Genomic DNA, 288358 nt, shown 5'->3' on the forward strand with positions numbered 1-288358 from the left:
GAAAGGAATAAGGAGAATGCCAATAATTTGTAAACTATAGTTAATCATGTAAAATCAGGGGAACAAGTTTTTCTTACCTTTGGTCATAGCCATGTCATTCTTTTCAACATAACTTCGTGGAGTTCAATAGAACCTTTCCAAGATAATTGTGTTAAATATGTTGAGTTCTAGTGATTGTCAAGTGTGCATAGCCCTTATGCTATCTATTTTTAGCTGGAGATTTGGCAGTTTGACTCTTCAAAGAAAATCCATTTATCAGTAACAAGTAGAGACCACAGTATGAATAAAGATATATCCTAATATAAACTGGTAAATATTTAAAAGGTTCTTCTCTTTCTAAGCTCTCTTCTTCCTTCCTCAATCACCAAGTTTACATTTTGTGTTCTTGCACACTCTCTTGCTCTCTCTGTTCCTTTGCCCTGTAAATCATACAGCATGTTCACTTTGTGCTGTGTGAGTGCAAGCAGGAAAGCAAGCAGTGCGTAGAGTTAGTGGTTCATATGTTTGTGAAGCAGGATGTAGAAAAAGCCTTTTCCGTATATGTCAATGTAGAGATGACACAAAAACAGAAATATCAGGCAAAACTAAGAGGAAGGAACATAAAAGGAACAAGAGAGAAGATAGGGTACAGGGAGTTTAATTGACTTTGTGCAAACATAAAACTCGATGTTTTCATTTTTGTTCCTCAGTGTTTCTATAATCTCATAAATATTACTTTGTTTTATTTTAATTGTGTTTACTTACTGTTATTTTGTTAATAATTGCACACTTTAGTGCATGTGTGGTGTGTAAGTTATTCTGCAATTTATATAACCAGACTTCTCCCAGTTAAATTCAGGCTGGTAAATTTAACTCAAGAATTTTTTATATCAAACATTAAATGGATCACCATATGTATTCTCCATGTATGAAACATAAGGCCATAAAGGCAATTTTATCAACACTTAAAATTGATAAAATGCCTGGTTTTGAAATAACTGGATCACATTCTGTAAAAGAATTACTAGAAGCTTTAAACTTTGATTGTTGGGTTACTTATATTCTGCTAATTAATATTGAGGTGATGAAAAATAGTCAAAGTGCTTAAATGTTGTGTATTATTCCATTTTTATGGTATGAATAGTTTTTTCCCTTAGAGACAAGGTATGGAAAATAATCATTTCACTTGATTAAACTTTAAATATAATATAATTTTTGATTTTCAGTGTATTACAATGGGAAGTAAATTACTTTCAACCACCATTTTCTCTTCCTGTAATGTTGAGCATGTGGTTTATCTGAGCCTAAAAAAATAATGTGATTAAATATGGAGGAGTATTCTGTAATATTTAGAAATAGTTCATAGAAGTTAGTATAATTATCAGCTTTGAATCCAAAAGTTATAGTATAATTTTTCAAAAACAGGTAAGTGTATAATATATACCTTAATTTGTAGGAGTATGTAGTACTTCTCCAATGTATAAAGTGAAATATTTGTCCAATGAAAGTTTACCAATGCAATGCAATAATCATTTGATATCAGGGTTGTAGTTCATGTAAAATGGAATTCATTAAACTCCTAGTTTTCATGCAAAATTATTTTTGTTTATCCTTCTCCTAATTTAAAATAGCATATTTCAATGGCCAGAATGGAACATGAGAATTCCAGCACTATCATTGACCTCATCCTGGTGGGATTTTCCAATCTCCCTCAGGCTGAGATCCCCCTCTTCTTCATCTTCCCACTTGGCAACCTGGTAAATCTCTTTGTAAACACAGCCCTCATCTCCTTTCTGGTTTTTGATTTCTGTCTCCAGATACCTGTGTATTACTTCTTCTGTCATCTAGCCTTTCTCAACACAGTTTTTTAGCACACTTGTGGTCCCCATGATGCTCCTTAACTACTTGTCATCCAGAAAAGTTATCTAACTTCTGCCTTGCCAAAACCTACATCCATCATTCCTTGAGGCAACTGTGTGCTTTATGCTTGCAGTGATGGCTGTGGATTGCTGGATGGCCATTTGTTACCCACCAAGATACCTGCTCATCATGAACACTTCTGTGTGTCTGGCTCTGACTCTGGCTCTGGGGACCTGGACCATCAGCTTTTTTGCCTCAATAATGCCTCTTTACTTCATAATCATTCCATTTTGTAGTCTTTATTTTATTGACTATATTTTCTGTTAGCTTTCCATCATTCTTCACATGTTCTGCAGTGTTACCACCCTGCAGGAGACCATAAAGATGGTAGGAGGTGCTGTAGTGGTGTTACTCCCTTTTGTCTTCATTATCCTCTCATATATTCACATCCTAGTGTCCATAATCAGAATAGAATCAATGAAGGGCAGGAGAAAAGCTTTTTCCACCTGTACTCCCCTTCCCCTGATTGCTGTGACCATATGTTTTGAAACCAGATTGATCAGGTTCATGAGACCCAAGTGTCTGTAGTCAGCATAGGGTGACAAATTTATCTCCTTGTTCTATGCTGCCATCATCACTGTGCTGAATCCTTTCATTTACAGCCTGAGGAACAAGGAAGTGAAGGGGGCCATGTGAAGAGTCATGAAGAGATACCAAAAAGCCAACAAATCTCATAATAGAATCTTTAAAGGTTAAAGACAATGCTTCTTCATTAGGTTTATATCCAAATAACATGAGCCTAAGATCTAAGACTAGAATTTATGATTCTGTGTACTTTAAGATGAAGATGGCCATCAATTTAAAAAAAATTCCCCAAGTGTTTCCCATTTAGGTTTTTATTCTCAATAAATGAACAATTATGGATATCAGTTTACTAACTGATAAAATATTGCCATGTCAGCTCAATCTCATTTTTATAACTCAGCCATGCTAATATCTTTGTCATATCTTGCAGTCATTACTTTTACAATGCATTCATACCTACTTCTTAATCCTTTTTAAAGCTCTCAAATTTTGTTTGTGCCCTTCGCTTATCCACCAGTCAGAACTGATTTGTAGGTGATGTCAACTTAAAGATGTCAGGTTTAGCTCTCTTCAGGGGTGAAAAGGTGGAAAGGCAATGTAAAATCTGAAATATATGCATTTTACCAAAAGAAAATATCTTTTATTTTGCTGTTGAGCATGTTGTAAAAATGTAGAATCCAGTTCTCACTTTTTTCATTTAATTTTTTGCTTTGTGGTGATTAATTTTTGTAAGGGGATAAGAGTTTCTTTAATATAAGGATATTCCTCAGAGTTATTTAAACTTCAACTATATCATTATAGTAGTTTAGTTATGTGAGTGAATATTAACCATCATAACATGTAATAAACTCTATACTTATTTGACTATTAGTTAAAATATATTTGTAATTATGATTTATTAAGGAACTCATATAGAAATGAGTTTAATATTGATGATTTTTAAGGCAAGCTACATATTTTATTCCAGGTTAAACCACATAGTAGGTATATTTTTTGAGTAAGTAACTTCAACTTACTGTACTTCAACTTTTCCATTTGAAAAAATCAAAAAAGTTAATACATGTTATTGAGAATCTGAAACACTTGTAATACAATTGGAACATAGCAAAGGATTAACTAACACTATAGGCTATCATTTTCAAGATTCTATTTAATTGAGAATTAAAATTTTTGTGATATATTTTACAGTTTATAGATAGAAAAGAAGTATGTGGCAATTTCACTAAATAGACAATTTTTCAAAACTGTTTTTGCTACATCTATTGGTTTCAGTTTGCCCTTGGAAGCAGAAATTCCTCTTTCCAAGGTCATGTGGTATACTCAGAATAGTTTAAAGGATCTACTCTCATATTTTGGAAACATGATTTCCAAGAAAGTTAATGTCTTCAGACAACCCAGCCTACTTGTGCTTGGATGGACGACTACAGTAAATTTCTATTTTGGAGACCTGTGATATTACTTGAAAAAGATGTAATGCCAAATATCCAAGGAACACATGTTCCTCTGTCTTATAATTTTATTATATTCTGACTTTGTTTAATATTAGGAAAACAAGAATGTAACAAAACCTCTTAGTGTGGAGTGATGCAAAAGAGGCCTGATTCGTAATATACCTGCAAGTACTAGGCCTGTGTTATAACTTTGTTCAAACATGCAGGATTGGCTTTCTACACCAGAGGTTGTGTTAATATTTCAGTGCCTGTGTCTCATGGCTTTTTGTAAGGCTACACTGTCACTGTGATCCAAAGTGTTTCTGCATTACAAACACAATTTTATAAATGGTACCACATTCTGCTTTCTTTTATCACTGCTCTAGCCATCTAAGCATCCTGAGAATGGTTTGTAGGAGAAACAACACTGCATGTGACATAAGAAGGCATGAATCAAATTTTAATGCAATCATAAATGTGTAAACATTTAGGACTTTTTATTTAACATGAACCTGAGGACTAAACTTCCTTAAGTCTTAGTTACTGCAAAGTAATTTCTGTGGTTCTAATGAATCCTTGTCTCCTGACAAACAGCCCCAAAGTAACAATATTGTGTGAGATGGTAGTAGCAATCCAGTGAAACTGGAAATGATCTATATGCAATTAAAATAATGTTTTTTTCCAATATTGTATAAAATTAGGAATGTATTCAAAAATATCATTTTTAAATAGCTTCAGGTAAATTGCTTGTAAATGAAGAACTATGGTTAAATGTAAATTAATGGTAAATCTAAATAAAATTCACTGTTTCAGAGAGGGCTTCCTGGCCTCCACTCTTCCATTTTCATCTTATGTTTAATGTTACCAACTTCCAAAGTAAAATTTCTCTAGAGTAAAACTGTATCTATTCTCCAGAACTCCTCATTATTTTTTATGGCTCCAGCCTCAAATAGGAAACTCAGAATATTTTGGTTTAATGTATTGAATTACATAATCTGTTAAAAGCCTTGGGGAACAAACATAACTTTGATTAAAACTTACAATTCAATTGAGTATGTACCTGATTATTTCACTCTCTCTTTTGTTTTCACAATTATTTTGCCCCATACCAGAAATAAATGTTGACTGTTGACAATACATGGAGGCAGATTGGCTAAATAATTTTGCAAACCATTATTAGAAACCATGGGAAAGAATGCAAATGGCCATGGGAGTATAATTAAATAAAGACAATGTTGAGAGAAGTCAATTTCCCTAAGGATTAATTATGAGAAACTTGCACATGTACAAATAGAGATAACATATTTAGAGGTTTAAATTTGATGCCAGGCCTTTGTACAGTTTGACTCTTTGAGATGACTTAAATGGTTAAATAAGTTACATAAAAATTAGTCCCCTTAAGTAGTTCCTTTCTAACTTAGAAAAAGGCCAGGCTTGTGTGAACACATATGTATGCTTTTGCATGTGTTCATGTGTGTATTTGTGTTTGAATGATTATGTGTGTGGACATGTTTGTTAAAGAGAGAAATGAACCTAATTATTAAATCTTTTTTGTAGACTCTAATTGAGTTCAATTTTAATGCATTACCAAGTACTTGGAAGCATCATATATTTTAGTGTCTTTTAACACTGCAGTCTAAATTAGAAGGAATATCTGGCTCTCAGGAATAATAATGATTACTCACTACATATAATGGATTATATGTCCTTTCTTACTTTCAGTTTCATTTGGAAATAACATTGCCAGAACTGTTTGTCTCTACTGGAATATCTTTGCTCTTGAATGCCATTCCTTATTGAATTTCTCTTATTAAATACAACAATTTGTAAACAAAATCTGATCTAATTGCATCAGCATTTCCTGGAATTGAGAGGCTCCAAAAGATATGTAGGACCATCCAGTTGAAAATGATGGTGAAATCAGATGCACTGGAGTGCTGTGGCTCCATAGAATTATTGAACAAATAGCAAAAATAGAGCATTGTAGTATCTGGGTGAGAGTCCATGCAGTCCTCTCCCTCAACTGGATGTCATTGTTTAGAGCCACCCTGCATTCCAAAGTGGGTCACTGGACCTGTTCCAAAGGGAGCAAATTAATCATATACTGGGGTTCCTGTTTGTCAGGAGCAATCTATAGGGTGGCAGCCTAAAAGACTGAAAAAGGAAGCTCCTCTAACTCTCCTGCCCAGAGCTTGCCATTCAGGCAAATGATGGAAAACAAGTGAAAGTGGCCTGGAGCAATGTATTACCTGCTTTAAGTCATACAATAGAATATCCAAGAGGAAGAGAAAGTCTACCTCATAGGTATTAGAGAGGCTATTGAAATTACTGTAGAAGAAGCAATTCCTAAGGCCTCAAGGTAGCATAAGCCCCAGACATGACACAGTCTCAGAGTAGATGAAGTGGCCCCTGAAATTCACATTTTCCTTGGGTTAATCTACTTGATAAGAGGGCTAATCTCTGGGGGATGGCACCAGTCAAAGCCATTTTGCAAAGACTGGGAAAGTAATTTCTGACATTGGTTTGTTTGTTTTACTTAGTTCTTGGCACTCAAGGAAATCTCAATCATATCACTAACTGGGTACAAACTTAAAGATTAGATAAGCTAGGGACAAAACCCTAGAGATACTAGTTTAAAATATTAAAATTTATATCATTGTAGTCATGTCTGTGGATGATGGGGTGGTCAGCAGGTAGTTCATTGGTGCTCTTGGCTTTGTTTTTTCAATGCCTTGTCTCTCCCTGGAAGAGGAGGGAGGCTTCAATGTCAGGCACATCCCCTGCAGTCACAGTTCTGAGCTTGAAGTTGCTAGGATTTCCCTCAAAGTTGTGTTCTGAGGAATCTCAGATGTTTGCTTCAGCTCCTAGAATGAACTCAGCAGATCAGCCCATGAAAACTTCTGTATTCAAAGGAAAGGATTTGTCAGAAAGCAACACCTATTATCCTGGGCTTGGCCACAAGATGAGGATGGGTAGTGGAAATCCTGTAATCTGAAAAGCAGACTGAAATGTGAGAAGGAACCTGAAGATGGGTAATGGAGAGAGGTATAACATTTCAGTTCCCCAATCTAGAAATGTTAGTAGGAACCAACAACAAATTAGTAGACAGAAGACCAAGGACCAGAGTACCCAGATGAAGATTGTTCAAAAAAAAAAAAAAAAAAAAAAAAGAAAAAGAAAAAAGAATGGTTATTATTATTACACATCAACAGCTACATGATAGTCCATGCACATTAGGGGGGGGGAAGTACATTTTACAAATATTCAAAATTGGAACTCAAGCTTATCAATTTCCAGCTTATTTTGAAGTCTTAAACTGGTCAGAATTATTCTGGAGCCAAATTTAGTGAGCCGCCATCACCAAGTGCTCTTCCTACACCACCAAGCCATTGCATTCCTGATTCCTTTAATACTTGTGCTGAGGAAATATTGACATTTCAACTTAAAACCTTACTTAAATGACTATAAATTGGGAAAGCACTAAATTTAAGCATCACATTTAAGACTAGTTGTCATTTGGTCTGAAACAGATTCTTTATGGAATTAATCTATTTGTGTAAAACTGCTAATGTAGAAAATAGAATTCATCACAATTGTTTTGTGTTGTGGATACATACAATGTTGTAAATTTCATCTAAGTTGTCTAGTTTGTTTTCATGCAGTTGCTCATTGTGTCCTCTTATTATCTCCTTTATCTCTTCAGGGTCAGTAGTTATGTCCCCACTCCCATTTATGACTTTCATTATTTGCATCCTCTATATTTTTATGTTTGATAACCTAGCTAAGTGTCCATTGACTTTGTTGATTTTCTCAAAAACCAACATCTGACTTTGATGATTCTATTGTTTTCATGTTCTCAATTTCATTTATTTTTGCTCTAATATTTGTTATCGATTTCCTTCTGTTTGCTTTGGGGTAAGTTTGCTCTTCTTTATCTAGTTCTTCTAGGTGAGCTGATAATTCCTCAATTTTTGTTCTTTTGTCTTTTTTTATTATATATATTTAGGGCAATAAATTTCCCTCTGATCACTGTCTTTGCTGCATCCCATGAGTTTTGATATGTTGTGTTCTAATGTTATTTGCTCTCAGATAGTTACTGATTTCTCTTCTAAATTCTTCCTTGACCCACTCTTTGAATGTGTTGTTTAGCCTCCATATATTTGTGAATTTTCCAGGCTTCTGCCTGTTACTGATTTCCAGATTCATTCCATTATATCTGAAAAGTATTTTGCATAATTTTCTTATATTTATTGAGACTTGCTTTGGGAACCAACATGTGTTCTATCGTTTGATCCATGAGCACTTGGAAAAATGTATATCCTGCTGCTTTGGTGTACAATGTTCTGTAAATATCTGTTAAGTCTAATATATTTATCACATTATTCAAAATCTCTGTTTCCATATTGATCATCTGTCTAGATGTTCTATCTATTGATGAGAGTGGCATACTAAATTCATCAACTATTGTAGAGGTGTCTACTTCTCCCTTCAGTGTTGCCAGTGTTTGCCTCATGTATTTCAGGGCACTGTGACTTGGTACAAAAAATGTATGATTCTTATGTTTTCTTGATGAAATGCCCCTTTTATTAATAGCCAGTGTCTTTGTCTCTTTTAATTGATTTACATTTGAAGCATAGTTTGTATGATGTTAGTATAGCTACCACTGCTCTTTCCTGGATATTGTGTTGGTGAAATTTAATTTTCCAGCCTTTCACTTTCAACGTATTTTTGTCTTTGGTTTTAAAGTGTGTCTCTTGTAGGTGGCAGATAGATGACTCCTGTTTGTTAATCCATTCTACCCATCTGTGTCTTTTTATTGAGTTTACTCCATTAACATTTAATGTTACTACTCTAAAGGCAGTAATCTACAGTTTTGTCTTTTGGATTTTATATGTCATATCATTGTTTCCTCTCTTTTTACCCTTACTGAGAATATTCTTTTCTACTCTCTTCTCCAAAACTCTCTCTCATTTCTTTTCCTATCTACCTTTAGTGCTCCAATTATAATTTCTTGTAGAGTCAGTCTCTTGTTCACAAATTCTCTCTGTGTTTATTTGTCTGAAAACATTTTAAACTCTCCCTTATTTTGTAGGACAGTTTTGGTGGATATAGAATTAGTGGTTGGCAGTTTTTCTCTTTCAGTTTCTTAAATATATCATACCAATGTCTTGTCACCTCCATGGTTTCTGCTGATCAATCCACATATAGTATAATCAAGCTTCCCTTTATATGATGGATCAATTTTCTCTTGCTGCTATCAGAATTCTTTCTTTGTCTTTGAAATTTGACAATCTGTTTTATGTCTTTAAATAGGTATATTCAGATATTTTCTGGTATGGTGTATGCTGTGCTTCTTGGATATGTAATTGTATGTCTTTCCTAAGAGTTGCAATACTTTTGGTGATTATTTCTTCCATTATTCTTTCTGCCTCTTTTCCCTTCTCTTCTCCTTTTGGGACACCCGTAACACATATATTTGTGTGTTCTGTGTTGTCATTCATTTCCCTGAGACCCTGTTCAGATTTTTCCATTCTTTTCCCTATCTGTTTGTGTGTGTATCTGTGTGTTTGTGTGTGTGTGATTTCCATTGCCATGCTCTCTTGTTGAATAATTGTTCTTCTTCCTCTTCAATCTGCTTTTTTAATTCTCCACTGCATTTTCCTGCAGTTTTCTATATTCTAAAAAGTAAAAAAAAAAAAAAAAAATCATTTTCATAGCTCATCCCCAAACCCTGATTTTGCCAATCAAGAGCCAGAGTTGCTATCCAGTTCTGTTTGGCCCTGTTTTTGGGGCATAGCTCTTTTCTAGTATACTGACATCAGCCAACTGCAAATACCTCTGCTTTTTCCTCTTTTTCCCAATATGCCCCACCTCCTCTCTGGCTGAGAGACCACCAGATTCCTTTCATGATTTCTCCACTTTTATCTGTGCCCAGACTTTGCATTCAGTGGTCAGAATTTGTTAACTAAATCTGCAATTGGAGTTTGAGCTATTTTTCATTGCTCCTATGAAAGACTGCCTCCTATGAGAGAGGTCCTGAAACCTTATTATGGGGTATATACTTGGAAGATCTAAGAGCAAGGATACAAATGGACATTTGCACACTAGTGTTTATGGTGGCAATATTCATGATTTTCAATGAATGGAGGTGGCCTAAAGGTACCTTGACTGAAGAACAGAATGGTGAACTGTGGTGTATGCATACAATAGATTATTGAGCCACTGCAAGAAGGAAAGAAGCACTTGGACATACTGATTACTATGAAAAAAAGTTTTTTTAATGAATAAGAAAGCATAATAAGAAAAATAAAACATCATGTAAAACCATATAATAGTAGGGTCAGACAACACCACTACCAAGAATCCCATATCCCTAACTTATATCCCCTCTCATACACAATTAGCTTTGGTATACTGTCTTTGTTACACTTAATGGAAGCATATTACAATGTTACTGCTGACAATAGATTCTAGTTTTCTGTGATTATATTTTTCCCCAACACAATCCCCTTTCCAACACTCTGCATGATTGACATTCATTTGTTCTCCCACAAGCAAGAACAGTTTTATATTTGTACATTTATTCAAAATCATTCACCACTCCAGTTTTTACTAAGTTAAACAGACCCTGTCTTTATCTTCTATCTTTACCTCAGGTGTCATTCATACCCCCAGCCCACCTCATTCAGCTTTACTCATGGACATCTTTGTTCAGTGTTGTTACAATATTTCGCTACAATCACAGATTACTATGCTATCTATTTCTGGATCTATACATTCAATCCTACTGAACATTCTGTAGTCCTTCAACATCAAATGCACAGTCCCTACCCTCTTTCTATCTTCTGGTAGCCTGTGTTACCAGCTATTATCTCTCAAAATTTGCTCATTAGTGTTAGTTCATATTAGTGAAACCATAAAGTATTTGTCCTTTTATTCTGGCTCACTTCACTCAACATAATGTCCTCACAGTTCATCCACATTATTGTATCTTCCATGTCTTTGTCCTTTCTTATAGCTTTGTAATATTCCATCATGTGTATGTACCACAGTTTGTTTATCCACTCATCCATTGATGGACATTTGTGCTGTTTCAATCTCTCCATAAGGTGCCCCCATAAGGAAGGAAACCAACACGTCGGAACTGTGTTTATTTAATTCATTTCTTCACAGTATTAACAGTGCTTCATGTTCCATGTACAGAAAGGTTGTCTCTAAGAATTGGAAATTTATCAGTAAAAAAAGTCAATTTCTTTAATTATTCTTGTTGCATTTCCCTTCACAACAGAGGCGTTCTCTTATGGATTCACAGGAACATTGCCACAATCTTTAAATTTACCTGGTCATAGTACAAATATGTCGCCTAGGGACCTGGTCCACACCTCAACAATTACCCACTCATGACCTATAGACCAAACAAAATGTTAACAGGAACAATCGTGTTAGAAATATAGAAGGGAAAAAAACAAAGATACTGTCCAGTCTCGTATCAAACATTGCATTTCTTTATCAGGTATACTTTTCTCTTTCATCTGAATATGTATCAATTAATTCCTTCAGCTCGGTAAATTGGAAAGCTGCTGAACCATCCTTTAGAAAATACATTGCCCAAACTGTGTTTTTTTTTCAGAGTCTCTTCCTGATGAAACTGAGTTCATGAGTTTTAGGAGAGGTGTGCCGATAATTATTGTGCCCCCATCGTGATTACTTTTTCAATGAGAAGTTGAATTTTTCTTTCTTACACTGTATCGAATTCCTTATAAATTTTGTCTATAAACTGCAAAAACACCCAAACATCAACGATCACCACTTTCTAACAAAGCGAAGCACAGTTTCAGAAAGGCAAGTAATCTGAAGTTACCACTTTCCTTCCCCATTGCTCAAGTTTGCATCAATGGGTTACCTTCAAGGCGTTTTTTTTTTTTTTTTTTTAAAGATTTCTAATATTATAAACAGTACTCTTCCTACAGTCCATGGATTTCCCTTGGGGTACTTTTCACTGCTGTCCAGATCTGTGTTTCCTGTTTCCCTCTCTTGTCATCTAGTTACAGAAAAACTACTTCCAACCCTCATAACCACTTTCCAATAGAGGCTTTTCTGCTTTGCCTAGTGGGCAGACTCAGCTAAAGAGCAGGGAATGTGTTACTGAATTTCTCCCATGACTCCACAGAGGAGTCGCTGTAACCCTGTGTGCCCATAGGCAGCAGGAAATCCCAAGTTAACAAAAGTCAGTGAAAAATTCCCACTGGGGCTCGAACCGGTGGAGGAGACAGCATCAGCACAGGCTCCAAAGCGGTTTAGAATTCTAGCAGGGGCTCAGAATGCGCATGTGCAAACGACGCTGTCGCTCATCTGTGTCCCAAAGGAATCTGGTTCCTAAGCAACAGACCTCTAGCCCAATGGCTGCCCTGCGGTCTGAACATGTAAGGGCTCCCCAAGTGTGCAGGTCACGGTGGAGGTGTTGTGGCCTGTGCAGTCAGGAGTAGGCATATGAGGATGATTCTGCAGCCCTGAGGATGACATGCCCCCGGATGGTTGGTGAGATTTTTGACTCTCCCGTTAGCGCGCTGCACTGGTATGCCCGAGGGCAACTTCCAGTGGGTTGTGGGGTAGGCCGAGGCTTAGTGAGGTGCCCCTGCCCTCGCTTGGGCCTGCCATTCTTTTCCAATGGCGCTGATATTACAGTGGATCGTAGACATGCAGCCTAGCACCCCGAATCTCACTTAGGAGAGCTCACTGTGAGGCATGCCCGTGTTCAGTCAATGAACACTCTAGAAGTCAGGGAAACTGGGACAACTGTGACGTGTCTGTCCTCTCCACTGTTTATACCCAGCATGATGATTGGTTCGTGGCTCCCTTAATCGTGGGATTTCTTGCTCTATTAGTGCTTGCCGGATCTCTCCTTCTGGGACTAAAGGCAGAGTGATAACCAAGGTGGTCCCGTGATGCAGAGACCACATGACATGTGGACAGGCTGATGTTTTCTGGGTTGAGATTGTTGCAGGCATGGTTGTGGACAGGGACGGAGACTCCCAGAGGGCCGGCACGAAGGTGGACACTGAATATTTTTCTTTCTCTTTCCAGTCATTTCCATTGCCATTAAGGAATTCCCTGTTCTCAGAGCCAACATACTCTGGCTCTGTCATTGAGTGTGATCCACAAGGAACCGTAAAGGATCACCCCGAGTCCTCCTCTGACCTGCTGCTGGGCATGGCAGAGATTTACTACAGGCGTGGCCCCTGAACTGCTCCACATCTGAAAGAAGATTTCAGCAAAGGGAGAGTTCTTCCCTGAAGAATTTAGTTCCTGAATTTGCTGATGCCCAAGGGAGTATGTTCACCTTTTCAGCTGCCTCCACCAGAAACAGTAGAAACCTTTGACTCCAAAGGGCCCCAAATATCATGATTACCTTTCTTGGCTTCTGTCTCTCTCGGATCTTGGCCTTGCAGCACTCACTGTCTTGCCAGTTCTCAGTGCCTTCAAACAAATGGGTTTTTGTTGTTATTCAGTTGTTCTAGTTTTCTCAGATGCAGACTTAATCTGAGTGATTCGCTCAAAGCAGAAGTCCAGAATTTCCCTTTATGTGTTTTTGACATTTGTTTGAAATTCCATTTTTAATGTTGAAAGGAAAGAACTAAGATACAGACCCCTGGTGAGGAGAGCAGAGGGGAATGGGCCATACGTGTATCAGCACCTTGGACAGCACTGCAGCCACCCTGCTAGCTGGAAGCAGCACTGACTACTCAGCTCCAGCTGTTACCCAAGGCATTATCCACCAGTGTGCTATGTCGGAGGCCCCAGTGATGGAGACAGCACTTCTCCCTCACTCTTCTTGATGCAATGCTTGGAGACATGCAGGGCAGCTGTGAGGATTAAATTCGGTATATTTGGAAATGTCTGGCATGAGGAAGGATTTGACAATGTTCATTGTATGTTCATTGTCTCCCCTTGTCATTTTATTACTGTCCATAACTCCATAACTATGGTCACTAAACTCCAGTGAACCACAGTTTGCCTGATATATAAAATGGGTGTAACAACAATAGCATCTACATCCTTGGGCCAAAATGATATCATGTGCATGGAGAACATTTCACAAACTATGACGTGCTGTGCACATTTGTGCTATTTTTAATCTTGGAAACCCTCAGAACTTCTGTGTCTAAAAGAGACAATATAACAGTGATTTAGATTTCAGGAACCAGATAATCTATGTTCAAGCACTGCTCTGTCATTTAGTAGCTGTGATAATTTAATCTTCATCATATATTATCACCCATTATCTTTGGAGGCATTTACTCTTTTCCAAGCATAATTTTGAGTGAACCAAAGGAGAACATAAAATGGAACATGCTGTTTGGTTCCATTTATATGAAGATAAATGAAACAAGCCTGTATTAGTTAGGGTTCTCTAGGGAAACAGAATCAATGAGAGGTGTCTCTGATTATCAAATTGTAAAAGTGACTCACACAACTGTGGGTATGCATGAGTCCAAATTCTGTAGAGCCATCAACAAACTGCCAACTCCAAGGAAGATGTCCAATGAACTCCTCAGGAAACGAACCGGCAACTTTGATGAACTCCTCAGGAAAGGAACCAGCAACTTCGATGAACTCCTCAGGAAATGCTTCACTGGGCAGCCAAAGAAGTGAAGGTCCTCTGTCTGTCTTGCTTATAAGTCTTCTACTGATTAATTGGATCAAATCCAGCCAACTGCATTCCCTCATTGTGGAAGGCACGCCCTTTGATGAGTAATCGGTCACAGCTGCAGTCAATTGACTGATGATCCAATAAACAAGCCTGTTGGTTTATCAACCAGCCTCAAACGTCCTCACAGCAATTGTTAGGCCAGTGTTTGCTTGACCAGACAGCTGGGACACCCAGCCAAGTTGACACATGAACCTAACCATCACAAAGCCAAACTACCCTCTGGAGTTAGGTGGTGGAGATTGTAGTCAGGGTCTAGGGTGGTGGGTAGATGGAGCATTGGGGGCTCTGGTATTCTGGTGGTATCTGCTTCTTGAGGAGGGGTGTGTTTAGTTCCTGAAAATTCATCAAATTAAATACTTAATTCTTTGGAAATTTTCTTCACTTGAATAAAATTTACAGACATAACATCTACTCCCTTTAAAGTCTAGAGGGTGGGAGAATGCTGAAAGGGCTGAAAATTAATGCACCATAAAGGTGAGGTTAAGATTAAAGGTAGACAACTCTGAAAAGAAACTCAGTACCCTCCCCACTATGTGGGACATATTTCCCAGGGGTATAATTCTCTCTGGCAATGTGAAACATGACTCCCAGGGATAAGCATGGCCCTATTATCATGGTATTGAGAATGCCCTTTTGACCAAAAGGGGGTAAAGAAATGAAACAAAGTAGAGATTCAGTGGCTAAGAGATTTCAAATAGAGTTGAGAGGTCACCCTGGAGATTTTCCTTATGCATTATTTAGATATTCCTTTTTAATTTCTTGTGTATTAGAAGAGCTAGAAGGAAATACCTGAAACTGCTGACTGTAATCTAGTAGACTTGATCCTTGATAATGATTGTATAACTGTGTAACTGTTATCATGTGACCATGTGATTGTGGAAACCTTGTGACAGACACTCCCTTTATCCAGCATATGGGCAGATGAGGAATAAAATAAAGACAACAAATAAAAATAAATGGGGGTGATAAGCAGTATGGGATGTTTTTGGTGTTTTTTTTTTTAATTTTTATTATGATTAATTTTCTGGAGTAATGAAAATGTTCTAAAATTGATTGTGGTGATGAATGCACAATTATATGATGATACTGTGAGCCTTTGATTGTGTACTTTGTATGCATTATATGGTGTATGAATATATATCAATAAAATTGCACTAAAAAATAAAAGGTCAAAGGGAGAGAAGGTCCAGCCAGTCCTTCCAGACACTTAAATATGTCCAAGTTGTAGGTGTGGCCCTCTAGGCAGAGGAAATACTGATATCCTGGCTGTGTCTGGGGTATTTACAGGTTTTTGTTATGTGACAAGAATAAGCAGACTTTGAAGTGTGCTCTGGTGAAACTGCAGACCCTGCCAGGACTGAGTGGGGGCAGCCTGCTCTTTGCAGGAAAACATCACAAATAGCAAAATTTCAGGTGTCTTCTGAGGCAGTGAAAGGCTCAAAATGCCTCAGCCCCCTCCCCTGAGTCTAATTTTAAAATGAGGAAGCCCAGCTCAAGATGCAGAGTTGACATTGTCTCCTTGCCTCTTGCCTCAGCTGCAGATGTCCCAGCCCTCAGACTTAATTGCTTGTTTGAAATTGACTCCTCCAGCTGAGTACTTGGTGAATTTTATGGGTCATTAACTGACTTCACAGAGTTCTACACTAGACCAGGGCCTGGGCATTCAAGATAGGCCTCCAGGTTTCTGGACCCCCTCCCCGCCTTGTGTCTCACTGCTGGCTAATGAGATAGAACCACCCAAATTTTTAATGGATGAGGAGCCTGTCCAGGAACCTCCCAAGGCTCTTCTGCTCAGCCTCAGTCAGATGACTCCACTCTTTTTCTAATGATACCTTGGTGAAAGCAGCACATATGTCTCCCAGCACTAAAATTATTTCCCATCAAATTTGGCTTGAATCTTTGTAAAATGGAAATTTGTTTGGGCATCAAGATTTGTGAACTATTCCCCAGTTGTGTGCAGAAGCAACATTTTTCTCAGAAACAGGGCTCAGAAAGTCATTCCTCATGCCACACTGGCCACTTCTTAGGAGGGGCCAGTCACAGAAGAGGAAGAGAAGAGGATGTCAGGTGTTGCTAAATAAGCAGCTGGGATGTGTTAAGGAGAAGTTCAAAGGAAGCAGATGTGGCTTTGGCAATCACAGGTCATGTCCTGGGACCTCAGCTTCTTCCAGATGAAAACCATCCAAGACACTGCCAAGAATGCAGGCCACATTGGACAGGAAAGACTGAGGTTCTAAGGCATGAAAACCAGCCAAGAGAAGACCAAGGTGCACCTAGAGCCCTCCTTTCCATGGAGGAATCATCTGCCTCAGGGAAATTAGGGGGCATGCAGCCTGCAGGTGCGTAGCCTCTCTGTCCTTCCAGCTGCTTTGAGCCAACTTGGGAGGTTCAGATACCCCAAGCAAGATCACAATTTTTAAGTGAGGGCAGTACCCACACCCCCACATCATTTACTGCTGTGTGAGGTCTCTGCCAGGCACCCTGATCTCACTGTGCACATTCCCCCAGTCCCCACCCCCTTCACCTCTCAGTCTCCCACCAGCTCCTCCAACATTCATGTTCATGGCTGAAAATCAAATAATGTATGCAGGGGCAACCCTGTTCTTCTGTGTATGTGGATCATCTTTGAACCTTGATAAAATGGTCCAACCACAAAGACAATCCTGAGATTGTGGAAACATGAACACTAATGATATATGATCAGACTGTGAAAGAAAAATCAATCAGAGTCAAGTATGCATACTACAGCATTTTATTCAGGACACCAAAATTTTTTGCCACAAAGGAAGCCAGACACAACTAGTGCTAGGGTTCTAGGGATGGCAAAATGTTTTTATAGACATAGAAAGAAAGTTAGCTTGACTCATATTGATTGGATGAGGGTTTGGCTAACTTATACAGGTGTGTTTAAGGTGGACTTTGCTTTTTACTGTGTCAAAGGTAATGAAATAGGGGCTTGATTGGCTATCTGGGTCATCTGCCTTGGAGGGGATTTCAAGTTTCAAAAGAAGAGGAAGCTCAAGAGGGCATCATTTAGTTTGGCTTTGAGGGGTTCCTGGGTTTTTTCCTATACAATTTTATCAAGACTGAGGGGCAGCTGTTATTTTTATGTATAATTACCTTGGGGTTGTTTTTTTAAAGTATCTCTGTCTCTTAAGTACTTTATTTATGGATAAAATCATAGTATGTATCAAACTTTCTTTAAAATAAACCAGAAGGGGAGTGGAAAGAGAAGAGGTATAGACACAAGGATATTGAACACATATTAATAATTTATTGATGTATAATGAATACATAGGGGTTCATCATACTATTTCCTCTAATTTTGTGTATATTTGAAAATTTCCAAACTTAAAAGGTTTGTTTATGCTGAACCCTTATCTCCTGTGTAGCCCTGCTTATCTCCATGGATCCCTTCCTGGTTACTTGCACTAACTCCTAGCAGCACCCCATGTCTCAGTGGGAGGTTGTCTCTCCAGCCCCACAAATGTCCATGTCCTAATTCTGAGAACTTGTGACTATATTACCTTGCATGGGAAGAGGGATGCTGCAAGTATGACATGGTTAAAGATCTTGAGGTGGGGAGATTACCTTGGGTTATCCAGGTGGGTCCAGTGTAATCATAACTGTCCTTATAAAAGGAAGGTAGGGGTATCAGAGTTAAGTAGGGGGAGGCAATATGAGAACAGAAGCAGAGATTGGTGTCATGTGCTTTGACAATTGAGGACAGGGTTACAAAGGAATATGACAACCATAAGCTGGAAAAGCAAATAAATGGATTCTTCACTCAGAACATCCAGAATGAACCAGTTCTACTGACACATTAACTTTTGTCCCTTAAGATTAATTTTGCACTTCTGACCTCCAGATGTAAAAGAATAAATTTGTGCTTTAAGCCACAAGTATGGTAGTAATATATTACAACAGCACTTGGATCTAATATTGTAAGATCTTAATTTCACAGATTATATATACAGAAATGGATAGTGTGATGGCAGTATAACATTGAGAATGTAATTATTACCACAGAATTTTTTACTAAAATGTGGTGAAAAGGAGAAAGTTTGAATTGTATATATGTTACCATAGTAAAAAAAATCCAGATACAAAAAAAAAAAAAGGAAGGCAGAAGCCTCATTTGTGTGAGGGACATAAGAACTGCCTCCAGTGAAATGCTAATAACAGGCCTCCTTCACCCAAATGTAGCTTCAGAAAGCCAGGATTATATAGAGTCATACTGATTCTTGATATTGTTGAAGACTGTGTGCACATCCAAACCTAAGCCCTATCAGGAGTGAGCACAGAGGGAAATCTGAGCTATTATACAAGTACATGGAGCCAAACAATAAACTCTGTGAACTATGAAAGCCATCTCAGAAAAAATCCCCTTTATTAAATGGATAACATATGATTCTCAGTCTTTCTGAAGTTAATTTAACTTCCATCCTGGAGATCATTCAGTCACTAGATAACTCTCAAGTTCTACAGGGCACCCAACAATTTGGAGACCCAGGAACTCCTCTTGATATACTCACAGGGTCATGGGAGAGATGAAGCACATACCCAAACCAATAGCCCAAGAAATAATGTTACATGTAGCATTTGTACAGTTGTCTGGACTTCTCAGGGTGTGTTCCCAGCAAGGATATAACTCTAGCTTTGTGTAGTGGAGGATAAGGGACAATTGTTTCCTTCTCAAGGGTGAGGAGACATCAAGGAACCTGCAAGGCATAAAAGAAAGTTGTGGAAAGGTGGAGGTAGAATCAGATTCCTGGCCCCACAAGAGCTTCTTCTGTAACCTGCAGGTCTATGCCAATCGCTAAACAGGTGTCCAGGAAAGAGAGTTGGGGGACACATAGTGAGATAAAAGGTTCAATTAAGAAGTAAGAGTTTAATCAGAAAAGCCTACTGATGATGTTCAAAACCTGATCTCCTGCACATTTATGCAGAAGAGTAAGAAGGAGCTTAAATTTGTGCTGATGATATGTAAAGTAGACAGCAAGTAAGAGGAAAATCAACCCAGTCTGACATAGACAATAGGGTATTTATTGTTCCTGTAATGAAAAGAGAAGGAAGTTCAGCTTGATCAAAGCTTGGGCTGCATTTTTCTGTGACTCCCTCTGTCTTTAACAACACAAGTATATTATCTTCTTTTATGGGCTGTCTTTCCTCAGGGTGGCAAAAGGGCTAACATTACTCACATCTGCATATCACACCTTATAGCAGGAGAGTGGGTTTTTCTACCTCCAGTGAAGTCCTGGCTTCATTTTTATTTGGGCTGACTTACAATATGTGCCTGCACCTGCATCAGTCACTTGGGCCAGTATGGGCTCTAAGCTACAGCTATGGGGTGCAAGTAGGACATGAACTAGAGCTGAGAGTGCAGATTGGGTTTAAATCAGAACTGACCATGGAGGCAGGACTTAAACTAGAGCTGACTGTGCAGGTGGGTCTCAGTCTTGAGATGATCATGCATGCTTAAGCTAGACATGGCTGGGCTTAAATTAGAGATGATCATGCTGTGGAAACCTAAACTAGAGCTCATGATGAACACAGGACTCTCTGTCTCACCTGGTTTCCTTTCAGTTAATTCCCAAGCCAGTGGCCAGAGTAACCCTGTTAAACCAAAGAATGGTCATGTTAGGTTACTCCCTAAAACCTTCTAAGGGCTTCCCCCTGCTGAGAGTGAAAGACAGAGTTAGTTCACACTGTGATCCACAGAGCCTGATGACTCAGGTTCTGTCACAGCCCCTAATCCAGGTTTGGGATCCCTTATTTTTTCTGGGATCTGCCAGGCACAGGCTAGTAAAAGCCTGATTACCCAGGCAGGGGGACAGCAAGGGCTTGGGCCTCAGCAAGGCATGGTCAAACCTGGGCTAAACTCTGCTGTTCAGGAAAGCCTCCCAGGCTGCCTTAGCTACAATTTCACACACACCCAATGCCACTTCCCACCCCCTTCCCTGCTTCACCTTTCTTAATTTCAGCTTTTTTAGTGTCCACCTCGCAAACTGGGATGTGAGCTCCAGTATGGCAGGGTTTTCTCTGTTTTATTCCTGCTGCATTTTCATGACTAAGAATACTATATAAATGTGAAATAATTGTTGGATGAATGAATAAAGAAAAGAATGACAGAGAAACTGATACAGTCCCAATGAAATAAGAATGCATCTCTGGAATTATGACAGGCTCCAAGGAGTCATAGTATTTGGTAAACAGACATTTGTGTCTTTTATGTAAGTTTTCTGTCAAATTTGAGACAGTAACTATCACCACCCCCACACAAAATGTATACTTCCACTGTGGTTTCTTTCTCTCTCTTTTTGGTTATGGAAAATGAAAAGTCCTCCCCTCAGGAAGGCTCATGGAAAGAGGGTGGTTTGGGGTGCATTTCACAGGTGAGGAGAGGAAGCAGGGGCAAGAGGCCACATCCCATACCCCAGCTGCCTCCAATTTCTGACAGTTCCCACTGAGGTACTGAAGACCTGTTCCCCTGGTACCTGCAGTAGCTTCAGGTCTAGAGGCTCCCATCCCCACCCAGGCTGGTGGGACTCAGTGGTGCAGTGGACACCAAGGCAGGGGCAGCAGGTGAGTGAGGGGGACCAAGGAGCCCCAGGACTGGGTGCAATGAATGACCAAATCACAGATGGATGGAGAGGGTGGTGGGGAGGGAGCTGGGATGCCAGGGACCTGAGTCTGCACATGAGAGCCAGGAGATGGTGCTGCCTCCAAAGGTTCTGGAGGGGACAAAGGCATGGAAGGAACAGAAACCCAGAGCCTCCTTGCCAAGCCCTGACTCATCCACTTCAGGCCCTGGCAACCCAAGCTTCTTCCATGTCCATTTGCTGGCCTGGCCAATCCTCAGTGGAAGCTTCTGGTGCCACACATGGCCCTGGTCCCCCTCTCCATCCCCCAACCTTTAAAAACCTTCTAGGATGCACAGACCCATGGCCCACCTCTGAATGACCTTTACCAAGCAGTCCTGCCACCTGGCACCCCCATGTTCCCATCTGCCTGCTCTACTTGAGAATCAGGACTTGTCCACCCTTTATTGAGAAATCATCATGGTTCACAGGTCACTAACCAGAAAGAGGGGAGGAACCCCACCCAGGGTGCTGAGGGAAGCTCTTCATCCTGGCTTCATGGGTTTCAATGACATGGACCCAGGGTTGAAACTGAGTCCCAGAAGCCAAGAAAAGGGGAGCTGGGAATTTCCAGCAGGGTGGGAGGTGCTGCTTGCTGGTGACCTGGCCCAGACCCCACCCCTCCAGAAGCCCACCCAGGTTTGCCCTTAAGAGTGGTTTCCATGGTGACCATAAACCTCAGTATAGGCCCAGCAGTACAGTCCTTTGAGGGACTGCTTCCCCAGGTGAAGAGATCAGCACAGATGCCCAGATTTCAGGAAATGAAACATCAAGATACTGAATCAAGGTTGGGCCAGGGTCCTGGGAGAGGCCACCTGCCTTAAAGGATGCCCAGACCTGGGGCTCTGCTGTGGTTCCCTGTGCACTTTTGGAACAGGCAGCAGTAACCTGGAAAGCCAGGTCAGAATAGGGAGCCCCAGTATTCATGGGGCCCCAGTCCCCACAGGTGGGGAAGGGCCCAGGAGCCCAAGGGCCTCATTAAAACAAGCCCTTCTGGAAATATCCTAGAAAGGAGCAGGTGCCTCTATGGGAAGGGCTGTCCAGGAAAGGGGAAGGCATGTAAATTTCCTCTCTATGCTCTTGGCAGGAACAGGGTCATGGGACTCAGGCATTGCAGAGTGTTGGAAAGAGCAGCAGACTTGCTTATGTTTTACATTTCAAACTAATTATACATTTACATGGTTGAAAGCATAACATCAGTTCAGGATGGAGAACCTAAGATGGTGGCTAGGAGAGACAGGGCAAAAAAAAAACACCTCTGTGAAAAATACTAGACAAAAGCCAGAAAGTGACCCAGAACACCAGTTCCAACAATGCACCAGCTGGTCAAGGTCTGCTAAATCCACAGGGACTGTGCACTTGGTGAAACTGGGAGTCTGAATTCTGAAATGAGTGAGTAAGCTGCTGAATGTTCAGCAGCCACATTGTGGTATGGGGAAACTGAGGATTGGCATTTGGAGGTGGACTAGTTCTTTTTTAAAAAAACCCAAAAGCAGATGCAGATATGGCAGCAAGAATGCACTGTGAAGCATGGCAGGAATGGGCTGTGTGAACACTTCAATATCTGGCATGGAAGATAGCCTTTTGTGCATCCACTGCTAACTGTCTGAGAGTGAGGAAGGCACAGGTTAGCCTAAAGGGGAAAAAACCATACCCCTTGCAGCCATCTTCCTGGTGGGCTGGGAATGCTTCCACCCGGCACTGGAGCCACAGCTCAGAGCCATGCCAAAAAAAACCAGTATGACAGGAAGTGTTTCCAGCAAAACATGTACACACCACAATATCAGACATGGACAATAGCCTTTCGTGCACCTGCAGCTAATTGTCCCAGAGCTGGGAAGGCAGAGCTGTGTGAAAAGGGGGAAATTAACATGCCCTATTCAGTCATCCTTTCAGCATGCTGGGAATGTCCCTACACAGCCCAGTGGCCCAGCATTTCCCTTGAGGGATGGCATGCACTTGTGATGTAGCACAACCTTCCCTCAGCAGAGGCCCTAGAAGGGCATGGCTTGGAAGAGGGACCCACTCAGAAATCCCAGGGACCTTACACCAATACCAAAGACTTGTGGGTCAGTGGCACAGACAATCTGTGGTGAGACTGAAATGAAGGTTTAGACACTTGCAACAGCCTTAAATCTCTAGGAACTGGGAGGTTTGATTGTTAAAGCTGCCCTCTCTCTCTAACCATGCAGACACACGCACCAAATTCAGGGTGGACAGCACCAACAATGCACCCAAACTTGGTGCACAAATTGAACCCCACAAGAATCAGACCCTCACACACCACAAAGACAAAGTTGGGGAGAAATGACTAGAGGGGAATAGGTGATTTGTGGATGTCATCTGCTGGTTAGTTAAAGTGTATACCACCAAGCTGTAGATCTGACAAATTAGAGATTTGTCTTTGAATAATCCTACATATCCTAAAAGAACCCTATCAAGTAAAGCAAATGGCAGGAGGCCAAAAGCAACAGAAAATTTTAAAGCCTATTATAAAACCATATGATATGGATAAGCCAAACCCAAATACCCAAATCAAAAGATCAGAGGAGACACAGTACTTGGAGGAATTAATAAAAGAACTAAAGACAAACAATGAGAGCATGGCACAGGATATAAAGGACATGAAGAAGACCCTAGAAGAACATAAAGAAGAAATTGCAAGAGTAAATAAAAAAAGAGATATCTTATGGAAATAAAAGAAACTGCTGACCAAATTAAAAAGACTCTGGATACTCATAGTACAAGCCTAGAGGAAGTTGAATGAATCAGTGACCTGGAAGATGACAGAACAAAAAATGAAAGAAAAGAAAGAATGGGGAAAAACTTGAAAAAACTGAAATGGACCTCAGGAAATGATAGATAATACAAAGCATCCAAATATAAGACTCTTTGGTGTTCCAGAAGGGGAGGAGAAGGGTAAAGGTCTAGGAAGACTATTCAAAGAAATTGTTGGGGAAAACTTCCTAAATCTTCTAAACACCATAAATACACAAATCATAAATGCCCAGCAAACTCCAAGTAGAATAAATCCATATAAACCCACTCTGAGACATATTCTAATCAGACTGTAAAATAAGGAAGAGAAGGAGCAAGTTCCAAAAGCAGCAAGAGAAAAGCAATTCACCACATACAAAGGAAACAGCATAAGACTAAGCAGTAACTACTCAGCAGCCACCATGGAGGTGAGAAGGCAGTGGCATGACATATTTAAAATTCTGAGTGAGAAAAACTGTCAACCAAGAATTCTTTATCCAGCAAAGCTCTCCTTCATATTTGAGGGAGAGCTTAATTTTTTCAGAAATACTGAGAGAACTTCCTAACAAGAGACCTGCCCTACTGAAGATACTAAAGGGAGCCCTACCAACAGAGAAACAAAGAAAGGAGAGAGAGACATGGAGGAAGGTTCAGTCCTAAAGAGATTCAGTACGGGTATGTTAAAGGATATTAATAGAGAGAGAGAAAATATGTATATGACAAACATAAACCAAAGGATAAGATGGTTGATTCAAGAAATGCCTTCATGGTTATAACATTGAATGTAAATGGATTAAACTCCCAATTTAAAAGACATAGATTCACAGAATTGCAGAATGCATCAAAAAAAGAACCATCAATATATTGCATAAAAGAGACTCATCTTAGACACAGGGACACAAAGAAATTGAAAGTGAAAGGATGGAAAAAAATATTTCATGCAAGCTACAGCCAAAAGAAAGCAGGAGTAGCAATATTAATCTCAGATAAAATAGACTTTAAATGCAAGGATGTTATGAGAGGCAAAGAAGGCCACTACATACTAATAAAAGGGGCAATTCAACAAGAAGAAATAATCATAAATGATTATGCACTCAATCAAGGTGCCACAAAATACATGAGACAAACACTGGCAAAACTAAAGGATGCAATTGATGTCTCCACAATAATTTTGGAAGACTTCAACACATCACTCTTTCCTACAGATAGATCAACCAGACAGAAGACCAATAAGGAAATTGAAAACCTAAGCAATCTGATAAATCAATTGGATTTAACAGACATGTATAGAACATTACGTCCCAAATCAACAGGATACACTTTCTTCTCTAGTGCTTATGGAATTTTCTCCAGATTATATTATATGCTGGAACATAAAACAAGCCTCAATAAATTTAAAACATTGAAATTATTCAAAGCACATTCTCTGACCACAAGGGAATACAATTAGAAGTCAAAAACAATCAGAGACTTAGAAAATTCACAAATACCTGGACATTAAACAATCAAAACAATCAGTGGGTTAAAGAAGAAATAGCAAGAGAAGTTGCTAAATATATAGAGATGAATGAAAATGAGAATACAACATACCAAAACCTATGGGATGCAGCAAAAGTGTTACTAAGGGGGAAATTTATAGCACTAAATTCATACATTGAAAAGGAAGAAAGAGCCAAAATCAAAGAACTAATGGATCAACTGAAGAAGCTAGAAAATGAACAGCAAACCAATCCTAAACCAAGTAGAAGAAAAGAAATAACAAGGATTAAAGCAGAAATAAATGACACAGAGAACAAAAAACAACAGAGGATAAATAACACCAAAAGTTGGTTCTTGGGGAAGCTCAACAAGATTGACAAGCCCTTAGCTAGACAGACAAAATCAAAATGAAAGAAGACCCATATAAACAAAATAATGAATGAGAAAGGTGGCATTACTGCAGATCCTGAAGAAATTTAAAAAAAAATAAGAGGATACTATGAACAACTGTATGCCAACAAACTGGATAATGTAGAGGAAATGGACAATTTCCTGGAAACATATGAACAACCTAGACTGACCAGAGAAGAAATAGAAGACCTCAACCAACCAATCACAAGCAAAGAGATCCAATCAGTCATCAAAAAGCTTCCCACAAATAAATGCTCAGGGCCAGATGGCTTCACAGGGGAATTCTACCAAACTTTCCAAAAAGAAATGACACCAATCTTAAAATCTTTCAAAACATTGAAGAAAATGAAACACTACCTAACTCATTTTATGAAGCTATCATCAATCTAATACCAAAACCAGGCTAAGATGCAACAAAAAAGGAAAACTACAGGCCAATCTCCCTAATGAATATAGATGCAAAAATTCTCAAAAAAAAAAAAAAAAAAAACACTTGCAAATCAAATCCAAAGACACATTAAAAAAATCATACATCATGACCAAGTGGGGTTCATTCCAGGCATGCAAGGATGGTTCAACATAAGAAAATCAATGTATTACAACACATTAACAAATCAAGAGAAAAATCAAATGACCATCTCAATAGATGCTGACAAAGCATCCAACAAAAACCAACATTCCTTTTTGATAAAAACACTTCAAAAGGTAGGAATTGAAGGAATCTTCCTCAATATGATAAAAAGCATATATGAAAAACCCACAACCAGCATAGTAGTCAATGGTAAGAGACTGAAAGCCTTCCCTCTAAGATCAGGAACAAGACAAGGATGCCCACTATCAACACTGTTATTCAACATTGTGCTAGAAGTGCTAGCCAGTGCAATCTGGCAAGATGAAGAAATATAAGGCACACAAATTGGAAAGGAAGAAATAAAACTGTCATTGTATGCAGATGGTATGCTCTTATATCAGGAAAACCCTGAAAAATCGATGATACAGCTACTAAAGCTAATAAATGAATTTAGCAAAGTAGCAGGATACAAGATTAATGCACATAAGTCAGTGATGTTTTTATATGCTAGAAATGAACAAACTGAAGAGACACTCAAGGAAAAGACATTTTCAATAGCAACTAAAAAAAATCAAGTACCTAGGAATAAACTTAACCAAAGATGTAAAAGACCTATACAAAGAAAACTACATAACTCTACTAACAGAAATAGAAAGGGATCTTAAAAGATGGAAAATTATTCCATGTTCATGGATAGGAAGGCTAAATATCATTAAGATTTCAATTATACCCAAACTCATCTACAGATTCAATGCAATCCTAATCAAAATTCCAAGAACCTACTTTGCAGACTTGGAAAAGCTAGTAATCAAATTTATTTGGAAAGGGAAGATGCCTCAAATTGCTAAAGACACTCTAAAAAAGAAAAATGAAGTGGGAGGACTAACACTCCATTTTTGAAGCTTATTATAAAGACACAGTTGTCAAAACAGCATGGTACTGGCACAAAGATAGACATATTGATCAATGGAATTGAATTGAAAATTCAGAGATAGACCCCAGACCTATGGCCAACTGATCTTTGATAAGGCCCCCAAAGACACTGAACTGGGTCATAACAGTGTTTTCAACAAATGGGGCTAGGAGAGTTGGATATCCATATCCAAAAGAATGAAAGAGGACCCCTACCTCACACCCTACACAAAAACTAACTCAAAGTGGATCAAAGATCTCAATATAAAAGACAGTACCATAAAACTCCTAGAAGATAATGTAGGGAAACATCTTCAAGACCTTGTATTAAGCAGCCACTTCCTTGACTTTACACTCAAAGCACAAGCAACAAAAGAAAAAATAGATAACTGGGAAATCCTCAAGTTTAGAAGTTTCTGTACCTCAAAGGAAATTCTCAAAAAGGTAAAGAGGCAGCCACCTCAATGGGAAAAAATTTTGGGAAACCATGTATCTGACAAAAGACTGATATCTTGCATATATAAAGAAATCCTACAACTCAATGACGATAGTACAGACAGCCCAATTATAAAATAGGCAAAAGATATGAAAAGACAGTTCTCTGAAGAGGAAATACAAATGGCCAAGAAACTACATGAAAAAATGTTCAGCTTCACTAGCTATTGAGAGATGCAAATTAAGAGCACAATGAGATACCATCTCACACCAATTAGAATGGCTGCCATTAAAAAAACAGAAAACTATAAATGCTAGAGAGGATGTGAAGAAATTGGAACTCTTATTCCTTTTTGTTGGGACTATATAATGGTTCAGCCACTCTGGAAGTCAGCCTGACAGTTCCTTAGAAAACTAGATATAGAGTTACCCTTCATTCCAGCGATTGCACTTCTTGGTATATACCCGGAAGATCTGAAAGCAGTGACATGAACAGATAATTGCATGCCAATGTTCATAGTAGCATTATTCACAATTGCCAAGAGATGGAAACAACCCAAATGTCCTTCAAGATGAGTGGATAAAAAAATGCTGTATATACACATGATGGAATACTACGTGTCAGTAAGAAGGAACAATGTGAAACATATGACAGCATAGGTGAACCTTGAAGACATAATGCTGAGCGAAATAAGCCAGATATAAAGAGAAATGTTGTATGCTACCACTAATGTGAACATTGAAAAATGTAAAACAAATGGTTTAAAATGTAGAATGTAGTGGATCTAGTGATAGAGAGCAACTAAGGAAGGAGAAATGATAATCCAATAAGAACAGATAAGCTATCATGGGTAAATTTAATGTTCTGGGAATGCCCAGCAATGACTATGGTCTTTTAATTTCTGATGGGTATAGTAGGAAGAAGTTCAGAGTAATGTTGCTATATTAGGTTACTTTCTTGGGGTAGAGTAGGAACATGTTGGAAGTAAAGTAGATATCTTAGGTTAGTTGTCTTTTTCTTACTCCCTTGTTATGGTCTCTTTGAAATGTTCTTTTATTGTAATTTTTTAATTTTTTAATTTTTTAAATTTTTTATACAGTTGATTTAAAAACAAGAGTTAATTAAGAAAAACAAGGAAAAAATATGCAGAGCCCCCTTGAGGACCTTGTGGAGAATGCAGGGGTATTGGCCTGCCCCACCTCGATGGTTGCTAATGTGCTCACAGAAATATGGGACTGGTGGTTTGATGGGTTGAACCCTCTACCACAGGACTTGCCCTTGGGAAGACTGTTGCTGCAAAGAAGAAGCTAGACCTCCCTATAATTGTGCCTAAGAGCCTCTTTCTGAATGCCACTTTGTTGCTCAGATGTGGCCCTCTCTCTCTAGCTAAGCCAACTTGGCAGGAGAAATCACTGACCTCCCCCCTATGTGGGATCAGACACCCAGGGGAGTGAATCTCCCTGGCAATGTGGAATATGACTCCCAGGGAGGAATGCAGACCCAGCATTGTGGGATGGAGAGCATCTTCTTGAATAAAAGGGGGAAGTGAAAGGAAATGAAATAAGCTTCAGTGGCAGAGAGATTCCAAAAGGAGCCAAGAGGGCACTCTGGTGGGCACTGTTATGCGCAATATAGACAACTCTTTTTTTCAGGTATCTACCAACTCTTTTCAGGTGGTAGATACCTGAAACTATCAAACTACAACCCAGAACCCATGAATCTTGAAGACAATTGTATAAAAATGTAGCTTATGAGGGGTGACAATGTGATTGGGAAAGCCAATATAAACCATGATCCCCTTTGTCTAGTTTATGGATGGATGAGTAGAAAAATGGGGGAAGGGAAAAGACAATCAAACAAACAAACAAAGGCACCCACTGTTCTTTTTTACTTTAATTGCCCCCTTTCACTTTAATTATTCTTGTTATTTTTATGTGTGTGGTAAAGAAGGTGTCAGGGATTGATTTTGGTGATGAATGCACAACTATGTAATGGTACTGTGAACAATTGAATGTATGATTTCTTTTGTATGACTGAATGGTATGTGAATATATCTCAATAAAATGAATAAAAAATATTCTATATATCTATTGTCCTGTATCATTCTATCTTCCCCCTCTCTCTCTCACTCTCTCACTCTCTCTCTCTCCCTCTCACTCTCTCCATCCCCACATCTATTTTCTCAAAGTTGAGAGCCAGTTGCACACATCATACTCCTTGAACACATAATACTTTGATGTACATTTTCTCCAAACAAGGATATTCATTCATGTAATCACCTTAAGTGCAGTTATCACATTTGATAATTTTAACATGTATAAAGCTTTATTCTATGTTACAGTTTTTTATGTCCCAATAATGTCCTTTTTTAATTTTAAATTCAGTTTTATTGAGATATATTCATATACCATACAATCATCCATGGTGTACAATCAACTGTTTACAGTACCATCTTATAGTTGTGCATTCATCACCGCAATCTATTTTTGAGCATTTTCCTTATACCAGAAAAAATAAGAATAAGAATAAAAAAAGAACACCCAAATAAACCCCCATCCCACCCTATTTTTCATTTAGTTTTTGTCTGCATTTTTCTACTTATCCATCCATACACTGGAGAAAGGGAGTGTGATCCACAGGGTTTTCACAATCACACTAACCCCTTGTAATCTACATTGTTATACAGTTGTCTTCAGGAGTCAAGGCTACTAGTTTGCAGTTTGGTAATTTCTGATATTTACTTCTAGCTATTCCAATAGAATAAAATCTAAAAAGTGTTATTTATATGGCACATAAGAATGTCCATCAGAGTGACCTCTTGACTCCATTTGAAATCTCTCAGCCACTGAAGCTTTATTTTGTTTCACTTCACATCCCCCTTTTGGTCAAGAAGATGCTTTCAATCCCATGATGCTGGGTCCATATTCATCCCTGGGAGTCATATCCTGCATTTCCAGGGAGATTTATACCCCTAGGTGTCAGGTCCCACATAGGGGGGAGGGCAGTGAGATCACCTGCCAAGGTAGCTTTGTTAGTCTGCTCATTGAATTTTGCCTTGTCGGTCTTCATCTTTCTGTATATATGTTCTATTTGCATAATAGGGAATGTATGGGACTGAAATTGTGGAAATGTAATCCATAATAATTTTGGAAATTACCTATATAATTGCATGTTGAGTTGTACATTGAGAGTTGACACCTTTCTGTATATATGTATGTTATATTTTACAACAATGGAAATGGCTGAGGTTGTGGAACTGTGACACATGACATTCTTTCAAATTTGTTCTCCAACTACTTGTGAAATCATATTTTGAAAGTTACCACTGTTATGTATATATGTTAAAGTTCAGAATAAAAAAATTTAAAAATAAAAAATACAAAAATACAAAAAAGAATACAATGAACAATTGTATGCCAACAAAGTAGATAATCAAGATGAAATGGACAAATTCCTAGAAAACAAATTACTTAACTGACCCCAAAAGTAATTAAACTATAACAATTATAGAGATTGAATCAGTAACATAAAAACCTCACAAGAAAGAAAAGTTATGGACCAGATGATTTCACTGTTGAATTCTACCAAGCAGTTAAAGAAGAACTAACACAAAATCTTCTCAAACTCTTCCAAAAACCTGAAAAGGAGGGAACACTCACTAACTCATTCTATGTGGACAGCATCTCCCTCAAACTAAGCCAGATGAAGACAGCACAAGAAAAACAAATCATCTACCAATTTCTCTCATTGACAGAGATCCAAATTTGATCAGGAAAATATTAGCAAGCCATATCCAAAAGCATAGTGAAAGGATTATAAACAAAGATTAAGTAGGATTTATCCTAGGAATGCTACAGTGGTTCAACAGAAAATCAACGTAATACACATTAATAGAATAACAACAACAAATGCAAACAATAGATGATCATCCCATCACATTAATATAACAAAAAAACCCAGAACACATATCATACCAATAAACAGAAAAGGATTTGTGAAAATTCAAAACAGCTTCATGGGGAAAACCCTTCTAACACTAGGAAAAGAAGGAAACACCCTCAACATGATAAAGGCCATTTATGAAAAGCTCACATCTAACATCATACTCAATGGTGAAAGGCTGAAAGCTTTCCCCATAAGATCACAAAAAGACAAGAGTGCCCACTTTCCTCACTGCTATTTAACATTGTACCAGAAATTCTAGTCAGAGCAATTAGGGAGGAAAAATGCATTCAAGTTGGAAAGGAAGAAGTAAAACCAACTCTATTACCAGTTGAAATGAACCTATATATGGAAATCCCAAGACCTTCACAGAAAGCTACTAGGGGTAACAAATGAATTCAGTAAAGTTTCCAGGTAAAAGATCAACATAAGACTCTATTGTGTCTCTGTACCCTAGCAATGAACAATCTAAAATGCAAAGTTAGAAAATAATTACATATATGATAGCATCTAACAGAATGAAATATCTAAAAATGAATTTAACCCAGAAGATGAAAGACCTGTACACTGAAAACTACAAAACATTGCAGAAAGAAATCAAAGAAGATCTAAATAAATGACAAGATATCTTGTATATGTGTATTGGGAGACTTAATACATTGCTAACCTGTCAATACTACCCAATGTTATCTACAGATTCAATGCAATCCCTATCAAAATTCCAGGAGACTTATTTTGCAGAAAAATATGTGATCCTCAGGTTCATACAGTATTGCAAGTAGCTCCAAATACCCCAAACATTTTTTTTAAATGAAGAATGAAGTTGGAAGACACACTCAATTTCAGAACTCACTACAAAACTACAGTAATCAAAACAGAGTAGTACTGGCATATGGATACACATATAGATCAATGGAATATAATTGAAAGCCAGAAATAGTCCCATACATATATGGTCAATTGATTTTCAACAAGGGTTCCAAGTACATGCAATCTGGAAAGAATGAGCTCTTGAAGAATTGGTGCTGTGACAACTAGATATAAAATGCAAAAGAATGAAATTGGACCCCTGTATCATATCATATACAAAAATTAATTCAAAATGGATCAAGGCCCTAAATATAAGAGTTAAACCACAAACTCTTAGAAGATAACTTAGGTGAAAATTTACATGACCCTATATTTGGAATGGATTCTGAGATATGACACCAAAAGCATAAGAAATAAAACTAAAAAGTTAAATGGGCTGTTATCAAAATAAACACTTATACATCAGACATTATCAAGAAAGCAAAAAGATGACACAGAATGGGAGAAAATGGTTGCAAATCAGATATCTGATAAGGGCTTAACATCTGGAATATACAAATAACTCCTACAATTCAATAATATAAATATAAACTAAACAATTAAATGCTGGGTGAACACTCAGCAGGTAAACTTACATCCTTCCCGTCTATGTGACCCATGACTCCCAGGGATATAAATCACCCTGGCAACATGGGACATGACTCCTGAGGATTAGCCTGGACCCAGCATCATGGGATTGAGAAAGTCTTGTGCAAAAGGGGGAAGAGCAATGAAACAATATAAAGTCTCAATAGAAATTGGAAGCTATTCTTATGCATTATATAGATATCCCTTTTCAATTTTTAGTGTATTGGAATAGCTAAAAGGAAATACCTGAAACTGTTGAACTGCAACCCAGTAGCGTTGATTCTTGAGGGTGATTGCATAACTATGTAGCTTACATGGTGTGACTGTGTGATTATAAAAATCTTGTGGCTCACACTCCCTTTATCCAGAGTATGGAAAGATGAGTAGAAAAATGGGAACAAAAATTAAATGAATAATAGAGGGGGATGGGATGTTTTGGATGTTCTCCTTGTATTTTCTTATTTTTATTTTTTTGGACTAATGAACATGTTCAAAAATTGATTTTTGTGATGATGGCACAACTATAGGATGGTACTGTGAACAACTGATTGTACACTATGGATGATTGTAGGGTATGTGACTATATCTCAATAAAATTGAATTGGAAAAAAATCCTTCAAAAAGGGCTTGAACAGGCATTTCTCCAAAGAGGGCATATAAATGGTCAAAAGGCTCATGAAAAGATGCTCAACATCATCAACAATTAGGGAAATGCAAATGAAAACCCAAATGAGACACCACTTCATATTCACTATGATAAGTTTTTCTTTAATGGAAAATAATGTGTTGGTGAGGATATGGAGAAATTAGAATCCACTTGCATTATTGATGGGAATGTAAAATGGTGTGGTCAAAGTGTAAAACAGGATGGCATGGCACAAAAATTTAAACATAGAATAATCATATGACACAGAAATTCCATTCATAAGTATATACTCAGATGAACTGAAAACAGGGACTCAGATCCTTGTGTACCAGTGTTCACAGTAGTATTCACAATAGTCAGAGGTGAAAACAACCCAAATGTCCATCAACAGTGAATGGACAATTGAGGTGTTGTATATACATCCCATTGAATATAATTCAGCCATAAGAAGCTATAAGTTCTGATATAAGCTATAACATGGATGAACCTTGAAATCATTATTTTGTGAAATAAGCATGGCAATAAGGAAACATAATATATGATTCCAGTTATATATTTAGAAATAGCAAGTTTATAGAGACAGAAAGTAGATTAGAGGCTACCCAGAGATGAGGAGAGGCAGTAAGGTGCAGTTGCTATTTGGTGGGTACAGTTTTTGTAAATTTTAGAAATTTTGAAACTAAATAATAAAACAAAATCCAAACCAAGCTCAACTACTAAGACTGAGTCCAGTTCCCACATCAAAGGCCTAGCAGAAGAGAAGTGTTACTTGTGAAACATAAATACTATTCATCTCACTTTTTACTATCCTACAGAATATGTCTGGTTTTTGCCCAAATATTACTACCAAAAAAAGCAAGAGAAAAAGAAAAACATCATCAAGAGAGAAAGTGACCAACAAAACTGAACTCAGATCCCAAACCCAAATTTAGAACCATCCAACAGGGAAAGATGGAAGCAGCAACAAGAAAGTAGAGATGTAGGAAAAAACAAACAACTCCTTCACTCTCCCTCAACATGACAGATGAAAAAATGCCTTCTGGCTCATCTGGAACTTCAACTCATCCATGGAAAGAATCAGTGAATATAGGTCAATAGAAGTTACCCAAACTGAAATACAAAGAGAAAAAGTAAAATGAAATAGAACAGGACTTCCAAGAGCTGTGAGATAAGATCAAATTTCCCAACAAATGTGTAATTGGAATCCCACAAGGAGAAGAGCCAGAACAGAGCGGAAATCAATATTTGGAGAAGGCTTAGAAATTTCCAAAAGTAATAAAATACATCAAACTACAGATTAAAGAAACTCAGACTCACCAAGCAAGATAAACATTAAATACACACACACACACACACACACACACACACACACACACACACACACACACACACACCTAAACATACCTTCAAACTTCTGTCAACATGACATACAGGGGAACAGGGGTAAGGATTACAGTAGACTCTTGTCAGAAACTAGGCAATTTAGAGGACACTTTTTCAAGTGATTAAAGGAAAACCACTTTAACCTAGCAAAAAAATTTCAAAAATATAGGGAAAATGAAGACTTTTCAGAAAAACAAAAACTTTTAATAAAAAAGGTTAGACAAAACCCAGCAGATTCACACAAGACATGTTAAAGTAATTCTACAAGCAAAGGAATTACACCAGTCCAAAATTTGGATACACAAAACAAATGAAGAGCACAGGAAATGATGAAAATGAGGGTGAATGTATAATTCACATTTAATCCTTTTTAACCACTCTAAAAGATAATCAATTGTCTAAAGAAAACCATGGCAGTGCATTGTGCATTACGGCATAAGTAAAAGTCAAAAGTATGACAATAAGAGCACAAAGGATGGGAGTGAGGACTTGGATGCATACTATTTGTAAGTCTCTTACACTACACATGGATTGGTAGAATGTTCTTTGAAGGTAGAGTAGATGTGTATTGTAAACCCTCAGGTAGCCACTAAAAAATGAAAAATTAAATGGTGGTAAGTGGACAGGGTCAATATGCAGATTGGATGGCCTGAACACAGCATCTGGCACAAGTGCCCAATAAACAGAACCTGGGCTCTAAGTCCTGTTTTCTGCTCCACATCTGACTTAGGACCAGAGGGAAAGAGGGATTACAGCCAGTGAAGGGACCTTGTTTGGGTGCAGCACTGCTGCTCAAGTCCCCTTGGAGCCTGAGCCAAAATGAAAAATCAGTAGTGCTGATCCTGTTTGTAGTTAGTATTTTGATATTTTTTATCATGAATGTTTAGCACTAAGTTCAGCTTTTTAAAATACCACATCAACATATTACTTATCTTGATTACTGAGTTTTCAATGCCTCTCTCACCTCACTCTAGTCCCAGCCCTGTTGGGGAGAAAATCATTGAGAGAAACCTGGTCTGAGCCCTTTGGACCCAGGATACATGGATTGTGGGCTCCCACCTGCTGTGCTCCTCTAAGGAGTGAGGGTGGAACCCAGGGTTTTGGAGGAGAAATTTCCTAGGGGAGCCTGGATCATAACCCAAGGGAGAGGTATTGTGGGCCCTTGTATCCCCCAAAGAATCTGTCTTCAACTGGAGGCACAGACTTATCTGACACTCTGAGCAGGGTTGTAATTCTAAATTGTTGTTACAGCAAGAAAAAGGGCCATTCCTAACTATCTCTGTTTCAGCATATTGAGACTAGTCTTTTTCTATTCCCTGATCCCACTCCCCTCTGCCTTCTACGGACACTCTGATCCCAAAGAAAGGAATGACTGAACCACTCTCTCAAGATCCCATTTATGTTCCCTCTGTCCTTCATGGAATACTACCCAGGACATTAGCCACTCTCTCTCCATTCCTGTGAGGTGTCTGCTTTCCCCAGAACCACCCAAAGCCTGGCTCCCAGGGATTCTGTTCCAGCAAAGGGTCCAGGAGGACTGGTGTCCAACACCTGTCAGCCCTCCTAATATGCAAATAGATATTAGATAAGTCTCCCCAAGAGGCACCACCCTGGGGCCATTAAAAAGGCCTTGTCATGGGCAGCTGGGTCACAGGCTTTCTCAGAGGAATCTCCATGGACTTCATTCTGTAGACTAGAGGTGGGATCATTAGGAGGCAGGTCGAGATGGTCTTGCAGCCTCCTGCAGATCAGGAGTTTTAAAAAACTGTGTTCTGCTAAATATGGAGGAAAGTGCAGGAATTGCCAGGTAGTTTCTATAGAGGAAAAGGAATACAGGGGCATGCCCCCTACCAGATTTGAATGTGTTAACAAAATGATGATGACCACCATCTCCTCAAATGTCTCAAACCAGTGATACAGATCCTATCATGATCCCCAGTTTTCAGAAGACAAAAGATACAGAGAGAGGATAAATAAATTGCCCAAGGACACACAGCTATAGTCTGGATTCAAGTGAGAATAGAAAATTCAGAAGTAGGTGCAAGTATGTTTAAGATGTGCTAAAAAATGGCCTTTCACCTTAGAGAGCCTGGGGGAGAAGGAGAAAGAGCCTATGTTTACAACAAGTATTGGTTAAACACAGGTGGGCACTACATTTTACTGGTATACTGAGCTTCATTAGATATGAAGGTTAAAAAGCATTGTTCTCCTTTAGAACACTTACTATTTGACTTCTGAGAAAATGGGAGAGTGGGTGAGGCAGAGTGGGTTTCTCCTCCTTGAAGGAAACTAGAGAGGGGCTGGAGGATGCCTAGGACCATGGATTCAGGGTGTGACCAGCCATAGAGGGACCCCTAAAGTACATGGTAGGGACATGGATAAAACTGCAGAGAAACTGTTCCTCGAGGGTTGGGGTGAGTTTGTTAGGCCAGGACTGCCTCCTGGGCCAGCAGTGGTAAAACAGCCATGAGGCAAGGGAGTGAGCAGTGGCTCTCCATTCCCATGCACCCACATTAGCAATTAACTGGTGACATAATCCTTCACAGTCATATGGCCAGGAGCTCCCATGAGGGACCCCAGGGAGGCAGCAGACAAGCATTGACCTCATATTCTCTCCCACACAGATTTCAGGGGGTGCACAGCAAGAAGCAGAGACAAGAAAGGGTGCCACATGGATGCTTCATGATCCCCTCCCATACCCCAGAGGCTCACAGGCACACAGCAGGTAGGAAGAGGGGCACATTTGAACTGGGACAGAAAAGTCTGCAACAGATGGGGCTGGGAGAACTGGAAATCCATATCCAAAAGAATGAAAGAGGACTCCTACCTCACACCCTACACAAAAACTAACTCAAAGTGGATCAAAGATCTCAATATAAAAGAAAGTACCATAAAACCCCTAGAAGATAATGTAGGGAAACATCTTCAAGACCTTGTATTAGGCGGCCACTTCCTAGAATTTATACCCAAAGCACAAGCAACAAAAGAAAAAGTAGGTAACTGGGAACTCCTCAAGCTTAGAAGTTTCTGTACCTCAAAGGAATTTGTCAAAAAGGTAAAGATGCAGCCACCTCAATGGGAAAAAATTTTGGGAAACCATGTATCTGACAAAAGACTGATATCTTGCATATATAAAGAAATCCTACAACTCAGTGATGATAGTACAGACAGCCCAAATATAAAATGGGCAAAAGATATGCAAAGATATTCTTTCTGAAGAGGGAGTACAAATGGCTAAAAAAAAAACACATGAAAAATGTTCATCTTCACTAGCTATTAGGGAAATATAACTTACAGCACAATAAAACCCATAGAAGATGATAGAAGGAAACATTTTCAAGACCTAGTAATAGGAGATAATTTGTTAGACCATATACCCAAAGCACAAGCAACAAAAGAAGAAAACAGATAAATGGGAACTCCTCAAAATCAAAAGCCTCTGTGCCTCAATAAACTTTACCAAAAAGGTGAAGAGGCAACCAACTCAATGGAGAAAATATTTGGAAACCACATGTCTGTTAAGAGACTGATATCCTGCGTATATAAAGAAATCCTGAAACTCAATGACAATGGTACAAACAACCCAATTTTAAAATGGGCAAAAGATATGAAAACACATTTTTTCTGAAGAGGAAATACAAATGGCTAAAAAACACATGAAAAATGTTCATCTTCACTAGCTATTAGGGAAATGCAAATCAAAATCACAATGAGATACCATCTCATACCAATGAGAATGGCTGCCATTAAACAAATAGGAAACAACACTGGAGAGGATGTGGAGAAATTGGAACTCTTATTAATTGCTGGTGGGAATGTATAATGGTATAGCCACTGTGGAAGTCAGTTTGGCAGTTTCTCAGAAAACTAGATATCAATTTGCCCTACAATCCAGCAATTCCACTTCTCAATATATACCCAGAGGTTCTGACAGCAGTGACATAAACAGATATTTGCACATCAATGTTTATAGCAGCATTGTTCACAATTGCAAAGAGATAGAAACAATCCAAGTGTCCATGAACAGATGAGTGGATAAACAAAATATAGTATATACCTATGATGGAGAACTATGAAGCAGTAAGAAGGATCAAGGTCCTGAAACAGATGGCAACATGTATGAACCTTGAAGATATAATGCTGAGTGAAATAAGTCAGACACAAAAGGAGAGATATTGTTAAGTTGCCACTACTATGAACTCCCTGAACAATGTCCAATCAATGCCTTATAATGTAGAATATTGGGGACCTAGAGATAGAAGCTAGTACAGGGGGAATAATAGCAATATGTTCAGATATGTTAGTAAGGGTAAATTTAAAGTTATGAGAATGGATAGGGGTGATAACAGTTTGTTAATGGGATTATAAGTATCAGAGCTGCACTGAAGGTGAACAGGATTGAAAGGGATTGTTTGAAGGCATGTATCACACAGATCAGCACTACACATATAGAAAGTGCTTGCATAATATATTTTTAAGCTATGACACAGGAACAGAGAGTTGACAACAGAGTGGTATATGGGGAAAAGCTATCTATTGCATACCAGGAACTCTAATTAATAGGAATACCTTACTTGTGTCACACAAATACTAGGGACAAATAATTATGGGATAAAAAGACCTATGGGATGTTTTGGGTTATGAGAATTGTTTAAAATGGTGAATGGTGAGGACTGTATGACTAAGGAAGGATAATGTGAGATATTGATTGAGTATCATGGGCAGAACATATGCCATGTGAAAGGAGGACCCCTCCTATTTTATAAGTCAAGCCCTCAACATTGAGTCTTGCTCTTCTGAAACTTATGGTTCTAAAGGGGAGGCTAAGCCTACCTATAATTATGCCTATGAGCCACCACCAGAGAACCTCTTTTGTTGCTCAAATGTGGACATTCTCTCTCTAAGCTCAACTCTGCAGATAAATTCATCACTCACCTCCCAACATGGGACAGGATTCCCCAGGTGATTGAGTCTCCCTGGCATATGGGACACTATTCTGGAAATGAGCCTGACCCTGGCATCAAGGGCTTGAATATGCCTTTTTGACCAAAATGGGGAAAAGAAAGGCAACAAATAAGGTTTCAGTGGCTAAGCAATTTCAAATACACTTGAGAAGCTGTCCTGGGGGTTACTCCAATGCAAGCTTCAGCTAGTTATCCCAAATGGCCACAATGTGGTAAGCCCAAATCAACAGTAGTCCCCCAAACCCTAAAGAATTTTCAGGTTCCTATCTGAGACTATAAAAGTTTCACTCATTAAGTTTATTCTTCAGAAACTTAAATCATTCAGACAGCTCCTGTTCCACCTAAGTCCCCAAACCTAGAGGCAACAGTCTCTTCAAGAACATCAACAAGTTGTGTCTGCTTTTCCCATAATGTCAACACCTATTTCAACATGAACAAGTTAGGGTGTTCACTACCTAGGCATCCCTAAAGATTGGGGAACTGATTAAACTAGAGGAAGGGGTAGCAACAGACAAGAGGGAATTTAACAGAGGATTATGAATATTGTATATATAATTTTCATTTTCTTAGTTGCTAGGGTATTAGAATAGCTAGAAGGAAAAATTGAAGTGGTGTCACTATAACTCATAACAGTTTTGAAATTTCCTATATAGCTACTTGTTAAATTGTATATATGTATTACTTCACAATAAGGAAAATATATGTATTTTTGTATATATGTAATACTTCACAATATATGTATTTTTGTATATATGTAATACTTCACAATAAGGAAAAAACTGAAACTGTGGTACTGAAAACCCATAACATTCTTGGAAATTTCCTATATAACTACTTGTTAAATTGCACTTGGAAAGTAATCACTTCTGTGTACATAAGTTATATTCTGCAATAAAAATATACTTACTATTTATGCAGTGAAGTGCTGAGGTTAAGAGTGTAGGCTTTAGAGTCTGACAGCCATGGGTTCAAAATCTGAGCAGCCACTTACTGGCAGGGGTCTTTTGGAAGTGTTTTAGAATTCATTGGACATTGTTTCCTGACAATAAAGGGCAACAGCAAGCCCAGATCAAAGGGACAACTAAGGCACTGTTTGTAAAATGAAACATCTTACTTGGGACTTACTGAGTGTACAGCAACACAAAATAGTAACTGATTTTAAAACAATGAAAATTTAGAATCATAGAATTTGTTGAATTACTTTAAGATTTAATTTAATAGTACATGGTACTTTGCTTGATATTCTTGACAGGTTACATTGCATGCTGTAACTTATTAGTGTTTTATGGATAATCAGGAATACATTCACTGAGCATCCAATGAGTCCTAGAGAAAGGGCCCATGACTGATTCACAAAAATGTTTCACTGTAAGTAGGAGATTTGCTGCAGCAAAAGAAAAGCTTAATGCAGACTTAAATTCTCTGACTTCCATCCATTTCCCACCTTTGTCCCACTTGCTCCAGCTTCTGTAGACTTGGTCATGATTGCATCAACCCAACCCTATTAACACCTGTTTTGTCTTTCCACTCCTTAAAATAGAAAACCACAAGATTATCACTTTTCAAAAATTAGAAAACATGGATAAACACAAAGGAGAAAATTAATATGCCTTATTATTTTATATATCACTCCAGGAACAACCATAGTTGAGTAATGTGGCATCTATCATTTACCTCCACCACTCCAGGAGGGCTCCTATCCTGGAAAGTGTCTTGCAGTGCCCTTTCTATTGTACAACATATCAGGGACGTCCTTCAGGCCTGTCAATGAGCATTCAACCCATCCGTCCCACAGTCATGGTTTACTTGGCAAATCTTCCACTGGCCCCATGGAGTGTTTTGAGATTTTCCTTGAACTAATCAAATGTTTATCTTCCCACCTAATTCTTTCGAATAAATAAAGCCACAATGTCAGAATTCTTTCTTTCCAGGTAGCCCTTGCCCACCCTATAGAAGTCAATGCAAAGTCTCCGTCTCTCACCTTGAGAACTTCTTCCCTGCTTCCTGTGGCTAACAACCAGCCTTTGATTTGCTCCCCAACACTGCCAGTTCCACAAGAAGAGAGGCTGGTATTCACTACAAGGCTCACCATTCACGTATTCACTAGAAGTGTCTCAATCCAGGATTTGAGCAGTTTGGTAACTGCCCAACAATTATTTAACCCTGGTCATGGAGAACCGCCAAGAAACCCGCAGGATCCTCAAGCCCCACTCTCTTCCTCTCCACAGCACAGCTGTGCCCGCAGACCCAGGGTTACAGTGAGGTCGGGCCTGCAGGGGGTCAGGGCAAAGGTCAAAAGCTCTAAGGACAGCCCTGCAGTTCTTCCTATCAGGAAGTTGCCCCTACCTGGCGCCCTCCAACTCCTTGGACAGGGACCCCTGGGGTGGAAAAACAAGCATCCCCAGAAGGGCCTCTCCTCAGACCTGTCCCGCCCCATCCTTGGGGTCTGGGTTTACGAGGTGTCACCCCCCCTCCCAACCAGGTCCTGGAAGCCAGAGGTGGGGGCAGGGGCAGAGAGCAGTGGGTGCCAGGGGCTAAGGTCAGAGGATTACCTACCCCAGGCCCCACTGCAACCAGCGTCTCCAGAGCCAGCCTCGGCTCCCAGAGTAACTTGGGGCCAAGGCAGTGGGGGTTGTCAAAGGCTCATCACTTCCTCCACCCACCAGCTACTGGGATGGGGGTTCCTGCGCTCACCCCCTCCTTACCGCTGGCTAGGATATGGGCGCTTCTGCTCACTGAGGGCGCTAAGAACGTAGCTTCCACCCGCAAGGTCCTGATCTCGGAGGCTCAGGGGTTCGCAGGGTGGGGACGTAGAGAGGGCGCAGCGTCCAGGGGCTCCGGTGGGAAGCGGCCGTCCCTTTCCAGACCAAAACCCAACTCCACCAGCTCGGCGAACTGCCAAGCCCGCCCCTCGCGCCCCCGCCCCTCCCAGCACCGGAAGCCCTGGGACCCGAGCCGAGGGGCGGGGCCGGCCCTCTCCCGCGGGCTTGGAGCGCAGGCGCAGCCCACACTGTACGGCCTGCGACCCCTCGGCCCCGCCCCTGGCACCACCTTGGCTCCCAGGCCTCCACCGACCACAGGCAAAGTTCCTTAGGCTGCGGAAATGGCGGCGAGGAGTACCCAGGCCCTGGAGACCCTGGTGAGTCCGGACACTGGGGGCTATGTGTGCGTGTGGGGTGGTGGTGGCTGTCGCAGCATCCAGAGGTAGGAGCGCCCAGGCCGGGTGCAGCAGGAAGTGCAGGGGTCTGCTGAGCCGCGGGGTGAGCCCCGACAGGTATTAGTGCCAGGCGGGTGGGGGTCGTCTCCCCGCACACGCCCAACAAGTTTCCTCTACTCTATCAACGCCATATATACCCAAGTCAAAACCCAGGCAACCCCAGATGAATCCATTTCTGATCTTAAATTCCGGGTTGGTGGTGAGACTGCCCACCTGCAGTGTAGGCCTGGCCTCCAGCTTTGTCTCCTCATCCCCCCTCTAGCTGCTCCCAAATGTCTGGTGGGGAGGAGTCTGTGCTGAAGGAAGCAGGGTCCTGAGGAGCCCTCCCTGGAAGCTTTGCTCCTTTGAAGAGGAGACCTGGGGTCTTTGGCCCCTTATCTGAAGTCCAGAGCTTCCTGCAGTCAGTGGGATACTGTTACTAGATGAAGGCAATGGATTCTTTTACCCTATGTGCTCAAATGACCAATTCCTGAGACACTGGGGTTTCAAAGAGAGAAAGACTTTTATTGCTAGGCAGGAAGCAGGAGAACAGATGGCCTGTCGGTCCAAAATCTTTATCCCCAAACTGCAGTAATTCGGATAGCTTTAAAGCATGAAAAGATGGGCAGATTTTGGATAATGAGTATAGTGGCCCCCAGATTATGTAATTAGAGGTGATCCAATTTTTGAGCTTGCACAGAATTGATTACTTGCTTGATCACAGAACATATGTAAGAAAATGGCAGGCTTAATATGATGATGGGTGTGATTTTTAGTATTATAATGAGGTATAGGTGACTTGTAGGTTAAAGTCTAAGCTACTGTGCATGTCAGGTGGGCCCATTTTGGTTAGATCCAGCTTCTGTTACCAAGATAACTTTGGACTTGTGGTGGGTTAGTTCTTGCTGACCCAAGACCCTTCATTAATAAACACTAGGGGCTGTCTTTTGTGGTCATAAGACTTTGGAGTTAAAAAAAAATACATAAATGGGTGCAAGTGAAAGTCACAAGGTTTTTTACAATCATAAGGGCACAAGATAAAGGCTATACAATCATTATCAGAGATCAAGGCAGCTGGATTACAATTCAGGTCAGGTATTTCCTTCTATCTACTCTAATATACCAGAAAGTAAAAAGCAATATCTATGTAATGGTTCAGTAATCATCATCAGTCCTTAAATCTTAACTTCTTGGTTACAATGTGTGGACCATGGTGGCTGCTAAAAGCTCTGATTAGTGTCTGGGAACTGTTGGGCCAGTAAAGTCTGGGAAGTGGGGGATCCAGAGACTAGTGAGTCTCCCTCATGGGGTGAGATGGAGAGGGAAGGGGGAGCAGCAGCAGGACCTGGAAAGAACCAGCCTGAGAATTCCAAGGGCAGTGTGCAGGGGCAGCCAGGATGGAGAGAATGAGAAAGAGCAGACCACTTGTGGCAGCGGAACAGACAGGGCCTGCCACCTGCCCTCTTTGGAAACTAGGTTCTTGCTGCCATTTGAAAATCCGTTTGGCATTATCAATGAAAACTGTTGATGTCCATATTAATTTTGTTAATTCTCCACTTTAATTTCAGTTCTGCAAGTCTTCTTTGGAAATAGTTCAGCTGTGAACAGAGGTGTTGTGTTTGAAAAGGCAGGCACCAGGATGCCACCTAGGTGTCCATGGGTGGGGGGACCTGCTTCAACCACCTGTAGTCCTCCATTGATGGAACACATGGTGGGACTGTGTTTATGGGCAAAGACTCATGTGCCATTGTCAGGCAGACTGAGGGTGGCACAGGTAATGGCCTGTCTCTGAGGTTAAAATGGGTGTATGTGCACCTACTTAGATTTGTATAAACTGAGGAATAAATCAGAAATCCTGAGAATCCAACCAACCAGGGCTTAGCTCTGAAGGAGCCAAGTAGAGGATCCATGGGGGAGAACACATGACTCCCCAGGTGGCAGAGTAGCCTTCTGGGTTTAGATGAGTTCTGTGCTCAGACATGGAGGCCAGCCTGCTGTGGTTACCACCTTGAAAGCTTTGGATATTTCCATGTCCTCACCTGCCAAGTGGGGAAGCTCTAGGAGTCACCTCACATGCTCCTGTGAAGGAATCTGGATTAAAGCTCCCATGCAGGACCTGTCCCTGCCAGGATTCACAAGCACACTGCTAACTGGGCCTTTTCTTTCTTGACCTATCTGTTTCATTGGTTGGACCAGGGCAGCTTCTGCTTCTTCATGTTTTCCAGTATTTGTCAAGTAAAATTTTGTTTCTTTTTCCAAAATCAAAATGCTTATATGCATATGGTGACAGTAGTCTTGTAGCTTTAGTTGTTCCTTTGCTGAAATGGAAATGGCATCCACCAACCCTAGCCAGGGTGCTTCCTAAGTACATGGGAAGGCATGTGACTTCTGTGGCAGATGCCAGGAAAATCCTGGGGCAGCAGACAGCAGCCCCCAGAGAGCTGAGAGCCCAGAAGAGGAGCCAGAGAGAAGCCCAATTGCAAACTGTAGGGTAAGGGTGGAGGATGTGAAGTGCAAAGAGTGTCCAGGTGGAGCTATGTTGTTGGGGTGCCAGTGTCAGCATGGCCAACAGGGGCAGAGGAGAGGTTCAGAGACAAAGGTGAGCTGTGGAAGGTGGCCAAGGTCACCTATGTGGCGCTCAGAGTTCCTAGAGGACTGCATTCTTTAGAGGATTGAGAGGAAATTCTCCAGGGCATCTGGCACCCCTCATGCCTACCTTTTCTCAGGTGGACTCCTGTGACTTGGAGGCAAAATGTGGAAATGATCTGAGGATGGGGAGGCTGTGGCTGGTGCCATGTGCGTGGTGTGGTGATCTGGCTGGTGATGCTGAGACTTCCCCAAGTTGGTAGCATGGGACCCTGGCCTGAGATGTATTGCAGAGCTACCTGGCACTGCTGTGGGAGAGCAGAGATGCAGGCCCACCAGCCCTGGAACTTGTGGCACTTGTAGGACGGTTGTGCTGTGACCTGCAAGATGACCTGTTCAAGGTGGAGCCCTTGGTGGAGGCTCTGCTGGAGAGCTGAACCTGCCTGCACCTGGTGGACAGTGTGGACATTTTGCCAGTGTGCACATGCATGCTGGCCTGGCAGGAGCAGCCTCAGGCTGCTTGCTAGCTCCTAGAGGTAGGCCTGGGCTGGATGGGGAGGGTGGAGGGAAGCAGGGCTGCCCTGAGTGCAGGTCAAAGTGTCAACAATGTGTCTAGGTAGCTCATCCCAGGTACCAAGGCCGTCTTCACTTGGCAGCAAACTTGAACTGTGCTGGTGTGATGCTATTGATGGTCTCTATTTACCCACTTATCTGATGATTTGTGACATAAATAAGTGTGGGGTTGATTAAGGGATGCTAGCCTAGGTTATGCTGGAATAGTGCAGGTTTATGGTGTATGCCTTGTATACCTTCCTCAAATCTTTTTTAAAACACTTTTTATTGTGAAATATATATACAAGAAAAGTGATAAATTTCAAAATGTAGTTTACCAGGTAGTTATAGAGCAAATTTCAAAGTATAGTATGGGTTACAGTTCCACAATTTCAGGTATTTCCTTCTGGCTGTTCTAATACACTAGAAACTAAAAAAAGAAATATATGTATAATGATTCAGTAGTCGTTTAGTAAGCCCATCTCCCCTCACACCAACACCAGCAGACTAGAGTAAAAGCTGCTTTGGCTGTGAGAACAGCAGAAGGGAGAACAAGAAAAAGAGGCTACTATTGAGAACCCAGGCATATGTGTTCTGTGCAGATTTGCACTGTGGATATGAGGAGGCTGGTGAGCTAGTATAGTGGACAGACTGCCAGAGGCTGGAATGATTCCTTCCTGATGCTTTTCATGACCTTTTTATTCCCTCCGCTAGTTTGTAGGTGGGACCTGTGACTTGTAGCCCATAGAATATGGCAAAAGTGAAGTAATTTTGCAGATGAAATTAAGGTCCCAGATCAGTAATTTTGCTTTACTCAAAAGTGGGATTGCACTGGATTAACCAGAGTTAATCAGGTAAAAACCCTTCAGAGAGGGACTGGTACCTTCCTGAAGGCAGAAACAATTGAAATCCTCTTTCCAGGAGGGTACCTTCATTCTAAACTCAAAATAATTTTTAGAGGTCAGTAATCAGCATACTCTGAATGATAAGCAGGCATACAAAGAAAGATACACATTTTAAAAGATTTTGATATCCTTATTTGAAAAATGATTCTCAAATTTTGAAGTTTTTAAATGTTTTAACCAGGAAGCATCCTCTTATAATTTAGTTGTGAAATATTGAATTTTATTGAGGAAAATAATATTAAGATGACACAAAGTATATTCTTATCCATTTAATAATGTTTATTTGAGGTACTTCTAAAAGCATCTTTGAAGTGCTTATTAGAAACATTTCTTAGAAACATTCATAAATTCAATGTACTTGAGAACATACAAAAATAGCATGCTTTCTATCAAAGAAAAGAGAAATTAAAAATGTGATGCAAATCAATCTTCATGTGTAAAAGGGATTTTGAAAAGATATCTCTTGAGGATCATGGTGGATGACAGCCATAATTTCCTGCTTTGCTCTCATTTCTTTTCTGAGAATGGGGCCCTACACCTTGGCTTAGTCCCTAGAATGCTGATGACCACTTTACAATTCTAGTATCCAACTTGAGAAGGCCTAGGCCCTGGACAACTCTTGAAGGTTTTAACCCTGATCTCCCTACTCTCTACTCTGAAATGACCCTTTGAATCATTGGATGCAAAGACTGATGTTGCTATGATTTAGTGAGCTGAGAAAACATATTTCAGCAATTTTCCAGAATGCACCATATTTTAATGAGTACTCAAAAGATCAACAAACCATAATGTTGGAAGGAAAACCACTTTTAAAATATTCCTGGGATGAAAAAAAAAAGTTAATTAGCCATGCAATTATAACTGTTTTAAGCACTTTTCTTGTTTAAGCAGAAAGTACTTGGATTTATAATATCAAGTCATTCCAAAATATTTACAGAGAATTTGAATCTTTGTTGAAAAATTAGGAAAAAATTAACTTTGTTCCAAAGCATTCTTTTCTAACATTCCTTGTTGGCTACAATATGATATAATTAAATTTTGAACTCCAAATTTTAGGGCTTCAATCCTGAACATGCCCCAAACATTTGGATTTGTTATAGCTATCCTATTCCATATGATCATCTAGCATAGACACTGTAATGGAAGTAAACATCATACAATGAAGTGATGACTATGGAGTAAAAGAAAGATACTTATCTTTATTTTTTATCATTTCATATATGTTTAGGTTTCACCTTCCTGGGGATTTATCAATTCAGAAATATATCTGGATTGTTTAATATACATAAAAATATATAGTTTATATATATATAAATGTATATATACAAGTATATAGTTTAAGTATTTATAAATATACATATTACACACATATATACACATTCATACACACATATAGAAAACCTAATTTAATCTTGAATATGCAAACAATTTCATAATTTTATTAAATCCAAATAGGCCAGTCCAAAATATGTGAAATTTTTTGAGTTCATGCAAATATCATAAACTCCCTCCAAGGAGGAGATAAGTATCTTCATATATGTTTGGATGAGGTTTCCAAGGATGTGCATTTACAAAACTCTGAGAATATCAAGGTTTTCTACTCAATTGGAATGTTTTGCCTTATCTTTTTGGTATTCAATCAAAATTTACTCATTGTAGAATAATAAAATAGAAAAAAAGAACAGTTAACCAGAAAGAAGCAGAATTAGCCTTTTATCTCACCAGAGGTTTTGCTTACAAATTGTCTGTTTTCTTGTACATCTAACATTCATTTAGTTTATTGGTCTCACATTCATTGTACATTTTTAATCTCTTCTGGATCTGAGGTTATTCATCATTCACAATATACTACATATGTGTTTATTTCTTCTCTTTCTCTTTTGATGTACATTGGAGTGCATTGGTTATATGAAGAAATTAAATGGATCTACATCTTTGTTCTATTTAAAGAATCTTATTTTACATAGATTTTTTGATTATATATCATTTCTAAACAATATCCTAATATCATGATCTCATTATTTCCTTGCTATTGTTTTCTCAGCTTTTTCTTGTTATTTTACTATCTTTTCCTCCACATGTGCTGCAACTCTCACTTAATGCAGTTCTTTCAATATTATATCTTCAATTCAATCTTTAAATATTTTTCCATGTGTGCATAAACTGTGATTTTTCCTCTTGTTTTTATAATTTTTGATCTTTAAGTTAGATTTTGGGAAACAGGGTACTGATTTTGTAGTTTCTAAATGTCATTATAAATATGAATATTGATTTTTAATTTTCTTTTATTTGTCCATTTAACAGATAAATGCAAGCTGGAATATTTATAGCATTTAACAGTTTTGTGAAACCCCAAGTACTAAAGCATCACCAGTTTTGTTTTTATAGATGTAAAGCCCAGGTTCCTCCCAAACTCCAGCCATTTTCCCAGAGTTTATGAAAATTTAGCTTCAGAATAAAGCAGGCAAGTGTACTTATTAAAAGTAGAAAGAGAAAACTAGAGACAGAGAGAGAGAGATTGGGAGGAAGAGACAGGAGGTGACTTATTGTAACTAGTCTATTTGGGTTGATGGAAAGGTTTAGTAATGGATGGTGGTTGTGATAGCACAACTTTGTGAATACAATCAACAGCAATGAATGTTATAGTTGAATGTGGTTAAAAGGGGGATGTTTAGGTTTATATGCTACTAGAACAAAAATTTAAAAACAGAAAGAGGACAATACAACACAGTGAACCTTAATGCAAATGATAGACAGTAGTTAATAGTATAATTATAAAATGTTCTTTCATGAATTGTAATAGATACACCTCAGTAATGTATAATTTAAATAATAGGGTTGTATGTGGGAACAACTGTGCTTTATGCATGAGCTTTTCTGTAAACCTACTACTCTAATAAAACAAATGAAAAAAGTAATAGGATTCAGATAAAAAAGGAAAAAAATTTAAGGGGATGATTTACAGAATAAATAGGAAAAAATAATTATTGTGTATCCACAGCTAAGTGGTCCTATTTTGTGGTTTAGCTTATGTTCCTTGGATTCTTTTTATATTCCAGTCACTGTACTGTGTTTACATAGAAAATATAATTTAATCTTTATAATAATCTTATTAGATAGATGAGGAAACTGATGTTAAAAGAGTTTCATAAATTTGCCTAAAGGTAAGGAAGAATCCAATGCAGTCATATTCCAGGATTGGCTGAAGATGAGAGAATAGGCACAGGTTGTGGATTCAATGTTTCAATGTTTGGGGAATAACTGGAAATAGGAGAAAAAATATAAGGATGTAATATCTCACACTTTGTTCTGTGTTTTAGGCTCAGCTAGCTTTGACTGTTGTTATTCTCATAAGTATGATATTGATGTGCACAAAACCACATAATAAGTATACTGGACTCTAGAAAATATATGTCTACAACTTTGGAACTTTTGACATGTAAAGAAGGGATTTCTAGTGGGAGAAGAAGTTCAGGTAAAAATTTGATACTGGGATATTAATGCATCTAAAATCTCACTAATTTCCTGTCTACCACTGTTTTAGAAAGCATTTTATGTTTAAATTTCAGACATTTCTTCAGAAGTATTTCATTGCCTATGTTATTCACTGCACAGTGCTCTTCTTTATACCTTATACTCTGAGGACAATGCCTCAGTGAACAAGAGTCCCTAATCTCAATCCATTGAAGGAGTTGATTTTGTATAAAAATGCAACCGTACAGAGTAATAAATGCTGTGTTAATTTGCCAGGTTGCTATAATAAATACCACAGACTGGTTGGCTTCACCAACAATTTATTGTTGGCAGTTTGGGAGGCTAGCAGTCCAAAAGCAAGGTAGTGGCAAGCCTGCCTTCTCTGATGTCTGTCGGGGCAGACATAACTCAGCCCCGAACCACGTCACATTCACATAGCAATCTGTCCTCCTCTGCCTCTACCTCTGGCTTCTAATTCTGCTCAGTCATCTGTGTCTCTGTCTAGTGTCAGGGGTTCATTTCTTTACACCTCATAACTATGATCTCCATTAGAAAAGGACTGAGCCTAATCAGGTCCTGATTTAATAGGTTTGGGCTTCATCAAGTTACCTCCTACTCAATTAAGTGTATAGGGACAGGCAGTAGTTTAAAAGTAAAGAGAACTTAAGAAAAGAATTCACCTTTAACACAGTTTTACTAAAAGAGCACTTAAGCTAAAAGAAACAAGTTTACAATGTAAAAATTAATTGGTACATTACCGAGAGGGAGCCCCCACTCCTCTGGATACAGCTGATTTTGAGACTAGAAGAGCTCCTTTTTGTTTGAGTTACAGACAATTTATAGCATCTTGATTTAGAGTAACTTTAAGTTATATTCTATTTTTATGTTAAATGATGCTTCATGAACATGAATATCTCATTTGAAGCATCGTCATCCATGAGTGTCAAGATCAAAGGAGGGTATCCACATTATCAGAGACTTAGCCTTGAATGCCTATAAAATTCTACTGATAATATTTTTACTAATTAAGCTATGATTTCTGTAAGAGCAATATAATATACCTTTACTTGCATAAAGACTAAAAATTGGAAAAGAGATTACTGTTACTTGTTTCTAACTTATTAATATAGTTTTTTCATTTCATTCTATGATTATTTAGCCATTTCATCATACTGATAAACATATATTTGATTAGAACTGTACTTAACCTTGCTACATTATTTATGACTTATTTATGGTTAAAATAACAGCAGCAGCTCCATCCTGTTTTCACAGAGGACTAGGTGATTATGTGTTATCTATATGTAAGAAGGTTGAGAGGGCCTTTCTGCTTTCTTGAAAATATTCACAGGTTTTTTAACTGTTTAGCTTCTCCTTCAAGTTCTAATATGGGACTTGAAGGATATGAATCATCTGTCCCAGTTAATGTGGGGAGGCCTTTCCACTTTTTGTCATTTGGAAATTGTACTTGACAGTTTTTAAGTAACAGTTCTCTTAAATATGCTTTTATATCAGCATAATAACTGGTTCTTTTTTTGGTATACAAAAGTTACCCAAAACAACAGATGCTCTTTAGGCATATGTTTCTTTAATATTTTTTCAAAGCATGTTACTGTATCATTGATAGTGAAAATTGAGGATTGATATGGATGTATATTACAGTCTATTGCATATGACATAACTACATAACTGCCATTCTTTAAAGGATGAAATTCTAAGTAAGGAGATGAAATTGCTTTTCCAGTTACTGGTTGTTTACTTCCAGTTTTATTGCCACAAGTTTGATGTAGATTAAGTTCTTCACAAATAAGCTAATCTCTTTGTTCACATCTTTTAGGCTCTAAAGAATAAAACTCAGGACATTATTGACTAATATTTGTATAATGTTGGTGTATCTTTGTTAAAGTAAGCTGAGTTCCTGTTTTTACTAAATGTCCAATGTTTAATACTTGCCAGTTAGTATAGAACACTTTGTTAGGTAGAATTATTTGATAATAAATCCCTATTTCCCAGATACTTTTAATTGGAGATGTGTAAGTTTTCTTTATATCATATATATTGCTGCATGACACTCACTTAACTATTTGCCTGCCATGATGAGGAATATTAAGACCTTCATTAATCCATGTTCCGTTTAATATTCTTCAGTCAATTCTCCCTTCTGTGGAGGGTATTCTGAAATTTTGTATATAAAATAGTATCAACATGGCTGTAGTTAATTCACCTATATGCTGAGTGTCCTTCATGTTGGCTTCCAAGAGAGTCACCACATGGTCATTTAATATATGTAATCCATCAGCAAAGAGATACTCATTTAAGTCAGAAAGATTAGATACTGTTGCTGTTTAATTAGCCATCATAAGGCTTACTTTCTCAAGTCTTTGAGTGTTGGGCTTTTTCATCCTCATTTTAAGGGACAAGGATTTATTTTTGTTTACTCTTAATTTATATATTAGACATATTGACTTCACTGTCTAACTCCCATCTCTTATCTTCAGTTGGAAGTTCTTTAATATTAATAGTATTACTCTCTGAGTTATAAAATTTCATTTAAGTAGCTACACACTCTCTACATGATGTTTTTTACCTTTTGCTATGCATTTCTGATATAGTGATTTTACCTTATATTTAGTCCCTACAATTTTCCTTTCCTGTTTACATATTGGTGCAAGGAACTTTTTTAGAGTATGCTAATTGTCTGCAGTCCCTTTTAATTTCAGAGACAGTCTATTTTGCATAATAAAGGCAGAATTCACCTGGAGAAGACTGTGATTCATATTGACATTTAACTTGTTCTTCTTGTATATTGTTTGGGTCAGGGATTTGTCTCCAAAATTGACATGTATAAGGATGAATATTCTTAGTTTTAATAAAGTTAACATATTCAGGTAATATGCTCTTACATTCTTTTGAAAATATCCACAATTCCTTCCCATAAGGAATAAGTAGTATATGTGGTATTTAGGAAGTGTCAGAAATAAAGCAGTACCTGTAAGGGAATACATGCTCACTCGGTTCTGGAGGAGAAAAGAATTTATTTATGATCTTGCAAGACAGGGCACACAGCCAGAAATGGCACATGGGAAAAAGAACTTGGTGATCTTTTAATCTCCTATTCCTAATGTGTGGGTCCCTCCCTGTTTCCCCATTGGCTGGGTACTACAGAGGTTGCAGCCTATCTGAGGGAGCTAACTAGCTCATCTTTGAGATTTTGAATTGTACAGCCTATCCAAGGGAGTTCATTCAGTTTAAATTTCCTGCTGGAAGTTCCTGCCTCTGATTATACCCCCTATCCCTTTACATTCCAGTAACCCTGGTTATTTTTCCATATAAGGAGCTGGTGCAGATTCTAGGCTTACATCATGGCTCTCTCTCTCTTCCCTTTACCACAAAGCCTGTTTAAGCTGGTTCTGCCACCATTTCCCCTATTCCATGCTGCCTTTATGTGAAAAACTAAACTTAACCCTTTCTTACAGATTTCCTTCTCTTTCTTTTTTTTTAAACCTTTTAAGTTTTTACATTTCAGTTTCTCAAATTTGCTAAGAGCTTTTTCACATTCCTCATCATAGGACTCTTTCTTCTTAAGGGAGGTACAGATTGTTCTGCTGATATTCTTGATTAGAGTGTTTTTGATGGGACTCTGAACTAGCCTCTGGGCACACAGGATGATGTAGCACCCTGGTGCTGCAAATATTCCAGCTGAAATGATAAGGAAAGTTAAAATAGATGTTGCAATTCCTTTCCATTTCCTGAACCAATTTTTCAATGATTCTGTGAGTGGGTTGTTAATGCCAGAATTTTTTGCTAGTTCCTGAAATAAGGCTGTTAAGCCTTGTAGAGCTTTGGAGATAGTTCCATTGGGTGCTGTATTATTGGGGATGAATGTGCAACAACTTCCCCCAACCATAGCACAGACACCTCCTTTTTTAGCTAGCATCATGTCTAGGGCCATTCTATTTTCCCATGCCATTTGGCTAGTGACTGTTCTGCTATTCCTTTAATGACATCCCTGGTATAGTTGATAAATCTTAGCTAATGATCCACATTTTTATTGATGGTGACCCACCAGAATAAGAACACTTCACATCCTGCAGCTACTTGATTTCTAGCTTTAAACTCGTTAGGAACTTCCCAGAGAACCCCTATACTATCTACATAAATTCTTCCATTGAAGGAACCAGGTACATGTACATTTCTCTTTTCTCCTTTGCCTTGGGTTGGTAACTTTCCTTTACTTTCATATGCCAGGGTGAATGAGATAGCCAACTGAACCAGAGCACAGGTTCCTCCCCACTTTTCAGGTAGTGTTGGCTGTAGGACACCCTTCCTGCATTACCACCAGAGGTTTGCTTGGGGTATAGTTAGGCTGGAGAAGTTGCCAGTACTATCCTTGCTCACATTCCACACTTGTGTACACAAAGCCATGTACCAAGATCCTGGAGCCCTTCTTCCCATCTGGAGAGACAGGCAGAGTGATTTCTGGGACCAAGGTGAGAAGCTGATATGGCCTTGACACTTCCCTTCTGCACTGGAGGGAAAAGGGAGGACAATGTACTACAGCTTTCACCAGGAGTAGCATTTTGAAAGAGAATTGTTATATATTTAAACTCCTTTTCATGCTTTTTCATCCCCAAGGGGAAGGGCACAATCTAAGCAATGGGTTATCCAGTTGTACAAGCATAACAATCACTTCTGTTTAGACTCTGGATGGTATATTTGACCCATTCTACCCAGGCATTTGTATTTCCATAAACTTTCTCTATTTTTATGGTCTGCTTTAAGTCTCTGGCCTTAAGTATTCTAATGATCTTGGGGTCAATTTGAATTGGAGAGTTAGACTCCAGCCAAGTTTCCCTTAATGGTTTTCCCTCCATCCTGGATGAGACCTATCCCTTAAACTGTGTTGTCCACCAAACAGTGTTCCAAAAATAATAGGGGTCAGGTGACTCATAAGTTATACTCTCAAATGTTTGCCCCCCAACAATCTTGCTATTTGAACAGTCTGCTTACATAAATACTTATATTCCTCCCTCAGTTGTCACTGGTGTTTTAGATTTCTACAGCTAATTACTTGACAAATGTCAAATTGTACAGTTTGGGACTCTATGCCTTTGCCTATACTTACAACCAGTTTAGCAGGACCTGTTACTCCTTGAATATGGAACATTATGATCAGTACAAGCAATTTCATGATTAAATTATACACAGATCACAATGCAAGCACAGGGTTTAATCCAGCCCTTTCTCTCTTCTAGTATGTTCTTTCAACTATTGTCTTTTTACAGTGATCCTTAGGGGATCTGAGGTGGGAGTCACTCTCCAGGAATTGGGTTGGGTTTCTGGATACTTACCATCTGGTTCAGGCACTGGTCCCTTTACCTGTGTGTATTGAGTCCAGCCTCTTTCTGCTGTTCAGACTGCCATCTCAGTCATCAGCAAGACTTGACAGGGTCCCTCCCAGATTGGTTGAAGTTTGGATTCTCTCCATGACTGGATCAGAACCCAGCTGCTGGGCTGATGTTGATGGGCAGCAAATTCAAGAGGCGGGGTCTGAGCCAGCAATCCACAGTGCCTGAGAGATGATAGAGTAGAAGAGAAGACCAGTATATAATTCTTAAGGAAAAGATCCTTCTTGTCTAGGGAGGGGAGCTCTCCAGTCCTCCTGGGGAAAGGCAAACTAAAAAGCATTTCATAAGGGGAAATTCCCAGTTCTTTTCTAGGGGCAGCCCTGAATCTTAGTAGAGCTATAGGTAAGCATTTGATCCAGGGTAATTTTGTGTCCAAAACCAATTTAGAAAGATGTTTCTTTATGGCTTGGTTCATTCTTTCCACTCTCCCAAAGGATGGCAGATGCCAGGGAGTGTGGAAGTCCCAAGTGACACCCAGGCTTCTCATGACATTCTGCAACACACAGGAGGTAAAGTGACTATGATTGTCAGAGTTTATATTTTCCACTAACCCATAATGGAGAATGATTTGTTCAAGGATAACTTTAGAAGTTCCCAATGCTGTAGCTGAGGATAGAGGGTAGGCTTCCACCCATCTGGTGAGATGGTCTACAATTACCAAAATGTACTTTAAATGACCTATTGGGGGCCCTTCAGTGTAATCAACTTGAATGCTCTGGAATGGTCTGAGGCCCGGCTCTCTTCCCTGTTGTACCTGTTTTCTCAAGACCTTTTTATTAATCTTCTGACAAATTATGTGCTGTTCACAAATTTGTTTAGCAGCTGTATAAAGGCCTACACATCCAAATTGTCTAAGTACTAAATCACACATTGCTTGTACCCCTCAATGACTCCCCTGGTGTAGGACTGCTAATACCTCCCTCATTATTTGTTTATTCAACATTTGTCTGCCATCTGGGAGTAACCATTTATCCTGATCATATAAGGTTGCTCTTAGCTGTTCCAGCCCTTTTACTTCTTTGGCAGAGAATGTAGGGACCCCAAACTCTTTAGGGATAGAAGGTATCAGGACCATTAGTTTTAAAGGGAGACAGAGAGAGGCCTCCTTAGCCTTCTCATCAGCTAACCTATTGCCTTTTGCCTCAAAAGTAGGGCCCTTCTGATGTCTGTTTATATGCACCAGTATTTCTGTAGGTAAGAGTGGATTGGTTAATACTTGTTTCACCAATTCCCCATGAACCAGTTCTTTTCCTTTGCTGTTGATTAATCCCCTTTCTTCCCAGATCTTTCCAAAAGTGTGGACTACCCCAAAGGCATACTTAGACTCAGTGTATATTGTACCATCCTTTCCCTCTAATAATTTGAGGGCCTGATTTAGTGCATACAACTCCCAAGTTTGAGCTGACCATTATTGGGCAATCGGCTAGCTTCTTTCACTTCACAAGTTACCCCATCTACAACTGCATATCCATTGTGACTTTCTCCTTCTAGGACTTTAGAGGATCCATCTATGAACAATCTTTCCCCTGAGTGCAGGGGAAGACCACTTAGGTCAGGTCAGACTCAGGTTTGGTATTCAATTCAGTCTCTTCATGCTCAGGGGTTTCTACTTATTCAGTCCCCTTCCAGAGGAAAGAGGCTGGGTTTAGGCTATGATCTGTTGTCAAGATCAAATCATCTTCTCCCATTACAATTGCCTCATATTTCAGGATTCAGGAATCAGTCAACCATCTCCCTGCCCTTTGAGACAGAATAGTCCTCACTTGATAAGGGGTACTAACTACTAATTCCCCTCCAGAGGTCAACTTCCTGCTTTCTTCTACTAAAATGGTGGTTGCTGCAATGGCTTGAACACACCCAGGCCACCCCTTTCCCTGGCAGTTGTTGCCTTTCCCATTCTTACATAGCCACCCCTCTCACCATTCCTCTCTCCTCTTTCATAAAGAGGAAATTTAATATGGACATAAGTTCAGACCATGTGTATAGGCTAGAGCCTAGGAATTGATCTATTTGCTCAGCCAGTCCCGTTGGGTCCTCTATTGTGATTTCATCTCCTTCTTAAAATTCCTTACTTCTGCACTTGTTAATGGGGCATCTACATACCCGACTCCTTTTGGCCCCATAGGCACCACCCTCAAGGGGTAAAGGGATTCAATGGGGTGGTGTTCCCTTACTCTCTTTCCTTCAAGAGTTTTCAGAAATGGAAACTTCTATATATCCTTTTTGCAGTGTGCTCTTTCCTCAACAATTGATGGGTCATATCTGTTGGGGCAGTTGGTGCCAACAGGCCTCCTGGTTCCCCTGGAACCTGTGTGGACTTGATTAGTCTTCAGACTCTAACAATTTCTGCCCCAGGAGAGGAGGGGAATCATAGGGAGGAGGAAGGCTTAATAAGAAGTCCCAGGGTTTAGATAGTATCAACTCAGCTTCTGAGTTTGGATTTTTGTCTTTCACAGGGTAGAGGGAAGTTTTTTGTTCCTTAGCCAGCATGTGGCATAATCAGACTCCTCCTTAGAATAGGGTTTCTTCTCATTAACATAAATTACATGGTTAGCATAGAGCCAATCCTTCTCTGTCCCATACTTTGGCTAGAATACATCTAGCAGTGAAATGCTTTCTTCAGTCCAAATGTAACAATATTTAATCATTTGCTTTTTGTCCTTTCCCTTGGTCCAATTGGTATGGTCCAAAATTTTAACATTCTACCTAGTGGACTATCTGGAGGGATGTCCCTGAGGGACTCTATAGGTGCCCCCTTTTCTTCCTCCCTGCCCAGCCAACTGCCTCTATTCCCCATTCTGAGTCTTGTCTGGGCTTCTTTCTCTCAGTTCCTTTTGCTTCATCCATCTCTGGCCCTTTCCTTCATGGGAGAAGGGAACAGCAAGTTGGGACTCTGCACTTGCTTCATGCAGTATTTCACACATCTCAGTCACACACAGTCAGCTTCAGACTTATCAAGAATTCCTGACCACCATGGTAATATAATATTTATATTATATTTCCTTACCTTGGTCCATGCATGGAGTTGCCTGGTCAACCAGAGGCAGGCTTTCCCTTTTCCCCTTTTTCTCATCCACAACTGGCAGATCCAAGCATCTGGTCTTGGGCCCTTCAGCTGCTGGAGATGGGCCCCCAATGTTGGAGTCTGAGACTGCTCAATTGGCAGGGCATGCCTTCCCTTTGTCCACCTTGGGAGTCCCCCTCTGAAGCTCTGGATCCTGGACAAGCCCCCAAGTTGTCAGAAATAAAGCAGTACCTGTAGGGGAATAAACAGTCACTCAATTCTGGAAGAGAAAAGAATTTATTTATGATCTTGCAAGATAGGGTGCACAGCCAGAAAGATGATGAGCTGGCATGCAGGAAGAAGAACATGGTGATCTTTTAATCTCCTATTCCTAATGCACATGTCCCTCCCCTGTTTCCCCTTTGGCTGAGTACTACAGAGCTTACAGCCTATCTGAGAGAGCTAACTAGCCCATCTTTGAGATTTTGAATTGTACTGCCTATCTGAGAGTTCATTCAGTTTAAATTTCCTGCTGGGAGTTCCCACCTCTGATTATAGCCCATATCCCTTTACATTCCAGTAACCCTGGTTACTTTTCCATATAAGGAGCTGGCACAGATTCTAGGCTTACATCATGGATCTCTCTCTCTCTTCCCTTTACCACAGGGCTTGTTTAAGCTGATTCTGCTGCCATTTTCCCTATTCCAAGCTGCCTCTATGTGAAAGCTAAATTTAACCCTTTCTTACAGTCCTGATATATATGGTTTTTTGGCTCTGTTTCCCTGGAGAACCCTGATTAATTCACCATTAACTAATTTCCCATCAATAGGAAATTAGATAAATAATTTATGCTAATTCATATATTAGAGGATTACTAAGAAATAAATATACTTTACTTATAGAAACAGCATGCTTATTCTGAATGAAAGAAGCCTTTATTAACAGAGCACATGTTGTTTGCTTCCATTAATATGAAATTCTAGAACAGGAAAAACTGATCCAGGGTGGATAAAAACATTTGGACATTGGTGTCTATTAGGTCCAGAGCCATTCAAGAATCCGCACAATGCAGCGAGTCATGGTTTAAGTAGAGAATTTAAGGTTTATTAGAGGAAGAAAGCAGAACAAAGCAGGTGGGAGCCAGCAGAAAAGAAAGAAATGAAAAATGGCTCCAGCCCTCAATCTGAGAACAGCATTTTTTAAAGGAATAACCCACATTGGGTGTTGGGGGAAGGGTCCTGCTGAGTGTGTTCTGTGCCTTGATTGGGTGAGTGCTTATCAGTTTCTGAGCTGACTGGTTACTAGGGTTTTAACACACTACTCTTCGTTATGCACAGTATTACCTATGTGGAGGAAGCAGGCCTTTTGGCTTGTTTGTGGTCATTCATCTTATGGAAATATCTGATCTTGCCTTGTCTGCCCCCTGGAATCTAGGCACCACTGTGACTGGGATTTCTAAAACAGCCTTCAACCCTTAGTTTATGACACACCTGGTATCTATGAGATAAGCAGCAAGGCCCCTGGATCAGACATTCCTTCTATGTTAGACTCTTTTTTTCTGGGCTCTGACATTCCTGCCTTTTATTTTTAATAAAAAATTGTTATGGGTTTGGGTTGAATTTTGGGTTAATGCTTTAACTCAGCTCAAAGCAACCTTTGTAGGGAAAAGGGACATCACACTTGTCTCTTAGTTACTTCCAGCTGGACATGGATGGAGTTGGGGGAGAGTTGCTTTGAACTAAGTTTTAGCATTATTAGGTTGATGTTTCGATATCTTTTGCTGGAACTAGCTGGTAATGAGGCTTTTTTTTGTGGCAGGAGCAGATTTTCAAATTTTTCTTGCAGCATTAGTATGTTTTTGGCATTTTGCTGGTTGGTTATGGCTGCTATTGACCTATTGATAAATTTAATTAGACATTGTAAGAGATAAGGAGTAAAAAGGAAAATTAATATAAGGATAATTACTGGCCCCATAAGGGGGAGTAGAATAGCTTGTAGAAGTGTAGAAAAGAATGAAAGAAAAATTTAGAGAACATTTTATTGAATATTGCACAGAAAAGAATGAAAATTTGAGAGTAAGTTTTATTGAATATTTCTTACTTATTTAGACTTACTCAGCAGTTAAATCCTCTTTTTTATGAGACATTTTCTCATTTTTAAGAAATGGTATTTTGTGGAGCATTTTCTATAAAAGGGAAAGTGAGCAGAGGTGTTTTCTTGTAATTGCTTTTTGCTGAGCAAGGGTTAATAAATTTTTATATTAATTTGGAAGATGCTATGGACATAAACTTAAAGATACAATACAAGCAACAATTAAGACAAGTGACAAGCAGAATAAAAACTATGGTAATAAGGGCTATTTTCTATTTTATGGTAAATTCATTAACCACTTAGAAAATGCATTTAGTTTACTATAATTTTAACATTATTATTATTTTGCATATGATTTAATATCAAAGAGACATTGTTATATTTATTTGGTATATATGTGTAGCACTGAATGCCAGTGAATGCTCAAGTTCTACCTGAGCTGCATTGGGTGTTAAGTTTACAATACCATACATGCTGTCCCCTCATTAAAGCAGGCCTTAGTGTTAATTATGTTTTTAGGTTTCAACCACATCACACTGACAGTCACAGCTCTGAGAGTTATCTTCTTTGTACAATTGTAGTGCAGCATCATTGGTTCTCTGGGAAACAGGATGGTGGTCTCCAGGGTTTCATTGGGCTGTTTCACAGCACCCTCTGGCACCATGCAGCAGAGCTAGTCTGGAGGCAATGTTTACTGAAAAGTTTAAGTGACTGAGTCTTTTCTGGCAGGGAGAGGCAAAAAGTGTCTGTAGTAAAAGGTGTTTGCAGTAACAGCATGTGTCCATTTACTTCTGGAGCATGTCCATGTGATGTGGTTGACACCCTTATAGCTTTAGGGACCACAGAAATGGGTCTTACCAATAACTCCAATGGGGAGAGAGCATGCAGGCACAGTATTAGGAGCTTAGTTTAAACATGCAAGCACTTCAATTAAAATAGAGGTCTAATTTTTCTTTACATTTTTACTAGGGTTATGTTAGATAATGGGTAGAACATAATTTATACACTTGCCTTGCTTTTTAAAAGTGTTTCTTTGCTGTTGTTGAAGATGAAGCTTTGACTTGCAGCTAACTGCAAGCATTTCAGAGAAGCATTAGAGTAAAACATTGTAACTTACAAGGAAATTTGGCTGTTTTTGTGACAGATAACACTTTAAAAATAACTGAAATTATAACTGGCAGTACTACATTGTTGTTTGATGTTATGCACATCAGCCACCAAAAGAAGATTAGAAGTTTCTAATTTTTATAACATTGTCAAAACATTTCTTCTGCAACTGATAACATATTACATGAATTTAATCATTTTTTAGTAGTTTATTTATTTATTTATTTTTCCAAAGTGAAAGAACAAATTCTTTTTAACTGTTGGGAATAAAAAGATATTCTTTAGAATTTGACCTTGAGAAAGTAAAATGTTAAAAGTTATTAGGTTTAAAGCAGTATTTATTTATTTATTTATTTATTTATTTAAATTAAAGTTAAGGAAAAGACTTAGCTCTTTTAAAAGTGAAAAGACAATATTTTTAAACAACCAAGGACATGATACAGTTAACATAGAGTTCAGTAAGTTATTTTGATAGTAAAGACTTTTGTCTTTTATGTTGATTATTGAGGACAACATTTTATATTTTACTAAAAATAATATGGGTTTAAGTTTGTTAGAATATTGCTAAATAATTCAAGCACTTTAGTTAATGCATCTTGAAATAGTAATAAACAGTTTTTGGCAAGGATTAATGGAATGTATAGGTGTTACATTGTTTCTCTTAAAAATGCACACAATGATTTAACTGCATGAATTTTGAAATTCATGAAAGTATTTTGTTTTCTTAGTTTTGTTAAATTTTTATAGCATATTGGCTTTATGAATATGTTGATTACTATATTGCTGAACAAGGGTGCAGTTATGAATAAGCTTTATAATGTATAACAACTATTAAATTAGAATATTTGAGAGGGTTTTGCTATTTGCCATTTTACGGCTGCCTTTTATTCCCACCTTTTTTATGTGCTTTAAGGTAGATTCCTTGGTAGGTTTGGGACATATTAGGAAGATATGGGATAAAGCTTTTGCTTTGTGATTACAAGGAGAAGTTTTTCTAATTTAATTAATTATTTGGCAAAGTATTCTCTTATTATTATTATTATTTAATGTAGTGTGTTAACATCATACTGTTAAATATTTGAGGTTTGATGACAAGTTGAAGTGAAGATATTGTCTTCTTTATATCTTCCAGGTTTATTACAGTGATTACTAAGTAATTGATGGATATATTTATTTGAGGCATTAATAGTTTAGAAAACAAATAATATTTTTATACATTTACAAAGTTTTATTTAATATAAAATGAGTAAACATAGTTTTATTTACTGGTTAAACAAGGCTGTTAAAGGGACTTTGTGCTAGTGTTACAGGTTTGTTTGTTCCACTTTAAAACTATGGTTTCTATCAGAAAAGGCCTGAGCCTTATCAGGTCATCATTTAGCCAGTTTGGGTTTCATTAAGTAATCTCCCATTCAAATAAGAGTATAGGTACAGACAATAATTTAAAAGTATAGAGTGCTTAATACAAGAATTTAAATAGACAATTAAGGACATATTAGTGTTAACATAAAGTGCAGGAAGTTATTTTGATAAGAGATTTTTTGCATCCTACACTGATTACTCAGAAAAACACTTCTACAACCTTTTATTAAGAAATAGCACCTCAATAATTTAAGGAAAATTTTTTCTTAATAAAAACAGCAGGAGACTTTAATGTAAGGAGCTTGCAGTACAGTGAGGAATGTTTATATTTTGTGAATTATTAGGCACATACCCACAACACTGAATATTAATTACTGCTTTGAGTGGTGGTTAAAATATTTAATGCTATTTTGTTTTATAAAACCACTTTTTAAAGTTTTGATGTTTTGTTGTTAAGCAGTGTTATTACTAGTTTTTACCATTTTTTAACTTTGACCACAGAAATAATTGTTTTCACAAACTTTTTACAGCTTTCTGTATTTATTTTTCAACCTTGACTACAGAAATAAATTTTCCATTCTACAAACCTGCAACCTTGTGTATCCATTCAGGCTTTATCTCACATTCCTATCTATCCATGCTTCCTATCCAGGCTTTTTCCTGCATTCTTAAACAATCATTTAGGACAAAGCTACTTTCCTTTTCCCCTTAATTAGAAAAACATTCTTTATACCTTCTATACAACATGCTCTTACCGCCAAAATCAAAATTGTTAGAATGATGCTAAATATTTAAAATAAAACATTCTTTATATAGAGAATCAAAGTTCTCTTTATCAGATTCCTTAGTAGAGATATTATTTTATGACACTGGTTTGACAACTTGCACTTTTGCTGATTTTTAAATTGTATTAGTTTTGATGTCCTTCCAGTGATTTTAGATTTTTGCAAGGACCCTTTTGACTAGGTTATTTTTGACTTCTTAAAATTAAAAATGGATAGGCTATGAAACTATTAAACTACAACCCAGAACCCATGAATCTCGAAGACAGTTGTATAAAAATGTAGCTTATGAGGGGTGACAGTGGGATTGGGAAAGCCATAAGGACCAAACTCCACTTTGTCTAGTTTATGGATGGATGTGTAGAAAAGTAGGGGAGGCAAACAAACAGACAAGGGTACCTAGTGTTCTTTTTTACTTCAATTGCTCTTTTTCACTCTGGTTGTTATTCTTGTTATTTTTGTGTGTGTGCTAATGAAGGTGTCAGGGATTGATTTAGGTGATGAATGTACAACTATGTAACAGTACTGTAAACAATCGAAAGTACAATTTGTTTTGTATGACTGCGTGGTATGTGAATATATCTCAATAAAATGATGATTAAAAAAAAAAAAAAAAAAAAAAAAGAGGACAGCAAGCCAGTTATAAGGGTTTAAGACAAAGACATTCCTAAAGGTGGGGAAGAACAGACTCAGGAACAGGTCATTGTGACATGGGGATGGTGCAGGAAGGACTAGATTAACATTTGACGGCGGGAGGTCTGGGGTACAATTACATCCTGCTCTTTCGTGAGACCAAGAGTCTCTCACCTCCTGCCTGCTTCCCTTTTCACATTTTAAAATTACATTTTAAGGTCAATTTATCCTTTTTCTCTTTACTGGCTTACAAAGACAATAGGTTAAACATTAGCTGCCTAGGTCAGGCAGACTGCTGTGCACCAAAGTCGCAGGCTGGTTTGCTCAGGCCACGGGCTGCCACAATCCACTGACACACAACAGTTTGCACTGACCGTAGGACAGACTTTACATCCATAATTCACAACAATACAATAAACAACATAGGATTAATATACTGGTACAGAGAGATAATAAACCTATTAGCAAGTGGCACTATGGCCAAGTTAATGAGTCCCACCATTTAGACAAGCAAACCATTAGATAAATGATCACTAGTTTGTATGTGATTTTGCATATGATCAAGAGTGTGGGTTACATTCTGTGGATTACCAGGCACATGCTTACAACACTGAATATCAACCAGAGCACAAGTACCACCTGGGGCTAAAACAGCTAAAGGATAAAACTACCAGGCAGTCTGCTTTATTCTAGTTTTTACCATTTTCCAACCTTGACCATTGAAATAAATTTTCCTTTCCACCAACTTTCTGCAACTTTCTATATTCATTCAGGTTTTGTTCCATATCCTTTTTTTTTTTTTTTCCCTAATACAACCAGTCATTTAGGACAAAACTACTTTCCTTTTCCTTTAATAAAACCAAAAAAAAAAAAAAAAAAAAAAAATGGATAGGCTAGCACATTTACATTATTATTTCTTTTATTTAATTGTGTTGGAAGTCTTGATATGAAAACGGAGATGGAAGTCCACATATCTTTTTAAACTGTAACTTTTCTTTTAACTTACAGATTTCTTTGTCTTTCTTAAGACAGTTTGCTATAGCTAGCCATACCACACATAAAGGCTAGCTGACTGCAGCTATAGCTTATTAACAATTTTAATGATTCTTTCTAAATTCAGACTAATTATTAAGAACAGTTTTTAAGGGAGATGTAGCTGGCATATTTTGAGTTTCCCATGGCTGAATAATAGCAAAAGAAATTATAAAGACAAAACATAGGGGCAGGAGCTGTTTAAATGTAACTGGTTTTTCACATGAATGAAAATTGTGTATACTGCACAAAATTTAAAAGGAGAACTACAAATCTGGGGTTACAGTTAGTGAGGCTGAAACTCACTGAGTTTGTATGCAAAACCCTTGGATCAACTTAATTAGCATTACTACACAATAGACTAATTGAAACAAAAGAAAGCAAAGTGAGCATAATAAACAAAAATTACACACCCAGCACAGGGAAAGTGTCAGTTGCAAAGCTACCTTAACTTAGATGCATTTGGTGTTTGTTTGCAGCAGGCATTTCCACCTGGATTTCCCAATCCTGGTATTCTAGGAAAAATTTTTGGAAAGCTGAGGGGAGCTCCACAGCTCACTAGACATATTAGGGCATTTGAAAACATGGCTTTAAATAGTTAGTCTCACTTTATTTATTCATTCTTTGGTTATGCCAGGTCTGTGCTTGGGGCTTGCTCTTCACTTTCCTGTCTGGGAGAGGCAGGCTGGAGTGGGAGATGGGGGAAGGGGGGCATGGGTGTGGTGAGGTGAGGAGGGCAGGGAATGGCAGCAATGGGATGAGAAGGGGGAAGGGGTTAATGGTGAAGGGAGGGGATCAGAAGGGGTAGAGAGGAGTTACAAGGAGAGTGGTTTGCAGGGTTAAAGAAGCAGAGGCTGCTTAGAGGCTTTTTAGGGTTAACTTTTGTAGAGAGGAAAGTGGAAGACTTAGAAAGCTTTTTTTTTTTTTTGTGAAGGAGCAGGATTTGGCAGGAGGCAACAGAGTGGCACAAAGATAGCCAGGACTGAACAGTTTAAGATTAGAAGCTACAGACCAATTGTCATTGTGCCAAATAAAATTATTAAGTTCAGCAAGAATTTGCCAATTGAAAGTGCCATTTTCTGGCTAATGTTTTTGTTGTTCTAAAGGATACTGCAGCCAAATTGTATTGGTTCTACTTCCCCTTTTAATTGGAGTTTAAAAATCTAAGGGGTAAATTTAGGAAGAAATTCAGCTTTGGAGTGATTGAAAATTGACTGTATATTACCTATGATTATTTAAGAAATTTGACAGGCTTGTGGTTTGTTTGGGAACTTCTGCTCATTAGAGGCTTATGGAGATCACCCATGAGAGATTCACAGTTCCCTGCTCCTTTAGAGGCTTATGATTTCCCTGAATGAGGCTGACATGAATTGGAGCTATGCTCATCAGAGGCTTATGGAGATTGCCCATGGGGAGACCCATGGTTCCCTGCTCCTTTAGAGGCTTACAGAAGCCAACCAAAATGTTGCTCAAGTGAGACTAATGGCCCAGACCCATAAAACTGCAGCAACAACAAAGCAGGCATCCCCAGTTTGCCATTGGGGGTCAGGAAATGCATGCAGTCTTTCACCCAAGGCATCCCCTGGGTTACTTTGCTGCAGTGGGGAAAGATGCTCATGGAGCATCAGAGAGTTTTGACTGAGTGGTCAGGTTTTCCTAGGCTTACAAAGCTGGGCACTGCATTAAAGTGGTCTGAGGTGCCACACTCAGGTGGGCAGGGATGTCCATGGGACACCAAACAAAACTCCCAAGGGGGAATCTGGGCAGAAAGATGTCACTTATCTACCTGGGGCTGAATTAGTTGTAGATGTTTGAGAGCCATGGGGGTAAGCCAGCTTCACATCAAGGTGGTCTGAGTTGATGGACTCAAGCCACCAAATGCATGAAAACTGGAATGGCTGTGTAGTTCAGGGAATGGATTTGACTGGGAGGCTGCCCCATTCTTGAGGGGCCAGGAAACTTAAACCTCAGTCAAACCTCTGTCCCAGGTCTTTGGCACCAAATGTTAGGTCCAGAGCCATTCAAGAATCCACACAATGCAGCGAGTCATGGTTTAAGTAGAGAGTTTAAGGTTTATTAGATGAAGAAAGCAGAACAAAGCAGGTGGGAACCACAGAAAAGAAAGCAAAAATGGCTCCAGCCCTCTATCTGAGAACAGCATTTTTTAAAGGAAAAACCCACATTGGGTGTTGAAGGGGAAGGGTCCTGCTGAGTGTGTTCTGTGCCTTGATTGAGTGAGTGCTTATCAATTTCTGAGCTGACTGGTTGCTAGGGTTTTAACACACTACTCTTCTTTGATGTGCACTGTATTATCTATATGGAGGAAGCAGGCCTTTTGGCTTGTTTGTGGTCATTCATCTTATGGGCATATCTGATCTTGCCTTGTCCACCCTCTGGAGTTTAGGTGCCTCTGTGACTGGAATTTCTAAAACAGCCTTCAAACCTTACTTTATAGTGCACCTGGTGTCTATGAGATAAGCAGCAGGGCCCCTGGATCAGACATTCCTTCTATGTTAGACTCTTATTTCTGGGGTCTGACAGTGTCTTTGTGGGAATAGAGGTGGGGATTGACTGGTGTGGTAAATCAAATTATGTACCCCGGTTTTAGATATGTCAGCCTTAATCTACATTGCTCTGGGTGTAGAAGCAGTTGTAAATGGGAACTTTGTTTTTGTTAAGGGGTGGCACAATGCACTGAGGTTTGGACTTTATCCAGATTACTGGAGGCCTCTTTGTAAAGAAAACACCCTCCTGTGTGGCAGAGCTCAATGCGGGAAGCTTGATGTTCACTGAATATTGGTGGCTGTGGCCCCTACTGGACATGGGGAATAATCACTGTAATTTTGTTCATGTCATTCAATTCCAAAAGAATGAGCCCAGGTGATGGGAACTCCTAAGCAGAGCTAACATCAAAGACAACAGGGAGGGACCAGCAGAAAGAACAGGAGCCAGGGAGACTTATCCCTGCCCCCAGATCCCTCTTTCCACAGCAGGACCCTGCCCATTGGCCAATCCACGGCTGAGGCTTCAGGTGCCTCTCACTGGGATGTCTGTGACATCCTGCAGATGACCACCACACAGAAGTTGACTTACTCCCTCTGCAGAGGCCCAGCTACTGAGGGTTCTCCCCTCCTCCATGCCTCACACACTCTGCCCCTGTCCAGCATGAGATGCCCAATTTATTAGTGAATTTATTGAGGATCAGGGACAGTGACTCATACAGGATCAAACTGCCATCTCAAATCAGGGCAGACCCCACCCAGTTTCCCAGATCATGGCTTAGTGAGAAGCAGGGGTCTCATAAATCTGGCAGGGGAGCTGCCTATAATGAGAGGGTGATTGTTTTTCCTCTCCAACTGTCTTAAATCCTGCCCCTTGAATTCACAGTCCCCAAAACACCCTTGCATCATTCCCAGTGCAAGAGTAACTTTAAATATAACTTTAAAACTGTAAGCAAACAGAAAATTATAAAATGTAACCTTCTAAGCTGCAAACAGGAAACAATGGAAGCACCAATTCTCACAAAGGAGCAATTTGTAAATGTAAAGTGTGCAAGCGTATGTAAATGTAAAAATTGCAGCTTTCCCAGATGTCACCTAGGAAACAGGAGATAACAAATTACTGAAGTTCTCCAAACCTGTTACATGTTAACTAAAGTAGTTGGCTCCCTTTGTTCCTAATGGTTTTAGCCAATTAAAGAATCACTGGGAGTCTGCCCCAAACCTCCCAGATAGATGGGCCTTTTGTCTATCATTCTTGTTGCCTGTTAGCTGAATAATTATCTCTCTTTGTCTCTGCACCTGGGTATAAAACCAAATTGAAGAAACCTTCAGGGAAGCAGATTTGGGAAAATTTCCCTTGCTTTCTTCCAGCATAATAAACCATCTTTCCTCTTCACCTGGGTTCAGTGTGACTTCTATTAGCTGCATCCAGCAACAGAACCATATTTGGGAAGTGCTCCTTCTTCAGTTTGGTGACCATGAAGAGATGAAAACATCTGAATGACATGCTGCTCAGTGAGCTCCTGGACCCCTGAGGTAAGACATTCATGAGCCTCAGTGCTATTGTCAACAGACACTTTTCTCTTAGAGCTGGATGAGAGAGCTTTTTGCTTCAGCATCCAGGACCCCAATTGTGGCTGGCCATGGAGGAAAACAGGTCTGGTGAGTGAGTGTGGTTGGTGAATGAGCATGGATGTCTTGTGAGCATGCACAGGCCTTGTTTTCTTTTGTTTGTGGGCCTGTTTGTTTCTTCTTCAGTGAAACAAACTCCTGCTGGAGCTGTAAGTGGGAAACCAATTGGTTGGGCACTAGTTGTCCATAGTGCATGCCAAAGCTGTTTCTGGAGGGTGCAGCCCCCACATGGAGGAGTAGCCATTGAGATTTGATTTGGAATGAAGGAGCCCCTGGCATTAATGGAGGTCACTGAATTTGGTGCCTAGGTTTATTTGAGTGCTCAGTGGCATATAAATTTATGTAAAAGCCATTTTTGGAGAGTACAGCCCCTGGTACAGAGGAATAGCCTTTGGGACTTGGTCACCTAGGACTTGGCTTTATTTTCTTGGTCTTGTCTTCTTTTTATATATTGGTTCCATTTGGTTTCTTTTTCAGTGACTAACAAACTCCTGCTGAAGCTGTAAGTGGGAAACTACACTTGGTTGGGCACTCAATGGCACATAGAGACATAAAGACTTGGTTTTGAAGGGATGGAGCAGCCCCTAGCATTAAGGGAAGTCACTGATTTTGGGTGCATAGGTTTCAGTTGTTTGGGTGCTCAGTGGCAGATCAATTTATTCTAAAGCTGTTTTTGGAGGAAAAAACAGCCCCAGGCATTGAGGAATAGCCATTGAGACTTGGTTGCCTAGTACTTGGCTTTAAATCTTCATCTTGTTTTTGTTTGTGGTTTGACTAAATTCTGTTCTGCATTTTCTTTTGTCCTGCTTTGCCTCAAGTTATCTAAATAATGTTTTAAAAATTGGAAACAATATAAATGAAAAATTTAAGGAAATTAAGAGGATGAACTTTTAAATTGCTTTCTTAAACATTAAAAGCATTTCAGATTTGAATGTGTGTGTATGTGTATGTACATACATGTGTACATATTTATTCATGTATCAAATAGTATCATTTAGTGTGGCCAGTCAAATTGGTAGACCACACAGATTTGGATTTGATTGCTGGATGTATTTCTGGAGTATATTGGTAAGTTGGATGGTTTTGAGTCACTTTGATTTTTCTTTTAGGTGTTTTGAGGTTTTCAAATTACATATTATTTTTCAATGTAAAGAAATCACAAATTCATACTTATATAGATTTGTAAAATGTTTCTTTTTAATGCACTTTTTACTGAGATATGATCACATAACATATAGTCATTCAAAGTATACAGTCAGTTGTTCATTTCTCCAGAAACAAGAAGACAAACATTATAATGCATCACTAATATGGACTGACTATAATGTGTAAAATGTTTCTTAATGTAATTGTTGGTTTGTCTCTCCCTGTATTCAGTAGGCTGTTGGAGGGTAGGACCAAGCAGAAAGCATCTGACTGATGTACTTATAATAGGCAAGTTTCTTTTACATCTGAACTTTCTAAGTATATAGAAATAACTGCTCTCCCTCCCCACACACATACACACATTGTAAATAACTTAATCGTAAACTGTGGTGAAAAAATCCCTGTGTGTTTACTTGGTGTCTGTGTGGGAGAGTTATTAGATAATTTTGTGTGTAGTAGTCAGATTTTGTTTTTTATACCATGAGTCATTGTAGATTTGTAGAAATTGCTGTCTTGTAAATATTTTACTTAAAATTATAGGTCAAAAGTTTTTTTTTTCTTTTTTTTTTTCTTGTGGAAATGTAGACCACTCTAGACTGTTGAGTGACATTTTTAGGTGACTGTGTATATTGCCATTATTTCCCTAAAACATCAGTTCTTTTTAGATGTATAGACAGTATGACATTACTGATATATTTTCATTGGTTTCCTTCTGTTTTTACTGGGTTCTCAGAAGGGTTATGGACATATTGGGTATTTTGTGATTTTATGTCTGTTAATATCCAGTGCTTTTGCTTTATATTCTTTCTTGGTTTATAGAGAGTGCAGATATGCACATGTTCTGTAAACATTATGTTACACAAAATGTTTGAAATATTTAATTTATGCAAATATGTTTAAGAGCTCTATATGTTGGCTTTTTGGGTTTATTGTTAAACAGCTGTGTTTTATAGTACTTTATACAATTTCAACTGTGTAAATATATAAAGATGATGAATTATTGGTTCACATTTGTGTAATCATCATTGGATTGCTCTAGCTGTTATAGACAAATTAACTTCAAGAATGAGTTGACCTCTTGGAGTTATTTTTGTTATTTTTATATATGTTGTCATGTTAGGGACAGCAATAGAGTGATTCAAATACATTTTACCATATTTTCATTTAGAAGAGAAATTACATTGGAATCATTAAATGTTTATGTCTACCTTATATAAAAATACCTCGGTCTATTTAAGGGACGTGTAAGTACATATTATTTTCCAGAAGGTCCTTAGGTTCAGGATGTGATTCACTTTCACAGAAAACATTTTATAGAATCTCTATACTATACAGCTCTGTGTTCATTTGTTGCATAGTGATATTCAAGACAACTTTGTAAGTGATGGGTAGTTAAGATTTAATTTGTAAACATCTGAGTATTTCTAGATATATGGAGTCTCACAAAGTATAATTTTCTAGTATATCATTGTAAATTTGTAGTTCTATTATTCTTTGCAACTGACTTGGCAGCAAAGTTGCTGGAAAACAGGGTCCTGTTGCTACAAAATGTTTATCATATTTTTTGAGGAGACAAGATTTAAGATCTTTATGCCATTCTCATACAGAAGGCTGCCATTGGAAGTATATTTCATTTGTTAAATCATACCTTAAAAACCATGCAAATTTATTTGGTAAATTTATTGTGGATAGACTGAGCATCCTGATTCTTTGCTGTTAACATTCAAAATATAAATTACTTTGTTAAAGAGATTTTATGCTACCTCTTGGAACTACACACAATTTTTCTGTATGTGTTCCCTTGATTGCATGACAATATTCAAGACAACTTTGTAAATAATATGCAGCTAGTTGTTAATTTTTAACACCTAGTATTTCTAGATGTATAGAGTCTCACAAAGGAGAAGTTATAAATACTTCATTGTAAAATTTCATGGTTTCATTCTTTCATGTGAATGTCTTAGCAGTGTAATTGATAAAATTGTGGGGGTTTTGAGCTGTGTATATTTTAGTATATGTTTACACATTGTTAGGGGAAGGAGAAAGGTTTTGTGCTTTCATCATTGCAGTTTTAGTGCCTGTGTACATTAAAAAACTTCTGTAACTAAATCATACTTTTGTAGTTGTATTGAGTTGCTGATAGGTCATTCTATAAATACATTTTTTAACCATTATGGGAAAAGTCTTTGTGTAAAGAAAATTTTATTCTACCTCTCTGAACTATATAGTTTTGTATTTAATTGCACTGCATGACAACATTCAAGACAACTTTGTAAAAAACAGATAAATATGTAATTTTAAGAAATCTAGTTTTTCTAGATAACTTGGAGTCTCACAGGGTATAAATTTGTAAATATTTCATTGTAAAATATAGTTACATTCATTTACATCTGTAAGTGTTTTGGCAGTGCAATAGATAATTAACAGTTGACCTCTTAAGACTATAAAACTTTTTAGTATTTGTACAGTGAGGTTTGGGGGAGAGGAATAGGTGATTGCTGCTATGTCTACAGAATGTTATCTTTTCATAAAGAAGAAGGGTTTAGATTATAATCCTTGGGCGTTGGTATACTTGAAAAAACAAAGAAACAATGAGAAGGCAGTTATCATTTTTAATCCAGTTATATTCAGAGTTAGAAAACATTCAAATTGTTAAAAATCATTATTTTGTTACCTCTGCATGTACACATGTTAAAAGAGTACATATATGTGGCCTTGACAGATCTGTGTATAATTTTATGTGTATATGCATAAACACACATAAAATTAGAAATAAGAAATGACACTGCATTTCATACTTAGTGATTTAAATTTTTTTATTTGAAATTTAACAGTATTTTCTAAGCTTATAAACATTTCTGTTATAGCCAAGTCTATGCTGATTTTTATATTACATAAATAACCCAGTCATACCAATCTCCTCTCTAGTCCATGTATGTATGTATGTGTGTGTGTGTGTATAGATAGATAGATAGATAGATAGATAGATAGATAGATAGATAGGTAGATAGATAGAATTTCTGTGGTTATGAACAGTTTTGGTTTTTTTTCCTTGAGGTAGTTATATGTTGTCATAATCAGACACAAATGCCAAAAGTTGTTTTATACCTCTGTTGTAAGTAAAATAATTTTGGAAAATTTCTTCTAAAGGTATTATTCAGTAGTGATTAAAATATAAATCAGTATATCTTTTCAAACAGAATTTTAGCAATGACAATCAATTAGCATGTGTAATTTATGAAATGGTATAATTTCCTGCTGAGGGCCTATCCTCCAATTCTAGAAAATTTACAGAGAAGAAAGAATATTATAGATTGATTATAATAATAAACAATAACTTGTACATCTGAAAATACCCATCAATAAGTATAAAAGGGAGAAATTATTGTAGACTGTTTAACCAATAAATACAAACTCTGAAAAAAACATTCTGGAATATAAAAGTGTTGGTAGAATTTTAAGTTTGAGTTTAAAATGATATTTTTGAAGAAGCATCAACTAGTTGTCTGTGTTTGCAAAGGTGTGTTGCATGTTGCCTCTAGTTACTCTGACAACCTCTAAGTGGTAATTAATCCACACAGAATGGGGAACAATTGAGTAATTCATGATCATTGTTACAATGGTGATTATTTTACTGTATTTTGAATTTTTATACATGTATGAATTTACAAAGTAAAGCATTGCATGCTTTATATGTTGGTATACTGCTATCTGAGAAAATTCAAAGTGAATATGTGATTATATATGAATAGAAAATTGTCTAGAAGAATATGTGGCAGAGAGATGGAAAAACAAAACTGCTTCTATGTTCTGCATTTGAATTTTAAATGTTATTTTAAAACAAACACTTAAACAAAAGAGGGAATTTTAAAGATACAGTCTGTACATCCCTTAATCCTTGCCTTTCAATGTCTTGGGGGTTCTGAGTGTTTTATTCAGCTTTGTTTTCCCAGTGGCTGTTACAAATGTTTTTTTTTTTTTTTTTTTTTTTAATCATCATTTTATTGAGATATATTCACATACCACGCAGTCATACAAAACAAATTGTACTTTCGATTGTTTACAGTACCATTACATAGTTGTACATTCATCACCTAAATCAATCCCTGACACCTTCATTAGCACACACACAAAAATAACAAGAATAATAATTAGAGTGAAAAAGAGCAATTGAAGTAAAAAAGAACACTGGGTACCTTTGTCTGTTTGTTTCCTTCCCCTACTTTTCTACACATCCATCCATAAACTAGACAAAGTGGAGTTTGGTCCTTATGGCATTCCCAATTGTTCTCTATGTCATTTATTTCTGCTTTAATCCTTGTTATTTCTTTTCTTGTACTTGGTTTAGGATTGGTTTGCTGTTCATTTTCTAGCTTCTTCAGTTGATCCATTAGTTCTTTGATTTTGGCTCTTTCTTCCTTTTTAATATATGCGTTTAGTGCTATAAATTTCCCCCTTAGCACTGCTTTTGCTGCATCCCATAGGTTTTGGTATGTTGTGTTCTCATTTTCATTCGTCTCTATATATTTAGCAATTTCTCTTGCTATTTCTTCTTTAACCCACTGATTGTTTAGGAGTGTGTTGTTTAACCTCCAGGTATTTGTGAATTTTCTAAGTCTCTGATGGTTATTGACTTCTAATTGTATTCCATTGTGGTCAGAGAATGTGCTTTGAATAATTTCAATCTTTTTAAATTTATTGAGGCTTGTTTTATGTCCCAGCATATGATCTATTCTGGAGAAAGTTCCGTGAGCACTAGAAAAGTATGTGTATCCTGGTGATTTGGGATGTAATGTCCTGTAGATGTCTGTTAAATCTAATTCATTTATCAGATTGTTTAGGTTTTCAATTTCCTTATTGGTCTTCTGTCTGGTTGATCTATCTATAGGAGAGAGTGATGTGTTGAAGTCTCCCACAATTATTGTGGAAACATCAATTGCTTCCTTTAGTTTTGCCAGTGTTTCTCTCATGTATTTTGTGGCACCTTGATTGGGTGCATAGACATTTACGATTGTTATTTCTTCTTGCTGAATTGCCCCTTTTATTAGTATGTAGTGGCCTTCTTTGTCTCTCAAAACATCCCTGCATTTGAAGTCTATTTTATCTGAGATTAATATTGCTACACCTGCTTTCTTTTGGCTGTAGCTTGCATGAAATATTTTTTTCCATCCTTTCACTTTCAGTTTCTTTGTGTCCCTGTGTCTAAGATGAGTCTCTTGTATGCAACATATTGATGGTTCATTTTTTTTGATCCATTCTGCGAATCTATATCTTTTATTTGGGGAGTTTAATCCATTTACATTCAACGTTAAAACCGTGAAGGCATTTCTTGAATCGGCCATCTTATCCTTTGGATTATGTTTGCCATATTTTTCCCTCTCTCTATTAATATCCTTTATTGTACCCATACCGAATCTCTTTAGTACTGAACCTTTCTCCAAGTCTCTCTGTCCTGTCTTTGTTTCTCTGTCTGTAGGGCTCCCTTTAGTATCTTCAGTAGGGCAGGTCTCTTGTTAGCAAATTCTCTCAGCATTTCTTTGTCTGTGAAAAATTTAAGCTCTCCCTCAAATTTGAAGGAGAGCTTTGCCGGATAAAGTATTCTTGGCTGGAAATTCCTCTCACTCAGAATTCTAAATATATCGTGCCACTGCCTTCTTGCCTCCATGGTGGCTGCTGAGTAGTCACTACTTAGTCTTATGCTGTTTCCTTTGTATGTGGTGAATTGCTTTTCTCTTGCTGCTTTCAGAACTTGCTCCTTCTCTTCTATGTTTGACAGTGTGATCAGTATATGTCTCGGAGTGGGTTTTTTTGGATTTATTCTATTTGGAGTTCGCTGAGCATTTATGATTTGTGTATTTATGTTGTTTAGAAGATTTGGGAAGTTTTCCCCAACAATTTCTTTGAATACTCTTCCTAGACCTTTACCCTTTTTTCCCCTTCTGGGACACCAATGAGTCTTATATTTGGACGTTTCATATAATCTATCATATCCCTGAGGTCCATTTCGAGTTTTTCAATTTTTTTCCCCATTCTTTATTTTATGCTTTCATTTTCCATTCTGTCATGTTCCAGGTCACTGATTCGTTGTTCAACTTCCTCTAGTCTTGTACTATGAGTGTCCAGAATCTTTTTAATTTGGTCAACAGTTTCTTTAATTTCCATAAGATCATCCATTTTTTTATTTAGTCTTGTAATGTCTTCTTTATGCTCTTCTAGGGTCTTCTTGATTTCCTTCATATCCCGTACTATGGTCTCATTGTTCATCTTTAGTTCTTTGAGTAGCTGCTCTAGGTGCTGTGTCTCTTCTGGTCTTTTGATTTGGGTGCTTGGGCTTGGGTTATCCATATCGTCTGGTTTTTTCATATGCTTTATAATTTTCTGTTGTTTTTGGCCTCGTGGCATTTGCTGAACTTGATAGGGTTCTTTTAGGGTTTGTAGACCTATTGAAGTCCTTATCTCTAATTTATCAGATCTACAGCTTCGTGGAGTACACTTTCTCTAACTAACCAGCAGGTGGCGTCCACGAGCCACCTGTTCTCCACAAGCCAGATCTCCCCTGCTTAGCCTTTTTGGTGAGTGGGGGAGTGAGTCTTGTGGGGCCCAATTGGTGTACCAAGCTTGTGTGTGTAGTTGGTGTTGCCTGCCCTGTATGTGGGGCGTGTTTCTGGGCAGTTGGGGAGGGGGGGTGGCCCTAACAATCAAATCTCCCTGATGATCCTGGAGTTTTAAAGCTGCTGCAATAGTCTAATCCTTCAGTTCAGTCCTGCCACAGTTTGTCTCTGCCACTGACCCACAAGTCTTTGGTATTGGCGTATGGCTCCTGAGACTTGCAAGTGGGCCCCTCTTCCAGGCTGTGCACCCCGGGTCCTCTGTTGAGGGATGACTGTGCTATGTCACAGATGAGTGCTGTCCCCCCAGGGCAGTTCTGGGCTGCTGGGCTGTGTAGGGAGGCTCCCAGTCTGCTCAAATGATGGCTGAATGGGGCTTTGTTAATTCACACTGCTCCACCTTCCCAGCTCTGGGACATTCAGCTGAGGTTGCAGGGAAGGCTAATGTCCACACCCAGTTTTGTGGTGTGTGCCTGTTATTTGAAGCACTTCCGTCACACTGGGTTGTCTGGGGCAGCTCTGGGCTATGGGGCTGGCTATGGGCAGGAGTGTTTCCCGTCCACTAGGCTGGTGGCTGTGAGCGGACACCCCCCCTTTCTTGGGAAGTTGTGTTGTTTAGTGAATTTTCTCAGCCACTGGATTATTGCCTTTTGTCTCAGAGCTCTCTTAGTTCTGCTCTTGACTTGACGTGCCCAAATTGCAATTCTTTGAAGCTTTCTGTATTGAGCTTCTTAGAGTAATTGTTTTAGAAAAAGCAAAAAGGATTTAAAAAACAAAAAAAAAAAACAACAAAAAAAAAAACGGCCCTCCTCAGAGATCTAATGGGTTATTGAAATGCTAATAGACAAAGCAAACAGGGCCATTAAGGAAAGGTCCACAGGGCAGAGAGATCAGCTTTGCTTCGGGATTTGCATATGCGCCTCAAGGCCTGAGCTCCACCCTTCCCCTTTCTGTGTTCACCAGAACTCCAAAAATCCTCTGCTTTTATTTTGGAGTTTTTCGTGTTGTTTTTTTTCTATGCCTGTCTCCTCTCTGCTGGGCTGGCTGCTCTCAGAGTCTCTGGTGTCTGGTCTCAGTCTATCTATGGTTGGAGTTTGAATCAGTAGAATGAGTTTTCGATAAGAGCAGCCACTGCAGTTCTCCCTTCTCCTTCCCGGAGCTGACAGCCCCTCCTCCCCCGGGACTGAGCCTGGCAGGGAGGGGCGCAGGTCCCCTGGCCGCAAAAACTTACAGATTTCGCTGATCTCAGCAGTTCCACGTTTTCATGAGTGTTGTATGAAGTATGCCCAAAGACAGATTGCTCTGTGGTGTCCAGTCCACGCAGTTCCTGGCTTTCTACCTACTTTCCTGGAGGAGTAACTAAAACTTACAGCTCACCAGTCTGCCATCTTGCCCCGCCTCTCACAAATGTTTTTTGGGAATTATACAAAGAACATGAAATCTAGACTAGTGCAGCAGGGTCTTAAAACATTAAAACAAAACATATTTGATCACCTGAGGAAAGAAGAAACTATATGATGGGATTGGAGGGGATCATGAGGCAAGAAATACATTTGCAGATAACCTAAGTACATCTGACATCACCAGAAACATTCACTCTTCAGTGGAGACTTTCAATTCATAAGTCTTAATTGCAAACCACAGGGGATGACAGTTCCAAGAGGGTATACTTTTGCCATCTTTTTTTAATGCCGAGAATGACACCATGAGTGAATGATCTTTTGCTGTACTCCTCACTGCAGTATTCTTCACTTCCTGGAATAACCTTTGGAAATATGATTGTGTTGACCACAAGGGAAAATGATAACATTTCTTCTACCACTACTTTCACCAAAACTAAAATACAATCTTCCCAAGGCTTGCAGACTCCTCCTCCTTTTTTTTTGTGGCAGTAGGCACTCCTTGAAGATGAGAAAAATGACTGAAAAATGAAAAACTCATATTTATAAAGTGACTCAACATGTATCATCGTAATGAATTCTAACCAGGCATGTTGACTGCTTTCATTGTTGCTATTGGAATAAATCCCTGGATCCTGAACAGCAGAGACATTAGTACCCAGAGAAGCTCAGGGTGATGGAATGGACAGCTCCATCTCAGTGGTCTCATAAGTGCAAAGTACATGTTTCCAGTTCTCACTTATCACTGGATAAATTTTGAAAGCTTAGTCATAAAAATTATTTTCCGGTAAATTTAAAAGACAGTAATTTTTTAATTGAAATATTTTTACTTCTGAAGTATCTTTTCTCCTCTTGATTATACTCCCCAGTTCTATCTGCTTTGATAGGATTTTCTGCACATTCTTTTGGGGTATATTCATAAACAATATGCAAGTAGTGTTTTAGGGGATCATAATTTATTTTCCCTTCTAACTCTTTCTTGAACCCCTTGTAATTTGGTTACATAGTTTTACATCTCTTGGTAAAAGAGATGTAAATTTATTGATGACATGTTCTTCTTCAAAAGATCCTTATGTTGGCTATAAATTTTCTCTGCAACAAACATGCTTCTATGTAAATTATTTTGAATCTGTCCCACTACTTTATGGGAGTAATTTCTGTGAATTGATACTGCTGGGGCAAAAGAAAAGAAAAATATGCATTTTGAGTGAAAATTCCTTCTAAATGTAAGGCAGTCAAGCTTGCTCATCATCACATTAATCGTCGTTTGTATTTCACTTCCATGTTCTCATTTTTCTTGGAATGTTTTCATTTCTATTCAAATAATATTTACTTTGTACTGATTTCTAAGGGCTCATTTATGATGAGTGATGTCAGTCTTCTGACTTTCATGCACTGCACAAGAAATACCATGTTTTCTTCCCATTTAATTGGTTCTACTGTTTAATTTTTTGTTGTACAGAATTTGTTATTCAGATATAACTATTTTATGCTGCATGGTTTTTGAGTGTTGTATTTGTTACAAATATTTACATTAGTGTCATACATATATTTATCTGTATTTTCTCCTATTTTCTAAGAATTATTTTTATCATTTCCTTATGCATGGGTAATTACTTTGTTTTAAGGCATTAAATTTTCAGAATTAAAAAAATGAAAAGCAATTTGGGTATAAACCCGTGACAAAGAAATCTGCATGAAAAGTAATTTGGCCTCAGTATAGAGAATGGCCACAAGTGGCCAAATCAGGGATCAATAAAATAAAATGTGATTTTACAGTTAAATTTATTTTGTAAGAGGATAAAGAAATGGAATAAAATTCTGAATGTACAGTGTTTTATGTCTCTATCTCAGAATAAAAAGGTAGAGAGAAAATGTTTTGGGCATGACATTTTACCATATCAGCCAAGCCCCTAGATTCACCTTAAATGCTCCAGAACTTGTAGCTCCAGGAGAAATAAAAGAGGATCCTAGGTCCCAGGTGAAAGGTACACAGACTGAAGCTTCCAAGGTCCAGGCTAAAGTAGCCAAGTCCTCTGTGCCCCAGGCTGTGGGACACTTGGAGCACCTGACCCCCAAGATAAAAACTTATCATTCTGTTGTATTTCCCTCATCTTTGTTTTTAAAAGAATAAAAGAATAAATCCCTACAAATGGCTTATATTAAACTTTTACATTTTAATTAAAAGTTATTAAATGAAAACTTTTCATGTATTACTTTAAGTGATTTATAAAGGTGGGATTTAGTCTGAAAAAGTCCACTTGAAAGGAAGGTTTAGTAACTGTAAAGCAAGCTTAGCTTATCTATACATTTGTACTCTAACTTTTATATCTCCTTGTGCTACTGTGGTTGGGCAAAATCTGTAGGACCTATTAAAATCTACTAGTTCTCTTTTTTATGAGCTAGTGGTTAACTGGAAATAACAAATAGGGTTGCAAGAAACCAATCTTTTGTAAATTTGTTAATCTTTTCATAGTTTCCCTTTAATGTAGCACTAAATCTGGAGAGAATTTTTCATGCTACATAATACAAATGTCCCACCCCTCCATAAAGCTTTGGAATGTTTTCAGTGGTGTAGTTTATTGTTACCTCCATTAAATCTTTTTCATTAAAATAAGAAACATTTTTATTTAATATAAAGTAAATGGTTTACTGTTGTTTGTTAGTACGATGGCAGCCTGGTTTTCCAGTTGAAATGTGGGAGTAACTTCCTAAGAGTATATAAAATAATTGGATAACCATTGTAGAACTTAACTTAATGCAAGATAGAGTTTAAAATGGTACAATTAGAAAACTAAACAAGGAATTGATCAAAGCTATGAGTGTTGTGAGAACCCCTCCCCAATTCTGCTCAGCCTAATAAACTTGTAGATGCTGTAGTCACCCAGGATTGAGAGGGTGGTACCCTTTCTCCTCAGTTCAGATGCCCACTGCTCCTGCATTTCCCCAACCCCTGGAGCCAGGGTCTGTGTTTTTTTGTGGGGTCTGTAAACTCTGCATTTCCTTAGGCCTTTCAGCCAGAGTTGTGGTGATTGTGTCTATCACCTCACAACATTTTCTGCTGGAGTCCACTACTTTGGGTAGCCTCTTCTTCCCCACATTATTGGGGAAATGCAGATGAGCATGGGATGCCTTTGAATTTACCCTGAAATGGCCTTCCTACCTCATATCATGAATGATATGAATTTGGGCAGAGTCTCTCTACCTCTGGAGGGCAAAAGCAGGGATAGTAACCTCTCCAACAAGGGCCAGCTGAAATATTTGTCAGTGCTCCTGACATTCATCAAAAATTACAGAGTTGAAGGTAAATTTAAGAAATTGCCAATCTCAACAATTGTGGAATTGCTTTTAAAGTGTTCTGTGCAGCCCAAGGAAGGGAACAAAAGAAAGCTATCACCTATAAAGCTAATTGAAATGTTAATGTATTTGGAGCAGTCCTAAGCAAAATTTTTCAGCAGCAGAGGAAGTCTATAAAAGTTAAGAACCCCAGGGCCCCAAGGAAACTGCTGTGCTCCCAGCAATATGCACATTGCAGGGGGAGGGACATTGAAAATGGGAATGTTCCTGCTTGATGCCAAGGGAAACAAGGAACTCCAGCAATACAGTGTTCACAGCTGACAGGAGACTAGGACAGTGACCTGTAGTAATGTGGACCCGGGGCACTTTCCACCCATCAGGAAACCATCCTGATCACCCACAAAGAACCTTGGGTCTCATTCCAAGTGGGTGAAAACAGTAATTTTTGTGGTAAGCATGAGACTTAATTGCACTCAAATCAGTGCTTGTAAGGGACATGTCTGAAGTTGCTGATGACCAGAATATACCACTGCCTTTCAAATTTTAAAGGCAAATTAATATCTGCACCAGCCTTGGGCTCCCTAATGCCATCAAAAATTAACTTATCTGTCCATAAAAAACAGGGCATGACATTAAAGTACTTGCATAAGTCTTGGAAAAATATGTAAACAGTGACTTATTTGTTGAAAGAGTTTGATGCTGTAGCCCAAGGATGGCCCACTGGCCTAGGACAGTGGCAACCACCTGTGAACACTTATGAGCAATAAAAAGTTTACTTTGAGCTCCCACTTGTCCTTGTATTGGAGCAAAAGGGACAATGGTTCACAATGGAGAAGCTAGATCACTATCAGGCAGTGTTGCTGGACAATCTTGAATGTCAGTCATCCCACAAAAAGCAAGATATTCAGTAGCAAATACTGCCTCTCCTGCCAGGTTCATCAGCATAAATGTGGGATTAATTGCCCTTATAAGGGTCCTGCAGCTAAAAACAAGGCAGAGTCATCCATCTGCACAAACTAGCATATGTTTTTGCTGATTTGCATGCTCACAAAACAATTTGAAAAGAGCATAGTCAAAGTAACAGCAGCCAGCAAAAACATAAAGCTTATAAATCTAATTTTTAAATTGTTAAATGCAGTAACGCATCCCGATAAATTAGTCATCCCCTGCAAAGGACATCTATCCATGAATAAAAAAAGGTTGAGATGAAGAAAATTATCAAATAGATTTAGAGCTCTGCCAAAAGTCCTTGGAATCTTCAAGTACTTGCTAGTATTTGTGTACACTTTTACTAAATAGTTAAAAGCCTTTCCCTTGTTGAACTAAAAAGCACAAGCTGTAAAATGGTACTTCAAAAATAATTCCTTAATTTGGAGTTCTGATTTCTGTTCAGATCAATAGACCAGCTTTCAAAGCAAAATTGTTAAAAGCGTTTCAAGATTCTACAGCATCAACTGGTGCCTGCATTCTAATTACCAGCCACAGTTGACAGGAAAAACAGAATACGTGAATCAAACTTTAAAAGAGCCTCACCAAAATCTGCTTGAGAAATGGGATAAAGCTCTACCTATTGCCCTCTTGAGAATAAGAGTAGCACCTTGAAGTGGGCTGGGATTGAGCCCTTTAAAATAACATTTAGAAGGCCATTTCTAAAGGTTGAATAAGCAGGTAACATGCTTCCCAGTTCAGAATTAACTACAATTTGATATGTAAAGTTCTTAAGTACTACTTTAGATGAAATTAATAATTAAGACTCGAATGCTTTAAATTCCCCACAGGTGTATCCACTACACCATTACCATCCCAAAAATTAAGTCTGGGTCTACACCTAAAACAACCAGTATCTTCAGGTTAAATTACATTCTAAATGGGCTAGGCCTTATTTAGTGTTACTTGTTACTCAATTTTTTCTTAAGTTGCAGGAAATGTAGCCCTAGAATTCACCATACCAGAGTCAAGTTACAACTGTTCCAGGGTGAAGACACACTACCTGTTAAACAAAAACTGTGGTAACAGCAAATCCTCCAGAAATACAGTCATGGTTATAGACTCTTTTCAAACCATACTTACAATCTTCCTAATTGTTACATCTACTGTTGTCCTAGTTAAATACCTCTTATCTCTATGCACTCAAATAATAACTCAAGTATGTATGAAACACTTCATCTTCCAAAACTCTGGCTGAGAATGATCCATGATGACTTGAATGTAGAGGATATAAGGAATGTTTTTATTAGGGGGAAAAAGAAAGTAGTTTTGTCCTAAATATTTGGTTATTTCAGAATGTGGGACAAAAACCTGAATGGAGGAAAAGTTGCAGAAAGTTCACAGAAAGGGAAATTTATTTCTGTGGTAAAAGGTAGGAAAATGGTAAAGACTAGTCATATCACTACTTAATGGTAAAACCTCACAACTTAAAAGAGGTGCTTTTTCAAAACCAAATGCAATAAATATTCTGGCTGCCACCAAAGGTGATACTTGTGCTCTGATTAATGTTCGATGCTGTATGTATGTGCCTAATAATTCACATAATGTAACCCTTTTCATCTTCCAGAGCTATGGCTAAGAATGACCCATTCTACCCCAAAGGAAATTGACAGTATCTGTAAGTTATAAGTCAAAGGTTTCACCAGATAACCCCTTAATTACTTCACCCCAATTGTCAGCACAAAGCAGCCAGACCAACCAATGGCCAATTCCCAAGACTGGAAATGAATATTATTTTAAGGGGGAAATTATAATGGTTACTTTTAAAATATAATCTTAAACTGTAAGCAAGCAAGACATTGTAAAATATAACCTTCAAAACTGGAGACGGCATATAATGGAAGTGCCTATTCTTACAAAGGGGCAATTTGTAAATGCAAAGTGCAAATATATATAAATGTAAAGTTTGTACCTTTCCCAGGTGTCACCTAGAAAACAGGAGATAATAGATTACTGAAATTCTCCAAACCTGTTGCATGTTAACTAAAATAATTGGCTCCCTTTGTCTCTAATGGGTTTAGCCAATTAAAAATCACTGGGAGACTGCCCCAAACCTCCCAGATAGATGGGCCTTTTGTCTATCACTCTTGTTGCATGTTGGCTGAATGATTATCTCTTTTTATCTCTGAACCTGGATATAAAACTCAATTGGAGAAACACTTCAGGGAGGCAGATTTGGGAAAATTCCCCATCTTCCCACTAAAATAAACTATAAACTAAACCATATTTTCCTCTTCAGCCTGGTTCAGTTTGACTTCTATTAGCTGCACCAAGCAACAAACACATATTTGGGAAGTGTCCCTCCTTCAATTTTAATTGGTATTGTGTTGAATCTATAAATCAGTTTAGGTACATCAATTTAAGCTCTTCAGGCCAAAATCAAATTATGCCATTTAGCTCTGTTTGTCTCCCCATAGCCATCCATGGACAGCACAGATCCCTTGAATCAGGTTACATTTCCATAAACCAGAGTGCATTTGGCTCCCATACATACTAGTGTTAACATTTTCTGTTAGTTAGTAGGGGACCAGTAAATGGTTACTTCTATATGTGGTCTCTGATCCCAGGGATCTTTAGCTATTTTTTGCATCTATGGAGCTTGACCTCCCTCCTAAGGAATAGGGAAAGGGGCTTGCCACAACTCCTCTGAGAGAGCAGAGGTTTCTGACTTCCTTTCTCCCTCAGAGGATTAGAAGCTCACCTTAGTAATCTCTGGCCCCTAGGCAATTTTCTCCATAGCTTTACTAGGACAATATCTGGTTGCTTAACTATAGTTTCTATTTCTGTGCTACAGTGATGAGATTCACCCACCTCTACTTAGGGGATACCCAATTACAGCAGCAAATCTCATGTGAGCCTTTCCCATTGCCCTTGCTCCCACCCCATTCTATGCAGCCTCTCCAACTCCCTGAGGTCAGCTATGGCCTAAGCAGCAATGGAAATTTGCTGTCCTACTAGCAGACTGAGCATAGACATGAGAGACCCATAGTAATGGTTGACAGCACCATGCAATGCCATGTTTTCAATTCCTATGGTAAAATCTTCAGTGTCAGGACCTACAAAAACTATGGCATAAATGGTGTGCTTCATTCCAAGCCCCCTTAAAATGTCTTGTAGCTCCTCCATAGTTTTCCAATGGGGGTATTGTGTGGATATATCCCCTTCATTGGGTCACGCAGCCTTATACATGTCAATCAGCCACACCAGTAAGGAGGTGGTTCTCACAGTGGCTGAGGTAGCGCACAAGCATCTTCATAGAGAAGGGTGGGTGGAAATAGATGGCAATTTACTCATCTCTACCCCCAGAAAGCACTTATTTCCTTTTTTCTGTTACCCCATAACCTCAGAAATCATTTGGATAGGGACTCCCTAGATATTCTCTGTACTGCTGCCCCCTATTTTCCATTTCTGCCATGGTACACTCTTATAGTAATATGTAATTTCTGTTCAGGAGGCTGGAATTGCTAAGCGCAGGCAGTTGATCTTGTGAGACCTTCCATTTCTGTTGTATTATGGGGCACACCTGTCAGGGCTCATCTTCCTCCACCTCCCATCCTTCCTCTCCTTCCAATTCTGGGAGGAGTCTATCAGATCCCATGGTTTGGGGTCCCATCTGGAGTAGCTAAATTCCTCCAGACTAGAGCCTCAGGAAAATTACAGCCATTGACTTGGGCATATCTTCATGCCAGAGTCTTTAGCTGATTGTCCACTCAGAGCAGGTGATCAGTTAGAAAGTCCTTCATTTCCACCTGGGCATATCTCTGTCTAGTTTTACTTTCTCCTCTAAATGGCATGCAGTAGATTTCATTGCTTGTTCTGTCTCGGTAGCCATCTGTGGGACTCCTAAAAGAGGCCATACTATGACTGCCAGTATTTGCAGTCCCTTTTCTTTTTTCTCAAATTTAATTATCCTGATATCCACTGCAAAACAGTTAGCAGCCCTGCCAGTTTCTAGGGCATTCCCATACTCTCACAGGAGCCCCATTCATCCAGGAGGACATCCACCCCTCCTCACATGGATGATAGGGGCAATTTGGGATTGCCTCCATGGATTCCCCCTTCTCAGGACCCAGACCCACTATGGCCAGTGGTTTTTGGGCCTCTTGCCTCGCTCACCAATTGTTCCAACACAGCTTAGCCCTAAGACTGAAGGGCACACCAGGCACAGAAGGAGATATTGGTTTAATTGGGACTTTACAGGAGACGATGGTTTCATGGTTGTGGCTGGCTGTGGAAAGTGAAAGACAAAGAAAAGAGAAAGAGAAGTGCCAGAAGGGGTGGCTTAGAAAGACAGGTCCACAGTGTGTGACAATGGAATTTCAGCATGGTATCATGAGTCCTGGGAATGAACACTGATCAAGGGAAGGGAGTTTTACTTCCCCCAACCCATGGGGGATTGGTTGACCTTGACATCTGTCCCATTCATGTAGGTGGCTGCATGCACTGAAAATGGAGGAGGGCATGGGGCTGTGGGAACTCACATGCACACATCTAGTCCCAATTGATTAATCCAAAAGCTGGAGAGTACAACTGTGCTAGTGCATTGTGTAGGCTTAGCAAATACATTTTATTACAGACAAACAACATCCTGGGAAGGACACATAAAGTTATGATAGTGGTTGTGTGGGAAATGGAGCTTGTTGAATGGTGGGAAAATGATGACAGAAATGGAAAATTTATATGTATACCCTCATTTATTGCTGGAATTTTAACCCTGTGCACCAAGAAGCTTTCAAGAATATGAATAAAAAAAGCATTGAGAAAAGAATAAATGTCCAGAGGAAGGGTATAACAGCAAAATTGGTCTGCACTGCCAACCAGAGCCCCCACCCTGCATCTGGAGGCAGTTTTGCAGTGCAGGCCAGTGCAGCAGGGTGGCTCCGCACAGCAGAAGATGAAGAAGGTGCGGTGGAAGGTGTCAGCCTGGCAGGACACTGGAGCATACAACTGCAGCAGGAAGTCCAGTAGGTACTCACACAGGCTGAAGACCAGTTCCACCAGCTTAACCTTAGAACTGAAGAATGCACTAGACATGGAATTAGACATGAATTTATTAGGACTTACTTAGAGGAGATGATTTGTTCCACAGCAGTGGAGGCCATGAAAGATGGAAATTAGTGCTTTGCAAAGGTAGGGGGTGCCAGGTGATGGTTAATAAAGGTTAGGACAAGGAGGGTGTAAGAACAGGGTTTAGGCAAGCCCTTGTGACACAGGGTGTGGAGATTTGTTATCAACATTGATCAATGAAATGCAGTTTCAGTGCTTCATTTACAATATATTTTTCCTCCCCCGGGGACATCTGATGAATGTTAACACCTGTCCTGGTCAAGTAGGAGTCTATGCGAAATCACTATGGAGTGGAGGGGTCCAGGCCCTGGGTCCCCACAGCCTGGCAGCCCCATCTGCACCAGCCATGCTGCCTGCCCATCCAACTTGCTGGGGAAATGCTCTCTGTGCAGGTGCCACAGCAGGGCCTCCACCATGAACCACAGCTCCTCTAGATTTTCAGAAGTGGATGCCATGGGAAAGACATGGGATTCAGATATGCAGAATATCAGGTTTGCTGAGGGAACACAGAGGGTGCAAAGGCAGACTGCCACAAAGTGCCCAGACAACAGGATGAGGAAAAAGAGAGAAACCAGAAGATAGTGCTCAAGAGGAAGGAGAGATATGAAACAATTTGAAGAGAGAGGTGAGAAGGAAGGACAAATGGCATAAGGCCTAGGTCCAACCCCTTCTACGCATATCTGGCACACTCATCTTCACTGCCTAGAAATGCAGGGGCTGGGCCTAGGGTTCCATGCAGGCACAGGACATTCCCAGTTCTCCAAGTTGGTGGGCATCTATAGTTCATGAATGACTATGGTGAATTGTGGAAGTTAATAACATATAACTGCAGGAATATTTGAATATTTAACTAAACTAGACTATGCTAACTACTTAAAATGTATGAATCCTATGGAGTGAAATGACCAAGAGTCAAGAACAGGTGGGAAATATGTCTGTGGAGGAAACAAGGCACAAGCTATGCAATATCTCCTAGGGTACTGAAGTTTCTTCTAAAACATATATCTATACAAAAATAAAAGGATGTGAAACTAGGATCTGATAAGGAGAAAGAAAGAAAGAAATTGCTAATTACATGGTTCCCAAGATTTGGCCCCTCCTAAATGTTGGTAAGAAACCTTCTTTAGCCAAGAACAAAGGTCAAGAAGGTAAATAATCTCCCAGGAAGGGGAAGAATATAACCATGATGTAAAAGCAGCATTGATTGTATCTTAGTTTTAAACACAAATCTTAGTAAAACATCAGGTTTTAGAGCCCTTTAATGAATGTAATAGGGACCCAACATCCTCATGCTATATGGAATGTGTTGTTCTAAAATCACATATTAACACCCCGCCACCCCTGCACTGCTATTCCTTGTGGAAGCACTAAACCTCCAGATCAGCCAACACCAGGGAACCTCTCCTGTGCATAAGTCCCAACACACCTATGTCTGCTTCTATACCTGGTGTGTTTTTCACTCTTGGTAGCAACCCCCCAACCTCCCCAGAGCTCTGCACAAACTTGGTCTGGGCACTAACAGCTCATTGGACTATTACAATTGTACAATAGGAATTTAATAATATTCAATGAGAAATGACCAAATGTTCAGTAACCTAAAATAAATACAGGAGCAACACATGGATTGTAAAGGATAATCAAAAGGAGCTGGTCAAAAACTTTGTGGAAAGAGCATTCCAGAGAAGGGATTCTGACACAAGGATAGGAATAACAGCATATCAGCCAGCTGGGGTGGATAAGTAGTAAGACCAGTGGACACCTGGAATGTGTCTATTTCCTGAGGTATTTGTAGGTTTCTCTTCCTCTGCAGAGAGGCCTGGGAGGGGCTGAATGCCCCTTGTGGTTTCTGGAGAGCAGAAGTCCCTGATTGTACTCAAAGGGGCTGGAGAGGTGGCTGGGTGTGTCCTATAATCTGGGACCTGGAGTGGACAGGAAGACAGGATAGTGTGGCCTAGGTGCCAAAGCAATTTATGTTCCCTCACCTCATCCCCATTGTGCCAGAGAAGGCAGCAAATCCAGGTTCAGTGAGCCCATGATGTGCAGGGTTCAAAAGCAGCTGTAAATTTACAGGGGTGGATGCCTGAGAAGATTTCTAGAGGGTAAGGGGTCTTGACCTTGGCCCTAGGAGTGGTCTGAGCCCAGCCCATGTCAGGCCTGGGTTTCTTCTGGGTTGCTAAACATATGGATGTGCTGGGTCACAGCCATCTGCCTGCCTGCACTGGAATGGCAGGAGCTAGGGCAGTGGGTGTCCATGCAGGTATTAGCTTGTGGCAGGAGGGTGCCAGGTATTCATGAAGAGGAGCCATGGTCTGGGTGGTGGTGAAAAGAAGAAGCAGTGAGGGGACTCGATATGTCTGGCAAAAGCCTACATCAACTGGTATTCCCAGATGGCCTCCTATCTAAATAGTAACCAGGCTCGAACCTGATTAGCTTTCAGGATCAGACAAGAACCAGCATGTTCAGGTAGTATGGCTGTACCAAGGACCACCAGTGCAGGACAGACCTGCCCTGCCCAGTTCAGCCCTAGAGGTACCCCACTAGTCCTAACATCACCCAGTTACCCTGCACAACACCGTTAAAACCCTACCTGCCTGTGCATGCCCAGAATCTGCTTTTTCCAGTCCCCTAACCAGTCCCCTAACTGCAGGGCAGCAAGCTGTGACACTGCCCATCCTGCCCTGACTTGCAAACATAGTGGACTAGACAGAGGGCACCAGGGCAGACCAGGGTGAGGAGAAAGCTTGAGACTTGCTTGCACGCAACACACACTCCCTGCACCGGCAGCCTCAGCTTTGTGGGAAAGTGGGTGGAGCCTCATACACACTTCCCGCTCCTGGGCAGCCTGTGGGCAGGTTCTCTGCTAAGGCCCTGGAAGCACAGAGGCTGAAGCACACTTGTCTTTGGTGACCTTGTGGATTCCACCTGGCCACCCCAAAACCCCTCTAGCACTCACTCTTCCCCTCTCCACCCCCAGCTAGCACCATACCCGCTAGGCCTCTTGGCTACTGTGGATTCTGACCCAGGTGGTCACAGAACTCCCAAAAATATGTGGCCAAGGATCATGGGAAGATGATGGGTGTGGTTTCCAAGACCTGCCAAAGGTGTCCAGAGTCCTGGAGAAACCCATCCTGAGTTCCTACTCCCAGTAGGGTATCAGTTGGGGATGGGGACAGAGTGTGATTTTCAGATCTCCCAGGCCTGAGCTGTCCCTCCACAAACCTCCCCATGGCTAGAGTGACTCCCTGGTCCCTTTGGTCAGTCTGGCTCCACCCACTTGCCACTAAGGAGCCTGAGAGCCAGTGACTCATTCCTCTCCCCTCCCATACCAACAGGAGATCACATTGGTGGGAGAAGGCAGTCAGCCTGGGCCCTCCTACTCTGAAGCTAGGAAGCCCAGGGGTGCTGTCAGATGGGCTGGATCCCAAACCTAAGGATATGGACATGATCACTCTGGGCCAGTTGCTGGCTGGTCCCCAAGGAAAGATGACTCATGAACAGAGACTCGGGTGAACCAAGCCCGGAGCTCATGCTAGTGTTGGGCCTGGAGTGGAAGGCACTGCCCTGCTAATGGGAATCAGCCAAGGTGGCCTGGATGTGTGGCACTGCCACTGTGGACTCCACCATGGTCTCTCTTGGGCACCTTCCATCTGGATCTGCCAGCAGCTGTGGGAACATTTATGGGAATCTGTGTTGCATCTATCTGTCTCTGTTTCTGAGGCTGCTTGATGGTTTCCCTTTGTCTGCACTGTCTGCAGAATGGCCACATGGAGGCAGCTTATGAAGCTGCTAGGTTTCCTGAGAGCACTCCCCGCCCACACACCCCCATCATCCTCAAAGTGGTGTGAGGCTGCCTGGGTGGGTCTTGTGTCCTGGAGTGTGGTTCCCAGGTGCCAAGGGAAGGGATGTTCCCTTGTCTCAAATCTGTCATGATGGGGAAGGTAGTGAAGTCCTCTGCTATCCATGGCAGGCAATCCCCTTGTGTGCACTGTTTGAGGGCAGGTGCTGAGGGTTAGGGGCCAATGGCGCAGAAGGGTTCCCATGGATAGGAACCCTTTATAAAATCATTTATAAAATCTCAATTTCATGGCCTATAGTTAACAACTTAGAAGAAACAGACATTAATTTGAAGGTAGAAACTGCCAAAGTTCACTGAGGAAACAGTGACTAGATCTGTATTGATTGAGGACATTGAATTTGTAGTGAAAAGCTTTCCAGAAAAGAAAACTTTAGGCCCAGATGGTTTCACTGGTGAATTCTACCCAATATTTAATTAACATTGATGTACTATCAATTCTATGCAATCTCTTCTGGAAAATAAATGAGGAACCACTCCCCAACTCATTTTATTTTGCCAGTTGCACTGTGATACCACAATCAGAGACATAATAAGAAAAAATGTTTTTAAGAATGTCTTGACATGCTGACCCTTGTAGTTAAGGTAGCCATCCTTTTTACATGAAATCATGGGATTGGTGTATTTCTTCCACTTTACCCTTCTAGTTTGTCTCTTTGCTGATGTAACCTTGGGAACAAATTCAATCTATATCTGTCAAAAGCCTGCATTTCCATTCCATCCAGGCCTCTCTGGTCTTCAAGGATGCACATATATTCCTATGGAATCATTGCATGGCAAGCTATTTCCAGAGATAGGTGTGTATATTGGATTGGACTGTATTGGCAACTCTTAATATTGTAAGAGATGCCCCAAATGTTATTCCTCTTTTTAACAGAAAAATCATTTTATTATTTATATACTAGGAAACATATTTGGAAAAAGAAATGTAAAAATACCTTGGCAGAGAATCAGAAACACAAAAGATGAGGATGAAACTTAACAAATACATGCAAAATACATGGAAAACTCTAAAACATTGCTTTGGGTAATAGAGTATAAAAACCAATGAATGTGAGGTTTACTTGCCCAAGCCCATGGTGCATCTGGAAAAACTTATATTGCAGTCTGGTCACCTTATTCTAAGTTCTGTTTGTCATCAGGGGGATTAGGTGAAAAAGGGTCCAGAGTAAGAATAGGACATGCTTTCGGGGAGAGAAGGTTGCAAATCAGCCATGCATTTGATTATTTTATTCAAAGCATAGCCCTTTCATTCTAATCATCTCATATGTAGTATGTGGTCTTTGTAGGTTGCTGGTCCTGGTTCAGAGTGTCCATGAATAGGACATACTTTGTTTAGGTTCAAAAAGTGATTTTGATGACTGTGCTAGTTTGGATGTATTATGTCCCCCAAAACACCATGTTCTTTGATGCAATCTTGTATCAGGGTTGATTTGGATGGAACCTAATACTTGATTGATTTCATGGAAATGTGACTCAATCAACTGTGTGCCAGACCTTTGGATCATTTTTGTGGAGGTATTTACCTCTCCCATTCAGGGTGGGTCTTAATTAAATCACTGGAGCCATATAAAAGAACTGACAAGCAGAAGGAAATCAGTGCATCTGCAGCCAAGTGAAATACTTTGAAGATGTATCTTTTTTTTAAATTTTATTGTATTTTGAAATAAATTCAAAGTTATAGGAACAGTTGCAAAAACAATACAAACCCCATACACAGAACTCCAGCATACCCTGACCCCCCTCCCCTGATACCCCAATCCACCAACTTTAACATACTGTCACACCAGTATTTCTTTCCCTCCCTCCCTCCCTCCCTATCATCCATCATCTATTGCTCTGTCTTCTGAACATATGAGAGCTAGCTGCACCCATCCTTGAACAAACACTATAATTCACATGTACAATTCCCATGAACAAGAACATTTCTTTTATGCAATCCCATTAAATGCAGCTAAGAGGTACTAGAGATTCAACATTGATACAAAGCATACTTTCTGTATTTCCTTATTTTTTTTTTCCCCTATGTCTCAGCTGTGTTCCTTTGAGCCTCCTGTCAATGGCAAGGATGATCCCATCCAGGGTCATCCTTGCCATTCAATTGTCATCTATTTAGACTGTCCTTTTTTTCTCAATTGTGGAAACATATATACAGCCTAAATCTTCCCATTCTACCCCCTCCTTAGCATTCCATTAGTAGGATTAATCACATTTAGAATGTTGTAATGCTATCTCTTTCCCACCATCCAATACTAGAAATTTCCCTTCATCTCAAACAGCAAACTTACACTCATTTCTTAACTCCCCATTGCCCCTTCCCCCATTTCTCTTAACCCATACTCTACTTTTTATCTTTATGGTCATATTCTCTGATAATCTCTTTGTGTTTACTGTGTGGCTTAAAATTAAACTCTTAAATCCATAACAATCTTGTTTTTTTTTTTGATACAAACTTAACTTCAATAAGACACATAAACTATGCTCCTATACTCCTCCATTCCCCCACCTTTATATAGTTCTTGTCAAAACTTTCATATTTTACCTTGAGTTCAAAACCACTGATTTGTCATTAGAGTTTGTACTTTATATCATGCAGGGAATAAATAGTGGAGTTACAGTTCAAAAATTATTGACTTCTATTTGTATTCCATTGTGGTCAGAGAATGTGCTTTGAGTATATCCAATTTTTTTTTTTTAATTTATTTATTGAGGCTTGTTTTATGTTCCAGCATATTAGTCCATTCTGGAGAAAGGTCCATGATCACTAGAGAAAGATAAGTGTCTTGGTAATTTGGGATGTAAGGTTCTATATATGTCTGTTAAAATTCCCTATATCTCTTTCTCCTTTCTTTGTTTCTCTGTCAGTAGGGCTCCCTTTAATATCTGAAGTAGGACAGGTCTTTTATTGGTAAACTCTCTCAGCATTTGTTTGTGAAAATTTTAAGCTCTCCCTCAAATTTGAAGGAGAGTTTTGCTGGATAAAGTATTCTTGGTTGGAAATTTTTCTCACTCAGAATTTTAAATATGTCATGCCACTGCCTTCTCACCTTCATGGTGGCCTCTAAGTAGTCACAACTTAGTCTTATGTTGTTTCCTTTGCATGGGATGAATTGCTTTTCTTTTGCTGCTTTCAGAACTTGCTCCTTCTCTTCAGTATTTGAGAGTCTGATCAGAATATGTCTTGGAGTGCATTTATTTGGATTTATTCTATTTGGAGTTTGCTGGGCATCATGCTTTGTGTGTTTATATTGTGTACAAGGTTTGGGAGGTTTTTCCAACAATTTCTTTGAATACTCTTTCTAGACCTTTACCCTTCTCTTCCCCTTCTGGGACACCAATGAGTCTTAAGTTTGGATGTTTTATCTATCATATCCCTGAGATCCATTTTGATTTTTGTTTTTTTTTTTCTCTCCATTCTTTCTTTTGTTCTTTCATTTTCTGTTCTGTGGACTTCTAGGACACTAAGTCATTGTTCAACTTCCTCTAATCTTGTATTATAAGTATCCAGAGTCTTTTTAATTTGGCCAACAGTTTCTTTTATTTCCATAACATCTTCTATTGTTTTATTTACTCTTGTAGTGTATTCTTTATGCTCTTCTAGGGTCTTCTTTATGTCCCTTATATCCTGTTCCATGGTCCTCTTCATGTCCTTTATATCCTTTGCCATGTTTTCATTCCTCAATTGTAGTTCTTTGATTAATTGTGCCAAGTACTGTGTCTCTTCTGATATTTTGATTTGGGTCTTTGGGATTGCATTCTCCATATCATCTGGTTTTATCATATGTATTAAGATTTTCTGTTGTTTTTGGCCTCTTGGCATTTGCTTTGCTTGATAAGGTTCTTTCAAGTTGTAAAAAAAAAAAATTACCAATCTAATTTTTCAGAAATACAAGTTGGTGGTATACACTTTCTCTAACTAAGCAGCAGATGGTGTCTGCTAGTCACCTATACCCTCAAGTCAGTTCTCAACTTTGCTCTTGTGGTGTGTGGGGAAATGATTCTTGTGGGGTTCAGTTGGTGAACTCAATTTCAGTGTGTTGCTGGAGCCATTTGCCCTGAATGTGGGGCATGTGTCCCAGTGGCTAGGGAGGCATGGCAGCTTTAATATTCAAACCTCCCAGGTGTTCCTGGAAATTCAGGGCTGTTGCAAGAGTCTAAGCCTTCATTTCAGTTCTGCCCCTGATCCTCTCTGATGCTGACCCACAAACCACTGGCATTGATGTAGCATCCCTGGGTTTTCTTAGTGGTCCCCCTTCTCAGCTGTGATCTTCCAGGACCTCTGCTGAGGGAAGGCTATGCTACATCACAAGCCCCGGGCTGCTGGGCTGTGCAGGGGCCCTCTGAGCCTGCTACAAAGATGCCTGAATGGGGCATCTACACCCCTCCCCTCTCCTTGCACAGTTCCTCCTTCCCAGCTCAGGGACAACTTGTGCTGCTCTGGGCTGTGGGTACAGCCCCAGGCAGGAGTGTCTCCAGCCCACCAGGGAGTGGCTGCAAGCAGCAGGGTTTCTTTCTCCTTCTGGCTCTCCCCTCCACTGCCCTGGCCTTGAGGGAATCTGCAGCAGTCTATCCTCTATGCCAGACACTGAGAGGTTGGCTCAGACTGTTTCTGCCATGCTTCCATTGTGTGGTTTTAACCATGGCAAATGCAGCTGCTCCTGGATTTTTCCCTTTTTTTAAAAAAGAACCAGTCCATCTCCAAATGCCAACCCCCAGCTTCCCCACACTGCAACATGGCTGCAGGTCTTTCAGCTGGCTTACTCACTTGTTTTAGAATGCAGACTCTTGTTTTCACCAAGTGTATGGCCCCTGTGGTTCTTGCAGACCTCGTCCAGCTGGTGCATCACTGAAACCGGTATTCTGGGTCACCTTCTGGTTTTTCTCTAGAATTTTTCATGGAGGTGTTATTTTGCCCTGTCTCACCTAGACACCATCTTAGGTTCTCCCCTGAAGATGTATCTTAAAGAACATACAGGAGCCAAGAGTGGAGCTGGAACACAACCTGGGATCAGCAGATGCCAGCCCCATGCCTTTCCAGCTAACAAGGTTTTTCCTGATGTCATTGGCCTTCTTTTGGTGAATGTATTCTTGTGTTGATTGTTTCATTGGATATTTTCATGGTCTTTAGACTGTAACTTTGTAACCATATATTCCCCCTTTTAAAAGCCAGTCCATTTCTGGTATTTTTCATAATGGCAGCATAAGCAAACTGAAACAATGACATTCTTGGCTACAGTACTTGGTATTAACCCACTGGACCTGCCTGGGTTGTCTCTCTCTCTACAATTATGTATCAATTCAAACACCAAGGCTTCTATATTCACAGATACTGGTGGAAAACCATTGCTGTCATTAGCTTTTGGATTTAACTAACACCTCAATTTTAAGTTGCTCTGATATTTCAAACAAGGCTGGGACATTGGGCTCCTCCATGCACTAGCATAAGTGCTGAAGTGGAACTCAGCAAATTCAGGCAGTGTAGCCCTTATATGACACTGGAGAATGTTTTCAAAGGAAAGAACCAAATAAAAGGAAACTTTTTTTATGAAGGAATTACTTAGGTGAGTGTTTCAAAAAGACAGTGGCAGAGAACCTAAGATGGCAGCTAGGTGAGACAGGGCAAAAAAACACTCCATGTAAAATACTAGATAAGAAACAGAAGGTGACCCAGAATACAGGTTTCAGCAATGCACCAGCTGGATAAGGTCTGCTAGAACCACAGGGGCCATAAACATGGTGAAACCCAGAGTCTGCATTCTGAAATGAGTGAGTAAGCCAGCTGAAAGACCCAAGAACCATGGCTGTGCTGCAGTGTTGGGAAGCCAGGGGTTGCTGTTTGGAGACAGACTGGTTCTTTAAAAAAAAGGGGGAAAACCCAGAAGTGGCTGCAGTTGTGATGGTGGGAACATAACAGGAGTGTGTGGAGCTGGCCTGTCCATGTCTGGCATGGAGGATAGCCCATGGCAGATTCCCTCAGGGCCACGGGAGTGGAGGGGAGATCCAGATGGAGAAATAAACCCTGCTGCTTGCAGCTGGCCCCCCAGAGGGCTGGAGACACTCCTGCCTGGGGCCATGCTCACACCCCAGAGCTGCACCAGTTGTCACAGAACTAGGAAGGAGTAACTGTGTGAGGAGTGGGGAGGAGTTGAGATGCCCCATTCAGCCATCTTTGCATCAGGCTGGGAGCATCCCTGCATGGCCTGGCAGCCTGGGTCTTCTCTTGAGGAATGGCATGCACTTGTGATGTAGCACAGCATTCTCTCAGCAGAGGTCCTGGAAGCTTACAGCTGAGAAGGGGAGCCCACTCAGAAAACCCAGGGACACTACATCAATGCTGGTGCTTTGTGGGTCAGCAATGGAGAGAGTCTAGGGTAGAACTGAAATGAACCTTAGACTCTTGCAGCAGCCTTGAATCTCTGGGAACACATGGGGGATTTGACTATTAAAGCTGCCCTGCCTCCCTAACCACCCAGACACATGCCCCACATACAGGGCTGATGGCTCCAGCAACACACCCAAACTGAGTTCACCAACTGAATCTCAGAAGAATCATTTCCCCACAAACTACAAGGACAAAGCTGAGGAGAACCAACTTGGGGGATATAGGTGACACACAGATGCCATCTGCTGGTTAATTAAAGTGTATGCCACCAACCTGTATTTCTGAAAAATTAGATTGGTTTTTTTTTTTTTTTTTACAACTTGAAAGAACCCTATCAAGCATAACAAATGCCAAGAGGCCAAAAACAACAGAAAATCTTAATGCATATGATAAAACCAGATGATATGGAGATCCCAATTCCAAACACCCAAATCCAAAATATTAGAAGAGACACAGTACTTGGCACAATTAATCAAAGAACTGCAATTGAGGAATGAAAACATGGCAAAGGATATAAAGGACATGAAGAAGACCATGGCACAGGATATAAGGGACATAAAGAAGACCCTAGAAGAGGATAAGAAGACATTGCAAGAGTAAATAAAAAATAGAAGATGTTATGGAAATAAAAGAAACTGTTGGCCAGATTAAAAAGACTCTGGATATTCATAATACAAAATTAGAGGAAGTTGGACAATGACTCAGTGTCCTAGAAGTCCACAGAACAGAAAATGAAAGAACAAAAGAAAGAATGGAGAAAAAAATTGAAAAAATCAAAATGGATCTCAGGGATATGATAGATAAAATAAAATGTCCAAACTTAAGACTCATTGGAGTCCCAGAAGGGGAAGAGATGGGTAAAGGTCTAGAAAGAGTATTCAAAGAAATTGTTGGAGAAAACTTCCCCAACCTTCTACTCAATATAAATACACAAAGCATAAATGCCCAGTGAACCCCAAGTAGAATAAATCCAAATAAACACACTCCAAGACATATTCTGAACAGACTCTCAAATACTGAAGAGAAGGAGCAAGTTCTGAAAACAGCAAGAGAAAAGCAATTCATCCCATGCAAAGGAAACAACATAAGACTAAGGTGTGACTACTCAGAGGCCACCATGGAGGTGAGAAGGCAGAGTGGCATGACATATTTAAAATTCTGAGAGAGAAAAATTTCCAACCAAGAATACTTTATCCAGCAAAACTCTCCTTCAAATTTGAGGGAGAGCTTAAATTTTTCATAAACAAATGCTGAAAGAGTTTGCCAATAAAAGACCTGTCCTACTTCAGATATTAAAGGGAGCCCTACTGACAGAGAAACAAAGAAAGGAGAAAGAGATATAGAGAATTTTAGCAGACATATATAGAACCTTACATCCCAAATCACCAGGACACTCATCTTTCTCTAGTGATCATGGATCCTTCCCCAGAATGGACCATATGCTGGGACATAACATAAGCCCCAATAAATTTAGAAAGTAAAGTTGGATATACCCAAAGCACATTCTCTGATGACAATGGAATACAAATAGAAGTCAATAATTTTTGAACTGTAACTCCACTATTTACTTCCTACATGATATAAAATACAAACTGTAATGACAAATCGGCAGTTTTGAACTCAATGTAAACTATGTAATTTTTGACAAGAACTATATAAAGGTGGGGGAATGGAGGAATATAGGAGCATAGTTTATGTGTCCTATTGAAGTTAAGTTGGTATCAAAGAAAAACAAGTGTTATGGATTTAAGAGTTGAATTTTAAGCTCCACAATAAACAGAAATTATCAGAGAATATGACCATAGAGATGAAAAGTAGAGTATGGGTTAAGAGAAATGGGGGAAGGGGTAATGGAGAGTTAAGAAATGAGTGTAGGGTTGCTGTTTGAAGTGAAGGGAAATTTCTAATAATGGAGCGTGGGAAGTTCATCACATTACAACATTCTAAATGTGATTAATCCCACTAATGGATGCTAGGGAAGAGGTGGAATGGGAAGATTTAGGCTGTATATATGTTCCCACAATTGAAAAAAAAAGTCCAAATAGATGACAATTGAATACCAATGATGATCCTGGATGGGATCTGAGGATGGAGGAGAGGAGGCTCAAAGGGACACAGTTGAGACATAAGAAAAAAAAAAGGAAATGTAGAATTTAAGCTTTGTAACAATGTTGAATCTCTTATACTTCTCAGCTGCATTTAATGGGATTGCATAAAAGAATGTCCTTTGTCATGGGAATTGTATATGTGAATTATAGTTTTTTTTGAGGATGTGTGCAGCTAGTTCTCATGTTCAGAAGACAGCAATAGATGATGGATGATAGGGAAGGAGGGAGGGAGGGAAAGAAATAGTGGTGTGACAGCATGTTAAATTTGGTGGAGTGAGGTATCAGGGAGGGGGTCAGGGTATGCTGGAGTTCTGTGTATGGGGTTTGTATTGTTTTTGCAACTGTTCCTATAACTGAACTTATTTCAAAATAAAATAAATAAAAATAAATAAATAAAAATAAATAAATAAATAAATAAATAAATAAATAAATAAATAAATAAGACAGTGGCTGTTAGTTATTCAAAGTCTTTTGTTTAATAGACAGTTTCAGGCCAAGAGGTTGAGGCAGTGTCATTGCCTTGAGCATTGACAACCTCCATTTTCAGCTTTCTTTCTTTCTTTCTTTCTTGTTCTCTCTCTCTTTCTTTCTTCTCCTTCCTTCCTTCCTTCCTTCCTTCCTTCCTACCTTCCTTCCTTCCTTTTGCCTGAGATAATGATTTTTGGTCTGCCTTATAGTCATAGTGACTGTGTTGTCTTAGCACAGTTGAATAAAACTAGAAATCAATGACAGAAATTTAAGTGGCATTTCTAAGAACCATGGAAGGGCTTTTGATTTCCTGGAGCCATCTGGAACCAATTGTCTATTTGAAATTTCACCTGTGCTCTATTTTTTTTTTATGCCAAGGGTTATATACCCAGGGGTTTTCCCTAGTGTCATTGCTTCCATACATTTTAAACTAAAACTGAAAAAAGATGGCCTGGCTATAAAACAGAATGATTCCTACCATGTTCTTCATCATCCCAGGTGCCCACTCATCCTTGTCTGCACCTAAAACATGACTGGATCCTTAACAGAAGTCCTGCCTTGCCTCTCCAGTGTAAGAAGAAACAGTTTTGTGAGTGTTTTATGTCATTCCCTTCTTCTTTTCCTACTCTTCATCCGCCTCCATGAATCCCCACTTCTCTCCTGCTCTATTTTTTTTACAAAGCTGGCATAGAAAACACTGATTGGATGGTATATAAAAAATGAGACCAATGTATTTATTATTCATTGAAGTGAAAAACTCACTCCCAGAAGTTTTAAGCAGAATGGATAATTGTTAATGAAAGTGCAGACTGATTGGATGACAGCACTTACTGAAACTCGTGCCATCCAAACTGGGAGGGACAAGATGGCTCTCCTTGCAGGAAAATTTTCAATATACAGAATACTTATTTAAATGATTTAAATAATTTAACAATGATGGATTCTGTTTATCTTAAGAATTGGATATTTTATTATCTGTTGATATTTCATTAATAATTAGAGCAAATATCTACCTATTATCTTCTCTTTGCTAACTTCTGTGCTATATATTCAACTGACACAAAGTGAGTTAATGAATCCTTGTCATAAAAAATAAAATATGTACAAGATCCCCTTATACTTTGGTTGTAATTCCAGTGATTTACTCATAGCATTAATGAAAGAGTATATAAGCATTTGTTCATGATTCATCCACACACCATATACTTCACATCTGAATATTTTGAAACATTAACTTTATTTTAAATATTACATGGAAATATGGATAAAAAAAATGTAAAATTACCATAATGATTCTTCAGTTTGAAAATTGCTTTCCTCAAGTTTATGTATTAAAGTGAATAAAATTTGATTTTATATTGTGTGGGATGAGAGCACCTGTACAGTATTCTAGTTACCCCAGGAAAACTGTGCAGAGATCCTCCTGCTACCTGCCAATCTGCAAATAAAGAAATGGTCTAAATTTTACAATATTCATTTAAAACAAGTCAGAACATTTCATAATGTCTTATTCTTTTATTTTGGCTTCTATAAAGAAGGTTTATTTGGTTACAAAGTTACAGCCTTAAGTCCATAAATTATCCAGAGTAAGGCATCAACAGGGTAGCTTCACTGAAGGTTGACCATGGTGTCTGAAAACCTCTGTTAGCTGGGAACACACGTGGCTGGCATCTGCTTGCTCCCAGGTTGTGCTTCAAAATGGCATTCCCCAAAATGTCAGTGTAAGATCCCAATGGCCATCGTCAAAGTGTGTCTCTCAGATGCAGCTAGCATCATGGCCTATGTGGCTCTTCTTTTTCCTTTTTATTTTAATTTTATTGAGATTGTTCACATACCATACAATTATCCAAAGAGCCAAAGTGCACAATCAGTTGCCCATGGTACCATGATACAGCTGTGCATCCATCATGACAATTGCATTTTTTTCAATTTTTAGTATACTTTCATTACTCCAGAAAAGAAATAAAGACACAAAAAAAAGAAAACTCAAATCCTCCCATACCCCTAAACATCCCCCTTCATTACTGACTCATAGTATTGGTACAGTACATTTGTTATTGTTGATGAAAGAATGTTAAAATACCCATGTGCAAACATCTATCCATCCCCACTCTCAACTCCTCCAAGTACACACTCCATAATGAGGCTACAGGACCTCATGGCCCCCACACACCCAGCTTCCTGTTGAACCACACACTGACCTCCAGAAAGACTACACCATTCCACCTCCCCATCAAAAGTAAATGGGCATATCCCTCCCTCTGTGTTTTCTCCAGCACTTCAACCCATATTTATATTTTTTCCTATAATTTTATAGATATATTCACATACCATACAATTATCTGTAGTGTAGAGTCAGTTGTTCATGGTATCATCATATATTTGTACATTTATCACCAAAATTAGCCCTTGAAGATATTGATTACTAAGAAAAAGCCTTTTTTTGGTGAATCAAAAAGCAAGGTTGACCTTCATTTGTTCTACCACAGGTAAAAACATTTTTATATTTTTACATTTAGCAATAGTCATTGGCCACTCCAGATTTGCCAAGTTACACAGTCCATCTCCATCATCCATCATTACCTCTGGAGTCATACACTATCCTATCTCACCTCCTTCAGCTTCACTCACAGATATTTTTGTTCAATGTACTTAAAAAATTGTGCTACCTTCACACATTATTATGATACCTATTTCTGGATCTATTCAATCAATCCTGCTGAATATTCTGTAGTCCTTCAGCATCAAATGCCCTATCTCTACCCTCTTTCTAGTTCCTGGTAGCCTGTGTTATGAGCTTTTAACTCTCAAAATTTGCTCCTTAATGTTAGTTCATGTTAGTGACACCATACACTATTTGTTCTTTTGTTTCTGGCTAACTTCACTCAACATGATGTCCTCAATGTTCATCCACCTTATTATATGTTTCATGTTTTTGTTCTGTCTTACAGCTGCATAATAGTCTTTCATGTGTATATATCACAGTTTGTTTATCCACTCATCTGTTGATGGACATTTGGGCTGTTTCTGTCTCTTGGCAATCATGAATAAAGCCACAATGAACATCAGCTTACAAATGTCCATTTGTGTCTTAACTTTCAGTTCCTTTGAGTATATACCTAGCAATGGAATAGCTGGGTCATATGGCATATCTATACTTGGCTTCCTAAGGAAACCCCAAACTGTCTTCCAAAGTGGTTGTGCCATTCTACATTCCCACCAGCAATGAATAAGTGTGCATCTTTCTCCACATCCTTTCCAGCACTTGTAATTTTCTGTTGTTTGCATAGTGGTCACATTTGTAGGTATGAGATGATATCTCATTGTGGTTTTGATTTGCATTTCCCTAATAGGCAATGAGTTTGAGCATTTCTTCATGCATTTTTGAACCATTTGTATTTCCTCTTTGGAAAAGTGTCTGTCCACATCTTTTGCCCATTGTTTAATTGGGTTGTTTGCCTTTCTGTTGTTGAGTTCTAGGACTGCTTTATATATTCTGGATATTAAACCCGTATCTGATATGTGGTTCCAAATATTGTCTATCATTGTGTAGGCTGCCTTTTACTTTTAAAACAAAGTCCTTTATGTACAAAAGTGTTTGATTTTGAGGAGATCCCATTTGTCTATTTGTTCTTTTGTTACTTGCCCTTTAGGTGTAAGGTCTAGGAAACCACCTTCTTTCACAAGATATTTAAGATATTGCCCTACATTTCTTCTAAGGGTCTTACAGTCTAAGCACTTATGTTTAGGTCTTTGATCCAATTGGAGTTAATGTTCACATAATTTCCATTCTTTTGGAAATGGGTATCCAGTTCTCCAAACATGATTTATTGAAGAGACTGCCCTGTCCCATTTGCTTTGACTTGATTGCCTTGTCAAAGATCAATTTTCTGTAGATGTGAGAGTCTATTTCTGTACACTCAATTTGATTCCATTGGTGAGTATCTCTGTACTTATGCAAGCACCATGCCATTTTGAGCACAGTAGCTTTGTAATATGCTTCAAAGTCAGGTAGTGTGACACCTCCCACTTTGTTCCTCTTTCTCAAGATATTTTTGGCTATGCAGGGCAACTTGCCCTTCCAAATAAATTTGGTTATTGATTTTTCTATTTCTGCAAAGTAAGTTGTTGAGATTTTAATTAGTATTGCACTGAATCTATAAATCAGTTTAGGTAGAGTTGACATCTTAATTATATTTAGTCTTCCAATCCATGAACATGGTAGGTTCTTCCATGTTTTTATGTCCTGTTCAATTTCTTTTAGCCATTTCTTGTAGTTTTCTTTAAACATGCTTTTTGTGTCCTTGGGTAAGTTTATTCTTAAATACTTGATTCTCCACCAGGCTGACTGCTCCAGTGTCTGGTCTCAATCTCTCTATGGTTGGAGATTTTTTGGGGGAAGCCTGAGCTTTTCAATCAGCACTGCAAGTACAGTTCTCCCTCCTGGTTCCCAGCATCGAAGGCACCTCCTCCCTTGGGGCTGTGCCTGGCCAGGAGGGGTGCAGGCATCCTGGCCAAAAGAACTCACAGATTTTGCTGATCTCAGGTGCTCTGCACATCTGTGAGTGTTGTATGAAGCATGCTCAAGCTCAAATTCCTCTGTGGTGTCTGTTCCAGGTAGTTCCTGGCTTTCTACCACCTCTCCCAGAGGAGTAACTAAAACACAAATCACCACTCTGCCATCTTGCCCCTCCTGTATTTGCATATTTTTACTGAAAGATGTAAGTTTCTGTGATGTGATGGGATGAATGTATGTGGTGTATGGAAAGATCATGGTTTTCTGGGGTCCACAGTGTGGAATGTCAGTTTGGATACATTATGTTCCCTGAGAAGCCATGTTTAATGCAGTATTGTGGGAGCTGATCTATTAATGTTGACTAAGAGGGAAAATATGGATTTGGTTGTTTCCATAGAGGTGCACCCCACCCTACTCTAGGTGATAACTCTGATTAGATTATTTCCATGAATGTGTGGTCCCACCCATATACCACCAGTCTTGATCACTTTCCTGGAGCCATATAAGAGTTCAGAGAGAAGGAGCTCTGTGCTGCAGCTGAGAGAGACACTTTAGAGACAGCTGCTGACAGCAGGTTTTGCTAATGCTTAGAAGACAGCAGCCCAGAGTTTATGCCAAGAACATAAAACCAGGGATATTTTGGAAAACTCCATTTTAAGTGGAAAATGGGATCAAGCACATGACAATCACATGACTTCTGAGCAAAGGGAGGTTTTATGGATGCCAGCAGCCTTTCTTCAGGGAAGGTACATCATTGTGGATCCATTTGCAAGGACACTGTTATGGCCTTAGAGCTGGTAATTTGCAGCCAAATAAACCCCCTTTGTAAAAGCCAATCCATTTCTGGTATTTTGCATGACAGCAGCATTAGCAAACTTGAATAGACTTTGTTATTAGAGAAGAGGGGTTTTGCTGACTTGGCAAATATCAAACATTTTGGAATGGCTTTTTACATGGATAAGGTGAAGATTCTGGGAGAATTGTGAGGCACTTGATAGAAAAGGCCTAGATGGCTTCAAAGAAACTGATGGTAGGAATATAGACTCTGAAGATAGCTTTGATGAGACTTTTAACAGAAATGTTGAATATGATGTTGCATTCTTGCAGAAAGGTGATCCTTGTTTCAAAGTGGTGGAGAACTTGGCAAGATTGAGGCCTGGTGTCAGATGGAAAGCAGAATTTGAAAGTGGCAACCTGGGATACATAGCACAAGAGATCTCAAACTACTTTTGTAAGATGTAGCCTGGTTTCTCCTTGCAGCTTATAGTAAAATGCAGGAGAAGAGCAATACACTGAAAAAATTTAACTCTTTGATACATAGAAAGCAGAAACTGATAGCTTGGAATATTCTGGCATCAAAAAGTTAGACCACAGAAGCTGCAGCCCTACATGAGGATTTAACCAAACATGGAACCCAACCACCATTTCAGTACAATCCAGGATTGGAGATGTTGTTATCCAGATAAGATTTATGGAAGATCCTACTGTTTTTTACCCTTGTATGCTTCATGCCCAGTCTACACTTTTTTTGTGAGAACTGTGTTACTGGAATCACTGCCATTCTGCCCTGGAGAGAATATAGTTGGGACAAATTGGAGGAAAATATTCTTTTAGGAAAATCATGGGAGTTGAGTTCTGGAGTCAAGAAATCTCATGCAAGGTGGTGAGTAGGGTAACCAATTCATATGGAAAGGGTAAGTGTGCCCAAGTATTAGTGTGTAGGTTTTCCACCTCAGTGCTCAGGAAATGTATTGCCACCTAAGGTCTCAGAGAAGGGGGAGCATTTTCCACAGGGGTTTGGGAGAAACTGGCCACCACCCCACTATTTGGAGAGGGCAGAATGTTTGCCCTGCAGAAGCAGATTCCATGTTGCAACCTGATGTTTTTGTAAGGTGGGGCCATGTAGAAGTTGGTCTTTCCAGTGCATGGGTATGTTTGAGCACTCATCCTTGTGTTTGGAGAAATAAGACTTCTGCATAAGTCTTTGGAATAGGTTGGACCCCTGTTCTCTCAAGCTCCAAGGATATAATACCATTACTTAAATGATTCTCAGACTATGCAATCTAATGAAGATTTCCCTGAGGGTTTTAGAAACTGTTTTGTTCCTGTGAACCCTCCTTTCCTTTCAGTTTGTACCTATGGCAATGTGAACCTTTTTCCTATGACTGTTCCTCCTTTGTATATTGGTAGCAGATAACTTGTTCTAAGTTTCACAGGTCCACAGCTAGAGGGGAATTTTGCTTTAGGACATGACAACAACTGTGACTGATTTTGATGGGATCTTGCACTTACCTACTTTTACTGAAAGGATTTAAGTTGCTGTGATATGATGGGATGAATTTACTTTGCATATGGAAAGGTCATGATTTCTTGGTTCCAGGTGTGGAATGTGCCAGTGTGGATATATTATGTCCCCCAGAGAAGCTATGTTTAATGTCATCTTGTGCGGGCTGATGTATTAGTGTTGATTTAGTGGGAAATTTTGGATTTGGTTGTTTCCATGGAAATGTGACCCAACAAAATCTAGGTGAGAACACAGTTTAGATTATTTCCATGGAGGTGTGTCCCCACCCATATAGCACAGGTCTTGAATAGCTTACTGGAGCCCTATAAGAGCTAAGAAGGATCTCAGTGCTGTAGCTGAGAGAGACATTTTAGACACAACCACTGAAAACAGATTTTGCTGATGCTTCAGAGATGTTAGCCCAGAGATTGCCATGAGAAGCTAAGCCAAGAGACATTTTGGAGAATGCCAATTTGAAATGCAACCTGGGAGTGAGCAGCTGCCATCCACGTGCCTTCAGAGGTAGCAGAGTTTTCCCAATGATAACAGCCTTTTTTCAGTGAAGGTACCCCCTTTTTGTTGTCCTTGCATGGATACATTTCTAACTTTTGAACTGGAAATTCATCACCAAATTCCCTCATTTATAAAAGCCAATCTATTTCTGGTATTTGGCGTAATGGCAGCATTAGCAAACAGGAACAAAGGATTTGATTGTTTTTCTTTCCCAATTTAATTTGAATTCTGGTGACTATTGGGGAGAGTTTTTTTCCCAGATGATCAGTCCTCCCTTTTTTCATAAATTAAAATTTAGTCAGAAGATCATCATTTAATCTGACTTAGGTGTTTTGGGCAGACATTCTGAGGGTAAGCTAGGAGGTTGTAACTTGATATTTCTCTGTATTTAAAATGTATCCCTAGTTGTCTAAATGAATCTTGCCAGATCTTAACATTTAGCATTTTAATTTTTCTGCATTTAGACCAGTAGGGGAGAGAGACCATAGATAGGTAGTTGGATGGAGATGTATAATGATAGATTTTCATACTTGCAAATTGGTGAGTTGCCTGAAGGAGTAATAGGATAGTAATTAAGTGGGAGAGGGAGGGCAAAACTAACTTTGATTGTTGTTCATTGAAGGAAATTCTGAGGAATTTTCATTTAAATTAAAATTGAAAAGAGATGAGTGTAGTATGAGAAAGTATGCTCATGATTGAGGTGGAAATGTAGCATGAAAATAGTCCTCAGTAGAGATAATAGCAATGCTTAATTAGGCTTGGTGATTTCAAGAGGACATGTAAAAGGTGAATCACTGAATGCCTGTTGGAGAATTTAACAAAGATTAGAGACAGGGGAGGAGTAATATTTATATTTTGTCTATTAAGAAGATAATATCTTGTGATATATTTCATTTTAGGTGCACGCAATTAAGCAAGTAGCCATGATAGCTCTGAAATGGAATCCAGAAAAGTGTTTTTTGACTTTCTGTTTAGAAATATCAATGGAAGAAATTAATGAAATTGAATAAATGTGAGAACAGACCAGTACAGCCCATCAAATGAGGAGAGAAGGGGGTTAGGATTTAGTTTCAAGATGTTCTAGTAGTGTTCTTGGAGGAGTTCTTTGCAGTAGACATGGAGAAGTGTCTAGAGTAGTTTGAATACAATCATGAGATGTGATATCAGAAAAAGAAAGGAAAGAGGAAGTTCTAAAAAGGATATTGTGGTCCAATAATTTTGTTCCCAAATAAGTATTTATGGGTAGATCATTAGTGATTAGTGAGGACACCAGCCTTGATTTTTATGAGTCAGAGAGTGAGTTGAATGTGAGGCCATGGTAGGTGCACTTTCAGTTTGTCAAGGGAAGATCTGGAGAGTTAGAACTTGAGAGAAAATGCACACACAGTAGATTTACATTGTTTTTATTTTTTCACAATGAAAGAGTCAAAAATGAGCTTAAATGAGATTGATTGTGAAGAGAGCAGGAGGTTTCTGATAAAGGCAATTTAATTTATAGTCAATAATATAGTGCACAACAAAACATGAGATTGAGATCAGTTGGAGACATTGGACTTGGTCAGGGATACCATGACTTTTCTATTTAATAGGAGAGATGGAGCAACTAATAATGTGTATATATTCAGGGATACTTGAAAATATTATGGTATTCTAGTGTAATTTGGCAAATTACATTTCCAATTTGCTTAGGAGGAGGTAATTTCATCTGTTAAAAATGAGGGTAAATGATAGAGTGCATGAGATTCAAAAGGTATGGAGAAGGTTTGGAGTAATTATGGAGTATGCAGGAATGATCTAATTAGCAAGACATAGTATAGTTCCCAGGTATATTTGAAAACCTCTGGAACTTGTGAATCTGTGCTTATGTATTGTGTAAGATGTAGTAATGTATTTGAAGTCATTGAATATTGAGGTTTTTGTCGGTAAATGTTGTAAACAGTCAGAGGGACATAATGTTTGCCTTGGTAGTATCTGTTGAAATTACAAACTCTGGAGTAAACTTGGCAGTAAAAATGAGAGCTACCAAATGATGTTTCTTGAGAGGCCAGTGCAGTATACTTTTCCCTGTAGTATGAGAATCTAGGTATAGGGGTTATCTTTGTGGAGAAACCAGGAGAGCAGGTTGTACCCCACAGTGGGAACTCTGATGTTTGTTGTGTGAGGGACATTCCCTGTAAAAACCTGTGAGTGATGTGTAAGACTCCAGGAATTTATACTTGGGGAAAAGCAGAGAAAAATTCTAATTCTAACTGTTTAATTTTCTATCATGTAATTTTGTCATAATAAAATATTCTAAAATTTCTGAATCTGTGATCATGTCATTTGTTAACTTTGTAAATAAACTGTAAATGGAATTATTATCAAGATTAAATAAACAAATACAATAAACATCAATAACATCACACATAATACATGTTTTTTCTCTTTTTTCCTGGGCCTTGGATATAAATTGGTGAATTAAGCCTACCATTGTTTATGACAAATTATCACCATTTGTCCATGAAATACATTCTTAACAGTGTTTTAGGGAAAAATGTCCTGAATATAAACATTAATGCTTGCACACACACACACAAACACACACACATGCAAACACACGTACCACATATAAAGAGAAAAAAATGTGGGGATGTTCCCACAAATGAAGATTAATATGGGGCAATACTACAGCAACCATTTTATGAAATTATCAGATGAAGCAACTGGATATCCTGACAAACCCATTCATTCTATATTTTCTGAGCCTCCTCACTTCTGAGAACTGTGGGAGATGACATAAATCTTATGACAATGTGTTCCTCTTACTTTCTTATAAAGGGGATTTGAAGAATTTATTTGGTGTATGGACATAACTGATACCTTCAAATGAAGGTAGTATTTGAATTTATTAACCCCATCATGAAATCATTTTGAAGTTGAATGACAGATATTTGTTTTTTTAAAAAAAATTTACTAAATTTTATTCACAAACCATACAATCATATAAATTATATAATCAATTGATCACACTACCATAATATAGTTGTTTATTCATCACCCTGATCAACTTTTTTAACATTTTCCTTGTACCAGAAAAAGTGAAAGCAAGAATAAATAAAACAAGAGTAAAAACAGAACACCCAAAGTGTCTCTCCCATTCTCCCTTTAGTTTTTTTGCCCCCATTTTCCTACTCATCCATCCATACACTGGACAGAGGGGAGTGTGATCCACATGGCTCTCCCAATTGATTACATTGTCACCCCTCATAAGCTACATTGTTATACAATCATCTTCAAGATTCAGGGGTTCCAGGTTGTAATTTAATAGTTTCAGTTTTTTACTGCTAGCTGTTTGAATTCATTAAAACCTAAAAAGGATTATCTACATTGTGCATAAAGTCCCCACCAGAGTGACCTCATTTCCTTTTGGAATCTCTCAGTCACTGAAACTTATTTCATTTCATTTCACATCCCCCTTTTGGTCGAGAAGATGTTTTCTATCCCACAATTCTGGGTCTAGATTCCTCCCCAGAAGTCAAATTCCATGTTGCCAGGGAGATGCATACCCCTGGGTGTCAGATCCCACATAGTGAGGATGGCAGTGATTTCACCTGCCAAGTTGGCTTAGCTAGAGAGAGAGCCACATCTGAGCAAAAAAGAGGATCTCAGGAGACACTTTGGCAGAGTTATAAGAAGGCCTAGCCTCTCCTTTGCAGTAACAGTCTTCCCAAGGACAAGTCCTTTGATAGAGGTCTTGGCACATCAAGCTGCCAGTCCCCAATGTCTGTGGGCACATCAGCAATCTTCAAGGTGGGGAAGCCCAACACCCCTTCACTCTCCCCCCACTTCCTCAGGGGGCTCTGAATATTTTTTTCATTGTTGTTTTGTAAAATTAACTATTAACTATATCAAAATATTTTTAAAACTTGCAATATAAAAACATTTAAAACAAACCAAAACAAGGGAAAAAGATAAAGACAGCTAACCTAAAATAACTACTTTACTTCTAACATGTTACTATTCTACCCCAAGAAAACATACAGGTTATTGTTGCTGACAGGGCAGCACAGGAATGAGACACAGACAAAAAGGTAAGAATTAAGGGAGCAGGGAGCCCACTGCATCTCACGCTAAGTGGACAATAATGCACCTTTCCTCCAGTTATTTATTTCAGAAGATCAGGGAGTATATGCTAAATGTCCTCAGGCTTGGGAGAGCCCACCAGATACCTATGTTTACATCCTGTTGCATAGCAGAAGGAACAATCTAGTTTTAGGACAATGGTAAATGTTGTCATCATAGTCACAAGATGCATATCTTTACAGGGTGGGCCTGCATGGCATTCCATGCAGGCCTGAGGCTTAGCGTTCTAAGCCACCACCCTAGATATGCATCAGGCAACATGGAAGACTCAGTTTCCCACATGTCCCCCTTTTTGTTTTTTCAGTGAAGACAGGATGGACCAAGCAGCTTCTTTCTGCTTTAGTTCTGAGAGAGTTTTCCTCATGCATCTGAGGACTAAAGACAAAGCAAAATTATTAAAATAACGTATATAAGGGGTTTTAATCATTCAAGGCCTCTAGCGACACCTTGCATAGTTTCAGTTTCAGTAAGAGAACCTGCAGTTTTAGAATATCCAATGTAAGATTATTATAGTGTCCAAGTAAATGTTTTTTTAACTTTACTCCAATTAAAAATGTGTGATTATATTCTTGAGGGGTTACACAAAACATGGATGTATTTCAGTCACATTTTAACTTAAATTGATACCGTAGATTCTCAACTTCTTCTCCTAGAAGGAGAACAGCATTTTCTAGGTCTACAAGATGAGCAATAACTTCCTTGTCAATTTGTAATTGCTCATCCCAAGCCTTGCTTGCATTCTTGTACCATTTTTTGGACAAATTTGGTGGTCTGAATAGATTGATGTAAGGCTATTCCTGCAACAGCAGCAGTTGTAGTGATAGCTATTATACCTATAATAAAAGCTATTAATAATCCAAGAAATCTTTTTGTTCTTTTACATACCTTTTCTAAAATTTGTAGTAACATATGCATATCAGGTGATGACTCCCAAGGTTTATGCTGTGAAACAGGGAGCCATAGACCCTTTCATCATCTAAGAACTACAACAGTGATGTTGCTGGAATTTATGGTGTTATTTAAACAAGTATATAATGAGCAACTCCAATTAGCTAGACAAGTAATTTCTTTGGTAGTAGTGTTAATAGTTAAGTTTCCTATCCAGAACACATAGGGGTCTCTGACACAGGCTTGTATTCCAAAAGTATCTATTTTTGTGAAATAAATATTATGTAAACTAATAGGAAGCCTCCAAAGTGTATCTTGAACATAAGAATGATTTAAAGTAGGTCTAGGTGGAGACCAGCCAACACTGTGCCAAATAACAAGATATTTAGCCTGAACATAGAGAGAATTAAGCTCAATAAGTGTAATTTCCTGAATGAGCACATGCTGGAGATATACTCACAGCAACAGCGATAAGAGCCAACATTGCTGCAGTCAGGTTAGGACCTGTTACTGGCAGCATGGCTTGCTGGACTTGTTTTTCTGCATCCTGACACAGCTTTTTTATCTGACCCCAAGTTGGATGTTGGGCTTCCCTAGTTTGGGGTGTTGGCCCGATCACTGTTGTCTTCAGCGTCAGACCCTGGAACTGCATCACTGGTGGCTCAATGTCCCATAGGAATTTTCTTTTCTTTGCTGGGTTCATGGTACGGCTTCAGTCATTGGGACAGTATCCAAAGTGGTGCTCATCCATCACCTGGGGAAACACAAGCAAAACCTCTTCCCTATGTTAATAAAGTACCCATTGTCCATTCATTAGTTAGCATGTCCTTCCACCATATAGGAGGTGCTTTCTGGAAATAATATTTCAGTGTTGTCTTTTCAGCTGGAAAATGTCATTCTGTGGCAGTGCCACCCAGTTTTTCATAAAAATTTAGAAAATGTAAAGTAAATAAAGCTTTTGATAATCATTCATGGGGAGTTCCATCATCTCCCCCTTTTTGTATTGTTAACATACTTTTTAAAGTATGGTGGGCACACTCAACAATAGCTTGTCCTTGGGGATTATAAGGAATACCAGTGGTATGATGAATGCCCCAAGTTGTAGTAAAAGTAGCAAATTTTGCAGATGTATAGGCTGGGCCAGTATCAGTTTTTAAAGCATGGGGCAAGCCCATAAAGGCAAAAAAGGCAAAAAGGTGAGTATGAACATGTCAAAATGTTTCACCAGTTTGTGCTGTGGCCCAAAGAAAGCCAGAGTATGTCAATGCTGACACGAATAGTGGCTGAGCAGAGAAAGGAAGGGATATGAGTAACATCCATTTGCCATAAATCATTGCGGGCTAGACCATGAGGATTAACACCAGGATCCTGCAAAGGTGGAGCAGTAAGGAGTTGACAATTAGGACAAGAAGAAACAATGTCTTTAGCTTGTGTTCTAGTAAGGGAAAATTGAGTCATGAGTCCTTGCACATTAAGATGAGTAAGTGAGTGAAAATGAGAAGCTTCTGAAATAACAGGCAGTAAGAATTTATCCACAGCAGCATTGCCAGCTGCTAAAGGGCCTGGGAGTTTGGTATGGGAACGAATATGTGTAATATAAAAAGGAGATACATGACCATGAATAGCTGATTGTAGCTCAAGAAAAAGGTTAAATAAAGAAGGAGGCAACTGTTGCTTAATGGATGCTGTTTCAATTTTACTAGCTACATGAACAACATAGGCAGAATCAGATAAAATATTAACAGCCTTAGGAAAATCTGTTAAGACAGCTATTACAGCAGCCAGTTCAGTCTGCTGGGCAGAGAAATGAGGAAGATCTAAAACTTTGGGCTTAGGGCCAGTATAGGCAGCTCGACCTTTAGATGACCCATCAGTAATAACAATGGAAGCATTGATTAAAGGCTCACAAGAAGTATACTTAGGAAGTATCCATTGTGTATGTCAAAGGAACTGGAAAAGATCATTTTTTGGATAATGATTATCCAGCTGGCCAACATAGTCAGCTAGAGCAATTTGCCAAGCTAGATGTTGTTGCAAAATAACTGAGAATTCTTTAGCAGTTATAGGGAGCACAATTAAATGAAGGTCAATACCATTGAGTTGTTTTGCCTTTTTTCTGGCTTGAGCAACAACTAAAGTAGCTAAGAGATCTAGATTAGGGGAAATGGATTTTACAGAAGAATTGGGCAAGAAGATCCATTCTACAAGCTTATCATTTTGCAAAAGCAAGCCTGTAGGGGATTTGGGAGTGGAAAAGATAAGTAGAGATAAATGTTGTGTAGGATCAACACGGGATATCTGAACTTGTTGAACTTCAGCTTCCACTAATTGTAATTCCTTCTCTGCAGCTGAAGTTAAAGATCTAGGGCTGTTTAATTTAGAATCCCCACAAAGGAGAGAAAATAGGTTGGAGAGCTCATAGTTAGCTATACCTACTTTGGGGCAAAGCCAATTAATATCCCCTAGTAGTTTTTGTAAATCATTTAAGGTGGTAACAACATCTCTGTGGAGTTGTGCTTTTTGGGGTTGAATTGTAAGTCTATTGATACTAGAACCCAAATACTGTACAGGCAAGTGAGTTGCACTTTATCAGTAGCAATATGCAATCCTACATCCTGTAAAGCTTTTTGAACAGCATAGAACAAAGCTTCTACTTCAGTCTCCTGAGGTGCAGAGCACAAAATATCCATTTTGTATAAGCTTTATTTTGTATAAGCTTTAGGAAAATTTAAACAGACTGGCTATAAGGCATGGTCGACATAATATTAACATATTTTAGGACTATTTAGCATACCTTGTGGTAAAACCTTCCACTGATATCGTTTAGAAGGGGTTTTATTGTTAAGGGACAAAATAGTAAAAGCAAATTTTTCCTTACCCTGATCAGCTAGGGGGATGGAAAAGAAACAGTCTTTAATATTGATGAGCACTAAAGCCCAGTTTTCAGGAATCATGCTAGGATTGGGAAGCCCAGGTTGTAAAGGTCCCATGGGCTGAATGACAGCATTAACACCTCTTAGGTCTGTTAACATTCTCCATTTTCCTGATTTTTTTTATTGGGAACAGAGGAGAATTCCAAGGACTAAAAGACTCTTTGATATGCTGCAAGGACAATTGTTCTTGAACCAATTCATGTAAAGCCTCTAATTTTTCTTTTGTAAGCGGCCACTGCTCTACCCATACCAGCTTTGTTGTAGTCCATACTAATGGGACAGGTTGGGGAGACGAATGAACAGCAGCCACCAGTAAAAGGGTTTATACCCTAAACCAAATTGATCACATTTTGGTGAGACTTGTATGGGTGAAGGGGTACCTTGCAAATGTACACCAAGTCCACAGCTAGGGGCATACCCCATATTTGCCATCATTCTGTGGCTTTGAATACTGTACACTCCACTAGGTAGAGGGATATGTACAGTAGCACCCCATTGTTCAAGTAGGTCTCTGCCCCAAAGATTAAGAGGCAGAGCAGCCACATAGGGTTGTAAAATAGCCTTCTGTCCCTCAGGGTCAAGGCAAGGCAAAATATGAGCACTTTGCATAAGTCCCTGAGGGGAGCCTAGGCCCACAACAGTAATTCGTGCCTCTTGCAATGGCCAATGTCAGGGCCAATGTTGTTGACTAATAATAGAGACATCTGCATCCGTATCTATAAGCCCAGTAAAGCTATGCCCGTGAATTGTAAGAGTACACATAGTGCACAGCTCCTGCAGATCCTCTGTGAGAATAATTCCTGCCTTGCCTGTGCTACCAAAGCTTCCATTTTCCCGATTTTTAGAGGAGGAACCAACAGGTACATAAGGTAATAATAAGAGTTGAGCAATTCTTTCACCTTTATGGGCAGTCCATGGAATAGAAGAAGACATGACCACCTGAATTTCCTCAGTATAGTTAGAGTCAATGACTCCAGTGTGTACACGAACACCCTTAAGATTGAGAGAACTGCATCCAAGCAAAAGACCCCCCATCCCTTTAGGTAAGGGGCCATAAGAGCCAGTGGGGACCTTAACAGGATTATTGGGGAGAAGACATACCTCAGCACTGGCAGCGAGGTCTACTGTTGTGCTCCCTGCTGCAGCTGAGGAAAGCTCCAAGATGGAGGGCTTGGAGTTGGTGGAGGGACAACATGCAGATTTTGATGTTGGATTGGGAATGCTCCCTTTCTGTCAGGGGCTGGGAGCACACACCAATTGCCGTTTCCCGAAAGGGAGGTGCCATCCTTATGAAAAGCAGATCAGCACTGGTTAGCCCAGTGTCAACCTTTTTGGCATTTTGGGCACATACCAGGCTGCTTTTGTGGAGATTTATTTTTAAAGTGACTGCATTCTCTTCTGGTATGACCCATTTTCCCACAGGAAAAGCATTTTCCTGGGAACCGAGAGCCAACTCTCAAATTAGTCATGGCTTGAGCCATCATTTCTGCTTTATGCCAACTGAAAAGGGAATGAACCCCATATGTTTGTACAGCTTTTTTTCAATTCTTTAAGAACTGCAAATGGGACATGCTTATGGAGGTAAGTATAAACTCCATCAGGATAATTAGCATCTTGGCCAGGAGGCACTTCTTCAAGAACTGTAACAGGGAAGGCAACAGGACAACATATGGTCTCTAAATCTCCTTGCCACCTGGCTTCTGCCAGACCCTGCTGCACACCAGAGAGGTGGGCAAGTTTAACTACCGGGGTACAGCTATGCACAGGAAGAGGCAGCAGAAGAGATGGGGGCCATTCCTCCCAGCAAGGCAGAGAAGGAGGTTTTGGGCATTGACAAGAATAAAAAACTTTAGCAGATTTTACTGGATCTTTTTTATCCTTATCATCAGAAAGATTGGGACCAGTATTGTCATCAGACTCATATTTTTCCTCATCATCATCAGTTTTTCAAGGCCCAAGAACAGACTTAATTAAAGACCATGTAGACCAAATAGTAATAGGCAAATTAACTACCTCCATATGTTTTTGTTTCAATTCCTTACCTACCCGCTCCCAGTTATGCAATTCAAGGGAGCCAAGGGTAGGAAACAAAGAGCAGTACTTTTCAATAACCTGCAGCAATTCTAAGATTTGTGACTCCCTCACCTTGACACCGCTGGCCCACAGCAGCTGCCATAAGAGGGAAATATAGGAAACATATTTATTGTGTCCTTCAACATTACCCATTATCCTGCTTATAATGCTCGGGGTTATTCTACAAGGAACACATACAAAAGACAGCCATTACCTCCACCCAATTTCCAGTGCCACTGTACCTCAGTCATTCAAGCGATTCTTCTGTCAGGAGACAGGTCCAGTTCTTTGAGCCCCACATTGGGTGTCACTTGTTGCTGACAGGGCAGCACAGGAATGAGACAGAGACACAAAGTTAAGAATTGAGGGAGCAGGGAGCCCACTGCATCTCATGCTAAGTGGACAATAATGCACCTTTGCTCCAGTTATTTATTTCAGAAGATCAGGGAGTATATGCTAAATGTCCTCAGGCTCGGGAGAGCCCACCAGATATCTTACATCCTGTTGCATATCAGAAGGAACAATCTAGGTTTAGGACAATGGTAAACATTGTCATCATGGTCACAAGACACATATCTTTACAGGGTGGGCCTGCACAGCATTCCATGCAGGCCTGAGGCTTAGCGTTCTAAGCCACCACCCTAGATATGTCTCAGGCAACATGGAAGACTTGGTTTCCCACAGATTATAACCCAGCAAAGGAATAAGAAAGACAGATAACCTAAGATAGCAACACTTCCATAAACTTGTTCCTACCATATCCACCAGAAATTAACAAACCTTTATCATTTCTGGACATTCCTAGGATGTTAAATTTACGCAAAATAACTTATCTGTTCTTATTAGGTTATTGTTCCCCCTTTACTAATTGCTCTTTCTCATTAGGACCCCTACATTCTACATTGTAAACCATTTGTTTTATATTTCTCAATGTTCACATTAGTGGTAGCATATAATATTTCTCTTTTAGTGCCTGGCTTATTTCACTCAGCATTATATCTTCAAGGTTAATCCATGTTGTCATATGATTCATGACATTGTTCTTTCTTACTGCCATGGGGTATTACAACATGTGTATATACATCATTTTGTTTATCCACTCATCTGTTGAAGGACATTTGGATTGTTTCCATCTTTTGGCAATTGTGAATAATACTGCTATGAACATTGGCATGCAGATATCTGTTCGTGTCACTGCTTTCAGATCTTGCAGGTATATACCGAGAAGTGCAATTGCTGGATTGGAGGGTAACTCTATATCTAGTTTTCTGAGGAACTGCCAGACTGTTTTCCAGAGTAGCTGAACCATTATACAGTCCCACAAACAATGAATAAGAATTCCAGTTTCTCTGCATCCTCTCCAGGATTTGTAGTTTCTTTAATGACAGCCCTTCTAATTGTGTGTGAGATGGTATCTCATTGTGGTCTTAATTTGCATCTCTCTGATAATCAATGAACCTGAACACTTTTTCGTGTGTTTCTTTTTTTCCACCATTTCACTTTCAAATTCTTTGTGTCCCCATGTCTAAGATGAGTCTTTTGTATGCAACATATTCATGGTTCATAATTTTTGATGAATTCTGCCAATCTGTATCTTTTAATTGGGGGATTTAATCCATTTACATTCAACATTATTACTGTGAAGACATTTCTTGAATCAGCCATCCTCTCCTTTAGTTTATGTTGTCAGATATAATTTTCTCTCTCACATGATGTACCCATAATGAATCTCTTTATTCTGAACCTTTCTCCATGTGTCTCTCTCCATTCTTTGTTTCTCTGTCAGTACTATATCAAGTATGGCAGGTCTCTTGTCAGCAAATTCCCTCAGCACTTGTTTGTCAAAAGCTAAAGCTCACCCTCAAATTTGAAGGAGAGATTTTCAGGGTAAAGAATTTTTGGTTAGCAATTTTTCTCACTCAGAATTCTAAATATGTCACGCCACTGCCTTCTCACCTCCATGGTGCCCGCTGAGTGGTCACTACTTAGTCTTATGCTGTTTCCTTTGAAAGTGGTGAATTGCTTTTCTCTTGCTGCTTTCAGAACTTGCTCCTTCTCTTCAGTAATTAACAGTCTGATCAGAATATGTCTGGGAGTGGGTTTATTTGGATTTATTCTCTTTGGAGTTTGCTGGGCTATTATGATTTGTGTGTTTATGTTGTTTACAAGGTTTGCGAAGTTTACCCCCTAAATTTCTTGGAATACTCTATCCAGACCTTTACCCATCTCTTCTCCTTCTGGAAAACCAATGACTCTTATATTTGGATGTTTCATATTATCTGTCATATCCATGAGGTCCATTTCAATTTTTTCAATTTTTCCCCCATTCTTTGTTTTGTTCTTTCACTTTCCATTCTGTCTTCTTTGAGGTCACTGATTTGCTGTTCAGCTTCCTCTATTCTTGTGCTGTGAGTATCCAGCATCTTTTTAATTTGGTCAACAGTTTCTTTTATTTCCATAAGATTGTATATTTTTTTATTTACTCTTGCAATTTCTTCTTTATGTTCTTCTAGGGTCTTCTTCATGTCCTTTATGTCCTGTGCCATGCTCTCATTGCTCATATTTAGTTCTTTGATACTTTCTCCAAGTGCTCTTTCTTCTCTGATCTTTTTATTTGGGTATTTGGGTTTGGGTTATCCATATCATCTTCTTCCTATGCTTTAAAATTTTCTGTTGTTTTTGGCCTCTTGGCATTTGCTTAATTTTTTAGGGTTATTTTAGGATATGTAGGTTTATGAAAACACTTATCCCTAATTTGTCAGATCCACAACTTGGTGGCATACCTTTTCTCTAACTGAACAGCATGTGACATCTGTGAGCCACCTAGTCCCCTCAAGCCAGTTCCCCAACTTTGTCTTTGTGGTAAGTGGGGGTCTGAATCTTATGGGAGTCCAATTGGTGCACCAAGTTTGCATGTGTGGTTGTTTCTGCTCACCCTGAATGTGGGGCATGTGTCTGAGTGGTTAGGTAGGACGGGCAGCTTTAATAATCAAACCTCCCAAGCGTTCCTTGAGATTTAAAGCTGTTGTAAGAGTCTAAATCTTCAGTTTAGTCTCACCACCGTTTGTCTCTGCCCCTGACCCAGAAGTCATTGGTAGAGGTCTAGGACTTCTGAGTGGGTTCCCCTTCCAAGCCACACCCTCCCAGGGCCTCTCCTGGGGGAAGATTGTGCTACATCTCAAGTGAGCACCATCCCCCAAGAGAAGACATGGGCCACAGGGCCATGTAGGTGTTTTCCCAGCCTGCTGAAAGGATGTCTGTGTGTGGCATGTTAATTTCCCCCTTTTTTTGCACACCTCTGCCTTCCTAGCTCCAGGACAATTAGCTGCAGGTGTGCAAAAGCCTATCATTCATGCCAGATATTATGGTATGTACACATGTTGCTTGAAACACTTCCCATTGTCCTGAGTTGTTTGACACAGCTCTGGGTTGTGGTGCTGGTGCCAGACAGGAGTGTTCCCAGCCTGCTGGCCAGATAGATGAATGGGGTGTGATTATTTTCCCCTTTTTTGCTAACCTCTGCCTTCCTAGCTCTGAGATAATTAGCAGTGGATGCCTGGACAGCTATTGTCCACACCAGATATTGATGCATGCCCACAGGTTGAGGGGATACAGTTCCCACTGCACTTCACTGTGCAGTTCTTGCTGCCATATACACAGCTACTTTGGGGTTTTTAAAACTAGTTCAACTCCAAATACCAACCCCAGTTTCTTGAGACTGAATCATGGCTGCTGGTTATCCAGCAGGCTCACTCACTTGTTTCAGAATGCAGAGTTCCAGTTTTACCAAGTGCATGGTCCCTGTGGATTTAGAAGACCTTGTCCAGCTGATTCATCACTGAAACTGGTGTTCTTGATCACTTTCTTTTATCTAGTATTTTTCATGAAGATGTTTTTGCCCTGTCTCTGCTAACTGTCATCTTCCAGAAGCCTCCCTGGATTGGCTTTTATAAATGAAAATCATTAGGTTACACATTTACAGTTCTAAGGCCACCAAAGTGTCCAAACTAAAGCATCAGAAAGAGGATACCTTCACGAAAGAAAGGTGGATGGTATCCAGAACACCTCTGTCAGCTGGAAAGGCACATGGCTGGAGTCTGCTCTTCCTTTTCTCCTTGGTTCTGGTTTCAAAATAGCTTTCTCCAAAATGGCTCTGGGCTTCTGTCTCTTGCAGTTTCTCTCTCAACTCCTGTGCATCCTTGCTTCCTCTTCCAGGACATTTCCCTCTAACCATTTGGGGGTATTCTGTTAGCATCTTTGGTACAAACTCTATGCTTCATCTCTCATTTTAGCATCTTCAAACATACATTTATTTGCACCTCTAACATCTCAAGTTTCTGAGTCTGTGTGGGATCTCAGCTATCTAAAGGACTCTGGTGATCTAATTAAGACCTACCCTGAATGGATGTGGTCACACCTCCAGGGAAAAAAAAACAATCAAATCTCACCCAACAAGACTGGATTAAAGATTGTGGCTCTTCTGGGGTCCAAAACAATTTCAATCTTGCACAATATCCAAATCCACTAGGGAAGGTTTTGAAAATCAGTGTCAAGGGGGTTGAGAGAGTGGTCTTTCCAGAACCCTGAGGAGTTGAACCAAGATGATTTATAGCAAGTGAATACAAAAGGCCAGGGAAGGATGGAGCAGGAATGGAGTGAGGGTCTAGAGGTCGTGGATATGTCTGGGAGGACCTATGCTAGAGCATAAATGAAAAATACATAAATCTGAGAATTTGCACAATATTTATGTGCATGAGAAGACCAAAATCCACATGCAGCATGACTTAGAGATATCTATTATTTTACTATTCTAATTTGCATTTATTTCATTAATAAAGCTAAATTTTTTCTTTTTCCATTTCCCATTTGTATTTTTTCTTCTTTAAATCCTTTCTTTATATCATTACCCCATTTTTGTGTTACAGATTATCATTTTTTTCCCTCATTGATTTTAAAGAACCCTTTAGGCCTCTCCTGCTTCTGCTGTCACCTCTTCCACCAGAGCCATTCACTGCTGTGTGGGGAGAGTGAAACAGGGCTGCTGAGGCCACCATGGAGCCTGACTCAGTGAATGAGGACAAGACAATTGAGCTCATTTTGCCAAAGTGTATTTTTGACATTTTGTTGAAGAAAGCTGGATACAATAAACAGAAAGAATCTTGGAATATTCTTGACTGCTGTCTTTTCTCAGACTAGTCTGAAAGGGAATACACCCATTCATCCTGGATTGGGGATCTGAAGTACAAAGTATTTTCCAGATAATTAATAGAACATCATCTGTGATCATCTCCAGAAAGAGGCCGTCAGATGGAAACTATCAAAAATAAAAAAGACTTGTGCATTAAATATTTTGACCCATGTTTTGTATTGGATCAAGTGGAATTGGAACATTTTATTTCATGAATGTGTCACTATCGGCATGGACATATTAACTCTTACCTGAAGCCCATATTGCAGCAGGACTTTATTACTGCTTTACCAGAGCAAGGCTTAGATCACATAGCAGAAAACATTCTTTCCTACCTTGATTCCAGGTCTCTGTGTGCAGCAGAGCTGGTTTGTATAGAATGGCAATGAGCAATCTCAGAAGGAATGCTTTGGAAAAAGATGATTAAATGAATTGTACACACATATCCTCTATGGAAGGGACATTCAGAAAAAAGAGGGTAGGATCAGTACCTGTTTAAAAACAGACTCACAGATGGCCCTCCCAATTCATTTTGTAGATCATTATACCCAAAGATTATCCAGGATATACAGACTATAGAACCTAACTGGTGGTGTGGATGACACAACTTGCAGAGGATTCAGTGCCACTCTGAAAATAGTAAAGGTGTCTACTGTTTACAGTATGGTGATGAAAAGATTATCAGTGGCCTATGAGGTAATTCTATTAAGATTTGTGATAAAACCAGCTTGGAATGTTTCAAAGTGTTAATGGGACACACAGGCTCTATCCTTTGTGTCCAGTATGATCAATATGTCATTGTAACTGGCTCTTCAGTCTCTGCAGTAAGAGTCTGGGATGTGAACACAGGTGAAGTTCTGAATACACTGATCCACCACAATAAGACTGTATTGCACTTACACTTTTGCAATGGACCCATGGGGACCTGTTCCATGGACCATTCCAACACCATGTGGGACATGGCTTTTGCCACTGATATCACTTTATGCTGTGTCCCAGTTGGCCAGCGCACTACTGTCAATGTGGTACTTTGATGATAAGTACATCATGTGTGCCTCTGGTGACAGAACCATCAAAGCATGAGGCATGAGTATCTGTGAACTTGTTTGTACTCTGAATGGGCACAAGTGAGGCATTGCCTATCTCCTGTACAGGGATCAGCTAGTTGTTAGTGGATCATCAGATAATATCATTAGACTATGGGATATCAAATGTGGCACCTGTTTAAGAGTCCTAGAGGGACATGAAGAATTGGTCCACTGTATCCACTTTGATAACAAGAGGATTGTCAGCAGGACCTATGATGGGAAAATTAAAGTGTGGAACTTGGAAGCCACTCTTGACCCCTGTACTCCAGCAGGCAGTTTGAGTTTGTGCATGTTGGTGGAACATTCTGGGTATGTGTTTCAGCTTCAGTTTGATGAGTTTCAAATCATCAGCAGCTCCCACGATGACATTATTTTGACTTGGATTTCCTTAAATGTGCCTCCCAGTGCCTAGAATGAAATGCACTCCCTTCCAAAACATAACTTAAACCTCCAGATAGCAGTCTGCACTTTTACCCACCTCAGGGATTCCTAGTCTTGAACTACTGGCTATATGGCTACCAAATGCCTAAGGGAATTCATTCACAGCTGAGTTAAGAAGCTGTAATTGGTTGTAGATGCTGGGCTAGATGCAAAGCAGCCTAACCCTTCAAGTGAGATGCCTATTTTTGAATCATGGAGAGATTGAAAGACTTTGAGCACCATGGGATAATTAACACATGAAACAATGATTTTTATGTAATTATTTATTGTTTCTCTTAGAGTAGACTACATGTTTCTCTTGGTTGAATGGGGCGGTGTATTTCCAGGTGAAGGATTGGGTTTATGTGATAGGACAAGTTTTGATTCTCATGGCTTCTTGCTCCATCCTCAGCTTGGATGCTTAATGCTTGGACTGTCTGAGAGTGAAAACCCAGAGGAAGATAATTGGTGGCAGAATTACTGACAATGAAACCAGTGGTGAGTAGGGAATTGCTATTTCTACTGAAATTTAACCTTTTCCAAGATATACAGATTTCCCATACTGGTCTGGCACATTCTAAGTACAGTCATGGGATACTCACATATTTGAGGTCCACTTGTGTATACACAGGACTCTGCTATAATTACGGTGAGTGAGAGAGTGGGTAAGAAATAATCTCTCCACCATTTACACTAATTTGTCCAGACTCTATAAAAGCTGTGTATTCACAGAAGAGATATGAGAGGATTTATTTTCTTAATGCATCCTATGGCCTCAGTGTGGAAGTAAATCATTCACTATTTTAGTTGTAGTGCTGTGCTTAGGATTGTGGTGAACATAAGGGATAGAGATGAGAAATTGCATAACTTAGTCCAATAGGGAAGCAGATGGTTCATCAGATGAGCTCAATGAGTCCAGTGTTATGAATGCTGGGGTCAGTACTATGCCATGTCAGCAGAGCACAAGAAAGAGGACAGTAAAGGCAATGAAAAGGAATGTGTTTATTTTGTTCAATACTTCATATTTTCACATTTTGAAAAGGTGTTTGAAATTCTCATTACCATCTTGTCACAAGTTAACCATTCTCTCTTTAAAAAACATGTGTACAACTTTGTAAGTGGAAGCACTGAACAGGTAATATTGTTTCCTTATTTTAAGCTGTGCACACAGAAGAGGTATTGTATGTATAGTAAAATTTTAGGACCAGTGAAAATATTTGAAGAACTATCAATAGAGCAGAACAAATAACAAGTCTATTTGTCACTGAACAGAATCAAGATGGGTATACAAGAGACATAATGTAAGCTCCAGTTTGGAGGTCCAGGTGATTATTGAGTATGGGAGGACTTCTACCATAAGAAGAGTCACCCTAGGACTGTCCTTTTTAGTATAGTAGTCTCAGGGGCGCCTGGTTTTTCCTACTAAACAGCTTACCCTCATATCTCAATAAAAACCTGAGTTTTTTAGAGGTGAGAGGAATAATACTCTTCTGAAGTTCTCTATAAAGACTGTACACTTCTTCAGAATTATGTACTTTGCTTCAGTTATATCTTCCATTTCAATGAATAATAGGTTTATCACTTTTACTTAACAAGTGTCAGTTACATAGGAATCATCAGCTCATTGGATTTTTCAAAATGTTGGATTTTGTTAAACCATTTCATAGACAGGGAAACTGACGTCATTCATTGCAGATGTCTCAAATTGGTGAAGTTGGATTTTAAATTTATATCTGAGTGCACATCAGGTATTACATAATTGGGGAGTGCAAGAATAATACATGGAAAAGTAGTTCATTACTCCAAGACCCTAGGGAGAGAGGGTAGCCATGTGGAACCAGTGAGAAACATGAACAGCCCTGATTCTGTGTGGGCAGCACACAGCTGAGCAAAAGGGACCCTTGGTATTGTGCTTTTAATATGGACCAAAAGTATAAGTTAGTACATTTTCCACAGGAGTCAGTGATTAGTTTAAAGCAAAAACCTGTGAAAAGGAAGGGCACTAAGGGACCCAGGTTTGTGGCAATGATTACCTTACAATTTGGGACCACTTGTGTATTCTGGGTGAAGCATGTCAGTGATGAGACAGATGACCAAAGATTTAGGCTTGAAACCTGGGGATTTATGTCTGCAGGGATGGAAAATTCTTAGCTAGCCCAAAGATCAGTGTTGAGGCAAGTGTCTTAGCCAAAATAAGATGGATTCTGAGGCATAACACAAAGTACCCCTTATGATGCATCTGTGGATTTACTTGAATTTGATTAAAGAGATTTAGTTATGAATTCTCAAGAGAAAATTTTATGATCACCATCTGGAAGTTATCATCAGAATTTTTGGCAAATTTTCAGGTTATATCATTCCACCTGTTATGCAATATTGCCTTATGGTGAAGTTTTATGTACTCAGAGTGCATATGTCTCTGTAAGTGTATCAGATAGATGATGCATAAGCAGTAAGCATGATCTAACTGGAATCCCAAACACAGTTTGGGCATTTTGTACATAACCACCACCCTTCCTCAGGGCTCTCATTTCATCCAATATACTCTGGATATTGGTAGTGATGGCATTGATTGAACCAAAATGCCTATGTCATTTTAGGAATCAGTGACCTTCAATGATGTAGCTATCAACTTTACCAAGGAAGAGTGGGCCATGCTGGACATGAACCAGAGAAAGATGTTCAGAGATGTTATGTTGGAAAATATCAATCATCTGGTGTTCATGGGTGAGTTTCTCAAAATATTCTATCTATATACAGCTATCTATTCATCCATCCATCCATTTAATCCAGCATCAAGTTGTTCAAGTATCTAGACAATGGTCCCATGTGCCACACTGATCTCTACTCTGATTCTTTCATAACTCTTATGGATACTTAAAAGAAACTTTGTGTTTTTGTTTATTCCTTATTTTTTATGTGTCCCACCAGTGGCATTTGATTTTCCACTCTAAAATTTCAGGTCTTTCTTGCTGCTCAATCTCCAATAATAACAATGTGAGAATGCAATGAATTTTATTCTATGGAAAAAATAAATATTCTATAGATAATTATTATCCACTAGCGACTGTAGTGAAGTTTCGGCACACAAAAGGCATACTATTTTCTACATAGAACATAGATTGTTTTGGTTGAGTTTATGTTTATTGGATGCTTTTATAAAATGTACTTCAACCATTTTGGAATCATAATATCTCCTGGTATGAAAATATTTAGGATACTGTAGTCCATGAATTTAGGCATGGGCATCAATATATCCTTAGTGTTTTTGACTGAAGGTCAAGAATCATCATTTGCAGGAAAAGGATTTTCAATATACTGTATTTAAATTATACTTCCTTGTGCTTTTCTTAAGAGCTTACCTTCTGTTCCTCATAGTCTGCCCTGGACTTGATGATCATGAAGTTATATCACTAGAGATCCCAATATGTATGCTTCTGTTTCTCATAAATAGGGTATCAGGTCTGCATATCAGAAGTGCTTTTACAGTCAGAACAAGGTGAACTGTGGAGAGAAGGATTAAGGTTTCTCCAAGTACAGAGTCCAGGTGAGTTCTAAGACTCTGTGCTTTTCTATGAGGAGGGGAATTGTCACTGAATGAGCAGGTCCTTAGAAGAATCAACAGAAGATTTCCTGAACTGAATGATATTCTCTGAAATGTAGGCTATGAATTTGGGGGAAAATCTCCTTAAATGTGTAATTTTTCCATACATGTATCAATTTCTATTCAAGAATTCATCCATGATTGTCTTTCAATTAGGGAAAGGATATTTGTGTACTTACAGGAGTTAAACTTTCACATAATGGCCTATGTTCTGGTCCTACTGTTTGAGGATTTACCCTCTATTTACCACTGAATATCCCATCTTCTTATCTTATTTTCCTTTACTTTAATGCTGAAAATATTTTATTTGTCAAATTTCCAGAAAAGTGTTTCTACCTCCTAAAGTACACCTTAATTTTACATTGTTATCCAATCTAAATGACAATATTTGAAAAATAATCACATGATAATTGAGGGTTTTCAAATATTTCATTCTGCTTCTGCCATTCTATAATGCTTTTAAAATTGTTCCAGGCAGGGAAACTGACCATAAAAAAGAAGAAATGATAACCATGCAACATATCCCTAAGAAGGGCACATCTACCAACCAGACAAAGGTAAGTTTCATGATTGTGAGCATTTATCCCACAATTAGAGAGATAGTATTATTCACTCTCCCATCAAAATTTGTGGATAGTTTCAATTAAGCAAAAAATTAACCTGAGCTCAAAACCATAACCTGAAGTCTTATGAAAGGACAATTGCATAAACATGGTTCATATACCTATTTGTTGAAACATAATGAAGTTTTCAAAATCAATTAGATAGCTCTACAGTTGAGATGATATAAAAGAGAAAATCTGTGCATACAAGAATGTAGTACTCCATGTACATGGAACTATTATAATGAATTACAACTGGAGACTCTGAATGATTAGACTAGAGAATTATGTTAATAAATATATGTGGCTACATCATTAACAGTCTGTCTTGTCATTTATACCAGCAGATTTCTCACACTGAAGAGGATCCCCTTGAAAGTAATGATATGAAAGAATATTTCACCCACTCCACAATGACTGACATGGGAAAGAAACCCAATGTAAACAAACAATTTCAAAGAGTTCTCAATTATTCATTCATTGGTCAAAATAAGAAAATGCAAACTGAATGTAAGTCATATAACTGTCATCTATGTGGAAAAGTCTTCAGATGTAGTTCTGGCCTTAGACAACTTGAGAAAATACACACTGGAGAAAAGCCATATGACTACCATCTATGTCGGAAAGACTTCACTGGTAGTTCTGCACTCAGACAACATGAAAGAATTCACACTGTGGAGGATCCATATATCTGCCATCTATGTGAGAATTCCTTCAGTCAAAGTTCAAACTTTAGGCAACATTTAAGAATTCACAATGTGGAGAAACTATATGCTTGCCATAGATGTGGGAAAGATTTCATGGATAGTACCACTCTCAGACAATCTGAGAGAACTCATACTGAAGTAAAAGCATATGTCTGCCATGTATGTGGGAAAGACTTCACTGATAGTTCTACACTCAGACTGCCTAAGAGAATTCACACTGGGGAGAAACCATATGTCTGCAATATGTGTGGGAAATCCTTCAGTCATTGTGGTACCCTTAGGCAACATGAAAGAACTCACACTGGGGAGAAACTCAATGTCTGCAATATATGTGGGAAATCCTTCAGTCATTCTGGTAACCTTAGGCGACATGAAAGAATACACACTGGAGAGAAACCCAATATCTGCAATATATGTGGGAAATCCTTCAGTCATCGTGGTAGCCTTAGGCAACATGAAAGAAGTCACACTGGGGAGAAACCCAATGTCTGCAATATATGTGGGAAATCCTTCAGTCAATGTGGTCACCTTAGGCGACATGAAAGAATTCACACTGGGGAGAAACCATATGTCTGCAGTATGTGTGGGAAATCCTTCAGTCATTGTGCTACCCTTAGGCGACATAAAAGAATTCACACTGGGGAGAAACCATATATTTGCAGTGTGTGTGGGAAATCCTTCAATTGTTGTGGTACCCTTAGGCAACATAAAAGAATACACACTGGAGAGAAACCCAATATCTGCAATATATGTGGGAAATCCTTCAGTCGTTGTGGTACCCTTAGGCGACATGAAAGAATTCACACTGGGGAGAAACCCAATGTCTGCAATATATGTGGGAAATCCTTCAGTCATTCTGGTAACCTTAGGCGACATGAAAGAATTCACACTGCAGAACAACCACATGTCTGCCATCTATGTGGGAAATCCTTCTATGTACATGATAAACTTAGGCAACATGAAAAAACTCACACTGGGGAGAAAACATGATTTGGCCATCCATGTGGGAAATCTTTTCATCTATGTGGAAAACTTAGGCAACATGAGAGAACTCACACTGAGGAGGAACTATAAGTCTGCCATCCATGTGGGAAATCCTTCCATTTATGTGGTAAACTTAGGTTACATGAAAGGACTCACAGTGAGAAGAAAGTATACACCTGACATGTATGTGGGAAATGCTTCACTTATAGTCTCAGATGACATAAGGTAATTAACACTGGGGATAAAACATTTCTCCCATGTAAGTGGGAAAAACTTTAGACATTATTCTGCTATTGGACATCAGAGAACTCATTACGTATGTTTTGCTTATGGAAAAGCCTTCAGCCACAGTTCTACCATTTAAAATAAAAGAATTCACAGAGGAGTGTAATAAATATTTCTCAATGTAATAAATGGGTAAATGCTTTTATTTACAATCCATCTTTAAATAACATGATTTTACTATTTTAGGATGAACTCAAAATCTGTAATTACCTATAACATATTTCAGCTTAGCTCTATCCTTCAGTATACAAGTATAGCTCAGAGTGGGAATAACTCCTAAGCCATAAAAATGGACAGAAATATCCTTATTGGGAAGAGGATATTCTAGGAGAACAAGATATAATATTTGATGGAGTGTCTACTCAAAAAAATGTGAGAAATTCTTTACTTACAAAGCAATGTGTAGAATACACGTAAAGTTTCACATTGTATAATACATTCTATGTATATATAGGATGAAGAAAAGTCTTTGGTGTTTTCAATTTGCCCATCAATGTTAAATTTCTCATACTGAGGAAATGCCAACACTAAGATCAAGGTGAAAAGATTTTCAGCTGGCGTCCACACCAAGAATATCAGACTGGGAAAAATAACTATCAAGAATGCTTTACAACAAAATTCAGGCATGAATTTAGAGTTTTTCCTTTTGACATGTTAATGAAAAATAAATTAAAATTCAGGATTGTGAGGTGATCTGGAACTGCTGAATGCAGACTTTTGTAATGAATTGTAGGCGGGGAAATCAGTTCTTTTCAACAGATTAGCACATGCACATATTTATGAGGTAAAAATGGATGAAGATTCTAACTTTCAACTTCTGTTTTTTCATACAACTCAAAACAAATTATGATGACTAGGTTAAATCACAAAATATCTTTGAATGTTAACTGACAAATGTACAACCAAAGATGATCTATCATAATTCTTGTATACTGTTAACAAGTATGTACAGAGCAATAATGCACAGAACATAGATAAATAAACAGATAACTAGGGAGTCATTTCTGGTGATACAGACATTTTCCCTTTTAAATGTTTTTATTGGTCTTTCAACTTAAAATGGAAGAAAAATTAAACCTTAGAGTAATAAGATTGTAAGTTCTGGGGTATTAGGGGACATGGGAATGGAATATCCCCACAGTCCTGATCAGGCATTTGCTCATACCATGCATTAAAAATGTATTGCCATTATCTATCTCCAGGAGGGTGGCTCAGGCAGTGGCAATGATGGGACAGTTTCTAAGGGTGCTGAGATGATGGGTGTTTGGGCAATTCTGGGCATGATTTGCCCCATGACTTTTCCCAGCCATGGGCTTTGTTCTGTTTTGCCAATGCTGCCAGAATGCAAAGTACCAGAAGTGGATTGGCTCTTATAAAGTGGGTTTATTTGGTTACAAAGTTACTGTCTTAAGGCCATAATCATGTCCAAGCTAAGGCATCAACAATAGGATACATTCACTGAAGGATTGCCAATGCCATCCCAAAAAGTTGTTAGGTGGGAAGGCATGTGACTGGCATCTGTTGCTCCCAGGTTGTGTTTCAGAGTGGTTTTTCTCCAGATATCAGCATCAGCTTTCAATAGCTGTCTTTAAAATGTGTGTAAGCTGCAGCAGAAACTCCTGTATGAGCTCTTGTAAAGAGCTCTAGCAATCTAATCAAGGCCCATACTGCATGGGCATGGCCACATCTCAATGGAAATTGTCTAATCAGTTATAATCCACAGTTGGGTGGTTCACATATCAATGGAAACAATCTAATTGAAAGCTTCCAACCTCATCAACACTAATGTAGCTACCCCAGAAGATTACATCAAAGACATGGCATTTTTGGTGACATAATACATTAGAACCAGCACAGGCTCCAAGAATAACTCCATATCTCTGAACTCCAGAGATACACAGGGCTGCACCAGACACCAAGAGCTGCACCCATGATGGTGGTCAACAGGAGTTTGAGGAACACCAGCCTGAGCTTGTTGCACATATGCAGTGGCTGTTGTGGCTGCCACATGGGCAGTCCCTGCAATCCCCTCAGCAGCCTGCAATGCTCCTGCAGGGAGTGCTTCTTTCTCTTTCTGTGCCTGGGAAACAGAAGGAGCTTGTGCACATCAGCCACCTAGAGTGAAAGCAGCATTTCCACCTGTCTGCTTGAAGTCTGATCACCAGTTCACCAGTATGTCTGTGAAGAGACTGTGGCTAGTAATATGGATGCTAAAGATAGCTCTGATGTGGCCTTGAACAGAAATGCCAAATGGAAGAAAGGCTATCCTTGATTTAAAGTGGCAGAGAGTTTTGTAAAATGAATCATGCTTTTGGATGGAGGGCAGAATTTTGAAAATGATGAGCTTGGATTCTTAGCTGAAGAGATTTCAAAACTAAGAGTTGAAAGGCAGCCTGACTTCCCCTTGCAGATTTTAGTAAAATATGAGAGGAAAGGGATATGCTAAGAATTGAAGTCTGTGGTAAAAAGTAACAAGAAATCAATGGACTGCAAAACTCTGGGCTACCAGGAAGTGATACCCCAGAGTACAGTGCCCCATGTGAGGATTTAATCATACATGGAAACTGACTGCCATTTCAGTGGAAGCCAGAATTGGAGATGGTGTTATCAAGAAAGGATTTGTGGAAAGTCTGATTTTCTGATGGTTTTGACCCCTGTATGTTTGTGGCAAGCCAACAATCATTTGCAATATCTGTATAAATGGAATCACTGCCAGTTTGGGCTGGAGGGAATAGAGGAGAAAAAAATTGGAGGAAAAATTCCTTCAAAGACAGAACCATGGAAATTGAGATCTGGAGTCAAGAAATCTCTGGGAAGGAGAGAAGAAAAACTGAAGCATGTGGAAAGGGTGAGTTTGCCCTGGAGTCAGAGTGTGACCTTCTGCCTCACTGCTCAGGAAGAGTGCTGCTGCCTGAGGCCTCAGAGAGATTGGAGCACACTTCCTGATGGTTGTGGTGAGCCTGTTTAGACAGGGTTCAGCCTGTTCCCTGGAGATAGAAGAGAGTTGGGTGCCACCCTGGTGCTTGCAGAGGGTGGGGCTGAGAAGGAAGGCATTTCCCCAGTGCGTGGATATTTTGGAGTTCCCACCCTAGCATTTGGAGGAAAAATAGCTGCCATATAAGACTCTGGAAATTGTTGGACTCCTGCTGTCACAAGCCCCAAGGATAAATCATCATTTGATAAATAACTGTCAGACTTTGAAATCTAATGATGCATGCCCTGTGTGTTTCAGGAACTGTTTTGGTACTGTGAACCCTGTTTTCCATTCAGTTTCTCCTTATGGCTATGGCAATGTTTATCCTATGACAGTCCCTCCTTTATATATGGGAAGCAGATAACTTATAGGTTTCACAGGTCCATATCCAGAAAGGAAAGAATTTTGTTTTGGGACAAGACCACATCTGTCACTGGTTTTGATGGGGTCTTGTACTTACCTATTGTTACTGAATGGATTTCAGCTTTTGTGATATTGTGATGGGATGAATGTATTTTATATTTGGAAAGAATAGGTCTTTTGGGGATCCAAGGGTGGAATGTGCCAGGTTGGATATATTTTGTCCCCTTGAAAGCCATATCCTTTAATGCAACCTTCTGGGGGCAGATGTATTAGTGTTGGTTAGGTTGGAAACTTTTGATTTTGTTTCCATGGAGATATGACTCAATCAACTGATTAAATTGTTTCTCTAGATAAATGAATTCTGGCATTCAGGGCTGGTCTATATTTATTCACTGGCATCCTAGAAAAGAACCCACAAATAAAATGAGTCAGAGCAGCAGATAGAAACATTTTGGAGGGAAGCTAAGAGCCAAAACTGACACTTAGAGGTATTTGGAGATGCAGGCAGATGGATGTTTAACTACCAGATGAAGCCCAGAGATTTCCCTGGGATATGCTAACACAGAGCTCCCAGGTGCTTAGAGAGAAATGTCCTGGCAGAAATAACCAAGGATGCACAGGAGATGAGAGAGAAGCTAGAACAGAACCTGGGATCAGAAGTTGCCAGCCACCTGCCTTCCCACCTAATGGAGGTTTTCTGGAAGCCATCAGCCATCTTTCATCAATTGTTAATGTCTTAATTTGGACACTTTTATGTCTTTAGGACTGTAACTTTGTAACAAAAGAAAACCAAATTTATAAAAGAATCCATTTCTGGTATATTGCATAATGGCAGCATTAGCAAACCAGAACAAGTAAGATGAATCTCACAATATATTTTAAAAATAAAACTGCCCTTGATGATCTCATATATGTTTTCTATGAAAGATTCTTTATTACTATAAATTGATTGAACTTGAGTATCTTCTATTTCTCTGCCATTTTACTACAAAATACTTTAAGTTCACTCTCAATGTGTTATTGAAGTAAAACCAACCTAGATGCAATATATGGCATATTTGAAATCCTGAGAAAAAGACTCTTGCAAACATCTCCAAACCATTAATTTAACATTTTTTAAATATTTCAAAATTAAGGTCTCTGTACATATTATAAAAATTCTAAAAATTGGATGCTTTGTGGGAATTTACTTGATTGATTTATTTCTGCATTAGATTATACTTTTATTTGTACTATGTATATTTTTAATTTTTGCTCATTTTATTACTATCTATATGCATTTCTATATTTGGAAGTAAAAAGTAGCTACAATTGATGACCTTATCTGAAAATGATGGACTGATCTATTGATTAGGTGATTCATGCATTCATTAATTTCGCCACAATGTACCTTTAAAGGCCTACAAAATAAGAATAACACCTACTGGCATCTTTCCTTTCTACTTATGAAATTTGATATTTGTGGGAATCAGTAATTATTTAATAACATTCTGAAGTTGAAAAAGACAAAATGTATTGAGTCTTCCATGTTGTGTAAACTATTATGCTTTACCATACAAGCAGAGACAAATAAGATTGTTTTATGCATATGTGTAAACATATGCATTGTTGGTAAGTCTGTTAATAATAAATGGATGTTGATTCACAGCAAATTCCTCATTAATGTTCCTCTTCATGAGTATAACTTTAAGTTGTGAAATTTTAACCTGTATTTGAAGTCCCTTCACTTATGGGCCCCTGGGCTAAATTCTTAATAAACCCTCATGAACAGCACATATTCTGCTGGACTTGCTTATACTATTTTCCTTGATGACTTGAAAATATGGTATAGACATTTCCAGATCTGCTTACCCATCCATCCTCAACTTCTCTAAAGGAACACTAATGATGCCCCACACTTCACATTCTTATTTTATTGTTCCATTTTTCTTGTGACCCATATGACCATTTATAACACAGAGAACCTCTGAAAACTGCCAGAAAACAGTTACTTTCAGATGGACCTCCTGCTTACAAGACTATAAATTCTGTCATTTTCCCCTTCTTGAGGGTCTTTAGTTCAGGACTATTCGAAAGAGTTCACTAAGAAGTTTTGTTTTTCTGTTGTTTCTGTTTTATGCCAATCTGTTTACTGAAAGTTTAATGATAGCATCATATGATTAAGTTGGTTAAAAATGGCCACTTCAATATTTAAAATAGATCTAGTTTAGTAAATCTGGTTTCATGCTGAAGGTAGTCAGTCACCTCAGGAAGATTTTCTCAGCATTTTATACCTATCAGACTATCCTTTCAAGCCAATAATCAAACTACGACTATCATATTACAGAAATACAACAGGCTTTGATTGTTTGAAAACAGAATATGTTCTTATGTTGCACTCATGAATCAACATTGTCTAGCTTTAATTTACGTGTGACAGTACAGCAGTTAAAATGTCATTCCATCATAGGAAGATATGTTTTATGCCTTAACTCTGCCATTTACTTGTTTCATAGCCCTGAGAAATTTTCAACATCTTTGATATATGAATTCCTTACATAGAAAATTTGTAATAATAAAACCCTTATGAAGTAAAAATTTAGAAAATACTCCAAATTGAGCCAGTTCTCAAATTGGTGCTGTTCTAGTTTGCTAAGGCTTCTGGAATGCAAAACACCAGAAATGTATTGGCTTTTATAAAGGGGGTTTATTTGGTTACAAAGTTACAGTCTTAAGGCCATAAAGTGTCCAAGGTAAGTCATAAACAATTGGGTACCTTCACTGGAGGATGGCCAATGGAGTCCAGAAAACCTCTGTTAGCTGGAAAGGCATGTGGCTGGCATCTGCTCCAAAGTTCTGGTTTCAAAATGACTTTCTCCCAGGATGTTCCCCTCTAGGCTGCATTTCCTCAAAAATGTCACACTCAGTTGCTCTTGGGGTGTTTGTCCTCTCTTAGCTTCTCCAGAGCAAGAGTCTGCTTTCAATTATCATCTTCAAACTGTCTCTCATCTGCAGCTACTCTCTCAGCTTCTCTGCATTCTTCAGTGTCCCTCTTGGCTGTACCAGCTTGCTCCTTCTGTCTGATCTTATATGGTGCTCCAGTAACTTAATTCAGACCCACCCTAAATGGGTGGGCCAACACCTCCATGGAAATTATCCAATCAGAGTCATCACCCACATTTGGGTGGGGTGCACCTCCATGGAAACACTCAAAGAATTACAATCTAATTAACACTGATAGGTCTGCCTACACAAGATTACATCAAAGATAATGATGTTTGAGGGGACATAATACATTCAAACTAGCACAGGTGTCTATGTTGAGGAAAAATAAATTAGTAGGAAAAGAGCAATCACAGACATAAGCAATTATGTGATACCTTCAGCACTTACATTTCTTCCATCTTAAACCCATAGTACTATTGTTTTTAAACACACAAAAAGATGTAAGAGGAAAATCCAGGACTCAGCATTTGATAATGGTATTTTCTTTTAAAATGATTATGACATTATAAAGTGTTCTGAAATTCTTTGTATATAGATTTAAAACTTAGATCATTTTTTACTTGCAGATTGCCAAGTGACAGGAGGATCTCTGTGTAGCAGTTTTCCAGGGGTAATTAGAATACTTCACAGATGCTCCCATCCCACAAATATAAAGAAAATATCATTTATTTTAATGCATAAGAATGCATTTTAAATATAAAGAACCATTGGTATAATTTTCCATTTATATTTTTAATCCACACATCCATATAAAACTTAGCATACTTAAAGTTAAGTCAATATTTCAAAATATTTAGGGGTGAATTATACACAGAAAAGGCTAGAAACTGTGTATGAATTGCAGGAAAATGCTTATATTTTCTTTCAAAACATGCTGAGAAATCCTTAGAATTACACCTGAAGAATAAGGGATCATGTATATATCTTATTTTCATGACAAGGATTCACTTATTTACTTTGTACCTCCTGAATATGTAGCACAGAGGTTAGCAAAGAGAAGATAATAGGCAAATATTTGTGGTATGATTAATTAAATTGCAATGACAATAAAATATGCAATTTTTAAGATAAATGGATCCAAACAAAATTAAATGTATTTAAATATTTAAATTAGTATTCTTCATATTGAAACTTTTGGCAGCAAGAGGAGCCTCCCAGTTTTGCCAGCATCTCTTCCAGTAGGCACTGTAAATCCAGTCACTCTGAACTTTCATTAACAATTATCAATTCTGCTTAAACTGCTGGGACTGAGTTTTTCAATTCAATGAATAATAAATAATATATTGGCTTTGTCTCATTGTGTAAGTAACATCCCTATCACTATTTTCTATTCCAACTTTATTAAAAAATAGCAGAGCAGAAGAGAGTTGGAGTGATTCATGGAGGGGGTAAAGATGAGGAAAAGAAGAAAACAGTAACATCAAACACAAGTTAATACTGTCTTCTCTTACACTGGAGAGGAAAGGCAGGGTTTCTTGTAAGGATCCAGTCATGTTTCAAGTGCAGGCAAGAGTGAGTGGGAACCTGAGAAGATTAAGACAATGGCAGTAATCATTCTGTTTTATAACCAGACCATCTTTGTTCAGTTTCAGTTTAAAATGTAGGGAAGCAATGGTACTAGAGAAAACCCCTTGGTATGTAAACCTTGACATAAAAATAAAGCACTGTTGTAATTTCAAATAGCTAATTGCCTTGAGATGTCTCTAGGAAAGCAAAATATCTTCATGATTCTTAGAAATTCCAATTACATTTCTGTCATTCATTTCTAGTTTAATTCAGCTATGCTCAGACAACATAGTCATTATGATTTTAACAACTGCAGCATGTTGATTTTTGGTTTAGTAAATGGACTATTTTGATATATGCCAAAAAAAGTACTCAAAAGAAATTATATGCCCAGAGAGCAATAATCTGTATGTCCTATGTAAGACAAGTTAGCCCACTGTGTTATTCAAGTGTTGTGTATAATATTTAGATTTCATTCATATCTCTAATTATGACATTGGAATTTTAAAAATTCTCCTTTGTGATATGTCATTTCTTGCAGTATGTTTGCAGTTATATCATAAGTGAATACAAATTTGTAATTGTTAAATCTTCCTATTAAATCAACTTCCTTATCATGAAGAAAACTCTCTATATGAAGCCATACTTCCTATATCTGGTCTACATATTTTTTTTACTAGAATTCAGCCACATAGCTTTAATGACTGTTTCTTTTTTTTTTTTTTTGAGGGGGGCTTGTGCATTATATATTCTGTCATTTTGTTTAAAATTTTATTTTTGATGTATATTTTTCTGCTTATTTCAAGTATTATTACTTATCAAGAGCTTATTTTTGGGTATTTTAATTTTTCATTCCAATTGACAAATTTTGTGTCATAATTGGGTCATTCAATTCATTTAAATTTAAAGTCAGTAGCACATGTTGAATTTCTGTCCACTCTCATGCTTCTGGTTTGCTATTTGTCCCACCTTTTCTGTGTCCAATATTTCTTCTATTGAGTTGATAAAGTGTATTTTTTCCTTTCTTACCATCTAGTAGATTTTCAGTTATAAAATCTTAGCTCCATAATTTTAGATATTACTCTAGAGATTTCAAAATTGATCTTCAACTTATTACATTCTATCTTGTTTCCATCATTAGTTGACAGATCACTCATATAAACAATTATCCAAATAAATATCTGGATATTGGTCCACATGACCCTGGATTTATTTTCAAGGTGATTGTTTTTAAATATGCATTTAGATGACATATAAAAATAAATTTCATGATTGCTATGTCACTGTCACAGTTCTAAGTACTTAAGAGTAATTTTGCTTCATTCTATTCAAACTTTCCCAAAGATGGCTTCCCCTCCCTCAAAACCCCCATACAGAGGATGGCAAATAACTGTGGTTAATCTGGCTGCCTCTAGAGTCAAACAGCCTATGTTTCTAGGCAGGATCTACAACTTAAGTGTTGTGTGCACCTTAGCAAGTTATATTTTCTTGACTTCCTGAACCCACATGTTTACCCTTTCATTGTCCTCCATTCCTTGCTGCATCCAGTGTATCCATCTGGAATGATTTCCCTCAGCCTGAAAACCATCTGTTAACATTTTTTATACCATCCAGTTGATGGCCTTGAACTTTCTCTGCTTTAGTTTGTCTGAATATATATATATATATCTTTGCTCTTTGTTTAATACCATAAGTATCCATTTTTTTGATGTCAGACACTTATGAATACTCAATGTCCATATAAATAGAATCCTATAGTATATATTCTTTTGTACTTTACTTCTTTTGACATATATATATATATATATAACACTTGTGGCTGGGGTGATTTGTTTGGCTAGGAGAGTTTCACCAGATTTATTGTCCATATTGTAGATATTCATTCCCCTAATATTTGATGTTGTGTTTATTACTATGTTTTAGCTATTGTGAAAAATAAATTTCCTTTAAAATTGCTATACTTGAGTTGGTGGACCTAAACACTCATTTTTCTTGAGCATCTAGGAGATAATTGCCAGATCAAAAATATATGCATGTGATAAGTGGATAGTGAGAAGCCAAAGAGCAAGAACCAAGACTCAGTCCTCCCAGCATAACAACTATTATACAGGTAGAACCTGTCTAAAACAGTTATTTTGAATCTCCACAAATGAGAGGAATACTGTACAGCATCCAGAGAAGAGCAGAAGTAAGAGTCTGACAAATTACAATAAAGAATGGAAAATTACTCTCATCTCAAGGTGGTTACAGTCACATATATCCCACTCTTGCTGCACTCCACAACATTTCCAACCCTTGACAAGCTTGGTGATGACATAAAGGGTTCTGAAAATCTTCGCCAATACCAAGTGAGGGCACATCTAAGCACTGATCACAGCTTTTGATTAATGGATTTCAATTGCTTGGGCCCCACTTTAAATGTGCCCATTGATTCAACCCACCCTACAGAAGCAGTGGCAGCAGCCATTTTTTTCAAACCATCCTGAGTGGCAGAGGTGAACTGAAGACACTAACCTTCCACAGGTCTACATGAGACAGTTAGATGAAGGGGTGCATTTTCTGGGCAAGCCAAGAGAGCTCAGCTTTGAAAAGCTGTGAAGAAAGATCTTGGTGACTTACCTGGTCCTCTACCCAGGGCATTTTGTAGCCAGTCTGCACAGTTGACATAGTTGACTGGCCCTGATTCAGCAGAAGAGACAGACTTGTGAAAGCCCTCTTCATCACATCCTTCAACTCAGAATTTGACCTCCAGCAATAGCAGTTTGAGGCAATAAAAGATATGTAAGAATTATAAAGGCAGTGATACAGGAGCAATGGCTTGTGGGCTTCAAATACCCATGAGCATGATGTCTGTCTCCTGGGAAATGGGACAAAAAAACTCCTGAAAATAGGGAAACTCAAAAACAACTAAGAAGGAAAAGCACAGAACCAGACACAGGCACAGAATGACAAGGGGAAACATGCACACTGCATTCATTTTCTGTAGGCATCTCTGATAGGGGGGATGACGCTCAGTGAAATCTCTCTCTTACCACCAGCTGGTTACAAAACCAAGGAACATACATTTTCAGGGAATAAATACCAGAATTAACATATTAAAATGCCCAGTGTGCAATGAGTGCAAGATAAACAAAGAAACAGGAAATAATGGCCCATCCAAAGGAAAAGGATAAAAATTCAGCGACCAACAATGAAGAATGACAGAATGTGCAAATTCCAAATAAATCCTTTAAAAATGATCTTAAAATGCTCAAGATGAAGGAAAATACAGAGAAAGAACAAAAGGATATAGGGAAACAATGAATGAGCAAATGAGAACCTTAGTAAAGGTACAGAAATTTTAAAAGGAATAAACAGAACTACTGGAGTTGAAGACCATAGTAACAAAAATAGAAAGTGTCCAAAAAGGTTTCAAGGGCAGATTGGTGCTGTCCAAAGAAAGAATCTGAACACAATGTCAAGACAATTGAAATGAATAGGGTTGAGCAACAAATATAAAAATTATGAAAAGTGAAAATAACTTGAGATCTTCCAATGTACAAATGTATGCATTACAGGAGTTCCAAAAGGAGAGGAAATAAAGGGGAAGAAGGAATAGTCTAGGAAATAAGGACAGAGAACTTCCCAAGCTTAATAAAAATATGAATAAACACACCAAATGAGTTCAGAAACACCAAACTTCAGAAGCATTAAGAAAATTAAACCATTTCATTTATTGATCACATTACTGAACACAAAGTACAAGGAGAGAATTCTGAAAGCTCTGAGAAAAAAGCAATTAGTTATGTACAAGCAGGTCCCAATAAGTTTGAGTGCTGATTTCTCATCAGAAATATTGAAGGCAAGAATACAATGGGTTGAAATCCTTATTGTGCTTTAAGAAAACAGTTGCCAAGATTTATATATCAGGTGGAATTTTCTTCCAAAAATGAGGGAGAGAGACTTCAGGGCCAAGATGGCAACAAGAATGGGCAAATGAATTGCTGAGTACTGGACCCACAGAGCCATGATCTATCCAGGAGAATCCATGTTTGGCATCTTCTGTCATGAGGAGTGGAGATCAAAATTGAGAATCAGTTAACAGAGCAATCAAGCCTTTTGCAGAACCTGGCCACCCTCCAGACTGGTTGTCTCAAAAACATTGTGCTTCTCAGTTCTCAGAACTTCAAGAAACCACTGAGACCCCAAAACAGAAATACAGTGAAAAGGGGGAAACTGTGGAAATTGTTGAAGATGTCATTGTTCAGAACTGATGGCTGAAAAAGTTGAGGAGTTAAAGAAAGTAATAAAGGAAACCCAGGAAAAATATAGATGACTGAAAACAGATGCAGAACTAATTCAAGCTGGGCACATGGATAGCAGACTGGATGAGCTTTGCAAATGACATTGCAATGAAAAAGAAATTGGAGGAAGAGGAGGCTGAAGTAAAGAGGAAGTCTATAGATGCTTCATATCAAGCTCTTCAAGCAGTAAAATACCCCTTTGGAGGTTACCAACTGATGGTTCACTCTCCTGTGGATTCTGCCTCACTAGGAGGTGATTACCCACTTGGGGACTTGACTCCAACCACTATGGAAGAGGCCACCTCTGGGGTAATCTCTGGGACTTTGCTGAGTACCTCAGTCACCTCATTTCCTGGGATTCCTGACACCCTTCCTCCAGGATCTCCACTCTTAGAAGCCACCATGACCCCAGTAACGGATGACTCACTTCAGAAAAATATGCTTGGACAGAAATGAAGTCCACAAATACAATAATTGGTGTCTCAGAAGGAGAAGAGGAAAGTAAAGTGCTAGGAGGTGTATTTGAGGATAAAATTGGGGAAGTCTTCCTACCTTACAAAAGACAGAAATATACAAAGAAGAAGCCCAACAAACTCCAAATAGAATAAATCCAAATACAACCATTCTGAGGAATATACTAATCAGATTGTTAAATGTTGAAGAGAAGGAGAAAGTCCTGAAAGCAAGACAGAAGTGATTCACCACATAAAACAGAAACCACATAAAACTAAGTGCTGCTACTGAACAGGCACCATGGAGGTGAGAAGGCAGAGGTATGACATATTTAAAAATCTGAAAGAACAAAAATTGCCAGCAAAGAATATATTATCCAGCAAAGCTATACTTTAAAAGTGAGGGAAATTTTAAAATTTTCACAGAAAACACATGCTGAGAGAATTTGTTGATAAGAGAACTGCCCTGCAAGAAATACTAAATGGATTTCTGCCCACTGAGAAAAAGTGAGGAGAGAGAGATCTGGAGAAAGGTACACAACATAAGAGTATTAGAAAACATAACTTAAAGGAAAAAAGGAGGAGGGAAAAACAGAACTAAAAAAAGGATAAAGTGGTTAGTTCAAGAACTGCCTTCATAGTAATGAATTTGAATGTAAATGGATTAAACTCTCCAATTAAAAGATTTAGACTGACTACATGGATTAAAAAGTATGATCCATTGATGTGCTGTTTACAAGAGACTCATCTTAGACCTAGTGGCACAAAGAGATTGAAAGTGAAAGGATGGAAAAAATATTCCACAGACACAATAACAAAAGAAAACAGGGGTAGCCATAGAAACATCAGATGCGATAGGTTTTAAATGCAAAATCAATATTATAAATGAATTACACTTTATATATATATATATATATATATATATATATATATATATATATATAAAGAAATATGAGATTGCATTCAAAATAACAATATATACATTTTCTCTAGTGCTCATGGAATGTTCTCCAGGAAAGATCAAATGTTGGGGCAGAAAACAAGTCTCAATTTAAAATGACTGAAATCATTCAAACCACATTCTCTTACTATAATGGAATGCAGCTTGAAATCCATAACCATTAAAGAACAAGGACTTTTAAAAATATCCAGAATTAAGTTGTAAATCTCCCATGCAACATGGGACATGACTCCCAGGGATAAGTCTGGATCTGACAAAAGAGATGAAGCATATAATGAAAACACTGGATATACATAAGGTGGAAATTGAAAGTTCAAAAAAACAACTGGCAGAATTTACAGAAATGGCAGGCACAACACAAGAGATGAAAGACACAATGGAGAAATACAAAAGCAGATCTCAAGAGGCAGAAGAAAACATTCAGGAACTGGAGAACCAGAGACCTGAAAGTCTTCACACCAAAGAATAGATAGAGAAAAGAATGGAAAAATATGAGCAACATCTCTGGGAATTGAACGACAACACAAAATGCAGGAATGTACGTGTCATGGTGTCCCAGAAGAAGAAAAGGGAAAAGGGGCAGAAGCAATATTAGAGGAAATAATGAAAATTTCCCATCCCTTATGAAAGACATGAAATTATGGATCCAAGAAATTCATTATACCTCAAACAGAATAGATCTGAATAGGCCTTGGTCAAGACACTTAATCAGATTATGAAATGACAGAAATAAAGAAAGAATTCTGAAAACACTAAAAGAAAAGTGATACATCACACAGAATGGAAGCTTGATAAGACTATGTGTGGATGTCTCCATAGAAACCATGGAGGCAAGAAGGAAGAGAGGTGATATGTTTAAGACTTTGAAAGAGAAAAACTACCAAACAAGAATCCTATATCTGACAAAACTGTCCTTCAAATATGAGGGATCATGTGATTGAAAAAGCTTTCTTGGCCCAAAAGGGGAAGATAAATGAAACAGCATAAAGTTTCCATGTCTGAAAGATATCAAATGCTGTCAAGAGGTCATACTGGGGATTATTCTTATGCATTATAAAGGCATGCCTTTATAGTTTTAGTGTATTAGAATAGCTAGAGGGAAATACCTGAAACTGTTAAACTACAACCCAGTAGCCTTGTTTCATGAAGAAAATTGTATAACTATATAGCTTATATAGTGTGATTGTGTGACAGTAGAAATCCTTGTGGCTCACACTCCCTTTATACACCATATGTACAGATGAGTAGAAAAATGGGAAACAAAAGTAAATGAATAATAGGGAAGTATGGGGGGCATGGGTTGTTTTGGATGTTCTTTTTACTTTTATTTTTATTCTTATTTTAATTTTAATTTTTACTATCTTTGGAGAAATGAAAATGTTCAAAAATTGATGCCGGTGATGAATATTTAACTATCTGATGATACTGTGAACTGATTGTACACTTTGAATGATAGTATTGTATGTGATTATACCTCAATAAAATTGCAAGTAAAAATATATATTGGGGTTAAGCAACACACTCAATCAGTGAGTAAAAAAAGAAATTGCAAAAGAAATCAGTAAATAATTGGAAAAATGCAATTAAAACACAACATATGAAATATATGGGATGCAGTGAAGGAGGTCCTGAGTGGAATATTTATAACTCCAAATGCATACCTAAAAAAGGAAGTTGGAGCTAAAATCAAAGGCCTCACTAAGCAAAGAATAAACTAGGGAATGAAGAGCAATTTAACACTAATGCAAGTAGAAGAAAAGAAATAACAAACATACAAGCAGAAATAAATGATTTAGGGAACAAAAAACAATAGAGGGAATAAATAAAACCAAAAGTTGGTTCTTTGAGATCAATAAGATTGACAAACCCTTACTAGACTTTCAAAGACAAAAGAAGATCCAGATAAACAAAATCAGAAATAAGAGAGCAGTTATTATTATGTATTGCAAAGATGTTTTTAAAAATCATAAGGGGATGCTATGAACAACTGTATGCCCACAATCTAGATAACTTAGAAGAAATGGACAATTTCATGGAAACAAACCTAAGCTGACCTGAGAAGAAAGAGGAGATATCAATAAACAAATCAAAAGAGATGAAATCAGTCATCAAGCATCTTCTTACAAATATAAACCAAGGGTCAGATGTGTTTACAGGGGAATCTTACAAACACACAAAAAAGAACTGACACCATTATGCTCAAATCCTTTCAAAATATTGAAGAAAGATTGGTACCTAATTAATTTTATGAAAATAACATCACTCTATCAGCAAAACCAGATAAAGATACTACAAGAAAACTATTGGCCAAGCTCCCTAATGAATATAAATGTAAAAATTCTCAATAAAATATTGCAAGTTGAATCCAAAGGCACATAAAAGGAATTAGATACCACAACCAAGTGGGGCTTATTCCATTTACACAAAGGTGGCTCAACATAAGAAAATCAGTCAAAGAAATACCACACATAAACAAACTGAAAGGGAGAAAACAAATAAGTTGATAGATGCTGCAAAAGCATTTGACAAAATTCAGCATCACTTTTTGATAAAAAAAAAAACAAAACTATTCAAAATGTCAGAATTGGAAGAAATTTCTTCAAAATGATAAAGGGCATATGTGAAAAACCCAAAGGCAACATGGTCCCCAATAGTGAGAGAATGAAATCCTTCCCTTAAAATTGGGAATGAGATAAGGATGCACAATGTCACCACTACTATTCAACATTGTGCTAGAAGTTCCAGCCAGAAAAATCCAGCAAGTAAAAGAAATAAGTGCATCCAAATTGGAGAGGAGGAAGTAAAACTTTCACTAATTTTAGATGATATGAATGTATATTTCGAGAATTCTGAAAAATTGACAACATAGATGCTTGAGCTAATAAATTCAGCAGAATGTGTGGGATACAAGATTAATGTGCAAAAATCAGTAATGTTCCTTTACACTAGTAATGATCTAACTGAATAGACAATCAACAAAAGAAATTCCATTCACAGAAGAATCAAGTACCTAGGAAGAAACTTAACCAAGGATGTAAAGAACCTCTCCACAGAAAATTACAAAACTTTATTAAAAGAGATCAAAGAGGGCATATAGAGGTGGGAAGGTATCCCATGTTCATGGATAGGAAGGCTAAACATCATTAAAATGTAAATTCTACACAAATTGATTTACTGATTCAATGCAATCCAATAAAAATTCAAACAACCTACTTTGCAGATTGGAAAACTACTTATCAAATTTATTTGGAAGAGAGAGGGAACTTGAATTGCAAAAAAAAAGAAATTCTAAAAAAGAAGAATGAAGTGGGAGTACTTATATTTCCTGACTTAAAAGCCACAGTAGTAAAAAGAACATGGAACTGGCACAAAGATGGACATATTGATATTGGAATAAAATCTTGAAATAAGAAAAAGACATCCAGGTTTTCAGTCAACTGATTTTTGACAAGGTTCCCATATCCATTGAACTGGGACAGAGTAGTCTCTTCCACAAATGAGGCTGGGAGAACTGGATAAACATATCCAAAAGAACAAAAGATAACCCCTACCTCACACCCTATACAACAATTAATTCAAGTTGGATCAAAGACCTAAATACAAGAGCCAGTATAATAAAACCCCTAGAAGATAATATAGGGAAACATCCTCAATACAATTATTATAAGAGGTAGTAATTAGACCTTAAACCCAAAGCATAAGAAACAGAAGAAAAAAAATAGATAAATAGGAACTCCTCAAAATCAAAGCTTGTTGCTCAATGGATTTTGTCAAAAAGGCAATGAGGCAGACAACTCAATGGGAGAAAACTTTTGGTAACCATATATCTGATAAGAGACTGATATCTGGCATACATAAAGAAATCCTACAACTCAGCAACAAATGTACAAACATCCCAATTATGAAAGGAACAGTGATATGAAAATACATTTTTCCAAAGAGGAAACAAAAATGGCTAAAATTCACATGAAAAAATATTCATCTTAATTGCAATTAGGGAAATGCAAATCAAAACCACAATGAGGTATCATCTCATATGTATAAGAACGGCTTCCATTAAACAAACAGGGAACTACAAATGATGGAAAAGATGTGGAGAAGTTGGGACTCTTATCCACTTCTGGTGGGAATGTATAATTTTACAGATGCTGTAGAAGACAGATTGGCGGTTCCTCAGAAAACTAAATGTTAAGTTACCCTATGATCCTTCAATTTCACTACTCTGTATATACCTAGAAGATCTGAAAGAAATGACACAGACATTTTCACACTGATGTTTTAGTGGCCTTTTCACAATTGACAAAAGATGGAAACAATCCAAGTTCCTTCAACAGGTGAGTGGATAAATAAAAGGTGTATACATATGATGGAATATTATGGAGAAGTAAGAAGGAATTAAGTCCTGAAATATGTAGACAAAATGGATGAAGCCTGACAACATAATGCTGACACAAAGGGAGAGACATTGCCTATTATCACTAATATGAACTTTTTGCATAATGTAAAATCAATGTCTTAAAATGTAGAATATAGAGGACCCAGATATAGACAACTAGAGAAGGGGAATGATTACCTAATATATACAGACCTGTTAATGAGGTTGAACTTAAAGGAATGGTAAAGGACAGGGGTGACAAAATCTCATTAATGGGATTAAAAGTATCAGAGCTGTATTGAAGGTGAACATGATTTGAAGGGTTTGTTTAATGCCATGTATCCCAAGATAAGTACTACAAATATAAACAAGTGATTGCATGAAGTCCTTATAACGTATGACACTGGTAGAGAATTAAAAACATAGTGGTATATGGAGAAAACTTGCCATGGCATACCATGTACTATATTTAATAGAAATACCTTACTAGAACCTCATTAGTACTAGGAATAAATAATTAGGGTATAAAAAGAGCTTTGGGGTGTTTTGGGTTATGATAATTTTTTAAAAGTATGAGTGATGATTGAACAACAAAGTGAAGATAATGTGAGACATTACTTATCTTGAACAGAATATATTCTGTGTGAAATTAGGACCCCCCCCATTTAATAAGTCAAACCTTTGATCTTCAGGTTGCTGTTGTGAAACTGATGGCTGTAAAGTAAAGGCTAATTTTATCTATAATTATTTCTAACAGTCACTTCCAGAGAGCCTCTTTTGTTGCTTATGTGTGGCCTTTCTCTCTCTAAGCCTAACTCTGCAAATAAATTCATTACCCACCCTGCTACATGGGACTTGACTCCCAGGAGAGTGAATCTTCCTGGCAATCTCCCAGGAAGGAGCCTGCCCCAGATATCAAGAAGATGAGAATGCCTTCTTGCCCAAATGGGGGGAAAGAAAGTTTACAGAATAAGTGTTCAATTGCTAAGATATTTAAAATAGAGTCAAGAGTTTGTTACTAGAGGTTACTATGGTGCAAGCATCAGCTAAATATTTCAAATGGCCATGGTATGCCAAGACCAAATTAACATTAGTCCCAAAATTCTAATGAATACACAGGTCCCTATCTAAGGCTCTTTAAAATTTCACTCACTAGGTTTATTTCTCAGAAATTTAAATCCTCCAGAGTATTCCTATGCCAGATATGTCCCCACACCAAGAGGTAACAGCCTCTTCAAAAACATCAACCTGATGCACCCCCTTCCCCATAGTATTGACACCCCTTTAAAATATGAAAAAAAAATCAGGTGGTCAGTGCCCACATATCCCTGAAGATTGAAATAGTGGTCCAATGAGAGGGAAAGGTAGCAACAGACAAGATAGGATTTAACAAAGGACCATGAATACTGGATCATATAAATATATTTTTTAGTCTCTAGTGTATTAGAACAGCTAGAAAGAAATAACTGAAATTGTAGAACAGTATCCCGTACAATTCTTTGTAATTTGTTCTTTAAATTTCTGTTTAATTTTACTTTGAAAGTTATCATTTTCTATCATATGTATTATATTTCACAATTAAAAATGCAAAAAAAAAATTAGTTGGCCATAAAAATTGACTCAAATATATGCCATCTGCAAGAGACTCACCTTAAAATTTAAAGATAAAAGTAGGCTGAAAGTGAAGGGATAAAGGAATATAACATGCAAATATTAGCTAAAAGAGATCCAGGGTAGTTATAGTAATACCATAAAAATTAGATATTAGAGTCTTTGCCTAGGTAGTGCCATAATGCTGGTGTGCCACTGGGATCTCCAGGATCACCATGGATGTGGAGCAGATGTGACCTTCTGCCTGAAATATCTCAATTTATTTACAAGTATCAGTGCACACTTGAGGTTGCATTTTATGTAAAGGAAGCACTGGTATGTGTGTACAAGAGCCAGAGACACAGAAAAGTGTGAAAGAAACCAAAGAAGTGATGGTGAAGACCCGGAGATGATTTTTGTTGGGATGGAACATGTAAATGAAGATGCTGAGCTGATATTTTTGGACTGATTTCAAATTCAAAACCAGTTGTTTCAAACATTTTTAAGTCACCCCAGGTCTAATTCAATGAGAAAATATTATGGTCACCTCTGACAAGATACTTGTCATGCATTGCAGGCTATAAATCCTGTGATCCTTACATCAAGAGTGGCCATCTTGCCAGTTTCTCAATCTGAATCAAGATCAACAGGTATTCCCATTATTATGGAGACTTTGTCTGAACCCAATTATGAAATTAATTCACCACAAGTCATACCTAATAACTTCAGAGCTATTTTTGCCTGTGAGTTCATTGCAGCATCCAGGAAAAGCATCAATTTCTGAAGGGTGTATTGATGAAAATCCTTGTATATCAAAGTTACTTTCCACTTCTGAAGTAAATATCATTAATCCCAAAAGGCCTAAACTCAATGATGGACATTCTTTATCTTTGTCCCCCTTAGGTATATCTTATACGAAAAATGATCAGCAAAATATACCCTCCAAAGATTGTCATACCTTGTTAAACTATGTTCAGAATGGAGCACTTTTTACAATGTTTTGCAAAGGACAATTTCAATCCTGTAAATCCAGTCAGGGAAAATGGAAGACTGACAAAATAGATTTTTCAAATATAACAGGTCAAGAAACTGCTGATTTCAAGAAAGGAAGCATGATTGTGTTGCTTCATGATTTTTGAAACAGACCAGGTTCTCTTACAACACATGAAGGACAGTCACAAACTCGGTTAAAAGCCTTACATTTGACAAGCTTGTAATTGTAGATCATCAGCCTTTGCTGATGTAGAAACACATTATAGAATATGCCATGAAATTCTAAGTTTGCTTTGTCCTTTTTTTCTAAAACTTTAAAAAATGACCTCACCATACATTTGTCATTTTAGAGGGCACCGAGAAAAGAATGTTCACCAGTGTTCCAAATGCTGTCTACAGTTTTTAACTTTCAAGGGGAAACTGTAGCACAAGACCTAGTATCATCAAATGTTTAAGAAGCCTAAGCAACTGGAAGCATTGTCTTCTGAAACAAAAGTTGATATTCAAGTGCCCCTGGGACCTCTTCAACCAGGATCAGTGGAAGTAGCATCCATTACTGTGAGCATGTGTGACTTGGAGCCATCACCCCTCTAAAAATAGAATTTAAAAACTGCTCATTAATTCTAGTTTTGGTAAATTTTCTAAAACAGATATTTTAATCCATATCAAAAACCCACACAGAAACAAAATGTTCAAACCATGTATTTGTCAATAGCACCAAAAAGAGTGACATGAATGTATCATTCATGAGTTTCTTTTAATTCATGATGTACAATATGATTTGCTTTGAAATATGAGATGTTGCTTTAAAATATATTCATTAGCTTTCATGTAATCATCTAGTTTAACTTATAAAAGGTGTTTGTGTATGTGCAAGAGAGAAAGCAGGAGGCAAAAAAATGGAATGCATTTTTAATATTTGGTTATTTATTCAAGTTTGGAAGTTTATCCATCTGTATATAGAATGTCTAAAGTTTTTGAAGTACTTAATTTTATTTTCATCATTTTCCATGCATTGAAGATTTCAATATTAACTCTTTTCCAACTGAAATGGCTTTGTTATGGAATGAGTCTTGACCCTGTTCACTGCTGAACTCCCAGTAACAGATGGAGAAATGTAAAATCCATAAATATGTAGAAATTAAAAACATATTAATTATGTTATGTTATTGAGTGTATTAGCCAGCATTCTCTAGGAAAATAGAAACAATAGGAGGTATCTGCAAATATTAGGAGATTTTGTAAGGTGGAAAATTCCCATCACTTTAGTTGTTCTCTGGGTCAAGTGAATGTAGCCTCTGATCCCGTTCCTCAGCTCTCAAGGACACTGCAATATGTCTATTCCTCTTAGCCCTCTTACTTGTCCTAAGTATGAATCAAAATAAAAACGGAACATGTTGAGAGGACAGTTTGACATGATGAGTCATCAAAAGTCAACACCAGTGAATTTTGCTCCTGGGAAACAGTACTAAAAGTACTCCTAACCCTGTTTCCTTAGGGTCACTACTTGGGCCACAGCCACCCCTATCTGTGCCAGATGAAGCTCCTGGGAGAAAGGCATAAAAGTGAAACTTGGGCAAGGTCTAGCCAGATCAGCTGAGCTTGCCAGCCTGCAGGGGTTCACCTATATCCCTGTGTCATAGGCAAAGAAACTACCATGTTTTAAAATGTTCTGCTCTTGTACCTTCACTTACACTTGCAAAATCATGTATTTCCCATGTAATAACTTACTGGGAGCACAGAGCAACACTTTTACAGACAGGGAGTCTTGGAAGAGGCAGCTCATGTTCACAGAGTTGGTGAGTGCAGAGCTAACATTTGCTGGGCTTTCCCCCTTCACCAATGCCCTCTTCTCTCAGTTATTTTCATCTTAACTTAGTCATCAATTCCTAAAGCAGAATCCTCAAGTCTGCCCTCACTAGGCCAAAATGCTACCTCATAGAGTTTCCTAAAAGTATTTATCCTTAAAGCAACTATTCCACAATATAGACAATATTGAAGAAAACATGGAGAATGTGTCTCTTAAACTTGACATCTCTGGCAGCTGACACACAGTCAAGACAGAATATTGTTTAAGGAAATGAAGATGGCATGCCCCTGGTCTGCAGAAAAGTCTAGCCACTCCTAACCTGAGCACCTGGTCCAAATGACTTTCCAGAAAGAAAACAGTCCAAATGGAGCACCCAGAGATGCTGCAGATAAAAGAAATGGGAGGTGAACTGGGCGACATACTGCTCCTCCTTTGCTGGAGAAATATCAGAAGAACTGTAGATGTGGGAGAGGAGGAGCCTGTGCAGACTGACCACCTGGCCCAGGTGACAAGCAAACTTCCCAGGGTGGACAGCTTCCAGATGCAATTCACTTCCTAATCCTCGATTGACTCCAGCTTCACCATCTTCAAGATATTCCTAATATTTTGGATTGGTATGGAAAAAATCTTGAGTTTCTTACAGCACAGTAGTAAATCTTTCCTCTGCTTGACCTTCTTAATGAGGTAGGTGAGGAGTTCATCTGGGGTGCCCTCCCTGAGGCAAAGGTCCAGGAGAACCTCCAGGAGAGCTGAGGGCTGCTTCTCCTCCACCTGGGAACCCTCCACATTTTGCCTCTTAGTCATGGGATTTGCTGCTCCTAGCTCCATCAATAACACATGGGTCAGAAATCCAGAACAAATGTTCCAGAAGTCTGGATGAGCATGTTTCCATAAATCCAGCACTTGTTTCCATCTCCTGAGGGGAAAACAGGTGATTGGCTGAGACCCTTCAAGATCAATTCAGAGGAAGCCTACTAGGGCCAGGATCTAGACTAGGACCAGAGATCTGATAGGTGCTTTTAATTCCATGTACCAGACAGCATCTGCTCCCCTTCCTGTTTCTCTCTGGGATCCTCCCTCATCCCCACAAGAACCTTTAAGTACCCCTGGAAAAAGGGGAGTACATGCTCATTCTAGGACCTCTGTATTTTAATTTTCCTTCCATTTCCAGAAGCCCTTCTGTATGTGAATCTAGCAATGGCTCCAGGCCTGGTCAAACTTCCTAATGGCATGCTCAGAGTCTCTGGCCCACTCTGTGGCCCTCCCTGAGTCTCTTTAATCCAGACTGTTTCTTGTTCTGATTCCCCTGGCCCTACTAAGTGACCTGGGTCACCCTCCTCTGGGGCAAAACTTCTGGACAAGCAGGCACCAATCCCATCAACAACAGCATGTAAGGTCACCCATTGAAGCCACTCTTCCTTCACTAGGGCCCCCATTGGGGGGGGCAGAAGAAGGGCCAGGCCTGCACCATGGCCTTTGGTGCCTCACAGTGGCTCCTGGTGAAGTCTGCCATGAACAGTGGTGGGAGGAGATATGTAGGCAGCTCCTCCAGTGCTGTGATGGCCAAGGCCTTGTCCCTCAGCAGGTTTCAGAAGCCTGGGTGGGGCCTGGCTGCTCAACCTGATGATTCTGCTTCAAAAGGAATCCTAGGGAAACATCCAGGGAACAAGGGGCATCCTTCACAGGCAAAGCACAAAAAACCCCATATTCTCCTCTATTCCCAGAGGAAACAACTCAGGGCCAAACTAACTGTTCTGACAATGGGGATGGGGTGTCCTCAATTTACCACAGTTACATTCTGCACTCCAACAAGGAGAGTGTCACACAAAGCACCAAGGAAGAGAGAAGACTACCACTGGCCCAATTCCATTAATCCCAGTCATGAATGAGTCCAGATTAGTCTCCATCTGGACCCATACTTTAAGAGAAAAGTTTCTGACAATCACTCAATGAGCTTAAACAATAAGAATGGGATGGGAGGATCATGGGGCTCAGCAGAGCCTACATTCTGTAAGTTCCAACAGAAAACCAGGCTGGGAAGCATTAAGGGAGAGCCATAAAATGGATGTCATTATTTTCATTTACAAATTGGAAAGAGAAACCAGAAGTGGTATAACATACACTTTACATCTGATTATCAGAGATGATGACAATAGCTTTGAGACAAACATTTTAATGTCTATCTCAATATATATTAGGATCACCATTTTGAGATGGAGCTCATGGAATAAATAGTTCACATACAGAACAAAGGCACCACTCTTGAAAATATCCTGCAGAACATTTACTAAGCTTTTAAAAGGAGGCCAAACTAATAAAATCACAAAGCCATAAATGACATGAAATATAATTTTGAGGCACCAAAAAGAATACTGAAAATTTCATTAACTAAAATCCCAAAGAGTTAGCTTTTCTACATTTCACAATCTCTTCTTGGTTAAGAAATAAGGATTGTAAACATTCACCATAAAGTGACATAAATCCAAACACAAATGAAAATGTTTAGGCTGAAGGTAAAACAAAACTGCATTTACAGGCCAAAGCACAGCTTTAATGCTGCTCATCTGCAAAGAAGAAAAAGGAAAACTGGGTGACCATGGCCTGTGCAACTGTGGAGATTCTGGCTAAGGGTGGCAAGGTGGTGGTGTCCTCAGACTGAGGTCCTGACTCACCAGCTCCAGGCACCACTGGTAGAGCCATCTGCTTTGACCTCAGGGAGGGCCACAGTGATGATGACAGCACTCAGGACCCAGGTCCCTCCTCTGCTCCTTGGAAGCTTTTATACTCCTCTCTGCTCACACCTCTCCCTTTTGGCTCCTAGCTTCCAATTGAAATGAAAAATTTTGTTACATTCCTGAACCTCCAACCAGATTGCTGGGGTCTTTAGCTTATCCAAATTAATTAATATGATTCAGTGACAGACTTAATCACTCATTAAGCTAGGGTGAGTGTCAGGGACTCATTGATTTACTCAGCAAAAAGGATACCACCAAAACCACAAGCCTAATTTTTGGGAAATATTTGGCTCCATCAAAATGGTCAAAATGCTCCAGGATAAAAACAGCTTCAAGGCAAAAGTGTGTCACCCTCAAAGAAACCAGAATCAAAGAACCTTCATTTAACATCAGAGCAAAATGTCAAAAATAGGGAAAACTGTATGTGTGTGGATGGTGATCAATCAAGAAACATAATAAAAATATCTCTGTGTATCAAGCTATCACTTAGACTTCATGGTGCCTGACAGAGCAAATCATCATGTGACTGTTCAGAGAAGAACAGAGTTCAGTGGATGGGTGGTTGTTCTTCCAGAAACAGAGGGGCAAGTCTTCTCTGAGGGAGTTCAGGTCAACACTACAATTAGGAGTTGACCAGAAGGGTGGGGTGGTGGCAGGGTAGGGCTGAGTGTTTCTAATGGAGAAAGGGAATGACTGAAGGCAATGTAAAACATGTTTTTTCTGAGTCAAGTATAGAAATTAAAAGAAGAAGCAGTGTAGACCCTTTAAACTAGCGGAATCACTGAGGACATGGAGGGAGGTTTGATCTTTCATTCCTCCCTGGATGTGAAGGGTGTTTCCTCCTAGAGAGATGGACTCTGCTCAACCAATTGGCTTGAGAAGATACATCTAGGAATGTGAACTGGGGGAAGGGGCAGAGAGTTATACTGGAGGCTAAACCTGGTAAGCCAGGAAGCATGGAAGCTGTGGCATCTTTGGGATACTAGAACCAGGGAGAGAAAAATTATGTGTCAAAATCCTATATCCCTGTCATCACCACAGCTGATACTAAGAAACCCTCTCTTTGGAGGTTGGGGCTTCTCTTCTCACAGTGGGACATTTCTCAGGCAGCAGTCAGCCAAGCACCTTCCAGGGGCCTTTAGTTTTGATGATGGATGTTTCCTCAATCTTGGATAGTGACTGATGCAAATGCAGCTTCAAAAATCCTCTTCTTGCTGCTAAGTGTCTCCAATACAGAGATTCTGAACTGAGTGACCCCATTAGGTCTATTAATAAAATTCAGTTTTTCTCTCTCCCTATTAAACACAGTGCACAGACACCAACACCTTTCCTCTTGCAAAACTGTGGCTAAATTTTGCATTTAAGGATTCATCAAGTTTAGAGATGACTCCCATAGGGATGGCTCACACAGATTCTTTTGAAGTGTCAGAACACAATGGGAAACTTTGTCCACCCCAGGGAATTCCCCATGCCTTTTTCCTCCCTCAATTCAATGGGATGCCCAAACTATTTTTATATTCCACTGGCACAGTTCAGCATTCCACCCAGACTGTGCCTCTTTAAAGGAAATCCTCCAACTGGGCATCTTTCTAAAGATTATTTTCTACAATTATATCCTCAGAACCAATGGGATGTGTGCTACAGATATTAACTCAAAGATAATCATTTAAAAAAATCAGCTGCAAGAGACTAAGATTAGAAACAATGACAATCATAAAAATCTTTGTTATTGATCATCCACTGGGCCCAGAAATAGTTCTGCAATGTTGCATCCAGTACCTTGAATGGCCTTCATAGGAAATCTTATGTTCACTGTTGTGTTCCCCACTTTTAGGCTGGTGAGCCCCCAATATGCTGGAGAAGAGGAGACTGACCAGGTTCACACAGTGAGTAATTAGTATCCCCCCACTCAAGGTGAGGGGTTCAGATAAATTCCCAAATAGTCAGACAACCTAAATGTTACAAATGACTGCCTTCATGTAAACCTTGGAGAAAATGGGAAAATTCCAGAAGTCCTGGCTAGGGATCTTTTTATGGGATCCCAACTTCTCTTAAGTCCAAGTAGGAAAGAGTGGCCACTGGTTTTGAATGATCTAAAAAATGAGAAGTATAATCCAGACATCTTTCCCCATTTCTCTTCCCCCATGAAATAATGGATACTCCTCTGTCCAGGGCCACATCACCCTGTTTGTCCTGATGCATCTAAGAAAGGATGAATGCAGTAATTCCTGCCCAATATCAAAAAGGGGTGAAGACACTGGGGCTCAGCCAGGCTTTCAGGGCCAGCTGAGAGGCATCAATTTGGGGGGACACTTCTGCCAGCTCCTTGGTGTCTGTTCTCCTCATGGTTCTCATTAGCTGCCCAGGTGAGAGGAGCCTTCTGAGCCCACTAGGGAAGTCCTGTACCTTCTCCAGCCACGGAACCACAAGTGGGATCCTGTGGCTATGGTGCTGAAACATTCTTCCACTGGTATCAGCACAAATCAATCAATTTTCCTCTGAGCTATTTTGGTGAACATGATGGACCACAGTCATGTTAGTTTCCAGCTGTTTTTTTTGGATCTAATGAGGCACCAGGATGCTAGAGGGCTTCCCTTTTTGGGATCCAGAGGAAGAGACTGACTTGTCCTGATGGAGATGCTCATCTAGTACATGGCCTCTGCACACCAGCACCAGTCTGATGCCAGCTGCTTTCCCATCATTAGCCTCTCTTTACCCAGCAGACAGGGTTCCCTTTGGGATCCAATAAGTTGTTGTGTTGTTGTTGTTTTACCTTCAGTGTCAGATCTCTTCTTAGACTGAAGTGTTTTGTCCTCTGCACCTTTTTAAGTCAACATCTCTGATTTTATCCTAGTTGTTTCCTCCAGTTCTCTACAGGGTTTGCTTTCACTTCAGCTCCAATAATATCTAGCCCTAAACAAGGATCTCTCCCTCTTTTTTCTCACCAATAAAGACTTGTCACTCTGGATCCAGCAAATAACCCCCCAGGGATGTTCTTTGAGAAGCATGAGGGGCAGGGGTTCAGATGATTCACTCAAAACAGGTTAGTGCAGAGGAGCTAAGGTGGGAAAAGGAAGGATGAGCTGGGAATGGCCCAGGGTGAGGGAGGAGATGGCAGGAGGAGAAGACTGAGTTTTCTGACTCTCACAGAGCTGTAGCCCTTAGTGGCTGAGGGCTTGTATCTGAGCTAACTGGGGCAATATGGTTGGGAGTGTCCCAAGGCACTGGTTTGTTTGCCCTGGCCTGAGTGAAGGTCCAGTGTCTGACCCCCTTCTCCTTAAAGACCCAGAGTCAGGCCAGTGGGAACTCCAGGGAGAGTCAGAATGGTGAATAACCATACTGGGCAGTCAAGGGAGCTGTTAAGAGGGAAGGAGAGGGTACCAGCCTGGGCATTTGGGTTCAGGAAAGGCATATTCTTGGAACTTTTGCAGTTCAAAATCCTCAGTCGCACAGCCTCACTGGGCACTAAGACTGTGTTTTCTGGGAGGTGATGAGAGACAATGGCATCTGGTTCTGTGTCTTTTAATGAAGTTCTCCCAGCCACGACTGGGCCTGCCTTCCTCTACAAATGGAACAGAAATTACTACTGGATCTAAGGCATGCAGCTTAACATCATGGGTGCTCAAATACCAGAGCTCACCATGAGGCATGCCCATGTACATTCAATGAACCCCCTTGAAGTCAGGGAAATTTGGACAACTTTAATGTGTCTGCCCTGTCCACTGTTTATAGTTGACATGAGGATTGGCTTATGGCTGACTTATTGGAGGGAATTTTGCTCTATTTGGGCTTGCAAGAAGTCTCATTCTGGACCTAAATGCTGACTGGCTCTCAAGATGGTCCTGTGATGCAGAGACCACATCATGAGGACAGGCTGATATGTTTTGAGTTGAGTGGGTTGGAGGTATGAATGGGGACAGGGATGGAGCCTCACAGAGGCATGCACAATTATGCACACAGAATACTGTTTGTTTCTTGGTCCAGGAATTATCATTGCCCTGAGGGAAATCCCTGTTCTGGGAGCCAACATACCCTGGATCTGACAGTGAGAATGATCCACAGGTAAATATGAAAGCCCACCCCAAGTCCCCCTTTTACATGGCGTTGGACTTGGGAGAGATTAAACACAGATTTAACACATATTTTTTCTCAGATCTGAAAGCAAGATTATTAGCAAAGGAATAGCTCTTCCCTGACTTCTCTGTTCCTGAATTTGTGATGCCCAAGGGAGTAAGCCAAGTAGCACTGAATGTCAACATTCTTCTCATATCCTATGAAAACCAGTCAGTGTAATCTCACCCTGATCTGACCATGTGTCTTCATGAGGAGAGAAACCAACATATGTGAAGTGCATTCAATTTATTTTTTTCACTGAGTTAACATTGCTTAACAATTGGAAATTTATACATAAAAAATGTCAATTTCTTTAATTATGCTTGTAGTATTTCACATAAGAACAGAGACATTCTCTTATGTGTTCAGAGGAACATTACAACAGTCCTTAAATTAACCTGGTTTTAATACAAATATTTCATATAGGGGCCTGGTCCCTCACATCAGCATTTACCCAATCATCTCCTATAGGCCAACCAAAATGTTAATAGTAATAATGATAAACATGTAGAAAGGCACAAAACAAAAATAGTATCCAGTCTCATATCAAATGTTGCATTGCATTTTCAGGTATATTTTTTCTCTTTCATCTGAATACATATCAATTATTTCCTTCATCTGCAAATATTGGTAAACTGTGGAACCATCCTTATAAAGAATATTCCCCAAATCATCTTTTTTTTTCAGGGGTTCTTCCTGATGAAGTTGAGCTTATGAATGTTAGGCCAGATGGGTGGAAATGTATGGTGCACTCAGGGTGATTATATTTTAAATGAGAAGTTTAAATTTTGTTTCTTTTATTTTAATTTAAACATTGTCTATAAGCTACAACACACAAACATCAAAAATCACTTTATAATAAGGCAAAGCAAATTTTCAGAAAAGCAAATAACCTGAAATAACTACTTTTCTTCCCTCTTTGCACAAGTTTGCATTAATGGGTTATCTTCAAGGCATTTGATGAAAGATTTCTATGTTATAAACAGTACTCTTCATACAGTCCATGTATTTTCCTTGGGGTATTGTTTATTGCTGCACAGTCTTATGTTTCTTTTTCCCTCTCTTTTCACCTAGTTCCAGTTACACTGCTTCACATCCCTCACATCCACTTTCACATAAAGTCTTCTCTGCTGTGAATAGTGTGCAGACTCAGCTACACACCACAAGAAGTGTTTCTGAATCTTTCCCATTATGCAAATAGGAATCCCTGTACCCATGTGTGCACAATATACAGCAGGAAATCCCAGGTTAAGAAATCTCAGGGAAGAAAACTCACTGGGGCTTGAACTTGTGGAGGAAAGAGAGTCCACCAGGTTCCAAAGTGGACTAGAACCCTGGCATGTACTTGGACTGTGCATGCACAAATTACCCTGACCCTCTCTGGCCTCACAATAGGCATCAGGTTGCTAAGCAACATGGCTCTATCACAGTGGCTGTCTGAAATTGGAAGGAGCTCCCCAAGTTTGCAGGTGATGGTGGATGTCTTTTGGCCCATGCAGTTTGGAGAAGGTATATGAGGATGATTCTGCAGCCCCAAGGATCACCTGCACCACCAATGTATTGTGAGCTTTGACTCTCCCTTGAGGATCCTATACTGCAAGGACCAAGGGCAAATTCCAGTATAGTGTGGGGTAGCTGGAGCTTTAGTGAAGTGCCACCAGCCAAGCTTGGGCATGTCATTATTCTCCAATGGCACAGAAGTTACCACTGAATCTAAGCCATACAGTTTAGCATCCCAGGTGCCCACTTAGCAGAGCTCACAATGAGGCATGCCCATGTGCAGTCAGGGAACCCCCTTGAACTCAGGGCAATTTGGACAACTTTGATGTGTCTGCCTGTCCACTCTATAGCTGACAGCTAGTAACTTGAAATAAATTCTTTGCTTCCCATAATACACAAATTTGCATTAATGGGTTATCTTCAAGACATTTGATCAAAATTTCTAATATCATAAACTGTACTCTTCATATAGTCCATGTATCTTCCTTGGGGTATTTTTTATTGCTGCACAGTCCAATGTTACCTGCTTCCCCCTCTTGTCATCTAGTTCCAATTACATGACTTCACATCCACCATATCCACTTTCAAATAGAGCCTTCTCTGCTGATCCTTGTGTACAGAATTTGCTGCACACCACAGATATTGTTTCTGAATCTTCCTAATTACACCAAATTGGAATCCCTGTATCCAGGTGTGCATAATATACAGCAGGAATTCCCAAGTTAAGAAACCTCAGGGAAATGTCTCACTGGGGCTCAAACCTGTGAAGGAGACAGGGGCATCCCAGGTTCCAAAATGGCCTAGAATACTGGTGGGTGCTTGGAATACACAGGCACAAATTAGGCTGACCCTGTCCTTCCTCACAATAGGCATCAGGTTGCTAAGCAACAGGGCTCTATCCCAATGGCTGCCCTGTGGTCTGAAAATATAAGGGGCTCCCCAAGTGTGCAGGTGATGGTGGTGGTGATGTGGCTTGTGCAGTTTGTTGTAGGTATATGAGGATGATACTGTAGCCCTGAGGATCTCCTGAAGCCCTAAGAGATGCTGAGGGTTTGACTCTCCCTGGAGAATGCTATACAGGAATGTCCAAGGGTAAATTCAAGTAGGGTGTGCGATAGACAGAAGTTTAATGAAATGCCCCTGCCCACACTTAGGCCTGCCTTTTTTTTCCAATGACACAGAAATTACCACTGGATCTAAGACTTGCAGCTTAGCATCCCTGGTTCTCACTTAGCAGAGCCTACCTTAAGGCATGCCTATGTGCAGTCAATGAACCCAATTTAAGTCAGGGAAATTTGAACAATTTTGATGTGTCTGCCCTGTCCAGTGTTTATAGCTGACATGAGGATTGGCTCATGGCTGTCTTAGTGGTGGGATTTCATGCTCTATTTATGCTTGCCTGAAGTCTCATTCTGGGCCTAAATGCTGAGTGACAGTCAAGGTGGTCCTGTGATCAAGAGAACACATGATATGAGGAGAGGTTCATATTTTTCTATTGAGTGAGTTGGAGGCATGATTGGAGACAGGGTCAGAGGCTCCCAGAGGGCAGGCATGATAGTGTACGCTGAATATTGTTTGTTCCCTGTTCCAGGAATTATCATAGCCCTCAGGGATATCTCTGTCCTGGGAGACAACATACCCTGGCTCTCTCAGATAGAATGATACACATGTAACTGTGAATGACCACCACAAGTCCCACTTTTACATTGTTCTGGGCTTGAGAGAGATTAGCCACAAATGTGGCACATATTTTGTTCCAGAACTGAAAGCAAGTTTATTAGCAAAGGAAGAAGACCTCCCCAACCTCTCCATTTCTGAATTTGCTGAAGCCCAAGGGAGTAGGCCCAAGAGGTACTGACTGTGACCATTATTCTCATTTCCCATGAAAACATGTCATTGTAACCTCACCCTGATCTGAAACATGAGCCTTCATGAGGAGGGAAACCAACACATGTGAAGTGTGTTTTTTTAATTTCTTTTATCACTGATTTAACATTGTTTCATATTCCTTGTATTGTAAGGTTTTCTTTTACAATTTTAAATTTACATTTTAAAATGACAGTTTCTTTAAGTATTCTTGTAGTATTTCACTTAAGAACAGAGACAGTCTCTTATGTATTTACAGGAATGTTACTAGAGTCATTAAATTAACCTGGTTGTAGTAAAAATATCTCATCTAGGGACCTGGATTCCAACTGAACTATTACCCAATTATGTCCTATCAAACAAGCAAAATGTTAATAGCAAATATAATGATAGAAATGTAGAAAGGCATGAAACAAAAATAGTGTACAGTTTCATATCAAACATGGCATTTCTTTTCCAGGTAAATTTATTCTCTTACATCTGAATATATCTCAATTATTTCCTTCCTCTGTACATATTACAAAACTGTGGAATTATCCTTTTAAAGAATGTTCCTCAAATTGTGTTATTTTTCAGAGGTTCTTCCTGATGAAATTGAGTTTGTGAATTTTAGGTTGTATTGGCAGAAAATTATTGTGCCCTCAAGGTGATTTCTTTTTTTTTTTTTTTTTTTTTTTAAATCATCATTTTATTGAGATATATTCACATACCACGCAGTCATACAAAACAAATTGTACTTTCGATTGTTTACAGTACCATTATATAGTTGTACATTCATCACCTAAATCAATCCCTGACACCTTCATTAGCACACACACAAAAATAACAAGAATAATAATTAGAGTGAAAAAGAGCAATTGAAGTAAAAAAGAACACTGGGTACCTTTGTCTGTTTGTTTCCTTCCCCTACTTTTCTACACATCCATCCATAAACTAGACAAAGTGGTGTTTGGTCCTTATGGCTTTCCCAATCCCATTGTCACCCCTCATAAGCTACATTTTTATACAACTGTCTTCGAGATTCATGGGTTCTGGGTTGTAGTTTGATAGTTTCAGGTATCCACCACCAGCTACCCCAATTCTTTAGAACCTAAAAAGGGTTGTCTAAAGTGTGCATAAGAGTGCCCACCAGAGTGACCTCTCGGCTCCTTTTGGAATCTCTCTGCCACTGAAGCTTATTTCATTTCCTTTCACATCCCCCTTTTGGTCAAGAAGATGTTCTCCGTCCCACGGTGCCAGGTCTACATTCCTCCCTGGGAGTCATATTCCACGTTGCCAGGGAGATTCACTTCCCTGGGTGTCTGATCCCACGTAGGGGGGAGGGCAGTGATTTCACCTTTCAAGTTGGCTTAGCCAGAGAGAGAGGGCCACATCTGAGCAACAAAGAGGCATTCAGGAGGAGACTCTTAGGCACAAATACAGGGAGGCCTAGCCTCTCCTTTGCAGCAACCGTCTTCCCAAGGGTAAAACTTATGGTAGAGGGCTCAACCCATCAAACCACCAGTCCCCTATGTCTGTGGTCATGTTAGCAACCATGGAGGTGGGGTAGGCGAATACCCCTGCATTCTCCACAGGCTCCTCAAGGGGGCACTACATCTTTTTTTTTTTTTTTTTTCCCCTTGTTTGTCTATTTTCCTTTTTTTTTTTTTTTTTTTTTTTTAACTTTCCCTTCTTTTTTCAAATCACCTGTATGAAAAAAAAAGTTAAAAAGAAAACAAACATACAATAAAAGAGCATTTCAAAGAGACCATAGCAAGGGAGTAAGAAAAAGACAACTAACCTAAGATAACTGCTTAACTTCCAACATGTTCCTACTTTACCCCAAGAAAGTTACATAATATAGCAACATTTCAGTGAACTTGTTCCTACTACAACCATCAGAAATTAACAGACCATAGTCATTTCTGGGCATCCCCAGAACGTTAAATAGCTTATCTGTTCTTCCTGGATTATTGTTCCCCCTTCCTTAATTGCTCTCTACTGCTAGTTCCCCTACATTCTACATTATAAACCATTTGTTTTACATTTTTCAAAGTTCACATTAGTGGTAGCATATAATATTTCTCTTTTTGTGCCTGGCTTATTTCGCTCAGCATTATGTCTTCAAGGTTCATCCATGTTGTCATATGTTTCACCAGATCGTTCCTTCTTACTGCCGCGTAGTATTCCATCGTGTGTATATACCACATTTTATTTATCCACTCATCTGTTGAAGGACATTTGGGTTGTTTCCATCTCTTGGCAATTGTGAATAATGCTGCTATGAACATTGGCGTGCAGATATCTGTTCGTGTCACTGCTTTCCGATCTTCCGGGTATATCCCGAGAAGTGCAATCGCTGGATCGAATGGTAGCTCTATATCTAGTTTTCTAAGGAACTGCCAGACTGACTTCCAGAGTGGCTGAACCATTATACAGTCCCACCAACAATGAATAAGAGTTCCAATTTCTCCACATCCCCTCCAGCATTTGTAGTTTCCTGTTTGTTTAATGGCAGCCATTCTAACCGGTGTTAGATGGTATCTCATTGTGGTCTTAATTTGCATCTCTCTAATAGCTAGTGAAGCTGAACATTTTTTCATGTGTTTCTTGGTCATTTGTATTTCCTCTTCAGAGAACTGTCTTTTCATATCTTTTGCCCATTTTATAATTGGGCTGTCTGTACTATTGTCATTGAGTTGTAGGATTTCTTTGTATATGCAAGATATCAGTCTTTTGTCAGATACATGGTTTCCAAAAATTTTTTCCCATTGAGTTGGCTGCCTCTTTACCTTTTTGAGAAATTCCTTTGAGGTGCAGAAACTTCTAAGCTTGAGGAGTTCCCATTTATCTATTTTCTCTTTTGTTGCTTGTGCTTTGGGTGTAAAGTCTAGGAAGTGGCCTCCTAATAGAAGGTCTTGAAGATGTTTTCCTACATTATCTTCTAGGAGTTTTATGGTACTTTCTTTTATATTGAGATCTTTGGTCCATTTTGAGTTAATTTTTGTGTAGGGGGTGAGGTAGGGGTCCTCTTTCATTCTTTTGGATATGGATATCCAACTCTCCCAGCCCCATTTGTTGAAAAGACCATTATGGCTCAGTTCGGTGACTTTGGGGGCCTTATCAAAGATCAGTCGGCCATAGATCTGAGGGTCTATCTCTGAATTCTCAATTCGATTCCATTGATCTATATGTCTATCTTTGTGCCAGTACCATGCTGTCTTGGCAACTGTGGCTTTATAATAAGCTTCAAAGTCAGGGAGTGTAAGTCCTCCCACTTCGTTTTTCTTTTTTAGAGTGTCTTTAGCAATTCGAGGCATCTTCCCTTTCCAAATAAATTTGATAACTAGCTTTTCCAAGTCTGCAAAGTAGGTTGTTGGAATTTTGATTGGGATTGCATTGAATCTGTAGATGAGTTTGGGTAGAATTGACATCTTAATGACATTTAGCCTTCCTATCCATGAACATGGAATATTTTCCATCTTTTAAGGTCCCCTTCTATTTCTTTTAGTAGAGTTATGTAGTTTTCTTTGTATAGGTCTTTTACATCTTTGGTTAAGTTGATTCCTAGGTACTTGATTTTTTTAGTTGCTATTGAAAATGGTATCTTTTTCTTGAGTGTCTCTTCAGTTTGTTCATTTCTAGCATATAGAAACATTACTGACTTATGTGCATTAATCTTGTATCCCGCTACTTTGCTAAATTTGTTTATTAGCTCTAGTAGGTGTATCATTGATTTCTCAGGGTTTTCTAGATATAAGATCATATCATCTGCAAACAATGACAGTTTTACTTCTTCTTTTCCAATTTGGATGCCTTTTATTTCTTTGTCTTGCCGGATTGCCCTGGCTAGCACTTCCAGCACAATGTTGAATAACAGTGGTGACAGCGGGCATCCTTGTCTTGTTCCTGATCTTAGAGGGAAGGCTTTCAGTCTCTCACCATTGAGTACTACGCTGGCTGTGGGTTTTTCATATATGCTCTTTATCATGTTGAGGAAGTTTCCTTCAATTCCTACCTTTTGAAGTGTTTTTATCAAAAAGGGATGTTGGATTTTGTCAAATGCTTTTTCAGCATCTATTGAGATGATCAATTGATTTTTCCCTTTCGAGTTTTTAATGTGTTGTAATACATTGATTGTTTTTCTGATGTTGAACCATCCTTGCATGCCTGGAATGAACCCCACTTGGTCATGGTGTATGATTTTTTTAATGTGTCTTTGGATTCGATTTGCAAGTATTTTGTTGAGGATTTTTGCATCTATATTCATTAGGGAGATTGGCCGGTAGTTTTCCTTTTTTGTAGCATCTTTGCCTGGTTTTGGTATTAGATTGATGTTAGCTTCATAAAATGAGTTAGGTAGTGTTCCATTTTTTTCAATGTTTTGAAAGAGTTTGAGTAAGATTGGTGTCAGTTCTTTCTGGAAAGTTTGGTAGAATTCCCCTGTGAAGCCATCTGGCCCTGGGCATTTATTTGTGGGAAGATTTTTGATGACTGATTGGATCTCTTTGCTTGTGATGGGTTGGTTGAGGTCTTCTATTTCTTCTCTGGTCAGTCTAGGTTGTTCATATGTTTCCAGGAAATTGTCCATTTCTTCTACATTATCCAGTTTGTTGCCATACAGTTGTTCATAATATCCTCTTATAATTTTTTTAATTTCTTCAGGATCTGCAGTTATGTCACCTTTTTCATTCATTATTTTGTTTATATGGGTCTTCTCTCTTTTTGATTTTGTCAGTCTAGCTAGGGGCTTGTCAATCTTGTTGATCTTCTCAAAGAACCAACTTTTGGTGATATTTATCCTTTCTATTGTTTTTTTGTTCTCTATGTCATTTATTTCTGCTTTAATCCTTGTTATTTCTTTTCTTCTACTTGGTTTAGGATTGGTTTGCTGTTCATTTTCTAGCTTCTTCAGTTGATCCATTAGTTCTTTGATTTTGGCTCTTTCTTCCTTTTTAATATATGCGTTTAGTGCTATAAATTTCCCCCTTAGCACTGCTTTTGCTGCATCCCATAGGTTTTGGTATGTTGTGTTCTCATTTTCATTCGTCTCTATATATTTAGCGATTTCTCTTGCTATTTCTTCTTTAACCCACTGATTGTTTAGGAGTGTGTTGTTTAACCTCCAGGTATTTGTGAATTTTCTAAGTCTCTGATGGTTATTGACTTCTAATTGTATTCCATTGTGGTCAGAGAATGTGCTTTGAATAATTTCAATCTTTTTAAATTTATTGAGGCTTGTTTTATGTCCCAGCATATGATCTATTCTGGAGAAAGTTCCGTGAGCACTAGAAAAGTATGTGTATCCTGGTGATTTGGGATGTAATGTCCTGTAGATGTCTGTTAAATCTAATTCATTTATCAGATTGTTTAGGTTTTCAATTTCCTTATTGGTCTTCTGTCTGGTTGATCTATCTATAGGAGAGAGTGATGTGTTGAAGTCTCCCACAATTATTGTGGAAACATCAATTGCTTCCTTTAGTTTTGCCAATGTTTCTCTCATGTATTTTGTGGCACCTTGATTGGGTGCATAGACATTTACGATTGTTATTTCTTCTTGCTGAATTGCCCCTTTTATTAGTATGTAGTGGCCTTCTTTGTCTCTCAAAACATCCCTGCATTTGAAGTCTATTTTATCTGAGATTAATATTGCTACACCTGCTTTCTTTTGGCTGTAGCTTGCATGAAATATTTTTTTCCATCCTTTCACTTTCAATTTCTTTGTGTCCCTGTGTCTAAGATGAGTCTCTTGTATGCAACATATTGATGGTTCATTTTTTTTGATCCATTCTGCGAATCTATATCTTTTAATTGGGGAGTTTAATCCATTTACATTCAACGTTAAAACCGTGAAGGCATTTCTTGAATCGGCCATCTTATCCTTTGGATTATGTTTGCCATATTTTTCCCTCTCTCTATTAATATCCTTTGTTGTACCCATACTGAATCTCTTTAGTACTGAACCTTTCTCCAAGTCTCTCTGTCCTGTCTTTGTTTCTCTGTCTGTAGGGCTCCCTTTAGTATCTCCAGTAGGGCAGGTCTCTTGTTAGCAAATTCTCTCAGCATTTCTTTGTCTGTGAAAAATTTAAGCTCTCCCTCAAATTTGAAGGAGAGCTTTGCTGGATAAAGTATTCTTGGCTGGAAATTCCTCTCTCTCAGAATTTTAAATATATCGTGCCATTGCCTTCTCGCCTCCATGGTGGCTGCTGAGTAGTCACTACTTAGTCTTATGCTGTTTCCTTTGTATGTGGTGAATTGCTTTTCTCTTGCTGCTTTCAGAACTTGCTCCTTCTCTTCTATGTCAGTGTGATCAGTATATGTCTCGGAGTGGGTTTTTTTGGATTTATTCTATTTGGAGTTCGCTGAGCATTTATGATTTGTGTATTTATGTTGTTTAGAAGATTTGGGAAGTTTTCCCCAACAATTTCTTTGAGTACTCTTCCTAGACCTTTACCCTTTTCTTCCCCTTCTGGGACACCAATGAGTCTTATATTCGGACGCTTCATATTATCTATCATATCCCTGAGGTCCATTTCGAGTTTTTCAATTTTTTTCCCCATTCTTTCTTTTATGCTTTCATTTTCCATTCTGTCATCTTCCAGGTCACTGATTCGTTGTTCAACTTCCTCTAGTCTTGTACTATGAGTGTCCAGAATCTTTTTAATTTGGTCAACAGTTTCTTTAATTTCCATAAGATCATCCATTTTTTTATTTAGTCTTGCAATGTCTTCTTTATGCTCTTCTAGGGTCTTCTTGATTTCCTTCATATCCCGTACTAGGGTCTCATTGTTCATCTTTAGTTCTTTGAGTAGCTGCTCTAGGTGTGTCTCTTCTGGTCTTTTGATTTGGGTGCTTGGGCTTGGGTTATCCATATCGTCTGGTTTTTTCATATGCTTTATAATTTTCTGTTGTTTTTGGCCTCGTGGCATTTGCTGTCCTTGATAGGGTTCTTTTAGGGTTTGTAGACCAGTTGAAGTCCTTATCTCTAATTTATCAGATCTACAGCTTCGTGGAGTACACTTTCTCTAACTAACCAGCAGGTGGCGTCCACGAGCCACCTGTTCTCCACAAGCCAGATCTCCCCTGCTTAGCCTTTTTGGTGAGTGGGGGAGTGAGTCTTGTGGGGCCCAATTGGTGTCCCAAGCTTGCGTGTGTAGTTGGTGTTGCCTGCCCTGTATGTGGGGCGTGTTTCTGGGCAGTCGGGGAGGGGGGGTGGCCCTAACAATCAAATCTCCCTGATGATCCTAGAGTTTTAAAGCTACTGCAATAGTCTAATCCTTCAGTTCAGTCCTGCCACAGTTTGTCTCTGCCACTGACCCACAAGTCTTTGGTATTGGCATATGGCTCCTGAGACTTGCAAGTGGGCCCCTCTTCCAGGCTGTGCACCCCGGGTCCTCTGTTGAGGGATGACTGTGCTATGTCACAGGTGAGTGCCGTCCCCCCAGGGCAGTTCTGGGCTGCTGGGCTGTGTTGGGAGGCTCCCAGTCTGCTCAAATGATGGCTGAATGTGGCTCTGTTAATTCACACTGCTCCCCCTTCCCAGCTCTGGGACATTCAGCTGAGGTTGCAGGGAAGGCTAATGTCCACGCCCAGTTTTGTGGTGTGTGCCTGTTATTTGAAGCACTTCCGTCACACTGGGTTGTCTGGGGCAGCTCTGGGCTATGGGGCTGGCGATGGGCAGGAGTGTTTCCTGTCCACCAGGATGGTGGCTGTGAGCGGACACCCCCCTTTTCTTGGGAAGTTGTGTTGTTTAGTGAATTTTCTCAGCCACTAGATTATTGCCTTTTGTCTCAGAGCTCTCTTATTTCTGCTCTTGACTTGACGTGCCCAAATTTCAATTCTTTGAAGCTTTCTGTATTGAGCTTCTTAGAGTAATTGTTTTAGAAAAAGCAAAAGGGATTTAAAAAAAAAAAAAACAAAAAAAAAAAAACAAAAAAAAAACGGCCCTCCTCAGAGATCTAATGGGTTATTGAAATGCTAATAGACAAAGCAACCAGGGCCATTAAGGAAAGGTGCCCTGGGCAGAGAGATCAGCCTTGCTTCGGGATTTGCATATGCGCCTCAAGGCCTGATCTCCGCCCTTCCCCTTTCTGTGTTCACCAGAACTCCAAAAATCCTCTGCTTTTACTTTGGAGCTTCTCGTGTTGTTTTCCTTCTATGCCCGTCTCCTCTCTGCTGGGCTGGCTGCTCTCAGAGTCTCTGGTGTCTGGCCTCAGTCTATCTATGGTTGGAGTTTGAATCAGTAGAATGAGTTTCCGATGAGAGCAGCCACTGCAATTCTCCCTTCTCCTTCCTGGAGCTGACAGCCCCTCCTCCCCCGGGACTGAGCCTGGCAGGGAGGGGCGCGGGTCCCCTGGTCGCAAAAACTTACAGATTTCGCTGATCTCAGCAGTTCCACGTTTTCATGAGTGTTGTATGAAGTATGCCCAAAGACAGATTGCTCTGTGGTGTCCAGTCCACGCAGTTCCTGGCTTTTTACCTACTTTCCTGGAGGAGTAACTAAAACATACAGCTCACCAGTCTGCCATCTTGCCCCGCCTCCTGATTTCTTTTTAATGAGAAGTTTAATTATTGTTTCTTTCATTGTATTGAATTCATTTTAAACATTATCTATAAGCTACAACAACACACAAGTATCAAAATCACCACTTTATAATAAAGCAAAGCAAAGTCTCAGGAAAGCTAGTAACCTGAAATAACTTCTTTGCTTCCCTATTGCCCAAGTTTGCATTAATGGGATATGTTCAAGGCATTTGATTACAATTTCTAATATTATAAACTACTCTTCATACAGTCCATATATCTTCCTTGGGGTATCATTTATTGCTGCACAGTCCTAGGATTCCGGTCTCCCCCTCTTGTCATCCAGTTCCAGTTTCATGACTTCACATCCCTCATATCCACTTTCAAATAGAGGCTTCTCTGCTGAGACTTGTGTGCAGAATCAGCTACACACCAAACCAAGTGTTTCTGAACCTTTCCCTTTACTCCAAAGAGGAATCCCTGCTACCAGTTGTGCTTAATATACAGCAGGAAATCCCAACCTAAGAAACCTTAGGGAAAAATCTCACTGGGGCTTGAACCTGTGGAGGAGACAGTCAGCCCATGTTCTAAAGTGGCCTAGAATTCTAGCATGTGCTTGGAATGCACATGCACAAATTACACTGACCCTCTCATGCCTCACAATTGGCATCAGTTTACTAAGCAACAGGGCTCTATCCCAATGGCTGACCTGTTGTCTGAAAATATCATGGGATCTCCATGTGTGCAAGTGATGGAGGTGTTGTGGCCTGTGCAGATTCTTGTAGGTATATGAGGATTATTTTGCAGCCCTGAGGATCACCTGCAGCCCTGATGCATGGTGAGGGTTTCACTCTCCCTGGAGGATGATATACATGAATGCCCACGGGCAAATTGCAATTGGGTGTGGTGTAGGTGGAAGTTTAATGAAGTGCCACTGACCAAGCTTGGGCCTATCTTTTTTTCCCAATGGCACAGAAATTACTGCTGGGTCTAGGACATGCAGCTTAGCATCCTCGGTGCTCACTTAGCAGAGCCTACCTTAAGGCATGCCCATGTGCAGTCAATGAACCCACTTTAAGTCAGGGAAATATGGAAACTTTGATGTGTCTGCCCTGTCCACTGTTTATAGCTGACATGAAGATTGGCTCATGCCTGTCTTAGTGGTGGGATATCTTGCTCTATTTATTCTTGCCGCAACTCTCATTCTGGGCCTAAACTCTGAGTGACGGACAAGTTGTTTCTGTAATGAAGAGAACACATGATATGTGGATAGGTTGATATTTTTTTGCGTTGAGTTGGTTGGAGGTGTGATTGGGTACAGGGATGGAGACTCCCAGAGGGCAGGCTTGATGGTGTACACTGAATACAGTTTGTTCCTTGGTCCAGGAATTACCATTGCCCTGAGGGATATCCCTGTCCTTGGAGCCAACATACCTTGGCTCTGTTAGTTAGAATGATACACTTGTAACTGAATGCCCACCCCAAATGCACCTTTTACACAGTGATGGACTTGGGAGGGATTAACCACAAATGTGACACATATTTTGTTCCAGATCTGAAAGCAAATTTATTAGCAAAGAAAGAAGTTTTCCTCAACATCTCCATTCCCAACTATGCTGAAGACCAAGGGAGTAGGCCCTAGAGGCACTGACTGTGACCATTCTTCTCATATCCCATGAAAGCAGGTCAGTGTAATCTCACCCTGATCTGACCCTGCACCTTCATGAGGAGGGAAATCAAATCATATGAAGTGTAATTATTTAATTCCTTTTATCATGATTTAACATGGTTTCATATTCCTTTTATAATAAGGTTTCCTTTAACAATTTTAGTTTATGTTTTAAAAAATGACAGTTTATTCAATTATTCTTGTAATATTTCACTTTAGAACAGAGACAGTCTCTTATGTATTCACGTGAACATTGCCACAATCATTAAATTAACCTGGTTGTAGTAAAATTCTCATCTAGGGGCCTTGACCACCCCTTTACAATTACCCAATCATGTCTTATCAAACAAGCAAAATATTAACAGTAATAATGATAGACATGTAGAAAGAAACAAAACAAAAATAGTGTCCATTCTCAAGTCAAATGTGGCATTTCTTTTTCAGGTATATTTATTATCTTTCTCCTGAATATATTTCAATTATTTTCTTCCTCTGGACACATTAGAAAACTGCTGAACCATCCTTTTAAAGAATATTCCTCAATTTTCTTTTTCAGAAGCTCTTCCTGATGAGATTGAGATTATGAAATTTAGGCTGTATTGGCAGAAAATTATTGTGCCCTCATCATGATTAGTTTTTCCTTTTTAATTTTTATTGGGATTGTTCAGATATGATACAGTTACCCAAAGATCCAAAATGTGCAATCAGCTGCGCCTGGTACCCTTATACAGTTGTGCATCCATCACCACACTTAATTTTTGTTCATTTTTTAGGATCTTTTCATTACCTCAGACAAGAGGAAAGTGAAAGATGAAAAAAGAAAAAAAGAAAAGAAAACTTGAATCCTCCCATATCCCTAACCAACCCCCGTCAATTGTTGACTCATAGTGGTGCATAGTTCATTTGTTACTGTTTAAGAAAAAATGTCTGTGTACTACTAACTTTATTATATAGTTTGTAATAGGTATATTTTTCTTCCCTATATACTCCTTTATTATTAACTTCTAACTGTATTGTCATACAATTGTTCTGGTTCATGGAAGAGATTTCTAATATTCTTACAGTTACTCATGGACATTGCCCACCATAGGATTCAGTTTTATACATTCCCATTTTTTGCTCTCCAACTTTCCTTCTGGTGACATATATGGCCCTGAGCTTCCCCTTTCCATCTCATTCACACTCCATTCAGCACTGTTAGTTATTCTCACATCTTCCTACTCACACCTCTGTTCATTGTCAAACATTTAAGTTCATCCTCATTGAACTTTCTGCTCATACTAAGCAATATTCCCCATTTAGGCAGTATTGGCAGAAAATTATTTTCCCCTCATGGTGATTTTTTTTCAAATTATAAGTTTTATTTTTGTTTCTTTCATTGCATTGAATTCATTTTAAACATTATCTACAAACAACACACAAGTATCAAAAGTCACCACTTTATAATAAAGCAAAGCAAAGTCTCAGGAAAGGTAGCAACCTGATATAACTTGTATGCTTCCCTCATTGCACAAGTTTGCATTAATCAGTTATATTCAAGTCATTTGGTTAAAATTTCTAGTATTATATGCAGTCCTCTTCATACAGTCCAGGTATCTTCCTTGGGGTATTTTTTATTGCTGCATAGTCCTAGGTTTCCTGTTTCCTCCTCTGGTCTTCTAGTTCTGGTTACATGGCTTCACATCCCTCATATCCACTTTCAAATAGAGGCTTCTCTAATGATCCTTGTGTGCAGAATCAGCTACACACCACACAAAGTGTTTCAGAATCATTCCTATTACTCCAAATAGGAAAACCTGTGCCCAGGTGTGCCTAACATACAACAGGAAATCCCAAGTTAAGAAATCTAAGGGAAAAATGTCACTGGGGCTGGAACATGTGGAAGAGACAGAGTCATCCCAGGTACCAGAGCTGCCTAGTATTCTGCTGGGTACTTGGAATGTGCATGCACAAGTTACACTGACCCTTTTCTGCATCACAATAGGCACCAGGATGCTAAGCAACAGGGCTCTATCCCATTGGCTGTCCAGTGGTCTGAAATTAAATGGAGTCCACAAGTGTGCAGGGGATGGTGGATGTGTGGTGGCCTGTGCTGGGTTTTGCAGGTATATGAAGATGATTCTGCAGCTCCAAGGATCACCTGCAGCCCTGATGGATAGTGAGGGTTTTGCTCTCCCTGGAGGATGCTATACTCGAATACCAAAAGGCAAATTCCAATTTGGTGGGTGGAAGGTGAAAGTTTAATGAAGTGCCCCTGGCTAAGCTGGGCTTGCCTTTTTTTCTCAATGGCACAGAAATTACCACTGGATCTAAGACATGCGGCTTAGCATCCTGGGTGCTCACTTAGCGGAGCTTACTATGAGGCATGCCCATGTGCAATGAACCCACTTTAAGTCAGGGAAATTTGGACAACTTTGATGTGTCTGCTCTGTCCACTGTTTATGCCTGACATGAAGATTGGCTCATGGCTGTCTTAGTAGTGGGATTTCTTGTTCTATATATGCTTGCCAGAAGTCTCATTCTGGGCCTAAATGCTGAGTGACAGTCGAGGTGGTCCTGTGATGAAGAGAACATATGGTATGTGGAGAGGCTGATATCTTTTGTGTACAGTGGGCTGGAGGCATGATTGGGGAAAAGAATGGAGACATCCAGAGGTCAGGCATGATGTTGTACACTGAATAATTTTTGATTCTTGATCCAGGAATTATCATGACCCTGAGGGATATCCCTATCCTGGGAGCCAACATACCCTGGCTCTGTCAGTTAAAATGATACACATGTAATTATGAATGCCCACCCCAAGTCCCCCTTTTACATGGTGATGGAGTTGGGAGAGATTAACCAAAAATGTGGCACATATATTGTTCCAGATCTGAAAGGAAGTTTATTAGCAAAAGAAAATGGCTCCCCCAAACTCTCTATTCCTGAATGTGCTGAAGCCCAAGGGAGTAGGCCCAATTGGCACTGATTGTGACCATTCTTCTCATGTCCCATGAAAGCAGGTCAGTGTAGTCTCACCATGATCTGACTGTGGGCCTTCATGGGGAGGGAGACCAACACATGTGAAGTATCTTTATTTAATTTCTTTTGTCACCAATTTAACATTGTTTCATATTATTTGTGTAATAAAGTTTTCTTTAAAAATCTTAAATTTATGTTTTAAAGAATGTCAGTTTCTTTAATTATTCTTGTAGTATTTCACTTAAGAACAGAGACAGCCCCTTATGTATGCACTGTAATATTACCACAATCATTAAGTTAACCTGTTAGTAGTAAAAATATCTCATCTAAGGGCCTGGAACCCACCTCAATAATTACTCAATCATGCCCTATAGAACAAGCAAAATGTTAATAGTAATAATAATGATAGAAATGTAGAAAGACACAAAAGAAAAGTAGTGTCCAGTCTCATATCAAACATGGCATTTCTTTTTCAGGTATATTTATTCTCTTTCATCTGAGTATATCTCAATTATTTGCTTCATCAGGACAAATTAGAAAACTGCTGAACCATCCTTTAAAAGAATATTCCTCAAATTGTATTTTTTTCTGATGTTCTTCCTGATGAAATTGAGTTCATGAATTTTAGGCTGTGTTGGCAGAAAATTATTGTGCCCTCATGGTGATTTTTCATAAATGATAAATTTAATTTTTGTTTCCTTCATTGTATTGAATTCATTTTAAGCATTATCTATAAGCTACAACAGACAAGTATCAATAATCACCACTTTATAATAAAACAAAGGAAATTTTCATTAAAGCAAGTAACCTGAAATAACTACTTTGCTTCCTGCATTGCACAATTTTTCATTAATGGGTTATATTCAAGGCATATGATTAAAATATCTAATATAAACAGTAGTCTTCATACAGAACATGAATCTTCCTTGGGTATTTTTTATTGCTGCACAGTCCTATGTTTCCTGTTTCCCCCTCTTGTCATATAGTTTGAGTTACATGACTTCACATCCCTCATATCCACTTTCAAGTAGAGTTTCCTCTGCTGAGCCTTGTGTGCAGAATCAGCTACAAACCACACCAAGTGTTTCTGAATATTTTCCATTACTCCAAATAGGAATCCCTGTACCCAGGTGTGCCTAATATACATCAGGCAATCCCAAGTTAAGATTCCTCAGGGAAAAATCTCACTGGGGCTCAAAACTCTGGAGGAGACAGAGACAGCCTGGGTTCCAAAGTGGTCTAGAATTCTGGTGAGTGCTTCAATTGTGCATGTGCCAATGAGGCTGACCATCTCCTGCCTCACAATAGGCATCAGGTTGCTAAGCAAAAGGGTTCTATCCCAATGGCTGCCCTGTGGTATGAAAATGTATTGGGCTCCCCAAGTGTGTAATTGATGTTGGAGGTGTTGTGACCTGTGCAGTTTGTTGTAAGTATATGTGGATTATTCTGCAGCCCCAAGGATCACCTGCAGCCCTGATGGATAGTGAGGGGTTGACTATCCCTGAAGGATGCCATGCAGGAATGCCCAAGGGCAAATTCCAATTGGATGTGGGGTAGTCAGAAGTTTAATGATGTGCCCCTGGCCAAGCTTGGGCCTGCCTTTTTTTCCCAATGGCACAGAAATTACTGCTGGATCTAAGACATACAGCTTAGCATCCCGGGTGCACACTTAGCAGAGCCTACCATGAGGCATGCCATGTTCAGTCAATGAACACACTTTAAATGGAAATTTGGAAAACTTTGATCTCTCTGCCCTGCCCACTGTTTATATCTGACATGAGGAATGGGTCATGGCTGTCTTAGTTGTGGGATTTCTTGCTCTATTTCTACTTGCCAGAAGTCTCATTCTGGGCCCAAATACTGAGTGACAGTCTAGGTGGATCTCTGATGAACAGAATGTATGATATGTGGAGAGGCTGATATTTTTTGTGTTGAGTGGGTTGGAGGCATGATTGGGAATAGGAATAGAGACATCCAGAGGGCAGGAATGTTGGTGTACACTGAGTATTGTTTGTTCCTTGTACCAGGAATCATCATTTCCCTGAGGGATATCCCGGTCCTGGGGCCAACATAACCTGGCTCTGTAAGTTAGATTGATACACAGGTAATTGTGAATGCCCACCCCAAATCTACCTTTTTCATGGTCCTGGTCTTGGGAGAGATTAACCACAAATGTGGCTCATATTTTCTTCCAGATCTGAAAGCAAGTTTATTAGCAAAGGAAGATTTCTGAACATCTCCATTCCCAAATGTGCTGAAGCCCAATGGAGTAGGCCCAAGAGGCACTGACTGTGATCATTCTTCTCATATCCCATGAAAGCAGGACAGGGTAATCCCACCCTGATCTGATCCTTTGCCTTCATGAGGAGTTAAACCAAGACATGTGAACTGTCTTAATTTAATTTCTTTTATCACTGATTTAACATTGTTTCATATTCCTTGTATAATAAGTATTTCTTTAACAATTTTAAATTTATGTTTTGAAAAATTGTCAGTTTCTTTTATTCTGCTTGTAGTATTTCACTTAAGAATAGAGACAGTCTCTTATGTATTAGCAGAATATTACCACAATCTTTAAATTAACCTGTTTGTAGTAAAACTATCTAGGTGCCTGGATGCCACCTCATCAAATACCCAATCATGACCTATCAAACAAGCAGAATGTTAACAGTAATAATACTGATAGAAATGTAGAAAGGCACAAAACAAAACTGTCCACTCTTATATAAAACATGGCATTTCTGTTTTCAGGTACATTTGTTCTCTTTCATCTGAATATATCTCAATTATTTCCTTCATCTGCTCATATTGGAAAACTGCTGAACAATTCTTTTAAAGAATATTCTGCAAATTGTTTTTTTTTTCCAGAGGTTCTTCCTGATGAAATTGAGTTTATGAATTTTAGGTTGAATTGGCAGAAAATTATTGTGCCCCAAGGTGATTTTTTTTTAAAAGATAAGTTTAATTTTGGTTGCTTTCATTGTATTCAAATCATTTTAAACATTATCTATAAGCAACAATGCACAAGTATCAAAAATCACAGCTTTATAATAAAGCAAAGACTCAGGAAAACTAGTTAACTGAAATAACTCCTTGCTTCCTGCATTGCACAAGTTTGCATTAATGGGTTATCTTCAAGGCATTTGAATAAATTTCTAATATTATAAACAGTACTCTTCATACAGTCCATGTATTATCCTTGGGGTATTGTTTATTGCTGCACAGTCCTATGTTTCCTTTTTCCCCCTCTTGTCATACAGTTCCAGTTACAAGTCTTCACATCCCTCATACCCACTTTCAAATAGAGGCTTCTCTGCTGAGCCTTGTGTGCAGAATCAGCTACACACCACACCAAGGGTTTCTGAATCTTTCCCATTACTCCAAATAGGAATCCCTGCACCCAGGTGTGCCTAATATACAGCAGGAAATACCAAGTTAAGAAACCTCAGGGAAAAATGTCACTGGGGCTCAAACCTGTGGAGGAGACTGAGTCAGCCCTTGGTTCTATAGCAGCCTAGAATTCTGGAGGGTGCTGGAATGTGCATGAGCAAATTATGCTGACCCTCTTCTGCCTCACAATAGACATCAGGTTGCTCAGCAACAGGGCTCTATCCCAATGGCTGTTCTGTGGTCTGATATTAAAATGGCTCCCCAAGTGTGCAGGTGATGGTGCATGAGTTGTGGCCTGTGCAGTTTTTTGTAAGTATATGAGGATGACTCTGCAGCCCCAAGGATCTCCTGCAGCCCCAATGGATTGTGAAGGTTTGACTCCACGGAGGATGCTATATGACAATGCCCAAGGGCAAATTCCAATTTTGTGTTGTGCAGGCAGAAATTTAGTGATGTGTCCCAGCCAAGCTTGGGCTTGCCTTTTTTTTCCAATGGCACAGAAAATACCACTGTTCTAAGGCATGCAGCTTAGCATCCCTGGTTTTCACTTAGCAGAGCCTACCATGAGGCATGCCCATGTGCAGTCAATGAACCCACTTTAAGTCAGGGAAATTTGGACAACTTTGATGTGTCTGCCCTGTCCACTGTTAATCATTGTCAGGATGATTGGCTCATGGCTGTCTTAGTGGTGGGATTTCTCACTCTATTTATGCTTGCCAGAAGCTTCATTGGGGCCAAATTCTGAGTGACTGTCAAGGTTGTCCTGGGATGAAGAGAACACATGATATGTGGAGAGTTTGATATATTTTGTGTTGGTTGGGTTGGAGGCATGAATGGGGACAGGGATGGAGACTCCCAGAGGGCAGGCATGATGGTGAACCCTGAATACTGTTTGTTTCTTGGTCCAGGAATTATCATTGCCCTGAGGGATATCCCTGACCTGGGAGCCAACATAAACTGGCTCTATCATTAAGAATGATACATGTGTAGCTGTGAATGCCCACCCCAAGTCCTCTTTTTACATGGTGCTGGACTTGGGAGGGATTAACCACAAAAGTGGCATATATTTTTTTTCCAGATCTGAAAGCAAGTTTATTAGCAAAGGGAGAAGAGTTCCCCAACCTCTCCATACCGAAATTTGCTGAAGCCTAATGCAGTAGGCCCAAGTGGCACTAACTTTGACCATTTTTCTCATATCCCATGAAAGCAGATCAGCATAATCTCACCTTGATCAGACACTGCACCTTCATGAGGAGGGAAACCAACACATGTGAAGTGTCTTTATTTAATTTCTTTTATCCCAATTTAATATTGTTTCATATTCCTGGTATAATAAAGTTTTCCTTAAAAATTTTAGATTTATGTTTTTAAAAATGTCAGTTTCTTTAATTATTCTTGTAGTATTTCACTTAAGAACAAAGAAAATCTCATGTATTCACAGGAACATTAACACAGTCATTAAATTAACCTGGTTGTAATAAAAATATCTCATCTAGGGGTCTGTAACCAACCTCAACATTTACCCAGTCATATCCTATCGAAAAAGCAAAATGTTAATAATAATAATGATAGAAATGTAAAAAGACACAAAACAAAAATAGTGTCCACTCTCATATTAAACATGGCTTTTTTCAGGTATATTTATTCTCTTTTATCTGAATATGTCTCAATTATATCCTTCAACTGGACATATTAGAAAACTGCTGGACCATCCTTTTAAAGAATATTCTGTAAATTGTGTTTTTTTCACAGGTTCTTCCTGATGAAATTGAGTTTGTGAATTTTAGGCTGCATTGGTAAAAAATTTTTGTGCCCTCTTGGTGATTTTTTTTTTTAATGATGAGTTTAACTATTGTTTCTTTTATTGTATTGAATTCATTTTAAACATTATCTATAAGCTACAATACACAAGTATCAAAAAACACCACTTCATAATGAAGCAAAGCAAAGTCTCAGGAAAGCTAGTAACCTGAAATAACTTCTTTGCTTCCCACATTGCACAAGTTTGCATTAATGGGTTATTCTTCAAGGCATTTGATTAAAATTTCTAATATTATAAACATCACTCTTCATACAGTCCATGTATCTTCCTTGGGGTATTCTTTATTGCTGCACAGTCCTAGGTTTCTTATTTCCCTCTCTTGTCATCTAGTTCCAGTTACATGACTTAGCTTCCCTCATATCCACTTTCAAATAGAGGCTTCTCTGCTGATCCTTGTGTGTAGAATCAGCTACAAATCACACCAAGTGTTTCTGAAACTTTCACATTACTTGAAATAGGAATGCCTCTACCCAGGTGGGCCTAATATACAGTAGGAAACCCTAAGTTAAGAAACTGCAGGGAAAAATCTCACTGGGGATCTGTGCCAGTTTGAATGTATTGGGTCCCCCAAATGCCATTATCTTTGGGGTAGTCTTGAGGGGCAGATGTTTTGGTGCTGATTAGATTTGCTTGGAATCTGCCCCACCCAGCTGTGAGTGATGACTCTGATGAGATATTCCCATGGAGGCATGGCCCCACATATTCAGGGTGGGACTTGATCAGTGGAGCCATATAAATGAGCTGACTCAAAGAGAGGGAACTCAGTGAAGCTGTGAGTGACATTCTGAAGAGGAGCAAGCTTGCTAGAGAGGAACGTCCTGGAAGAAAGCCATTTTGAAACCAGAACCTTGGAGCAGATGCCAGCCACATGCCTTCACAGCTAACAGAGGTTTTCCAGATGCCATTGGCCATCCTCCAGTGAAGGTACCCAATTACTGATGTGTTAACTTGGACACTTTGTGGCCTTGAGACTGTAACTGTGTAGCCAAATAAACCCCTTCTACAAAAGCCAATCCATCTCTGGAGTTTTGCATTCCACAGCATTAGCAAACTAGAACAGATTTTGTTACCAGAGAAGTGGAGTGGTTTTGCTGCTGAGTTTGCAAATGCCAAACATGTTGAAATGGCTTTTTAAATGGATAATGGGGAGTTTCTGGAAGAATTGTGAGGAGCTTGATAGAAAAGTCCTAAACTGCTTTAAAGAGACTATTTATGGAAATATGGACTCTAAAGATACTTCTGATGAGGACTTGAGCAGAGATGATGAATGTGTTATTGTGAACTGGAAGAAAGGTGATCATTGTTTTAAAGTGGCAGAGAATTTAGCAAAATTGAGTCCTGGTGTCAGAAGGAAGGAAGAATTTGAAAGTGACAACCTGGAATACTTAGCTGAAGAGATCTCCAGACTACATGTGGAGGATGTACCCTGGCTGCTTCTTGCAGCTTATAGTAAAATGTGAGCAGAGAGAGATAAACTTAGAACTGAACTCTTGGGTTCAAAGAAACCAGAAGCTGATGGCTTGGAAAATTACAGGCTTCCAGGAAGTGGAATCCTAGAAGCTACAGCTCAACATGAGGATGTTACCAAACATGGAACCCAGCCACCATTTCAGTACAAGCCAAGATTGGAGGTGGAATTATCCAGAAAGGATTTGTGGAAAGTCCTATTGTCTGACAGCTTTGATCCCTGTGTGCTTCATGCGAAGCCAACAGAATTTTTGCAAGATCATTACCAGTCTCACTGGAGGAGACAGACAAGGAACAAACTGAAAGAAAAATTTCTTCAAAGACAGAGCCATGGAGGTTGAAGTCTGGAGTCAAGAGGCCTTGGTCTGGGAGAGTGGAGCAGCCCACATGCATGGAAAGGGTGAGTTTTCCCCAGAGGTTGAGGGTGGGCCTTCCACCTCGATGCTCTGGAAGGGTTTTGTCACCCGAGGTCCGAAAGAGGGTGGAGCACATTCCCAGGGAATTGGGGAGAGCCTGGCTGCCACCCCACTGTTCTGAAGGGGTTGAGCATGTGCCCCAGAGGTGGAAGGGAATCCGGGAGCTGCCCTGATGTTTAAGGAGGGTGGGGCCAAGAAGGTGGTCTCCCCAATGTGTGGATATGCTGGAGCACTCACCCAAGTGTTTGGAGAGGAAAGGGCTGCCACAAAGGCCCTTAGGAAGGGTTAGGCTCCAGCTCTCTCAAGCCCCAAGGATGCAACGTTGTTCTGTAAGTGACTCTCAGACTTTGAAATCTAATGGAGTTTGTCCTGTGGGTTTTAGGAACTGTTTTAGTCCTGTTAACCCTGTTTTCCTTACTCTTTCTTCTTATGGCAATGGGAATGTTTATCCTATGAGTGTCCCTCCTTTGTATATTGGAAGCATATACCTTGTTCTAAGTCCACAGATCCAAAGCTAAAGGAGAATTATGCCTTAGGACCCACCATGACTGTAATTGATTTTGATAGGATCTTGTACTTAACTTTTGTTACTGAAATGACTTAAGTTTTTGTGATATTGTGATGGAATGAATGTATTTTGTACTTGGAAAGATAATGTCATTTTGGGGTCCAGGGGGTGGAATGTGCCAGTTTGAATGTATTGTGTCCCCCAAATGCCATTATCTTTGGGGTAGTCTTGAGGGGCAGATGTTTTGGTGCTGATTAGATTTGCTTGGAACGTGCCTCACCCAGCTGTGGATGATGACTCTGATGATATATTCCCATGGAGGCATGGCCCCACCCATTCAGGGTGGGACTTGATCAGTGGAGCCATATAAATGAGCTGACTCAAAGAGAAGGAAGTCAGTGAAGCTGTGAGTGACATTCTGAAGAGGAGCAAGCTTGCTAGAGATGAACGTCCTGGGAGAAAGCCATTTTGAAACCAGAACCTTGGAGCAGATGCCAGCCATGTGCCTTCCCAGCTAACAGAGGTTTTCCAGATGCCATTGGCCATCCTCCAGTGAAGGTACCCAATTACTGATGTGTTACCTTGGACACTTTGTGGCCTTGAGACTGTAACTGTGTAGCCAAATAAACCCCTTTTATAAAAGCCAATCCATCTCTGGTGTTTTGCTTTCTGGCAGCATTAGCAAGCTAGAACAGGATAGAACCTGTTGAGAAACAGTCAGCCCAGTTTCCAAAGCAGCCTAGAATTCTGGTGTGTGCTTGGAATGCACATGTGTAAATGATGCTGACCCTCTCCTGCCTCACAATTGGCATCAAGTTGCCAAGCAACAGGGCTCTATCCCAATGGCTGCCCTGTGGTCAGAAAATATAATGGGCTCCCAAGGTGTGCATGTGATGGTGGAGGTTTTGCAGCTTCTGCAGTTTGTTTAGGTAGATCAGGATGATTCTCCAGCCCAGAGGATCACCTGCAGCCCCAATGGACTGTGAGGGTTTGACTCTTCTAGAAGGATGGTAGAAAGGAATGCCCAAGGGCAAATTCCAATTGGGTGAGTTGTAGGTGGACATTTATTGAAGTGTCCCTGTCCAAGCTAGGGTCCACCTTTTATTTCCAAAGGCACAGAAATTACCGCTGGATCTCAGACATGCAGCTTAGCATCCCAGGTGATCACTTAGCAGAGCCTACCATGAGGCATGCCCAGGTGCAGTCAATGAACCCACTTTAAGTCAGGGAAATTTGGACAACTTTGATGTGTCTGCCCTGTCCATTGTTTATAGCTGACATGAGGATTGGCTCATGCCTGTCTTTGTGGTGGGATTTCTTTGTCTATTTATGCTAGCCAGAAGTCTCATTCTGGGTCTAATTGCTGAGTGACAATCAAGGTGGTCTGTGTGATGAAGAGAAAACATGATATGTGGAGAGGCTGTTATATTTTGTGTTGAGTGGGTTTGATGCATGATTGGGGACTGGGACAGAGGCTCCCAGGGGGCAGGCATGATGGTGTACAATGAATATTGTTTGTTCCTTGGTACTGGAAATATCATTGCCCTGAGGGATATCCCTGTCCTGGGAGACAACAAACCCTGTCTCTGCCAGTTAGAGTGACACACATGTAAAATGAATGCCCACCCCAAGTCCCACTTTTACATGGTGCTGGACTTGGATGACATTAACCACAAGTGCTGCACATGTTTTGTTCCAGATCTGAAAGCAAAATTATTTAGCAAAGCAAGAAGAATTTCCTGACCTCTCCATTCCCAAATTTCCTGTAACCCAAGGGGTTAGGCCCTAGTGGCACCGACAGTGACCATTCTTCTCATATCTCATGAAAGCAGGTCAGTGTCATCTCACCCTGATATGACCATGTGCCTTCATGAAGAGGAAAACCAACACAAGTAAAGTGTCTTTAATTTCTTTTATCACCAATTTAACATTGTTTCATATTCACTGTATAATAAAGTTTTCTTTAACAATTTTACATTTATGTTTAAGAAAATGTCAGTTTCTTTAATTTTTCTTGTAGTATTTCACAGAAGAACAGAGACATTCTCTAATGTATTCACAGGAACATTACTACAATCATTATATTAACCTGATTGTGGTAAAAATATCTCATCTAGGGGCCTGGTCCCCAACTCAACAATTACCATATCATGTCCTATCGACCAAGCAAAATGTTAATAGTGACAATAATGAAAGAAATGTAGAAAGGCACAAACCAAAATAGTGTCCAGTGTCATATCAAACATGGCATTAATTTTTTAGGTTTATTTATTCTCATTCATCTGAATATATCTCAATTATTTCCTTCATCTGGACATATTAGAAAGATGCTGAAGAATCCTTTTAAAGAATGGTCCACAAATTGTGTTTTTTTTTTTTTCAGTGTTTCTTCCTGGTGATGTTGAGCTTATGAATTTTAGGCTGCATTGGCAGAAAATTGTTGAACCCTCATGATTTTTTTTAAATGAGAAGTTCAATTTTTGTTTCTTTCATCATATTGAATTCATTTTAAACATTATCTATAAGCTACAACAACACACAAGTATCAAAAATCACCACTTTATCATGAAGCAAAGTTTCAGGAATGCAAGTAACCTGAAATAACTACTTTGCTTCCCACATTGCTCAAGTTTGCATTAATTGGTTATGTTCAAGGCTTTTGATTAAATATTTCTAATATTATAAACAGTACTCTTCATACAGTCCATGTATCTATTATTGCTTATTGCTGCACAGTCCTAGGTTTCCTTTTTCCTCCTCTTGTCTTCTTGTTCCTGTTACATGACATCACATCCCTCATATACACATTCAAATAGAGACTTCTCTGCTGAGCCTTGTGTGCAGAATCAGCTACAAACAACACCAAGTGTTTCTGAATCTTTCCCATTACTCCAAATAGGAATCCCTGTTACCAGGTGTGCCTGATATGCAGCAGGAAATTCCAAGTTAAGAAACCTCAGGGAAGAGAACTCATATGAGGCTCAAACCCATGGAGGAGACAGAGACAGCCCATTTTCCAATGCAGCATAGAATTCTGGCAGATGGTTGGGATGCACATGCACAAAGTCTGCTGGCCTTCTCCTGCATCACAATAGTCATCAGGTTGCTAAGCAACAGGGCTCTATCCCAACGGCTGCCCTGTTGTCTGAAAATATAATGGGCTTCCCAAGTGTGCAGGTGATGGTGGAGGTGTTGAGGCCTGTGCAGTTTGTTGTAAGTATATGAGGATAATTCTGCAGCCCTGAGGATAAACTACAGCAATGATGGATGGTGAGGGTTTGACTCACAGGAGGATGCCATACAGGAATTGTCAAGGGCAAATTCCTATTGGACGAGTGTTAGGCAGAGCTTTAATAAAGTGCCTCTGGCCAAGCTTGGGCCTGCCTTTTTCTTTCCAATGGCACAGAAATTACCGCTGGATTTAAGACATGCAACTTAGCATCCTGGGTGCTCACTTAGAGCCTGCCATGAGGCATTCCATGTGAAATCAAGGAGCCCACTTTAAGACAGGGAAATTTGGACAACTATGGTATGTGTGCCCTGTCCTATCTTTATAGCTGACATGAGGATTGGCTCATGGCTGTCTAAGTCATGGGACTTCTTGCTTCATTTATGCTTGACAGCAGTATCATTCTTGGCTTAAATGCTGGGTGACAGCCAAGGTGGTGCTGTAATGAAGAGAACACATGATATGTGTAGAGACTATATATTTCACTTTGAGCAGGTTGGGTGCATGATTTGGGACAGGGATGGAGACTCCAGAGGGCAGTCATGATGGTGTACACTGAATACAGTTTGTTCCTTAGTCCAGGAACTATCATTGCCCTGAGGGATATCCCTGGCCTTGGAGAAAACATACCCTGGCTCTGTCAGTTAGAATGATTCAGTTGTAACTGTGCATGCCCACCCCAAGTCCCCACTTTACATGTTGCTTGACTTGGGAGGGATTAACCACAAATGTGGCACATATTTTGTTCCAGAGCTGAAATCAAGTTTATTAGCAAAGAAAGACTTTCCCAACTTCTTCATGCCCAAATTTTCTGAAGCCCAAGGGAGTAGGCCCAAGAGATACTGTGACCATTCTTATATCCCATGACAGCAGGTCAGTGTAATCTCACTCTGATTTGAACCTGTGCCTTCATGAGGAGGCAAAACAACACAGTTAAGTGTCTTTATTTGATTTCTTATATCACCATTTTAACATTGTTTCATATTCCTTGTATAATAAAGTTTTCTTTAACAATTTTAAATTTTTGTTTAAAAAATGTCAGTTTCTTTAATTATTCTTGTATTTCACTTAAGAACACAGATATTTTCTTATGTATTCACAGGAATATTAACACAATCATTACATTACCTGGTTGAAGTACAAATATCTCATCTAGGAGCATGGTCCACACCTCAACAATTACCCAATCATGTCCTATCAAAAAAGCCAAATGTTAATATTAATAATAATGATAGACATATAGAATGGCACAAACCAAAATAGTATCCAGTCTCATATGAAACATGGCCTTTCTTTTTTATGTTTGTTTACTCTCTTTCATCCGAATACATCTCAATTATTTCCTTCTTCTGGACATATTAGAAAGCTGATGAACCATCTTTTAAAGAATATTCCTCAAATTGTGCTTTTTCTCAGTGTTTCTTCCTGATGAAATTGTGTTTATGAATTTTAGTCTCTATTGGTGGAAATTTCTTGTGTCCTCATGGTGATTTTTTTAAATGAGAAGTTTAATTTTTCTTTCTTTCATTGTTTTGATTCATTTTAAACATTATCTATAAGCTACAACAACACACAAGTATCAAAAATCACCACTTTATAATAAAACAAAGCAATGTTTTAGGAAAGCAAGTAACCTGAAGTAACGACTTTACTCCCACATTGCCAAAGTTTGCATTAATAGGTAATATTCAAGGCTTTTGATTAAAGATTTCAATATTATAAACTGTACTCTTCATACAGTCCATGTATCTTACTTGGGGGATGGTTTGTTGCTGCACAGTCCTAGGTTTCCTTTTTCACCCTTTTGTCATCTAATTCCACTTACATGACTTCACATCCCTCAATCCACCTTCAAATAGAGGCTTCTCTGCTGAGCCTTGTGTGCAGAATCAGCTACACACCACACTAAGTGTTTCTGAATATTTTCCATTACTCCAAATAGGAATCCCTGCATCCAGGTGTGCCTAATATACAGCAGGAAATCCCAAGAGGAGAAACCTCAGGGAAAAAATCTCACAGGGGCTCAAAAATGTGGAGGAGACAGACACCCCATTTTCCAAAGCAGCATAGAATTTTGGCTGGTGGTTAAAATGTGCATGTGCAAATTCTGTTAATCCTTTCCTGCCTCACAATAGGCATCAGGTTGCTAAGCAACAGAGCCCTATCCCGATGCTGGCCCTGTGGTCTGAAAATACAATCCCTAAGTGTGCAGGTGAAGTTGTAGGTGTTGTGGCCTGTGCAGTTTGCTGTAGGTATATGAGGATGATTCTGCAGCCCAAAGGATCGCCTGCAGCCCTGATGGATGGTGAGTGTTTGACTCTCCCTGGAGGATGCTATACAGGAAGTGCCAGGGGCAAATTCCAATTGGGAGTGTGTTATGCAGAACTTAATGAAGAAATCTGGCCAAGCCTGGTGCTGCCTTTTTTTTCCCAATGGCACAGAAATTACCACTGGATCTAAGTCATGCAGCTTAGCATCCTGGGTGCTCCCTTGGCAGAACCTACCATGAGGCATGCCAATGTGCATTCAATGAATCCAATTTAAGTCAGGGAAATTCAGACAATTTTGAAGTGTCTGCCCTGTCCACTGTTTATAGCTGAAATGAGGATTGGCTCATGGCTGTTAATGGTGTGAATTCTTGCTGTATTTATGCTTGCCGGAAGTCTCATTCTGGCCCTAAATGCTGAGTGACAGTCAAGGTGGTCCTGTGATGAAGAGAACACATGATGCATCCAGAGGCTGATATATTTTGTGTTGAGTGAGTTGGAGGCATGATTGCAGACAGGGATGGGGATTCCCAGAGGGCATGCATGATGTTGTACACTGACTTTTGTTTGTTCTTTGGTCCAGGAACTTTCATTGCCCTGAGGGATATACCTGTCCTGGGAGCAAACATACCCTGGCTCTGTCAGTTAGAATGATACACATGTAAGTGTGAATACCCACTCCAAGTCCCCCTTTTACATGGTGTTAGAATTGGGAGAGATTAACCACAAATGTGGCATGTATTTTGTTCCAGATCTGAAAGCAAGTTTATTAGCTAAGCATGAAGACTTCCCCAACCTCTTCATTCCCAAATTTGCTGAAGCACAAGGGTGTAGGCCAAAGTGGCACTGACTGTGACTATTATTATCATATCCCATGAAAGCAGGACAGTGTAATCTTACTCTGATCTGACCCTGTGCCTTCTTGAGGGAAATCAACACATGTGAAATGCCTTCATTTAATTTCTTTTATCACTGATTTAACATTGTTTCATATTCCTTGTATAATAAGGTTTTAACAGTTTTAAATTTATGTTTAAAAAAATGTCAGTTTCTTTAATTATTCTTGTAGTATTTCACTTAGGAACAGAGACATTATCTTAAATATTCACAGGAACATTACCACAATCATTAAATTAACTTAGTTGTAGTACAAATACTCAACTAGGGGCCTGGTCCCCACCTCAAAATTTACCCAAACATGTCGTATGGACCAAGCAAAATGTTGACAGTAATAATAATTATAGAAATGTAGAATGGCACAAACCATAATAGTGTCCAGTCTCATATCACACATGGCTTTTCTCTTTCAGCTATATTTATTCTCTTTAATCTGAATATATCTCAATTATTTCCTTCATCTGGATATTTTAGAAAGCTGCTGAACCATCCTTTTAAAGAATATTCATTAAATTGTTTTTTATTTTCAGTGTTTCTTCCTGATGAAATTGAATTTATGAATTTTAGGCTGTATTGGCAGAAAATTATTATGCCCTCATGGTGATTTTTTTTTAAATGACAAGTTTAATTTTCATTCCTTTCACTGAATTGAATTCATATTAAATATTATCTATAAGCTACAACAACACACAAGTATCAAAAACCACCACTTTATAATAAAGCAAGTCAAAGTTTCAGGAAAGAAAGTAACCTGAAATAACTACTTTGCTTCCCTCATTGCACAAGTTTGCATTAATTGTTTATCTTCAATGTTTTTGATTAAAGATTTCTAATACAGTCCATGTATCTCCTTGGGATACTGTTTATTGCATCACAGTCCTAGGTTTCCTTTTTCCCCCTCTTGTCATCTAGTTCCAGTTACATGACTTCACATGCCTCATCTCCACTTCCCAATAGTGGGCTTCTCTGCTGAGCCTTGTGTGTGGAATCAGCTACACACCACACCAAGTGTTTCTGAATCTTTCCCTTTACTCCAAGTAGGAATACCTGTACTCAGATGTGCCTAATGTACCTCCAAAAATCCCAAGTTAAGAAGCCTCAGGGAAGAAATCTCACCAGATCTTAAACTTCTGGTGTTAACAGTGCCCTGCCAGTTTCCAAACCAGCCTAGAATTCTGGCAGGTGCTTGGAATAAGCATGTGCAAATTATGCTGACTATCTTCCACCTCACAATAAGCATCAGGTTGCCAAGCAACAGGGCTCTATCCCAATGGCTGCCCTGTTGTCTGAAAATATAATGGGCTCCCCAATTGTGCAGGTGATGGTGGGAGTTTTCTGGCCTGTCCAGTTTGTTGTAGGTATATGAAGATGATTCTACAGTCCCGAGGATCACCTGCAGCCCTGATGAATGGTGAGGGTTTGACACTCCTTGGAGGATTCTATACAGGAATGACCAAGGGCTAATTCCAGCGGGGTGTGTGGTAGACAGAACTTTAATAAAGTGCCCTTGGCCAAGCTTACACCTGACTTTTATTTTCCAATGGCATAGAAATTTCCACTACATCTAAGACATGCCTCTTAGCATCCCAGGTGCTCACTTAGCAGAGCCTACAATGAGGCATGCCCATGTGCAGTCAATGAAGCCACTTTAAATCAGATAATTTTGCCAACTTTGATGTGTCTACCCAGTCCACTGTACAGAGCTGATATGAGTATTGGCTCATGGCTGTATTTATGGTAGAATTTCTTGCTCTATTTAGGCTTCCCAGAATTCCCATTATGGGCCTAAATGCTGAGTGACAGTCAAGGTGCTCCTGTGATGAAGAGAAAAAATGATACATGGAAAGGCTGATATATTTTATGTTGACTGGGTTGGAGGCATGATTCAGATAGGGATGGAGAATCCCAGAGGGCAAGTGTGATGGTGTACAATGACTATTGTTGGTTCCTTTGGCCAGGAACTATAATTGCCCTGAGGGATATCCCTGTCCTGGGAGCCAGCATGCCCTTGTCCTTTCACTTATACTGATACACACGTAACTGTGAATATTGGCCCCAAGTCCCCACTTTACGTGGTGCTTGACTTAGGAAGGATTAACCACAAATCTGGCACATATTTTGTTCCAGATCTGAAATCAAGTTTATTAGCAATGGAAGAAGACTTCCCTGACTTCTTCATTCCCAAATTTTCTGAAGCCCAAGGGAGGAGGCCCAAGTGGTACTGTGACCATTCTTTTCATATCCCATGAAAGCCAGTGTAAGATCTGAACCTTTGCCTTCATGAGGGGGGAAAACAACACATTTGTAGTGTCTTTATTTAATTTCTTATATCAGCATTTTATAATTGTTTCATATTCCTTGTATAATAAGGTTTTCTTTAACAATTTTAAATTTATGTTTTAAAACATATCAATTTCTTTAATTACTCTTGTATTTCACATAAGAACAGACATATTCTCTTATGTATTCACAGGAATATTAATATAATCATTACATTAACCTGGTTGTAGTACAAATATCTCATCTAGGGGCCTGGTCCACACCTCAACAATTAACCCATCATGTCCTATTGACAAAGCCAAATGTTAATATTAATAATAATGGTAGACATGTAGAATAGCAAAAACCAAAACAGTGTCCAGTCTCATATCAAAGATGGCATTTATTTTCCATGTTTATTTACTCTCTTTCATCTGAAAACATCTAAATTATTTCCTTCTTCTGGACATATTAGAAAGCTGATGAACCATCCTTTTAAAGAATATTCCTCAAATCGTGTTTTTTTTTCAGTGTTTCTTCCCAATGAAATTGACTTTATGAATTTTAGGCTATATTGGCAGAAAATTCTTGTGCCCTCATGGTGATTTTTTTTTAATGAGAAGTTTAATTTTTCTTTCTTTCATTGTATTGAATTCATTTTAAACATTATATATAAGCTACAACACACAAGTATCAAAAATCACCACTTTATAATAAGGCAAAGCAATGTTTCAGGAAAGCAAGTGACCCAAAATAACTACTTTTGCATTAATGGGTTATCTTCAAGGCTTTTGATTAAAGATTTCTAATATTATAAACTGTACTGTTCATACAGTCCATGTATCTTACTTGAGGGATGGTTTGTTGCCACACAGTCCTAGGTTTCCTTTTTCACCCTCTTGTCATCTAGTTCCACTTACATGACTTCACATCCCTCATATCCACCTTCAAATAGAGGCTTCTCTTCTGAGCCTTGTGTGCAGAATCAGCTACACACCACACCAAGTGTTTCTGAATATTTCCCACTACTCCAAATAGGAATCCCTGTACCCAGGCATGCCTAATATACAGCAGGAAAATCCAAGAAAAGAAACCTCAGGGAAGAAATCTCACAGGGGCTCAAAAATGTGGAGAAGACAGAGCCAGCCCATTTTCTAAAGTGACCTAGAATTTTGGCTGGTGGTTAAAATGCACATGTGCAAATTCTGCTGACCCTCTCCTGCCTCACAATAGGTATCAGGTTGCTAAGCAACAGGGCTCTATCCCAATGTCTGCCATGTGGTGTGAAAATATAATGTGCTCCCCAAGTGTGTAGGTAGTGGTGGAGGTTTTGTGGCCTGTGCAGGTTTTGTAGGTATATGAGGAAGATTCTGCAGCTGCAAGTGTCAGCTGCATCCCCAAATGATGCTGAAGTTTTTACCCTCCCTGGAGGATGCTGTACAGGAATGGCCAAGGGCAAATTCCAATTGGGTTAGGAGTAGATGGATTTCAGTGAGTGGCCCTGGTCTCTTGGACTTGCCTTTTTATTTCCAATGGCACAGAAATTACCACTGGATCTAAGACATTCAGCTTAGCATCCCATGTGCTCACTTAGTCTACCATGATGCATTCCCATGTGCAGTCAATGAATACTCTTTAAGTCAGGGAAATTTGGACAACTTTGATGTGTCTGCCCTGTCCACTCTTTATAGCTGACATGAGGATTGGCTCATGGCTCTCATAGTGGTGGAATTTCTTGCTCTATTTATGCTTGCCAGAAGTCTCATTTTGGGTCTAAAATCTTAGTGACAGTCAACATGATCCTGTGATGAAGAGAATAGATGATACATGGAGAGGCTGATACATTTTTTGTGTAGTGGGTTTGAGGCATGATTTGGGACAGGGATGGAGACTCCCAGAGGGCAGGCTTGATGGTGTATACTGAATATTGTTTGTTCCTTGGTCCAGGAACTGTCACTGCCCTGAGGGATATCCCTGCCCTTGGCACCAAGAGACCTTGGCTCTGTCATTTAGAATGATACACATGTAACTGTGAATGCCCACCCCAAGTCACACTTTAACATGGTGCTGGACTTGGGAGAGATTAACCACAAATGTGGTACACATTTTGTTCCAGATATGAAAGCACATTTTTAGCAAAGGAAGAAGACTTCCCCTGACATCTGATTCCCGATTGTGCTGAAGCCCAAGTGAGTAGGCCCAAGTGGCACTGACTGTGGCCATTCTTCTCATATTCCATGAAAGCAGGTCAGTGTAATCTCACCCTGATATGACCCTGTGCTTTCATGAGGAGGGAAAACAACATATCTGAAGTGTCTTTATTTAATTTCTTTTATTACCAAATTAACATTGTTTCATATTCCTTTTATAATAAGGTATTTTATCATTTTTAAATTTATGTTTAAAAAATGTCAGTTTCTTTAATTAATCTTGTAGTATTTCACTTAAGAACAGAGACATTCTCTTATGTATTCACAGGAACATTACCACAATCATTAAGTTAACCTGATTGTAGTTCAAATATGTCATCTAGGGGCCTAGTCCCCACTTGAAGAGTTATCCAATCATGTCCTATTGACCAAGTAAATTGTTATAAGTAATAATAATGGTAGAAATGTGCAAAGGCACAAAACAGTGTCCATTCTCATATCAAACATGGCATTTCTTTTACATGTTTATTTATTATCTTTCATCTGAATATATCTCAATTATTTCTTTCATCTGGATATATTAGAAAGCTGCTGAACCACCCTTTTAAAAAACATTTCACAAATTTTGTTGTTTTTTTTTTCAGTGTTTCTTCCTGATGAAATTGAGTTATTGAGTTTTTGGCTGTATTGGCAGAAAATTATTGTGCCCTCATGGTGATATTTTTTAAATGAGAAGTTTAATTTTTGTTTCATTGTATTTAATTCATTTTAAACATTATAAGCTACAACACACAAGTAACAAAAATCACCACTTTATAATAAAGCAAAGCAAAGTTTCAGGAAAGCAAGTAACCTGAAATAACTACTTTTCATCATGCATTTCACCAGTTTACATTAATAAGTTATCTTCAAGGCTTTTGATTTAAGATTTCAAACATTATAAACAGTCTTCATACAGTCCATGTATCATCCCTGGGGTATTGTTTATTGCTGCACAGTCCTACATTTCCTTTTTCCCCTTCTTGTCATCTAGTTCCAGTTACACAACTTCACATCCCTCATATCCACTTTCAAACAGAGGTTCCTCTGCTGAGCACTGTGTGCAAATTCTGCTACACACCACACCAAGTGATACTGAATCTATCCCCTTACTACAAATAGGAATCCAAGCACCCAGGTGTGCCTAATAGCAGGAAATCCCAAGTTAGAAACCTCAGGGAAGAAATCTCACTGGGGCTCAAACCTGTGGAGGAGACAGAGACAGCCCAATTTCCAAAGAAGCCTAGAATACTGGTGGGTGCTTGGAAAGCACTTGTGCAAATTCTGCTGACCTTCTACTGCCTCACAATAGGCATCAGGTTACTAATCAACAGAGTTCTATCCCAATGGCTGCCCTGTGGTCTGAAAATATAATGGGCTCCCCAAGTGTGCAGGTGATGGTGGAGGTGTTGTGGCCTTGCAGTTTGTTGTAGGCATATAAGGATGATTCTGTAGCCCTGAAGATAACCTGCAGCCCCAATGGATGGTGAGTGTTTGAGTCACCCTGGAGGATGCTATACAAGGATGGCCAAGGGCAAATTCCAATTGGGAGAGGGGTAGGGTGAACTTTAATGAAGTGCCACTGGCCAAACTTGGGCCTCCCTTTTTTTCCAAAGGCACAGAAATTACCACTGGATCTAAGACATGTCACTTAGCATACTGGGTGCTCAGTAGCAGAGCCTACCCTAAGGCATGCTCATATGCAGTCAATGAACTCTCTTTAAGTCAAGGAAATTTGGACATTTTCATGTGTCTGCCCTGTCCACAGCTTTCAGCTGACATGAGGGTTGGCTCATGGCTGTTTTAGTGGTGGGATTTCTTGATCTATTTATGCTTGCCAGAAGTCTCATTCTGGGCCTACATGCTGAGTGACATTGAAGATGGTACAGTGATGAATAGAACACATGACATGTGGAGAGGCTGATATATTTTGTGTTGAGTTTGCTGGAGGCAAGATTCTAGACAGGGATGGAGACTCCTAGAGGGCAGGCATGATGATGTACACTGAATATTGTTTGATCCTTGGTCCAGGAACTATCATTGCCCTGAGGGATATCCATGTCCTGGGACCCAGAATACCTTGGTCCTGTCAGTTAGAATGATGCACATGTAAATGCAAATGCCAACCCCATGTCCCCTTTTCACATGGTGCTGGAATTGGGAGAGATTAACCACAATTGTGGTGCATATTTTTTTCCAGATCTGAAAGCAAGTTCATTAGCAAAGAAAGAAGACATCCCTGACCTCTCCATTCCCAAATTTGCTGAAGTCCAAGTGAGTAGGACAAAGTGGCACTGACTGTGGCCATTCTTCTCATATCCCATGAAAGTAGGTCTGTGTAATCTCACCCTGATCTGATCCTGTGGCTTCATGAGGAGGGAAACCAACACATGTGAAGTGTCTTTACTTAAGTTCTTTTATCACCAATTTAACATTGTTTCATTTTCCTGGATTAATAAGGTTATATTTAGCAATTTTAAATTTATGTTTAAAAATGCAGGTTCTTTAATAATTCTTTTGAGTACTTCTCTTAAGAACAGAGACATTCTCTTATGTATTCACAGGAACATTACCACAATTGTTAAATTAATCTGGTTGTAGTACAAATATCTCATCAAGGGATCTGGTCCCCAGCTCAACAATTACCCAATAATGTCCTATTGACAAAGAAAAATGTTAATAGTAATAAAAATGATAGACATGTAGAATGGCACAAACCAAAATAGTATCCAGTATCATATCAAACATGATATTTCCTTTACAGGTTCATTTATTCTCTTTCACCTGAATATATCTCAATTACTTCCTTCTACTGGACATATTAGAAAGCTGCTGAACCAACCTTTTAAAGAATATTCTTCAAATTGTGTTATTTTTTTCAGTTTGTCTTCCCAATGAAATTGATTTTATGAATTTTAGGCTGTATTGGCAGAAAATTATTGTGCCCTCATGGTGATTTCTTTTTTAATGAGAAGTTTAATTTTTGTTTCTCTCATTGTGTTGAATTCACTTTAAACATTAGCTGTAAGCCACAACAAAACACAATTAACAAAAATCACCACTTTATAATAAAACCAAGCAAAGTTTCAGGAAAGCAAGTAACCTGAAATAACTACTTTGCTTCCAGTATTGCAGAATTTTTCATTAATGGGTATTCTTCAAGGGTTTTGATTAAAGATTTCTAATATTATAAACAGTACTCTCCATACAGTCCATGTATCTTACTTAGGGATATTTTTTATTGCTGCACAGTCCTAGGATTCCCTTTCCCCCCTCTTGTCGTCTAGTTCCTGTTACATGACTTCACATCCCTCATATCCACTTTCAAATAGAGGTTTCTCTGCTGAGTCTTGTGTGCAGAATCATCTACACACCACATCAAGTGTTTCTGAATCTTTCCCATTACTCCAAATAGGAGTCCCTGTACACTCCTGTGCCTAATATACAGCAGGAAATCTGAAGTTAAGAAACCTCAGGGAAGAAATATCACTGGGGCTCAAACATGTGGAGGAGAAAGAGACAGTCCAGGTTACAAAGTGGCCTAGAATTCTTGTGGGTGTTTGGAATGAACATGCCCAAATTCTGCTGACCCTCTCCTGCCTCATAATAGGCTTCAGGTTGCTAAGCAACAGGGCTCTATCACAATGGCTGCCCTGTGGTCTGAATACATAATGGGATCCCCAACTATGCAGGTGATGTTGGATATTTTGTGGCCTGTGCAGTCTGTTGTACGTATATGAGGAGGAATCTGCAGCCACAAGGATCACCTGCCACCCTGATGGATGGTGAGTGTTTAACTAACCCTGGAGGAGGCTATAAAGGAATGGCCAAGGGCAAATTCCAATTTGATGTGGGGTCGGCAGAGAATTAATGAAGTTTACCTGGCCAAGCTTGGGCCTGCCTTTTTTTCCCAATGGTGTAGAAATTACCACTTTATCTAAGACATGCAGCATCACATCCCGTGTTCTCACTTAGCAGAGGCTACCATGAAGCATGCCCATGTGCAGTCAGTGAACCCATTTTAAGCCAGGGAAATTTGGAAAAAAATTGATGTGTCTGCCATATCCACTATTTATAACTGATATGAGCACTAACTCATGGCTGTCTTAGTGATGGGATTTCTTGCTCTATTTATGCTTGCCAGAAGTCTCATTCTGGGCCTAAATGCTGAGTGACAGTCAAGGTGGTCCTGTGATGAAAAGAACACAGGATATGTGGAGAGGCTGATATATTTTGTCTTGAGTGTGTTGGAGGTAATATTGGGGCAGGAATGTAGACTCCCAGAGGGCAGGCATGTTTGTGTACACTGAATATTGTTTGTTCTTTGTTCAAGGAACTATCTCTGCCCTGAGGTATATCCCTGTCCATGGAGCCAACATACCCTTGTCTTCTCAGTTAGAATGATTAACATGTAACTGCAAATGCCCACCCCAAATCCCCTCTTAACATGGCACTGGACTTTGGAGAGATTAACCAAAATGTGGCATATATTTTGTTCCAGATCTGAAAGTAAGTTTATTAGCAAAGGAAGAAGACTTCCCCTACCTCTCCATCCCCAAATTTGCTGAAGCCCAAGGGAGCAGGCCCAAGTGACATTGACTGTGACCATTCTTCTCATATCCAATGACAGCAAGTCAGTGTAATCTCACAATGATCTGAGCCTGTGCCTGCATGAGGAGGGAAAGCAAAAAATGTGAATTGTCTTTATTTAATTTCTTCTATCACCAATATAACATTTTTTCATATTCCTTGTATAAGGTTTTCTTAAACAATTTTAAGCTTATGTTTAAATAAATTTCAGTTTAGTTTATTATTCTTGTAGTATTTCACTTAAGAACAGAGACATTCTCATATGTATTCACAGGAATGTTACCACAATCATTAAATTATCCTGGTTGTAGTACAAATATCTCATCTAGGGGTCTGCCCCTACACCATCAATTATCCAATCACATCTTACTGACTGAGCAAAGTGTTAATGGCAATAATGATGATAGAAATGAAGAAAGGCACAGACCAAAATAGTGTCCAGTCTCATATCAAGCATGGCATTTCCTTTTCAGATTTGTTTATTCTCTTTCATCTGAATATATCTCAATTATTTTCTTCATCTGGACATATTAGAAAGCTGCTGAACAATCCTTTTAAAGAATATTCCTCAAATTATCTTTTCTTTCAGTGTTTCTTCCTGATGAAATGGAGTTATGAATTTTAGGTTGTATTGGCAGAAAATTATTGTGCCCTCATGGTGAATTTTTTTAAAATGAGATGTTTAATTTATGTTTCTTTCATTGTATTGAATACATTTTAAACATTATATACAGGTTACAATAACACACAAGTATCAAAAATCACCACTTTATAACAAAGCAAGCAAAGTTTTGGGAAAGGAAGTAACCTGAAATAACTACTTTGCTTCCTGTATTGCACAAGTTTGCATTAATAGGTTCTCTTCTAGGGATTTGATTAGAGATTTCAAATATTATAAACAGTAGTCTTCATATAGTCCATGTATCTTCCTTGGGGTATTCTTTATTGCTTCACAGTCCTAGGTTTCTTTTTCCCCCTCTTGTCATCTAGTTCCAGTTACATGACTTCACATCCTTCATATCCCCTTTCAAATAGAGGCTTCTCCGCTGAGCCCTGTGTGCAGAATCTGCTACACCCACACCAAGTGTTTCTGAATCTTTCTCATTAGTCAAAATAGGAATTCCTGTACCCAGGTTTGCCTAATATACGGTAGGAAGTCCCTACATAAGAAACCTCAGGGAAGAAATTTCACTGGGGCTCAAACCTGTGGAGGAGGCCGATCCAACCCAGGTTACAAATTGGCCTAGAATTGTGGTGGCTGTTTGGAATGCACTTGCACAACTTATGCTGACCCTCTCCACTTTCACAATAGTCATCAGGTTTCTAAGCAACAGGGCTCTATCCCAATGGCTGCCTGGTTGACTGAAAATATAATGGGCTCCCCAATAGTGCAGGTGATGGTGGAGGTGTTGTGGCCTATTCAGTTTGTTGTAGGTATATGAGGATGATTCTGCAGCCCCAAGGATCACCTGCAGCCCCAATGGATGGTGAAGGTTTGACTCTCCCATGAGGATGATATACAGGAATGGCTAAGGGCAAATTCCAATTGGGTATGGGGTATGCAGAGTTTTAAAGAAGTGCCCTTGGCCAAGATTGGGCCTGCTTTTTTTCTTTCAATGTCACAGAAATTACTTCTGAATCTAAGACATGCAGCTTAGCATCCCAGGTGCTCACTTAACAGAGCCTACCATGAGGAATGCCCATGTGCATTCAATGAACCCACAGTAAGTCAGGGAAATTTGGACAACTTTGATGTGTCTGCCCTGTCCACTGTTTGCAGCTGACATGAGGATTGGCTCATTGTTGTCTTAGTGGTAGGATTCCTTGCTCTTTTTATGCTTGCCAGAAGTCTCATTCTGGGCCTAACTGCTTAGTGACAGTCAAGGTGGTCCTGTGATGAAGACAACACATCACATGTGGAGAGGCTGATATATTTTTTGTTAAGTAGGTTGGAAGCATGATTGGGGACAGGGATGGAGACCCACATAGGGCAGGCATAATAGTGTATGCTAAATATTGTTTGTTCCTTGGTCAGGGAACTGTCATTGCCCTGAGGGATATCCCTGTCCTGGGAGCCAACTACCCTGGCCCAGTCAGTTAGAAAGTTACACTTTTAACTGCGTATGCCACTCCAAGTCTCCCTTGTACATGGTACTGGACTTGGGAGAGGTTAACCACAAATCTGGCATATATATTGTTCCAGATCTGAAAGCAAGTTTATTAGCAAAGGGAGAAGACTTCCCTGACCTCTCCATAGCAAAATTTGCTGAAGCCCAAAGATGAAGGTCTAAGTGGCACTGACTGTGACCATTCTTCTCATATCCCATGAAAGCAGGTCAGTGTAATCTTACCTTGATCTGACCCTGTGCCTTCATGAGAGGGGAAACCAACACACGTGAAGTGTCTTTATTTATTTTCTTTTATCACTGATTTAACAGTTTCATATTCCTTCTATAATAAGGTTTTGGTTACCAGTTTTAAATTTATGTTTAAAAAATGTCAGTTTCTTCCATTATTCTTGTAGTATTTCACTTAAGAACAGGGATATTGTCTTATGTATTCAATCAAACATTACCACAATCATTAAAATAACGTGATTGTAGTACAAATATCTTATCTATGGGCCTGATCCCCACCTCAAAATTTAGCCGATCATGTCCTATCTCCCAAGCAAAATGTTAATAGTAATAATAATGATAGAAACATAGAGAGGCACAAACCAAAATAGTGCCCAGTCTCATATCAAACATGGCATTTCTTTTTCAGGTTTATTTATTCTCTTTCTTCTGAATATATCTGAATTATTTTCTTCATCTGGACATATTAGAAAGCTGCTGAACTATCCTTTTAAAAATATTCCTCAAACTGTTTTTTTTTTTTGGTGTTTCTTCCTGATGAAATTGACTTTATGAATTTTAGGCTGTATTGGCAGAAATTATTGAGCCATCATAGTGAATTGTTTTTTAAATGAGAAGTTAAATTTTTGTTTCTTTCATTGTATTCAATTCATTTTAAACATTATGTATAAGCTACAACAACACACAAGTATGAACAATCTCCACTTTATAATAAAGCAAAGCAAAGTTTCAGGAAAGCAAGTAACCTGAAATAACTACTTTGCCTACAGCATTTCACAAGTTTGCATTAATGGGTTATCTTCAAGGCTTTTGATTAAATATTTCTAATATTATAAGCAGTATTCTTCATACAGGCCATGTATCTTCCTTGAGGTATTCTTTATTGTTGCACAGTCCTAGGTTTCCTTTTTCCCCCTCTTCTTACCTAGTTCCAGTTACACGACTTCACATTCCTCATATCCACTTTCAAATAGAGGCTTCTCTGCAGAAACTTGTATGCAGAAACAGCTACATACCACACCAAGTGTTTCTGAATCTTTCCTGTTACTTTTAGTAGGAATCCTCATACCCAGGTGTGTGTAATATATAGCAGGAATTCACAAGTTAAGAAATTTCATGGAAGAAATCTCACCGGCACTCTAACCTATGGAGCTGGCAGAGCCATCCCAGTTTCCAAATTGGCCTAGAATTCTGGTGGGTGCTTGGAATGAGCATGCACAAATTATGCTGACCCTCTCCTGCCTCACATTAGGCATCAGGTTGCTAAGCAACAGGGCTGTATCACAATGACTGCTCTGTGGTCTGAAAATAAAATGGGCTTCCCAAGAGTTTAGATGATGGTGGAGGTGTTGTGGCCTGTGCAGTTTGTTGTAGGTATATGAGGATGATTCTGCAGCTCCAAGGATCACCTGCAGCCCTGAAGGATGGTGAGGGTTTGACTCTCCCTGGAGGATGCTATATAGGAATGGCCAAGGGTGAATTCCAATTGAGTGTGGGGTGCCCAGAACTTTAATGAAGTTCTGCTGGCCAAGCTTGTCCTGCATTTATTTTTCCAATGGCACAGAAATTACCACTGGATCTAAGACAGAAATTACCACTGTCTACCCAGTCCACAGTATAGAGCTGACATGAGTATTGGCTCATGGCTGTCTTAGTGGTGGGAATTCTTGCTGTATTTATGCTTGCCAGAAGACTCAATTTGGGTCTAAATGCTGAGTGACAGTCAAGGTGGTCCTGTGATGAAGAGAACACATGATATGTGGAGAGGCTGATATATTTTGTGTTGTGGTTTGGATGTATGATTTGGGACAGGGATGGAGACTAACAGAGAACAGACATTGTGGTGTACACTGAAAATTGCTCATTCCTTTGTCCAGGAATTATCATTGCCCTGAGGGATATCCATGTCCTGGAGGGCAACATAACCTGGCTCTGTCAGTTAGAATGATACATATGTAATTGTGATTGCCCACCCCAAGCCCCCAGTTAAATGGTGCTGGACTTGGGAGAGATTAACGACAAATGTGGCACATATTTTGTTCCACATCTGAAAGAAGATTTATTAGCAAAGTAAGAAGACTTCCCTGACCTCTGCATTCCCAAATTTGTTGAAGCCCAAAGGAGCATGCCCAAGTGGCACTGACTGTGACCATTCTTCTCATAGCTCATGAAAGCAAGTCAGTGTTATGTCACCCTGCTGTGACCCTGTGCCTTCATGAGGAGGGAAACCAACACATGTGAACAGTTTTTAATTTCTTTTTTCACTGATTAAATATGGTTTCATATTCCTTGTATAATAAGGTTTTCATTAACTGTATTAAATTTATGTTCAAAAAAAGTCAGTTTCTTTTTAATTATTCAGGTAGTATTTCACTTAAGAACAGAGACATTCTCTTATGTATTCACAGGAATATTGCCACAATCATTAAGTTAACCTGGTTGTAGTACAAATAGTCCATCTAGGGGTCTGCTCCCCAACTCAGCAATTACCAATCGTGTCCTATTGACCAAGCAAAATTTTAATGGTAATAATAATGACAGAAATGTAGAGAGGCACAAACCAAAATAGTGTCCAGTCTCATATCAAAGATAGCATTTCTTTTTCAGGTGTATTTATTCTCTTTCATCTGAATATATTTCAATTATTTTTTTCATCTGGACATGTTATAAAGCTGCTGAACTATCCTTTTAAAAATATTCTTCAAATTGTGTTTGTTTTTTTCAGTGTTTCTTCCTGATGAAATTAATTTTATGAATTTTAGGCTGTATTGGCAGAAAATTACTGAGCCATCATGGTGTTTTTTCTTTAAATGAGAAATTAAATTCCTGTTTCTTTCATTGTATTGATTTCATTTTAAACATTATACATATGCTACAACAACACACAAGTATCAAAAATCTCCACTTTTGATAAAGCAAAGCACAGTTTCAGGAAAGCAAGTAACCTGAAAAACTACTTTTCTTCCCATATTGCACAAGTTTGCATTAATGGGCTATCTACAAGGCTTTAGATTAAAGGTTTCTAAAATTATATACAGAACTCTTCATACAGTCCACTTATCCTCCTTGGGGTATTGTTTATTGCTGCACAGTCCTAGGTATCCTTTTTCCCCCTCTTGCCATCTAATTCCAGTTACCTGACATCACATTCCTCAGATCCACTTTCAAATAGAGGCTTCTCTGCTGAGCCTTGTGTGTCAAATCAGCTAAACATCACACCAAGTGTTTCTGAATTTTTCCCATTACTCCAAACAGGAGTCCCTGTACCAAGGTGTGCCTAATATACAGCACAAAATCCCAAGTTAAGAACCCTCATGGAAGAAATCTCACTGGGGCTCAAAACTGGAGGAAACCAAGCCACCTGAGTTTCCAAAGTGGACTAGAAATCTAATGGGTGCTTAGAATCCACATGTGCAAATACTGCTAACCCTCTCCTGACTCACAATAGGCATCAGATTGTTAAGCAACAGGGCTCTAACTCAATGGCTGCCCTGTGGCCCTAAAATAAAATGGGCTCCCCAAGGGTGCAGGTGATGGTGGAGGTGCTGTGGCCTGTGCAGTCATTTGTAGGTATATGAGGATGATTCTGCAGCCCCAAGGATCACCAGCAGCCCTGATGGATGGTGAGGATTTGATTCTCCATGGAGGATGCTATACAGTAATGGCCAAGGGCAAATTCCAATTGGGTGTGGGGTAGGCAGAACTTTAATGAAGTATCCCTGGCAAAGCTTGGGCCTGCCTTATTTTTTCCAATGGCACATAAATTACCACTGGATCTAAGACATGCAGATTTGCATCCTGGGTGCTTACTTAGCAGAGCCCACCATTAGGCATGCCCATGTGCAATGAAACCACTTTAAGTTAGGGAAATTTGGGCATTTTGATGTTGCTGCCCTGGCCACTGTTCATAGCTGACATGGGGATTGGCTCATGGCTGTCTTAGTTGTGGGATTTCTTGCTCTATGCTTGCCAGAAGTCTCATTTTGGGCCTAAAGTCTGAGTGACAGTCAAGGTGGTCCTATGATGAAGAGAACACAGGATATGAGGAGAGGCTGATATATTTTGTGTTGAATGGGATGGAGGCATGACTGGGGACAGGGATGGAGACATACAGAGGGCAGGCATGATGGTGTACACTGAATATTTTTTCCTTGGTCCAGGAACTATCATTGCCCTGAGGGATATCCCTGTACTGTGAGCCAACATACCCTGACTCTGTCAGTTGGAATGATACACATGTAACTGTGAATGACCACCACAAGTCCCCCTTTTACGTGGTTCTGGGCTTCAGAAAGATTAACCACAAATGTGGCACATATTTTGTTCCAGATCTGAAAGCAAGTTTATTAGCAAAGGAAGAAGACTTCCCAGACCTCTACATTTCCAAACTTTCTGAAGCCCAAGGGAGTAGGTCCAAGTGACACTGACTGTGACCATTCTTCTCATACCCCATGAAAGCAGGTCATTGTCATCTCACCATGATCTGACTCTGTGCATTCATGAGGGAGGAAACCAACACATGTGAAGTGTCTTTATTTAAATTATTTTATCAACAATTTAACATTTCATATTCCATGTTTAATAAGGTTTTCTTTAACAATTTTAAATTTATGTTTAAAAAATGTCAGTTTCTTTAATTATTCTTGAAGTATTTCACTGAAGAACAGAGACATTCTCTTATGTAACAACAGGAATAGTACCACAATCATTACATTAACCTGGTTGTAGTACAATTATCTCATCTAGGCACCTGGTCCCCAAGACTACAATTACCCAATAGTGTCCTATTGAACAAGCAAAATGTTCATAGTAATAATAATGATAGAAAGATAGAAAGGTACAAACCAAAACAGTGTCCAATCTCATATCAAAGACTGCATTTCTTTTCAAGGTTTACATATCATTTCATCTGAATATCTCTCAATTATTTCTTTCATCTGGAAATATTAGAAAACTGCTGAACCACCATTTTAAAGAATATACCTCAAATTGTGTTTTTCTTCCCCAGTGTTTCTTCCTGATGAAATTGAGCTATGAATTTTATGCTGTATTGGCAGAAAATTATAGTGCCCTCATGGTGATTTTTTTTGAATGAAAAGTTTAATTTTTTTCTTTCTCTGTATTGAATTCATTTTAAACATTATGTATAAGCTACAACACAAAAGTATCAAAAGTCACCACTTTGTAATAAAGCAAAGCAAAGTCTCCGGAAAGCAAGTAACCTGAAATAACTTCTTTGATTCTGGCATGGCACAAGTTTGCATTAATGGGTTATCTTCAAGGCTTTTGATCAAATATTTCTAATTTCATAAATGGTACTCTTCATGCAGTCCATGTATCTTCCTTGGGGTGTTGTTTATTGCTGCACAGTCCTAGGTTACATTTTCCCCCTCTTGTCTAGTTCCAGTTACATGACTTCACATCCCTCATATCCACTTTCAAATAGAGGCTTCTCTGCTGAGCCTTGTGTGCAGAATCAGCTACACACCACACCAAGTGTTTCTGAATCTTTCCCATTACTCCAAATAGGAATCTCTGTTACCCATGTGTGCCTAATATACAGCAGGAAATCACAAGTTAGGAAACCTCAGGGAAGAAATATCACTGGGGCTCAAACCTGTGGAGGAGACAGAGCCAGCCCAGGTTCAAAAGTGGCCTAGAATTCTGCTTGGTGCTTGGTATGGGCAAGCACAAATGCTGCTGATCCTCTCCTGCCTCACAATAGGCATCATGTTGCTAAGCAACAGTGCTCTATCCCAATGGCTGCCCTGTGGTCTGAAAATATAATGGGCTCCCCAAGTGTTCAGGTGATGGTGGAGGTGTTGTGGGCAGTGCATTTTGTTGTGCATATATGAGGATGATACTACAGACCCAAGGATCACCTGCAGCCCCAATGGAAGGTGAGTGCTTGACACTCACTGGAGGATACTATACAGGGCTGGCCAAGGGCAAATTCCAACTTTGTGTGGGTTAGGCAGAAATTAAATGAAGTTCCCCTGGTGAAGCTTGGGCCTGACTTTTAATTTCCCAATGAGACAGCAATTACCACTTTATCTAAGACACGTAGCTTAGCATCCTGGGTTCTTACTTAGCAGAGCCTACCATGAGGCATGCCCATGTGCACTCAATGAACCCAGTTTAAGTCAGGGAAATTTGGACACCTTTGATGTGTCTGCCCTGTCCAAAGTTTATAGCTGAAATTAGGATTAGCACACAGCTGTCTTACTGGTGGGATTTCTTTCTCTATTTATGCTTGCCTGAAGCCTCATTCTGGACCTAAAAGCTGAGTGACAGTCAAGGTGGTCCTTTGATGAAGAGAACATATATGTGGAGAGGCTGAAATACTTTGTATTGAGAAGGTTGGAGGCATGATTGGAGACAGGGATGGAGACACCCAGAGGGCAGCCATGGCAGGGTACACTGAATTTTTTTTCATTTTTCCAGTAACTATCATTGCCTGAGGGATTTCCTTTTCCTGGGAGCCAACATAACCTGGCTCTGTCACTTGGAATGATACACATGTAACTGTGAATGCCCACCCCAAGTCCCCTTTTTACATGGTGCTGGATGTGGGAGAGATTAACCAGAAATGTGGCACATATCTTGTTCCAGATCTGAAAGCAAGTTTATTAGCAAAGGAATAAGACTTCCCCAACCCCTACATTCCCAAATTTTCTGAAGCCCATGGGAGTCAGCCCACAAGGCACTGACTGTGACCATTATTCTCATATCCCATGAAAGCAGGTCAGTTTAATCTCACCCTGATCTGACCCTGTGCCTTTATGAGGAGGGAAACCAACACATGTGTAGTGTCTTTATTTAATTTATCAATGCTTTAACATTGTTTCATATTCCTTGTATAAGGTCTTTTTTAACAATTTTAAATTTATGTTTAAAAAATATCAGTTTCTTCAATTATTCTTGTGGTATTTCACTTAAGAACAGAGATATTCGCTTATTTATTCACAGGAACATTACCACAGTCATTAAATTAACCTGGTTGTAGTACAAATATCTCATCTAGGATCCTGGTCCCCAAATCAACAATTAACCAATCATGACCTATCAACCAAGCAAAATGTTAATGGTAATAATAATGATAGAAATGTAGAAAGGCACAAACTGAAATAATGTCCAGTCTCATATCAAACATGGCATTTCTTTTACAGGTTTATTTATTCCATTTCATCTGAATTTATCTCAATTATTTCTTTCATCTGGACCATCCTTTTAAGCATCCTTTTAAGCATATACCTCAAATTATGTTTTTCTTTTTCAGTGTTTTATCCTGATGGAATTGAGTTATGAATTTTAGGCTGTAGTGGCAGAAAATTATTTTGCTGTCTTGGTGATTTATTTTTAAATGAGAAATTTAATTTTTGTTGCTTTCATTGTATTTAATTCATTTTAAACATTATATATAAGCTACAACAACACACAAGTTTCAAAATCACCACTATATAATAAAGCAAAGCAAAATCTCAGGAAAGCAAGTAACCTGAAATAACTACTTTGATTCCCACACTGTGCAAGTTTGCATTAATGGTTTATATTCAAGGCTTTTGATTAAAGATTTCTAATATTATAAACAGTTCTCTTCCTACAGTCCATGTATCTTCATCGGGGCATTGTTTATTGCTGCAGAGTCCTAGGTTTCCTTTTACCCCATATGGTCATCCAGTTACAGTTACATGACTTCACATCCCTCGTATCCACTTTCCAATGGAGGCTTCTCTGCTGAGCCTTGTGTGTGGGATCAGCTATCCAGCACATCAAGTGTTTCTGAATCTTTCCCATTACTCCAAATAGGCATCTCTGTACCCAGGTGTGCCTAATATACAGCAGAAATTCCCAAGTTAAGAAACCTCAGGGAGGAAATCTCACTGGGGTTTAATCATGTGGAAGGGCAGAGACAGCCCAGGTTCCAAAGCAGCCTAGAATTCTGGTGGGTGCTTGGAATGCACGTGCCAATTCCACTGACCATCTCTTGCCTCACAATAGCATCAGGTTGCTAAGCAACAGGGATCTTTCCCAGTAGCTGCCCTGTGTTCTGAAAATATAATGGGCTCCCCAATTATACAGGAGATGGTGGAGGTGTTGTGGTCTGTGCAGTTTGTTGTAGGTATATGAAGATGTTTTGGTGGACCCTAGGATCATCTGGAGCCCTGATGGTTGGTGAGGTTTTGACTCTCCCTGAGGATGCTAGACAGTAATGGCCATACTCAAATTCCAATTGGGTGCGGGGTAGGTGAATCTTTAATGAACTGACCCTGGCCAAGCTTGGGCCTGGTTTTTTTCCCAATTGTACAAAACTTATCACTGGAACTAAGACATGGAACTTAGCATCCCTGGTGCTCACTTAGAGCCTAACATGAGACCTGCACATGTGCAGCCAATGAACCCACATTAAGTCAGGGAAATTTGGACAGCTTTGATGTGTCTGCCCTGTCCACTATTTATAGCTGACATGAGGATTGGCTCATGGTGGTCTTAGTTCTGGGATTTCTTGGTCTATTTATGCTTGCCAGAGTTCTCATTCTGGGCCTAAATGCTGAGTGACAGTCAAAGATGTCCTGTGATGAAAGATAACACATGATATGTGGAGATGATATATTTTGTGTTGAGTGGGTTGGAGGCATGATTGAGGAAAGGAATAGAGACTCCAAGAGGGTTCACATGATGGTGTATTCTAAATATTTTTTGTTCCTTGTTCCAGGAACTATCATTGCCCTGAGGGATATCCCTGTCCTGGGAGCCAACATACCCTGGCTCTGTCAGTTAGAATGATACAAATGTAATTGTGAATGCCCACCCCAAGTCCCCTTTTTCCTTGGTGCTCAACTTGGGAGAGATTCACCACAAATGTGGCACATATTTTTTCCAGATCTGAAAGCAAGTTTATTAGCAATGGAAGAAGACTTCCCCAACTTCTCCATTCCCAAGTTTGCTGAAGACCAAGGGAGTAGGCCCAAGTTGCTATGACTTTGACCATTCTCATATCCCATGAAAGCAGTTCACTGTAATCTCACCCTGAACTGACACTGTGCCTTCATGTGGAGGGAAACCAACACATGTGAATTGTTTTTATTTAATTTCTTTTATCCTTGATTTAACATTGTTTCATATTCCTTGTATAATAATGTTTTCTTTAACAATTTTAAATTTATGTTTAAACAAATGTCAGTTACTTTAATTATTCTTGTAGTATTTCACTTAAGAACAGAGATATTCTCTTATGTATTCACAGGAACACTACCACAATCATTAAATGAACCTGGTTGTAGTACAAGTATCCCATCTAGGAGCCTGGTCCCCACTTCAACAATTACCCAATCATGTCCTATCAACCAAGCAAAATGTTAATAGTAATAATATTGATGGAAATGTAGAAAGGCACAAACCAAAATAGTTTGTGACCTCATATCATACATAGCATTTCTTTTTCAGGTTTATTTATTCTCTTTCATCTGAATATATCTCAATTATTTCCTTCTTCTGGACATATTAGAAATCTGCTGAACCATTTTTTTTATAGAATAGTCCTCAAATTTTGTTTTATTTTTAATGTTTCTTCCTGATGAGATTGTGTTTATGATTTTTAGGCTTTATTGGCAGAAAATTTCTGTGCCCCCATGGTGATTTTTTTAAAATGAGAAGTTTAATTTTTGTTTCTTTCTTTGTATTGAATTCATTTTAAACAATATCTAGAAGCTACAAAAGCACACAAGTATCAAAAATCACCACTTTATATAAAGGAAAGCAAAGTTTCAGGAAAGCAAGTAACCAGAAATAAATACTTTGCTTCCCACATCACACAAGTTTGCATTAATTGGTCATCTATAAGGCATTTGATTAAAGCTTTCTAAAATTATAAACAGTACTCTTCATACAGTCCATGTATCTTCCTTGGGGCATTGTTTATTGCTGCAGAGTCCTAGGTTTCTTTGACAACCCTTTTCATCTAGTTCCTTTTACATGACATCACATCCCTCATATTCACTTGCAAATAGAGGCTTCTCTGCTCATTCTTGTGTGCAGAATCAGCTACACACCACACCAAGTTTTTCTGAACATTTCCCATTACTTGAAATAGGAATCCCTGTACCCAGGGCTACCTAATATACAGCAGGAAATCTAAATTTAAGAAACCTCTGGTAAGAAGTCTCACTGGGGCTCAAACCTGTGGGGGAGACAGAGTCAACACAGGTTCCAAAGTGGCCTAGAATTCTGGTGTGTTCTTGGAAAGCACATGAACAAATTCTGCTGGCCCTCCTCTGCCTCAAAATAGGCATCAAGGTTGCTAAGTAACATGGCTCTATCCCAATGGCTGCTCTGTGGTCTGTAAGTGTAGCGGGCTCCCCATGTGTGCAGGTGATTGTGGAGGTGTTATGGCCTGTGCAGTTTATTGTAGGTATATGAGGATGGTTCTGCAGACCTGCAGACCTGAAGTATGGTGAGGGTTTGACTCTCCCAAGCAGTTGCTATACAGGAATTGCCAAGGGCAAATTCAAATTGAGGGTGAGGTAGGCAGAGCTTTATTGAGGTGACCCTGGCCAAGATTGGGCATGCCTTATTTTCCAATGGTACAGAAAGAACCACAATATCTAAGACATGCAACTTAGCATCCTGGTTGCTCACCTAGCAGAGCCTACCATGAGGCATGCTCATGTGTACTCAATGAACCCACTTTAAGTCAGGGAAATTTGGACAATTTTGATGTTTATGTCCAGTCCACTGTTTATATCTGACATGAGGATTGGCTCAGGCTGTCTTAGTGGTGGGAATTCTTGTTCTAATTGTGCTTGCCAGATGTCTCATTCTGGGCCTAAATGCTGAGTGACAGTCAAGGTGATCCTGTGATGAAGAGAAACACATAATATGTGGAGAGGCTTAAAATTTTGTGTTGAATGCATTGGAGGCATTATTGGGGACAGTGATGGAGACTCCCAGAGGGCAGGCTTGATGATCTACACTGACTATTGTTTGTTCCTTGGTCCAGGAACTCTCATTGCCCTGAGGGATATCCCTGTCCTGGGAGCCAAAATACCCTGGCTCTGTCATTTAGAATGATACACCTGTAACTATGAATGCCCACCCCAAGTCCCCATTTTAAATGGTGCTGGACTTGGGATTGATTAACCACAAATGTGGTACATATTTTATTCCAGATTTGAAAGCACATTTATTAGCAAAGGAAGAAGACTTCCCCAACCTCTCCATTCCCAAATTTGCAGAAGCCCAAGTGAGTAGGCCCAAGTGACACTGACTGTGACCATTCTTCTCATATCCCATGAAGGCAGGTCAATGTAATCTCACCCTGATCTGACCCTGTGCCTTCAAGAGGAGGGAAACCAACACATGTGATATGTCTTTATTTAATGTCTTTTATCACTGATTTAACATTGTTTCATATTCCTTGTATAAGGTATTCTTTAACAATTTTAAATTTATAGTTAAAAAAATATTAGTTTCTTTATTCTTGAAGTATTTCACTTAACAATGGAGAAGTTCTCTTATGAATTCACATGAACATTGCCACAATCAATAAATTAACCTGGTTGTGGTACAAATATCTCATGTAGGGGTCCAGTCCCCTACTAAACAATTACACAATCATGTCCTATCAATCAAGCAAAATGTTAATAGTAGTAATAATAATAGAAATGTAGAAAGGCTCAAACCAAAATAGTGTCCAGTCTCATCTCAAACATGGCATTTCTTTTTGAGGTTTATTTATTGTCTTTCTTCTGAATATATGTCAATTATTTCCTTCATCTGGGCATATTAGAAAGCTGTTTAACCATACTTTTAAAGAATATTCCTCAAATAGTGTTTTTTTTTTTTTTTTTTTTTTTTTTTTTTTAGTGTCTCTTCCTGATCTTGATGAAATTCAACTTATGAATTTTAGGCTGTAGTGGCAGAAAATTATAGTGCCTTCATGGTGACTTTTTTAAAATGAGAAGTTTAATTTTTGTTTCCTTCATTGTATTGAATTCATTTTAAATATTAACTATAAGTTACAACACACAAGTATCAAAAATCACCACTTTATAACAAGGCAAAGCAAAGTTTCAGGAAAGCAATTAACCTGGAAAACTACTTTGCTTCCACAATGCATAAGTTTGCATTAATGGTTTATCTTCAAAGCTTTTGATTAAAGATTTCCAGTATTATAAACAGTACTCTTCAAACCATCCATGTGTCTTCCTTGGAGTATTGTTTATTGCTGCACAGTCCTAGGTTTCCTTTTTCCCCATCTTGTCATCTTGTTCTAGTTGCATGACTTCCCATCCCTCATATCCACTTTCAAATAGAGGCTTCTCTAATAAGGCTTGTGTGCAGAGTCAGCTACACAAAACACCAAGTGTTTCTGAATCTTTCCCATCACTCCAAGTAGGAATCCCTGTACCCCAGTTGTGCCTAATATACAGCAGGAAATCTCAAGGTAAGAAACCTCAAGGAAGAAATCTCACTTGGGCTCAAACCTGTGGAGGAGACAGAGACAGCCCAGGTTCAAAAGTGGCCTAGAATTCTGGTGGATGCTTGGAATGTGCATGCACAAATGCTGCTGACCCTGTCCTGCCTCACAATAGGCATCATGGTGCTAAGCAACAGGGCTGTATCCCAATGGATGCCCTGTGGTCTGAAAATATAATGGGCTCCCCAAGTGTGCAAGTGATGGTTGAGGTTTTGTGGATTTTTCAGTTGGTTGTAGGTATATGTCGATGATTCTGCATCCCTGAGGATCACCTGCAGACCCTTTGGATGGTGAGGGTTTGTCTCTCCCTAGAGGATGCTATACAAGAAAGGCCAAGGGCAAATTCCAATTTATTGTGCTGTAGGTAGAACTTTAATGAAGTGACCCTGGACAAGCTTGGGCCTGTTTTTTTTTTTTTTCCCAATGGCACAGAAATTACCATGGGATGTAAGACATGCAGCTTAGCATTCCGGGTGCTCACTTAGCAGAGACTAACATGAGGCATGCCCATGTATACTCAATGAAACCACCTTAATTCAGGGAAATTTGGACAACTTTGATGTGTCTGTCCTGTCCTCTGTTTATAGCTGACATGAGGATTGGCTCATGGCAGTCTTAGTGGTGGGATTTCTTGCTCTATTTATGCTTGCCAGAAGTCTCATTGTGGCTCTAAATGCTGAGAGACAGTCAAGGTGCTCCTGTGTTGAAGAGAACACATGATATGTGATTAGGTTGATATATTTTGTGTTGTGTGGTTTGGAATCATGATTCGGGACAGAGAAGCAGACCCCCAGAGTGCAGGCATGATGGTGTACACTGAATATTGTTTGTTCTTTGGTCCAGGAACTATCATTGCACTGAGGGATAACCCTGTCCTTTGAGCCAGCATAGTCTGTCCCTGTCACATAGAATGATACACCTGTAACTGTGAATGCCCACCCCAAGTCCCCCTTTTAAATGGTGCTGGACTTGGGATTGATTAAACACAAATGTGGCACATATTGTGTTCTAGATCTCAAAGCAAGTTCATTAGCAAAGAAGACAACTTCCCTGACCTTTTCATTCCCAAATTTGCTGAAGCCCAGGGGAGTAGGCCCAAGTGCACTGTGACCATTCTTCTCATATCTCTTGAAAGAAGGTCAGTGTTGTCTCACTGTGATCTGAACTTTTGCCTTCATGAAGAGGGAAAGCAACACATGTGAATTGTCTTTATTTATTTTCTTTTATCACCAAATTAACATTGTTTCATATTCCTTGTATAAGATTTTCTTTAACAATTTTAAATTTGTGTTTTAAAAATGTCAGTTTCTTTAATTATTCTTGTAGTATTTCACATAAGAACAGAGACATTCTGTTATGTATTCACAGGTACATTACCACAATCATTAAAGTAACCTGGTTTTAGTAAAAATTTGTCATCTAGGGGCCTGCTCCCCACCTCAAAAATTATCCAATTATGTCCTACCAACCAAGCAAAATGTTAATAATAATAATGATAGAAATGTAGAAAGGCACATACCAAGATAGTGATAGGTTATATCTTGTGGTCTGCCCCCACAAGAATGCATTAAAATATGGATTTTATGGGGGACATAAGTATACAAACCAGCACATTCCTGGACCCCAGGAAAACATATTCTTTCCAAATACAAAATATTTTCATCCCAACACAATATCAGAGAAACTTAAATCATTTCAGTAACAATAGATAAGTACAAGATCCCATCAAAATCAGTTAAAGTGTGGTTTGTCCAAAAGCAAAATTCCCCTCTGGCTGTGGAACAGTGAAACTTACAATATCTAGTCTGCTTCCATTATACAAAGGAGGGACACTCATAGGATAAACATTCCCATTGCCATAAGAAGAAAGTGAAAGGAAAACAAGGTTTAAGGGACCAAAATAGTTCCTAAAACCTGCAGGGCAAACTCTATTAGATTTCAAAGTCTGAGAGTCATTTAACCTTGGGTCGTGAGAGACCAGGAGTCCAACTTTTTCCAAGGGCCTTTGTGGCAGCCCTTTTCTCTCCAAATGCTGGGGTGAGTACTTCACTGTATCCACAAGTAGGGGAGACCGCATTTTCAGCCCCAGCCTCCTCAAATATCAGGGTGCCACCCAGACTCTGCCTTTCTGGGGCAAAGGCTCTACCCTCTCTGAACAGGGGTGTGGTGGCCAGGATCTCCCCAATTCCCTGGGAATGGGCTCCACCCTCTTTGGGGCCTGGGGTGGCAAAACTCTTCCCGAGCTTTGAGGCAGAAGGCCCACCATCAACTCCAGGGCAAACTCATCCTTTCCACACATGTGGGCCACTCTGCTCTCCCAGCCCAAGGCCTTTTGACTCCAGACCTCAACCTCCATGGCTATGTCTTTAAAGAAATTTGTCCTTCAGTTTGTTCCTTGTCTGTCTCCTCCAGTCCAGACCAGCAGTGGCTCCATCTATAAAGATATTGCAAAAATTCTGTTGGCTTCACATGAAGCACACAGGGGTCAAAGCCATCAGACAATAGTACTTTCCACAAATCCTTTCTGGATAATTCCATCTCTAATTCTGCCTTGTACTGAAATGGCAGCTGGGTTCCATGTTTGGTTAAATCCTCATGCTGGCCTATAGCTTCTGATGTTCCAACTCCTAGAAGCCTGGAATTTTCCAAATCATCAGTTTCTGGTTTCTTTAACAAAAGTGTTCAGTTCTAAGTTTATCTCTGTCTGCACACATTTTACTATAAGCTGCAAGGAGAAACCATGCTATATCCACAAATTTTAATTTCAAAATCTCATCAGCCAAGTATCCCAGCTCATCACTTTCAAATTCTTCCTTCAATCTGACACCAGGACTCAATTTTGCCAAATTCTCTGCCACTTTAAAACAAGGATCACCTTACTTCCAGTTTGCAACAACATGTTCATCATTTCTCCTCAAGGCCTCATCAGAAGTATCTTTAGGGTCCATATTTCCATCAACAGTCTCTTCAAGGCAGTTTAGGCCTTTCCTATCAAGCTCCTCACAATTCTTCCAGAATCTTCCCCCATCCATTTAAAAAGCCATTCCAACATCTTTGGTGTTTGCAAGCTCAGCAGCACCCCACTTCTCTGGTACCAAAATATGTTCTAGTTTGCTAATGCTGTCAGAATGCAAAACATCAGAAATGGATTGCATTTTACAAAAGGGGGTTTATTTGGTTACACAGTTACAGTCTTAAGGTCATAAAGTGTCTATCATCAAAGGGTACCTTCACTGGAGAAAGGCCACTGGCATCCAGAAAACCTCTGTTAGCTGGAAAGGCACTTGGCTGACATCTGCTTGTTCCCAGGTTGTGTTTCAAAATGGTGTTCTCCAAAATGTCTGCATCAGCTTCCAATGGCTGTCATCAAAATGTCTGTCTTGGCTCCAGCTCTTCCAAAGCCTCTTAAAGATACTCCAAGGAAGGAAAACTGCATTCCAATCTCTCTAATGAATATAGGTGTACAAATCCTTAACAAAGCACTTGCAAATTGAATACAACTTCACATTCAAAAATTATACACTATGACCAAATGGTTTCTATATTAGTTGTTCAAGGGCAGTTCAACACAAGAAAGTCAGTGAATGTAATACACCATATTAACAAATCAAAAGGGAAAAACATGATCATCTCATTTGATTCAGGATAGGCATTTCACAAATTTCACCATCCTATGTTGATAAAAGCAGTTTGAAAGGTTGGAATTGAAGGAAACTTCCTCTAAAAGATAAAAGGCATATAAAATAAACCCACTGCTAACATCATATTAAATTGAGAGACTGGAAGCTTTCCCTCTATTATCAGGTACAAGACAAGGATGCCCACTGTCACCATTGTTATTCAATATTGTGCTAGAAGTTCTAGCTAGAACAAAAAGGCAAGAAAAGGAAATTAAAGGCATCCAAGTTGAAAAGAAAGAAATAAAACTTTAAATATTGCAGACAACATAATCTTATATTTAGACAATCTTAGAAGAATAAACTGCAAAGCTACTTGAGCTAATAAACAAGTTCAGCAAAGTGGCAGGATACAGGATCACCACACAAAAATCAATGGTGTCTTTATACACTAGTAATCAGGTATCCAATGAGGTAATTAAGAAAAAATTCCATTTGCCATGTGAAATAAAGGAATCAAATATTTGGGAATAAACTTATCCAACAATTTAAGGAATCTGTACACAGAAAACAGCAATACATAGCTAAAACAATCAAAGAAAACCTAAATAAATCAAAATGTATCTCATGATCAAGGATTGGAAGGTGAACTCTCCTTAGGATGCCAATTCTACCCAAATTAAATAATAGATTCCATGAAATTCCAATAAAAATTCTACCTCCTACTTTGAAGGAATGGGAAAGCTAAATAAAAACTTTATTTGGATAGGTAAGGGGCCTCCAATATCATAAACCACCATGAGAAAGAAGAATGAAGTGGGGGGTCAAACACCGCCTGACTAATATTAATGAATAATATAAAGTCACAGTGGTCAAAATAGCTTAGTAGTGGCAAAAAGATAGATATATCAGTCAATTGAATCAAATTGAGAGCTCAGAAATAGAACCTCGGATCTAAATCAATTGATTTTTAAATTCAATTTTATACAGATATATTTACATACCATACAATCATCCAAAGTGTGCAATCAATTGTTCACAGTATCATCATATAATTGCGCATTCATCAACACAATCAATTTTTGAGCATTTTCCTTACTCCAAGAAATAAAAATGAAAACAAGAATAAAAATAAAAATGAATGTAAAAAAGAACACCCAAAATGTCTCCTACTCCTTTTTCCCCTCTATTATTTATTTACTTTTTGTACCCCTGTTGTCTACTCATCTCTCCACACAGTGGATTAAGGGAGTGTGAGACATAATATTTTCACAAACACACAGTCACACTGCATAAGCTATTTAGTTAGTTATACAGTCATCTTCAAGAATCAAGGATACTGGATTGCAGTTCAAAAGTTTCAGGCATTTCCTTCTAGCTATTCTAGTACATTAATAACTAAAAAGGGATATCAATAAAATGCATAAAAATAACCTACAGAGTGACCTCTCAACTCCATTTGAAATCTCTCAGCCACTGAAACTTTATTTCATTTCATTTCTTTTTCCATATTAGTCAAGAAGACTTTCTCAATCCCATGATGCCAGGTCCAGGCTCATCCCTGGAAGTGATGTCCCATATTACCAGGGAGATTTACACCCCTTGAAGTCATGTACAACATAGGGGCTGGGCACTCAGTTTACATTCAATTGTCTTAGAGGGACAGGCCATATCTGAGCAATGAAATAGGTTCTCTTGGGGTGAAACTTAGCCAAAATTATAAGTAGGCTTAGCCTCTCCTTTTCAGTAACAAGCTTCATAAGGGAAAGCACTAAGATCAAGTTTGTGTCCTACTACAATGTTGGTCCCCATTGCTTGTGAGAATATCAGGAACTCCCAAGGTGGGGAAGTATAATAGTTTCATTTTTCCCCCAGTCCCTCAAGTAGGCTTTGCAAATACTTTTGTATTCTATACCTAAATTACTCTGGGATGTATTGGGGCTTTATGCTAACCTATATAAACCAATGAGGTCTCACCTCCTATTCAAAGTTCCATGTAATTATGGTGTTTGAATAAACTGAACACATAAGTTAAATTATATAATGTGCTAGAGGAAATTTATACTCACACTAATCTTTGGGGAACTTGCAGTGTTATGCTACCATCACACAGTAATAGACTATCCATTTCTAGATGTATACACTCAATCCTGTTTACAATTATATACTCCTCCAGCATCAAAAGAACAATTTTTAACATCTTTCTATCTCCTGATGATATGTTCCCAACTTTAGCACTCAAATTTCACTCATAAATCTTGGTTCATATTAGTGAGTATATAGAGTAACTGTCTTTTATTTATGACTAATTTCACTAAACATATTGTCTACTGTCTAAAATTGTGCATTTGGGAACTCCATTCTATTCCATTCAATGCTAAACATTCAATTACATGCCATTCAAATCCAAATAGTCCATTTCAAAAGACACCATTAATTAATATTGAATTTCACAACATTCTTTTCCATAACATTCCATTCCAGAATATTCTGTTACATATTATTCCATTCCATGTTTTACTACAAAAAGTCCATTCAAAAATTCCGTTCCATAGCAATCCATTCCATAGCATTCCATTCCATAACATGCAATTCCCTAGAATTCTATTCCATAACATTCCATTCCATAATATTCCTTACCATTCCATTCCATTACATAAGATTCCATTTCATAACATTCTATTCCATTCCATACTGTTATATTCCACATCTATATACATTACCTTCTATTCTATTCAATAACATTCCAACACAAATCATTCCATTACACAACATTCCATTCTATTCCATAAGATTCCATTCCATATCATTCAGTTACAAAACATTCCATTCCATAATATCCCATTCCAAAACATCCCATTTCATATTCTTTTCCAGTGTGTATAATTGCAACCTTAGCACAGCATTCCATTCTATAACATTCCTTTCCATTCCATAACATACAATTCCATAACAATCCATAACATTCCATTCCATATCACTCATTTCAATAACATTCTTTGCCATTCATAAATATTCCATTCGAAAATATTTCAATCCATAACATTATATTCTATTCAATAACTTTCCATTCCATAACATTCCTTTTTTCTTTAATGTAAAGTGTATTTATTTTAAAAAAAATTACAAAATAAGCTACAAGTCTTTATCTGTTTATGGCCTTTCCCTGTTTTCCTTTATGAAGGTGGTGAGGGTCCCTTTCCATGCAGCTGCTAGCAGGCAGTAAAGACCCCTTTTGAGAGGGGCAGACCAGGGTGGGAGGACAGTTTCAGCCCAAATAAAGAACTCCCAGGAAAAGCAGCTCAGTCAGCATCTCACCCAGCCTGCAGCTCTCCCTTAGATGTGATGGAGGAGCCCCACATGGAGGGAGGCACTCAGGGAACTGACTACTGCAGACACCCCTCTCTCACTCCATGTTGTGAGTCAAAAAGGCAGCTCCTGAGTACAGATTTGGCAGAGCTGGAAAGGGGTAGGGGTCTGGGGAGTTTCTGGAAGAAAGAGCTGGCAAAATAAGGAGTGGGCTGCATTTGAGCCACCCTGTAGTTAGGGTGACCATCATGACTGTTTCCTTTAAAGGACTGTGACAGTGGACTTGAGTTCTGGGGCAGTGAGGGCTTAGTCAGACTGGGTTTGCAGAAAGTTTCCTCAGAGGTTCTAAAACTGGCCTGGGGTTAAACTGTGCTACTGCCAAGGAAAGTACAAGGAGCTCTGACCTTTTCCCTCACCACCCCCTTTACTCCCACAATGAACATCAGACCCTAGTCACTTTCTTCCTTTAATTTTCCCAGGTAACATCTTCTGTTTCTATTATAACAGCAAAAGAAACTTTCTCCCTTTTCTGAAAGAAGAGGGGGACAAATTTTGTGATTGTGTAGTAAACAAGTAAGACAAGACAGCTGAAAAACTCCTGGGGCTGTTAAAGCTCTGCTGTGCACAGGAGCACCATAAAATTTTGGTCCTATACATCAAAGTGGACCTATGTCACACACCTACCTCCTGGTCCTCTAGAGAGCAGAGGTCTCAGCTCTAGTAAAGTTGCTTCATGCCTCAGCTTGAATGGGTAACTAACACCTAACCAGTGGAATAGTCTGACTGCTAGTACCAAATGCATTAGAAGAAAGGTCAAAAGTCAAGAAGTAGTAGAAGCACTAAAGCACTACACTCTAGTCATTAACTCAGCTGAGTCACTGCTTCCCTGAACTTCACCAAAGCTCTTGGGAACACCCACAGTCTCTACAGAGGAGACAAGTACCTCCAAGCGGAAAGCAGAATTCTGGTTGATTTGACAACACACCATTAGGAAAGTGCCCTAAGAGACCAAGGAAACATCCAATCCTCTTCCTTATTCTACCAAGTTTCAAAATCTGTCATTTGTCTCTGGAAATGTAGCATGGGTCAGCACTGGCAGGAACCTAGAGGTTGGCAGTGTCAGGCACCAGGGAGGGAAACAATGGCCATACAGCAATGGTCATGATTGAGTTCAGCCTGAATACCATTCTTCAGAATGCTTGCTGCTGAAATGTTCCAAAAGGATCATTGTCGAGGCCATAACATTCTTTTGCATTCAATAGCATTCTATCACAAAGCATTCTATTCCATATCATTCCCTTGCACTCAACAATATTCCATTTTATAGCATATCATTCTATTCCAGAGTATTCCATTCCAGAACATTCCAATCATTTCCAAAACATTTCATTTCATTTCATAGCTTACCATTTCATAACAATCCATTTGTATTAGTTAGGGTTCTCCTTGGAAACAGAATCAATGAGAGATGTCTCTTATTATCAAATTGTAAAAGTGACTCACGCAACTGCGGGAGCACACGAGTCCAAATTCTGCAGCGCCATCAACAAGCTGTCAACTCCAAGGAAGACGTCCGACAAACTCCTCGGGAAACGAACCGACAACTTTGACGAACTCCTCAGGAAGTGAACCGACAACTTTGACGAACTCCTCAGGAAACGAACTGGCAACCTCGACGAGCTCCCCAGGAAAGCTTCACTGAGCAGCTGAAGAAGAAGTGAAGGTTCTCTAAGTGTCCGGCTTATAAGCCTCCAACTGATCACCCGGACCAAATCCAGCCAATTGTATTCTCTCACTGTGGAAGCATGCCCCTTGATGAGTCATCAGTCAGCTGCAGTCAATTGACTGATGATCCGACAAACCAACCAGCCTCAAATAGCCTCACAGCAATCGTCAGGCCAGTGCCTGCTTGACAAGACAGCTAGGCCACCTAGCCAAGTTGACACATGAACCCAACCATCACAGTCCACCCCTTGTCAACTTGGCAGTTGTACACATCACCTAAAACCATATCTTCAAAATGAATGTCACACCTTATGCCATATGATAAGGGGATAAGACAGAGACGAAAGCAAAAATATTTTCTTCACAGACAAATACAAACATAATCATAACAAAACGAGGAGGAAATATTCATATCATCATAGTCCTCATTTCTGTAACTGGTCACGTGGCCGTAGTTCATATTTATCACGACCTTCTTCCACTACCCATTCCATGTTCCCTTTACCCTCAGCAAGCACTTCAGCTGGCCGTGGTTCTTTGCCTGGTGGGGTGACCCAAACCTTCATTCCTGAAGTTTCTTGGCCATTGGTAGTCCTGCCTGGATTGGGTTGTTGCAGTTTTCCATTGACTTGAATCATGGGGCATGGTAGTACTAAGAGACACCCAAGGGGATCTCCTGTATGCCAGGAAAACTCTTCTTTACTTCCATTGTGTAGTTGCAGTGCTATTTCCCCTTGATAGGCAGGATCAATCACCCCAGCCAGTACAGTAATCCCCTTACTTGCCTGTTGATTCAGAGGCATAAGAAGCCCAAAGTGGCCAGGTGGCAGCCTTAACTTCCAGTTCAATGGAATTATTGTTGTGTTTCCTGGTGGAGGCACTCCTCCTTTTGGAACCAAGACTTGTAGACCAGCAGAGCTTAAACTTTCAGGGACAGGAAGCAAAAATTTCCCTAGTGGATCACTAGGAGTGATAGTGAGTGGTGCTACTCCTGTTTCCACCCCTTGATTCCTGGACCCATGAATCCTGGCTATGGGAGAAACAGCACCATAGAGTGGACGCTGATTCAAAGCATACACACTTTGAATCACTGCCCCAGCCCTGCAAGGTATTGCCACCTAGTTGGCACCGTAATTGAGTCTTCAATAGGCCATTCCACCGTTCTATCAACCCAGCTGCTTCTGGATGATGGGGAACATGGTAAGACCACAGAATTTCATGAGCATGTGCCCATCCACTCACTTCATTTGCTGTGAAGTGGGTTCCTTGGTCCGAAGCACTGCTGTGTGGAATATCATGACGGTGGATGAGGCATTCTGTATGTCCACGTATTGTAGTTTTGGCAGAAGCATTTCATGCAGAGAAGGCAAACCCATATCCGGAGTATGTGTCTATTCCAGTAAGAACAAATCACTGCCCTTTCCATGATGGAAGTGGTCCGATGTAATCAACCTGCCACCAGGTAGCAGGCTGATCACCCCGAGGAATGGTGCCATATCGGGGACTGAGGGTGGGTCTCTGCTGCTGGCAAATTGGACACTCAGTAGTGGCTGTGGCCAGGTCAGCCTTGGTGAGTGGAAGTCCATGTTGCTGAGCCCATGCATAACCTCCATCCCTACCACCATGACCACTTTGTTCATGAGCCCATTGGGCAATGACAGGAGTTGCTGGAGAAAGAGGCTGATCGGTATCCACCAAATGGGTCATTTTATCCACTTGGTTATTAAAATCTTCTTCTGCTGAAGTCACCCTCTGGTGAGCATTCACATAGGACACAAATATCTTCATGCTGTTTGCCCACTCAGAAAGGTCTATCCACATACCCCTTCCCCAGACTTCTTTGTCACCAATCTTCCAATCATGTTCCTTCCAAGTCCCTGACCATCCAGCCAAACCATTAGCAACAGCCCAGGAATCAGTATACAGACGCACCTCTGGCCAGTTCTCCTTCCAAGCAATGTGAACAACCAGGTGCACTGCTCGAAGTTCTGCCCACTGGGAGGATTTCCCCTCACTACTGTCCTTCAGGGATATCCCAGAAAGGGGCTGCAGTGCTGCAGCTGTCCACTTTCGGGTGGTACCTGCATATCGTGCAGAACCATCTGTAAACCAGGCCCGAGTCTTCTCTTCCTCAGTCAACTGACTATAAGGAACTCCCCAAGATGCCATAGCTGTGGGCTGGGAAAGAGAAGGTAAGGTGGAAGGAGTGGGGGCCATGGGCATTTGGGCCACTTCCTCATGTAACTTACTTGTATCTTCAGGACCTGCTCGAGCTCTATCTCATATATACCATTTCCATTTTATGATGGAGTGCTGCTGTGCACATCCAACTTTATGGCTTGGTGGGTCAGATAACACCCAGCTCATGATAGGTAACTCAGGTCTCATGGTAACTTGGTGGCCCATGGTTAAGCATTCTGTCTCTACTAAGGCCCAGTAGCAGGCCAACAGTTGTTTCTCAAATGGAGAGTAGTTATCTGCAGAGGATGTTAAAGCTTTACTGCAAAATCCTAAGGGCCTGCATTGTGATTCTCCTATAGGAGCCTGCCAAAGGTTCCAAACAGCATCTCTATTTGCCACTGACACTTCCAGCACCATTGGATCAGCTGGATCATATGGTCCAAGTGGCAGAGCAGCTTGCACAGCAGCCTGGACCTGATGCAGAGCCTCTTCTTGCTCCAGTCCCCACTCAAAACTAGAAGCTTTTCTAGTCACTTGGTAAATGGGCCCGAGTAGCACACCTAAATGAGGAATATGTTGTCTCCAAAACCCAAAGAAGCCAACTAAACGTTGTGCCTCTTTTTTAGTTGTAGGAGGGGCCAGATGCAGCAGCTTATCCTTCACCTTAGAAGGAATATCTCGACAGGCCCCAAACCACTGAACACCTAGAAATTTTACTGACGTGGAAGGCCCCTGTATTTTTGTTGGATTTATCTCCCATCCTGTGCCACACAAATACCTTACCAACAAATCTAGAGTAGTTGCTACTTCTTGCTCACTAGGTCCAATCAACATGATATCATCAATATAATGGACCAGTGTGATGTCTTGTGGGAGGGAGAAATGATCAAGATCCCTGCGGACAATATTATGACATAGGGCTGGAGAGTTGATATAACCCTGAGGTAGCATGGTGAATGTAAACTGCTGGCCTTGTCAGCTAAATGCAAACTGTTTCTGGTGGTCCTTGCTGACAGCAATTGAGAAAAAAGCATTTGCCAGATCAATAGCTGCATGCCAGGTACCAGGGGATGTGTTGATTTGCTCAAGCAATGATACCACATCTGGGACAGCAGCTGCAATTGGAGTCACCACCTGGTTAAGCTTACGATAATCCACAGTCATCCTCCAAGACCCATCTGTTTTCTGCACAGGCCAAATAGGAGAGTTGAATGGGGATGTGGTGGGAATCACCACCCCTGCATCCTTCAAGTCCTTAAGAGTGGCATTAATCTCTGCAGTCCCTCCAGGAATCTGGTATTGCTTCTGGTTCACTACTTTGCTAGGCAGGGGCAGTTCTAGTGGCTTCCACTTGGCCTTTCCCACCATAATAGCCCTCACTCCAGGAGTCAGGGAACCAATGTGAGGATTCTGCCAGTTGCTGAGTATGTCTATTCCAATTATGCATTCCGGCACTGGGGAAATAACCACAGAATGGGTCCAGGGACCCACTGGACCCACTGTGAGATAGACCTGGGCTAAAACTCCATCAATCATCTGACCTCCATAAGCCCCAACTCTGACTGGTGGACCAGAGTGATGTTTTGGGTCTATGGGAATTAATGTCATTTCTGACCCAGTGTCTAATAATCCACGAAATATCTGATCATTTCCTTTTCCCCAATGCACAGTGACCCTGGTAAAAGGTGTGTCCTCTGGACATTCCAGGGCTGTGTGAGCAGGTTTTCCATGATAAATCCACTCTAACATTCCAATCTCTCTAAGCCTTTGAATCCCCTCCTCCACATTATACCAGGGCAGTTCTGGCATTTCAACTTCTGGTAATGCCGGCCACCTTTTTTTTTTTTTTTTTTTTTTTTTTTTTTTTTTTTAAATCATCATTTTATTGAGATATATTCACATACCACGCAGTCATACAAAACAAATTGTACTTTCGATTGTTTACAGTACCATTACATAGTTGTACATTCATCACCTAAATCAATCCCTGACACCTTCATTAGCACACACACAAAAATAACAAGAATAATAATTAGAGTGAAAAAGAGCAATTGAAGTAAAAAAGAACACTGGGTACCTTTGTCTGTCTGTTTCCCTCCCCTACTTTTCTACACATCCATCCATAAACTAGACAAAGTGGTGTTTGGTCCTTATGGCTTTCCCAATCCCATTGTCACCCCTCATAAGCTACATTTTTATACAACTGTCTTCGAGATTCATGGGTTCTGGGTTGTAGTTTGATAGTTTCAGGTATCCACCACCAGCTACCCCAATTCTTTAGAACCTAAAAAGGGTTGTCTAAAGTGTGCATAAGAGTGCCCACCAGAGTGACCTCTCGGCTCCTTTTGGAATCTCTCTGCCACTGAAGCTTATTTCATTTCCTTTCACGTCCCCCTTTTGGTCAAGAAGATGTTCTCCGTCCCACGGTGCCAGGTCTACATTCCTCCCTGGGAGTCATATTCCACGTTGCCAGGGAGATTCACTTCCCTGGGTGTCTGATCCCACGTAGGGGGGAGGGCAGTGATTTCACCTTTCAAGTTGGCTTAGCCAGAGAGAGAGGGCCACATCTGAGCAACAAAGAGGCATTCAGGAGGAGACTCTTAGGCACAAATACAGGGAGGCCTAGCCTCTCCTTTGCAGCAACCGTCTTCCCAAGGGTAAAACTTATGGTAGAGGGCTCAACCCATCAAACCACCAGTCCCCTATGTCTGTGGTCATGTTAGCAACCATGGAGGTGGGGTAGGCGAATACCCCTGCATTCTCCACAGGCTCCTCAAGGGCCGGCCACCTTTTGATCCATGTTTCAGCCAGCCACCCAAACTGTTAACACCCTTTCTAACCCCTCAAACTACAACATTGAATGCAGAATCTCTGCTTAGTGGGCCCATATCAGTAAATTCAGCCTGATCCAACCTTATATTCCTTCCACCATTATCCCACACTCTCAATATCCATTCCCACACATATTCCCCTGGTTTCTGTCTGTATAAGTTGGAAAACTCATACAGTTCTTTTGGAGTATAGCGTACTTCCTCATGGGTCACACTTTGTACCTCATGGGTCACACTTTGTACCTCACCCTTTGGGGCTTGTTGGGACTTGAGCCTAGTTATAGGTCTTGATGCAAAAACTGGTGGTGGGGGTGGGTTAAAATTATCTCTCAAGCCATTCACCTCAGGACACTCTGTTGCATTTTCATCTCTTAAAACAGGATTAATCTCTCCAGACAGAAGAGTGAGGGCTGCTTCCTCAGGGGAGGTGATTACAAGATTAGCAGGCATTGAATGGTTAATCTCCTTAGGTGGGAGTTGCGTGGCAGGCTCCTTAGGGCAGACTGGAGGCAGAGAAGCTGTTTCCCCAGGACAGCCCTCTACAGGTAAATCTAACAATGACCCAGCAGAATCCAGGGTTCCAATGTCCTCACTGTCATTATTATCAATCCATATGTCCCCATCTCAAGTTTCTGGGTCCCATTCTTTTCCAATCAATGCCTTTACTTTAACAGCAGACACCCTGAGAGGTTGAGATTTTAGTTTACGCTGTACATGTGCTACTCGCACAATAAGAGACTGCGTCTGATTTTCAGAAACCTCCAGTCTGCGGGCACAGGAAATAAGATTTTCTTTCAGGGCACGGATGGAACCCTTTACATCTGTCATACGGCATTCAAGTTTTGAATTTGAAGCCTTTAGCTCATCTCTTTCTCTTACAACTGTATCCAAAGTATCTAAGAGCAGCCAGCCAACATCATTATACCTCTTAATACTGCAAAACTACGTGAAAGTGTTGAAAATACTGTCACCCAGAGCCTCGCTTCGTACTAGAGCACAATTAGGAGAATCAAATGGTGCTATTTTGTGTATTTCCTTTGCCAACTCCTGCCATGGACTGTTAGTACCCTCTTGATTATTGGAAATAGAGTCATTAGTACCTCTGAATCTAATCAGAGTAGAAAACAAGTTGTAAAAGCCCATTTTAAGATTCCGTTTCTCAAGAACCACTTCTGGTACCAAGTTGTATTAGTTAGGGTTCTCCTTGGAAACAGAATCAATGAGAGATGTCTCTTATTATCAAATTGTAAAAGTGACTCACACAACTGCGGGAGCACACGAGTCCAAATTCTGCAGAGCCATCAACAAGCTGTCAACTCCAAGGAAGACGTCCGACAAACTCCTCAGGAAACGAACCGGCAACTTTGACGAACTCCTCAGGAAACGAACCGGCAACTTTGACGAACTCCTCAGGAAATGAACTGGCAGCTTCGACGAGCTCCCCAGGAAAAGCTTCACTGAGCAGCTGAAGAAGAAGTGAAGGTTCTCTAACCGTCCGGCTTATAAGCCTCCAACTGATCACCCGGACCAAATCCAGCCAATTGTATTCTCTCACTGTGGAAGCACGCCCCTTGATGAGTCATCAGTCAGCTGCAGTCAATTGACTGATGATCCGACAAACCGACCAGCCTCAAATAGCCTCACAGCAATCGTCAGGCCAGTGCCCGCTTGACAAGACAGCTAGGCCACCTAGCCAAGTTGACACATGAATCCAACCATCACACCATTCAACTTCATAAAATTCCATTACCTTCCACAACATACCATTCCGTAACATTCCAATCCATAATATTCTTTTCCATTCCATAACATTTCATTCCTATTCCAAATTATTCCATTCCATAAGACTCCATAATTTTCCATAACATTCTATTCCTTAACATTCCATTCTCTAACATTCCATTACATAAAATCATTTTCCATTCCATAATATTCTTTTCCATGACATTCTTATCCATTCCATAAATTCCCCTTCCATAGCATTCCATTCCACAACACACCATTCCATGACATTATTTTGTGTTCAATAACATTTCAAACCAAAACACTACATTGTATAAAATTCCATAATATTTCATTCCATTCCATCCTCTATCATTACATTCCATACTATCCTTTTCCATAACTTTCTATTCTATAATCATTCCATTGCTGGATATTCCAGTTATTATTCCATTCCATAACATTCCATACCATATCATTCTTTTCCATTCTTTAACATTCCTTTCTTATCATTTCATTCCATTTATTCCACACCATTCCATTCCATGTCATTTCTTTCAATAACAATCTATTCCGTTTATAAACCTTCAATTCCAAAATATTTCCATCCATGACTTCATATTCCATTCAGTAACATTCCATACAATAACCTTATTTTCATTCAATAACATTCAATCCCTTAGTATTCCACTTCATAACATTCCATTCCTTTGCATAACTTTTAATTTGATAACATACCATCCTATCCCAACACATTCAATTCCATAACATTCCATTGTAAAGCAATTTTCCATTCCATACATTCCATTTAATAAGAATCCATTATATTCCATAAACTTTTTTGTAATATTCCATTACTTTCCATAATATACCATTCCATCACAATCCATTACCTAATATTATTTTCAGTTCCATAACTTTCTATTCTGTAACATTCCATTCCATAAAATCCCATTCTGTAACATTCCAACTCATAAGATAGCATTCAATAACATCAATTCCATAGCATTCCAATCCATAGCATTCCATTCAGTTCTACTGTTTTCTATTACTGAACATTCCATTCTGTAACATTCCAATCCATAATATTCCATCCATAATGTTCCATTCTCAAACATTCCATTCCATACGATTCCAATCCTAACATTCTTTTCCACTCTGTAACATTCCATTCCATAACATTCCATTTCATTCCATAACTTTCCATTCCATAAGACTCAATTCCATATTATTTTACATTCCATAACATTCCATTCAATAATGTTCTATTTCTTGCAATTCATTCCATTCCATAATATTGCATTTCAGATCACTCCATAACATAACATTCCATTTCATTCATGTCATTCCATTCCAACTCCAAATCCTTTGAAATTACCCTGAGATAGTCGTTGGGAATGTGGAAGGAGATTGGGCTACATCCTTCTTGATAGAGGACCCGGTCAGCAAACCCCTAAGAAGCAGACTATCACTTAAATCTACCTTATCTAGTGCCTTGAGGGACTAAAGGATGAAAGGTTTAAAGCTCAGACTAGCAATGGTGATAATTATGCTAGTCATAATATTCCCTGCTCAGAATGCAATGAGTCCTGTCAAATGAGGAATAAATGTAACTGAGGGCTTAGGGTCTCAAACCATGCAGTTTTATGCATGCCAGGTAGTGGACTGTGGAAATTTGGAGTACCAGTGGTGGCTGACTGGGAAGGATAAATATCTATGCCCAGAGCCAGTAAGAAATGTTTTCATCTGATTCTCCCCTTGCCTCTCTCAGACTGATGTATGGTAGACTACCCAATAAAAGGGAAGGACCATAGATAGGAGTTGGATCCTCCAACCCACTGTCAATTAAAGGATAAAATAACCTTTTATAAATATAATATCCCACCAGATTTCAGAACTCTTCAGTGCAACCCAGTGATAATAACTATTAAAGGAGCTGACAAATGACCCTCAACCAATGGGAGAGTTGATGGAGTATACGGAATAGGGGTAGAAGTTACTGGTAGAGAACCTCTGGGGAGATTCTATGAGTGCTCTCCCTTCTATTAAACTTGTCATTAACAATGTCCTCTTCAGTTAGCCTTTCAGTAACACCAAAGGGTATCCAATCAGAGGCCAGTTCTCCAATTCAAAATGTTCCCAAGGTTGTTAGGATAATCAAGGCAGAGGGCTTGAAACAAACCATAGAGAAAGAGGTAGAGTATGGAGATACCAATGCTTAGGTAGAGTGGGTTAAATATACAGCCCAGAGTCTAAACAAAAGCAACTGTTATGCTTGTGCAACAGCCCAACCCACTGCTTTTATCATGACCTTTCTGATAGGAATGGAGGAGCATGAAGGGGAATTCAGTGTATGGTACTCCTTTTTCAAATTACTACTGTTGAAAACTGAAGAGGAAACATCAAGACCATACCAGCTTCCCACCTTGGTCCAGGAAACCACTCTCCCTTTCTCTCTAGATGGGGAGAAGGGCTCCAGGATCTTATGGCCTTGGCCTCGTGTATCCAAGTGTGGAATGTGACTGAGGATAGTACTGGCAGTTTCTCCAGTTTAACCATACCCCAAGAAGACCTTTGGTGGTACTGCAGAAAGGGCATCAAGTGACAAGTATTACCTGGAAATTGGAAAGGGACCTGTGCTCTGGTTCAGTTGGCCATCCCATTCACCCTGGCATTCGAGAAAGGGGAGGAAGTTAAAACCCAAGAGAAAACAAAGGAAAGAAGTTTACCTGGTTCATTTGACAACTGAATCAATTTAGACAGTATAGGAATTCCATGGGGAATCCTAGATGAATTTAAGGCTAGAAATCAGGTAGCTGCAGGATTTGAGTCATTCTTGTTCTGGTGGGTTGCAATAAAAACATGGACTAGATTGATTACATATATTATAAACAATAAAGATTTATGAATTACACCAGGGGTGCAGTTAAGGGCATTGCAGGGCAGCTAGATGCTACTGGCCAAATGGCACAGGAAAATGGAATAGCCCTAGATAATGATGCTAGCTGAAAAAAGAGGCATTTGTGTTATGCTTGGAAGTGTTTTTTGTACATTCATCCTCAATAATAAAGCATATGATGAAACCATCATCAAAGTTTTACAAGGTCTAATGGCCTTATCTGAGGAATTAGAGAATTGAGGTATTGAAAACCCCCTCACTGGGTGGTTGGAGTGCTGGTTTGGAAAGTGGAAAGTGGTGGCATTGACTATCTTACCCTCTCTTATCATTGTATCTGGAGTGTTCAGAGCAGTTGGGTGCTTCATCATCCCATGCACCCGGGGGTTGACTCAAACACAATGATACTGCCCTAACAAATCTATTTGGACCCCCTCAAGGAGGAGGGTCTCTATGATGATGAAAGCAAGAAAGCTCTTAGCAGGTTTGAGAGCCTGGAATGTGAAAACTGAAAAGAATTTAAAAAGAAAGAGGGGGGATTTGTGAGAATAAAAGTTAGCTTTCACACAAGGTGATATGGAATAGGGGAAATGGAGACATGATTGTAGAAACTCCTGAAATAGCCTCCTAACTTGTTACCAAACTAGCTCAAACTGGCTCTGTGGATAAGAACAAAAGAAAGAGGCCACATGCAGTGGAGTAGTGTCAGTGTCTTATATGGGCATAACAGTTATAGTATCCAGCTAATGGAGAAACAGGGGAAGGACTTTTGTGTTAGGTTTAGGGAATAAACAGTGATGTGTTCTATTGTTTGGGGTACAAACCACCATATTTCAGTTGTGCACCTTCCTTGCAAGATCACAAATGAAATCTTTTCTTCTCCACAGTTGGGTCATCTTTTATTCCTCTTCATATATGGCATTTGATCTCACAATAATATTCCATGAAATTCCAAAATATTCTGTTACATAACTTTACATTCCATTTAATAATGCATTCCATAAAATTCCATTCCATAACTTTCTTTTCCATTCAATACCATTCCATTCCATACATACCATTCCATTACATAACATTCCATTACATAACATTCTTTTCCATAACAATCCAAAACATCCATAATATTCCCTATCATTCCCTTCCTTGAAATTCCATTCTATTCCATAACATTCCATTCCATTTCTTACCATTCCATCCATAATATTTGATTCCATATCATCTATTACATAACATTCCATTACACAGCATCCCTTTAAATTGCAAAACATTCCATTCCAAAACAATCTATTCAATCCCAGAACATTTCATTCCATCAATAATACTGCATTCCATAACATTCAATTCTGTAACATCCCATTCCTTGATATTCTGAAACATTTGTTCTATAACATTCATTCTATAATATACCATTTTGTAATTTACCATTCCAAACCATAACATATCTATCAATAACATTCAGTACAATTTTATAACATTCCATTCCAAATAATTCCATTCCACTCCATAACATTCAATTCTGTATGATTCCATTCCATAACATGGCATTCCAGAATATTCCATTCTTTAACATTCCTTTCCATTATGCTACATTCCATTCCATATCTCTCTGTAGAAATCTGTGGTATTCCATACACTTCCTATCCAAATCAGGCCCTTCCATAACCTTCTAGTAAATGACATTCCATTCCATGACATTCTATTCCATAAAAGTTCATTTCATGCAATTCACTTCCCTAAGATTACATTGCATAATATTCTGTTACATAGCATTCTATTCCATAACACTGAATTGGATAAAATTCTATTCCATAACATCCCATCCCTTTCCATAACATTTCATTCCTTTCTGTAATGTTTCATTGCATGATACTGCATTTCATAGCATACCATAACTTTCCACTTCATTCCACTTGATAACATTTCTTTCCATAGCATTCCATTCATAATAATTTATTCCATTCCATAAAATTTCATTCCATAATGTACCATTCCATTTCATAATATTTCATTCCATAACTTTCCATTACAAAACATTACATTCCTTATCTTCCATAACATTCTATTTCACTTCATTCCATTCCAACACATTCCTTCCCATCACATTCCTTTCCATCACATTACACTCCAAAGCATTCCATTGCATTCCAGCCCATTCCATTCCTTTATGTTCCATAACATTCATTTCCTAACATTGTATTCCCTTATGAAACTTTCCATTCCATAACATTCCATTTGATAAGTTTCCATTCCATGAAGTAATATTCCATTCCATAACACTCAATTTCATAGCATAATGTTCTGTTCCATTCCATTTTATTCCACCCATTCCATGATTCTATTCCATAATCTTTAATTGTTCTCCATAACATTCCTTTCCATAACATAACATTCCATAATATTCCTATCAATATTATTCCATAACTTTCCATAACATTGCATATTGTTTCATTCCTTAACATGCCATTCCATTCCGTATCTTTCCCTACCATTACATAGTATACAATCCATAATGTTTTGAAATGGATTGTTATGGAAAGAAGGGAATGAAATATTTCATATCATGTCATCTGTTCCATAACATTCCATTATATAACATTCCATTAAATTGCAAAATATCCATTCCATGAATTGCATTTCTTTCCAGAACATTTCACTCCAATCAATAACATTTCATTCCATAACACTCCACTTCATTGCATAACATTCAATTCTATAACAATGTACTCTGTAAAATTCCATAATATTCTATTCCATTTCATTCCATGTTCCATTCCATATCATTCCATTCATTGAATAAAACCTTATTCCATATAATTCCATTCCATAACATGTCAATCCATAACTTTCCACTCATAACATACCATACCATAATATTGCATTCCATAACTTTCCTTTTCATAATATTTCATTCATAATTTTCCATTTCATATTTTTCCATAGCATCCCATTCCACAACATTCCTTTTCTTAACATTCAATTTCATCACATTCCATCCCATAATATTCCATTCCATTCCATAACATCATATTCCATAACTTTCTATTCCATTCCATAACATTCCATTCCAATGCATACCATTACATTTCATAACATTCCATTCTATTCTGTTCCATAATATTCCATTACATTTCATTCTATTTAATAACATAACTTCCTATATTATATTCCATAGCATTGCATTCCAGTACAGTACATTCCATTCCATTGCTTTCCATAACATTCCATTCCATAGCATTCCATTCCATTCCATAACATTCATATCCATAATATTCCATTCATAACATTCTGTTCCATTCCATAACATTTCTTTTGATAACATTATACCCCATAAAATTCCAATCCATTACATTACAATACATTACAGTCATAGCATTACATCCAATTTTGTAATATTCAATTCCATTCTGTAATTTCCATTCCATAGCTTTCATTTTCATATAAGATTCCACTCAATTCCATATTATTTCATTCCATCCATAATATTCTATTCCATTACATTCATTTCCTTTCCATAACATGCCTTTCCATATCATTACATTCTATACCATTCCTTTCCATAACATTCATAACATATCATGGCATTCTGTATAATTCCATTCTTAAATGTCCCATTCCATTCCATAGCATTCCATTCCATTTCATAACATTCTAACCATAACATTTCTTTCCATAACATCCCATTCTATAATATTGCGTTCCATAATATTCATGAAATTTCAAAACATTCCATATCATAACTTTCCATTCCATTCCTTTCTATAACATTCCATTCCAACATATACCATTCCATTCAATAACATCATATTCTATAGCATTCTTATCTATAACAATCCATAACATTCATTATGTTTCAAAAATTTCCATCCATAATATTTGATTCAATATCCTCCATTACATAACATTACATTACATGGCATCTCTTCAAATTGCAAACCATTCCATTCCATAAAAGTCTATTCCATTCCAAAACATTTCTTTTCATTTAATATTACTGCATTGTGTATCATTTCATCTCATAACATTCTATTCCTTAATATTCCATAATATTTTCCATTACATTCCATTCTATAATATACCATTTTGTAATTTACCATTCCATTCCATAACTTTCCTATCAATTTCATTCAATACAGTTCCATAACATTCCATTCCATATTATTGCATTGCACTCCATAGCATTCAATTCAATATGATTCCATTCTATAAAATTCCATGCAAAAACTTTCCAATCTTCAACCTTTCTTTCCATTACACTCTGTATTATTCTGTACATATTCATTGCATTCTGTACAATTCCTGTCCACATTAGGCCCTTCCATAACCTTCCAGTAAGCATTTTATTCCATGATAACCTCTTCCATAAAAATCCATTCCATACCATTCACTTACATATGATTACATTCCATAATATTCCATTCCATAGCATTACATTCAATAACATTCCATAGGATAAAATTCTATTCCATAATATTCCATTCCATTAAATATTTCATTACATTCTATATCTTTGCATTCTTTAACCTTCCATTCCATTTCATAACATTAAATTCCACAAAATTCCATCATAACATTCCATTCCATTCCATAATATTCCATTCTCTTCCATAATATTCCATTCCATTCTATAACATTCCATTCCATGATGTAATATTCCATTCCATAATATTCAATTTTATACCATAACATTCATTCCATTCCAATTTATTCAATCTGTTCCATAAAATTAATTTACATAGCACTTAATTCCATTCCATAACATTCCTTTCCATAGCATTCCATTCCAAACATTCCTATCCATAATATTCCATAACATTCCATATCTTTCAATTCCTTACCATTCCATTCCATTCCATTCCATTCCATAGCATTCTCTACTATTACATAGTGTGCTATCAACATTCCATTACCTTTCATAACATTCCACTCCATTCTATAAAATTCTATCCCTTATCATTCTTTCCATAAGCTTCCAGTCAACTATATTCCATTCCATAAGATTTCATTCTGTAACATTCCATGCCATAACATTTCATGTCTTTCCATAAAATTACATTCAATTTTATAACATTACATTCCATAATGTATTCCATGAAATTCCACCCATTCCATCCCATTCCATTCCATAGCATTCCATTCCATAACATTTCATTCCATTCCATTCCATTCCATAATATTCCATTCCATAGTTTCCATGTCCTTTCCATTCCTTTCCATTCTAAAGTATTCCATTCCAATCATTAACATTCCATTCCAAAATTTCCAATAAATATCAATTTCATAAAATTCCTTTCCTTACATAAAATTCCATTCCAAAAATTCCATTCTATTCTATAAAATCCATTTCATTAAATAAAATTCCACTTCATGAAATTCCATTGTATAACATTCAATTCCATAACCTTGTATTCCATAATATTCCATTAATAGCTTTCAATTGCATACCAAAACATTTCACTATATTGCATTTCTTTCGTATCATTTCATTACTTTCCATAACTATTCAATATATAATATTCCCTTCAATCCAAAATATTTTCATCCATAACATTCCATTCCATATCATAAAATTCCATTCTATAACTTTCCATCCCATAATGTTCCATTCCATAACATTTGCTTATATTCCATAACATTGCATTCCATAACATTCATTCAATATAATTCCACTCCATAATAATCTATTCCATTATATACCATTACATATCATTCCATAACATTTTATTCCATAATATTCCCTTCTATGACCTTTTGTTCCTCACATTCATTTCATAACATTCCATTCCACAACATAAGATTCCATTCCATAATATTCCATTCATAAATTCCATTACATTCCATAAATTTCCATTCCATAAAATTCTGTTCCATTTCATGGCATTCCATTTCATACAGTAACATTCAATTCCATATCACTGTATTCCATAACATTCTATGACATTCTTTTTCATTCCATTCCACAGCATTCCAAAATATTCCACTTCATAACATTCCATTCCATAACATAACATATTCTTCCATACATTGCAATTCATAAGATTCCATGACATTCAATTAAATTTTATTCTCTATAAATCCATTCTGTAACACTCCATTCCATAATATTCTCTTCCATAATATACCATTCCTTTCCTTTCCATTCCTTGACTTTCCTTTCCATAACATTCAATTCAATCCAATAGCATTCCTTCTATAGTTTCCCATTCTTTTCTATAACATTCAACTACATATGACTCCATTACATAACATTCCTTTCCAGAGCATTCATATTCATAACATTCCATTCCATTCCAAAACATTCCATAATACTCCATTGTATTACCTAACATTCCATAGAATTCCATTTAAAATCATTCCCTTCCATAAACTTCCTGTCCTCAACAATCCATTCCACAACATTCCATTACAAACCATTAAATTCTACATTTCATTCCATTGAACTCCATTCCATTCCATATCATATTTTTTTCATAAAATTCCATTCCATATTCCTTTCCATTCCATTTCATTCTATCCCATTCCATTCAATAACATTCCATTCCATTCCTTTCCATTGCATAAAATACCATTTCATAATATTCACTTAGATTCCATAATTTTTCATCCAATAGCATTCCATTTTATTCCATAACATTCCATTCCTTAACACTACATTCCATAATTTTTCATTCCATTTCATTCCATAACATTCCATTCCATTCATTTCCAATCCATAACAATCCATCCCATAACATTATTTTCATAGTATTCCATTTCACTCCATTGCATGACATTTATTTCCGTAACATGCAATTCTATTCTCATACATTCCATTCCATTCAGTGACCTTCAATTTTATAACATTCCATTTCATTATATATCATACCATTCCATTCCATAACTTTCTATTTCATAACTTTCCCTTCAATTGCATTTCATTCATAACATTCCGTTTCATTGCATAACATTCCATTCTATAGTATTACATTCCATTTCAAAATATTCCATACAATAACATTCCATTTCATTATGTAACATTCCATTCAACTCAATTCCATTCCATAAGATATATTTCCATAGCCTTTCATACCAGAGCACTGCATTCAATACCATCTTCTTTCATAACATTACATTCATAACATTCCAGTCCCTAACCTTCCAATCCATAACATTCCGTTCCATAACCTTCCATTCTATAACAAACCCCTCCATAATATTGTGACCCATATCATTCCATTATGCAACATTCCCTCCTGAAACATTCCATTCCATGACTTTCCATTTCATATCCTTTCATTCCATTATGCATCATTCCACCTCATTCCATAACATTCCATTGTCACATTAAATTCCATTCAATAGCATTCCATTATATTCCAATTCATAATATTCCATTCCACAGCATTCTGTAACATTCCAGTAGCTAAATTTACATTCCACAACATTCCATTCAATTCCAAAATATTTTATTGCATAACATTGCCTTTCCTAAGATTCCATTACATAATCATCCATACCATTCTGTAATATACCATTCCAGAACATTGCAGTCCTTTCAAAAACATTCCATTCCATAACATTCCGTTACATAATATTCCATTCAATAATATTCCATTCTATTCCATTCTGTTCTACAAATTTTCCTTCCATTCCATTCCATACCATTTTGTTCCTCAACATCCCTTTCTTTAAGTTTCATGTCAAGATCATTCAAATCTGTAGCATTCCTTTCCATTACATAATATTACTATTCAAATATTCCATTCTGTTCTATAATATTATATTTCATTCACTAACACTCCATTCCATAAAATACCATTCTGTAATATTCCATTTAATTCAATAACATTCTATGCCTTATCATTCCATTCCATAACAATCTCTTCCATTGCATAATTTTCCATTCCCTTCCATAACATTCCTTTCTACAATAAAACATTCCATTCTGTAACATTGTTTATATCATTCCATTCCATTTGAAAATATTCCATTCCATATCATTTTTACACAACATTCCATTCCATAGCATTCCATTTATAACATACCATTCCATTCCAGAACATTCCATTCCATAACCTTTTTTTTTACAAAATATTCAATTCCACCACATTCCATTACACAACATTCCATTCTGTAATGTGACATTCCATTCCAAAACATTCCATTACATAAGATTCCATAATATTCCATTCCATTTGATCCATAAAATTCCATTCCATTCCATAATATTCCATCTCATAACATTCCATTTTTTAACTTCCAATCATTCCATTCCAATCCATAAAATTCCTTTCCATAACATTAAATGAATTTTGTAACATTTCTTTCCATACAATTCTATTTCATTCCATAACAGCCAAATCCATAGCAATGATTTCCATATCATTCCATTACATAATATTCCTTTCTATATCATTAAATAACATTACATAAGATTCCATAACATTCCATTCTCTAATATTTAACTACATATCATTCCATTACATAACGTTCCATTCTAATCCATAATATTCTTTTCCATTCCATAACATTACATTCCACTTTAAAACATTCCATTCCATAACCTTCTATTCCATATCATTTAATTCCATGCCATTCCATTCCATACCATAGCATTCCATTTCACCAAATTCCATTCCATTCCATTCCATTCCATTCCATTCTGCATCTATTTATTCCTTAATATTCAATTCCATGGCATTCCATAACATTCCATTCCATTCCATATTACATTCCATAACATTTGTTTCCATAGCTTTCACTTATATTCCAAACACTACATTCCATTTCCATGAGTCAATTCCATAACAATCATTTTCATATCATTCCATTCCATAATATTCTTTTCCATACTATTCCATAACATTCCATATTATTCCATATCATTCCATTCCATAACATTCCATTGAATTCTTTAATATACCATTCCATATCCTTTAATTCCCTAACATTCAATTTCTTAACATTCTTTCCATAAGAAAACATTCCAGTCATTTACATCCTATTCCATATCAGTATCTCCCATTGCATAACATTCCATTGCATAACATTCCATTCCATAACATTCTAGTCCATATTACTACATTCCTTTGTATAACCTTCCATTCCATAACCTTCCATTCCATAATGTTCCATTTCACACATTCCATAACATTCCATTCCATATAATTTTTACAGAACATTCCATTCCAGCACATAACATTTTTTACAAATCATTCAATTCCACATTCCATTCCAAACATTCCATTCCATAAGATTCCATAATATTCCATTCCATTTGATTCCATAATATTTCATAACATTCCATAACATTACATCCCATAACATTTACTTATCTTCCAATCATTCCATTCCCCAGCATTCCTTTCCATAACATTCAAATGAATTCTGTAACACTCCATTCCATACAATTCCACTCCATTCCATAAAACTCCATTCTGTATCATTCCATTCCATAACCTTTCATTGCATTCTATACCATTCCATTGCAGATCATTCCCTTCCATAAACTTCTGTTCATCATTCAATTACATAATATTCCATTCCATAACATTCTGTTTCATATTATTTTCTTCCATTTGATTGCATTCCATAACATTCTATTCCATTTCATAGCATTCCATTCTATATGGTCCCATTCCATATAATTCCTTTCCATTCCATAACATTCCCATCCACAACTTTGCATTCCATAACATTCCATTCATAACATTGCATTAAATTCCAAAACATTATATTCCATTCAATACTATACCATTCCAGAGTATTCCATTATATGACACTTGATTCCATTCTGTAACTTTCCATGTCATTCCATTCCATAATATTCAATCCCTAAGTAACATTCTATTTCATAACTTGGCATCCCATAACATTCCATTTCATAACATTTCATTATGTAACATTCTATTCCTTTCTATTCCATTCCATCACATTCCATTCTATTCCAATACACTGCATTCCTTGACATTCCATTCCTTAAATTTCCAACCAATAGCATTCAATTCCATAATGTATCTTACTATTCCATAACATTCTAACCCATAACATTCACTACCATAGCATTTATTTCCATTTCTTATTTTACAATCCATAACATTCCATTAAATTAAGAAATATTCTGTTCCTTAACATTCTATTCCATAACATTCCATTTCATAACATTCCATTCCATTACCTAACATTCCTTTCTATTGCATTCCATCACATTCCAAAACATTCCATACTATAACATTCTTATCAATTTCATAAAATTCCATTTCATATCATTCCTTTCCAAAACAGTCTACCCCATTCCACAATTTTCCATTCCTTTCCATAACATTTCACTACAGAATATAACATTCCTTTCTATAACATTCCATTCATATCATTTCATCACATTCCATAACATCCCCTTCCAGAGTATTAATATTCCATTCCAGAATATTCCATTCCATTCTTACTAAACCATTCCATAATATTCCATTACATAATATTGCATTCAAAATATTCCATTTGATAATATTCAAATCCACAAAATTCTCCTCCATTATATTCCAATCCATATCATTCATTGATTCCATAACCTTCCATTCCATAGTCTTCCATTCTATAACATTCCATTCCATTCCATTCCATAGCAGAAATTTCCTTTCCACAACATTCAATTCCATAATATCCCATTCCACACCTTCCATTCCATATCATCCCAGTCATTTCCATTCCATTACTTACTATAAATTTTCTTCCATAACATTCCATTCCATAACAAATCTATCAATTCAATATCATTGAACACCATAACATTCCTTTCCTAACATTTTATTCTATTCCTTGAGAGTATATTCCATAATATTCCATTCAATTTCATAACATTCCATTCCATAATATTCCAATCAATAACATTCCAATCCATAACAATCTATTCCATTACATACTGTTCTAGTTTGCTAATGTTGCAGAATGTAAAACACCAGAGATGGATTGGCTTTTATAAAAAGGGGGTTTATTTGGCTATCCAGTTAGTCTTAAGGCTATAAAGTGTCCAAGGTAACACATCAGTAATCAGGTACCTTCACTGGAGGATGGCAAATGGTGTCCGGAAAACCTCTGTTAGCTGGGAAGGCACGTGGCTGGTGTCTGCTCCAGAGTTCTGGTTTCAAAATGGATTTCTCCCAGGACATTCCTCTCTAGCAAGCTTGCTCCTCTTCAAAACGTCACTCACAGCTGCACTGAGTTCCTTTTCTTTGAGACAGCTCATTTATATGGCTCCACTGATCAAGGCCCACCCTGAATGGGTGGGGCCATGCCTCCATGGAAATATCCCATCAGTTATTATCTACAGTTGGGTGGGGCACATCTCCATGCAAGCAACCTAATCCAAACATTCCAACTTAATCCCCACTATTATGTCTGCCCCACAAGATTGCATCAAAGAATATGGCTTTTTTCTGGGAGACATAATACATTCAAACCAGCACATTCCACCCCCTGGACCCCAGAAAAACATATTCTTTCCAAATACAAAATGCATTCATCCCACAATACCACAGAAACTTAAATCATTTCAGTAACAAAAGTTAAGTACAAGATCCTATCAAAATCAATTACAGGCATGGTGGGCCCTAAGGCATAATTCTCCTTTAGCTTTGGATCTTTGGACTTAGAACAAGTTATATGCTTCCACTACACAAAGGAGGGACATTCATAGGATAAACATCCCCATTGCCATAAGGAGAAACAGTAAGGAAAACAGGGTTAACAGGACTAAAACAGTTCCTAAAACCTGCAGGACAAACTCCATTAGATTTCAAAGTCTGAGAGTCATTTACAGAACGACGTTGCATCCTTGGGGCTTGAGAGAGCGGGAGTCTACCAATTCCTAAGGGTCTTTGTGGCAGCCCTTTCCTCTCCAAACACTTGGGTGAGTGCTCCAACATATCCACACATTGGGGAGACCACCTTCTCAGCCCCACCCTCCTCAAACATTGGGGCAGCTCCCAGATTGCCTTCCATCTCCGGGGCACATGCTCAACCCCTTCAGAAGAGTATGGTGGTGGCCAGGCTCTCCCCAATTCCCTGGGAATGTGCTCCACACTCTTTGGGGCTTTGGGTGGCAGGACATTTCCTGAGCATCGAGGTGGGAGGCCCGCCCTCGACCTCCAGGGCAAACTCACCCTTTCCATGCATATGGGTTGCTCCACTCTTCTAGCCCAAGGCCTCTCGACTCCAGACCTCAGCCTCCATGGCTCTGTCTTTAAAGAAATTTTTCCTTCAATTTTTTCCTTATCTGTCTCCTCCAGTCCTGACTGCCAATAGCTCTGTCTATAAAGATCTCACAAAAATTCTGTTGGCTTTGCATAAATCACACAGGGGTCAAAGCTGTCAGACAATAGGACTTTCCACAAATCCTTTCTGGATAATTCCATCTCCAATCTTGGCTTGTACTGAAATGGTGGCTGGGTTCCATGTTTGGTTACATCCTCACATTGGGCTGTGGCTTCTGGGATTCCACCCACTGGAAGCCCATAATTTTCCAAGCCATCAACTTCTGGTTTCTTTGAACCAAAGAGTTCAGTTCTAAGTTTATCTCTCTCTGCTCACATTTTATTATAAGCTGAAAGGAGAAACCAGGATACATCCTCCACATGTAGTCTGGAGATCTCCTCAGCTAAGTATTCCAGGTTGTTGCTTTCAAATTCCTCCTTCCATCTGACACTAGGACTCAATTTTGCCAAATTCTCTGCCACTTTAAAAGAAGGATTGCCTTTTTTTTCCAGTTCACAACAACACATTGATCATCTCTGTTCAAGTCCTCGTCAGAAGTATCTTTAGAGTCCATATTTCCACAAACAATCTCTTTAAAGCAGTTTTGGCCTTTTCTATCAAGCTCCTCACAACTCTTCCAGAAACTCCCCATTATCCATTTAAAAAGCTGTTCCAACATGTTTGGTATTTGCAAACTCAGCAGCAAAAGCATCCCACTTCTCTGGTACCAAAATCTGTTCTAGTTTGCTAATGCTGCAGAAAGCAAAACACCAGAGATGGATTGGCTTTTATAAAAAGGGGGTTTACTTGGCTATACAGTTACAGTCTTAAGGCCATAAAGTGTCCAAGGTAACACATCCTTCACTGGAGGATGGCAAATGGCATCTGGAAAACCTGTTAGCTGGGAAGGCACGTGGCTGGTGTCTGCTCCAGAGTTCTGGTTTCAAAATGGCTTTCTCCCAGGACATTCCTCTCTAGCAAGCTTGCTCCTCTTCAAAACGTCACTCACCACTGCACTGAGTTCCTTCTCTTTGAGACAGCTCATTTATATAGCTCCACTGATCAAGGCCAACCCTGAATGTGTGGGGCCATGCCTCCATGGAAATATCCCATCAGTTATCATCTACAGTTGGGTGGGGCACATCTCTATGCAAACAACCTAATCCAAACGTTCCAACTTAATCCCCACTATTATGTCTGCCCCACAAGATTGCATCAAAGAATATGGCTTTTTCTGGGGGACATAATACATTCAAACTGGCACACATAACATTACATACCATTCTGTAACATTCCATTCCAAAATGTTCCATTACATGACATTTTTTTCTTAACATTCCCTTCCATAGCATTCCATTCCACAGTATAACATTTCATCGCATAACATTCCATTAATAACTTTCCATCCCATTCCGTAACTTTCCATTCCATAACATTCCACTTGATTCCGTAAAATTCCATTTCATTTTATAACATTCCATTCCATATCATTGTATTCCATTGCATGTGTTCCATGTATTTCATAACATCACAATCCATTACATTCAATTTCATAACATTCCTTTCCATAACGTTCCATACATTCCATAACATTCAATTTCATATCATTCCATTCCATTCCTTAAACATTCATTTCAATCCATATAATTCTACTGCATATCATTTCCTCCATAACATTCCAGTCAACTGCATTACATTTCATAATATTCCATTCCAAAACATTCTGTTCAATATCATTTGCTTCCTTAAGATTACATGTCAAAACATTTCCATTTAAATTTGGAACATTCAATTCTATAACATTCCAATCTATAACATCCTTTTCTATTCATAACATTCCATTCCACATTGCATTCCATAATATTCATTACAAAAAATTCCATTCCATAATGTTCCATTCCATTCCTTAACACTGAATTCAATAACATCCCACTCAATTCCAGATCATTACATCCCATTCAATACCATATGATTCCAGAGCATTCTATTATATAACAATATGTTTCATTTTGTAAGGTACCATTCCATCACATTCCATTCCATTCCATAACATTACATTACTTAACATTCTTTTACTTAAATTTCCAATGAATAACATTCAATTCCTTAACATAACTTAATATTACATAACAATCCAATCCAAAATATTTCATTGTATTCCATAATATACCATTTCCTTAAATAACTTTCCATTTGATAACATTTCATCCCATTTTACTTTCCATAATATTCTTTTCCATAATACTCCTTCCATAACATTCCATTCATAATATTCTATTTTAAAACAAAGCATTCCTTTACATATCTCCAAATTACAGCAATTTATTCCTTAACATTTCATTCCATTCCATAACATACCATTCCATAATATTCAATTCAATTCAATTCAATCCTTTCATGGCATTCCATTCCACTACAATCTACTCCATTTCATAAGTTTTCATTCCCTTCTATAACATTCTATTCCAAAATATAACATTCCATTTATTCCATTCTATAATATTTTATTACAAAATTTTCAATTCCACAACATTCCACCCCATAGCATGATATTCCATTCCATTCCATAACATTCCATTCCATTATATTCCATTCCATTCTATTCATTAACATATGATTCCATAACATTCCATGCCATCCCATTAGATTCCCTTCCATATAATTCCATATCATAATATCCGAATCCATCCCATTCCATTCCATAACATTTCTTTCCATAACATTAAATTCAATTCCACATTTCATTACCTATCACTCCATTCAATTCCATAACATTCAATTGCATATCAATCCATTCCATAAGCTTTCATTCTATTCCATTCCATTCCATTGCATATCATTCCCTTCTGTAACCTTCCATTCAACATTACATCCCTAATACTGCATTCCAGGACATTCCATTCCATATAATTTGTTTCCATAAGAATACATTCCATAACATTCCATTCCATTCTGCAACATTGAATTCTTTATGATTGCATTCAATAACATTACCTTGCATTTGATAACATTCATTCCATTCAACATTGCATTCCATAACATACCTTTACCAAAAGTTCCCTTTCATAACATTCCATTCCATAACATTCCATTCCATAACATTCCACTCAGTTCCAGAACATTCCATTCCATTCAATATCATACCATTCTGGAGTATTCTAATATATAACACTTCATTCCTTTCCATAATATTCTTTTCTGTAACAATCCATTCCATCAAATAAGCTTCCATTCCATATTATTCCACTCCATTCATAACAAGCATTTCCTAATATTCCATTCATAGCATTTTGTAATGTAACATTCCATTCCACATTTGTTTCCATAACATTCAATTCCATAACCTTCCATTTTGTAATATTCTGTTCCATAATATTCCATTCCATTCCTTCCATACCATAACTTTCCATTCCATCCCATAACATAATATTCAATAACATTCCATTTCATAATATTCTATTCCACACAACTCACTTCCATATCATTTATTCCATAGCATAATATTCCATTACATATCATACCAACACATAAAATTTCATTTCAAAGCCTTCCATTCATAAGATTCCATTCCATTCCATAACATTCCATTTCATAATAGTCCATTCTGTAATATTCCATTCCATAACATTATATTCCATTCCATTCCATTCCAAAATATGCCATTGTATCCCATAACTCTCCCTTCTTAAACATTCCATTACTTACAGTTCCAGTCAATGACATTCAATTCTATTACATCCCTTTCTATTCTACAATATTCCCATAAAAAAATATTCCATTGTGTTCTCTAACACTCAGTTTCTTTCAATAACATTCTATTCAATAACATTCCTTTCCATAACATTCAATTCCAAAACTTTTCATTCCTTAGCATTCCATTCAATCACATTCCATTCCACAATATACCATTCCATTCTGTAGTATTCCATTTCACAATATTCCATTCCATTCCATAACATTCTATTCCATAACATTCCAATTCATAACAGTCTTTTCCATTCCATAGCTTTCCATTTCATAACAGTAAATCCCATAATATTCTATTCCATAACATTCCATTCAATTTCATAACATTCCATTTCATAACATCCCATTCCATTCTGGAACATTCCATTCTATTCCATTAGAATAAATATCATTCTTTTCCACAACATTCCATTCAATTAAGAATTATTGCATTCCATCATATTCAATTACATTCCATAAAATTCCATTCCACTCCATATTTCATTCCATTCTGTAACATTCTATTCCATGTCATTCATTTACATGCCATAGCATTCTATTCCATAACACCACATTCCACAACATTACTTTCCTTAATATAACATTCCATATTACCCATAGCATTCAATTCCATATAATTCTATCCCATTTTATAACACTCCATTCTGTATCATTACATTTCATTCTGTAACATTCCAGTACCTATTATTCCATTAATTTCATAGCATTCCATCCATAATATTTCATTCCATCACATTGCATTCCATAACCTTCCATTACATTAACTTTCATTAAATTACAAAACATTCCATTCCATAAGATTCCATATTACATTCCATAACCTACCGTTCCATTCAATAACAACACATACCATAACATTCCATTAGAAAATATTGCATTCCATAACATTCCATCCCCCAAAATTCAATTCCATAACATTCCATTCCATTCTGTAACATTCCATTACATAATATTCCATCCCGTCTCAGAACATTCCATTCCATTTGATACCATAGCCTTCCATAACATTTAGTTACCCTCCATTCCATTCTGTAACATTCTACTTTATAACATCAATTCCATTCAATACCATTCCATTCCATAACTTTCCATTCATTTCCATAAATTTCCATTCTTTTCTGTAATATTGCAGTCCATAATATCCTATTTTATTATGTTACCTTTCATAACATTCCATTCCATATCTTTTCATTCTGTAACATTCCATTGCATAACTTTTGCTTCCATAACATTCCATCCCATGACATAACAGTTCATTCAATAACATTCCATAACAGTCCATTCAATTCCATGCCATTCTGTAACATTCCATTTCATAACATTTCATTCAATTCAATAACATGCCACTTAATAACATTGCATTCCATAACATTTCATTTCATAACCTTTAAACCCACTCAATTCCAATCTGTATCACAGCTTTGCATTCCATAACATTCCTTTCCATAACATTCCATTCCAAATCTTTCCATTTCTTTCTGTAACATTACATTAAACATTACATTTCATGAGATTTCATTCCATTCCATACCATTCTTTAACATTCCATTGCATAATATTCCATTACATAACAATCTATAACTTTCCTTCCCATTCCTTTTCATTCCATTCCATAACTTTTCATTCCATAATACTCCAAAGCTTAATATTCCATTCCATAACTGTAATTGCCATTCCATTGCATAACATTTCATATCATTCCATTTGATAACGTTCCATGTGGTAACATTCTATTCTATTCAATTCCATTCCATATCATTCCTTTCCAAATCATTCCATTCCATAGCATTCCCATCCATTCCATTCATTACCAATCCTTCCATTCATTAATGTTTCTTTCCATAATATTATATTACAATCTCTAATGAAGCATTCCATTTTGTAACATATTCCATGACATTCCATAACATTCAATTTCATCCACTAACATTCCATTCCTTCCACTCCACATTATTCAATTCCATTCCATAACATTCTGTTCCATAACCATCAATTTCCATAATATTCCATTCTATAAATTTCTATTCCATTAAGTATCATTCCTTTCAATAACATTTTATTTCATTCCGTAACATTCCATTCAATTTCACATAATTCCATTCCATTCCATTCCATAATATTCTATTCATAACTTTTTTTTTCATTTTGATCATTCCATTCCATAACAATGCATTTCATAATATTCCATTCCATTCCATAATATTGCATTCCACAACATCCCATTCAATAACTTTCCATTCCATATGATGTCATTACATTGCATTACAATCCTTCCACTACTTTCCATTACATAATATTCCTGTCTGTAATCTTCCATTCATTTCTGTTACATTCCATTCCATAAATCCCATTCCAAACCTTCTGTACCATATCATTATATTCCATTGTATTCCAATGTATAACATTCCATTCCATTTTATTTCTCTTCATTCTGTAATGTTCCATTCCATAACACTCCATTCCATTACATACAATTGCATTCCATTACATAGCATTCCATTCATAACATTCATTGAATAACTTTTTATTCCATAGCATTCTGTTCCAAAATATTCCATTCCATAACATTGCATGCAATAATATTCTCTTCCATATCATTCCATTCCAAAAGGAAACATTCCATTCCATTACAGTCCATATCATTAAATTCCTCTCCATTCAATTCCATTTATTTCATTCAATACATTCCATAGCATTCTATACTATTGTGTAACATTCTATTGCATATCATTCCATTGCATTCCATAACATTCCATTCCATTACATATAATTCCATTCTATTGCATAACATTCTACTCCATAACTTTAATTTCCATTCCATAACTTTCCATTCCATGAGTCCCTTCCTAATTTTATTCCATTCCATAACACTTCATTCCATATCATTCCTTCTATCACATTCCTTACCATACTGTACCCTAAAATTTCATAATATTCAACATCATTCCATTTCATATTACATTCCATTCCATACCATGACATTCCATATCATCATTATCCCTAACATTTGCTTCCGTTACATTCTGTTCCATAAAATAACTTTCCATTCTATAACATTCCATTCCATTATATTCCACTCATATCATTAATTTCCATACCATAACATTCTTTTCAATAACTTTCCTATCCATAACATTCCATCCATAATATTTCTCTCCATAACATTCCATTCCATAACATTTCATTTGATATTCCATTTCAATCCAAAACATTCCATTCCATAGTATTCCAATCCATTCCATAACATTGTATTCCATTTCATAACTTTGATTTTCATCACTTTCCATTCAATACCATTCCATTCCATAAGATTCCATGACAATCAATTACAACCCATTTTTTACCATTCCATTCCATAACATCCTTTTCCAAATCCTTCCATTCATTTCTGAAACTTTCCCTTCTATAATATTATGTTGTGTAACATTCCCTTCCCTTCCATTCAATAACATTCCATTACAAAACATTCAACTGCACTCCATTCCATAACATAATGTTCAAATGCATAACATTCCATTCATAGCATCAAAATAAAAAAAATGATTCCATAACAATCCATTCCATTTTATTCCATCACCTTACATTCTATTCCATGATCTTTCATCACATATTTCCATTCCATCACATAATTATTACATAACATTTTTTCCATTCCATAATATACCATTCTATAACATGTCATTACAAATAGTTCCATTCCATTCCATACATACAATCATCCCATTTCAGAGCATGTCATAACATTCCATACCATTCCATTCCATAACATCCTCTTCCATTCTGTAACATTCAAATTGACAACACTTCATAACATTCCATTCCATAACATTCCATATCATACCAAGTCATTCCATCCCAAAACATTCTGTGCATATCATTCCATTCCATAACCTACCATTCCATGTCTTTCAGTTCCATAGCATCCCATTCTAGTATATTCCAATGTATAACAAACCATTCCTTATCACATAATTCCATTCATCATATCCCATTCCATAACATCACATTCTATTCCAAAGTATTTCATTCCATTCCATAACATTGCATTCAATAACATTCCATTCAATAAGATTTGCAAGAGCTTCCAGAAGATGGCAGTTAGGAGAGACAGGACAAAAAAAAAAAAAAAAAAAAAAAACATCTTCATGAAAAATACTAGATAAGAGAAGGAAAGTGAGCCAGAACACAAGTTCCAGTGATTTACCAGTTGGGCAACATCTGCTAAATTTGCAGGGACCATCCAGTTGGTGAAACCAGGAGTCTTAATTCTGAAATGAGTGAGTAAGCCTGCTGAATAACCAGCAACCATGTTGCAGTCTGGGGAAGACATGGGTTGCTGTTTGGAGTCAAGCTAGTTTTAAAAACCCAAAAGTGGCTGTGGATATGGCATTGAGAACTGCACAGTGAAGCATGGTGAGAACTGCATCCCCCCAACATGTGGTAATGCCACAATATCTGGTGTGGACAATAGGCTTTCATGCACTCGCTGCTAATTTCCTCAGTGCAAGGAAGGCAGAGGTTAGCCAAAAGAGGAAAATACCCACACCTGTTGTTACAGCCATCTTCTTGGTGGGCTGGGAGTGCTGCCGCCTGGCACTAGTCCTCCTGCCAAGAGCTGTGCCAAAAACCCCATGCAACAGGAAGTGTTTCCAGCAACATGTGCACATCCACAATATCTGGGGTGGACAAAGACTTTCATCACCCACAACTAGTTGTTCCAGAGCTGGGAAGGTGGTGATGTGTGACAAGGGGGAAATTAACACACTCTGTATAGCCATCCTTTCAGCAGACTGGGAATGCACCTACATGGCCCTGTGGCCAGTAACCTCCCTTATGGAATGGTGCTCACTGGTAATGTAGAAGCTTTCCCTCAACAGAGGCCCTAGGAGGGCACAGCTTGGAAGAAGGATCCACTCAGAAATCCCAGGGATGATACACCAATACCAAGGACATGTGTCAGCAAAACAGAAAAACAGTGTCAAGACTGAACTGAAGGTTTAGATTATTGTAACAGCTTTAAATCTCCAGGAACACTTGGGAGTTCTGATTATTAAAGCTGTCCTCCCTCCCTAACCACTCAGACAGATGCCCTACATTCAGAGTGGGCACCACAAAATACACACACAAACATGATGCACCAATTGGACATCCACAAGATTCAAAACCACTCAAGACAAAGACAAAGTTGGGGAGAACTGGCTAGAGGGGAATAGGTAGCTCATGGATGCCACATGCTAGTTAGTTAGAGAAAGTGTGCCCACAAATCTGTAGATCTGACAAATTAGAAATAAGTGTTTGAATAATCCTACATACCCTAAAAGAACCCTATCAAGTTAAGCAAGTGCCAAGAGGCCAGAAACAACAGAAAATTTTAAAGCATATGAAAAAAGCAGACAATATGGATAACCCAAAAACAAGCACCTAAATCAAAAGATCAGAAGAGACAAAGTACTTGAAGTAATTAATCAAGGAACTAAAGACAAACAATGAGAGCATGCACAGGACAAAAAGAACATGAAGTAGACCATAGAAGGGTATAGAGAAGAAATTGCAAGAGTAAGTAAAAAAACGATGATCTTATGAAAATAAAAGAAACTGTTGACCAAATTAAAAAAATAATGGATACTCATAGTGCAAGACTAGAAGAAGCTGAACAGTGAATCAGCAACCTCAAAGATGACAGAAAGGAAAAAGAAAGAACAAAAGAAAGAATGGGGAAAAATTGAAAAAATCAAAATGGACCTCAGAAATATGATAGATAATATAAAACATCCAAATATGAGACTCATTGGTGTTACAGAAGGGGAAGAGAAGGAGAAAAGTCTAGCAAGAGTATTCAAAGACATTGTTCAGAAAATTTCCCAAACCTACTAAACAATATAAATAAAAAAATCATAAATGCCCAGTGATTAAATCTAAATCAACCCACTCTGAGGCATATTCTGATCAGATTGTCAAATGCTGAAGGGAAGGAGCAAGTTCTGAAAGCAACAAGAGAAAAGCATTCACTACTTACAAAGGAAACAGCACAAGATTAAGAAGTGACTACTCAGCAGCCACCATGGAGACAAGAAGGCAGTGGCATAACATATTAAAACTTCTGAGAGAAAAATTTGCCAACAAAGGATTCTTTATTGAGCAAAGCTCTCCTTCAAATTTCAGGGAGAGATTAAATTTTCACAAACAAATGCTGAGAGAATTTGCTAACAAGAGACCTGCCCTAATTGAGATACTAAAAGGGAGCCCTACCAACAGAAAAAAAAGAATGGAGAGAGAGATATGGAGAAATGTTCTATACTAAAGAGATTCAGCATGGGTACATTAAAGGAGATTAAGAGAGAGGGGGAAAATATATCTAAAAAAATGAAACCAAAGGATAGGATGGCTGATTCAAGAAATGCATTTAGAATAAAAATGTTGAATATAAATGGATTAAACTCCCCAATTAAAATATATAGATTCACAGAATGTATCAAAAATAAGAACCATCAATGTGCATACAAGAGATTCATTGTATACACAGGGATAAAAAGAAATTGAAAGTGAAAGGATGGAAAAATATTTCATGCAAGCTATAGGCAAAAGAAAGCAGGAATAACAATATTAATCTCAGATAAAATAGACACTAAATGCAAGGATATGAGAGACAAAGAAGGACACTACATACAAATAAAAGGGGCAATTCAACAAGAAGAAATAACAATCATAAATGTTTATGCACCCATAAAAGCAGAGGCTTTTTGGAGTTCTGGTGAACATAGAAAGGGGAAGGGCAGAGCTCAGGCCCTGTGGCTCATATGCAAATCCCAAAGAAAAACTGATCTCTCTGCCACCTGGACCTTTCCTTAATGGCCCTAATTGCTTTGTCTCTTAGCATTTCAATAACCCATTAGACCTGTGAGGAGGGCCCTTTTTTAAATCTGTTTTTCTTTTTCTAAAACAATTAGTCTAAGAAGCCCAATACAGAAAGCCTCAAAGACTTACAATTTGGGCAGGTAAAGACAAGAGCAGAACTAAGAGAGCTCTGAGACAAAAGGCAATAACCCAGTGGCTGAGAAAAGTCACTAAACACCACAACTTCCCAAGAAAAGGGGGGCATCCGCTCACAGCCCTCATCCTGGTGGACAGGAAACACTCCTGCCTGTTGCTGGCCCCATAGGCCAGAGCTGCTCCAGACAACCAAGTGTGACAGAAGTGCTTCCAATAACACACACACCACAAATTTGGGCATGGACATTAGCCTTCCCTGCACCCTCAGCTGGTTGTCCCAGATTTGGGAAGGTGGAGCAGTGTGAATTAACAAGCTCCATTCAGCCATCATTTCAGCAGACTTGGAGCCTCTGTACACAGCCCTGCAGTCCAGAACCACCCTGTGGGGATGGTACTCACCTGTGACATAGCACAGTCATCCCTCAACAGAGGACCAGGGGGTGCATGGCCTGGAAGAGGGACCAACACGCAAGTCTCAGGGGCCATATGCCAATACCAAGGATTTGTGGATCAGTGACAGAGATAAACTGTGGCAGGACTGAACTGAAGGATTAGACTATTGCAGCAGCTTTAAAACTCCAGGAACACCAGGGAGATTTGATTGTTAGAGCCACCCCCCTCCCTGACCACCCAGACACATGCCCCATATACAGGATGGGCAACACCAACTACACATGCAAGCTTGGTACACCAACTGGGCCCCACAAAACTCACTCCTCTACTCACCACAAAGGCAAAGTAGGGGAGAACTGGCTTGAGGGGAACAGGTGGCTCATGGACGCCACCTGCTGGTTAGTTAAAGTGTACTCTATGAAGCTGTAGATCTGACAAATTAGAGATAAGGATTTCAATTGGTGTACAAATCCTAAAAGAACTCTATCAAGTTAAGCAAATGCCAGGAGGCCAAAAACAACAGAAAATTTTAAAGCATATGAAAAAACCAGATGATATTAACCCAAGCCCAAGCACTCAAATCAAAAGATCAGAAGAGACAGAGTACCTAGAACAACTAACTAAAGAACTAAAGATTAATGATGAGACCATGGCATGGGATATAAAGGACATGAAGAAGAGCATGGAAGAGGATATTAAGGACATCAAGAAGACTCTAGAAGAGCATAAAGAAGACATTGCAAGACCAAATAAAAAAAATAGATGATCTTATGGAAATTAAAGAAACTGTTGACCAAATTAAAAAGATTCTGGATACTCATAGTATGAGACTAGAGGAAGTTGAATAACAAATCAGTGACCTGGAAGATGACAGAATGGAAAATGAAAGCCCAAAAGAAAGAATGTGGAAAAACAATTGAAAAAATCAAAATGGACCTCGGGACATGATAGATAATATAAAAAGTCCAAATATAAGACTCATTGGTGTTCCAGAAGGGGAAGAAAAGGGTAAAGGTCTTGGAAGTTTTCAAAGAAATTGTTGGGGAAAACTTCCCAAATCTTCTAAACAACATAAATGCACAAAACATAAATGCCCAGCAAACTCCAAATATAATAAATCCAAATAAACCCTCTCTGAGACATTCTGACCACACTGTCAAATACAGAAAAGAAGGAGCAAGTTCTGAAAGCAGCAAGAGAAAAGCAATTCACCACATACAAAAGAAACAGCATAAGACTAAGTAGTGTCTACTCAGCGGCCACCATGGAGGTGAGAAGGCAGTGGCACAACATATTTAAAATTCTGAATGAGAAAATTTCCAACCAGAGTACTTTATCCAGAAAAGCTCTCCTTCAAATTTGAAGGAGAGCTTAAATTTTTCACAGACAAACAAATGCTGAGAGAATTTGCTAACAAGAGACCTGCCCTACTAGAGATACTAAAGGAGCCCTACAGACAGAGAAACAAAGTAGGGAGAGAGGGACATGCAGAAAGTTTCAGTACTAAAGAGATTCAGTATGGGTACATTAAAGGATATTAATAGAGAGAGGGAAATATATATATGACAAATATAAACCAAAGGATAAGATGTCTGATTCAAGAAATGCCTTCATGGTTATAATATTGAATGTAAATGGATTAAACTCCCCAATTAAAAGATATAGATTCACAGAATGGATTAAAAAAAATGAACCATCAATATGTTGCATACAAGAGACATCTTAGACACGAGGACACAAAGAAATTGAAAATGAAAGGATGAAAAAAAGTTTATTCACCCAAACAAGGTGTCACAAGATACATAAGGAAACACTGGCAAAAGTAAAGGAAGCAATTGATGTTTCCACAGTAATTGTGGGAGATTTCAAAACATCACTTTCTCCTATAGATAGATCAACCAGACAGAAGACCAATAAGGAATTGAAAACATAAACAATCTGATAAATGAATATGATTTAACAGGCATATATAGAACATTACATCCCAAATCACCAGGATACACATTCTTCTCTTGTGCTCACAGAACTTTCTCCAGAATAGATCATATGAGGGGACATAAAACAAGCCTCAATAAACTTAAAAAATGAAATTATTCAAAGCACATTCTGTGACCAGAGTGGAATACAATTAGAAGTCAAACCATCAGAGACTTAAAAAATTCAAAATTACCTGGAGGTTAAACAACACATTCCTAAACAATCAGTGGGTTAAAGAATAAAGAGGAAGAGACATTTTAAATATCTAGAGATGAATGAAAATGAGAACACAATATATCAAAACCTATGGGATGAAGCAAAAGTGGTACTGAGTGGGAAATTTATAGAACTAAATGCATACATCTAAAAGGAAGAAAGAACTAAAATTGGAGAACTAATAGAGCAGCTGAAGAAGCTAGAAAATGAACAGCATTCTAATCCTAAACCAAGTAGAAGAAAAGAAATAGCAAGGATTAAAGAAGAACTAAATGACATGAAGAACAAAAAAAAAGCAAAAGAGAGAATACATAACAAAAAAACTTGGTTCCTTGAGAGGAGCAACAAGATTGGCAAGCCCTTAGCTAGACTGACAAAACAAAAAAGAGAGATGACCCATATAAAAAAATAATGAATGAGAAATGTGACATTACTGTGGATCCCAAAGAAATTTAAAAAATTATAAGATACTATTGTGAACAACTGTATAACAACAAACTGTATAATGTAGAGGAAATGGACAATTTCCTGCAAACATATGAACAACCTAGAATGATGAGAGAGGAAATAGAGGATGTCAGCCAACCAATCACAAGCAAAGAGATCCAATCTATCATCAAAAATCTCCCCACAAATAAATGCCCAAGGCTAGATGGCTTCACAAGGGAATTCTACTAAACTTTCCAAAAAGAACTGACACCAATCTTACTTGAGCTCTTTCAAAACATTGAAGAAAATGGAACACTACCTAATACATTTTATGAAGCTTATATCAAATACCAAAACCAGGCAAAGATGCTACAAAAAAGGGAAACTAGAGGCCAACCTCCGTAATGAATATAGATGCAAAAATTTTCAACAAAATACTTGCAAATTGAATACAGAGACACATTGAAAAATCATACACCATGACCAAATGGGGTTCCTTCCAGGCATGCAAGGATGGTTCATCATAAGAAAATCAGTCAATGTAGTACAACACAATAACAAAACAAAAAAGAAAAATAAAACAATCTCAATGGATGCTGAAAAAGCATACAGCAGTATACGACATCAATTTTTGATAAAAACATTTCAAAAGGTAGGGATTGAAGGAAACTTCCTCAATGTGATAAGCAGAATATATGGAATACCCACATTCAGCATAGTATTCAAAGGTGAGAGATGGAAAACCTTCCCTCTAAGATGAGGAATGAGAAATGGATGACTGCTCTCCCCACAGTTATTCAACATTGGGCTAGAAGTGCTAGCAAGGTCAATCTGGTAAGACAAAGAACTAAAAGGCATCCAAATTGGAAAGGGAGAAGTAAAACAGTGATTATTTGCAGATGACATGATCTTATATCTGGAAAACCCTGAGAAATCAAAGATACAGCTACAAGAGCTAATAAACAAAATTTAGCAAACTAGCAGGACACAAGATTAATGCATAAATGCCTGTAAAGTTTCTATGCACTATAAATGAATGAAGAGAAGAGACACTCAAGAAAAAGATGTGATTTTCCATACAACTAAAAAATTCAAGTACCTAGGTATAAACTTAACCAAAGATGTAAAAGACCTATATAAAGAAAACTACATAATTCTACTAAAAGAAATGGAAAGTGATTTTAAAAAATGGAAGAATATTCCATGTTCATTGATAGGAAGGCTAAATGTCATTAAGATGTCAATTCAACCCAAACTAATTTACAGATTCAATGCAATCCCAAACAAAATTCCAACAACCTACTTTGCAGACCTGGAAAAGCTAGTTATCAAACTTACTTGAAAAGGAAAGATGACTCAAATTGCTAAAAACACTCTAGAAATGAAAACAAAGTGGAAGGATTTACACACCCTGACTTTGAAGCTTATTATAAAGGCACAGTAGTCAAAACTGCAAGGTACTGGCACAAAGATAGATATATTGATCAATGGAATTGAATTGAGAATTTGGAGATAGACCCCAAGATCTATGGCTGACTGAATTTTGATAAGACCCTAAAAACCACTGAACTGGGACATAACAATCTTTTCAACAAGTGGGGCTGGGAGTGTTGGATATCCATATCCAAAAGAATGAAAGAGGACCCCTACCTCACATCCTACACAAAAATTAACTCAAAATGAATCAAAGATCTTAATGCAACATACAGTACCATAAAAATCCTAGAAGATAGTGTAGGAAGACATCTTCAAAACCTTGTATTAGGTGGTCTCTTCCTAGACCATAAACCCAAAGCCCAAGAAAGAAAGGGAAAAATAAATAAATGGCAACTCCTCAAACTTAGAAGTTTCTGAAGCTCAAAGGAATTTGTCAAAAAGGTGAAGAGACAGCCAACTCAATGGGAAAAAAATTTGTAAACCGTGTATCTGACAAAAGACTATCTTGCATGTATAAAGAAATCCTACAACTCAATGAGATTAGAGCAGGCAGCCCAATTATAAAATGGGCAGAAGATATGAAGAGACACTTCTCTGAAGGAGGAACACAAATGGCCAAGAAACACATGAAAAAAATGTTCAGCTTCACTAGCTATTAGAGTGTTGCAAATTAAGATCACAATGAGATACCATCTTACACCAACTAGAATGGTTGCCATTAAACAAACAGGTAACTACTAATACTGGAAAGGATGTAGAGAAATTGGATCATTCATTGTTGGTGGAACTGTAGAATAGTTCAGCCACTCTGCAACCAACAATTGCACTTCTTGGTATATACCCAGAAGTTCTGAAAGCAATGACATGAACAGATATGTGCACACCAATGTTCATAGCAACATTATTCACAATTGCCAAGAGGTGGAAACAACCCAAATGTCCTTCAACAGATGAGTGGATTAATTAAATGTGGTATATACACACAATGGAATACTACATGGCAGTATGAAGGAATGATGTTGTGAAACATATGACAACATAGATGAACCTTGAAGACATAATGCTGAGCAAAATAAGCCTGGCACAAAAAGAGAAATATTGTATGTTACCACTAATGTGAACATTGAAAAAAGGTAAAATAAATGGTTTATAATGTAGAATATAGGGGACCTAGTGATAGAGAGCAGTTAGTGAAGGAGGAACAATAACCCAATAGGAACAGATACACTCTCATGGGCAAATTTAACATTTTGGGAATGCCAAGGATTGACTATGGATTTTAAATTTCTTATGGGTATGGTAGTAACAAGTTCAGAACAATGTTCTATATTAGGTTACTTTCTTAGGGTAGAGTAGTAACATGTTGGAATTAAAGTAGTTATTTTAGGTTAGTTGTCTTTTTCTTATTCCCTTGTTTTGGTTTGTTTGAAATGTTTTTTAATGTATGTTTTTTATTTTTTTATATATAGTTAATAGTTAAAAAAACAATTAAGATATATGCAGAGCCCCACTGAGGAGCTGAGGGATAATGCAGATGTGTTGGGCTTCCCCACCTCCATGATTGCTGATGTGCTCAGAGATATTGGGGACTGGTGGTTTGATGGACTGAGCCGTCTATCATGGGACTTGCCCTTGGTATGACTGCTACTGCAAAGGAGAGGCTAGGCTTGCTTTAATTGTGCATGTGTGTCCTCCTGAATGTCTCTTTACTGCTCAGATGTAGCCCTCTCTCTCTAGCTAAGCCAATTTGGCAGGTGAAATCACTATCCTCTCCCCTATGTTCTTTCTGAAACCCAGGGGTGTAAATCTACCTGGCAATGTAGAATATGACTCCTGGGAAGGAATATAGACCTGGCATCATGGGATACAGAACATCTTCTTGACCAAAAGGGTGAAACTTATGACAACATAGATGAACCTCTCAGTGGCTGAGATTCCAAACAGGGCCAAGAGATCACTCTATTGGGCACTGTTATGCACAATATAGATAACTCTTTTCAGGATCTAATGAATTGGAATAGCAACAGTAAATACTTGAAACTATCAGACTACAACCCAGAACCCTTGAATCTTGAATATGATTTTATAACCATGTATCCTATGAGAGGTGACAATGTGATTGGGAAAGCTATGTGGATCACACCCTCCTTTTTCCAGTGTATTAACAGGTGAGTAGAAAAATGGGGGCAAAAAAAGAGACACCCTGTGTTCTTTTTTACTTTAGTTGTTCTTTTTCTCTTTTATATTTATTCTTAGTACTTTTTTTGAGTGGTAATAAAAATGTTCAAAAATTAATTTTGGTGATGGATGCACAACTATATAATGGTACTGTGACCAGTTGATTGTATGCTTTGTATGACTGCATGGTATGTGAATACATGTCAATAAATTTGAATTAAAAATTAACATTTGCTTCCAAAGCATTCCATTCCATTACATGACATTCCATTCCATGATATTCCATTGAATTCTGCAACTTTCCATTCCATAACATTCCATTCAGTTCCATAACATTCAATTCATGCCGTTTCATTAAATTCCATTCCATGTCTTTAAGTTTTCCATAACATTCCATTAAATAACATTCCATTCAATAACATTGCATTCCATTCCATTCATAATATTCAATTCCATAACATTCCGTTGCAAAGCATTCAATTATGTTACACTCCTCTCCATTCCATTCTATTACATATTTCATTTCATAACTTTCAACTCTATTCTAAACTTACCATTCCATAATATTCCTTTACAGAATGTAATGGAATGTTATGGAATTCTTTTCCATTTCATAATATTCCATTCCATTCTGTAACATTCCATTTCATAACATTCCATTCCATTCCACTCATTTCCATTAAATTTATTCCATTTCATTCAATTACAGTAACATTTCATTCCATAATTTACCATTTCATTGCAAAACATTCCATTCCTTTTGATATATTTCCACTTTATTAAATAACATTTTATTCCATAACTTTCATTTCCATACCATAACATTCCATTCCATAACAATCAATTTCATAGTTTTCCATTACATTGGATAATATGTCATTCCATAACAAAACATCCTATAACATTCCTTTCCATCACATTCCATCACATTCCATATCATTCCGTTTCATTCCATTCCATGTTTTTCCATGACATTCCACTCCATAACTTTCCATTCCATTCCATTCCATTCTATAAAAATCCGTTCCATAGTACTTCATTTCATTCCATAACAATCAAAGCCTTAACATTCCATTCCATTCCATTCTGTTTACACCCATTACCTTCCTTAACCTTCCATAACATTTCACATCATTCCCATCTATAGCATTCCAGTCCATTCCATAATATTCCATTCCAATTCATAACATACCATTCCATAACATTGCATTCCATTAAATAATATTCCATGCCATTCCATTCCCATATCATTCCATTCCATTCCATAATATCAGATCTGTAACATTGTATTCCATAACAATCCATTCATTATTTTCCATTCCATAACACTCAACTCCATTGTATCCATTCCAAAGCATTCTTTTCCTTAACATTCCATTCCATTGCATTCCAATCCACTTATGTTCTGTATCATTTCATTACATTCCATAGCATTCCATTCCATTCCAAAACATTCCAGTCCATAATATTAATTGCATAATATTGAAGTCAATAACTCACTTCCATATATTCCATTCCATGGGGAAGCATTCCATTCCACAACATTTCATTCCAAAACATTCCATTTCATAACATAACATTTCATTCCATTCCATAAGTTTCCATTCATTTCTGCAACTTGCATTCCCTTCCATTCCATAGCATTTCTTTCCATAACATTCCATTCATTCCATTCCATTCCATTCCATTCCATTCCAATCTATAACATCCCTTTCCATATCCTGTTATTCCATTCCAAAACAGTCTCTTCCATAACACTTCATTCCATTCCTTAAGTTTCCATTCCATTCCATAAAAATCTTTTCAATATTTGCTACCATAACATTCCATTCCATAAACTAATATTCCATTCCATAACATTCCATTCAATTCTGCAACATAAAATTCTATAACATTCCATATCATTGCATTCCATAACATTCTGTTCCATAACTTTACATTCCATTATATTCCAATCCATAACATTTCATTTTATTCTGTAACATGCTATCCTATAATACTCCATTCCATAACTTAATATTCCTTTCCATTCCATAACATTCCAGTGCAATACCTTCCACAGCATAGCATTACATTCTGTATCATTTTGTTCCATAATATTCCATTCCATAGCATTGCATTCAATCATATTCACTTCCATGTCATTCCATTTGAAAAGGAAATATTCCATTCCATCACATTCATTCTGTAACATTACATTCCATTTCATAGCATTCCATACCATAAGATTACTTTGAATCATATTCTGTGACATTCCAAAATATTCCATATCATTCAATTCCATAAAATTCTCTTCCCTCATATTTCAATCCTAATATTCCTTTCCATACAACATTATACCATTTGAAAACATTTCATACCATAACACATCATTCAATTCCATAAGATTCTATTCCATTCCATAACATTTGTGTCCAAAACATTGCATTCAGAAACTTTCCATTCCATTCCATAAGTTCCATTCAATTCTGCAACATTCCATTCCATAATATTCTGTTCCATTGCATATCCTTTTATTGCATATCACACCATTCCATTTCATATCATTCCATTCAACGGCATTCCCTTCCATCACATTGCATCTCATTCCATTCCATAACATTCCATTTCAAATATTGAGTTCAATTACATTACTCTCCATTCCTTTCCATTCCATAGGAATTCATTCCATAACATTCTATTTTATCCTGTAACATTCCATTCCATAGCTTTCCATTTCATTCCATAATATTCCATAACTTTTGTTTCCATTCCTTAATGCTACTTTCCATTTAATAATATTCCATTCCATTAAAAAATATTGCATTCCATAACACTCCATTCAATGTCATTCCTTTCCATCATATTTCATCACATTGCATCTCAAGCCTTCCAATCCTTTCCATTATGTAACATCCTTTCTGCAGCATTGCTTTAATTTCTATCACATTGCATTCCATAACATTCCATTCCATGCATAACATTCCATTACATTATGTAGCATTCCATAACATTTCATTTCATTCCCTAACAGTCCATTCCATATCATACCAATCCATTCATAATATTCCATTATATAAAATTCCAATCATATAATTTCATTCTGTATTACTGCATTCCATCCCATTTATAACACTCCATTCCATGATATTATTTTCCAAAACATCTAATTCCATTACACTCCTCTTCATTCCATACCATTCCATAGCATTTTAGCTCATAATTTTCAATTCTATTCTATAATATTATCTCCCATAATATTATTTTCCAATTCATAACATTCCATTCCATTCCACAACATTCCATTCCATTCATTTCCATAAAATTTATTCCATTACATTCAATTACATTAAGTAACTTTCCACTCCACAATATCCCATTTCATTGTACAACATTCCATTCCTTTCCATATTTTCAGTCCATGACATAACATTCTATTCCATAACTTTCATTTCCATAGCATAAAATTCCATTTCATAATTTTCCAATACATTACATAATATTGCATTCCACAACATTCCATTCTGTATCATTCCTTTCCATCTCATTATGTAACATTCCTTATCATTACATATCATACCATTCCATAGCATTCTATTCCATAACAATCCATTCCATAACCTTCCATTACCTTCCATAATATTCTATAACATTCCATATCATTCCACTCCATAATATTGCATTCCATTACATAACATTCCATGCTATTCCATTACATGACATTGAATTCCATTCCATAACATCCATTCCATAGTATTCTCTTCCATAAACTTCCATTCCATAAATTTCCATTCATAACTTTCAATTCCATAACATTCCATTCCATATTACTCCATACCATAAAATTTCTTTCCATATCATCCCATTCTATAACATTCTTTTAATAACAGTTCATTCCATTGTATTCTAATTCTCAACATTCCATTCCATATCATTTCATTTCATTCCCTAGCATTCCATTCTATAACACTCCATTCCATTCCATAATATTCCATTGCATTCCATAACATTCCTTTAAATAAATTCTATTCCAAATCATTCCATAACATGTTGCATTCGTTATTATTCCATAACCTTCATTCCATTCCATTCCATTAAATAGCATTCCATAACATTAAATTACATTCCAAATAATTCCATTCCATTCCATAACATTCTAATCCATAACTTTCATTTCTGTTCCATAACTTTCAATTCCATAACATTCCATTTCATAACATTCCATTCCCTTCCATAGCATTGCATTCCATAGCATTGCATTCAAGAACATTTCATTCCATTTTATTCTACCACATTGCATTCCAACCATTCCATTACTATCCAATACATAACACTACTTTCCATAACATTCCATTCCTTTAGTCTATTCCATAGCATTACAGTCAATAACATTCCTTTCCATCACATTCCATGACATTGTATATTATTGCATATCATTGCATTCAATAACATTCCATTTCAAACATAACATCTCATAACATTCTGTTCCATAACTTTACATTCCATTACATTCCAATCCATAACATTTCATTCCGTTCCATTCCATAACATTCTATTCCATTATACTCCATTCCATTTTGTAATATTCCATTCCATTTCATAACATTCCAGTCCATAACATTCCATTGCATAACATTACATTCTGTAACATTCTGTTTCATAGCATTCCATTCCATAACACTGCACTCAGTAATATTTGCTTCAACTTCATTCCATTCAAAAAGGAAACATTCCACTCCATTACCTTAATTCTGTAACATTCCATTTCATTACACAATATTCCATTCCATTCCATGACATTCCATTCCATAATGTGCCTTTCAAACACATTCCATAACTTTCCAAAATATTCTGTATCATTCTATTACATAACATTCTGCTCCATCACATTCCAATCCATAGCATTCCATTCCATATCACATTATACCATTCCAAAACATTCCATACCATAACATATAATGTATTGTTTACAAAATTATTTTATATAATTTACAAAAATAATAATTATTTACAAAAATTTCTAAAGGAAAATACAAAAAGTATTTCATGCAGGCAAATAAGATAGTCCATATTTGTTCCTTTATTTCCTGTCACATAAATTAAAACCCTACTTGTTAATGCACATGGTGGTTTATCCTACAAAATTGCTGATATCAAGCAGTAAACTATTGGCTTATGTACTTGGCCAGAAGCATACCATATAGATAATTATATGGAAAAGCAGAAAATCTGTGAAAACAGAATACATCAGAACATATGACTAATAAACCTTTTATTGATGGAAGAATTTACTGTTAAAGCTCTTATTGTTGCCACACACACTCACATACATGGACACACACTCAAATATTTATTAATGTGTGCTAAGCATTAAGTAGGAAACTTTGATGATCTAGATACCTTCAATAATAGTTTATTTTTATTTTTATTGCAGAATTTCATCAAGAATAAACTATACCTCAAAGGTAACAGAATTTCTTCTCTTGGATTTTTCTGGCACATGAAAATTTCAGTTACTGCAAGCCTCAATTTTTGTACAAATATACCACTCTGTCCTAATGGAGAATGGTCTCACCACCACCATAACTTCTGTGGACCCATTCCTCCACAAGCCATGTACTTCCTCTTAAAGAATCTGTCCATATTTGATATTTGCCTCATTTCTGCAGTTGTGCCAAGGATTGTTGTCAACTCATTGGCCCAGAACAATTCCATCTCACTTCTTAGTTGTGTCACCCAGGTCTTTCTTGTGTTTTTTTTTTCAGCAGGTGCAAATCTGTTACTCCTCACAGCAACATTCTTTGACTGCCATGCTGATTTTTGCCACCATCTGCACTATGAATTCATCATGAACAGGGACATGTGTTTGCAGATGGTAGCTGAATCTTGGTTCAATGGCAGCTTTATATCCCTTATGCACACAGTGGGCACCTTTTATTTTTCTTACCATGGACTCAACAAAATTTAACAATTTTTCTGTGATAATCCCCTGTTGCTTTCTGTCCCTCATTCAAAGGATATAACTACACAAGTTGTGGTCATTCACATTAAAGCAGTACTTGATTTATGCTGCTTTATCAGCATCATAATCTCATACATCTACATCTCTTCCACTATTAGAAAGATTCCCTAACACAAGGGCAACCAAAAGACTATTCAACTTGCATCCCAACCTGGAAGTTGTGATTTTCCTCTCAACTGCTTTCATTGCTTGCCTGAAGCCAATTTTGTGGTCTACATCATTTACTGATATCATTCTATCTGCCTTTTATATTTTATTGCACATTTCCTTTAATCCTATAATATACAGTCTGAGAAACAAGGTCATGAAGAAAGGATTGGAGTGGCTAATCATTAGAAAACTCTCAAAAAAGAGAAAATTCTTAGATTTCTTCAAGAATAGAGGTGTGCCCCTCTTAACATTTGTTTAAATAAAGTGTTAATTTAAGCTGTTCTCTTTTCACTCTGATTATCTCCAGCATTATCTGGAAACACTGTGCTGATCTTTGGCCACAGTGGAATGTAATATCCTAAATAGTTATTAATGAAGTCATGTGTGGGTCTGAAAAATTACAGCTTCTGACCTTTAGTACATAGTGTGGTAATTTGAATTATGCACCCCAGTGAAAGACATTCTTAATTTTAAACTGTATTCTTAATTTTAAACTGTGGTCCTGTGAATTTGAATTTATTTGTAAACAGGACTTTTAAAATGTGCTATTTATAGTTCAGGTGTGGCAAACTGAATCAAGTTGGGTCTTAATCCATATTACTGGAAATATTACAAAGGGAAGGCCACAGAAAGAAGCTAGATACTGATAGAAACCAGAGAAGAGTAGAAACAAGGATATAGAGATCAAAACATGATGAGAAGCAGAGATGCAAGTCAAGGAATCCAAAGGATTGCAGCAATCCAGTACCAGAATGCTCCAGGATTTTTTGAGAAAGTATACTTGATGGTGGTTTGATTTTCAACTTCTGTCCACCAAAATCATAATGAAATAAATTCTTGTTCTCTAAGATAACTCATGGATGTGTTATTGGTTATAGCAGATGGGTACACTAAGAAACCCACAGAGACAGACACATACAATTTTTAATAACTACAGAAAATCTGCACACTGATATTTTGTGGCTGGTTTCTGTTAAGGTTTCTTGGTTATTGCTTATTTTCCTGCTCACAAATCATGGTGTGTGAGTGACATGACTAAAGAATGGCAAAAACCTCTTCTTCAAATGAGACTGTAGCTTCCCTGAGTTCCAATAATTCCCAGGCATCCTGGTTTGTGTTCCTGAGAGGAAGCTCATCTTGTGTGACTGATAAAATTCATGGGAATCTATTCTTGTATATTCTGAAATTCCATAATTTTGCATTAAGCTTTCTTGATCCTGCTGGACTATATCCTTTTCTTATTAAAAAATCTCTCCTGAGTATATATTGATAGAGTCTTGTTGAGTTTTTTCTGTTGTCTAAATTAATGTAAGTGACAAAACTCTCAAAAAATCATTTACTTCAAACTCAACAATGTATACATAAATGCCATTGGAGAAAACAAAGGAGGAAAACCACAATGGAAAAATTAGTCATCACAATATTAATGGGATTATTAATTGTTTTAAAAGTTAATAAAGTTTAAATTCACTACGCATACATTTATATCATATCAGCATTTATGAAATATAAAAGGGTAAAAAATTTTAAAGACGTCTTCTATCAGAGTGACACTTTTTATTCTTTTATTTAACCTTGCTATCTTCTTTCTCAACATTTAAAAATAGATATTGTGCATAATTCTCTATTCTCACTGAACAGTACAAGGGAAATTATTTATATTGAGATTTTCTATTTGACTTGTTAGTATTCCCTTTTGCTCTATAACTGATATTCTTTTCAAATAGTCAATTTAGCTTGATTTCTGGGAAAAAAATAAAAAATGTTCCTTTCATAAGAGGAATAAGAAACCCATTTAATTCTTGTTGCTACAAGAATAATACAAATTTTAATGGTTCTCTTAATGAATCATAGAATCAAAGTAATGCAAAAGATAAGAATAAATTAATAAGAGTTGGGGCAAGATGGCAGAGCAGTGAAGTGTGAGTTTCAGCTACTCCTCCAGGGCAGTTGGTAGAAAGCCAGGAATTGCATGGACTGGACACTGTGGAGAAATTTCATTTTGGACATAGTTCATACAACACTAATGAATGTATGGAACAGCTGAGGTCAGTGAAATCTGTAGGTTCTTGTACCCAGGGGTCTATGTCCCTCCCTATCAGGTACAGCCCAGTGGGAGAAGGGACCATCAGTGCTGGGAAACAGGAGGAAGAACTTCAGTTGCAGTTCTGATTGAAAAATCAGACTGCTGCTCAAAAACTCCAAACATAGACTGAGACCAGACACCAGAGAATCTGGGAGCAGTCACCCAGAGGAGAGCAGATAGAGCTAGGAAAAATAGCAGAAAAAAAAAAAAAACAAAAATAAATACAGAGATCAACTGAGAGTGACATTTTGGAGGAACTGCAGCTTACAGAGATTTTGGAGAACACAACCCAGGAGCAAGCAGATGCCTAGAGAGGAACATCATGGGAGAAAGGCCATTTTGAAACCAGAACTCCAGAGCAGATGCAGCCACATGCCTTCCGAGCTAACAGAGGTTTTCCGGATGCCAATGGCCATCCTTCAGTGAAGTTACTCCTCCAGGAAAGTAGGTAGAAAGCCAGGAACTGCGTGGACTGGACACCACAGAGCAATCTGACTTTGGGCATACTTCATACAACACTCATGAAAACGTTGAACTGCTGAGATCAGCGAAATCTAAGCCCAATACAGAAAGCTTCAAAGACTTGCAATTTGGGCACGTCAAGTCAAGAGCAGAACTAAGAGAGCTCTGAGACAAAAGGCAATAATCCAGTGGCTGAGAAAATTCACTAAACACCACAACTTCCCAAGAAAAGGGGGGTGTCCACTCACCGCCATCAGCCTGGTGGACGGGAAACGCTCCTGCCCATCACCAGCCCCATAGCCCAGAGCTGCCCCAGACAACCCAGTGTGACGGAAGTGCTTCAAATAACAGGCACACACCACAAAACTGGGCATGGACATTAGCCTTCCCTGCAACCTCAGCTGATTGTCCCAGAGTTGGGAAGGTGGAGCAGTGTGAATTAACAAAGCCCCATTCAGCCATCATTTCAGCAGACTGGGAGCCTCCCTACACAGCCCAGCAGCCCAGAACTGCCCTGGGGGGACGGCACTCACCTGTGACATAGCACAGTCATCCCTCAACAGAGGACCTGGGGTGCACAGCCTGGAAGAGGGGCCCACTTGCAAGTCTCAGGAGCCATACGCCAATACCAAGGATTTGTGGGTCAGTGGCAGAGACAAACTGTGGCAGGACTGAACTGAAGGATTAGACTATTGCAGCAGCTTTAAAACTCTAGGATCACCAGGGAGATTTGATTGTTAGGGCCACCCCCCTCCCTGACTGCCCAGAAAAACGCCCCATATACAGGGCAGGCAACACCAACTACACACGCAAGCTTGGTACACCAATTGGACACGACAAGACTCACTCCCCCACTCACCAAAAAGGCTAAGCAGGGGAGAACTGGCTTGTGGAGAACAGGTGGATCGTGGACGCCACCTGCTGGCTAGTTAGAGAAAGTGAACTCCACGAAGCTGTAGATCTGATAAATTAGAGATAAGGACTTCAATAGGTCTACAAACCCTAAAAGAACCCTATCAAGTTCAGCAAATGCCACGAGGCCAAAAACAACAGAAAATTATAAAGCATATGAAAAAACCAGATGATATGGATAACCCAAGCCCAAGCACCCAAATCAAACAATCAGAAGAGACACAGCACCTAGAGCAGCTACTCAAAGAACTAAAGATGAACAGTGAGACCATAGTATGAGATACAAAGGAAATCAAGAAGACCCTAGAAGAGCATAAAGAAGACATTGCAAGACTAAATAAAAAAATGGATGCTCTTATGGAAATTAAAGAAACTGTTGACCAAATTAAAAAGATTCTGGACACTCATAGTACAAGACTAGAGGAATTTGAACAATGAAACAATGACCTGGAAGATGACAGAATGGAAAATGAAAGCATAAAAGAAAGAATGGGGAAAAAAATTGAAAAAATCGAAATGGACCTCAGGGATATGATAGATAATATGAAACGTCCGAATATAAGACTCATTGGTGTCCCAGAAGGGGAAGAAAAGGGTAAAGGTCTAGGAAGAGTATTCAAAGAAATTGTTGGGGAAAACTTCCCAAATCTTCTAAACAACATAAATACACAAATCATAAATGCTCAGCGAACTCCAAATAGAATAAATCCAAATAAACCCACTACGAGACATATACTGATCACACCGTCAAACACAGAAGAGAAGGAGCAAGTTCTGAAAGCAGCAATGAAAAGCAATCCACCACATACAAAGGAAACAGCATAAGACTAAGTAGTGACTACTCAGCAGCCACCATGGAGGTGAGAAGGCAGTGGCATGATATATTTAAAATTCTGAGTGAGAAAAATTTCCAGCCAACAATACTTTATCCAGCAAAGCTCTCCTTCAAATTTGAGGGAGAGCTTAAATTTTTCACAGACAAGCAAATGCTGAGAGAATTTGCTAACAAGAGACCTGCCCTACTGGAGATACTAAAGGGAGCCCTACAGACAGAGAAACAAAGACAGGACAGAGAGACTTGGAGAAAGGTTCAGTACTAAAGAGATTCGGTATGGGTACAATAAAGGATATTAATAGAGAGAGGGAAAAATATGACAAACATAAACCAAAGGATAAGATGGCTGATTCACGAAATGCCTTCACGGTTATAACGTTGAATGTAAATGGATTAAACTCCCCAATTTAAAGATACAGATTCACAGAATGGATCAAAAAAAATGAACCATCAATATGTTGCATACAAGAGACTCATCTTAGACACAGGGACACAAAGAAACTGAAAGTGAAAGGATGGAAAAAAATATTTCATGCAAGCTACAGCCAAAAGAAAGCAGGTGTAGCAATATTAATCTCAGATAAAATAGACTTCAAATGCAGGGATGTTTTGAGAGACAAAGAAGGCCACTACATACTAATAAAAGGGGCAATTCAGCAAGAAGAAATAACAATCCTAAATGTCTATGCACCCAATCAAGGTGCCACAAAATACATGAGAGAAACACTGGCAAAACTAAAGGAAGCAATTGATGTTTCCACAATAATTGTGGGAGACTTCAACACATCACTCTCTCCTATAGATAGATCAACCAGACAGAAGACCAATAAGGAAATTGAAAACCTAAACAATCTGTTAAATGAGTTAGATTTAAGAGACATATACAGGACATTACATCCCAAATTACCAGAATACACATACTTTTCTAGTGCTCACAGAACTTTCTCCAGAATAGATCATATGCTGGGACATAAAACAAGCCTCAGTAAATTTAAAAAGATTGAAATTATTCAAAGCACATTCTCTGACCACAGTGGAATACAATTAGAAGTCAATAACCATCAGAGACTTAGAAAATTCACAAATACCTGGAGGTTAAACAACACACTCCTAAACAATCAGTGGGTTAAAGAAAAAATAGCAAGAGAAATTGCTAAATATATAGAGACAAATGAAAATGAGAACACAACATACCAAAACCTATGGGATGCAGCAAAAGCAGTGCTAAGGGGGAAATTTATAGCACTAAACACATATATTAAAAAGGAAGAAAGGGCCAAAATCAAAGAACTACTGGATCATCTGAAGAAGCTAGAAAATGAACAGCAAACCAACCCTAAACCAAGTAGAAAAAAAGAAATAACAAGGATTAAAGCAGAAATAAATGACATAGAGAACAAAAAAACAATAGAGAGGATAAATATCACCAAAAGTTGGTTCTTTGAGAAGATCAACAAGATTGACAAGCCCCTAGCTAGACTGACAAAATCAAAAAGAGAGAAGACCCATATAAACAAAATAATGAATGAAAAAGGTGACATAACTGCAGATCCTGAAGAAATTAAAAAAATTATAAGAGGATACTATGAACAAGTGTATGGCAACAAACTGGATAATGTAGAGGAAATGGACAATTTCCTGGAAACATATGAACAACCTAGACTGACCAGAGAAGAAATAGAAGACCTCAACCAACCCATCACAAGCAAAGAGATCCAATCAGTCATCAAAAATCTTCCCACAAATAAATGCCCAGGGCCAGATGGCTTCCCAGGGGAATTCTACCAAACTTTCCAGAAAGAACTGACACCAATCTTACTCAAACTCTTTCAAAACATTGAAGAAAATGGAACACTACCTAACTCATTTCATGACGCTAACATCAATCTAATACCAAAACCAGGCAAAGATGCTACAAAAAAGGAAAACTACCGGCCAATCTCCCTAATGAATATAGATACAAAAATCCTCAACAAAATACTTGCAAATCGAATCCAAAGACACATTAAAAAAATCATACACCATGACCAAGTGGGGTTCATTCCAGGCATGCAAGGATGGTTCAACATAAGAAAATCAATCAATGTATTACAACACATTAACAAGTCAAAAGGGAAAAATCAATTGATCATCTCAATAGATGCTGAAAAAGCATTTGACAAAATCCAACATCCCTTTTTGATAAAAACACTTCAAAAGGTAGGAATTGAAGGAAACTTCCTCACCATGATAAAGAGCATATATGAAAAACCCACAGCCAGCATAGTACTCAATGGTGAGAGACTGAAAGCCTTCCCTCTAAGATCAGGAACAAGACAAGGATGCCCGCTGTCACCACTGTTATTCAACATTGTACTGGAAGTGCTAGCCAGGGCAAACCGGCAACACAAAGAAATAAAAGGCATCCAAATTGGAAAAGAAGAAGTAAAACTGTCATTGTTTGCAGATGATATGATCTTATATCTAGAAAACCCTGAGAAATCGATGATACAGCTACTAGAGCTAATAAACAAATTTAGCAAAGTAGTGGGATACAAGATTAATGCACATAAGTCAGTAATGTTTCTATATGCTAGAAATGAACAAACTGAAGAGACACTCAAGAAAAAGATACCATTTTCAATAGCAACTAAAAAAATCAAGTACCTAGGAATCAACTTAACCAAAGATGTAAAAGTCCTATAGAAAGAAAACTACATAACTCTACTAAAAGAAATAGAAGGGGACCTTAAAAGATGGAAAAGTATTCCATGTTCATGGATAGGAAGGCTAAATGGCATTAAGATGTCAATTCTACCCAAACTCATCTACAGATTCAATGCAATCCCAATCAAAATTCCAACAACCTACTTTGCAGACTTGGAAAAGCTAGTTATCAAATTTATTTGGAAAGGGAAGATGCCTCGAATTGCTAAAGACACTCTAAAAAAGAAAAACGAAGTGGGAGGACTTACACTCCCTGACTTTGAAGCTTATTATAAAGCCACAGTTGCCAAAACAGCATGGTACTGGCACAAAGATAGACATATAGATCAATGGAATCGAATTGAGAATTCAGAGATAGACCCTCAGATCTATGGCCGACTGATCTTTGAGAAGGCCCCCAAAGTCACTGAACTGAGTCATAATGGTCTTTTCAACAAATGGGGCTGGGAGAGTTGGATATCCATATCCAAAAGAATGAAAGAAGACCCCTACCTCACACACTACACAAAAATTAACTCAAAATGGACCAAAGATCTCAATATAAAAGAAAGTACCATAAAACTCCTAGAAGATAATGTAGGGAAACATCTCCAAGACCTTGTATTAGGCGGCCACTTCCTAGACTTTACACCCAAAGCACAAGCAACAAAAGAGAAAATAGATAAATGGGAACTCCTCAAGCTTAGAAGTTTCTCCACCTCAAAGGAATTTCTCAAAAAGGTAAAGAGGCAGCCAACTCAATGGGAAAAAATTTTTGGAAACCATGTATCTGACAAAAGACTGATATCTTGCATATACAAAGAAATCCTACAACTGAATGACAATAGTACAGACAGCCCAATTATAAAATGGGCAAAAGATATGAAAAGACAGTTCTCTGAAGAGGAAATACAAATGGCCAAGAAACACATGAAAAAATGTTCAGCTTCACTAGCTATTAGAGAGATGCAAATTAAGACCACAATGAGATACCATCTAACACCGGTTAGAATGGCTGCCAGTAAACAAACAGGAAACTACAAATGCTGGAGGGGATGTGGAGAAATTGGAACTCTTATTCATTGTTAGTAGGACTGTATAATGGTTCAGCCACTCTGGAAGTCAGTCTGGCAGTTCCTTAGAAAACTAGATATAGAGTTACCATTTGATCCAGCGATTGCACTTCTCGGTATATACCCGGAAGATCAGAAAGCAGTGACACGAACAGATATCTGCACGCCAATGTTCATAGCAGCATTATTCGCAATTGCCAAGAGATGGAAACAACCCAAATGTCCTTCAACAGATGAGTGGATAAATAAAATGTGGTATATACACACGATGGAATACTATGTGGCAGTAAGAAGGAACAATCTCGTGAAACATATGACAACATGGATGAACCTTGAAGACATAATGCTGAGCGATATAAGCCAGGCACAAAAAGAAATATTATATGCTACCACTAATGTGAACTTTGAAAAATGTAAAACAAATGGTTTATAATGTAGAATGCAGGGGAACTAGAAGTAGAGAGCAATTAAGGAAGGGGGAACAATAATCCAAGAAGAACAGATAAGCTATTTAACGTTCTGGGGATGCCCAGGAATGACTATGGTCTGTTAATTTCTGATGGATATAGTAGGAACAAGTTCACAGAAATGTTGCTATATTAGGTAACTTTCTTGGGGTAAAGTAGGAACATGTTGGAAGTTAAGCAGTTATCTTAGGTTAGTTGTCTTTTTCTTACTCCCTTGTTATGTTCTCTTTGAAATGTTCTTTTATTGTATGTTTGTTTTCTTTTTAACTTTTTTTTTCATACAGTTGATTTAAAAAAGAAGGGAAAGTTAAAAAAAAAAAAGATAAACAAGGAAAAAAAAAGATGTAGTGTCTCCTTGAGGAGCCTGTGGAGAATGCAGGGGTATTCGCCTACCCCACCTCCATGGTTGCTAACATGACTGCAGATATAGGGCACTGGTGGTTTGATGGGTTGAGCCCTCTACCATAAGTTTTACGCTTGGGAAGATGGTTGCTGCAGAGGAGAGGCTAGGCCTCCCTATGGTTGTGCCTAAGAGCCTCCACCCAAATGCCTCTTTGTTGCTCAGATGTGGCCCTCTCTCTCTGGCTAAGCCAACTTGAAAGGTGAAATCACTGCCCTCCCCCCTACATGGGATCAGACACCCAGGGGAGTGAATCTCCCTGGCAACGTGGAATATGACTCCCAGGGAGGAATGTAGACCCGGCATCGTGGGACGGAGAACATCTTCTTGACCAAAAGGGAGATGTGAAAGGAAATGAAATAAGCTTCAGTGGCAGAGAGATTCCAAAAGGAGCCGAGAGGTCACTCTGGTGGGCACTCTTACGCACACTTTAGACAAGCTTTTTAGGTTCTAAAGAATTGGGGTAGCTGGTGGTGGATACCTGAAACTATGAAACTACAACCCAGAACCCATGAATCTTGAAGACAGTTGTATAAAAATGTAGCTTATGAGGGGTGACAATGGGATTGGGAAAGCCATAAAGACCACACTCCACTTTGTCTAGTTTATGGATGGATGAGTAGAAAAATAGGGGAAGGAAAGAAACAGACAAAGGTACCCAGTGTTCTTTTTTACTTCAATTACTCTTTTTCACTCTAATTATTATTCTTTTTGTTTTTGTGTGTGTGCTAATGAAGGTGTCAGGGATTGATTTAGGTGATGAATGTACAACTATGTAATGGTACTGTAAACAATCAAAAGTACGATTTGTTTTGTATGACTGCGTGGTATGTGAATATATCTCAATAAAATGAAGATAAAAAATAAAAATAAATACAGAGAGATTTTGGAGTTCTGATGAACAAAATACAGAGAAGAGCAGGGCTGAAACAAAATCAGGCACATACAAAAATCCAGGGTGCCAGGACTGCTTTCTTGATTGTTCCTTAATCACCCTCAACTCCTTGTCTTTAAGCATTTCAATAGCCCATTAGATCTGCAAGGATGGTAAAGAGTCCATGCTGGGCTCTTCTTTTTCTTTTCCTTTTTCTTTTATTTTTTTTATCTTTTTTCTCTTTCCCTAAAACAATTATTCTAAGAAGCCCATTATAGAAATCCACAAAGACTTGAAATTTTGGGTCGGGCAAGAGCAGAGATAAGAAAGGTCTGAGAGACAAAGGAATAAGTCTATGGGCAGAGAAAATTCACTAATAACCATAACTTCCCAAGAAAAGGGCAGCATGGCCCTCCTCCAGTGGTGAACTTTTGGGAACTCAGATAGATACCAGAGGATGGAATTCAGAAACCAGCTTTAGCCAGCCACATACTTGACAGAGTCATAGTCATCTAGAGAACTAAAGGCTCCACACCCCCTTACACTGGTGGTGGAACTGCAGCTGGCAAGAATGACCTGCTGGATAGCATAAGAGAAGCATAGATTCTAAAGGCCTCAGAGGAGGGTCTCATACTCAAGGAAACTCCATACCCTCCTCCTGAGACCTGGGACACTCTGGACTGGGAAAACCTGACTGGGGTTGACTGTATCTGATGAGACCATCACAAGGAAGGCTATATGGAAGCAGGGCAAGAAACAGACAAAAAGAGGTGAAAAAACTCTGGTCAACTAAACAGAATCTAAGTTAAAAGTGGAGAATAGTCTGAACTTATCATCCAGGGTTAGAGAACAAAGGCAACCAACAAGAAAACCTTAGGTAAAAGAGTGAACACAAGCTCCAGAATAAATTAATCAAGAAACTCCGATGCCTAGACAGCTTAAGATAATGAGCCATATAGGGAAAAACAAAAATATGGAGCAGCCAAAGAACAAACTAATAATTCAACTGAGACACTGGAGTTTAAGCAAATATTGCTAAATCAATTCAATGAACTGAAGGAAGAACTAATTGGAGATGTTCAAACAAGCTAATTCAATTCAAAAATCAAGACAATGAACAGAGGGTAGACATAGCAAAAGAGATGAAAGATATAAGAAGGACACTGGATGATCATAAGGAATACATAAACTTGAAAAAGGAAATGGCAGAACTTATGGGAAAGAAGGGCACAATGGAGGATATGAAAAAGGCAATGGAGGGATACAACAGTAGATTTGAACAGGAGAAGAAAGAATCAGTGAATTGGAAAATGAGACATCTGAATTCACACACATGAAAGAAGAGATGGGGAAAAGAGTGGATAAATATGAACAGGGTCTTAGGGAGTTGAGTGACAACATTAAACACACAAATATATGTGTTATGGGTGTCCCAGAGGGAGAAGAGAGGGGAAAAGGGACAGAAAGAATAATGAAGAAATAATCACTGAAAACTTCCACTACTCCAAGAACCTTGCTGATCAGATTGTCCAATGTCAAGGACAAAGAGAGAATTCTGAAAGCAGCAGGAGAAAGGCAATCCATCACATACAAGGGAAGCTCAAGAAGACTATGTACAGAATTTTTCACAGAAACCGTGGAGGCAAGAAGGCAGTGGTATGATATATTTAAAATACTGAAAGAGAAGAACTGCCAACCAAAAATTCTATATCCAGCAAAACAATCCTTCTAAAATGAGGGAGAGATTAAAATATTTCCAGAAAAACAGACACTGAGAGAGTTCATGAATAAGAGACCAGTATTACAGGAAACACTAAAGGAAATGCTACAGGCTGATAGGAAAAGAAAAGAGAAAGATGCTTGGAGAAGAGCAAAGAAATGAAGATTATCAGGAAGGGTAAAAAGAGATAGAGGAAAAAATAAGAAATGACATATAAAATCCAAAAAACAAAATGAAAGAAGAAAGTCCTGCCCGTACAGTAATAACATTAAGTGTTAATGAATTAAACTCCCCAATAAAAAGACACAGACTGGAAGAATGGATTTAAAAACAGGGCCCATCTATATGCTATCTACAAGAAACAACTTAGACATAAGGATAAAAATAGGCTGAGAGTGAAAGCTTGGAAAAAAAATATATTTCATACAAACAGCAACCAGAAAAAAGCAGGAGTACCTATAATAATATCAGACAAAATAGACTTTAAAAGAAAAACAACTGGGGTGGCTTCCAGAAGATAACAGTTAGGAGAGACAGAGCAAAAAATAAGCTCCATGAAAAATACTAGATAAAAGCCAGAAAGTAACCCAGAACACCAGTCCCAGCAATGTGCCAGCTGGGCAAGGTCTGCTAAATCCACTGGGAAAGTGCACTTGGTGAAACCAGGAATCTGTGTTCTGAAATGAGTGAGTAAGCCTACTGAATATCTAGCAGTCACACTGGTATGGGGAAACCATGGGTTGGTGTTTGGAGTCAGACTAGTTCTTTTCCAAAAAACCCTAAGTGACTGCAGACACAGAAGTGAGAAGTTCTAGTTTGCTAATGCTGCAGAATGCAAAACACCAGAGATGGATTGGCTTTTATAAAAAGGGGGTTTATTTGGCTACACAGTTACAGTCTTAAGGCCATAAAGTGTCCAAGGTAACACATCAGTAATCGAGTACCTTCACTGGAGGATGGCCATTGTCATCCAGAAAACTTCTGTTAGCTGGGAAGGCACATGGCTGGCATCTGCTCCAGAGTTCTGGTTTCAAAATGGCTTTCTCCCAGGACATTCCTCTCTAGCAAGCTTGCTCCTCTTCAAAACATCACTCATAGCTTCACTGAGTTCCCTCTCTTTGAGTCAGCTCATTTATATGGCTCCACTGATCAAGGCCCACCCTGAATGGGTGGGGCCATGCCTCCATGGGAATATATCATCAGAGTCATCACCCACAGCTGGGTGGGGCACATTCCAAGCAAATCTAATCAGCACCAAAACATTTGCCCCACAAGGCTACATCAAAGATAATGACATTTGGGGGACACGATACATTTAAACTGGCACATTCCACTGCCTGGACCCCAAAATGACATTATCTTTCCAAATACAAAATACATTCATTCCATCACAATATCACAGTTAAATCATTTCAGTAACAAAAGTTAAGTACAAGATCCTATCAAAATCAATTACAGTCATGGTGGGCCCTAAGGCATAATTTTCCTTTAGCTGTGGATCTGTGAACTTAGAACAACTTATGTGCTTCCAATATACAAAGGAGGGACATTCATAGGATAAAGATTCCCATTGCCATAAGGAGAAAGATTGAGGAAAACAGGGTTAACAGGACCAAAACATTTCCTAAAACCTGCAGGACAAACTCCATTAGATTTCAAAGTCTCAGAGTCATTAACAAAGGAATGTTGCATCCTTGGGGCTTGAGAGAGCAGGAGTCTAACCCTTCCTAAGGGCCTTTGTGGCAGGCCTTTCCTCTCCAAACACTTGGGTGAGTGCTCCAGCATATCCACACATTGGAGACACCACCTTCTTGGCCTCAACCTCCTCAAACATTGGGGCAGCTTCCGGATTCCCTTCTATCTCCCAGGCAAATACTCAACCCCTTCAGAACACTGTGGTGGCAGCCAGGCTCTCCCCAATTCCCTGGGAATGTACTCCACCCTCTGTGGGGCTTGGGGTGGCAAGACATTTCCTGAGCATTGAGGCAGAAGGTCCACCCTCAACCTCCAGGGCAAACTCACCCTTTTTGTGCATGTGGGCCACTCTGCTCTCCCAGCCCAAGACCTCTTGACACCAGAACTCAACCTTCATGGTTCTGTCTTTGAAGAAATTTTTCTTTCAGTTTGTTCCTTGTCTGTCTTCTCCAGTCCAGACTGGCAATGGCTCTGTCTGTAAAGATCTTGCAAAAATTCTGTTGACTTCGCATGAAGCATGCAGGGATCAAAGCTATCAGACAATAGGACTTTCCACAAATCCTTTCTGGATAATTCCATCTCCAATCTTGGCTTGTACTGAAATGGCAGCTGGGTTTCATGTTTGGTTACATTCTCACATTGAGCTGTAGCTTCTCAGATTCCACCCCCTGGAAGCCTAGAATTTTCCAAGCCATCAGCTTCTGGTTTCTATGAACCCAAGAGTTCAACTCTAAGTTTATCTCTCTCTGCTTGCATTTTACTATACGCTGCAAGAAGAATCCAGGGTACATCCTCCACATGTAGTCTGGAGATCTCCTCAGCTAAGTAATCCAGGTTGTCACTTTCAAATTCTTCCTTCCATCTGACACCAGGACGAAATTTTGCCAAATTCTCTGCCACTTTAAAACAAGGATCGCCTTTCTTCCAGTTTGCAACAACAGATTCATCATTTCTGCTCAAGTCCTCATCAGAAGTATCTTTTGAGTCCATATTTCCACAAACAGTCTCTTTAAAGCAGTTTTGGCCTTTTCTATCAAGATCCTGACAATTCTTCCAGAATCTTCCCCTTATCCATTTGAAAAGCCATTCCAACATGTTTGGTATTTGCAGACTCAACAGCAAAAGCACCCCACTTCTCTGGTACCAAAATATGTTCTAGTTTGCTAATGCTGTGGAATGCAAAACACCAGAGATGGATTGGCTTTCATAAAAAGGGGGTTTATTTGGCTACACAGTTACAGCCTTAAGGCCATAAAGTGTCCAAAGTAGCACATCAGTAATTGGGTACCTTCACTGGAGGATGGCCAATGGCATCCAGAAAACCTCTGTTAGCTGGGAAGGCATGTGACTGGCATCTGCTCCAAAGTTCTGGTGTCAAAATGGCTTTCTCCCAGGGCATTCCTCTCTAGCAAGCTTGCTCCTCTTCAAAATGTCACTCACATCTGCTGAGTTCTTCTCTTTGAGTCAGCTCATTATATGGCTCCACTGATCAAGGCCCACCCTGAATGGGTGGGGCCATGCCTCCATGGGAATATCTCATCAGAGTCATCTCCCACAGCTGGGTGGGGCACATTCCAAGCAAATCTAATCAGCACCAAAATGTCTGCCCCACAAGACTACATCAAAGATAATGGAGTTTGGGGGACACTATACATTCAAACTGCCACACGAGAACTGACAGTGAAATGTAGCAGGAATGGGCTGTTGGTAGCTTCAGTATCTGGTGTGGATGATAGCCTTTTGCACACCCACTGCTAATTGTATCAGAGCAAGAAAGGCCGAGGTGATCTAAAAGGGGAAAATGACCATGCCCCTTACAGCCATCTTCCTGGCAGGCAGGGAATTCTCCTGCCCAGCACCACATCCCAGAGCTGTGCCAGAAAAACCAGTGTGACAGGAAGTGTCTACAGCAACATGAACTCACACCACAATATCAGGCATGGACACTAGCCTATCACACACCCACAGCTAGATGTTCCAGTGTTAGGAAGGAAGAGCTGTCCAAAAAGAGAGAAATTAACACACCTAATACAGCCATTCTTTCAGCAGTCTTGGAATGCCCCTACATGGTCTGTGACCCAGAACTTCCCTTGAGGGAGAGCATGCACTTATGGTATAGCACAGCATTCCCCCAGCAGAGGCCCTAGGAGGACATGGCTTGGAATGGGGACCCACATGGATAATCCAGGGATCATAGGCCAATACCAAGGACTTGTGGGTCACCAGCAGAGACAATCTGTGGTGAGACTGAACTGAATGTTTGGACTCTTACAACAGCCTGGAAACTCCAGAAACACCTGGGAGGTTTGATTATTAAAGCTGTTCTCTCTCACTAACTGCTCAGACACATACCCCACATTCAGGGCAGACAACCCCAACAACACAGTCAAACTTGGTGCACCAATGGGACCCCCACAAGGATCAGAACCCCACACACCAAGAAGAAAAAGTTGAGGAGAACTGCCTTGAGGGGAATACGTGGCTCGTGGACACCACCTGCTGGTTAGAGAAAGTGTACACTGCCATACTGTAGATCTGAGAAATTAGAGATTAGTCTTTGAATTAGCCTACATATCCTAAAAGAACCCTACCAAGTCAAGCAAATGCCAAAAGGCCAAAAACAACAGAAAAGTTTAAAGCATATGAAAAAACTACATGATATGGATAACTGAAGCCCAAAGACTCAAATCAAAAGAGCAGAGGAGAGGCAGTACTTTGAGCAATTAATCAGAGAACTAAAAACAAAACTGAGGGCATGGCACAGGATATAAAGGACACGAAGAAGAACCTAGAAGAGCATAAAGAAGAAATTGCAAGAGTAAATAAAAAATAGATAGCCTTATGGAAATAAAAGAAACTGTTGACCAAATTAAAAATATTCTGAATACTCATAGTACAACACAAGAGGAAGCTGAACAATGAATCAGTGACATGGAGGATGACAAAACAGAAAATGAAAGAACAAAGGAAAGAATGGGGAAGAAAATTGAAAGAATCAAAATGGAATTCAGGGATATGATAAATAAAAAATAATGTCAAAATATAAGACTCATTGGTGTCCCAGAAGGGGAGGAGAAGGGTAAAGGTTTAGAAAGAGTATTCAAAGAAATTTTGGGGAAAACTTCCCAAACATTCTACACAACATAAAAACAAAAAAGCATAAATGTCCAGCAAACTCCAAATAGAATAAATCCAAATAAACCCACTCCAAGACATATTTTGATCAGACTGTCAAATACTGAAGAGAAGGAGCAAGTTCTGAAAGCAGCAAGAGAAAAGCAATTCACCATATACAAAGGAAACAACATAAGACAAAGTGGCAACTACTCAGCAGCCACCATTAGGCAAGAAGGGAGTGGTACAACATATTAAAAATTGTGAGAGAGAAAAACTGCCAGGCAAGAATTCTTTATCCAGAAAAACTCTCCTTCAAATTTCAGAAAGCTTAAATTTTTTTGAGACAAATAAATGCTGAGAGGTTTTGCTAATAAAAGACCTGCCTAACTTCAGATACTGAAGGGAGCCTTACTGACAGATAAACAAAGAAAGGAGAGAGAGAGATGGAGAAAGGTTCAGTCCTAAAGAGATTCAATATTAGTTCAATAAAGGACAATAAGATACAGAGGGAAAACTGTACTTGACAAATATAAAACAAAAGACAGGATGGCTGATTCAAGAAATGCCTTCACAGTAATAATGTTGAATGTAAATGGATTAAACTTCCCAATTAAAAGATATAGATGGGCAGAATGGATCAAAAATATGAACCATGAATATGTTGCCTATAAGAGACCCATCTTAGACACAAGGACACAAAGAAATTGTAAGTGAAAGGAAGGAAAAATATTTCATGCAACCTACAGCCAAAAGAAAGCAGTCATAGCAATATTAATCTCAGATAAAATAGATTTTAAATGGAAGGATGTTATGAGAGACAAAGAAGGCCACTACATAACAATAAAAGGGGCAATTCAACCAAAAGGCATAACAATCATAAATGTTTATGCTCCAAATGAAGGTGCCATAAAATACATGTGACAAATACTGGCAAAACTAAAGGAAGCAATTGATGTTTCCACAGTAATTGTGGGAAACTTCAAAACATTAATCTCTCCTATAGATAGATCAACCAGACAGAAGACTAATAAGGAAATTGAAAACCTAAACTATCTGACAAATGAATTTGATTTAACAGATATATATAGAATATTACATCACAAATCACCAGGACAAACATTCTTCTGTAGTGCTCATGGAACTTTCTCCAGAATAAACCATATGCTGAGACTTAAACAAGTCTCTATAAATATAAAAAATGGAAATTATTCAAAGCACATTCTCTGAACACAATGGAATATAATTATAAGTCAATAACCATCAGAGACTTAGAAAATTCACAAACACCTGGAGGTTAAACAACTCACTCATAAACAATCAGTGGGTTAAAGAAGAAATAGCAAGAGAAATTGCTAAATATGTAGAAATGAATGAAAATGAGAAAACAACTTATCAAAACATATGGGATGCAGCAAAAGTGGTTCAGAGGGGAAAGTTTATAGCACTAAATGCATACATCAAAAAGGAAGGAAGAGAAAATCTCTAAAATCAGAGAAATATTGGAAGAACTGAAGAAGCTAGATAATGAACAGCAAACTAATCCTAAATCAAGTAGAAGAAAAGAATTAACAAGGATTAAAGCAGAAATAAATGACATAGAGAACAAAAAACAATAGAGAGAATAAACAACACTGTGTTGGTTCTTTGAGATCAACAAGACTGACAAGACCCTAGCTACACTGACAAAATCAAAAAGAGAGGACTCATAAAAAATAATGAATGAGAAAGGTGACATTGCTCTGGATCCCAAAGAAATTTAAAAAATTTTAATTGGGTACTATGAACAAATGTATGCCAAAAAACTGGATAATATAGAGGAAATAGACAATTTCCTGGAAACATATGAACAATCTAGACTGACCAGAGAAGAAACAGAAGACCTCAACCAACCAATCACAAGCAAAGGGATCCAATCAGTCATCAAAGTTTCCCACAAATAAAGGCCCAGGGCCAGATGGGTTCACAGGAGAAATCTACTAAATTTTCCAAAAAAAAAAAACTGACTCCAATTTACTTGAGCTCTTTCAAAACATTAAAGAAAATGGAACACTACCTAAGGCATTTTATGAAACTAACATCAATCTAATACCAAAACCAGGCAAAGATGCCACAGAAAAGGAAAACTACAGGCCAATCTCCCTAATGAATATAGATGCAAAAATTCTCAGCAAAATACTCACAAATCAACATCAGAAAATCAATGCAATACAACACATTAACAAATCGAAAGAGAAAAATCTAATGATCTTCTCAATAGATGCTGAAAAAGCATTCAAAAAATTCAACATCACTTTTTGATAAAAACACTTCTAAAAGTAGGAATTGAAGGTAACTTCTTCAATATGATAAAGAGCATGTATGAAAAACCCACACCCAGCATCATAGTCAATCTTGAGAGATGGAAAGCCTTCCCTCTAGGTTCAGAAATGAGAAAGGATGCCCACTGTCACCACTGTTATTCGTAATTGGGCTAGAAGTGCTAGCCAGGGAAATCTGGCAAGACAAAGTAATAAAAGGCATCCAAATTGGAAAGGAAGAAGTAAAACTGTCATTATTTGCAGATGTGATC

General features: G+C 38.6%; 1 protein-coding gene and 3 pseudogenes across 1 annotated transcript; all 4 read left to right on the top strand.

Annotated features, from left to right (window-relative positions):
* Positions 1-1628: 1628 nt before the first annotated feature.
* Positions 1629-2595, top strand: LOC119505136 (annotated as a pseudogene).
* A 4287-nt stretch (positions 2596-6882) lies between these two features.
* On the top strand, positions 6883-7316 carry LOC119505468 (annotated as a pseudogene).
* Positions 7317-43148: 35832 nt separating this feature from the next.
* LOC119505139 (zinc finger protein 705A-like) lies at positions 43149-144013 on the top strand. Its single transcript, XM_037797801.1, has 8 exons — positions 43149-43283; positions 70185-70313; positions 126163-126248; positions 128351-128477; positions 129205-129297; positions 129829-129911; positions 130304-130981; positions 143915-144013. The coding sequence occupies exons 3-8, from the start codon at positions 126237-126239 to the stop codon at positions 144011-144013; spliced, it is 1092 nt and encodes a 363-aa protein (XP_037653729.1). The 5' UTR covers positions 43149-43283; positions 70185-70313; positions 126163-126236.
* On the top strand, positions 43248-125742 carry LOC119505137 (annotated as a pseudogene).
* Positions 144014-288358: the final 144345 nt, after the last annotated feature.

Source organism: Choloepus didactylus, chromosome 10 (assembly GCF_015220235.1).
Source record: "Choloepus didactylus isolate mChoDid1 chromosome 10, mChoDid1.pri, whole genome shotgun sequence".
Taxonomy (NCBI): domain Eukaryota; kingdom Metazoa; phylum Chordata; class Mammalia; order Pilosa; family Megalonychidae; genus Choloepus; species Choloepus didactylus.

Excerpts from the sequence above, each read along its gene's own strand:
- LOC119505139 (XM_037797801.1), top strand. Across the intron at positions 128,478-129,204 it reads CAATCATCTGGTGTTCATGG|GGTATCAGGTCTGCATATCA; the intron begins GTGAGTTTCTCA and ends TCTCATAAATAG. Across the intron at positions 129,912-130,303 it reads CATCTACCAACCAGACAAAG|ATTTCTCACACTGAAGAGGA; the intron begins GTAAGTTTCATG and ends TTATACCAGCAG.